The following is a 214,271-nucleotide window of genomic DNA, read 5'->3' as shown; positions in this document are numbered from 1 at the left end:
TTTTTTGTTCTCTTTTTTGAATCATGTTTTCTGCCCCTTCGGGCAGGCTTCCCAAAAGGAAAAACCCCGAACAGGCAAATTCCACCCCCGAAAAAAACGCGTACCGGGCCAGTGGTCATTAATTAAGCTTTGGGACGGAGGTATCAGCCCTTGTGGAAGCGAATCGAGCCCAAGTGGCCACTGCGGGCTCGGGAATATTCAGTACTGTACCTGTCTGTCTGGTAACTGGGGAGGTTCGCGGCGGACTCACCCGCCTCGCTGGAAGTTTGCTTGCTTTCTTGCTGCCTCTTCTTGGGAAGGGATCCACTACCGCCCGGAGTATACTGATTACTGCGTAGGGCAGCTATAATTAACATTTCGATTGATCCTCCCTGGTTTAATTAATTATTCGGATTTCTGACTGTCAACCTTTGCTCCCCACTCCGCTATCCACAATCCACGATCCACTTCCAACCCTCATCCTCTGCCATCCACGCGCCTCTTCTATAAACCCCGTTCTCTCTCCTCCTCCTTCTCCTCCCCCCCCCCCCTGTTCTCAAAACCCACCCCCACTCATCTCTGGTCCGTCGCCTCCATTGGATCCATCCATCGGGTCTCTGCTTTATATACTTCCCTTCTCGCTCCTCCCATCACCTCGCTCATCAAGATATACATCCTTCCCTCACTCTCACCCTCTCTCACCCACTCATTTCCGTCACCATGGATCTCGCCAGCCTCATCTCCCATCCGGGGCCCGAACCCCTCTCGACCTACAAGGCCCGAGCCTCGTACAGCCCTCCCATGAGCTCGTACAAGCGGTCGATCGAACAAGTCTCGGACTCATACTTCTCCTCCGTTCCGATCTCCTACACCCGCACCCCGCAACCTCCTCTCTCGCCTCCCGTGGAGGAACACTCGCCCAAGTGCTCTCTGCCGTCCATCTCGACGCTCCTCGAGGGTGCAGACGGTGCCTCCGTGCATGCAGCCAGTATGGCCCCCAACCCTCGGAAATGGCCCATCTTTACCAAGGAATCAGTGCTGACCATCGCATCTTAGAGCGGACCCGCATGACCCCTCCTCTGCAACGGGAGTCATCGCAAGCATATGACTTCAAAACCAACGGCCCCCAACTCGCCTTGCCACCCACGCCCCCATTGCGTCCTGGCTCGGGCTTCCACAGCGCCAGCCACTCCCCCGCCTCCTCCATCTCTGCGGCCAGCGAAGGCAATGCGCCCAAGCGCTCCGATTCCTTCTCCCAGGTGCCCGTGGCTCTGCCCAGTCCCTCGGATCGCTCGTCCATCTCCAGCCAGGGTTCCGTCCAGGGTGCTCCGTATGCCTCGCCGGCTCCCAGCGTCGCGTCCTACTCTTCCCCCATTGAGCCGTCGGCCTCCTCCGCCATGTTCTACCAGCGCACCGCATCCACCACCACCGCCGCACCTCTCCCGACGCCCGCGCCCCAGCAGATCATCTCCCCCGTGAACCCCGCCTGGCAACATCACCACTACTTCCCTCCCTCCAGCACCACGCCCTTCCAACAGAACCATGACCGCTACATTTGCCGCACCTGCCACAAGGCCTTCTCGAGACCATCCAGCCTGCGCATCCACTCGCACAGCCACACGGGCGAGAAGCCCTTCCGCTGCACCCACGCTGGCTGTGGGAAGGCCTTCAGCGTGCGTAGCAACATGAAGCGTCATGAGCGTGGCTGCCACAGTGGCCGTCCCGTCGCAACCGCCATGGTCTAAGACCCCACCCGGTTGGGATCTCCTTGATGCGCCTTGAAGGCAGTCAAGACGGCCACGCCACGAGCCAAGCCAAAAAAAAAGAATCAAATCAAACCAACCTCCCTGAACCCAGCGACCATCTGCTCTGCTTTTCTTCTTTGAATGATACCCTTTTGTGCATGTTTATATATATTCTTTTCTTCCGATCTTCACACACGCACCCGGAAAAACTCCAGGGCTAGGTGTATCGTGATGTTCTTCACTTCTTCCACCTGTGTATATTTGGATCCTTTTCTCTTTTTTTTCCCATTTTTTATATATATATTGTCCATGTGAAAAGGAGCAGGCGTCGCTGGTTTTCGATCTGGGAAAAATGCAAGCAATGCATTTAGAAGAGAGGGGTGGGATTGGGATGAATGGAGAATCAGGATCTCGGAGTCTCAACTCTGGTTCGGTTGGGTTGGGTTATTGTTTTTTTTTTTTTTTTTTTTTCTTCTCTGTTTCCTATATATTTTTTTCTTTTTTCTTTTATTTCCTTGTGTCATCATTTCCTTTGTGATGATGTGACATGACCCTCCCCCCGGGAACAAACAAGAACCATGTTCTTATATATGAGATATCAGAACGCATCATTCTAGTTGATGTGAATAAAAATTCCAAACTTGATGAACAGAACTTGATTTCTCTTCTTCTATACCTGACTCGTATGGGTATGTAGAGATAGGTAGATTACTAGACTAGAACTAGATCGTAGACTTGAAGGAAGTGATGATCATCCGTACCCCTCCCTTCCCTTCCCCTCTCCCCTCTTCATCACTCAACAGTAGCAAAATACCAAGCATAGCAAACGTACGGCATCTTATACCAGATGACATGCTTCCGTATGCCATCCCGTCCTATCTATCTCCTTTCATCCCATCCCATTCCTCCAATTCCATCTCATCATATCCCACCCTACCTACGCTACTCTTACTCTAAACTAGTACACAAGAATATCGTCAGTAACCAATTCATATACCAGAAATTTTAAGTCCAAGCTAGTGATCTATGTATGTATGTAAGTATGAGGTCCTGCTAAGAAACCACATCTGGTCCAGCACCCATCCACTCCCCAATACCCGATTCTTTTCTTTTGTCAAAGCCTAGTTCTCCGGAACCCCTGCAACCAACCCAATCAAGTAATAAAGATAGGTATCATAAGACTTATTCCAGCAGTCCAAAAGGGGAAAAAAATAAATAACAGGGGATGAATTATTCGGAAGGAAGGAAGGAAGAAAGGAAGGAAGGAAGGAGGGGGGGAGGAAAGATATAAGGAGATGAGATGGGAAGAGAAAAAGCGGGAGAAAAAGTCATCGACAGCTCATCATGGCCGTAATTATCATTATTATCGTTGATTTGGTCATCCATTAACGCTGACACTGCCATTACCATTAGCAGTAGCCCTGATGCCGCTTGCACTCCCTGCCGTCGTCACGGCTCTTCGCTTCGCAATAGAATCCTTGAAATCGATCAGGTTGTGGTCGTCGGGCATATGTTCGCCGCTGTAGATGCAGAGGACGCGCATGCCCGGTTTATAGGATAATCCGCTGAGTAGTTTGGGCGTGATCAGGAAGTATTGGCCGCCGCCGCCGGATTCGGACGGCGCGCAGGCGATGTCGACCAGACGGCCGTGGACCATGCGTTCGTTGCGGGGGTCCATACCCTGGTTGATTTCGTCGACAACGCGGAAAGGGGATGCGGAGAGGGATTGGAGGGCCATGAGGTAGAAGATGGTGCTGACGGCGCGTTCGCCGCCGGACTGGCGGTGCGAGTCCAGGAGGGAGAGGTTCTCGTGTTCGCGGAATTTGACGTGGATTTGGATCGACCATTGATCGAAGTCGCTGTCGCCGGGTTCGCCGTTTGGGCCGGGTTCTTCGGCCTTGTCGAGGGTGACTTGGCCGGCACAGCCGATGCGAGCGAACGAGTCGGAGAAGGCGTCACTGATTTTCTTGACGATGGAGTCGAGCTTGGGTTCCCATCGGCCGCGAATCTCGTTGATGGCGTGACTGTAGTCGTCGAGCTTTTGCTGGAAGTCAGAGAGCTTGTCGCGCAGCTTGTCAATCTGACGGCCGCGTTCTTCGAATTCCTTGATCACGTTGCTGTTGCCGCCGTGGGTGAGTTCGAGACGGGCTTTCTCCGAATCGATGTCGGCCTCCAGCTGGTCTATGGTCTGCTCCTTGATCTTGTGTAATAGCTCTGCCAAATCGGGCTGTTGTTGCGTAAGTTCGGCGACCTTCCTGGCCTGTGCTTCTATCTTCTTGAGTTCTTTGCCCATGTTCCTGATCTCTTCTTTCGCCGCCTTCAATTCCTTGTGTTTGGCTTCAAGCGTCTCCCGATGCTCGATGTTTCGAGCTTTCAGCACCTCCAAGTCGGAGAGACCTTCGAGATGCCGTACTTTCAGCTTGATGACTTCTTCGTGCAGCTTTTGGAAGGTTTCAACCGCGTTCTGTCTCGCGTTAGCAAAAGTCCCGATCATATGCCCGATCCCTGGCAAGACATACAGCATATTCAATGGCGGCCTCGGCCTTGCGAATCGACACCTGGTCCTGTTCGCTGCGGAGATTGCCAACCCTCGTTCTCATCTCCTCAAATATCCTCTGGTTGTCTTTCTGTTTGACTTCTTGCTGACCTATTGGAGTTTCAGAAAAAGGCCTTGATAAAGGGCAATGCGTTACTCACGGATTCTTTCCGGAATAGCTCGATAGTTTGTCAGAGCCGTCTGTTTCTCGGCCTTCTCCCGTTCGAGCTCGCTCTACACAAACACCTCATGTTAGCAGATTGAAAGACCATAGCAACACAGCTTCGGCATACCAGTTCTTGTTGGCATCGCGTATGTGACTCCCCTAGTTGTTGTAGTCTGGTCCTTTCGCTATCAATCTGGTCCTGCACCTCTTGGATTTCGTCTTTCAGTGCGCGGACTCTCTGCGTCAGTTGTTGCCTCTCAGACACATCCACCGGTTGTGAGGTGAACACTCTCGCCGGCTTCACAGGCAACTGCCGGGTGTTGCATGCATTGGGACCGTATTCCCTCCGCCGAGTGATGAGATAGATCCCCTTTCCAGCCACCCAGGATTCTATTCGGCTGGCTTTCAGCCGATCGAGCTCGGCACTCGAGATTCCGGCCCCACGAATAGGTGTCTTATCCAGCCGGGTCTCATTACAAAGCATAGAAATGACGACGTCAGGTCCACTGATACAATCTCGCGCCAAGCGCTCGAATCCATGCCTCCGCATCTCATCATCCGATATCAGACGTCGCTGAGTATCTAGCGGATCGGAACACGTTCGGATAGCGACATCAGATAACTTCTGGTCGATGCAGAGGGCTCTCTGCAACTTCCTGAAGTCGTTCCGAGTCTGTGTGGTAAAGGCCAGGAGATCCGTGCGTCCCAGTATAGCTTCCACGGCATCGGCGTATTTCGGGTCTTTCACGGAACAAGTGATCACCGGTGGGCCAAAGACTTCCTTTTCAAACTGATGTTGGTTGTCTTGGATCCAGTGGTAAGCCCGCAAAGAATCGGCGGAGATTCGTTTCAGCTTGTTCTCCTGTTGTCCGGCCGCCGAATCGAGGTTCTGTAATTGGCGCTCCACCTGCTTGACCTGGTCCGTCTTCTCTTTTAGTGATTCAAAGAATGGCAGTCGATCGGCTTTGATCTGGTCTGCCTTTTCCTTGACATCCCTGAGCTCGCGTCGTTTTTCGCGCTGTGTGACGTATTAGCCAGCATCGCCAACACCATCCGGATACACCTACTATCTTCTCGTTGTACCAATCCACATCTAATTCCACCGGCTCCTCCTTCAACTGGCGCGTGAGCTTGTTGATTGTTTGCTGGATCTTATTGGCCTCTTGTCTGTAGCCCTGCCCACTTTTCTTCTCGGCCTCAATTTGAGAGTCAAATTCCTTCATCGCCTGCTCGTGCCGCTCGATCAACTTGCCGGCTTTGCCGGCTGCACGCTCAGCTGCGTCAAGCTGCTGCTCTTTGTATTTGATCACCTCATCAGTCTGGAGACAGTACTGTTGCTTCGCATTGACAGATCTCAACGCAGGTTCAAGCTCCGCCTTGAGCTGCTCCAGTTCAGTTTCGATTCTTTGCACATCCCTCTTCATATCATTGTACTTGGCATGTCCCTCCTTGAACTGCAGGACTGGACGGACCGCATCCAACATCTCAATGTTCCTCTTGATCTGAGCCCTTTGGCGCATCCGTTCAACATCGGCTCTCTGCATCTCTTGCCGATCCTCGAGGTTTGTCAGCAAGTCTCGGTCACCTTGGTTGTCTGTCTGCAACTTCTTTTGTTCTGCTCGCAGGCGCTTCAAATTATTGTGCCATTCAATCATTTCCTCCCCAGCGGCGGCTCGTTGCGTCGAATTGAGAAGTTCAATCGGTGTAAGGGCAGCGAATTCGCTGACCTTGTCCTGGGGGAGAAATTGACACAGATTATCGATTTGAATAGAGAACGAGTGCGCTAGCTTCTGCACCTGAGAGCGAGAAGCTTGTTTCCCATTTATCATGAAAGTACTTTTGTTTCCGTCGCGCTTGATTGTTCTAGAAACCACGGGGTTTCGACGAGAGCCAGGACCTGCCGCAAGCTCAATCTCGATCGTAGCTTCTCTACAGCCGTGCTTGACGAACTCCCCCGTGTCCTTTGCACGACCCAGATGCTAGATGGGCATAGCTGTCAGATTATCGCATGTACCACTTATGACGATGAGCAGGGGCCATTCATACCTGTGGGCCCCAGCCTAAGCCCAGACATATCGCACAGACAAGCGTACTTTTTCCAGTACCATTCGGTCCAATTACCATGTTCAGCTTTGGACCGGGGAAGAATTCTGCGGACGTGTATGTTACGAAATCCGTCACTTTAATGCGCACAATAGCACCCGGCTTGTACCCGTCCTGCAAGCCATTTTGTGTTAACGATGGCTCTCTGACAGCTTGGATGTCACTTCTGTTCGAAACCCTGGACCCTGCTGACTTCGAGGGAACATATTCCCCGGTGCCATGTTCTGTGTTGTCAGACTCTTCGGCATCGTCGTCTTCACTGCTTGTGGGATCATGATCGGCCCCCGCTTGTGGCTCTGTAGCTGCAACTCGGGTGTTACTTTTGCGCGAGGCTTCATCATGTTCGTCATTTTGCGACTCTGCCGACCCGGAGGCCACAACTTGGGTATCATCATTATCCATAGACCCAGCCTCGCTTTCGCTGAGACTTCCGTCGTCGCCCTGATTGCTTTCGCTTTCCTCCTGCGCGTCCTCCAGGTCCTCCATATCTTGGTCTTCCTCCTCTTGCCCATCTTCCTGCCCCCTCACATTTTGGTAACCCGCCTCTTCATCTTCAACATCTTCACCCTCCTCTTCTTCTTCACTCTCCTCTTCGTCGTACTCCGCTTCGTCCTCCACCTCCTGCTCGTCCACCTGCTCCACCTTTACCCCTTGCTCCTCTACATCCAGCTCCTCAGTACCCAACCGGGGACGTTTGCTAGCGCTTGAACGATGTGACGCCGAGCGGGAATTTCTTATAGATCTGGAGGACGCAACATCACTGTGATCCTCATCCGCATCAGTTCGGGGTCGTCGGCGAGGGTTCGACCCTCTAGAAGACATCTTGAATAGGGCCGCACAGCTCGTGTAAGTCACCAGCGCATTGGAAAAAGAGGGACGACCTCTTTGACCTGGTGAAGGTGGGCTGGTTGATAAAGGAATTAAGATATCATCGAAACGCGGCTCACGCGACGCGATGGAACAAAGAAGCAACCAATCTAGCCTCTTGCGGATTAGGCGGACACCGGCGGCAGTTTCATGTCCATCTCCGGTCGGTGCCTCGGAGCTTCTGCCATTATCTACTTCTTTTCTTTATTCAGGGCGCAGAACTGAGACAAAGGAACGCAATTCAGCAAAACAAAATAGCCAGTCAACTGGGCGCATTTTAATACCATGCCTACTCCTCTGAATGCGAAACGGCTTGTCCTCACAGGCGCCGTCACGGTGATCACCATCGCCGGATCGCTTTATGGTGCTGGCATCAAGACCGGGCAACAAGTCACTCAGGTAAACATAACAATTCTCTGGGACTACCATTTTGAATTAGAGGTTTCGCCGTGCTAACTTCGATTGTGTTCGAATAGCAAGCCCAAAAAGCTAGAGACGTCACCATTGACGAACGGATCGACGGTCTTCGGAGCATGCGGCAAAATTTGATGGCAAAGAAGGAGCTCGTGGAGAGGCAACTCAACGATTTGGAGACTAGAATTGAGGAAAGGAAGCTCAAGAATATCGACGGGCCAAAGAAAGAGCCGCCACAATATAGGTAACGAGCGGGATGAACCTGTGTGTTTCAGGCGAGGAAGGAAGTGCTCAGCCATGACTCCGAGCACATCCTGGATGCTCATATCGGTGTGGTATAAGATGATGCAGCCTGCACTGGGTTCCTTGCCGTCAATGTCGAATGACTGAAGATACATATTTACGTCTTCCGCGCCGATTTTACCAGCCCATGGCGGCGTTGTATACGTCGGCTATCGGACTAGGCCCAAAGGCTGGCTGCCATCCTCACGCCGCGAGGGTTGATGTGTGCGGGCTCGCTTTCTCCAGGAAGGCGGGTATGCAAATACCCTTGCTTCCAGCAGCCTCTAAAGGGGATGTGCACGAGAAATTGTCTGACTGGTTGACTACAACTCAGAGGTGTCTTCGTCGGACACCTGGCTCCTGATACTACGTACGGAGTGAACTTTTGCCCAATTAGACTCCCATCGGGCTTACGGGTCTCGGACAAGCGTCACTTCTACTTTGCCAACGTTCCAAAATCTACGAACGTGTCTCCGGGATCAGATCCAACGGATCAATGCCACTAATCCACTAATACGCGGGAGCAACTGGTAGAAGGCAGGCACGATAAGGCCGACAGAATTCATCTCGATTTGCTAATAAAATGCGCTATGTCCAATGATTTATATCGCTTAATCTAATGAGCATAAATAATAACCCTAGATCAACTATCCAAGATACCTCGCGCCAGCGCAGCAAGACTAGCTTCATATCTTGCTGGGTTATGGTCGCTGAACATTCCTGAACCAAACCTGAGTTCTCCAAATAATGATTCGACGTCACGGATAAACTTCAGTTGCACTCGTGTTGCAGGCCGTCCAAGCAACGGATAGCCATCTTTATCCAAATCAGATGTAAAGGCGTTTCGCTGGAGGACACGCATCGTCTCAACCACGAATACCTCTCCCGGCGGCATCAGCTTCGGGGCGTGCATCTCGTCCCTGAGCATCTTCAAGGTGTTCCAGGCCCAAGCGTCCTCGCCAACACCATCCCCGGCGTGGGTAAGGATAGGCGGTTCGTTGACATAAAATTTGTTCACTATGCTTTGCCGCAAACCTTCCCAGACGCGGAATCGTACATGAGATTTGGCATTAGAGACGTCACTTTTGAACGCAAGGGACGCTGTATGCATATCGTGTAAGATGCCCAATGACAGGCTAGGCACCACATCTTGACCATTCACGACTGCCGTGATTAAGCCGCGTGTTGCACGACGCAGAAAGGGGGACATAGTCGAGGGAGGCCCATACGCATAGACATGGATTGGTCTTCCTGGCGGCAGGAAAAATGCACTGTCCCCCTCATTGCTTCCAGCCAGAGGCAGATTGCCCTTGGCAGACTGATAAGAAGCAGTGGTAAACGATGTCCCGGAACTTTCATTATTATTGGGCTCTGAGATCATTGTCGCTAGCAGTGCAGCAACTCCTCCGCCCAGAGAGTGACCGCAGAACACCACGCCATAATCCGGGAAATCTTCCAAGGCAGCTCGAATTGTGATCATGACTCTACTGCCCCCTCCCATCAAAAGCCGCTTCGCAGAGGCATGCATACCCTTGTGAACTTTCCAGCTTCTGCCTTGCCATTCAAGATCGTCGTAGTCGCATGTCATATCAGTCAGAATATCCTCAAAACCCCATGTCCCTCTTAGGGTTAGGACGACCGCCTTGGACTCATGGTCCAAGAAGAGATAATGGACTAAGGGGAAGCCGCTTTCCGTCTCCCCAGCAGCATTGGTACCACCTGCAGGATCTACATAAGAGGACAAAAGGATGGTAGAAGCTGGTAGACCTGCATGATCCGAGAATTCGCTATGCTGAGGACTGTGGGATTCTTGATAAGGAAGCCCCTGTATTGTCCGCGGAATGCCCATGACTTTGAGTGCATTCGAACCGTAGGAGGCAGAAGAGAAGCGACAAAAGCGTCTGATGTTATGCACAAAGTGTTTTTCAGGGAAAATACCAGGGACAGTACCGTCCCGATTAAGTGCTTGGATCGTTTCTATTTCGTCGTATGCACTGCTTCGGCCACGATGGGCCAGAATGAGGGATGTTTCAGAGCCCGCGGTTGCCAAGGAGTATAGGCTGGGAGAAAAGGAACCAGACTGTCGGTAAAAGACAGGGGAGCTTGGCCGAGATTCGTCGTTTATGGATATCGTCACGTCGCTTTCAGACCTTGTCAGTGACATGGAGCTGCTGCTACGCACATGAGCCCTCCGTGACGTTGGTGTTCCTGGTCGTACGTCCAGTGATGGTCGAGTATAAGCATCCGTCTGCGCCACGTATCTTTCGTTGTTCTTCTCATGTACCGTATAGCGTTCCGTCCTTGGAGTTTGTCCGTGATTGGTATCGCGTGATTCGAATTGGCGTGTTGTTGGAATAGGGGCAGATCGTATTCGAGGTCCTTGCAATGGTGTCCTCGGTAAACCTCTATTTGCCACAGATGTCAAGGATTTGCGGTTATGCGATATCGACAGATTGTCGGGCTTCTTCGTGGGATTAGAACCTTTCTTTGATTTGCCTTGATGAGGCTGGTTCTCTGACGAGGCCGGCGTCCTTGGATTTTCGCTTGACCCAGTAGATCTACCAGCATCTTTCTTATCCGAGCTTCCAGGCTTCCCCTTCTGCGTAGATTTAGCTTTGATATAAGAACTTCTTGGCGCTGTCCCCGCCTCATTCAAAGGCTGTTGACTGGAATCGCCCCGATCCTGCTTCCCCGGGGTAGCCATTCGTGTTGTTCTCATGTGAGGGTCGGCTTCGAGGTGTCCCTGTACCGCTAGCTTGCTCTGAGGTGCTTGTCTCCCATTTATGGCCTCATTTTCCGCTTCTCCGAGAGCATGGTGGCTGCTTGGGTCTCCTGTCCCGGTGCCAACCTGGTATACTGCCGTATCTTGCTTTTGTGAGGGTCTCACATCCAAGCTTTGGGACTTGTTGAAAGCTGTCCGGAACACCACTGTGTGTCTGGGAAGCTGAGAGCCGCTTGAGTGTCTATGGCCAAGCTCATCGTTGAAGTTTTCCTCGATCATCATTGTTCCTGGTGGAGGAGAGATCTCTGCAGTGTCGCCGTCGTATATATCTAATGTAATAGTACGTGTCGTAACCAAGTCGGTTCGAATAGAGGCATGGCAGCCCTGGGGAAGTTGCTTCATGATGTACAAGCGAATGTCTTCGTCTGATACCGGGTGCTGTTCATTCGGCGGAAGCGTTATGGATGGATACTCGCTGGGATCAACGGTACTTGCAGGTCGCTGTACAGCATCAAAAATCTCTTCATCGTTCCCAGGGGATATGAACGACGAGCAATTTGTCTTGTCGCGCGATGAATCATGGGAGATAGCCGCCATGTCAAGTTGATGTGAACCGACAACATCTGCTCTCAGCCCGCTATCCAAGATGACGACATCCCACACAGTTTCTTCCCCATTGTTTGCACGGAGGTGTATTTGCGTGTTTCTCCTTCCCCAACGTTGAAGTAGTGCAAATCCGACACAGCCAACCAGAAGATCTCCAACGCCTATCTTATCGGCGCCAGTATCGGCGTTTGGGCTCCTGAATTCTCTCCGGATGAGGGTAATGATGGCTGCAATCGCCCTCGATGACTCTGTGGAGCCAAGGATAGCGTCCAGGGTAGATAAAAGAGACTGGGACATGTTAGCAGCAGATGAAAGCGTGGTTGAAGAGAAATGAAACGACGCAGCCGCAAAGAACGACGCAGATGTGACTGTCTTGTGTAAAGTGGCCAGCTACATCGGAAGTTAGCTTTGGGAAGAGTCCACCATAGGGTGGAAACTTACGCTTCGTTCTAGTAGCGACTCTGCTTCCGCCTTCCCATGCTCTCCATGAGTCCGAATGGCAACATCCCGCCCAGCTCTTGTCAGTATTCCTTCGATCACTGCTCTGCTGAGCTCGAGGCCCGTCAACGTCGTGGCTTTCGCTCCATCAAGGGCAAGACCGCCGACAAAGGTTCCCAAGCGTAGAGACAGGGAGGTCGACTGGGTCATGAAAGACACCATAGACGCCAGTGGTCGTGGAAGAAGAGGCAAGCCCGATGTGGCAGGAACGTGACAGGCGTCATCATCATGGACAGTGTCGATTCGCGATTGTTTAGCGACATCCCGTTTCCTCGCTCTTCCGAGACCAAAGAGTCTAGACATCTCGAGGCCTCAGGTATTGGTTGAAATTGTCCTTCTTGCTTCTAGCCATGAGAACGAATCTCAAGTGAGAGGCGAAATAGACGCGCAGTTGCACGTGTGGAGCGATACTGATCGATGGGGGATGTCCGGCCAAATCAGCAGTCAAACGTTGCAACCGTAGACTGGTTCCTGGCTGACCACTGCGCAGAGATGTAGATCAGCAGCCGGTGGCGACGAATCGCAAATCACTCATTAGGGGCAGCGGTTGAGAAGGCCGGCATGTGATTTTGCGGGTTCTCCCCAACAAACTTCGGGCATGCAATCATCATCGGGCTTTCCACCACCTGCGCTACGCGCTACACAGTACACACTACAGCATAAGGAAGAATTCAGGTATCGAGCGAGTTCCGCCTCGGCAGGGGTCGCCACTTGAGTTCGATGCTGGGGAGGCACGCGAGCAGTTGCAGGGAAAAAAACGGTGTGTACCCCACAGGCTCCAGTTTTCCCCCTCATTCTCCCCAAATTCCATCGTCAGATCCTTCCTTGATTGGGCCGATTCCATCGACGGCCAATAACACGCTGCATATCACCACATAGCCTTTCCATCGCCCGGATACATCACTTTCCTGATCACTTCTCGGTTGCATTCGGCAACGGTCCGCATCCCTGAGAGCTTCATACTCTGCCAGAGATCTGCCAATATTCCCTTCAGCACGGCTTCTGCCCCGTGCTTTCCACCGATTGCTAACCCATAGATCACAGGCCTGCCAATCAAGACTGCTTTGGCTCCTAGGCAGAGCGCCTTAATAACATCTACCCCAGTGCGAACACCAGAATCAAATAGAACCGTTAGTTTGTCTCCGACAGCGTCGACTATCTCTGGAAGGACTTCGAGTGAGCCAATAGCACCGTCGACTTGGCGGCCTACATGCACACTATTAGAAACGTTCGTTTCTGCGAATGATAGTACATACCTCCATGATTTGAAACCACGATGCCATCGCATCCTGCTTCAAGGGCAAGCTTGGCGTCATCCACATGCTGGATGCCCTTCAGTACAAGTGGGCCTTCCCAACTCTTTCGTAGAAATGAAATTTGCTCCCATGTATGCGGCTGACCGAAAAATATCTGGGAAATCCACGATTTGGACGCCCCAAGAATATCCTCTTCTACCTTTGAGCCGGACGCTCTCTCATACTGTGCGCGGAACACAGGGTCTGTAAAGCCGATCTTGTTGCCAACTCCCCGAATGAATGGAACGTAACCATTGTCCAAGTCCGCTGGTCGCCAGGCCAGGGACCAAGTATCCAGCGTAACAACCAAGACAGAATATCCGTTTTCTTTGGCGCGTTTCAACAACGACAAAGTGATCTCATCGTCCCGCGGCCAGTAAAGCTGGAACCATCTTTTGCCGTCCCCATTCGCCTTTGCGACCTCTTCAATTGAGCAGGAACTCGCTGTGCTGAGGATATACGGAACCCCGGCATTTCCACAAGCTTCTGCGAGGCCAGTCTCCTTATCGTCATGAAATATAGACTGGACTCCGACAGGTGCCATGAGAAGTGGAGTCGGATAGTCTTGACCGAAGAGGTTTACTGAAAGGTTTTGATCATTCATCTATCTGAGTGAAATCATTGGTTAGCTCTGAGAGCGGAATAATTGTCTATCTACTGACCTGCTTCAGCATTCTCGGTATCCTTCATGTTAAGCAAAACATGTGTCAGTCTATATCTCTCCCACGTAGAGCTTTAGAGGAGAACAGACAGCTTCCATTGTCGAAATGCCAGCCGGTTGCTGTCCATGGTAGCTTTCTCTCCAGCTCCGCCAGCAACATAGTTGAAGCTACGGGCCCCCAAGGCCTTCTTTGCCTGTTCCTCGAGTAGGCGAGGGTCGGTAGTAACGCTGGGCAGGACGCCCGTCATTGCTCCTCGACCATAGATCTCTGACTGATAGTCGCCATAGTTTACCGACATATTGTGTGAGCCAAATCGTGCTAATTAGGTAGACACCCAGGCAATTGCAAACAAATGCAGAGGGGTCGATACATCGCGGACTTAGTTGGTCGCCATGCAGTCAGCACGTGAAGCAGCCTCGATGCCTCGGGAACCGGGAACTTATTCCCTGACGTCATGCCTACCGGTCATCCTCTACTCATCTTCAACTATCCCCTGACCTTTCTAGCGTGATTAAGCTAGAATCTTCAGATATTCGGTAAATGGAATGCAACATTGGTATCATCTGCTAACATTCAGCTTTGTTACTTAGTCTTTCCAGCATGCCGTCCAGCGAAGAGATCTTTCTAGCGACATTCTACTAATTCAGAATCTAAGATCGCTGTAGTAGTGTCCCTCGGAATCTCAGATGAGCACTATTTCGGTATATCATCTGGACTAGCATTTGCAGCTCATACAAGAGAGATATGATCTTCGCGCTCGAACCATTCCATATACTCTGTTACAAACACACTATCCCAGGTTATGCGAATCACTTCACAAGACTTCCAGGATATTGATCGCTATTACAAACTACACTGTAAGGGAAACGCCGTATTCTTTGGCTGGCTAGTGGTATTAGGTATAATACCTCAAGATGGGAGACTTGTGATATCTCCAGGAAGCACCAGTACTGATTTACGCTTCAAGCCCTTTCGCTTCCCGGCCAGCAAGGAGACTGAATACGATATGACCCAATTATACTGCACAATCCCAAAGCAACAGTAGACATTCAAAGAGGGACGTACCCTTCCTAGCGCTCGATAATGCAGTTGGCTCTGACGGCGTACATTGTGGATGACATAGAAGCTTACTCTTTCCATTTGGGCTTCCTTGTTAATGTGTCGCATGCACATACCTATCGAGTTGCATGTCGCTATGTGTTAATACGCAGAGAGGTATAACTTTATCTCATTGTAATCGCAGCTGTTGCTTATCAAACTCACATTGTGATGGTTCATAGCTAGGTGTCAAGTATAGTATGTTCACATTGGAACATAGTATCCGTCTTTCACGATCATCGGCCAGTTTAATCCCCTCCAGGATTGCTCTGGTTTTGTGTCATGGTTACGCAGTACTTCATAGACTGTCGAGTGATCTCTTTGCTTTGCCAAGAATATGATCCGCACTTGAGTAACTGCATCATCTGAGCCATATAAGTACATTTCAGTAACTACCAGCGGGAAATAGTACCAATCAGTATAATCTAGATGACCTTCTATTTAGAGTCCTGTCTGCAATGAGGTTCCATTGAGCGCGCCTCCACAGGGTTGGAAAAACAAATAGAGGCAACCGGTCAGTCTGGAACCTTGGCGAACCTTGGCCACACTCAAATTCCACAACTTCTGCTCACATTTTATCCCTCGCTTTAGATAAGGTCCGACGGTGTACGAGGCGTTCCTTAAATAATCACGCGCACTATGGATTTTGTCAGATCTTGAAAGATCGATCTGCTGCAGATTCCCCATAGGGAATTTCTTTGAATCTCGCCGGGAGTGGAGGGGCACCTTTTGAAGCTAAACGAATCTTGGTCGATGGCAAAAATGGAGTACCAAGAAGAACCAAAGCCCGAGCTCAGATCCCCTTCATCATTCAGCCACACGGTGGACCGCGACGTTAGCAACGCTCCCGATGTCACGGGGCTGGATGAAAGGAAGGAGAGGCGTCTTATCCAGAAGATCGATCTGCATATCATACCTTTTGTCATCCTTCTTTACCTGTTCAGCTTTCTCGACAGAGGTATGTGGTTGCGTTTGTCGCATTCTCATCTTTGATTCTGGCTATGCTTGGGTGACTACGGAACAACCGCTGACAAGCCCAGTGAACATTGGCAATGCGCGCTTATACGGAATGGAGGAAGACCTGGGCTTGGTGGGAGATCAATACCAAGTCGCAGTGTCTATTCTATTCGTGACTTATTGTGTATGTTCGAATTGCAACCAGCGTATAGATAAAGGGCGATCTAATATTGGATAGCTCTTCGAAGTGCCGTCAAATCTGGTGATCAAAAAGCTCACCCCATCGCGTTACATTGCGTCCATTTCGGTCATATGGGGTATCATAGCTACTCTAACGGGTATAACCCAGAACTACGGCGGCCTCATTGCTTGTCGCATTCTTCTTGGTTAGTAACTACTGACTTGTGCGAACGGGCCCGTCCTGACTGTCATAGGCGTCGTGGAAGCCGGACTATTTCCTGGAATGATTACGTATCTCACCCTTTTTTACAGCAAGCGTGAGATTGCCCTTCGCACAGGATACCTTTTCAGCAGTGCAGCCATCGCTGGCGCATTTGGCGGGCTTCTAGCCTACGGTATCGGCTACATGGACGGTGTCGCTGGGCTGCGAGGTTGGAGGTGGATTATGATCATTGAGGGAATTCCAACTGTCATATTAGGAGTTCTGGCTTGGTTCTTGCTTGCAGATGACCCTGATACAGCTTATTATCTCGACGATGAGGAGAAGGCTCTAGTCGTCCGTCTCCGTCGTCGCGACGTGGGCCAAACATCATCCGCCCAAAAGTTTCACTGGGCCGATGTCAAAGAAGGCTCGCTAGACTGGCGGATCTATGTCTTCTGCATTGGTCAGTTCGGCGTCGATACCATGCTATACGGATACAGCACCTTCCTTCCAACGATTATCAAGGGGATGGGGTCATGGTCGACCCCCGAAGTACAAGCTCTTACAATCCCTTGCTACGCATTGGGCGCAATTGCGTACCTAATCGTTGCTTGGGTCAGCGATAGAACTCAGCGTCGCGGAGTGTTCATTTGCATTTTTGCCGCAATCTCTGTGGTCGGATACGGGATTCTCATATCCGATTCTTCCTCTGGGGTTCATTACTTCGGCGCCTTGCTTATCGCTCTGGGTTTATACGTGACAGTTGGATTACCTCTTGCATGGCTGCCAACCAATCTTCCTCGCTACGGAAAGCGTACCTTCGCTACCGGTTTGCAGCTAACCTTTGGTAATGTCAGCGGGGTCATGTCTCCTTTCTTGTACAAAACCAATGAAGCACCGCGCTACGTTCGGGGCAACGCCGTGACCTTATCTCTAGTAGGGTTTGCGGGAGTCGTCTACGGTCTTATGTGGTGGTACTACCATGGAAAGAACAAACGCAGAAAACATGGCCTGGAGGATGATAAAGTCGCAGGAATGACAGACGAGGAGATTGAGGAAATGGGAGACAGAAGTCCTCGTTTTATATACAGTACATGATGCGGTGCTGAAGCATCGAGCTTAATACATCTCAGAGTAGCTATTGGCTTGCAGGGCGCAGAATAACATGGCTTGTTTCTTGGCATTGGGAAGCCGTCTGTCGATCATGCAAAGTAGTTTTCACTTTATCTCTTCCAAATCTCAATGCATTCCAAAGGCATTTCCCGCAACACCTCCCTATGATGTCTGAGGGGCTTTGCTGAATATCGGCAACATGTTTTCTTTCAACTCTCTGGTCGTCTCTCTTTTGACTGCAATCGCAGGCATAATCTACTTTAACTGCAATCTGTCGGGCAACCCACCTTCCCACGGCTCTGGAGCTCCTCCACCCCAAAATGCCAGCTGCAAGACCTGGTCAGGCTCCAGCCCGAGCCCATGCATAGAGAAAGACGACGACTGGAATCTTCACCATCATCTCGGTGGATACGGGCCTTGGGTCTCAAAGCTTACCGGAGAACCAGAACCACATGAGATCGATCCACTTTTGGACAGATGCATAATTGATCAAATACACATGGTACCTTGTTCCTTTTAGTGAACCTATCATTTTTGATCCTTCCTATCTCAATGCCCCCGAATACTAATTGAACACTAGATGTCGCGCCATGCAGAGAGATATCCAACCAAATCTGCTGGAAGCCGTAAGCCATCCACCAAAAGTACGATCCATGAATAATATTGACGAGATATTGGATCATGGCTACAGGTCATATTGCGCTCTTGAACAGAATCTTGAAAGCAGGAGTTCCGCTGAATGGCTCCTTATCATTCCTAAATGACTGGACTTATTTCACCAGCAACCCACAGCAAGACTTCGACCAACTGACCACAACCGGTCCCCACGCTGGCACCGTTGGAGCCTTCGGAGCCGGTATGCGAGTCTCAACAAGCTACGGACACCTTATCCCGGACGATACCAAAACTAGGTTCTGGGCAAGCGATTCCGAGCGCGTCATCGAAACAGCTCGCTACTTCGCTTTGAAGCTGTTTGGCCCCGAATGGGAGAAGGCTGGGAAAGCCACCCTGGAAATCATTCCGGAGTCGTTTGATCGACGCGCAGATACACTCACACCGGGAGACACGTGTCTAAAGTATATTAGAAGATAAGGATAATGGCCACGATAAAGGGATCAAAATGCTTACTTTGTTCCAACAAACATATATTCCTGCTATTGCGGAGAGACTGATCGTCGGGCAAGATAATTTAGCCCTCGAGACCTTCACCAACTGGGAGGTCTTCAGCATGCAAGAAATGTGCGGCTTTGAAACGATCCTGCGAGGTTCAATTCCCTGGTGCGATGTTTTTACACGTGAAGACTGGAAGAATTTCGAATATGGCCGCGATTTGGTTCACTACTATCGTGGGGGACCGGGAAATCCGTACGCTGGCGCAATGGGTTGGCTCTGGCTAAATGCTACGACAAGACTTTTGCAAGAACGCCCTGATGCAGGCACTATGTTTTTCAGTTTGTAAGTGGCCCAACATATGAAGAAAGAAAGGCAAGTCCGGGCCAAGGTGCAAATCTAATGTGTCTTAGTGTCCACGATGGGGATATAGCTCCTTTCCTGACCGCACTAGACATAATGAGGGATACAAAGTATGATACGTATCTACCTACCACACATAGGGTAGAAGACCGCGTTTGGTACACTTCAACTGTATGCCAATGGGCGGTCATATTACCCTCGAACGAATGACCTGTTCGCCAACAGATGGTGTGTCCGACATGAGTGCTACATTTCTTCGGGTCAACGTAAATGACAAGATTATGCCGCTACCGTACTGCAAATTCGGGCCTGGCTTATCTTGTCCGCTGGAGGAGTTTGTCAGCCACGTAACTAGGAGGAGGGTTGAAGTGGGAGATTTTGGAGACGTGTGTGGTCTAGATGATGTCGGAAGAATCACATTTCTTCGGCAAGGGCAAGACTGACAGCAACAAACATCTATACCTCCAGATATAGACAAGCAGAGAGACGCCATTCCACCTTTCATGTCTCTGGCGGCATTCTTTGTTCAAGGATGCTGGTGCATGAGCAATTCACACGAGACGAGTCAGACTGTACAATAGCGTCTCCAGGCTTCACAGATCTTATATATCCCAAAACAATTCAAGTCCACTATTGATCAATAATACGAGATAGATAGGATTGTTATTTATGTGATTGCACTCAACGACACTGACTAATGCATGCTGGTTGAATGGCCTTGGCATTCAATTGCCATATAGATGACATCCCAGGGCACAATAGCACTGTAACAAGACAACAGACCTTCACACCAGTAAATTCACATCTATCTAAAAGCTCAGTCGCGTAATATATTGAAAGAAAAACATATTATCACCAAAAGCTGAGGTTACGTAGCGGTCAAGATCCTCAAGCCTGACATACCACTGCGGCTCACGTGACGGTATCCGGGCTAACACTTCTGTTTATTGCACCCAAAAGTTTTGGACGGAGCCAGCTTCATCCAACCTGTACAACTGCCAACATCGCCATTTCTTCGTTTTGACATCTCCCATACTTTCCATCGCAGCATAAATCTCTTCTCAGCCTTTTATCAACCCCTTACTTGCTTGCATCTAATAAATCAGAGGCGATCCACACTACTTTCTCCAAGATGGAGTACCACTTTGTTCCTCCCGAGGAGCGCGCAAGAGACGAAAAAGGGAACCTCCTACCCTGGGGTTACGTTTACAAAGAGTACGTCCCATAGCCACACATAACTCTTCAACTCTCTCCGAAGAAGCACAAGCTAACACAACCTCCCCTACAGCGAATCTCGCAACCCGCGCCGACCCCCCGAAGAAAGCGGCCCATTTGGCAAGCGCAGAAACGCCCGATATGAACATACCAGGTCTCGCACACGCACAGGCACTCCTGCCGCAAAGAGGGAGAATCCCAACGTCGCCGAATTTGGGCGACTCTTCGCCCAACAACAAGAGGATGAGAAAGCGCGCAGTAACACGCTGCCCAAGTCATCATCAGCATCAAACCTCGACAATTCCCGGAAACAGACAGAAAAGGTCGCAACGGAGTGCATACTATACGGATACAAGAGCAAAGATTCCGAATGGAAGGTGATAGACAAGTACGAGCGGATTTCTCGCGGCGTGATCTGCGAGGACTATCCCCGGACGGATCCCAATGCCTTGAACGGGTACTCGCAGCTCCTGAGCGGTGGGGATGTTGTTATTCGTGCGAATTTGTCGGCAGATGCGAACCGGAAGTCGAAGCGTTATGCGGGCGGATTTCACTGGATCAAGGTGACATTTGACTCGACGATCGCTGCGGATCGTGCGGTTTTCTACTCTCCCCAGGAGATTGATGGTCATGCGGTCTTTTGTGAGCTGTATCATGGACAGGGGCCTGCGGAGGATGCCCCGATTCTACAGGGCTCCGCGGAGGCGGCTCGCTTGCAGGCGAAGGCGGCGCCTCGGACGATGACTTCGTCGCATTCGACGAGTTTCCTCCAACCCATGGAGGCCAACAAGGAGCGTCATACGCTGCCGAAATCCTTCGCTCCAAACAACCTGACGAGTGTGCTCGATGCCGATGAGGAGCAGTCACAGGAGTCGACACCCACCGCCAGCTCCGCGACGGCGACCGGCGTCGAGCAACCAGGCTCCGTGCAGCAGCGGACTGTCACCCAGGAACCCAAGCCCGAATCAGAGTTCATGACACATATTCCGACGATGCGTCGGACGAAGCTTCGGCCCATCACAGAAGCCCTTCCCCCTCAACCCACCGTGACGGAGCGAGTCTTGCGCTCCATCCCCATCCTTAGCTGGTTCACCGGCGACATCGTGGGCGATGGACCTCAACTTCGCGAGGACGGAGCATTTGATTACGACAAGTCCAACACATATTGGCGGTTCTGGTACATGGTCGATATGATCATAGGGACTGATATCTGCGGTCTGAAGGAAGAATCATGACACCTCCACTGACGAATCCTTTACTATCTCAGTCGACAACATCCCCTAGAGGGAAAGACGAAAAGGATGAACAACCAGATGCATTGAAGATGCCAGCACAGTCCCTGTGTGGCGAAAATGAGAACCTCTCATCTCTTCCAGCAGATACCCCGATGCATGTACGATAGTGCTTCCGTTATTGTTGTTGTCGTCCACGATTATTGTTGGCATTTTCTTACGAGTGTGATTATATAGCTGCATTGTCAGCTAGCTTCCTTTCTATTCTACCATTCTTTTTTGACTCTTGCATATTAAGTGGCCGGCGCTGGGTATATGGTTGTTGTTCTATGTTGGGTTGCATTAGGATGCGATGGGAAGATAATCAAGACATCTCTAGTCTGCGGAGTATCTTATGTTCTGAATTATATTTGTAAAAATGTAAGTAGATGTGTGTAATTCGCAAATATGTGTACTGTACGGAGCATACTCATATAAGGACAAAGACCCATGTCTCGGCCGCATACTCTGTACCACGGACGGAATTACGGAGTATATTCGTTCAATTGGTATTAATGGCTGGAAATATACAGTAGCCACCCGACCATACAATGACATTGACCAACCCAACCTAGATACACCTTCGAAATAAGGCTCAATGCATCACAACAGCAACATGATCATCCATATACTTCCTTATATTGCCCAAGAAGCAAGCCGCGATGATAGACACACCCCCGAATCCAATGCTAGCATAATACACCCACTTATAACTTTCGGCGTAGGCAAGCTGACCTGCCGTCACGACGGCATTATAAGCAGTTTCATTGCCCGCAATGCCGGGGATGAGGTGTAATTCATCTAGCAACGATGCGCCAGTGAGTTCAATCGCTTCGGCGATGTAGGTGGTGTTTGTGATGTTGAGCTGGGTGAGCATGACCCCGCCGATATAGTGCTTGGCATTGGGGACGAACTTGGAGATGAAAATATTGTAATAGATGGTGTAGCCGATGCCGCCACCGGCAACGCGGATGGAAAGGGTGAGGGCTGAGATGGTGGCGATTAAGTCCTAGAGTTGGTTAGTCAGCTAGAACAGGATAGTCTTGGTGTAATTTCTAAGGAGAGAACTTACATCGGGACATATGATCGTAGTGATGATCGAGGCCGGAACGATAATGCCCCCGATGCCTAGGCCCGCGACAACCATGATACCCCAGAGTTGGTATAGATTGTCAAGGCGGCCTATTGACATGGCACCACAGCCTGCGGAAGGTTAGTCGCCTACATGCCGTACTGCTCGAGGGATTAAACAGACCTGCCGTCATGAGAACACTGCTGATGATGAGCAGCTCCTTGTTGTGCCCACGCAAGATACTGAGCAGCCATAGAATGATGCATGCTCCTGCCATGATACCAAAACCAATGGGGAGGCTTCGAACGCCAACATCAACCGGATCGTGGCCATACACGTTGAATGACTGTGTCGGCCAAAACATGAGAACGGAAAAGAAGTTGGCTCCCGAAATGAACGTAATGACCAACGTTAAACCTAGGATGCGTGGCTCTTGCTTTAGCCGACTCGGAAAGATGGGATACTTTGCACCATATATCTCCCAGAAAGCAAAGGCAACCATGACCGCAAAGCCGAGAATGAGAGGAACCAAGACGTGAGCCGATGTCCAATCATACTGTTTCGCAGGTTAGCGACCAGAAAGACACTCGCAATGACGCGGAGATGGTAGCGCACCTGATATCCGCCCCATTGCAGGCCAGCTAGAAACACTATTAAGCCAGAAATACTCAGAAAGCCGCCCACAAAGTCGATGCGAGTGAAAATGTCGGATCTACTCAAGCCCTCCGAGTTGACTCGTGGTGGTGGGAAGTAGAAGAGCGCTGTGATCAGCAAACCAAAGCCATTCCATGCACCGCAGAACGCCCCGACATAGCGCCAGCCGCTGTGTGCTGCGATAAGCTGAGCCCATAGGACGGATGGGCAAAATGGCAGGATCGTGAATATCAACACTGCAACGTATTTGCCTCTTTTTCGGGTTGGGGCCATTTCCGAGGTTGCAGCCAACGCAGTCAACTCATTGATGCCTGCACCTGCACCTGAAATCGCCATCCCGGCTGTTTGTTTATTAGATTAACTCCAGGATGTGGGTGGAGGCATACCAATGAATATATTCATTGTGTGCGCTGTGCTGCTGACTATCATTCCGAGACAAACAAGAGAAGCTCCGATGAGTGCGACATATCGACGGCCGATGAGGTCAGAAAGGGACCCAACAAATGGACAAACACCAGCAAGAGCGAGTAAGTTGGCCAGGACCTGCGTTAGGTCAAACAAGTGTCAGCTTTTATGGCCAACCACAGGCCTTTCGAAACTCACAAACCACACCCATCTATCCGCACCGCCAATGTCTCCGTAGACATAAGGTGGTATACCTCCTACAAGGCATCAGAAAGGTATGTCGACATATCCGAAGAGCACTTGATGTTCGGCTCACCAAACAGGTAGACTGGAATCTGGCTTCCAGTCCAGAGGAAGGCCATCGCTGTAAAGCCCATGAACCGGTGGAAGGTTATCTAGCAATTGGAAATATGGCTGTTAGTCCTCCGGTGTGTATGTGTGGCAATTAGACGCCATCCCTTGATCTAGCACGTACCGAACTGTCCCCAGATGCACCCGTTTCATCGTAGGCAATGACTTCCTGGTGACTGAACTTCCTCTCCACATTGCCGGTCGGAGGTGGCTCTGCCAGAGTCTTTTCATCAGCCTGCGACTGACTGGACTGATCCACGAGCTCCATTGTTATTCAGGAAGAAGATTGAAGGGATGCCCTAGTGGTGTACAGCGGCAGGGATCGAGGGTACAAGTTGAAATCGAGGAAAAGACGCTGAGCACAAGCTATGCATGATCTATTTATCTCCCACGCCACCGATCATTGTGGTGGGTCCATGATGATGGTGGTGTATAGTCTCTGCGGAGGAGTTAACTGCGCGTGGATCGGGACCGCAAGGCGACCCATGGAACTGGCAGATTTCCAGGCCCGACAGAACGCAAGGGTGACCAGGGAGACCGGAGTTGCTGCCACTTTGAGTCACAACCGAGGCATTTGAGCAATTTTGGGGCGACCACTGGGGGTGTCGATAGCCGACTTGGGGAGGAAGCCCCGCGTGGTTGGGGGTGGTCGAGATGAAAATGCGGGGGAAATTCCTGGGGGTAAGGAAGGAAGGATGCAGCCAGGGTCTGGACGGCTTGTCACTCGCTGGACCCGCCATCATCGACGATGTCGTCTCGGAGTCTCCGGTTTAGAGAAAACTCTATTTCTTTGACGTACTGTCCGTGCAGAAAATGGAGAGAAGGAGAGGAAGGGGGCGGAGAAAAGCGAAAAAAGGGATATATGTATTTACACAACAAGCATATCGACACCGTTGTCCTGAATAAATCAGAAATTATGAAGCCCCTCCCCGTAAAACAGCGCTGAATGTAGATAGCGCCAAAGCCCAGGAGTACAGCAAGGGAGAGATTCACGTCGTCCACCAGCACGACCTGGATGTATGGTTCCAAAGGGCCCGTCTAGACCAGCCGCCTGGATTGTATTTCGGATTTCCCGTCGCAGCCTGGGTCAATAGCGCTCCCCAACCTCCTGAAGCTTATAGGTCTTCGGGACTACAAAGAGGCCGGTAGCCTCGATACACAATCGTCCCACAGGGTCGCGCACTTCCCCCTTCACCCATGCTTTGCGCTCGGTACTCCGTTCCTCGTCCAGCGTAGCATGGAAGGTATAGAAGTTGCCCGAGTATACCGGCGCACGATACTGGAGTTGAAGATTTGCAGTGACCCCAGTGCGTTGGGGGAGATGTCTGACAGCGACACGGGCTAGATGTTCATCAATCACGGTCCCCAGGGCTCCTCCGTGAACAACAGTCGGCCATCCTTCTAGACCATGTCCAACGTATGCGACATTAATAGCCTTCTTCTCTTTGTCGTTATAGAAGATTTTCTATAGACCCAGGACCCAGGAAGTCAGTAGAAGGTCCAAACTCGCACGGCAGGGATAGACGCATCGGGTTCAACTACGGGAAACGAACCTGAAGTGCCAGCCCTCGACTGCCCCGTAATGGACCAGAGCTCAGTCGTTGTAATTTATCTTCCTCCGTATAATTTCCGTAGACATCCGCTTCCATATAATCAGGGTGTTCTCGCAATTCCTTCACGATGGGCAGCCCGTTCTCGTAGATGAAGTGGATCTCCTCTAGCCTTTTGCCATCTTCCTCTGTACCCGGCAATGGCGGTGCTGCGACTTTCCCCTCCATCCACTTCCCAGCCGCAATTCCAAGACCACTGAAAATGGCGGCGTAGACCAGGCGTCGCGGCCACCGCGATGGTTGAGGTAACGGTTCATGGGTGGCAGTGCTGGTGTGCCTCGAGGCACGAAAGGTAAATCGACATGGTACCTGCGGCCGGGTTGCAAAGAGGCGCAATGATGATTGCAAGAATCTGCGAGAGGAAGACATGATGCTCGCATCGCAGTTCATCTACAAAGCGAGACGGAGCGATTGTGACTAGATAAGATAGGAGAATCCCTCGGGATGAGTCACATGACCGGATAGTCACTCTTTACAGCTACTCTAGACAGGCGTGCGGACTTAGAACCATGTTTGTAGTATTCCAGTCAGAGACACTGGTCCCTAACATTCAGCCATAAGCTCGTTATCTATGTATACCATTTCTACCCAGACACTCATGAGTTCTTGTAGTAAGATCGTAAGAACGCTTAATCAGTAGACACTTCAACCGCACGGTAGAGGAGAATAAGTGCAGAGTGGGATTCACCTGTGTAATCAAAGTTAGATGACCATCCGGAATCCAGCAGAGCAATGAAGAAACTTACCACCGCCAGCAAGCATCTCAATCTTTTCCCCATCCACTTCGGTCACCTTCTCATCATTGAACCACCACCACTTTCCTTCGGTGCCTGCGTCGTCGCCATTGGATTGCTTCTTCACATATGCGGTGTAATGTCCACTGTCGGCGCTAGCACCCTGATGTGTGATCACTCCGCGTAGCTCGTAGAGACCCGTCTTGTTAATACCGCCCTCCGAGGCAAGACTTGGGTCAAGTAGCTCCGACAACTCTTTCTTGGCCGCAAGGATCGATGCGGTCTTTTCGGCTTCATATTCGGCGTCGGACTTGAGGACATCGGTCATGGTCGCATCTCCATCTTTCTCCGCAGTCTTGGCTTCGTCCTTCTGCTCCTCGGCTGCTTTCTTTTTCTGCATTGGCTCCAGGCTTGATCCAGACTCAGCCCCTTTTTGCTCTTCCTCCTCCTTTCGATGAACGAGCTTCTGGCGCTTACGGGCACGCTCAACATCCACCTCTTCCTTTCGAATCTCTCGAACCTTGTCTCTAACAGGAACGAGCTGCTTCTTAAGTTCGTCGGTACAGAAATCCACCGCGTCGAGCTCGGCAGGGAAGGTAACCTTCCGCATGATCTTGGCCTTCTTCTGTGTTTCGCGCTTCCAGAAGAATCGAACGAAATGCACTGTCAGGTACTTTGGCAAGCGAGCTATGCGTGAACGCTTCGTGTATACAGCGTCGCGGTCAAGCGTCGAGGAGTGTTTCTCAATCTTCTCCTCAAGGCCAGCCATGATACCATCATGCAGGTGGTTCGTCTCCTTACCAATATGACAATCGAGTTTGTAGAACACGTCCGAGCTCCGAGTAGCTTCTTCGCCCGCCTCCCTAGCTCTCGCGTCATTGCATTCGGTAATGGACTCGAACCTTCCAGCGAGATACTTATCCACGAATGACACCTCAGTAGCCGACTCTCCTTCACCTTCCTTTACGACCAGCTTGTTCCGCAGCTGACTCACGATCTGCGACCAGGCCTCTTCTGCATCCTGCTGGGCATAACCGTGTCCGTTTCGATCCCGCTGGGCAAACTGGGGGAATGCATTCCTCAGTGCGTTGAGAAACATGAGCGGTGGAAACCCTTCCTGTGTCTCCGACATCTGCTTGAAGAGGTCCCGCAGAGACGATGTGAGATCCATGGAAGCTCCAAGGCCGCCGAGACCGAGACTACTGAGATTCGAGAGACTAGAGCCTCCAGAGGAGCCACCGGAAGGTCGGTACCTTTGTAGCGCATCCTGAAGTTCCGGAACGCTCCGCAGTGTCTGTAGTGTCGAGTTCAGATAGCACGTGTTTCCGAGGTTCTGCAGGCCAGCAGGAGTTGCTCCCTCCGCTTTAGCGGCTTCAGCCTCCGTCATATCCTCCAAAAACTTCACGACTTCCTTTGGTCTACCCAAGTCTCCAGCACCTTGACCTCCAGACGGCGTACCCATCATCATGAATGTTTGGCCCGCTTTGGCGTTGAGGGAGGACAACGGTGTATCATCCTTGAGTTGACCTCCCTTGACTAAGATCTTTTGTCGTTCGGGTTCGACGCCGGTGAGAGAGAATAGCTGGTACTTGAGTGTTTCGCCGTTCAGGGATGGATCAAGCTCGACCTCATAACGTTTGCCCTGGTGCTTCACAATGACTGCGTCATGGGTCAGCCGGAAAGATGGCATAGCATGAGGTAGATCTTGTATGGGTGTAGCCACATACCTGGTATAGAAGCCATTTTGAATTTGATTCAAAGACCGTTTCGGGAGTGATTGATGCCTCCTCGCAAGTTCTGGCGATGAGATGCAGTTGCGTAAACAACGACTGCGTCAGTCATCGTCCGGAGAGAGCGTGGGGCAAACAGCCGCTGTACTACGGCGGACTGTTGTGACCATCACGCAAATTTGAACCCCAGACTTTTTACCGCTTTAGAATGACCGTAAATGCATCCCCACCTCAAAGGTCCTTCTGCTTACAAGAACGCCAAGTACAAGACCATAGGAACCCCAATGACGCTGACTAATTTTCTAGAAAAGGACTGCCTGTAGGAGCCACAATCTACACGGAGCTGACTTAGTTCCTACTCCCAGCCGCGGATGGTAAGTAGTAGTAAACTGATTCTGCCGGCAGAATCATGGACTTCGGATGTGATTTGCCCGAGGGCTGCTATCGTCCGCCGTACTACAGGCTACATTGCCCGCCCGCGGCGGGACGTTGCTCCTGACGCAGCTATGGACTGAAGTGACGCCTGCCCTCATCTCGGTTCATATTCGGAATTAATTGGCGTATTTAGGCGCCATAATTGCGGGCCTCTCATCCAATATCTCAACCACACATCTTGGATGAGTTAGTATTGACAAGCTCATCAGCAACATCAGCAATCCGGGGCACCGCATCTACGTCACATCCCCGACAATGGTGAGTGTCAACCCCTCCAGGGGTTTGGAGTACAATCGGGCTAACGGGCGCAGTCTCAATCATTGCGTCCATACCTCCTGGCTGTCAGGTCTTCTCTAACAGCAGCTCTCGCGATATCGAACTTTGCTTCCCAAACCTCTGAAAGACAGTATGTAGGGCCCGCTGATTCCCATGATTTAAATGCTAACTCAGTGTTCCGACAGCAACGTGCCCGAGATCGAAGCCGCAACGTCCCCCGAATTACTTCTCAACCCCCTCACAATCTCCCGGAATGAGAACGAGAAGGTTCTCATCGAACCCAGCGTGAACAGCGTCCGTGTTAGCATCCGAATCAAGCAGGCAGACGAAATCGAGCATATCTTGGTCCACAAGTTCACCAGGTTCCTGACACAACGTGCGGAGTCTTTCTTCATCCTGCGGAGGAAACCAGTAAAGGGATATGACATCTCGTTCCTCATCACCAACTTCCACACGGAACAAATGTTGAAGCACAAACTAGTGGACTTCATCATTCAATTGTAATGGCCTCCTATCCTTTCACAAGCTCCTTCAAATGGAAAGATGCTAACGACTACTCTTCATAACAGTATGGAAGAAGTGGACAAGGAAATCTCGGAAATGAAGCTCTTTGTAGGTCCCAGTTTCGCCTGACTACTGGAAGCACAAGGTTCTAATCTACTGTTGTATAGTTGAATGCTCGTGCTCGTTTCGTCGCCGAGTCGTTCTTGACACCGGTAAGTTGTTGTTACCTTTTCAGTTAAATCCACTGACAACCTACTGCAGTTCGATTAAATTGTTCCCGTCCGTGGTTGGTACTTGACCCTAGCTTTTGTTCTTTCAGGAACAACTATTGTACAGAAGCTCGATGCTTGTTCCCTTCTGCAGTCACCCATATTCTATTTCTAAATCCAAGCTATAGCGATCAGTCTTGTCCTATGAGGAATCCGTGTCCTGACAGCCTCTCACTGCGTACTGGTCCTGCAACGTAAAGCCAAGCGGCATAGTATTCAATGCTCAAATTAGGTGCAATCGAGATCTGGCCCTGCACTACATATTTCTCAATGGACGATGTGTCACCTGATCTCATCGGTTGCCATAACAGCGCAACGGCCCATATTCTGATAGAGGAGATTCACTGGCAAATCTATCTAACCTGCGGTCAGCCCATTGTTCTTGTCTCACAAAGGTTGGGGTTGCATTTGCCGGATAAGTCTCAACAAAGCAGCCAGGATGAGGTTGGGAAACAGCGTGAGGATATAAAGAATTTCTTCTCTTGTTCTTGCTTTGCACTTGGTTAGTGTGGAGAGAGTCCGGACATCCTGCCTGCATGCAACTTCGCCGGGGAACCTTGTCCTGACATGTGTTAGTTGACCCGCTTGCACATGGCCCCCGGCCTATTGTTATAGGGAATCTTCAATGACTTGCGTGCTATCCTGCACGTAACGTGGGACCAGATCATGAAGTCTTTGCAAGCCCCGCTTGGAGGGTGCCTGGTTTCTTTTCTTATGTGATAGACATTCATGAATGCCATGCGAGACACCTCTTGGTCACTTGCTGGTTATAGTGCCCCATTGAAGCTTTTGTAACACGCCAGAACGGAAGGTTGAATTGCCCTTCACATCCAATTTGGTCAGTGAATTATAAAGCGGCTGCGCGTGTAGATTCCATCTGTCAACAATATGGCCTACCCCCCTCCAAACCTACAAAGTCCTTGGACTTCCCTTACATCTTATCTTCTACGCACTGAGGTCTACCTACTTTACCTACACTCCCTACTTTGACGACTTCTTTACCTTCCTTCCATCCTCTCTCATTCTAGTATTACTCCGCAAACTGCCGTCTTCATGATGGCGTTCACCAGACAAGATCCCTCTGGCCGCAAGCTCAACATGCCTCCATTCAACAAGCCCATGGTCCCTCCTCGCAGATCTCATGAACTTCTAAGCCACCAAATCCCCTCCCAGCACCTGCTCTACGACCCTTTCTTTGGGCCTCCTCCAAACTCACCTCACAATACTATACCTATTCCTTTCGCTTCAAATTGCCTCACTCCGGTGCCTGTTAACTCGTATCAAATCCAGCAGCCGGGAGCCACGTCAACTTTCTTCCCTCCATCCAGTCTTCCCCTGATGAAGGCTGGCCAGTATTTCCCTGGCTACGCTCCAGAGGCTGGGGATTTCCCCAAGCCCATTGACAGAGTTGCTTTGCCAAGCGAGATGCCAATTGGTAGTGTAGTTCACTCCATGAAACCCCCAACCTGGGGCGTCATCAAGATTGCAAATGTGAGTGACTGTCTTTCTCTTCGGGAATGATACTGATAAGCAGGCAGATACCTTACTCCATCACTAAGCAGGAGATTCTGCAGTTCGTGGGGAGACAGGCGCGGCTTGTTCCGGGCCATGCAGTCCACATCATCATGGAGCGTCCGACCGCTAAGACTATGGACTGCTTCGTGGAGCTTCAATCCCGCGCAGATGCAGAGGAGACCACAAAGCGTATCAACCGGATCTTTGAGACCGGACGTGCGCCTCGACTTGGCAATCGACATGTAGAGGTCGAGCTCAGTAGCCAGGATGACCTACTCAAAGACTTGTTCCCTCGTGCGAAGTGTGTAAGCTGGAAGAACGGCATGCCTAGCGTTCTGCAAAACACGGATCCTTATTCCACTGGTTTCGCGGGCTTTTTTACGACCGAGGAGATCATTGGTGCAATTCGTCATGCCGAAATGCCTCATCGTGTAAGTCCTCGTCCTTTCCCCATTTATAACAGCGATGCCTGACGGTTATTCAGTCTCCGTTCTGTGCCAAGTGCCCTCAACGCACTTATGAATCAACCATAAGCACGCTTTACAAAGTAAGTCCTGGGGTAAATGAAGTGGATTAACTCTAATCGCTGTAGTTCCCTTGGTACGCAACCGAGCTCTACACTGTGCATGACCGTAACCAGTTATTCGAGCTGGCGAACCGTCATATAATTTCTCTCGTTTCTCGGATGAAAAAGTCAAATACTGTTGGACTTGACCAACGCCTGCTACGCGAGCTTCTTCATGCGGGACTCAACTGCCCTGCGTTCAATGAGCGCCAGAAGTATACTCTTTGCGTTAACTCTGAAGAGGAAAGCGAGATCCTGAAAATACCGGACACTAGCAAATGGTTCCCTTTTGATGCTTTGGTCCAGATGCCGAACTTTGATCGTGGCACCCGCATGGTATGCCTTCTTCAAGATAACGTGCTTCGGTCTCCTTATCTCGTTCTCTCGTTGCTGCTTTCTTAATTTCTGCCTTTATCCCTTGTTGAGTATCGCTATTTGCTAACAGCTATTTAGTACTATGCCGGGTTGATTGCCAAGGGCACAGCCCAGGATGCCAGCCATGAGCTGCCGAATAGTTTTCCCGTAACCAACTTCAACCTTATCTCACCCTTCGGCCGAGTGTGGTATGAATGGCCAACCGATGTCGCTAAGCGCATCGCTTGGGAGGATGCCGCGCAGCATGAAACCGCTGTGCTTTCCAGCCTGGTGTTAAGCGGCTGGATGAATACGGTTCACAAACCACTCTCGGGTGGCAGCACTCATAGCAACATCACTCTCTCCTCTCCTACTACCGAACAAAGCGCGCCCCACACCGATAACTTGTCCCGAATTGATATCATGCAAGCCTCGTCGCGGCGTGCCAGCGAATGCTGGAATAGTGGCAGCGCTCCGTTTGGCGACATCGAAGGTTGTTGGGGCGAGAAGCTTCTTTTTAATCCATCGAGCAGATTCCGAACCCCCTTCCACCGTATCACCCACTCCTCTCCGAATTGTTTCTCTAAATGAGACCACTGACGTTGGCAAGCGCAGAAGCAAGGCCAACAGGATATGCCGTGTTGGGCCGCCTTTGAACATCTACTTTCTTTCTTCAATTGGCTTCAGGAGAACTTGCTTCTTGATCTTCCGATAGTACTCATATTTCGGTATTGCAGCATCGCACCTTACTTGGAGGGATTATTTTGTTGGTGAGGAATGAAGAGAGGACCATGACTGGCGGGATACTTTTGAATTACGCAAAGAGTTGGATTCAGTGGTGCACAGATCGAGTCCGGCTTACTTCGTGCGATGTGCTTTAACCAACTGATATTGTCATTGGAATCCCCTGCGTTTTCTCATCTGCCTTAGTCTGCATCTCTTTTGTTTCTGCCTTGATATCCTATTTCTGCTTCTGCCATTTTTCTCATTGTAACATAACCTCATTTGGCAACGACTAGTTGCATAGTTTTGTGCTACATTGGGTGTTATCTGGAGGGATCTTTTCCTTTTCATAATCATCTCGAAACTCTCACTGCTTTTCTGTACATCAAAATAAGAAACGAAAAAAAGGTACCCTTCTAGGGCTCTCATTGCTCCAGACTAGGAACAGATGAATCCAAATCGATATCCTTTTCTTTTCTCTGGTTCTCCATGAGTTGTTTCCTCAACAGCCCTTCCGCCCTCATCCTCTCCCTTCGTTTCTCTGGGTCCTCCCAGCCAGGGGGCTTGGCCTTTCCTTTCGTCTTCACGCCATGGGTCCGAACCGGAGAGCAAAGATCTAACAGGTTTGTGCGAAATCTCTCCTTGCGTTCGGAATTTACAGAGAATCGTTCATTCGAAATGGCAACCAGCATTTCAAGGAACTCTTCCGTGACCAGACTGTGGATAACAGGTTCTTGGTCGTCGTCTTCATTCTCCTCGCAATATCCGATGACAGACTCCAACGAGAGACCGGCAGATCGAACAGCAACAATGGGGCTCGGACCATCATTGTCATCTGCTTCCAAGCACCGTAAGCTCTGCAATCCGCTTTCACGAAAGCCAGAAGTTGAAGCAGCAGACAGTACAGGATGCGCGTGGTGTAAAGTGGCGGTCATTATGTGGAGGATCTGTCGAAACACTCAATCAGTTATTGATCCTTGTCATTTGTTGTATCTTATCGTTTCTGTCTGTAACACCAGCCTGACATGGCTTTACTAGGGCGAATCGCTTGGAACACGAAGGAAGCAATGATACGAAATGTAATAAACCAAACACATACGATGTAGAACACCACCCCCTCGAAAAAAAAAGCAAAGAAAGAAAAAGCCACCAAGAGTAAGAACCAACGAGCATGACTGAGGGGGAAAGACCTACCATAGGCTCGAATGAAAAGCGCACGAGACGTGGGGCTTGGCTGTTCTTGTTCAGCCCCGGGGGCCTGCCATCGCCAGGGATCATTCCAAACATTTCATGCAGACGCTGACGCTCTTGATCTTGCGTCTTTCCATCGTCTTCCAATGGCTCGTGGGACACATATAACCATTTTCCTGCTCCTTTACCTCCTGAAGGTACAAACTGTCTCTGTTGCTCGTCTGACAGCACCTGGTGCTGCTTCTTCCTCCCCTCCAAGAATACACTGATACGCCCGGCACAGCTGCTCGTGGTCACCAACCCAGGCAAAGCGTTGATGTCGTTGATAAGCACGCGGATTCCTTCATCAACTGACCCCTTTGGCGACAAATCGGTATATTCTGCGTCCGGGATGGACAGTTCCGCAAGAATCTTGCGCTTGCGAGATTCAAAAACCTCCGGAATCATGGTCTTCTCAGGGACGTTCATGGATGGATGTGTCTTTCGTTCTTTCTTTCACTAGTGATATTTTGCTTGTTCTTCTTGAAGAGATGGATGGAAAACAGCGCTGAAGAGGGGCTACTATTGGCGGGCCAAAGATCAAGGGCCGCTAGAGTGGTGATTCCCTTTGTCCTCTATCTTTAAAGAAGAAAGAGTAAAGCTGACACTTAAGCCGGTCGATAGAGCTTCTATTCCAACCCAATACCTCACTGCGTGATATAATATACCAGGGGCACCCTCGCTGGCCTTTCGATTGATACTGCCTCAGCACGCTGGTGGACCTGCAAATCCTGCTTGAAACTGACGTCGACTTCCCGAGGGAACGCACTAAGTTTAGCGGTGCGGGAAGCAAAGAACTCGCCCGCCTTTTCCCACGCGAAAAGAGCCCCAGAAGTTACCAGCCTCCTGGTCTCTTCCCGGTCCCTTTGTCCGCTTCGAACCGCCTGAAAGTCAATCTGTCGCTAGCTACGGAGCACCTCCGTTCCCGGTACCAGGGTCAAAGAATTCTAATAGCCACCCAACAGCTCCTAAGCGTCATCGGATCCCCCTACTCTTTCCCACCTTTCATCCCATCGTGAATCAAGGCGTAGTAGCTACTGTTATCTGCCGGTAATTCTCCCCGCGCGCTTTCTAAACTCGTACGAAAAGACGAACCACACAGTGCGCAAGTTCTACCCATGCCTCGTCGATCGTCTCGGGCCGTTCCCGCATCGGCCGCAGCTCCAGTGTCGGCGCCAAAAAGGCGCGCGTCTGCCAGAATATCCGAAGCCTCCAAAACGGGGCCCAAAAAACAAAAGTACGATGACACCACCGCTAAGAAAGCTACCGAATCCACCGCAAAGAAAAGCAAATATTTCCAGAAAGAAGCCTCCGAGGAACCTAAGCCCAAATCCCAGCATGTCTCTGCGCCGAAAACCGCTAGTCACGATAGCCCAGACACGTTCTTCCCCGCATCTCCCGGTGCGAGCGCAGAAGTATCTGACGCAACACCCTCAAAGGCAGAAGTGATAAGACCGCGGGAGTCGAAGCAAGCACCAAAGAGGGGCCAGAAAAAGGACCTGAAAGAAGACAAGCCCAACAAGCCAGGTGAACGGACAAAAGGTGGCACCCAAGCGAACACGGCTGCGTCGACCGAAGGTAAGGAGCTATGGAGAGAAGGCGTCAAGACTGGTCTAGGCCCTGGGAAAGAGATATTCATCGCGAAGCCTAAGGCGAGGGATCCAGGAGCAGTGGCCTACCAGGACAATACCTTGCATCCCAATACCATGCTCTTTTTGCAAGACCTCACCGAGAATAATGATAGGGAGTGGCTCAAAGGTATCGATCAATCACAGATGAATGTTCTTACACTTCAGATAAAGGCTAATTCTGGGTTGATTTCAGCGCATGATGCGGACTACCGCGCCTCCAAGAAGGACTGGGAGACCTTTGTGGAGACTCTCACCGAGGAGATTATAGAAAAAGACAGCACAGTCCCAGAGCTACCTGTTAAAGATCTTGTGAGTGAGGATGAGGCCTTTAAAAGCAAAAATAACCGGAAGGGAAAGCAATTAACAGCTGTCTTGCACTAGGTCTTTCGCATACATAGAGACATCAGATTCAGCAAAGATCCCACGCCGTACAAGGTATGATCGCGTGTTTACTTCTAACGATATCCTTTCCATTCCCTTGTATGGTTATAGCATTAAAGGAATTGTCTGGCTAATCATAGGATCGAACAGACGCACTTTTCAGCCGCTTGGTATGCACGTACTCAGCACTATGCGATATTCGGCGTCAGCTAATCCTCTTTTCAGGTCCCGCACAGGTAAAAAGGGGCCTTACGCTGCTTACTACGTCCACTGCCAACCTGGCTCCTGCTTCGTCGGTGAGTTATGCAAGATAAAATTACCCACTTGCCACGGTCGCAGTTCCCTCTGGGCCAACGAGTCCCCCTCGAGTCATTCAGCAACCAGGGGGATAGGTTTACTTTTTCAATGTAACGCTTCGCCACACTGAACCAGCTCCACCGCTATCTATTAAGTTCACGAAGATAGCCGGTGCTGTGTTCTCGAAGGAGGGAATGAACGGTTGTAGCTGCAGCTATGGCATTCTTTCATCAAGTGGGATCTCGAGAGAAAACAGCGGCTAATTGTATGTTGCTGATTTAGGTTCGGGGCTCTGGATGCCACAGGCCGATAAACTTGCACTTCTTCGAGAGGATATTGACAGGAACTCGCATCGCCTCAAGGCAGTTCTAAGAGAGAAGGAAATACGCCGCGAGATCTTCAATGGAATATCGGACGATGACGAGGTAGCTGTGACGGCTTTTGTCAACCATAATAAGGAAAGTGCGCTCAAGACCAAGCCCAAGGTATGTAAGACTCTTATTTGTTCTTCCCCAGCTCTCACCTTACCCTGCGGTAATGAGCCACCATGGCCGTGATCGCAATTTATCCTTCCTGCATTATCTATTCCAAACGATCGTGTTCGAGCAGAGTATTGTATCTCAGGCCGTATATGTCGATACCCAGATATGCTTGAGACCCCTGGGGAGGAGCGGTCTTCCCGGGCACGTTGCATTCTCGCGGGCAGCACGGCCGCGGAGGTCGTCAGACGGATACCATCTGTTCTTGGAACGAATAGGGGTGGCGGGTTCAGGGGACACCGGATTGAGGCCAGACGATCGAAGTCAGTCCACGGGGAGATGTCTGTCTGCTAGCTCTTACGGTCAGTTCTGAGCCGTGACTCTTTGCCACCTCGTGGAAGACCGCTTTGTTCAATGCGTGTCCGAGACTGGAGAAGAGAAAACGAAGGTCATCTGGCAGTGAGCATGGCAATCGACGATGCTGATTCTTCTCGATCATGAAGGGGGGGGGAAGCATTGACGATCTCCGAGCTGGCTGCCAGCAGGTCTGCCGGGTGCTCTGGGTTGGGGGTAAGCGCAGCCGCGGACGACGGGACCCTCCGACTGGGCCTTCCCGGACCGTCACTGTTGCACCCTCCAGATTCCCCAACGGCCTGGGTCTGACTCTGGGGCCCAGCTGAATTGCTGCCCGTCCGTCAGTGGACCGCTGGATTCACACCTGAGTCCTGACATCCCAACTCCCAAGGACTCGTTCAGTCGTTCTACCTGCGTTTCTCGGTTCTGGCGCGGAAATTGCCTGCGCCGTCCCACAGAGTGCTCTGGTTTCGAAGAGTTTTCTGCACCGTCTCACTTGTTTCCATGGTTCAGCATCTGCCGCCGTCCCGGCGGGTCTCCGCCTCGTCCAATTACGATACTGACACACGCCTTTCTTCTGCCTAGGGCTACGATCTCGATAATGAGAATATCCAGCTGCTCCGTCTTCGCAGTTTCACCATTGGCAGGCCTCTGTCGGATGAGGAGCTTCTGAGTCCCAATGCGCAAGAAAGGATCGCAGCTCTGATTGGGATTATGGAACCCTTCGTAAGCCATCCCACTCATTGTTCCCTCGCTGTTTAGCTTTCTCCTCCGCCTGCCCGCGCCTGCGTCTATTGGATCTTAGCTGCCGTATCAATCATTACACGGCCCTTTCCTTTTTGCCCCTGCCCCCTCTTTCCCTTGCCCTTTCCCTTCCTAGTTCCTCATCCCCCCCAGCGGTGTGGCTTCGGGCGCAATGTTACCCACCACTCAACCAGTTCTTTACGGAGGGTGGCCAAAGTGCCGCGACAAAAGCCTTCGTTGTTTGGTGGAAGCCTCGTAACTGACCAAAGGAAATATCGTCCGACAGGTCACGTACCTCAATAGCGTCGTCATGCCCGATCCAACGCAGGAGGAAAGCGGTTCAGCCTCAGAAGCCGAGGAGTGACTCGTCGCCAGAGGCCTATCCTGGTAGGTGTCTCAACGACAGCAGATAATTAGTGTCGTTTTCGTGTGTAGGGGGGGTTTCGTATCTGAATAGGGTCTTGTTTCTTTGTCACGGTCATCTCCGCCCATCTTGTCTCTCATTCCCTTTGTGCCCATCGTCTCACCGTCATCGGGGCCTGCCCTGTCTCTCGGCCATTGTGGCTCCCCTGTGAATTGTAAAAGTTCCCTATTAAATGATGACCGCTTGTTGTGCCTTTGGCCTGGGGGCCCTCCTGGCTCGAGACTCGGTCCGTGAGCGTGAGGATGCCCCGGCTTGCCCTTCCCTTTGGCCGGTTTTGCTGTAAAATCGGTACACGATTCTTTCCCTTGCTACGCTAAGGACCTTCCATACCTAGTTTCGGGATCCTCTTACCGCCAGTTCGCATCCCCCAATGAAGACGGCCATCGTGTCCTGGACTGCCAGGTCTGCCGGGACTTTTGAGTCCCCGGGCTTCAGGATTCTACTGACGTGCATGCTATATATGGCCTGCTGTCTCCGCGCCGCAACCGGGCCGTCGGACGTGCCGTTAGCTCCACGACGTCGGCCATCTATCAGCAGCAGCAGGTTATCCACTTCTGCACGAGTGCGAATTCGTCCATGGCTCGACGCTTCCAAGCCTCTGTTCCCCTCGTCCCATCGAAGCAAACATCCGCACTCTGCATCAGTGCCCAAATCGCTGACGCGCGATTTCTTGTTTCAGTGCATCCTGTAAAACCCGAGTGGGGGAGTCTATGTAAGTATGGCCCCTCTCCAGGTTGTCGATTTCCAGCCAAGCCCATTCTGCTTCGGAATTATGCCCTCTTCGGGTCCAGGCAGCTGCAAGCCCTGGAGGGGGAAACGGAAGGGGGGCCGCGCAGGAAATCCTCAAGAGACCGGCGAGATGGGGGAGCGCTCTAAAGTCAGCACTTGCGATGCCATTAGATACACTGCCGTCCCTCTCTCGGGCTTGACACAGTGCCTTGCCTGCAAGCCATGAACCTTGTGCTTGTCGACGATCCGCCATGATTCGACCCATCCACCGGCGGGGCAATCCCGCTCGATATCGCTTCGCCCAACTTCCCCTTCGGGTTTCGATAGTCGATCTTCGGCTTCCCCTCAATGGAGGGCAAATATCCCCTCCTTGATTCGTCCCCCTCCTCGTCCGCTTCCCCGCTGCCACAACCCAGTACCCCCTTGGGGCAGTGACCTGAGTGGATGAAGCGCCTAGACAATCGATACGGAATCAGGCATTCATTGTGCGCCGTGGGGCCAGATTATGCGCGATATCCGTGCTCGAAACTCTCTTTGTATGTATCTCATCGGCTACGCTCAGTAGTTAGCCCTGGATCCTCGATACCCTCGATATGCTTAAGTCGATTTTAGACAAATCCCTAACAGCCGATGGAGTCCGCTTTGCGCCCCCTCCAATGGCCAATAGATGTATTTTCCAGTCCCTCCGGACGTATCGTGGTGGTGGGTTGTAACTCCTCACGCCCTTTCGCCTCCGTGGTACTTCGTAACCCATCTGCCTGTCATGCGGTGATCGATGGCCGACATGAAAAGTCAAATTTCTGCGGGTGAAAACAAACGTCATACCCTTTCCGGTAACAGGAACCCGAACAAAGACTGAAGGCGTAACTCAGTACTACTAATACGGACACAATGCTCCCCAGGCACATGACTGGCTGGTTCATTCCACTGGATTACCCACATACGATATGTCTCATGGGAAGGGTAGCAGACCAGGAATTCCAATCTAGTTTGGGTAAGATTCGCTTAATAATGTGGAAGAGCTTTCTATACGGACCTTGTCCTTAATATCGACAGATATACTTCGTACTTTCTTGGATCTGTGCAGCGCGCTTGCTGGCCTAGATGCATGTTTGCTTTTTCGGACAGCTGCTTCTTAATATAGGGGGTGCTTTCGGGGGGTTCATTGCTGGTTTATGTTGCCTGGACTTCTTTGTATCGTGCGTTCAGAGAAAAGGACTACAGAATGCATGTGTGGACATGGCGGTATTGTAAATAAGGAGGACCGTCTGCCATTGTTCCACCCTTGCATACAGTCGCCATGGGATTGAGGACACGACCATGATGGTTGGTTGACTGCGGCTGAATGACCGCGCCCCGGAGATAAGCTCCACGGCACATCAGCAATGTGATGTATCGTGTATCGCCGGGACTTTGCGGTAGATCCTGGGGGCCGATTATTAGGTTAATAGAGTCGTCGACTCTTCCAAGACTGTTGCTCAGTAAATACTGCGATCGGGTAGAAGGTGAAGAGAGAATGACTCGTGCACCAGCTGACCATGGAATTCGGCAAATGAATGGAGTTGCGCCCATCCACGGGGACGACTTAAAGCATTCGTATTCCCAATCAGTCCTAGATCTTCAGGCTACTCCTCATCCGTTTCAAGTGTCCATTTCGTGATGCGTTGGGAGATTAGAGTTGAGCTGGGCTAGTTGAGGTGGAAATTGTCCGGATCGCCAGTGGCTATGAGCACTAGACACTGAACGGGTATGTAGGGAGACCTGATCATAGATTCTCTTAGCGGGCATCTCAATGTTGCGGCCTGTGTTCTGCTTCTTCTTAATTTTTTTTTTTAATTTTTATTTTTTTGCCACTCTGACGGCTTAGGGCCTGAGAGGGTTGAGAATGGCGCGTTAGCGAGTCGAGTGGTTACGAGCCATCCCTACCAGGTCAGGCATCGGTCACCAAAATCTTCTCCCGAGCCTAACCTTCTCTTTCCAGCGTCACGCGACGAGACGCCTTGACGGGGAGTGTATGGAGTAGATGTAGAACCGACCCTCCTCGTACAGCGTGTCACACCTGGACTCTGGATTCTGGATTCTTATCACACGATATTCCCATGTGCAGGGTCAGATGCATGACTCGAACCGAACCGGAACCGACAGAATCCAAAGAGAAGGGAAAACGAGGAAATTGCAGGGCAGTTTGTGACACTGAAATCCAGAGCTCCCCTTGAATGGGGGAATCCGGCCGGCGAACAGGGTAGGCTGGCAGGGCTATCTGGAGTTGTTTGTCCCCTCGTTCCGCCACGTCATTACGTGAGGAAGATCGCACGCACTTGCGCACACACACATGTACCCGAGTGAGCACAGACAGGCCGGGACGCGAACCTGGTTCTCTCTCCTTCTCCCTCGGGCCAAGCCACCGAACCACCCAATGCAGGCAGCTCTGCCATCCGCCCTCAATGCAGTAAGCTACCAACGACTGTTTCCGGCGTCCCGTCAGCCCCAGAGTGGTCGAGGATGTCGAGATGGACTGGCCAGGAAGGATGCTCATAGGCCGCCGGGTCCTCACGTGACCGACACCGTATGCGGGCTGATCGATGATCCCAGCTAGCATGGCGAGCTTCCCGTCTTGCTCTTCCCGTCGGCGGCGGTAAACTAGTACTGTTAAGGCCCAAACGATGGTTAGTCCAGCTTGGAGGATGCATTCCAGACCGCCTTGCCGACAAACGCGGCCTGGCCAATTGCCCGGCGGCTTGCTTGCTTGCTTTGCTCTCGGAGTACTTACCTACCTAATTCCCTATCCTCCTACAGTAGTACCGAGCAGGCACGACTATCCCGGCACTCAGCACGCTGCCTTCCCCGGTGGGCGACATCTAAGCATCACAGGTGATGATGATGCATGGTGGCTGGACGCCCCAAGTTGGGCCGCGGACTTGCCTCCCCGAACCCCTGTGCGCGAGATCACCAGCCACCATGGAACCATGGGCTCGATGGCGGCCAAGGCAACTCGAGTTTAAGTGCAGTGGAGCAGGATCCTGGAGACTTCGGAGACAACAACCTGAGGCGTGAGGAAGCCCACCACGCAGGTGATGGTGGGTTCTGGCGGCAACGGAAAGACGCGGACGCCAATGCACGGGGCCGCTGAGGGTCGAAAAAAAAAACGTGGCAAGGGAGCGACTAAGGACGAAGGAGAGCAAAGGGTAACCACCAAAAGGGAAGGCCCTCCAATGAGCTAGAGAAAATAATCAATCACTTGGCGCGGCCCCAATGTCACCGTCGTAACACCACGTCATTACTCGTTTTGGTATTACGGGCGTTTTCGCGCGCCGTTTCGGTTTTGGTTTTGGTTTCGGTTTTGAATCTGGTTTCTGTTTCCGTTTCCGCTTGTACGGTATCAAACAGAGATTCCACCCTCAGGCCCCCAGCCAAAGCCATGCCCATCTATTCTTCCTCTTAACAGGAAGTATTATGTGTCGTAGGTGAAGTGAGGCTGGCTGGCTGGCTGGCTGGCCAGGCTCCGACAATTTCAACTCGTGAAACGGTAACGAGGAAGGCGCAAATCCTTGCACAATGCCTGAGTGTCCCAGTTTGAGCTACAGTGACCGTGCCGGAGGATGGATGATCAGGGGGGGTTTCTCTGACCTTGAGGGAACTTGTTCTGCCGTTACTGTGTGCAGGACAAAGAAACATCACGAACATAGGTGGAAGAGCAGAATGAAGATTGGGAAGAATTGCATGTGTAGAGGAAACAAAGGATAAGATGCGTGGAATAGGGGTGAGGCGGGAAAGAGAAAACCAAGGGGGGACAGGGGAGGAAGGCGCGATAGGCAATTGACCCGTAGGTGGAAGGCTCGAGTTGTCCTCACCTGACGGAGCGGACGGACCAAGAAAGATAATCTGGAGCAGTTGCCAGCATCGCCCGCTCATCCCCAACAACCCTCTGGTTCAGATGGATGGATGGATATTATGACCTTGATGATGATGACTTGGATAGCATGGCCCTCGCACACACTACACTTCCTGCATAAGATCGGCGGGAGTCGGGGCGGCCCGTCGTGGACATGACCAGGAGATGACTAGCAGAGAGACGGTGATAGGAGGACTGGTTGCCCAACGCCCTGACACAAGCGCCTCTGCATCCAGGTCACAGCACCAATCCCCGGCTCCGTTTGCGACCGTGCAATTCCGGCATTCTTGTTCTGCTGACGCTCCGTCCTAGTCGGGATGGTGATTGTTGTGCGCTTGAGGGTCAATTTTCTTGTTGTCAGTTGGACTTCATGACAGCACATCAACATCTTCAGCTACCGGGGCGGTCGCGCTCGTATTGCGTATTTCGGTGTCACTTACCCCACGGCTCCCAGGCAAAACCGGTAAGTGGATAATAGATGATGATGCTGATGCTGAATTTCACTGATGACGACCACAAAGAAAAGCGCACACCTCCGCAACGAAGTCTTCCAAACGCTGTTATTATTCCATTCCCCCAAAGCGGAAGTTACTCGTGTCACACGATCCGTCGACTGATGTCATGTTGCTGCTTCCTTCGTCAACATCGATGACAACTACACCCAATCCCCGATCTCCATGCCCAAAGATAAACGGTCAACGATGAGCTCAGCCGATCATGGAGGGTGGGAACAGAAAGGGGTTCGCACTTGGCCGTGCTATCCCAGTGTGATTAGGTTGCAGATGCTTGGACTTGTCTCTGATGAGAGCGGTGATGACATTGCCTCCACAGCGAATCGCAATCGCCAGCCGCGCCTTCTAACTTCCACTAAGCACCTACCCATGGAGGCCTAGAGGCTAGCTCCCTTGCCGTTCCCATGTGCCAGTGGATGCAGCCGTGTCTGCCTGTCTGTCAGATTCGCCGGTTTATAACTCCTTCCCCTCAAGACCACCTCGGATATTGTGACATAAAACAAGGATCCTAACCGACCCGGTCCATAACTTCATTGACGGAGATGTCACCGGACCCCGCACATTGTCCCAGGCTCCGGGATACGGTCATCATCCCTCCGAAAGACGTTGGTGCTAGGTCTACGCCGTACCATTTCTAGGTTACCATTGCTCTCTCCCGCTCGACTGAAATTGGGCCGACTGGCGCTAATGCAAGTTATTTTCAAGTGCCACCGATCGGGCCATGGTAGGTAAATAATGTCCTTCTGGCGCGGTCCCAAGGCTGTAGCACCGGGAAACTTAGGGCTCCCCACTAAGACCCCCTCTCACGGCCCTCTGCTCATTGACCACTTGATGCTAGGATGTCATTTGAGGCACCGTCTTTGTTCCAGAAGAAATGGGCTTCTGCAACGAAGGAGCGACTTGTCAGCCTTGAGTGGTTGAAGCACAAGGCTGCACAAACGTTCTTCAATCCCCTCCCGGTTCCATGAAAGTCGACTTCGTACAGCAAGGATTACCTCATACGTTGCGCTGGGCACCGCCACAATATCCACCGATGAGGGTGCCTGAAGCGGCAGGTGGGAAAGCCCGGTCCGGGCCTATCATAACGGTGCATTCCGTGTCAGCATGTCAGTTTAGTGCTTTCACTTTTCAGCTCAACATATCAGTGATCTGGGTGTACATACCCACCGTGACCGCTGGAGCCGCACCATTGTTACCAACCCTCGGACCGGGGGGCCTGTAACCATGTATCGATGGAAGGAAGCGCCCTGCTGACGGTAATCCCGGTAACCAGGCTCACCGCCCAATGCATTCCGCCCGTGTATCGATAGTATCGATGGTATTACTCCACTCCCTTCCAGAGGGATGGAGGACATACGAGACGCAGATGAGGATGAACCCACTATCCCTCAGCGCGAGGACTCCTCCATCGCCACTTTAATTATATGCTCCATCCTTCCATGTGGCCGGGACCTCCGATGCCTTCCTGCCAGTTCCAGTAGAAGGTCTGACCCATGGAACCAGACGCTGGCGGCCCCGCCGACCCAATAGTAAGCAACGCTGCTACCGCAGCACAGGCTGACCCCCGGTACGCATACCGCTCACCGCACGGTAACTTAAGGTATCGCCGGAACCGAACATCCTCCGAGCGACCCAACCAGTGATGGTGCGTACCGCTTACCGTGAACCGGGAGGAAAATGGAACCTAATTCACCGGGCTGGGTGCTTTGGTCCCCGCGCCGTGTACCAATCAGCTGCCGTGAGACTACGGTTCGGAGCGCTCCTTTCCCTGCTGGACCCAACCAGAATCGAGGCGTCGGTAACTCAAGGGCTCCCTCTACAGTCTACGCAGTCTACGCCAATGGGATGGCGCCGCGGCTGTCGCTTAACCTTGGGAGACTTGGACTGACTTGCATCATCCGTACCCACCCCAAAATGAGCGGATTTTGCGGGGACATTCTTAGCCCAGCAATGGACTCTCCACTTGATCGTTTTCCACTTTCCAGTGTTCTTCGATCGGGGGGTGTATCTCTCTATCATTCGTCTACGGACATCGTTCTTATTTTTGGCCCCCAAACGCCGTTACCTAGTGACTTACGTATCTACATCCGGAGTACGCCCACCATTTGGGTAACGACTAACGAGGCCATGATGAGGGGGCCCGGGGTTTGCCTCTTTCACCGATTGTACGGAGTAGCGTGGCGCCTTTTTCTTTCATTCTTTTGGTGTTCTTGCAGCTTTTCATCCCGCCACCTTTCTTTTTCCCTCCTTTTCCACCCTCCCGCTTGCCCTGGTCTTTGTTTGGTATCATAGGAGTAAGGATGAAACATGGGTAGGCCCGCGCCTCGGACCGTACACCCAGCAAATCTATTCTTTGTGTCAACTTGCGCTTCGTCCGTGGGCTTTCAATCGACGTTTCAAGGAGTCCGGTATTCCCGCAGCTGATCCGCAGTAGATAGCTCGGCGATGGCTGGAGATAAACCTTGATGATCTCTCGAGTACCCGTGACTAGTAGGTCCGTAGATTGTAGGACTAGGCCAGGTAGCGTGGTCACACTAAATCCCTATGCCACCATGTCTCACGATGTGCGACCCAATCGCATCCTCCTTTGCAAGACATTTTTTTTGCGATTGGCTGACAATCGCAATTTCGTCAAGAAAGTGTGTCCTTTCGGGGCAAAATGCGGTACATCCGCGCGCGGGAGTATCTCGCATGTCCGGGTCCCTCCCCGTACATGCCTGAGGTAACCCGAACGATGGACCTTGGAACAATGCTGGCTCTGTAACCTCAGGTACAGAGTACCACCCTCAAGTATCGTTGGATCATGCACGCACGCACGCATGCATACAGACAGACAGGCATACAGACAAACCCGAGGTTAGGAAAAGAACGAGGAACACGGGGAACATTGGAGCAGTGGTCCATGCAATGCAACGACTAGCACAATTCCTCCCGAGTCACAAGCTGCATATCTGAGGAGCATCTATTGATGATCACCCTTGCGGGCGGGTTGGACCGTACCGTTTAATACATGGCTCCCCGGTGGTCGGAGGGATGCAAGGGATCCAAGGGAAAAGGACGGCCCCTCAATGACTCTCTGGCCCTTTCAGCAGAACCAGGTGTTGCTTGACCCAATGCACCGAGCCACTGAGCCACCGAGCGGGAGTCTGTCATGAATCATGAGGAATAGCTTGAGTAGGCAAATGCAGGCTCCCGCGGGGTGACGAGTCATATCAGCAACGAGATCGTGAAGAATTGCGACGGTGCAGATGTTTGCTTGTTCAGGAGCGCCGTGGGAGGGAATCCCCAACACCGCCGCCCCAATCAGTTTTGATAGAGCCCCGGCCACAACAAGGCAGCCGCTGCATGCACGCGGGCGCTACTGCGAAGCATACATCTCCTGCCCTTCCTGCCCGGCGCAGGCCCGGAGCGCACCATGTATGTATGTACGTATCTCTGTATGTACCCTCCTTCGGTATGTACCTGGTATGGTGGTACGAGGGCCATACAATGGCGTCTTCCCACAGGCCACCAGCAAACGAGCCAACGACACCCTGGAGAGGACGCAGCCAAGCTGGGAAGTAAGGGATCGGGGCTGTTTCTCGCATGCACGATCTTATGAAGCCAGGCAGGCATGCATCATGGCAACTTAATACCTTCTTCCTAGTAGCTGCGAAGTCCCTACCGACCGGGTCGCATGAGATGCTTGCAGGTGATGACGGTTTTTCTCCCCCTCCTCCTCTGTGTAAAGAAGCCGTACAGAATTACGTCCTTTCGCAAGTGTCGGCCTTATTCGCGCTGGTCATCAGGTCATGGCTTGTATGTAAGGAGCAGCTAGGTATCAGCAAACCAGGTGCGACAATCCCAATAACAAGCTGACGATACGTTGAGGAGAGTCCATTAGGTTAGTTCGTGGGAGCACCGATGCCCTGCTCCGAGCCTCCGAGATATGGTACACTAACTGGGCAAGCTACCATGGTTCAGCATTGCCCACCCACGTACCAGGGCTCTGGGACTTGGGAGCCAAACAGAATGCAGAACCAAATTCCTGCTGATTAGCCCCGTCAAAGAATGGGATACGGGGGAAAGGAAGCGAAATATGTCGAGGACTCGGGGGTGTCTCGAACGGAGAGAAACAGACCCAATCGAAGAAGGTAGGACAAAGAAACACGGGAACAGGAAAGTGGGACATTAAGGCTGGATTTCCGTGCTTCCTTCCCACCAACATTTCTTTCCTTCAAGTGCCTTGGATGCATCCCGACTTTTCTGTCAGCACGCAGTGTGACCATGACGAGGGATGTTCTTTGTGGGCCTATGCAACAACAGCTGATGATTTTTAATATTCTGCAACCATAAGAAAGGATTAGCGATGTGCAGTTTTTTTATTTAGGACATAGTAGTAGGGCTCCGACGAGCATTTGCCATCCACGGGCCGTCAGCCCCTCTTTCTTTAAAGATTCGGGCATTACCCGGGTGGAGCCAGTATGTCCCTTCCCCAAACTCAACCTCCATCTATCTACACCGGGCTGTATCACGGATACCTACCTTGGCTGTGGAGACATAGTAAGCACTTATCATTTTAGTTTCGTAGATAGTTCAGTGTTTGCTGGCAATAACGTGGCATATCTTCATGCCCTGAGTCAGGGAACAAGCGCCTGAAGATAATGCATTGGCTAAGCGAATGGTTCAAGAGGCCTCAAATATACTAGTCGTAGTGTTTCGGTGCGTTGTACCACTAGTCCCTTCCTATGCACAGTACATAGTTTTCGGCATTGGGTATTTTACGTATGCCGTAAATCAGAGGTTAGAACTGCCAACGGTGTAGATAGTACCTAGTAGTGACTACTGCAGCCAGTTCCTATCTTGGTACCAGACCAAAGCACAAAGGCCCGGCGCAAGTGCTGTAAGTGGGATAGCCCAATGCTTGTAGAGGTAGGCATGTGAATTCAACCAGCAGCAATGGGTGTAGTTTTCTTATATGGCTTCACACATATTGGAAGTGGGCGGTAGAATCAATACCAAATCCCCTACCCATACACCTAGTGCCGGGAGAAGAACAAAAGGGAGTCAAGCAGAAGGGGGGGGGGGGGGAAAACCAACGAGCAGAAAATCAAAACGGATACCATTAAAATAAGAAAACAGAAAAGAAAAGAAAATCGGGAAAAAGAAAATAGGATTCCGTACTTAGTAAGGTAAGCCCCCAACTGGAGACGGAAGGACTTGAAGCGGTCGGTGGAGTTCCGTCACGGCGCCTTTACCCGTCCCGGCGTACCCTCCCTCCGTCATCAGTCGTCACTTGCGCCTTCTGGCAAACTTACGCCCCTCTTCAGGCTCTAGACTCTACAGTAGTGGCTGTTCGTGCGGTCGCCGGGCCTGCCAAACGCCCAACCTGAGGGCCTTACAGCGATTCAGCTGATCCCCGTAGAACCGTGAATACTTTTAGCTGCGTCTTAGGTCGTCCCCGTCCATATCTATGGGTCGCTGGCGTGTTGGACAGGGTCCACCTGGCCTGCGGACCGTTCTTCTACGCTATTCCTTTCCATGACCGCTACTCCATCCATCCACACGTTTTTTTCACTTGGGGTTTTTTTTACCCTTTAATTTTTTCTCCCGTTGAAGCCCTTCCCATCTCATTCCATCCCACCCACCACGCCTCTCCCCGTCAGCCATGCACATTGCACAAGCCTGCTGGTGATATTCAATATCGACTACGTAAATCAATTTAAATACCGGCCAGCTGACTGAAGAAACTGGCACCCATCGCATGAATTTCCCTGGGAGGGATGGCCCTTGGCTACCCATATGGTACAGTGGTACTATCTATCATGGCTCGGCGACGGAGCCTGGGTTCCATGGTGATTCTAGCACCGACAAATTAATTGCCCGCGTGGTGATTTTCTCCAGCTGAACCAATGATGAGGACACCAAGATACTAGATCGCCTCCACCTCTAAATTAAATATTGGTCGTTAGTACTAGGTCGTAGTAATTATCTTGGATAGGCTGGGATCGCAGTCGCCAATCCATGAGTCCTCGCTCCTCATACCCGCATCGTATCCAGGGACCCAGTTGACCCAAACAACGAGCTGGTGCATTCTCTGGGAATCCCCATCGCGAATCTTCCCGCCTTTCCGCTTCCGCCAGCCGTGGGACTCGCACCCTGCGTCTCGTGTCGTTTTGACGCGCTTGACCCAACCGCTTTTCCTTTTTTCGCCTCCCGAACGGACCGCCGAGTCGGCGACCCAGCAACCCAGGAGGATTTCCTCGGAGAAAGTACTCGAGACTCTCGAGGATGGAGTCGGTCCATTAGTCAATCAATCAATTATAACCAATTAATCTAAGTATTGAAGGGAAAAGGTCATTACCTAGAGGGACCAGAGCAATGGCGAGGGGGAAAGAGTAAGGAGATGGAGTACACAGCACACAGCACACAGTCGAACCTTAGCAATTAGCATCGAAGCCATCTTCCGTCTTCGTCCTCCCACTAGTACCTGTTTCCGATCCATCCATGTGTGTGCATCGACCAATCTCTTCATTTTGTCTCTTTTTCTTCTATACGTTAGCTCCCTAGACTCTCTTCCTTTTTCTTCATCGTCCAGCTTCCATCGACACAATCCCCTCTTAGTATACCCTGCCCTGTCAACATTCAATTGGTGCCCAGGTACCGGTGTCCAATACTCCAGGTATGACTCCCTGTCACTCCCGTTGCTTTTTCCCCTGCAGAAACCATGTCTGCGTGTAAATCCTGGGCATCAAGATCTGCGCGGGTTCCGCTTCTCTTTGCTTTTGGCCTTGCGTTAGAGAAAGGTCGAGAAACCAAAGGGGTACGAAAGAGGGAAAGGAGGGACAAAGCTGTGCGCACACGCCCACACAGGGCCAGTTTGCAGCTTCAAGATCCCAGGATTTCCACTCCGGCCACGGGTCAACAGGCTCGACCCTGTTCTCCTCGCAGCTTTTGTTCACTTGATGTTTGATCCGTACTGATATTTGCTTCGCGCTACCACCAGGTCTTGGAGACGCTATTTCCCCCACCACCATTCTTATAACGGAGTAGTAGCACGCTTTCCGCCCGAGCAGAGGGTATCCTTTTTAAGCTCTCTGCTTTCCTTCCTCTGGACAGACATACCCTTATATTGCTTCCTGCTTTGTTGGGTTCCGGATCCCTGCCCGTGTATCAGGTCTTTTTGCGCGTTTGAAACTCCTGTGGTGGTTGGAATCCCATTCACCAGTGTCCTAACCCAGCTCTATTATTTTGGCTGATATTACGGACCACCTTCATTGGAGCCCCTCAGTGTTCAACGCTCACGTCATAACTGAAATCCCCGACGCTCCCTCTGTTTTTCCATTTTTCTTTTTTTCTTATTAAATTATTTTTTTATTATTTTATCAATTTTTTTCTGTTCTTGCCTTTTTTTTTTTCTCTTTGTCCCTTATTTTTTCTTTTTCGATTTATTTTTTTTCTCTTATTTTTTTTTTATTTTCCCTTACCTTTTCCCACCCCCCTTACCATCCTTCCCTGACCCTTGCTAAATTTGACCACCTCGACCTCTTAATCGCCTGCTTCCCTCCACCGCCTCCCTCTTGCCCCCTGGTCTTTTTCCTTCCTCGCCTATCCGCTCATCTCGTTTCCTCGGCTTCTTCCCTCTGCGGATTAGATCCTCTTTTGTTCTTTCCTTCCTTTTTGCCTCCTCCTCTCCCCCCCCTCCTTTCCCCCCCCATCGTCGGTTGAGCGTGACCACGAGGCTATGCTAGCTTCGAAAATCACCCGACGGGAGCTGGAACTGTTTTTGAATTGGTCGACTTTCTGACCGGCTTGACTCCGCATCGACATCCTAGTCGCCTTACACACACACCCTCGCCTTCGTACATACATTGATACGTACTTACATACTATTTACATACATACGGCCCTCCATTCCTTGAGCCATACATACGAGCCTCCGTACCGAACAAGACGGCATCATACATACGCTTTCTCCCCGTGCGGGCCGCGCTCTCGAACAAACCTTGAAGGACACACATCCCTGCCCGCCTACTTAGCTGAACGACCCGCGGGACGTGACTTTCGACTCACATCATCCTGCATTTGCCCTCGCGCTTCCTACCGTCGCCCCGGTCCCGTCTTTTTAAGCAGCTCCTCTCGCACGCTCGCTCTTCCAATGTCCGGCAATCCCAACGATCACAGCGACCCGAACCGGCCGGGCCCGTACCGCAATCCTAACGATTATACCGACCCTAGTCGGCAGGGCCAGTATCCACCGCCGCCTCAATGGAATACTAGTCAGCCTGAACAACCGGACGATAATCCAGCTGCTCAATATCCGCCGGCCTCTCAGTACCCCGTACGTTACTGCCATTGTTTCCGCCCCCTCCCCCTCTCCCCCATACTCTCGCATCTACCTCGGCCAGTGTTGTCGATTCTTGAGCATTGGCTAACTTACGCTGCTTGGTCACCTTTAGTACCCTCCGGCCTCGTACCCTCCGGCCTCATACCCCCCAGCTTCATATCCCCCAGCTGCAGATCACCAATATCCACCCCCAACACAGTATCCGCCGCCGTCAAACATGGCTGCTATGCATCCCCATGTCCAGCCCCCACAGGATCCATACCGTCTGCCACCACCTCCCGGTCCCTACCGTCCTGGAGATGTGTACGCCCAACAGCCACCGCCGCCGCCTCAAGTAGTCTATCAAGCTGCTGCCCCTCGTCAGCGGACTGCCATCGCGTGTCGCTACTGTCGGAGACGAAAGGTATGTATACATCATGGACTTGGCCTCCTTTGTGGGTGTCAGGCGATAACGGCCTCCGCTAACGTCGTTATGTCGCAACCATTAGATCCGCTGCTCAGGATTCGAAAGCTCCCAGGATGGTCGTTGTAGCAACTGCATTCGCTTTAACCAGGAGTGCATGTTTACACCTGTCTCGTCCCAGGCGCAAGCCTTTGTGCCTGCCCACGCCGCATACCCGCACCTACGGAATGCACAGAACCAAGGACGCGGTGCGGCTCCCGGGGTCATGCTCTACGGCGCTCATGGTCAACCTCTTCCACCCCAGCAGCAGCCCGAAGGCACACTTCCACCACCGCAAGGAATGTATCAGCATCCCTATGGAAATGCCCCTCCTCCCCTTGCAAATGGAGCCCCAGATCATGTAAGTCACAAGTGCTTCACCTTGCTTGCAAGCAGCCTTTCGTGGTGCTCATATCTCATGACAGAGGCCCATTGGTCGTCGGGGATCAGGCTCCGGATTCGAATATCCAGACCCCACCAATCTTGCCCCGGTAACGCCTGCATCGTCTGCATCTGGATATCAGACGTATAGTGCAACGAGCCCCTACTATCCTCCTCCTCAACACGATCGGCGCCCCTCTCCACAGTCTTACCCCTACGACGGTCGTCATTCCTCGTCTCCCCACAGCTCGCCCTATCCCCCCATGCACTCCAACCAAGGTGCGATGACCCCTCCCCCAACGTCCACTCCCGGTGGTTCGTCTCGCAGTGGACTCAATGTGCGTGACATGCTGAACCCTGGAGAAGCCCAGGGTCAAGGACAAGGGCAAGGTCAGGGCCAAGGCCAAAATCAAGGCCAGGGTCGCTCTAGCACCGATAGTGATATGCTCAATGCATTGAATCGTCGGGGCTTGGGCCAATAATGCACGGGGATAAAAACAGCGCTTCCGGTCGACCCGTTGCTTTTGATCGGTATCAGGGTGGATTGGTGAATTTGCGATTGAAGGAGGTTGAAATGCAGTAGAAGGTGGCAGGGTCGACTTCGTCGTTGGTTGATACGCAAGGTTTGTGTGCTGGTCACACTGCAACGAGATGCGTGATAACACTACATCTTCCCATCACCTGGGTTGTAGTGTCATTGTCACGTATTAGCAAGGTATGAGAAAACAAGATGAGACAAGGGAAACGACTTTTCTGTGCAATGTCTAAATGGGAGCCATGCCTCTTTCCAAGAACGCAGATGCTTGAAGCGCGACGCATATGACGACTTCCCAAAGGGATATTTTGTCATTGGGATGCCAAAATGTACCTCTGATGTCGTATGCCATGGGAAGCGGTGAAGAATGCAGTGCCTTGAACGATAGGAGGTCCCACGGGGGAATCAAGGGATCTGGAAGAAAAAGAAAAAGAAAAGAAACAAGGAAGAAACGAGGTTCATTCCATGTTTATTCGGCTACGAGGTCATGGAAACGAGACGCAAGAGAATTACGAGCTGCATGATTAAAGTACGAGGATGCCTGTCTGGGTTGATCATCATATACGATTGTCGATGTTGCGGCTCTCTTTGGAACAGCTGCGGTACCTTGGCAGTCAACAACTCGCACCGTGTTCATACTTCATACAACATTCCCCTTTCCGGAAGACATTTCCATGGTTTATAAATTATTTGGGGCGACCTACTAATTACGTTTTCCTTCTCGTCGGTGTTTTCACTCGATTTCTCGCCAAGATCCAGTCTGGTGCCCTATGCATTCATCATGGTCTTTCATGGACCACTTTCACTCGTCCCAAACAAGGGACAGTCCATCTTTGCCCTCTGTTACTCATCTGACGAATGCATTTGCGAGCCAAGCGGGCTCAACTGGGATCACCTGGGCACGGGGCTTTCTTTGGAAGCTCCGTCTGTTGGCAACGGCTGCCTCTGCGTCGGCTATCACGAATCGAATCATTGGTGCGGATATCTGCTGCATTTCCATTTCTTTCGAGGAATATGTGTGATGAAGGTTTTTCAATGCAATTGGCGGTGGTTTTATCTTTCTCAAGTGTTTCACTATCTTTCGGGTGGCTATCTGTGCTGCGTTCATGCTCTTATGTCTGGTTTTTGCCAACTGTCCAGGGACTGCTTGTCTTTGGAAGGTGTCATGCCATCGTTTGCGAAAAAGGAGGTCATTATGGTCTGTCGTGTCGATTTCATCTTGCAGTTCTGGTTGTCTTTTCTATCATACTTGGGAGGCTGTCTGATCAACTTTATGACTTGCAATCACAATGTTTTTCTTCCATGCGTGTTGTGCTTTTTGACCCTTTTTGTTGCATTGTGCATATTGTTTGTTCTGATGCGATGGTATCATGTTTTCTTTTCTTCTAGTCCTCGAGTATCAACGCCTATACCATCACCAGCTAATAGGTCCCCTTATCTTATCTAGCCGTCTTGGAATCTTACCGCGCACTTGGATGTCTAAGGTCTCGGATAGATCCGTCTTGGGCCCGTGTATCCTCCCTCTTCCCCTAGTAATTTTACACATGACCCGAAACGACTACTATTTTCTCCTTCTAACCCTTTCCAGCTCCCTTCATGTAACATCGCCGGACCAGTCTCGTGCTTCAATACGTATCATATATTACAATACTGTGGCTTGTATGACAGAAATATTCGCATTTAGTATCTCACCGAAACAATAGGTAAGACATATTCAATTTCGAGGGCTGTGTTAGATTAAGTAGACTATCTTACATACCACTGGTCAAGCGAAAAGAAAGTGGGAAGCGTAACATGGCATATGTAAATCAGATATAGAAAGAAACGAACTCGTATTGAGCGAACGAGCGAGTGAAAAGATGGGTGAGTGTACTTAGGAAATAACTAGAGTATCGAATGAATGACTGACTGGAGATGAAAGAGAGGGAAGAAAAAGAAGAAGGAGAAGGGAATAATGAACGCTGCTGTGGGAGTGATAACGGTCTGGGAAAGGGTGCAGAGTCCAAGTTAGATAGTTGAGTTGGTAGGTATTAGTGAAATGAACGTGAAAAGAAGAGGAAAATAAACGCCTGAGAAGCCAACGAGAGTGTGTGTTTGATTTCATAAAAGGAAAGGAAAGACCAAGCGAGTGTGGATCTGTGATAAGTCTGGATGCCTGAAGAGAAGGAAGGTTCATAAATTCCGAACAAAAAGATTGGCAAAAGAAAACCCAGATGTTGTGGTGATTGTTATGGACAATGTCATGGTATCCTGTATGTCGATCAATTTGATCGAAGGTATATGCAACGCTGGAAGAAGGGAGCCAAGTGGGTGGTGAAATGGTTTCATTAGTCCTGGTGGTTATGTTTCCATGATGGATGGGCCAGAAGGTGTGGGTGGAAGGAAGAGGCCGAGAGGGTTGTGTTGATCTTCAAGAATTGGGAAAGTCGTCTAAGATCCGAACCATCTCTTTGGCTCGGGCCGGATCCTCCATGAGCATTTGTTGACCCTTCATGAGAAGATACAGAGTGTCGACAACCTTGTTGAACGAAGAGGCTGCTCCACGCTCTTGCTTGAAGCGGACAAGACTAAGGTTCTCTTGTCGGCCTTGTTCCAGATATGTGCAGAACTCAGCAGAGAATTCGACCGGTCGAAGATTGAGTACTGCAATCGTGTGAGTCGGGAGTTCATAAGTAGTAGGGACTTAGACATCTTACAATTGACTTCACCCACGCTGCCGTAAATGACGCGTTTGTCCTTGTCGAGGTGAACCTCCTCCATGCCCCATTTCTTCCAGTCGCGCAGCGTCTTATGTATGAATTTTCGGGCTTTGGTGGTAGATGTGTTCAGTGCTACTACTCGACAAGCGGGCTTGATTTGGAAGACCCGAGCGAACCAGTTCTGGTTTCTTGCGCTGCGTGGTGGGCGTGGTAGAGGTTTGTCGGCAAAGTCTGTGTCTGATATACGACCAGTTTCAAGTGGGCGTTGGAGCAAGGGGTTTGTGTCTTGATCGTCAGGTCCTGTGGATGATGAGCCGGGTCCAACGCTATCTGGTACATCGAACTCACCTGCGTCTGGGCTTTGAGTGTTTTTACTTGCTCGTCGAGTGATAAGTCTCCTGAAGAATCCTCCCTTGGGCTTGTTGGAGGGCTGCTTTCGGCTCTTCGAGTCTGGCTGGGCCTCCGGGGTTGATCCTGAAGGCCCAACTTCGTGTCTGATAACGGTCGCCGAACTCGGTTGTATGGGCCGAACATCGATAGAAGTCCTCGTCGCCTTGTCACTCGATGTCTGGGACCTATTTTGGAACCACGACCATTTCTTGTTATCTGAAGCACGAGTCCCGCTCCGTCTTGGAGATCCTGGGTTTTCTTCAATGGGATCCAGTTCCCAGGGACCCCGACTTTGACGAAAATTGATAGAGGCGAATCTACGTGTAGGCAGTGCAGTCGGTTCGCTGTCGGGCTGTGGTGTGTCCACGTCGGAAATCTCTGGAATCTCACGAGGATGCACAGTGCGGTTGTCCCGGAGATTCAAATCCTTGGTGGGCTCAATAGACTGCAGGGAACTCTGGGGGACCATGCGGACTGTTCGCTTCCCATCGCGACTAGAACGGCTTGAGTTGTTTCCAACGGTCGACTGTGAGGCGGTCCGACGATCATCCTGGTGGTATTTGCCCTTGTTTTGACTGTCAGATGCAACACATTTGTTCTCGGATGCTCTGGATGTTCGTTGGTTTTCATCTGATGGTTGGACAAATGGGTTTCCGTTTGGATTAGGGTAGTGCCGACAATTCTTGAGTTTTTCTTGTCTCCTCATTTCATCTTGCTCAATCAGACGATCTATGTGTCCTATGATCGGCTTAAGGTACTGAGTGTTTTTTGGCTCATCCCGACGAGAATATTCAAACAACTTGCGGCGGGTTTCAATGAGTTCCGCAGCTGTGTAGGACTCTGGCGATAATCCAGCCGTGGGCTTTGGGCCCGTGCTAGAAGAGTTCAAGCTATGGGAAGCAAGCTTCTGGTGCGAGGCTTCGGGGCTGGCCATAGATACCGATGTTGCAGGAGTCACGGAACCAATACACGTACTAGCAGTACAATTAGTTGAGAGGGAGCTGCCATTAAAAGCCTCCTCGCATATCTGACTGAGCTCATGGGACACTTTCCGCGCATCATCTTTCCAGATGATATCGCTGTTTCGCACCTTCTTCATCTGGGGACAATTCTTGATTGTGACAGCGGCAGCACGTACAACGGTAGGCTGGGCTGGCAATGACGGACTCTCCTGTGCGTCGGAGAATGGATCATCCTCGAATGTAGATACTAAGCTGCTTTGACTGGAATCAAGTTTGAGATCACGAGCTCTGGCCCTCGCGACCCTGAGTTTGACTGACATAGATCCTTGTGATCGATTTCGAGTATGGTGGAAACATACGTTGCGTTTGTAACTGGCAGAACGAGGGGTTGAGGTACCATATAAAGCTCGGCGAGACCCTGATAGGGAGGCTTTCGACTGGAATGATTTGACAGAGTTGACCTTCATCTTCTTGTCACGCATAACCACCAAAGGTGAGCTCGGCGGACATTCCAGGTCTTCGTACTCTGTGTCAGTCTTCTCAACAGGCTTCGATGGCCGGACGGTCTCGGAAGGTCCTTCTTTAGTATTATCAACTACTCCGTTTCGGTAGACGGTGATTTTGGCGTATTTAGCTTTCTTGGTGTATTTATCTTGCGGTGATCTGAACGGGTCGTAGCTTCGCACTGTCGCACATGACTTCGGCTCTTCGTTATACTTGGCTCTTATACCTGTCTCTTTTACGGCCGGAAACTGAGACCACTTTGCTGAATTCGTCCTTACACGACTGGTTCTTTTATTCGAGATACGCTCGGGCGCCGAAATATGGTGGTAGTCGCTGGCCGAGTATTGGAGAGTCTGACCCTGATAATTCTCTAGCTGTTCATTTCGGAAGTTCACCAAGGCGTTGTAAAACATCCGCTCTTGAGTTGGACTAGTTGAACCAAGTGGTCAGTTATGGCAACAATGATAAATGGGCTGAAAAAGGCGCGATAACTTACGCAGGATCCAAGATCCTTTCGAGTATCGCAGTCGGCGTAGCGTCGGGCCATAGTGTCTGGAGGTTTCTCAGAAGGTCGATATCAATATCGTGCCTATTATTGATAACTGGACCGCAGTCTTGCGGCAACAGCTGTCGTGGAGGCCCAACATGCTGGTTGACTGTCCCTTGATGATGCTTTTCGTACTTGGTCAGCAGAGGGTGCATCCAAATCTCTTCCATGCTAATCCGACGCCCCGGATTTTTCTCCAGTATACGTCTGATGAGATCCGCAGCCTCGCGACTAACCCATTTGGGGATCTGAAAAGCACCACGCTTCACCAGGCTGAGGGTGCTGTCGACGTCCCCTCCATCGAATGGTAGGTATCCAGTCAATAAGGCGTGCAGGATGATGCCGCAGCTCCATATATCTGCTTTGTCCCCATGGTATATTTTGCCTCCAACGACCTCGGGGGCAGCGTAATGTGGACTTCCGCAGGACGTATCAAGCCCGCGGTTGGTCTGGAGGGCGGCCATTCCAAAGTCAGCGAGCTTCACATTGCACTGTCCATCTAGCAAGATGTTCTCGGGCTTCAGATCTCGGTGACAGATGTTGAAACGGTGGCAATGGTCCAGTCCAGCAATAATCTGTCGAAAAATTCGCACGGCCTCTTCCTCCGGTAGGGGTGCGTGCCGAGAGATGTAACGGAACAATTCTCCACCTTCAACATATTCCAGGACAAGATACCTAAGAATGGTCAGTTATAGCCTCATCTAGCCCTCTAACATCACCTACAGCTCTCCCCGGTTCTCCCACACATCGTACAAGTTGATCACGTTTGGGTGCTCGATCAGCTTCATGATCACAACCTCGCGCTCAAGCCCTGATGGAATCTGCCTCGGCCCCAGTCCTCCAAAACGACCTGCCTTCTTGTCCATTTTCGCCAAGCTCGCACTCTGCGCCATTACTGCTGCCTTCTTCGATACAATCTTGATCGCTGCCATCTGCCCTGTGACCGAGTGTTTCGCCAGCCTCACACGACCACTTGCCCCCTGGCCGAGAGTCTTCCCAAGTTGCCATGGTCCCACGTGTGTTTTTCTTTTCCCTTGATTCGAGATGATTGATGCAGCCGATATTGTAGAGTTCCGATTGGTTCCGGGCTGTGAATCGGGAACTGGCGAACTGCAAGTGATCTCCGTATTCCCTTTCGCGGTCAAAGGACTTGTCACTATAGACATCGGCACTGGCGACGTCATCTGATACCGTGCTTGTCTCATTTGCTCTTCTCGCTCTGTAATCGGTGTCAGGCACTTGTTTACCCTCGCTGTCGCATCTGTCAGGGGCGTCCGCATTGTTTCAGAGGCGAGGGGCGTGGTTCTCTCGTCCATTTGGCCCGTCTTTCAGGGAGAAAGCAGAGGAAAGTATTACCGCGTCTGCATAAGGCAAATGGCGGTATTTATCGTGATGGTCCCGGCTAAATCCTCATAGTGTTAGAGAACGAATCATTTGTGAAGTGTATACCAAAGCAGGAGAGTGACCGGTATGTACAGCAGGGGACTCCAAACAGTGCCTGAAGGATCACTTACACGAGTGTGAGTACTAAGTAGCATGCCCTGTTCGCACAAGGAACAGATGGCGGAGGGAGTCTGTGAATTGCCTATTGTTCGCTTCCTTTGCTCTTGCGACAATACTTTCCAGGCTGTCTGTCTGTCCGTCTAACGCCACACGTAGCGCGTGGAGGGAAGTCAGTTGGCGATAATGTCTACAAACCGCACCCAAGTCCAGACTGTCACAGTCGGAGGAGGGGGCATTGAAAGTGCAGATAGATTACCTGGGTGCCAGTAATTTCCTGGCGGCATGCTTGCCAGACCCATACGCGGTGGTCAAAGCAAGCAAACCACATACCGCGCCGAGAGGTCAAGCCTGTGGAATGGCTGTCGTATGTTTGTTTTGCTTGGGATTCCTCTTCACCCTCCCGGGCACCCGCCAGCATTAGGTGCAATAGGCTTGGAATGCGACCCTCTACCTGGATGGTCTGCTCTTCCGTCACACCTGATTCCTCCCAGGTTGAAGAAACGTTACCGGATGGAAATCATGATGGTCAAAGGTGAGCATGTCGCAACATTTTTTTTTTCGCAAGCATGGGCCCTTGACTTCTAGTTGACTGACATGGGATCAGCCAAGCCCGTCCTTCCCTTTGATTCTTCCGAGATGTTATCCAAAGCCCCTAGGCTCGTGGATCGACGACGACGTCATTACGGACAAAGACACGCCCCAGAGGTGGTTGGGGTCTCTCGCAAGTCAAGGCGGCACTACATTCCTCCCTTCGTTGCACGAATACAGGGGGCACAGGGTGGCACTTGCCAATTGCCACACGTCCGCCCGGCCTGTCAAATGCCTGGGGCAATCTTATCTTCTACTACTCCTTGTCTGCGTTAAGTTCAAGTTAAAGACGCAGGGGTGACTATGCCCCTTCCATACGAAGTGCTACAAATCGGATGAGGGGCATTCGACAAAGGGCGCGATTGGCATCAACTTTCGCGTAGCGTCAACCCCCTGGCCACGCGCCAACTGTCTACATCTAGTCCTGGGAATGATACGGAGTAGAGATCTGAGAACTACCGATTTTGTCAAAATATCCAGGGACAAGGGAATCGCAACCAGTAGGAAGAAACCCACCATAACCTCTTCCATGCAGCATAGCCTACGGAACATTGTCAACCGCTACTCCGTATTTGCAGACAATGTGTACCTGTTGGCAAAACGGGTGACAGCAGTTCCAAATGTGCAGGTGCTTGGAGTGACCTATCACCAATGCTCCTCTCCAATCTTCACTTCTTCAGGATCAACCCCTTCCACAAACCATCTTCCCTCTCCATTCCCATCCAATCCGACAAGTACGTCGTTCCCACTCATCATTCTCTTACACATCTTCCCTGTCTCTCGATCAAAAGTCCAGTCTTCGAGTCCATAGCACCGCTTCCAACGCAGACCATCTTCAACGTCTTGGTATTCGTACCAAAATTGCACTGCGATGCGGTTATCGGTGAAGGAAAAGAGTTCCTTGCGCAGCTTGTAGTTTTTTTCGCGCTTCCATTTGGCTGTTAAGAAGTCAATGATGCCTTCTGTTCCGGAGAAGAATGCAGTCCGATTGCGCCAAATACACGTGGGCGTATAAGCCTGCGCAACTCGCACGGGATCCCTGCATGTATAGTGCGTCAGTACGTCGATAGATGTGTCCAAGAAATTAGCAAGCTTCAGGCAGTGGAAGCGTTTCAGAAATCACGAAGAATGTTGGTAAGAATCAGAGAGCAACGGGCAGAAGATGAAGAATGGTCGGCTCGCGGTAAAGGCCCAAGTTGCAAGCAAGGGATGGAACATTGGGTTCGGGATAGCCTTCGACCCCCCATACCAGCATTGATAATGACGACAGATTGCAAGATCCAGCCAGATTCTAGACCCCATATCGAAGCTCCATCAAATTAGAAGGGAATCTCACATGGTGTTCCATAGGTTCTGCGCAGCCTTGACCTTCTTCCGCGCCGAATCCTCCGTGAAAGGGGGCTTAATGTCAGCCATGGTTTCTGGTATTTGTTGCTGCAAAAAGAGATGTCCAATCAGCTGCACAAGGTTGGAGATGAAGACAAGGTTGAAGAAAAGGTCATGGTTGACTCATTGTACATAAGCCGTTAAAAGTCACGTGGGGTCTAAGAGAGAAAGACGCCTTAGCGCTGCATTAGAGCCTGCAAGCTTCAGTCAGACGTAAACGCACCGAAAATACAAGCCAGTACGGTCGGAAATTGGCAATCAGAAGCCTATTGGAGTGTCACAAAATGTTATGTCTCCTAAAGGGTTCGCGCATATTGACTCGACTGAACCCGGGGGTTGGCGCAAAGGCGATGCTTAGGAAGATGATATATAGTTTGTTAGCCTGGTTGCCTCTCGAAGCCTTGGTGGTCAAAATGCGTCTAACCAAGAACACGGATATCGATAGCATCCTGAGAACCTCAAAGTCCTTTGAGGTGCTAGAGCCTCACTGCACATATAGTACCCATGTCTCCAGTAATCCGGCGGTGTTGAACGGTCGTCCGTTCGTGAGGCATCGGCTTATCGGCGGGGAGCATCGGGGCAGCACCAGTCACAGAACGCGCTTCGATGACTATGCCTGGTTCGGAAGGAACGATAGGGACTAGATACACTACTAGGACTACTATCCAAGGTAGTGCACTTGCACAACCTACCCAAGTGCTGACGTTTGCCGGGAGCTTGCAAGGATGAAAAATGACTGATATAAATATCGGGTCTCATGATACCTTCAGCCAAGGCCCGGCGGGAGCATCCATTGCAACCTGGACATTCTTCCTCCACAACGGCAACTCCTGCTAGTTCTCTGGAATAGACATATCCATAGACTGCCAACATGACGCCTCCGGACGAGAAAGTGTCTGGCCAGCAGCTCGATTTGCGAGCGTTGTCCACTAGGCCCCAGCATTTCAAAGGACGGGTCATTCGATTCTCCATCTTGCTCACCATCGCCGCGTTTGCCATCCTACAAGTGCATATGGGCTTTTACAGAAGCAAGTCCCTTGGGCAACAGTTGTCAGGACCCTCTCTCAGCGATGCTCCATTCAAATGGGCAGATGTGGGTGATTCCATCTTTCAGATCGTCGGGTACTAACACATCCCGTTAGATCACCCCCACTGAGCAACTTATATATCATCCATGCTTCGAGAGTTACGAATGCGCCCGTTTAGAGCTTCCAATGGACTGGAACCGTACCGATGGCAAAGGATCGAAAATCGCTTTGGCTGTCATCAAGCTGCCTGCAAAAGTACCAGTCACAGACGTGCGATACGGTGGAGCTATTCTCCTAAATCCAGGTAAGGAAGATCATATCATTATTGTATAGTGCCAATATTGAGTGCAAATCAGGTGGCCCTGGTGGATCTGGAGCCAGCTTTGTGTTCCGATATGGGAAAGCTATCCAGACAATCGTTGATTCCGCGGAGCCGCCAAGTGTAGACTCCGCTACGGGAAAATACTTTGATATAGTCAGCTTCGATCCAAGGGGCGTCAATAATACAACCCCTAGTTTTTCCTGCTTTCCTGACCCAATGACGAGGAAAGCGTGGTCATTGCAGTCGGAGGCAGAGGGCACTTTAGGAAGCTCTGAAACGGCATTTGATACTCGATGGGCAAGATTCGAAGCATATGGGATGAGCTGCAGTCAACCAAGTGCTGAGTCTTCAGAGGACGACGGATGGATAGGACCTTTCATGAATACAGCCCCAGTGGTGGCGGATATGGTTGAGCTAGTAGAGCGCCATGGAGAGTGGCGCGAGCGAGAAACCGAGAGGCTACTCTCAATTGCTATCGACGATTCTCCTCATGACCCAAACTTGGATATTGCAACTATCAGGTTGCAGAACCGCTGGAACAAGGGACAGGAAAAGCTGCTGTACTGGGGTTTCTCGTATGGGACAGTCCTGGGTGCCACATTTGCGGCTATGCAGCCTCATCGCATCGGCCGTGCTGTGATTGATGGAGTCTGCAATGCCAATGATTACTATGCTGGCATGTGGCTCGCTAACCTACAAGACGCGGACGCAGCCCTCGATAGTTTTTTTGAGTACTGCCACACAGCCGGGCCAACATATTGCCCGTTCGCGCATGGTCATAGTGGCCCCGAAGATCTCATGTTTCGTTATGAGCAACTCTTGACAAATCTTACATATAGTCCCATTGCGGTGGCTGCTTCCGAGAGCAGGGGTCCAGAAATCATAACCTACAGCGATGTAACGTTGCTGGTCAAGGACTCTCTTTACACTCCTCTGAAGTCCTTCGAGTTCGTGGCCCAAGTGCTGGCTGATCTGGAGCACGGCAACGGGTCTTCCTTCGCGGATTCCAAAAACAAGGCCAAGAAGTGGAACGGACCGCCTTCGTGTGATCCTTCTTCCAAGCATTGCAAAGTGCCTGGTGAGAGCGATTTCGAAGCTGCAATGAATATTGTCTGCACAGACGGGCCAGGTATCGATGGCATCCCTAAGGAGGTATTCCGAAATTATTGGCATACGCTCCGGGGGCAAAGTAAGGCTATAGGAGATTTCTGGGCTGAAATTCGCATGTCCTGCATTAGGTTGCAAACGCGGCCTGTATGGCGCTATGATGGTAAGCCTATCACGATACCTTACTGGATAATGTAGTCTGACAGACGTGCGCACTTGAAGGACCCTTTACAGGAAACACGTCACATCCATTGTTATTCATCGGAAATACCTATGATCCAGTAACCCCGCTACAAAAGTCTTGCTTACTTGACCCTAACAGCTCTTGAGATGGCGATACTGACGTACCTGCAGCGCCTATGCGATGGCTCGCGGATTCCCTGACTCAGTTGTGCTAAAGCAGAACTCTGTCGGAGTGAGTACTCTCTAAGTGCAGTTGACATAGAACACAACTAACACCAGCCTGATGTCGCAGCATTGCTCACTAAGTGGCCCATCATTGTGCACGGCAAAAGCAGTTCGGCAGTACTTCCACAGCGGCGAGCTACCCGATCCTGAACTTATTTGCGAGGTAGAGGAGCTTCCCTTCCATATTCCAGGGTATGAAAAACAGCAGGCTCTGTCGCCGGATGACAAGGCATTGATGCATGCTTTGCATTCGCTGGGAGAGACCAGCAATCTGTTGGGTGCTTGAAAGTTTAGGCTCAGGTTGAAGAAGGGTAGCCACTGCCAGAGAACGCCCTGTTTGTGCAAATTTGCAATACAGGATGCTGGGCAGTATCGTATCCTTGATGCACACTGCTCTCCTATGCGGCTCTACATAACATCAAAGTATCCAGTCCTTGTTGAGCATATCGGCTGTCTCTTATTGAACATGTCTCGTTGCTCAGATACCATAGATTTCTTAATCTAATTACCTTGGGCTTTCTAAGCACTCGAAGACCAACCCCTGTCCATCGTCAGGGGTTAGCCACCCACACCTTCTAGAACCCGGATGATGCATAATCGCGGTGGGGAAGTACTGTGTAAGCCTGGTACATTGCCCCAGACTGGCCTACCTTAGGTAATCCACGAAGATGGCGGGGAATCGGCGATACGTTACTCATCTCCGTGTGCACTCGGCTTCTGTTATACGTCCTATCTTAATAATGATAGCCCAAGGGTTCAACTACCGATACTCAAGTTCCGTGATCGGAGGCCGAATGTTCCCTATGGTTGGTTGGCCAATCTTATCAGATTCTCGGATACCATGATCCGTGTCTGCGGTCCGACGCAAGCCGGGCTGGTCACCCATCGTAGCCCAGTGGCAATGCCGATACTCCGTACACTGGACATGACCATGGTGCATTTCCTCCTCCTGAGTGTGAGATACATCCTTTCAATGGCCGAACCAAACCATCCTGCCTTACAAAAATCCGGGTAGGATAATCTCCGGGATCATGCATAGTGGCGGTCACCAAGCACCAAGGTCCCTTAACGGCCGGTGGACGGGTTACGTAGTGGCTGGCTTGGCAAAAGGAGAGAAGCAGCTTTGCAAAGTGGGAGGGTGGCTGTGATTGGTTTGATATTGGACTTGGTGGGGCTAGTTTCTCGTGATTTGGGCTGTTGAGCTAATAGGAATTGGTCCTCGGTGGTGGATGGAGGGGTGTCTATGATGCCTGGGGTGTCGAGGCATCAGATATTGAGGATCTTTGGGGGGTTGGTAAGGTTACGGAGGACCAATTGGTTGGGTGTTATGATTTTGTGTTATTTACTCAGGTGAATTGATGAAAACTTTGTCCATGGGGGTGGAAATGAAGGTTGATGTTCATATCGGTTGTACTTTGAGGCTGTCGACTAGTCTTACGTCTAGGTTTATTGAATCGTACACATTGATGGGTTTTTTGGTGTCAATGGCTGTTTGCTAAGCTTATCGATAGAGAAACTGGTCTAGATTACTAGTTATCTGTTGGGACTTGGGGGAGATTGGGGTCGAGATCAGGGGTTGATGATGGGAAATGACAGAGCATTGGACTATGTAGATAGACCCGGGTGAAAGCCGTGTTTGTCAGATATCTTGATACGGATTGATAGAATGAGAACATGCTGTACTTGGATGATTACTGCTGCCAAAGGACTAGATTCGCTGAGACCTAGACCTATCGAGTATCGAGCCTCTTGGGCCATGATCCATCAGCCATGGACGTCTGAGGCGGTCCTGAAAGGGCAATGCTCAAGATTGAACCCTGCCGCCTCCGATGCTGTAGATAGACAGTCGACGCATCCTGGCTCGGAGGGCGATTTGTCACCGACACGGTCTAGATATGGTGGCCAGAGCCGGGAGTGGTGCCGGTGGGGGGATGGCGGGGCGCCTCAGTCTCGGGCGGTCTTCTTGATAATACAGACCCCTCCGAGCCCTACCAATCGAAAGGTTTCGGTATCCTTCTGCTTCGGATCACCTCATGGCGCCCTGGGCGGGCCGTCGCCGCATTATTCGCTGGCTTTCACTACGCGTGCGATCGCCGACAGGAACCATCTTCTGAAGCTAAGGTATATATTACCCGCCACAGGCTCCTGCCCCGTCCGTTCTTTCTTCCCTCTTCCCTTCCTATATAACCATCTCCAATCCCTCTCAACTTCTTCCATCCACAACTCTCTCAAATCTTTTTACTCTTTCTTTAGTACTCGTTACTACCACTCAATCTCATCACAATGTCTGGAATCAACCCCGGTGACAGCTTCCCCGCTGACGTGGTCTTCTCGTGAGTTTCTCTGCCTCTCCCCCCTCCACCTACTGTCATTTGCCCCTGCTAGCAACACCACCATAACCCATCTTCATGTGCATCCACTGACCTTAACTCTCCACAGCTACATCCCCTGGTCTGAGGACAAGGGTGAGATCACCTCTTGCGGTATCCCCATCAACTACTACGCCTCCAAGGAGTGGGCCGACAAGAAGGTCGTCCTCTTCGCCCTCCCCGGTGCTTTCACCCCCGTCTGCTCCGCCCGCCACGTCCCCGAGTACGCTGAGAAGCTTCCCGAGCTCCGTGAGAAGGGTGTCGACGTTGTTGCCGTCCTTGCCTACAACGATGCCTACGTCATGAGCGCCTGGGGCAAGGCCAACCAGGTCACCGGTGACGACATCGTATGCAAATCGTTTCTCTTCTCAATTGACAACATGCTAACTGCTCTGTAGCTCTTCCTTTCCGACCCCGAGGCCCGCTTCTCCAAGAGCCTCGGCTGGGCTGATGAGGAGGGCCGCACTGGTCGCTATGCCATCATCATCGACCACGGCAAGGTCACCTACGCCAAGCGCGAGCCCGCTAAGAACCACCTCGAGGTAAGACTTACACTGTACTGCTACGGCTTGAATGGTTACTTACGATTGTACAGTTCTCCTCCGCTGAGACCATCCTCAAGAACCTGTAAACGCGTCATTTTAAGACGATAGACATGGCAGGGGTCCGATAGAAAGCGTTGACATTCTGTTAGTGGGGTAATGGCCTGAGAAGGCAAAGCATTAGAACTAGACTTGCCACTAGATAAAAGAATCAACGTACGAAGCTACGACAATACTTTTTCTCCCCTCGTATGATGTCAGTAAAAAAAAATAACCTTAAACTGCATTGGACAAGCTAGTCTACCCCGGCCTGAACGATCTACAACCAGGACATCCAAGCGTTGCTGGGATTGCCTGACGGGTGCTGTCATTGGTGCGTGCCTTTTGTGCGTCGGGGTGGCTGTCGGCCGGGAACTTGACGCGCTAAACCAACCCATCCAAATTCATGATTCCAGGCCCGAACCGCAGGGTTCAGAAGCTTTATTCCACTTCCAGCGTCCCTCTCATTTTATTTCCCTCCCCCCTTCGGAACCTCCACCTCTTTCGCGGCCACCATGGCCTTTAATCCTCCCTCGAAGCGCAAGCCCGGCTTCGCGGGCAACCAGAACGGCATCTCCGCCGCCGCCCGCAAGCGGGCCAAAACGTTCGATGCCCGCTCTCTCGCCGTGCAGGCGGCCGACGCTGCACTTTCTGCGTCCGGAGAACTCAATGTCGCGGCTTATGTGGAGGCGAGGGAATTCGAGATCCGGTCGCTGGAGTCGGGGATGCAGCGATCGAAGTCTGCGTTGACGAGTCGTGCGTTTCAGAAAGTGCCGAGGTCGTTGCGACGACGGACGGCGAGTCATAATGTGAAGAGGGTTCCGAAGAGGTTGAGGGCGAGGGCGAAGAGAGAGGTATGTTTGTCTTTCCTCTTATCTTGCTTTTTGGATGGGGGGAGGGGGGCTGGTTTCGTTTATCTTCGAGTATGGAAGAATAAAATCTAACGAGGTATGATTATTGCAGATGCTCGAAGACAACACCCCCACTGTATCATCCCGGACGAGAAAACCGACGGAACAGATGCGCATTCGACTTGAAACGGCCCGCCGATTACAGAATCTGAACGCGAAGAGTAAAGCCAAGCGGGCGGCTTTGAAAGCGGAGCGGGATAAGGAGACTCGAGTGGCGTTGGAAGAATCCGGCAGTCATGCGTTTGAGATTGCGCCGCGGGTGCCGAAGATCAAGAAGAATAAATTGTCGAGGCCGAATCCGCCGGAGGCGAAGTTTAAGAAGCGACAGCGGTGCAAGACTTGGCTGCCGACGCATATGTTTCATGCGAAGAGGGCGCATATGACGACGTCGAAGAATCCGTTGTGGCGGTTTGCCTTGCCCGTGTCGCCGACGGAGAAGAGTTATCGGCCTACGCATCGGGCGAGGGGGTCGAGGGGGGCTGTGGCGTGGGATATGAGTTATGTGGCTACGATTCAGTTGGAGGGGACGGAGGAGGCCCTGGAGGGGGTGTTGAGGGCTGTTGGGGTTGATGGGCAGGATGCTTGGGGGGTTAAGGGGAGGAAGTGGAGGGCTGGGACGAGGTGTTTGCGGGCGTGGATGTTTGAGTGGGAGGGGGAACGCAGGCCGATTGCGCCGGTCACGTTGATTCGGTGTGCTGAGGCCAAGGGGGAGGATGTGGAGATGGCTGATGCTGATGATGCTGGGAAGGGGAAGAAACAGAAGGATAGGAAGAAGGTATTTGTGAGAGTGCACCCGTCTGCGTTTTTGCAGCTGTGGAATGCACTCCTGGGCATTTCGAAGAAGCAGAATCCTCCTGTTATGGTGGAAGATTTGCGGTTCGAGATTGGCAGCATTGAAATCACCGGTCCAGGCGCAATGGAGGCATTGCTCGCGTCTTTCAAGCCAGTTGCTGTGGATGGGAAGGATATTGCAGCGAATAGCCCGGAGGCTACATGGAACTCTCTCCTGGGGGTATCGAATCCTTCGTCTCTGCCACAGAATGCTGTTCTTGGTTTCTCTGTCTCCGATCCCCGTCTCGAATTTCCGCCCAAGACCCTGAAGCCGCCATCATCCGACAGCCAGATGCAAGATCTGGCTATTTTGCTCTCAACATGGTCTCCGGACAACACACAGACAGCGCCTGCTCTCTTCGACCGTCGCACTCGGTTGGCTGCTGCGCGCCAGTTGCCTAGCCAGAAGGCTATCAACCGGCGTCGTTCTGAAGCTGGCCCGGGTACACGCCCGCCAGCGAAGGATACTGATCCAAAGATACCTGTGATTGCTCTCGCCTGCCGACCTAGTGTCTATTCTAAGAACAGCAACGCCCCGGGGAGCTGGACTGTTCTCCTCCCGTGGAAATGCGTACTTCCTTTCTGGTACTCGCTAATGTACTATCCACTCTCGAGCGGCGGGAACCCACGATTTGGAGGCTTGAAAGAACAACAGCAGCTCGCATTCGAGTCAGGGGAGGCTTGGTTTCCTGGTGATTTCCCTGGCATCCGGGCAGGCTGGGAATGGGGCCTGCGGGAGAGGGAAGAGGCCAAGCAGGAGTGGGAGCGGCGGCCGAAGGGGCGCAGAACCGAGTTTGAGAGCATTGACCTGAAAAATGGCCAGAAGGGTGAGGTCGGACGTGGCTGGGCCTGCGACTGGGAGAGGCTCGTTCAGGGTCCGACAGAGTGCAAGGATAAGGAACAGCTTTCAGAGACTGCACCTGATGCCAAACCCGAAGATGCCAAACCTGAGGATAGTGTCATCTACCCACCGATGGACATTCACCAACTGTCAACATCCGAGGCAGCTAAGACACTGAAGAACCCTCCCTCCACCATCAACGCCTCAGCTCTGGCAACCGTCAAACTCTCACTCCTCCACCGCGGAACACCCACCCCCCGAGCCCGCATCTACCGTCTCCCAACCACCGATCCCGAACTACGCCAGAAATGGCTTTCCCTCGCATCAACCAAGCCCGACGATACCCAAAAGCAACCTCAAAAGCAACAAGCCCCTGGCAATACCGAGGAAGCTCGGCAACGTCTCGCCGCATCTCTCATTGCCCCGTCCGCCGATGCAGACGCCCGCCAGGAACACCTACCGGTTCCAACAGAAGCAGATCTCATCGGGTTCATCACGACGGGTAACTACAACCTCGCAGAAGGCAAGGGCACGGGCATTGGGTCCATCCAATTGTCGAAGGTGGTGAATACGGATTCGAGTAAGGGTAAAGCCAGTGGGAAGAATATGTGTATCATCCGGAGTGCGGGTGAGACGGTGGCACGGGTGGGATTCTGGGAGCTCGTATAACGGTGTATGAATAATGTGGAATTTAGACATGATACCCTGTGTCTCAATGAATTGGACTGTTTGCTAGGGAGAATCAAAATGAAAGTATTCTCTGAAACCAGCAGTACGAACCCAAACCTACATATCTACAACCATAGCATATAAACCGCCCGAAAACAATAAGCTAGGAACCTTTTCTAGCTAGCTAGGTATACATATACATGACAACATGCACAGACAGACCCCGTCACCAATACCACCACTGCAGCAGTCAACTCTATTGATAAAGCCCATCAAATCCCATCAGTCGGAAAAGAAAGGGAAACGGATCTACCCAACAATACGATCCACAAACCCCTCCTCCAATCTCGCAACCTCCTTCTTAAACGTCTCGACCTCCTTCCAACAATCCAAAGGTCTCCGATCATGCAACCTCAAACAACTAACGACCTCCGACCTAGCCTTCTCAATCCCGGCATCCAACTCAATCAACTTCTTCCGTCCCTCCAACTTCGCCCGGAGCTCCTCAATCTCACTATTCACCGTCTCCCGCGACAGTTCCCGGTTAATGGGAGTGGACTGCTGCTGCTGCTGCACCGCCTCAACAGGCATAGGGAGCGATTCGCGGCCCGCGAACGGAATCCGGGGCGCATCCAGATCCAACGATCCCGGTGGGTAGTAGGAGGAAGAGGAGGCTCCGTTGGTGGATGTGGTGAGGGGGCCGGCGGGAGAGGGGCTCGAGTCGCGCACTTCGGCGAGCTTCTTCTCGATTTCGGCGAGGGTTTGCTGTTCGCGGGCGCGCAGGCGCTCGAGTTCTTCGGATACGCGCGCTTGGATTTGGAGTTCCAGGGATCGGGCACGGGCGGAATCGGTCTGTGGTTGGGGATTATGTTAGGTGGGTGGGTGGGTGTGAGTTTGGGGGAGGGGGAATGTACCTCGGTGTTGGACTGGAGGGCGTCGACGAAGTTGGCGGAGAATTGAACGGGGGAGGAACTGTATATGCATTAGCTGGGCCTGTCATATATTATTTGGTGATGTGATTGGGATTGGGTTGGATATATGGCAGGGTTGTGATGCAAGTCATTCTGAACACCAGTATCAATGACTTGATACGGGTCTAGATGACCCATCGAGCATGCCAATGTCCACATCCGTCTCACAATCTCACAAGCAGGACATATATAACTGCAGCAAGCAGACCTACCTCGAGAAAACGTGCGAGTCGGCCGAAGCCGCGGGCTTGGAGCTGCCGGCGCCCATGATGTGCGGAGGTTCGTGTGCTTGCTGCTGCCTGAGCTGGCTGGTTCTGTGGCCGGAGCGGAGAGGGGCAAAGTCAGTGGAACACCGCAATGGCCGCCGAGAGAACTGATCGAGGGCAATTCCTGGTCGTCGGACGGAATTGCATATCGTTGTTTCTGAAGCCGACTTCCGCCGGGTCACGTGGATTAGTCATGTGCTGCATGCCTGAATTACGTTGAACCTAGATGCCTTGATGCCTGATTGTTATGATGCCTCAGTGCCTTGAATGTCATGCCTCAGGCCTGATACTACTCTATTAGTCACGGAGTCAACTGGGTTCCGTTTTTGGCCGCGCTTTTTACTTTCTTGGACGCTGGGTTGGGTAGAGATGCAGCTGGTGACCGGGGTATTGGTTCGAGTAAAGTATACTAGATTGCGACTCTTACTGTGGCATTAAATCGTTGTCTTGATAGGTGATTGTTCTGACTTCTATACTTGGTGTTTTATCAAGTGGAGGAACTGGTCTAGTGAACATTCACTGGTGAAATGACGGACTGTTGGCCATACAGATGTTGAAGATGTACGGATTAGTCGTGAGATCACGAGCTGCATTCAGTTTATGCATCGAGGGTCTGCTGCGGCTCCCTTGTTCCATAATATAGCCGTGTTCACTTGCTCACGTGGAAGCTCATACGAAGACTGGTTCAGTCTTGTACTCTGTCAGACTTGAGTCTCTGGTGACGCAGTCACTTTATTCTCCGCAAAGCAAGACCGTACTCTGTAGACTGGGATTCAGTGTGGTGAAAATGTCGCAATGATACTGCAGCATGCATGAACAGCCGTGGCTGTCTGCTCAGCGGTTGCTTGCATGGCGGACTGTTACTTAAGGTTACGTTGAACCCCTGACCATAATTGACTGACACCTCGTTGTCCTATCTCCACGAAGCCAGCAACCATGGGAGCCTGAGCATTGTGAATCGTGAATCTCTTGTGTTTCCCACATGGCATTGCTCATGTCAGCATCTCCAGCTTCCCCAAACCCCCATGCCCCGGACGAACGCATCCGGAGACGGGCCAGCCTGGCCAACATCACCCCATGACGCGAGGGCCAAGCACGAGAATGGCATTGTGGCATTGGGCCCCTCCGAATTTCCTATCCTCCCCCTTCCATTTCCTTCGCTGCTAACCACTTCTCACTCACCGGTGTGAACGACGGCTGAAACCCCACCATCCGGTTTCATGCGTCATGGCATAGTGCGGGCGGATTCGCTACCGACTCGCCGCAACCCCGTCTTGCAGAGCGACTGGGCCACTTAGTGCGAGGAGTGGCATCTGGAGACTGGAGAGAGGGGCACTAGTCAGAAACCTGGGACAGGGAAAGTAGGAAAGACATCGGCACCACGCGAGAACTCGGAAGAGGAGAGGGGAAGAAACGAGCGCCTTTGACCATGACTGGCAAAGCCGGCGAACCCGGCGTTCCCGTTGGCTTTTTGCCCGTCGGACTGACCTCATCGACCCCTCCAGCGCAACGAAGATGTGGGCAGGGCTTCATTGCGAGTATTAATACGCCCGCAATCCCCTTCATCATCCCGTGCTCATTCCGGAGATTTGTCTTGACCTCGTATTCTGTTTTCTCCTGTCTTAGTCTTCTCCTCCATCTTCCCCAATCTCTCCAGGCTCCGCGGCCCTCCCCATATTTACTTCCTAGCATTCACTTGCTGGTAGTCAACCCCACCACCCCATCAATCCCTACCACTTTTCCACCCTGGATTTATTCTTTGTGTCTCAACATCCACCTCGAGGTTCTTTTCCTCTTCTCACATCTTTTCCATAAACATTCCTCCTCATATCACCATGTCTTCTGCTCTGCTCGACGAGGCGGCGCGCATTGCCCGCCAGTTCGACTACCCCGCTGCAGAGGTGCGGCGCGGCGTGACGGAATACATCCGCGAGATCGATGAGGGTCTGTCCAAGGAGCACACGACCCTCAGTCAGATCCCAACCTATGTCACTGCGGTACCCAATGGCACTGAAAAGGTAACCTCAAGCCAATCACCATCCGTGAAGCATGGCAGCTGACCTGTTGCAGGGATTGTACCTGGCAGTAGATCTCGGCGGCACCAACTTCCGCGTGTGTTCGATCGATCTGCATGGAGACACCACCTTTTCCCTCACCCAGTCCAAGATCATGATTCCTCGCGAGACCATGTCGTCAGGGACCGCCAAGGATCTTTTCTTGTTCTTGGCCCGCCAGATCGAAGCGTTCCTGCGCATCCACCACAACGAACACTTTGAAGCCCACCTCCGCCGCCGCAACGAGAAGAATGGTAACTGTGAGGAGGACCTGTTTGACTTGGGCTTCACCTTCAGTTTCCCCGTGCGTCAGCTGGGAATCAACAAGGGTACCCTGATTCGCTGGACGAAGGGCTTCGACATTCCCGACGCCGTGGGCCAAGATGTCTGCGCGTTGCTGCAGAGCGCCATCGATGAGCTGGGACTCCCGGTGCGCGTGGCAGCCCTCGTCAATGACACCGTGGGAACCTTGATGGCCCGCTCATACACCTCTCCTGGCGAGACGGGCACCTTCCTCGGGGCCATCTTTGGCACGGGCACCAACGGAGCCTATGTGGAGAAGCTTGACCGGATCACCAAGCTGCAGACCATTGAGCACTCGACATATGATAAGACCACGGGTGAGATGATCATCAACGCCGAATGGGGCAGCTTCGACAACCACCTGAGCGTCCTGCCCAACACCATCTATGACCAGCAGCTGGATGCCGATAGCAACAACCCGGGCATCCAGATGTTTGAGAAGCGCGTCTCGGGTATGTTCCTGGGTGAGATCTTGCGTCGTGTCATGCTGGACATGCACCGCAACCCATCCCCGGGCTTCCTCAAGTCAAGCGCGTCTACTGTTTCTGTGCCGAAGGAGTCATCCTTGTACCGGCAGTGGGGTATCGATACGAGCCTGTTGAGTCTGGTCGAGGCTGACAAGACCGAGGACCTGGAGCAGACCAAGACGGCTTTGAGGGATCATCTCCGGATCGAGCACCCCAGCGTTGAGGACTGCAAGGCGCTTCAGACCGTTGTGCATGCCATCGGTAAGCGCGCTGCTCGTCTGAGTGCCGTGCCGTTGGCTGCCGTCCTCATCTCTACCGGCAAGCTGCAGAGTGATGACCTCGTGGACATTGGTGTGGATGGCAGTCTGGTGGAATTTTACCCCAACTTTGAAGGATACATGCGGGACGCCCTCCGGGAAGTGCCCGAGGTGGGTGAAGCCGGTAACGAGAAGATCCGCATCGGTATCTCCAAGGACGGCAGCGGCGTGGGAGCTGCTCTGATCGCCCTCGTTGCCAGCAAGGAAGAAAGCCGCCGAAAGTCACAATAGTGTTGCTGGTCTATGTGCAACTTGCTAGCAGCGAGCAGGTTGGAGTTCCGCATTGGTTCGGTGTTAGCGGTTGGAAAGAAGGTTTGGGCTTTTTTACGGCGTTGTACAGCTATTGGAACTGGATATATCCTAGGTTGAATGATTTTTTGAGTCTATCTCGTGCAGACCTAGCCACAAGTAATTCAGTACCTAGTTCGATGGTTCGGAGTAATGCTGGTGTGTACACTACCAGTAGCCCGACCTCCAGCCTAGATCCCTGTTTATTTCAAACCCAACCGAAGGGACAAAGAAGGAAGCCAGGGCGATGCTATTGCCGCCACTGCAGCCAGATGCAGTTCCGAGTCGGAACATAATTCAATAGCGTCTGACCTGGCTTTATTTAGTCGACGTCGCTTTAAGTTTGCTGGGCGCATCCGGAGGAGAATTAAGCGATGTGATCAGCGCGCAGGCCTTAGTCTAGATGCAGCCGCCACCTTGCCTCAGGGGCACATACTTATTATCCGATCAAACTCAATTCCTTCCTCCAGACCTCCTGTCATGTTGATCCCCCGCGCCCGGTGATCAAGACTGTCCAGATGCATCGACATCGTGTCCGGATGGAAATGTTGCCGATGCCGACGAATATCAGAAGCAAACCCCGCGCAGTGTGACCTCGCTGGGCCGTCACGCTGACCATTGAGTACTGGCAGCCTGCACAACCTGACAATCGTGGTGAATCCGATCCCTGGAATCATGGCAAGTAAGGGGTGACAGCCCAGTCTGTCGGCCTGACTGGCATGGCTTCGAAATGGTGACACAAGTTGCCTTTCATTACGACAATCCCCGTCAGCCAGCGGCAACTTGCTCTTCCGTGACCCGGACTTCCTTCCTGGCCGGCATTTCCTGGCTCTTTTGTTTCTCTAATGACTGCTAAGAGTATACTGCTGTTAATCACACTGCGAGGTATAGTATAGTTGTTGGCGTTAGGCGGGCTTGATATCTATAGCGGATACTATTGTGGCCATGAACGCTGCTAATCCCCACGTGCAGCGAGATCCTGCTGAGCTGAGACCACTCAAATCGATGGGGACGGGGACTAGTTCCGCCAGGAAGTCCTCGATGGATAGAGAGAGCACTCTTGTTGACTCTGCGCGAGATGCTTCCACACATTCACGCACCGATGACGCGCAGGAGATCAAAGGCCCCAGCTCGGTACACAGCAATAACGCGGAGGCCCAGCCCGAGTATCCCACATCGTGGAGGCTCGCGCTGATTGTCATCGGTCTCTGCCTGTCGATCTTCTGCATAGCTTTGGTGAGTCACCTCACATTCATATTACAATGAACCCTTGCTGATGGCTGAAGGACAACACGGTTCTAGCGACGGCAATCCCCAAGATCACAGACCAGTTCAAGTCTCTCGACGACGTGGGCTGGTACGGCAGTGCCTACCTTCTTACCTCTTGCTGTCTGATACTAGCGTTTGGCAAACTATACACATTCTATTCGACCAAATGGATCTACCTGATTGGGCTCGCGCTCTTCGAAATCGGATCCTTGATCTGCGGAGCTGCTCCCAACTCGGTGGCACTGATCCTCGGACGGGCGATTGCTGGTCTGGGAGCTGCAGGGCTCTTCTCTGGGGCCATGCTCATTATCTCGCAGACTGCGCCACTAGAATGGAGGCCCATCTTTGCTGGGGCTATGACTTCGATGTATGGGATCGCCAGCGTAGCGGGTCCTTTGATGGGCGGTGCGTTTACCGACCACATCAGCTGGCGGTGGTGCTTCTACATTAATCTTCCCATTGGCGGTGCCACGATCTTCTTCATACTATTTTTCTTCAAGGCGCCTCGGTCCGTGAAGAGCAACTCGGGGATCAAGGACCAGTTATCCCAGTTCGATATACCCGGGACTTGTGTCTTTCTACCGGGAATCATCTGCGTCCTGTTGGCACTACAATGGGGCGGAACCACCTATGCGTGGAGCAACGGCCGTATAATCGCTCTATTGGTGCTGTTCGCAGTGCTCATTGGCATTTTCATCGTGCTGCAGATCTTCGAAAAGGAGAAAGCCACAGTGCCTCCGCGACTGATCAAGAACCGGAACGTGTGGGGTGCTGCGTTGTTCAGCTTTTGCGTTGGTGGCTCATTCTTCGTATTCATCTACTATGTGCGTTCTGTTCCCGGAATATTCTAACATGCACCTTCTATGGGGCCCTGCTAACGATTCAGCTCCCCATCTGGTTCCAAGCCATCAAAGGCGTCAGCGCCACCAAATCCGGCATCATGAACCTACCCATGCTACTCGGCGTCGTCATCTTCTCCATCGTGGCCGGTGCCTGTGTCTCCACGTTCGGATACTACACCCCATTCATGCTGATCTCCCCCGCCCTCCTCGCCATCGGCGGCGGCCTCCTCTCCACCATGACAGTCGACTCCTCGGCCGGCCACTGGATCGGCTACCAGGTCATTCTAGGCATGGGCGCCGGGTTCGGCATGCAACAGCCCATGATGGCCGTGCAAGCCTCGCAAGCCATCACGGACGTACCCAGCGCGACAGCAATCGTCACATTCGGACAGACGCTAGGCGGGGCACTGTTCGTGTCGGTGGCGCAAAACGTCTTCCAGAACGAGCTGCACAAGAACCTGGCCAAGGTTCCGGGCGTGGACGCGACCAGCGTGGTGCAGGCGGGGGCGACGATGTTGCGCAAGGTGGTGTCTGCGGATCAGTTGCCGGCGGTGTTGGAGGCGTATAATGGGGCCGTGACGACGACGTTCTATGTGGGGGTGGCGATGGGAGCGTTGTGTCTTTTCGGGGCGTTGCCGATTGAGTGGATTTCGGTCCGGGGGAGGAAGATGGAGGTGGCGGGTGCTTAGTTGCGTGCTAGTGCTTGCTATTGCTTTGCTATTGCTTTGCTATTGCTTTGCTATTGCTTTGCTATTTGTGTACGTGGGAGTACAGCAAGATAGATGAATCAAGAGATAATCAATACGAACGAGGTATCGGTATCGCTCAGAAGACAATCAACAGCAGTAGACAGGAAGAAACATAAGAAAAAATCAGAGAATGAACAGGCTGCCAACCAGCAAACCCAAACCCAACCAGAGAGACAGGCAGACACCAACCGACATATATCCCAAATCCAACATCCACCCAACATTACTACCAAAGATACAAAACCCACGAAAAGAAAATAAGGAAGGAAAAGGAGAAGAAAGAATCTAAACAACAGCATACAAACTCAAATACACCCCCCAAACGACCCCACACGCACTTCCAAACACGACGCGTCGATCGACCGGCACCACAGTATACATGAGCATGGATACCAGCGGCCGATACTTGAGTCGGGCAATCATGATAGGTTTGAAGTCCTACACAATACCCATTAGCCACTACCATTACCACCACCACCACCCATACTCCCAATATGCCCTTCTCTTCAAATGAAGAGAACCTAAACCAAGGGAAACTGGGAAAGAGAAAGGGTATATACTAACCAACTGAACTAATCCCACCACCCCCGCCACATCCACCCCCTTGAGTAAATTAATCAACACCACAAAGAGCACAATATTCATCACGCTGCCGATGGTTTGATCGAGGAGGAATTTCATGAGGAAGTTGGTCCATCCCCCCCTGCCTCTTCCCCATCCTCGTGCTTTGGGTTGGAAAGGTTTCTCTTTTAGTGTTGTGGATGTGCCAGTGATGGCAGGAATGGAAATGTATACATCACCTTCATTTCTTTTCTTCTTGGTATTAGTGGAGATAGTTGGTGGTGGTGGTGGTGGTGCAGGTGCAGGTGATCGTCGGAAAAGTAACGCCCCCGGAAACTTCTCCTCCAGATACCTCTGCCAGATGAAATTGATGGGGACGATGAGAATCCCGTAGATGAGGAATTGGAGGAGAGCGGGGGTGTTTATGGTGAATGTGGATTTCTTGGATATTATTATTATCACCATTCTCTTCTTCTTTTTATTTTTATTTTTCTTTATTATAGGTAGGTGGGTAGATATCTCCTTCTCATTTTGGGGGCTTACGGATTTCCGATGATGATCTATGATCTGGGCCAGGAGGTTGGCGATGGCGTTGAGGATGGTGGATTGGATGAAGGTGGTTGTTAGGGGGGAGGGCATTCTTCTTCTTCTTCCTCCTTTTTCTTTCTTTCTTTCTCTTCTCCTTTTATTGTGAGGTCTTTGTTGTTTGGGATGAGTGTATGGGTGTATGTTTAAATGGGAGTGTGGTGTCTATGAAGGATCAAGGAGTGGACATGATGATCAGTCAGTTCAAGGAAAAGATCGGATAGGTTGAATGATGAGATCGGTTCAGGAAATGAAGGTGGTGCTCTTGGTCTGCTGTTTAGCATAGCATTCACATAGTTGAGGTGAGTTGGGTGAAGCGCGTGTGGGCACGTGTCCTTTTGCATGTCTTACTTGTTCTACTTCTTCTATTACCTTGGTCTACAAAGCTTGGGTTTTTGAGTCGACACTGCATTGTAATAGTGATAGTAATCAAGCCCGCACCAGCACATCCGGCCCCTCCTTTGCACTGGTGAAATGGTCAACCAGGGCAAAATGCCCCTCTTCATCCTCTCCCCGGCGATCGGCCAACTCCAGATCAAACCGGAACAGCACCCGCCCCAGCGTCAGTCGCATCTCCATAAACGCCATGCTTTTGCCAATACAGCCCCGCGGCCCAATGCTAAACGGACAGAATGCCCTCCGCGCCACCTCCACGTCCTCGCGCGTGGTCTGCCACGTCTCCAGGTTCGTCTGACAGATCGCCCCCTCGATCCACCGTTCCGGCACATACGCCCCGGGCTGCCGATAGTACTTCGCCTGCCGGTGGATCGAGTACGTCGGCGTCCCACAATCCGTCCCCGCGGGCAGGAACACCCCGTCCACCATCGCTCCGCCCGTCATCACCTCGCGCGGAGGCGCCCCGGGCACTGCCGGCGCCAGGCGGAGCGCCTCATCCAGACACGCCTTCAGATACACCATCTCGTTCAGCTTACTGCCCGTCACGATGTCCTCTACTGACGCGAAATTCTCCCGGATCTCCTTCTTCAGCTTCGCCATCGCGTGTGGCGTCCGCACCAGATAGAAGATCGCCGCGGCCAGCGTCGTCGACGTCGTATCACTCCCCGCGATCATCAGCACGTTGGCCTCGCCCCAGAGCTCCGGCGTCGTCAGGCCCTGGCCCGTTTCGGGATCCCGCGCGTTCAGCAGGTAGTAGAAGAAGTCCTTTTTGGCGTCGTGGCCGGCCTGTGTACGCTCCTGGGCGCGTTTGTTCGCCTCGACGCGCGAGTTCATGATGAAGTTCCAGCGATCATTGGTGAGTCGGTGGATGAAGATCTGGTCCAGGTGCCATCGGTCCAGGGGCATCCAGAGCCCGCACTGGATGCTGTCAGCATGTCGATGGTACTGGTGTGCGAGGGAGAGAACATACCACGTAATGCCGGTTCGCAGCCCGGTCAACCAGCTCAATCAGTCGCCGACGACTACTCTCAATCAACATGTCGAAACTCTTCCCGAAGCACAGCTCCCCCATCACGTCATAGGTGAGGTAGCTGAACCACCGGCCCATGTCCTGCACCTGGCCAGTCTTTTGGGCATTAGCGAGGCCGGTGCACAGCTGGCGGACGTGCAGCAGCATCACGTCCTCCATGCTCTGGAGGGCATGGTCAGAGAAGGCCTGGCTCAGGACCCGGCGCTTCCGGCCGTGCATGACCTTGTCGATGGCGTTGTGGGTGTTGTACACACCCTTGATGGCGGGAAAGGCATTGTAGAAATCGGCTTTCTTGAACCGTTTGCCGTGGCCGTAGATGTCGTGCAGGCCTTCGGCAGTGTTCACCGAAACAAAATTAGGGGCGACACGAACGTGAGAGCCATATTGTTCATGAAGAGCATGAAGCCACAGGTGTCGGTCTCCTTGGAGGCCATGATAGAGTTGTACCCAGGGGGTAAGCGACGCGAGGAACGGCCCTGGAATCCGACGAAGAGGATGGAAGAAGCGGTTGTAAACGGCATAGACAAGAGACTAGACATGTTAGCTTATAGACCAGGGAGGAGTAGTACTCGGAACAGCATGAACAAAACATACCAACCCCAACACCAACACTCCAACCCCCCACCCTATACACCCAACCGACACCACATCCCAACCAATCTGAGCCAACATCTTTTTGCAACCCCGCACTATACAACTCAACTCCGTCTCCGACCCTAAAAATAACCCACAAATGATCTCCGAGCCGAAACTAAGACCCAGGATGGCGGAGTATACAGGTCGAGCTGAAGCCCGAAGTTAACCGCGCCCAACCGAGGATTCGGGAAATCGCCCGCAACCGGAAGGCACAGCACAAGAACAATGACGAAAGGCGTCCCCGATATCAGAAATTATGTCGATCCAGACAGATACTTTTGTTGGCCGGGTTGTCTTTTACGATAAACCCTTGGGGGTAGGTTCGTCCACTTTATAGCCTTTCTTTCGGCTCGGTTAGTTACGGTTGTCTGCCCCTCCTCGTTTCTCCTCTCCTCGTTCTCGTCTTGGGGACGGAGGGTGGCTTCCATGGGACTTTTGTTTGGGGGAGCTGGGGACTCGTCGTGGCGAGTCTTGTTGATTCCCGTTTTACGGGCTACGGTCTATGGTGATGGGTTGGTGGGTGAGGGTATTGGTTAGGTAGGGAGGATCTGGTATGTTCTCTACTGTTGCGATGGTCGTGGTCCGTAGTATTAGCTGTTGCCGGTTCATTTGTCATGAGCATGCTACACATCGTCTCACGTCATGCCAGTGACTATCGGAGAGTATAGATCACTTGTGCTATGCTCTGCCTGGCTTGCACTACCCAGGGCATTGCTTATCGATCCAAGTTCATTCATGGACCCTCCGGATGTGATATGACGGCATAATCTCAACAGCCCAATCACTGCCCCTATCAGTCCGCTTATCAGTCAGCTCATCAGCACATGTGCTTGCTCGGTACTGCTCGGCTAGCATGCCACAGTGGGCGGTGAATGGCTGTCTCAGGTGTGTCCGTGAAGACCGCCATCGAGGATCCACTGCTCGTTATCATCATTATCATCCTGGACTCGCCGCCAGGTTTGCTTGCGCTCCTTGCGTCCCGAGTCCGCTTGCTCTCCCTCTGCCGACTTCCAAACCGGTCGCAACAGTCCTCCGGCCGCCAGCAGAGGATTATGGCTGAATGCTTTGCCGCTGCTATCTCTGTGCCCATCCCTAAGCTCCTCCTCTGCCTTGGCTTCTGCTTCTTCCTCGGCAGAAGGACCTGTTTCCGCGGGCCCAGCTGATTGATAGACTCGCCTCACCTTTCCGCCCTTGATATCCAGACTCATGATAGTCTTCTTCTTCTCCCATTCTGGCCGTGCTTTTTCCTCCATCTCCCGCATAATCCGCTGCTGTTTCTTCAAGGCTAGTGCCCGCTGCGCAGGGGTCATCCACAGCGTTGACGCGACATTTGGAGTCTCGAAATCCGCCGCTTCATCGACAACACGCGTTCGCTTGGCGTTCTGCGCCTGGAACGCGAGCAGTTTATCTCGATGGGCCTTGGCAGCGTCCAGTTTGCTGGGCACTGCTAATCCCGGTCCGCCCTCCCGATGTACACCCTCGTTGTGTGCGCGCATCTTCTCCTGCCCGCGCTCCGCCCGCAGCTCCCGAATCATGCTCTGGATCTCGTCATTCGACAGTAGCGGCGTTCCGCAGAACGAACACGGCTGGAGCCCTTCCAGCGAGCAAATAATCTTGCCGCAGTTGAGACAGTTCGGCGCCGGGTCAAAGAGAGGATGGATACTAGCGTAGCAGGTACACTTGCGGGGGCCGCTGCTCAGCGTCGGATTCGTAGAGACCTCCAGAGCGGCGATAGCCGCCGTCAAATCATTAATATTATTCGTAGTCAGCGATCCTTTGGACGAGGAACCGGTCGCCGTACTGCCACCCGTTCGAGAGGCAGACTTGGCCGCTTTTGATTTCACGTTTGGCAGGAGATCCGAGATCACGGGGCCCGCTGCAGAGGGCGGGTTCTTGGCTGGAGTTGGCTTCGGAGCAGGCGATTGGTTCCGCGACGAGGAAGCGGATGCCTCGCGCGACGACATCAGCGGAGATGGACCGGTATCCTGTGCGCCTTTCCTCGTGCTCGCATCTTGTCTGCTCCGTGACGACACCGGCATGTAATCCTCATCCTGGTCCTCCTTGCGGTAGCCCCCCGTCACATTCCCGAAGTTGTCTGGCCGACGTACAGGCCCGGCGCTGTGGAGTGGTGGCTTCGACTTCTTGCCCCTCTTCGATCCCGTCCCTGCGTAATTGTTCTTGGGTGTGGCGGATGGTGCTGGCGATGGCGCCTCGGATCGTGGAGGGTCTCGTCGCGAACTGAAGGCAGCAATAAATTCGAAGGCGGCGGGAGAATCTCCGAGGAGGTTTTTGAGGTGATTGGCGCCCTCTTCCTTGGGGAGGCTGGCGGCGTAGGTGATGATCTGCGTGAGCGACTCCTCGTCCAGCGGGAGAAGTTGGGACAGTCGGGGGACGCCCCAAGAGATAAGTCCGGGGTTGCTCATTTCGGAGGGATGAAGGTTATGCGAGGTGTGGACGAGTGAGCAGAAGATTGCTCATGGTGGATGCTGTTTCAAGAGTTGAAGGATTATTGAGGGACGGGCATGATGACGGATGATGCCGATGGGTGCGGGTGCCATACTTTTCAGGCCGCTAATCTTCATAGCATCGCTGCATAACTACAACAAAGTGACATATACGAATACTGTAGTTCGTTATACTCTTATACATAATCTTAGGGTCACCGTTCACTTCACTTTTACAAAGCTATAAATCAATTATGCGCATAAGTACCCGAACAGCCCTAACCTGCATAGCAGTCACCATGCGATATAGTCCATTTTGTCACACCAAGCCAATGTATATACACTATGGTCTTTTAGAACCAATCCAGCTCTAGCGCCTGCAAATATATCTAAGGTGAAAGCAGCCTCCAGCATCTAAAATATCACACTCATTCTTCCGTGTTTCAACAAATGTATGACATTCTCACTAGTAGTAGTGTCATCTTCCAAACCCGGTTCTTAAGTCTCAAAAAAAATTGCAGATACTGAACGTTAGCGTTGAACTACTCTCCTTGATGCAATCCACGCGAGTACGATCCTCCTAGCCCTCCTTCACAGAGATTTCGAGCGATCTCTTTTCGCGGATATAAACAACCCTCACATTGAAGCCCTCGTTGTTGTTCCATATTCTAAAGGACTGGCGATATCTAATATCTGGGAGTTTCAACATGTATAATGTGTATCTGTGCTAGAGGAACAGCTCTATAACGAGACTAGTCCGCAGAGATACAGTAATATTCTTACATTGCTCATATCTCATTCGATGGTAGGACGAGAACCTTCCCGGATGTTTCATTGATAGGACCGATATAGTGTTTCTTGTTGCTATTGGGGTTGCGGCCCGGCACCCATATTAAAAGCTAGATTGGCATTATGGTATAGTAGCTAGGTCTCATAGTAGTAAGTCATAAAGCCTAGATAGCTCCTACGAGCGCAGTTCCCTGCTTGTATACATGTGTCTGAATGGGTGAATCATTATCTCAGTTGACTCGGGTTTCCTGATTCAATGAGCCTGTTGAGCCTTGGAGTCACTGGCATGTCAATTGGTCGCTCATGTAACCGGTTGGACTGCCATTGAGTCAAACTTAACTGCCTACTTCATGTCATTTCACCAACATTTGCTCATTCATCTGAGCCGTGTATATACGTAAGATTTTGGAATCATCAGTTGATTGCAGGTGCCCCAGCTGACACTGCCAGAATATTGTACATGCAACCGCATAAGCGTCTATTATTAAATATCAGAAAGCACTAAGCACGTGTCGAGAAGAGATAACGAATGACTTGAGACGATGCTGAGCATGTCCCAGACTTCCCGACTCGAAAGTACTAGTGTAAGTTCCCGTTGACGCCGTGATGCCGGGTATTTACGTCAATATCGTTAAGCAAACGGAGACTATGTCCAAAGTCTCGTCCCCAATGCAGACAGATGCAGACAGATCCGCAGTCCGCGAGAAACAATGTAAATAATGTTGAAAAGGAAGTAGAAAGGTATGAGAAGGAAAAGTAAGAGAGAAGACAAGATCAGCGGCCTATGCATTGTCCCCGTTCGCCTCCGTCTTTATCTCACCATCACCAGAACCAGCCGCATCGCTTGCCGCGGCCATATCGGGTGTCAGCCCGTTCTTGAGTTTGCTGGGCGGAGGTGGCTTCTTTCCAGACAGCTTCTTCGGAGCTCCTAATTTCTTCTTCTTCGGCGGGAGTGCCGTTGGAGCGTCATCGTCGACGAGGGGGCGTTTGGGCGGGGCTGAACTGGGTGTGCTGGCGCCATTCTCCATGGGAGTCTTGTTTCGGTTGGTCTGTCGTCCTGACAGACCCAAGCACCTATCCAAATGCTGCGCAACTCGAGTCACCACGAAGTACCTAGGGCAATTGGGGCATTTCACCGTCGGAAATGACACCTTCTCCGGAGCTGCCTGTTTGAAAGAACTGTCAGGTGTCGTAGGAGGGCTTGACGCGGGTGTATTGGAAGTATTCGTCTGCTTCTTCTTTTTTGGATTCAATTTATCCGTAGCGAATGGATTCCCATGCACATCATGCCCCGGTTTGCTGATCATTGGCTGTTTCTGACAGTACTCTCGGTACGGATCTGGGGGAGGCCGAGCCCCAACACCGGTCACCGGGTACAGCAGACGAGGCAATCGGCAGTCCGGGCAGATGACTTCTTTCGTCGTTTGAAGGGGGTTACCCTTAAGATAAACCTTGCCTTCATCGAAGACGGCTGCGTCAGTCTCAACGTGGATATCTTTCAATTCCTCGAAATCGAGGTCACCAGGCTTGAATGCGCCAGCCGGCTTCCCGCTCTCTTCACGACGTTTGGCAGCCTCTTCGTCGGCTTTCTGTCTTGCAGTGACCACCGCTGAGCGCATACGGGAGACCTTCTCATCGCGATGCACCTTAGCCACGATATCGTGGATGATGTTGTAAAACGTGTCATCGAGTAAATCACACGTCTATGGCTGTCAGCACCGATTGATGAAGGTCCTAGTGCGCTTTGGTCTGCAGCCAAAGCGCTAACCCGACATGAACATACCAACTTTGCAAGCGTTCCTGAAGGAAAGGAACTCCCATGTTCTCCGGATCCATTCGGCTCACCCATTTCGACGATATTCTTGGTAGACTGACAGTTGTTAGAGCTGGAGAACCTAGAGCTCCAAGGCCGTATGACAACGCGGAAGATTGTGGAATGGCCAGGTCTGAGGTGCCCATGCACGTTGGTTTGAAGCAGTATTGCAGGCCACAAACGCCGTCCCAGTGGATAACGCGACGCAAAGTATAGGCAACAGTTCACACACCTTCGTGCTAAATATGCAGCAATCACAATGTCAATTAACTGAGACTCGCAGTCAAGACAACGGTCGCTTCCGCACAGCTTCAAAGTATATCGCCGATATCAACACAATGACTCCATATAGGTCTGCGTAGGAAGTTCGAGGAAAATCTGAGTCGGAGTTCGCTGGTCGCCGCTCAACGGATGCGGATGGGGGACAATGGCGTAATAGATGACTTGCGGTGTCCGTGTTGGTCCGAACAAAGGGAGCAATAAAGGAGACGACCAATTCCCGGTATTGAATGAGTCTCAAAGAGATAACACAAAAGGGACAATAGCACCTGGGCCCATCTGCCTGGCGGAGTGAATGGCGTCTATTACCCGGGGGCGGGAAACACCCACGGTAGGGAGAATCAGCGGACTGCGCGCACGGCGATCACCGCCAGGGGGAGGAACCTACCTGGTTTCACATCCGATGGAGAGACATAAATAGAGGGCACGGTGAAATGTGTGATGCAGCCAAAAAAATAAGCCCAAGACGCCAAGTGAGGGTGCAGCACCAGGGGCAATCCTGGATCGGAGGACGTGGAGAGAGGCTCTTTTGCGCTGGCCTTTGCCTCTTTGAACTTCGTCCGACCGCCCGATCTTATCTTATCGCATCTCCGCGTTTCTCTCGCCGTTTTCGTCCACCGCTTTTGGATCGTGTCTCGGGTACCCCTCTTGTCGCCCTCTGCTCGTTCCCCTCCTCTCCCCTCACAGCGCTTCTGGATGCCCGTTTGCTTGCCATAGGTGCGCTAGAGGAAGCAGACCACTTCGACAGCGTGGTCGACACATCACATCTGCTTCTACATCCACCATGGCCTTCCAGTTCTTCGCAAAGGCGCATCAATCCAAAGCGCCCACTTCTCCACCTTTGTCTCCCCCTCAGGCGCCAGCGTCGATAACTTCCTCGTCTTCAAACAACCCCCACGCCAGGCCGCCCATATGTCCGCCCCCCTTTGTTATACCGTCTACTTCGGGCTCACCTTCTGTGAGCCTGGCAGCCAAACTTCAGCCTCCAGCAGGCCGGGACTCGACTTTCCAAGCGGTTGCATACCCAAATCCCATCGCATCAGGCCACCCCACTCCGCACCCGCATGTTAGCGTTGAGGTAGTGGGCACAGCTCACATTCCTTCTCTCACACGGATCACGGGCTTGTTGCTTCCCATTCGCTATCCGAATTCCTTCTACACAGCCACGATCACGGATCCCGTGATCGCGTCGCTGTCCCGCGTGGCCGTCTACCATGATCATCCGGTAGCTGCCGTGCCCGCCTCCGCACCGCCATCTTCATCGACGAGCTTGCAGACTTCAACGACAGGAACTGACAAGGTCATTGGGGGAATCAGGTGCCGACTGGAGCGGCTGCCGCCCACTACCGCGGGTATTTTGCAAGGCCGCTCGAATGCCGAGCCGACAAATCTCTACATTCAGACCCTCCACCTTCTCTCTCCTTATCGAGGATGTGGAATTGCGGCATCGCTCCTTAATTCACTACTCTTCGCGCCAGATACGTATTCTTCTAGTTCCTCGGGCTCCCGATCTAGTCAGCGAGTGTCAGAGCTGGTGAGACATTACAATATTCGCACCGTCACGGCCCATGTTCACGAGGCCAACGAAGAAGGTCTGAGGTGGTACGTTGCACGTGGGTTCAAGGTCGAAGATGGGATCGTGGAAAACTATTACCGTCGCTTGAAACCTTCCGGGGCAAGGATAGTCAAACTCATCCTCCAGTGGACTGATGTGGATAGCGAGGACACTTCTGCTCGCAACAAGGATCTAGATCGGCGCAAAGCACCTAGGGATGACGATGACGACTGGGAGAAAGTCGAGGCCGAAGACGGCGATGATGAGGAAGACCATGGAGTGCAACCCTTTGCAGATTCGGATTCTAAGCTTCTTGAGGTTGACGATGGTGTGAGCAGGAAGCGTAAAGCCGATGAAGAGCCTCAGCGGTCATGACTTTCCTTTACTTGTCTAGAAGCATAGAAGCACTGATACTATTGCTTATGTGTCTTGGTTTGCTCCTGTCTCTTGTTGTTTTGGCGTTTTGAATTTCTCACCATCATTTGATACCCCTACCTTTGTCCAGTCCATTAGGATAGATCCACATACTGCCCTCCTTTCCAGATTGTCTTCATTTGCTTATGTCCGGGTTGTGAATACACCTCTACATAGACTAGTCGAGCTCCTATCAATACTCTCAAGCAGTGGCGCGCACTACCCCTTATTCTAGCATAGCAGCCCGCAAACTATGGCTTCTAGCAGTGAATGCATGCCTCCAAGAACCCAAAGCCACCCCCACTGAAACTCTCCAACGCGTCCTAACACGCCGCCATTGGATGAATATTCGAAGTGGATTTTCGCGATTCCTTTGATATCTCGCCCAACAGGACACTCTTATTGGTCTGTGAGATCTATCAGATTGATAGCACGCGGCGTGCAGAAGGATATATATAGTATCTCCCAATCATTCACTGGTATCGCTGACAAAGAAGGAGAGGTTCAAGTGTTACTTGGTGTACGCGGAGTTTGGTATATTGGCAATTTCGTTCCAATTCTCCAGCCATGCAATGACTTATCAGTTTCTGGGTCGAGGAGTATGAAAAATCCTTCTTATAGTTCTAGATAACGAAGGTATAAATGGTTCAACCGTACAGGATTCCGGAGGATGTCATTCTTCCAAGTGCCTATCAACAAGTACATAACGAGAATCATAGGTACCTGTTGTCTTTGTGCTGCTGGTGTAGGAGGAATGAGATTGGCATTTTTTCCTTGACACTTCATTCTACCGCTTAGAGCCCTCTCTCGCGAGTCACAGATAACTTCAGGTTATACTGTCGATCTATCCAAAGCCCTCACCGCCCCGATAATGCCCGGATTCTGCCGCAGAAAAATGCGAACCCCCGACAACCAACTTCTCCTCATCGAGACTGGCAGTCCCAGAAAGCCACTTTTGTCTCAATTGGGATTCCCTATACTATATCAGTCGGGACACCACTACGTCGGCTTGAACCACGATCAAAATGGCCTCTGCAGCGCCATCCGTTCCCCCATCCCTCACCCTCCCTCCCTCGCAGTTCGCCCGACTCCAACCTCACGCCTATCTCCTCGCCCACCTCTCACCCCCCGCATCGAGCAACCAGCCCTCCATCCGAGCAAATGGCCGCGCCACCTCCCAATTTCGCGTCACCTCTGCCAACACCGGCTCCCTGACCCACACAAATGGCAGCGCAGTCGTAAGAGTGGGCGATACGACCGCCGTATGCGGCGTACGAGCGGAAATCCTCCCCACAGACGACATCGCCTCGTGGAGCGTGTCGCACTCATCCTCCTCTATGAACAAGCGCCGGAAACTCACCAACCCAGCGCAAAAGCCCACTCAGGAAGAGGAAGATCCCGAAGACGAAACGCACATCCAACAACTTAACCTTCTCGTCCCGAATCTTTCGCTGAGCACCGGCTGCGCACCGGGGTTTATTCCCGGCGCTCCCCCGTCGGCGTTAGCGCAGTCCTTGTCTCACCAGATTCTGAACTTGCTGCATAGTACGAGACTGGTTCGCGCGGAGGATCTACGGATTTGGTACCAGCCGCCTAGTCTGGGGCAGGAAGACCTGGAACGGCATAATGAGTCCGAGCAGATGGATGTGGATGCGGAGCGCGGAGAGGAAGTCGGCAAGGATAAGGAGATTAAGGCGTTTTGGGTGCTTTACATCGACATCATGATCATCTCCTTGGCAGGAAACCCATTCGATGCTGCTTGGGCTGCGGTGCTGGCTGCACTACGTGATACAAAGCTGCCTCGGGCGTGGTGGGATGTTGATAACGAGATGGTTGTGTGCTCTGATGCGGTCTCTGAATCTCGGAAACTGTCTTTGCGCGGCCTGCCTGTTGCGAGTTCGTTCTGTGTGTTCGAGGCTGATGCGGCTGCTGGCTGGAGGGCAGTTATCATTCCGGACGCTGAGGAGGAGAGGGAAATCGAGGAGAGTGCTAGAAAGGGCATTCAGCGGAGGTGGATTCTGGCCGACCCTGATGGCTACGAGGAAGGACTGACTCAGGAACGCGTTTGCATTGTGGTTGATAAGGAGGAAGGCACGGGCAAGACGGTTATTGTGAAGATGGAGAAGAATGGAGGATGGGCAGTGGATGGCAAGGAATTGAAGGCGCTGGTTGACATATCCGCGCAAAGATGGGGAGAAGTGAAGCATATTCTAGAGCAGTGTTGATAATATTCTATATGGAAAGTGGCTAATGCTACGTGCAATGATACCATGTCCGTCTTCATTTAATCCTTAGATAAAGACAAATAGACAGCTTACAGTTCTAATTGGTTAACTCTTATTTCAAAGGTATAAGGCCGGAGCTTTCTGTTTATGAGAGAGTTGCTGGCCCGGCATCTCATGGAACATCGAATGCCAAGACTGAATCTCGACCTTCCGCCGCGCCAGAGGAAAGCTCAACTTCACCCTTCACTACTTATCGGTTGGCAAGCACCCATAATCGACTTGAAACCCGTGTGTTATAACTCATAATGGCGACCGACGTGGCTTTCGATACGAGCATGGTATGGATGTCCAAAGCTACTGCGTCAGCATGATCCGCTAACCTGCCCAGGGCTCGTTCACGGTAGAGCTCTACAATGCGCATGCGCCAAAGGTCAGTTACAGAATTACTCGACTCACCCAATCCTCATGCCTTGCGCTGACCTTAAGTCATCTAGACGTGTAAGAACTTCGCGACACTAGCGCAACGAGGCTACTACAACAATGTCATCTTCCACCGCATCATTCCCAACTTCATGGTACAAACCGGCGACCCTACCGGCACTGGCAGAGGAGGAAGCTCGATCTACGGAGAGAAATTTGAGGATGAGATCAATCCGGGTCTCAAACATACCGGTGCTGGGATCTTGAGCATGGCGAACAGCGGGCCCAACACCAACGGCAGCCAGTTCTTCATTACACTTGCTCCGACTCCGTGGCTGGACGGAAAGCACACCATTTTCGGTCGTGTCAAGAGCGGCATGCGAGTGATACAGCGCATGGGACTGGTGAAGACCAACTCCGAAGACCGGCCAATGGACGAGGTCAAGATGCTCCGTGCCAGAATCGTGGAGGAGGGAGACGAGTGAGGGACTTCAGACCAGACGGTCATGGGCAAATCAACGCAAGAACTACATTTTGGCATCCCGGCAACACCAGTCCTCCCCAGACTGATCGAGGTAGAGGCATGGAGGCAGGCAAGCAGACGTTGGTGTTGGGAAGCCTGACGCACTGCACTCTTCGAAAGCATTGCAGAGCACGAGCAGACATGCGTTCCTTACATAGCAGCGACGCCAGATCCGGGAAAAGCTACGACAGCCATAGGCTGATGTCTGCAACGTAAGAGCACGACTCTATGTAGACGAGCAGACTACAAATTAGATATGCGGAATGTATCACTGCAAAACGAACCGCTTCCATCAGATGTAACCATCCAGAGCAGCAGATACAGAGTGAAATATCTATCTACCACTCCTATAACAACAAGACCAGTGAAGGCTTGTGCTAAAACGACGTAACTGCTATAGACAGCAGTATGCCTGTGCAGAGCACCAGGAGTGGTGTGAAGAAGAAAAGCTGTCGTTGTGGGCGAAATCCTCCTTAAGCGGCGCCCGTCATGTGCGTCTAGCTGTTCTAGGAATAGTCTGTTTGTTGTAGCCTCAGGCAATAACAACACTCAACAGTCGACATACGGTGGAACTGCAGGCATTACCGCACTACTATGTCTTTGCTTGAGACCAGTATTAAAGCGAAGAGGCCCTTGAATGTATCGAGCTACTAAGTTAGTTATCTCAGTATGCACGTTGAGGGAGAAAGACCGTGCATGTCCTTCGCAGTCACCTGCATCGATATGAGCAACCACCTGGCCTTCACCAACGCTCAAATCGTTCCACTAGTTCTAAGAACTCACCTGACCTCTCTACATGGAGTTTATAAGTCTAGGGGACCCTGGATAAAGTCTATGCTAATCTAGAATATCTACGTAATCACTCGAAGTCCAGTAAGCCTTGAAATAGTATATAGTCACGTGATGCCCCAGTGCGGGTCCGTATTTCTTCGCGTGTCCCTCGCCTTCTTTTCCCTCGCTGAAATTCTTTTCATCCTTGAGCGGATCGCACACCCATGGGCTTGGAAGTCCTGCTACAAACGCGTCTAGCAGCTTGTGACCCAATGTGATGATCGCTGGGCTTGCTCATCAAACTTTGAGAAAGCGCTAAGCCCCTCACTCTAGCTTTGCTTGCAGTTCAGTCGTCATCACCATGGAATCACTGGCGGATACCCCATGGGATGTGACAATCTCTGGCACTGGATTGGCCCAGTCACTGCTGGCTCTGTGAGCTGTTCTCCAGTCAATGCTGTATTTGCTTACAGCTAACGTCCCTTGCCAGGGCCCTTTCCAGGTCAGGTAAGAACGTGCTCCATGTTGACAGGAATCCATACTACGGTGGTCCTGAGGCTGCCTTCAGCCTTCAGGAGGCGGAAGAGTGGGCTGCTAAAGTGAACGAGGGTAGGAGCTCCCCAGTCTAGGCGACGCCAGGCCCCTGCTGACTCGTGGGTGAGCTAGACACCGGGGAGCTCCCCTTTGAAAATGCTAGTATATCTTCGGAAAGCTCGGCGGACCCCGCTGGTCAGCTCTCTGCTTCTCGAGCATATACCCTCTCATTGTCGCCGCAGCTGATCTACGCCCGATCCCAGTTACTGCCTACCTTGGTGTCATCGAAGGTCTACCGGCAATTGGAGTTTCAGGCTGTTGGAAGCTGGTGGTTATACAAACCAGGGGACGATGATAAGAGTCCACTCTATCGCGTCCCTGGCAGTCGTGAGGATGTTTTCACGGATGATGTGATCAGTATGAAGTCGAAGCGAACTCTGATGAGGTTCCTTCGTCATCTGGGTCAGGCTCAGCAGAGTGGAGATCTGTCTGAAGAACCAAGCTCGTCTCTGGAAGAGGAGGGCCTCGCGGCACCCTTTTCTGAGTACCTAGCTACGAAGTTCCAGGTTCCCGCCGAGCTCCATGGCCCACTGCTCTCACTTTGCCTGTCGCAGTCGTCTCCCGAACAAACATCCGCCCATTACGCCATCCCGCGTATCAAGAGACATTTGTCGTCGATTGGTGTGTTTGGCCCTGGCTTTGGGGCTCTCTCGGTGAAATGGGGCGGCGGCTCTGAGATTTCTCAGGTCGGATGCCGTGCCCTTGCCGTAGGAGGTGGTGTGTATGTCTTGAACACTGGGATCAAATCGCTCGAGTATCCCACCGAGCAAGAAACCAGTGACGAGGGACGTGTACAGGTTCAATTGACCAACGATGAACTCGTAAAATCGCGGTTCGTGGTTGGTTCCAATTGGGATCTTCCCGCAGAAGCTCGCCCTTCTCCTGAGTGTGACAAAGTGGCCCGGTCTATCTCTGTCGTTTCATCTTCGCTCGCAAGTCTCTTCCCCCACACAGCAGAGGGCGGACCAGTCCCTGTTGGAGCAGTGGTGGTATTCCCGGGAAGCTCTCTTGGTTGTGCAGATGATTCGCCTCCGGTGTACACTGTTGTTCACTCCAGCGAGACTGGCGAGTGTCCAAATGGACAATGTGAGTAATCTAACTTCTCTTTACCAAGTTCCCCCTTTGCTCATATGATGATTTTTTTTCCAAAACTTATCTACATTGCCTGATATATCGTTGATCGAGAACTTTTCCAAACTGATCATGAGCTTCATTTTTGTTTCTTGCAAGTTGCATTGTCTCATGACACATTGCTAACTATCTGTCAGCCGTCATCTATAGTAGCGTTTGCATCCCTGGACCCGAGGGGCAGTCGATGATTGAGACTGCTGTGCAAAAGCTTCTTCAGTCAGCGGCCGATGCGACTGTGAAGGTTCTCTGGTCCCTGCGTTATACGCAGTTGGGCCGAGATGGCTCACGTGCCGCCGACATAGCCTTTCCATCCAAGAATGTCATATGCCTCCCACCTGCTAGCCTTGACCTTGCATTTGACGACTCTTTGATTGACACGGTCAAGAATGCCTGGGAGCTGGTCATGGGGGACGAGGCCGCGGACCACGAGTTTATGAAATTCGAGGATCGAGAGGGCGCTTATGATGAGGAATGATGCGTGGTTGTAGAGCAATCCGCATGTAAATATTCTGTAGTCACGATTTAGATAGACATGCTCTATGATAATGTATGACGACGGCGCCTGCGTCATGTCACTCCTATCTCTGCTCTTGTCATTAGCAATATGTTTCAAATCTTCGTCTTGTGTACCAGCATATGATCATGCACCCATCTTGCTGCACCATCGACATGTGCAACATCCATGTTCGCATCCATACATGTCCTCTTTTTACACGAACACGCTGTGCTCAATCCGTGTACGACATTCATAACTCTCCGAGCCAGTGTAACATAAGGCTGGTTAGCTCATTAACAGAGCTGGAGCTAGCCTTCCATCTTCCCGCATCCCGTGTCTCGTGTCTCGTGTCTCCGTGACACCAGCTGTAGCTCATGCATGTGGCTTGAAACGATGTTACACTTCCTGGATGAGATATTCCTGACCAGGATAGTGTTGACTGTCCATCTAGAGATCCTCTCCTTCGTACATGCTGTGTGCTAGTTACTTGGCCAACTACTTGTCCAGGGGATCCGACACGGCACATCGAAAGGGCGCGCGAGAGATGATGAAAGTAGCTACATATCATTCCGGATCATTCCTTTGAACAGTCCTGTCTTCCATTATATCGGGTTTTCTATTGCTAGCTGCCGGCGACCTAATCCCACATGAGTTAGCCTGAAATAATCTTACGAGTGAGCCAGTAAGATTGCTCCGAACCGAGAGGCTATTCAGCCCCAGGTCCCATTTACTACTAACTATGATCTTACGAAGTACCCAATAAACATAACGTTGCCCGCTATGCGTATCCAATGGCGCTGTCAACAATCTACAAACAGACCCGATGTGGAGATATCGATAGCTTGTTGGTCTATAGGTAAGATGCGCTTCCACCTCACTCTTGTCCGAGGAAAGTTGAAGCCCCAGTGAGTATTTAAACCCCAGCATCTCCTTCTATCACCAGTATGAAATCCAGCTCTTCGACTTTCAAATCTCATCTACCCTTCCTTCCATCCTTCCCCTCGCAATGGCCTCCAACAAGCCCGTCTTTGTCCTCGTCCCCGGCGCATCTCAGAACCCAGCTCACTATGCTTATCTCCTCCATCTTCTCCAGTCCGAAGGCTACGGAGCTTTCAGTGCTCTGCTTCCCAGCATCGGCGTCCAAGAACCAGTAACTGCATTAGATGACGCCGAGTACGTCCGCTCCCGGATGCTGCTCCCCATGCTCGATGTCGGCCAGCGGGATATCATCCTGATCAGCCACTCCTACAGCGGCATGCCCGCCAGCGCAGCCGCTCGCGGTCTGGGAAAGGCAGACCGTGCTGCTCAAAGCAAGAATACCGCTGTATTGGGTCAGATCTTCATCGCAACTATACTTCCCCATGGAGGGGATGGCTTGAGCGTGATAGATAACTTTGGTGGACATCTGCCGCCACATATGTATGCTGATGTATGCATCCCCTTCTCTCTCACACACACACTCACTTCACCCACTAACATATGGTATCCATATAGGAAAAAGAGAACGTACTCCGTTGCGACGACCCCAAGCCCCCCTTGTTTTATGATGTCGCCCCTGCCCTTGCGGACGCCGCCTGTCAAGCCGCCCTCCCCCAAGGCTTGACTTCGTTTCAGAGTCCCTGTCCGGAGACGAGTTGGGATACGGAGGCTTTCCGGGATCGCATCGCTTATATTCATACTGTCTATGACCGGGCGGTTCCCTATGAGGCGCAGACTGCAATGGTGCAGGCCACTGGACAGAAATGGATCACGAGGGAGATTCAAACTGGTCATAGTGCGCAGTTGTCGGCTACGGAGGAGTTGAGTAAGGTTATTCTGGAGCTGGCTAAGCAGTGGGAGGAGATGTGATGGATATAACGCTATTCAAGAATATAGATTAGATTATACAATACAATGTACTATCGGGAATAGTCTTGCTCCATAGATATTAGAAAACCAAGTCCAGTTCTTAAAAAGAGCTAGCAATTAATGCTCTTCACCTCGATACCATCTGATGAAAGAATAGTATAAACCAGCGCAAAAAAACACACGACCGTTTGTTATCTATCATCAATTCTCCGAAGCACTAACATGAAATCAAACCGATATAGCAACCATCTTTATACTATCCACTACCACATACAGTTTCTCTTATCCATATAGCAATCTACACCTCGACACTATACCCCCTTAGGACAGATTAAGGCCACTCGTCCATGCAAAATTATCATCTCCAGTCAAGTTCCCGCTTACCTAACACCACATACTAGACCCATCGACCTGGACTGGATGAACTTTGAACATACATCAGCAAGCTCAGACCGTTGTGTCTGGGAAATCCCAACTAGATTACAACCTCCGAGCTCCCCACTGGTCTAACAAAGAGGGAATGACACGGGACTTGCGGATGCAGGGGACAGGAACAAAAGCGACTGAAAACTAATGTTCGATCTCCTGATATGAGAAACATCGTACCGGATGCACGGATCCTTGATTGGACGTTAACAAAGAACAGATAAATTGGATTTTTATTAATTTATATAGGGGTTAATTTGCCTCGCAGGATTGATGTTGATTAGTATATGCATGGGTGGTGATACTTGGTAAGTGTAGATGGTGAGATTGAATTTTTAAGATTACATTGAATCCTTCGAATCCAGCAGATAAGGAGTTCAGGACGGACATCATCTAATTTGATAGCAAATGTCGAATTCCAATTTCCAATACAGACAATGAATTACATTCTACAGAGTAATGGTAGATCTACAGTCACCGTCGCACAATATAAATCAACCTATCTATCTATCTATCTAGATCATGACATTCCATCACATCGTTTCAGATATTCCTCCCTCCTCATACCCAAAGCTTAAACAAGGAACACTTAATCACAAGTGAGACACAAATAATTAACCTCAATCAGACAGAACCTGCAAGTTGCAAAGATACCCACAATTCATTTCACCCGTTGATAGACCTGAAACGCTCTATCGGGCCACTAAGATCCTATAGTCCACGGGTATCTGTGCTCACTTAATATCGCTTAATTTCCGCGCTTTACTGGGTTGATGGGCCGATTGAGATGATCGGATTGGATGGTTCAGGGGATATTAATACTTACTACTAAGTTGTATGTATGGTATGGATTGGGTATTGCAAATTGTGGTGTTCGAGGTTGGGTGTTGGATGGAGTACGTACTCCATGCTGCGTACGTGGATGGGTTTAATATATTAGGACTGCTGTGATTCATGTCTATTATGGTGGCATATGGCATCATACATAGCTTATATTCTGGACTTGTTATTGCTTAGTATGGTTCAGTATGCATGGCCGAGTGGCTGGTGTTTTGAAAGTCTTTGGACTGTGAAAAGCTTTCCCAGCTTCGGAGATTGATTAGGTTGGCGATAGTGGCCGATTGCATGTTCCCGGCCATTGGCCTATCATCTCGAGGTGGTCTGTTGGTACACAGTAGCTAGGTGGTGAACTACACTACAACTTGGGAACTATTACCGACTAAATGAATACCATAGGGTCCATAGGGTAGTGTGTCAGGCTGGATTCCAAGCTGTTATATTGAGTGGTTTTTCGATCGAGAAAACCAACCCCCTTGGGTCAGCTGAAAAAGGCTGGGAAGGTATCGAACAAGGAACTGGTCGATGCCGCTCGGTATCTCACTCGGGAACCGGCCTCGGAAAAGGGCACTGGACCCTGAACAGGACCCTCCCTTGATGTCATTGTTCCTCTGGCATCGACTCCATATCTATGGAGTACCGTCCACTGAGTCCAGTTACGGTAAAAGCAAGTAGACGGTCAACCTGAGCGGGCGCACATTATTCCCTAAAAAGCACTGGCATCCATCTTGGTTCCTTGGCATCTCGGCTCTGGGCAAGGATAGATACTGGATGAAGATCAGGGGCTTTCATTGTAGTTTAGACCGCCCTCATGCATTGCGATCCAAACTGGTTCACGAGTCGCGGACGAATGGATTGCACGGAAGCGGCTTGAACTCCAGGAAAGACCTGGATGAAAGCTGAACTCTATGCAGCCAGGACAGACGGCCCATGCATCTCATGCAAAAAGGTTGACAGAGTGTCAGGGTCCATCGAATCGTGCGAGCGTGACAGCTGCCAAGGCTGGCGTTCAAGCTTAATTGCCCGGCAATGTCTTTTAGCGACATGACCATGTCACTACGAAACGACGACCATGTCGATCCCTTTTGCTCCCGTGTGGGTGGACTCGACTGACGGAGAGACCGTTTGGATGGTGCCAGTATAGATTCACCATGGACATCTTCATGATGGCGCAGGGCCAGTCCACGATTGCCAGAGGATTCCTGCCATTGGCCCGGACAATGTCGCAAACATGATTTATGCGCCCACTTGCAGTCTGACCCCTCCGCGGCCGCAGAAAGACAATCCATCAATGACAGGCTGCCCAGCTGCGGAGGAAAGTATCCAGGAGGGCGTACGCGCGTCCGGACGGGCTGCTGAGTCGGAGGTATATCCTTGGTTTGCAAAATTTCCAATGCGAGTTGGGTGGCTGGACCAGCTGACGGGGGACCACTCCAACCACAGGGCCACCCAGGTACAGGCCCCGAAGTCTGGAGGCAATCTGGTCAGCCCATTCTTTGCCCATGTCGGATGTCCACTCATGAGGCTCAACGGCACGGCCACCTTTTGCCACTCTCTGGCCTCGTGGGGACGTGGCGGCAGCACTATACATAGAAATGGGAATTTAGGGGCAAAGACTGGGAGGGTTTTCTTATTTCTTTTTTTTTTTTTTTTACTGCTAATTTCAAGCCGTGGCACCGAAGGGAGCTGAAAAACGGGGACCACAAGGTCGTATCTGAGAGTTTCTATCCGACCGATGAATTCTGAGGCAAAGCCTGCCGACCGCCCTAGTCGGAGTTGAGCCAGCCCAGGCCAGGCCTCAGATTGTCCTGGGTAGTGCTGGATGGCGTGCGATGTACTTCGTTAGGCGGTTGACCCTCCTGCCACAACCAGGCTGGATGGCCCGCACGTTGTGACCGTGACGACCCTAGTTTCACCTGAGGAGGACCACCATGGACACTACGGCGTAGTGTGTACTCCGTATAGGTACTCTGGAGGAGGGCACCGGCAGAATAGGAGAGGGTGAGGACCGAGAAGGACACGCGGCCCGTGGGGCGACCGGCCTCAGCGAGCCCCTAAAGGGTCTTCGCTGACTGGCTGGTCCGGCGGGCAACCGCGCAGATCGAAGTTTCCATCTTTTTAGTTGCACCGGCCACTCGGTTGGTTCCCCCAGAGTATTACACGGCGTTGAATGTCTCAGGTGCATGGCATGGATGTGGATGTGCTTGTGTGGATGCATTGCGGTCGGCGACAGCATCGAGGTTGTCCACCGGGCAGCACGGAATAATACCCATCTACTCCGTACATGCTGCTATACTCCATACTTTGATGGATCATGCAGTCGGGGATAAGAATAGCAGTGGGGAGACCGACCACCTACTGGAACATTCCGAGAATGTCTGGTGGATGGGGACAAGACACCAGCTGTCATCTCATCCTTACCGTCGACGTTGAAATGAAAGGCTAAGCATACAACGTCCTGTAACACTGCTGTTTGGTTTGAAATAGACAAGAAACGGTGATCAGCTGTTTGGGGTTCCAGCACCAAGTACGAAGTATACCTACTGTGTACTCGAGGGCCAACGCAAGCTTCGAAGTACATCTGCTAGGAATACGACTCCCAACCCCTCAATACCTGGGAAATGGCAGGCAGATGAGCCGGGGGGGAAAGCCTAAATTGAACTCCGAACGACGTTCTATTTCTGTAGACTCTCACGATTTCCCCGTAGAGTTGATCAGTTGACGCTGCTGTAGGGACTTCTGGAGGTACCTGTGGTATCGGAAAGATCGAGGCGGAGATACGCACCTACGCATGTACCTCCTACGGGAGGGCTTGCGGAAATGCATTGACGCTTGAGATCTGTAAACTATCCAGATTCGATGTATCGGACATTCTCAGGATCTACTGTCACAGAATGATTTCATGAGACGTGGGCGGTAGAAGGCTGGAAGCATCATGAGGGAAGGAAGACGACGACTGTCAACGCGTCGGGGAATGCAGAACCACCGTTTCCGTATCGCAAGTTTGCCAGGGTCCGAAAGGCGAAAGTGAAAAATACCCGCCACCGGCCGAGTGGAGCAGTGAAGATCCATCCATCCATCGACATTCTTCCTTCAGTCAGGGATCGGCATCGAAAGGTGGGTGGACGGCAGCGGACTTTGTACACTGTCGAGGAGGCAGGAAAGAAAGAATCATCATCAGCGAAGTAAAAGAAGAAGAGGCAGAAACAAGATACTACTCGGCAGGCCAAGGCAATACATACTAGGAAATCAGAGCCAAAAAAAAAGGTAACGCAAGAAGGGAACTTGGCACCCGGCGGGAGGCGTCAACACGCCGAGCATAAGAACACCAAGCATCACAGTGGTGTAAATTCCTCACTGATAATAATACCATCATCAATTCATAATCCCCCCCAATCCGGCCAACTTGCCTCTCTTCCCTCTTCTGCTTCTCTCTTTTCTTCCCTCCTCTCCTCTTCATCCATATCCATCCTGCACTGCACGAACCGAACCCCTTCCGTCGTCGCCCCATCGCCTTATAGCGGAAACCCAGGATTCCCACTCTGAACCACCCACCCACTCAGAGACGGGTTGAGCTTAATATTTGCAGATTAAAATTACCCAGTGGGAAGAGCTTTGGCCCCAGCCCAACCCGTGGTCCTGTATTCGGCATTCCCTCCTGTCTTGTGTCCCTCATCTTCTCTACTTCTCGAACGCTTCTCCCCCTCCTCCTTCTCTTCTTTCCTCTCCCCCTTTCCCTCCTCATCCTCACACCTCGACAATCAGCAAGCACCTCGTCCTCTCACCTCCCCTCTCCTCTTGACTTCTTCCTAGGCCCTGGACGCCCCGTCCGGTTGCGCTTTCGCTTTTCCCCTTCTCGTGGGCCTTTTTTTTCCTCGGGGGTCTCTGTTCCTGCGACTTATCTGGCCCAATAATTTCTCGCCGGGTCTCACCACCCCTTTCCGTGACCGTGTCGCAGGTCTCGACGCTGCCAGCCTCTCGTTGACAGTCTCCCTGGCAATAGAAACAATTTTCCTTATCAGGATCATTTTTTCTATCGGCCAATTCCACTCTTTATACCCTCTTTCCGTTCGGTTTCGCTTCGGCCTGTAAGAACGGATCCGGTGACGACAACTTTGCCGTTGACGTGCTTTTGAAACGATCACACAAAAATCTAATAATCTCGTCACCGACCTGACAACCATTTACATGTTCAAGAACAACCATAACCTTAATAATACCGTCAAGATGCCGATGTTTCGTGTCAAAACGGTCTTCCCTCTGATCGCCCTCTTCTCCATTGGGTTCTTCTTCTGGTGCGTCGAACGCTTCGACCAGGCTGCCCTCCTGCGCTTCAAGCACCCGGTCGACCGCGTCGCTGGATCAACTTCCCCTCAGATCCAGCTGCAACCCACGCCTCCCCCGGCCAAAGCATGCGACGTGGATCCTGGTCTTATGCCTCCTCTGCCTTTCAGCGAATGGCTTCCTCGCAAGAACTACACCCGCGCCTACTTCCGTCCTCACCATGTGAGCCCCAAGACCGAATTTAACTCGTTGGAGGATATCGAAATCCCGGTGCTCCCTCCCATGACGGTCATGGAGCGTGGTATGGTCGTGTCGCCGGAGAACGAGGAAGCTTCCCTACCCTGCCCCCCGATTATCGACGTCAATGTCGCTGCTGACCACGATGTGGACGAAACTGATAAGCTCTTGTTCGGTTTGGCTACCACTGCTGACCGTCTGGACCGCTTGCTGCCTTCTTTGCTGTACTCTTACGGAAACACCAAGGCCGGTATTATCGTGCTTGTTCCAGAGTCGGACGACGACATTCCCAAGCAGGAGGCCTACTTCCGCAACCGTGGCTTGGATTTGACCCTGATCCAGTCTCCTCTGGACTTTACTGCTCGTTATTTCGGCCTGGTGCAGGCGTTCTCTGAACACATCAAGACCAAGCGCCCTCAGACGCAGTGGGTCAGCTTCATTGATGATGACACTTTCTTCCTGTCTCTGTCGACCATCGCCGAGGAATTGAAGCTCTTCGATGTGAGCAAGAAGCACTATATTGGTGCTCTGTCTGAGGCCAGCTGGCAGGTTGATACTTTCGGTCACATCGCTTTCGGAGGTGCGGGTGTCTTTGTTTCCAAGCCTCTTCTCGATGTTCTGGACGAATACTACGACGAATGCCAGTCGTGGGGCGAGCAGCCTGGTGACCAGAAGCTCGGCCAGTGCATCCAGAGATACGGAGACACCCCTCTTACCCTCTGGCCCTCTCTGTACCAGATGGACATGAAGGGCGAGGTTGACGGTGTCTACGAGTCCGGCCGCAAGATCGAGTCTCTGCACCACTGGAACAGCTGGTACACCAAGGATGTCGTGAAGATGACCACCGTGGCCGCCGCGGCGGGTCGCCGCTCGGTTCTTCGTCGCTGGGTCTTTGACCAGGAGGAGATCGTCAACAACGCTACTGGTCGCTCCACCCGCACTTTCTGGGTCTTCACCAACGGGTATTCGCTCGTCAAGTATACCTACGATGAGAACACGCCCGACGATGCGATCAACTTCGACCACACGGAGAAGACCTGGGAGGAAGATCCCCGGGGTTACGAGGCCCGCCTGGGACCCCTCCGCAACCGGGATCAGGAGGGTGTCACCAAGGACCGTTGGTTGTTGCGGGACGCTTACGTGGTTGGTGACAATGTTCACCAGTGGTATGTGCGCGAAGAAGATGAAGGCCACAGTGTCATTGAGATCGTGTGGCTCGGCCCCAAGGGTGGCGGTGGTGCCGGCATCCACGACTATGGTGTCCGGAGACAGCATCACTAAGTCCTTGTTCACCACATGAGAGACCACACGACCGATACTGAGGCTGGCCCTTGGGATCTGTGAAGCTTTTCGATTCTTGCACATTCTTTAACATTCCTTTATCCTTTTCAATTTTCTACGTGATTTTGCTCCATATCTCCCTGTTACACTACAACACCAATGTCAATGGCGACAAGGAAATCCAGAAAATGAAGGTGGTGTGTAACAGTATCATTTTCGGTTACCCCGACTCCTTCGGCCTCCCTGCTTTTCTTTTTTGATTGATCATTTGCCCGGCGTTGTATTGGCGCAGACAAAGATCGGAACTGGTTGTTTTCAGCGAAGAGCATACCTTGTTTGAGTCCCTTGATTGACTTGGCTACGGCCTCGGGGGTTCTCCCGAGGTATCTCGCTCACGACAATTCCCCATCCTTCACTTCTCCCGGTTGCTGGCTTCGCAACGAGGCGGCTTCTTGCATCATTTTGTAAAAATAGAATTTGCCGGCCGCGCCGCGGTCGATTGCTTTGCTTTTGGAGATTAGCGCATTTGTCATTATGGCAGAATATTACGAGTTAAGTCTTAATCCGGGAGCCTTTACGGAGTACGTATAGTAGCATTAGACACATCCACACTGGCTGCAGGATGATATGACTAAATTGACAGAGGAGAAGCGTTCGTCATGGGCGGTGGCCTGATTGCGTGATTCGGTTTGATGCGTGTTTCACGTAGAATCGCCATCGAATTATCCCCCCGACTCATTCATTACACATCACGCATGAAACCACGCATGTCTGAGACTTCTTGGCTAGCTTGCAAGTACCTATCCTCATTCCTTCCAGCTATCCCTCTAATATATCCTAAATCCTTCGAAAAGACTTTCCCACTCGGCAGAATGTACATCTTAAACACTTATCGCATACTAATATTTATACTACCCCGAATCCAAGTACAACCTATGATATATTATGTATGGAGCATATGGGGCATACATATACACACGGCTTATAGTGTGAGCTACTAGGGAGGTATGTAGGTAGGTAGGTAGGTAGGTAGGTAGATAGATGGCGAGACGGAGGATAATCGACCGTGTCTCTCGTTCACTCCCTAGCTAGGTGGTGGGCTGCCTGGCCCGGCTTATTATTCATATCCCGTGATCGGGTCTTTTTCGACTGCTTACGGGGTACCTACCGAGAAGGTTCTTCGGTGGTGGTGGTGGTGGTGGTATGGCGGGTTGGTTGACTGAGGCGGATGATGGGAGTTGAAGATGTGGGAGGGAGTCTTGGATGATATTAGCAGGAAAGGGTGAGGAGGGAGGTGTTGGGAGTTTTTGAGATGATGAGGGTGGGGTTTGATGTAAGGGTAAGTGATAGGTAGGTAGGTAGGTACTGGGTAAGTAGTAGAATGATATTCGGATGCTTATAATGGTTAGGACTGGAGGGTGAGGATGGGATAATACTAGATCTGCGTACGTAGCCAGGAAAAGGGACTAGATTGGTTGAGAGTAGAAGGAATAAAGGTCAATAATGGTGAGATATTCGATGGTGAATCACGCCAACTGAGTTTGTTATTGGTGCGGTGGGTGGGTGGTGGTGGTGGTGTTGTTGTGTGTGTAACATATATCTCTCTAGATATAGGTAGCGTGTCTGGATGTCCGCTACAGAGTCAATAGTAGATCCTGCAGGGCTGAGTATTACATAGTCACATCTAGACCGCCTGAAAGCTTTGATTAGGTTTGGGGAACAGGCCTATCACCATTCACCACTACTGGGGAGAGATGTTCGTGTGTGATGAGACGAGTGATGATGGGGTGAAGAAAGTTAGGTTTCTGGGCGCGTGAGACTGCAGGTGGTAAGGAACCGGTTTTGATTTAATTTGTGCAGACATGATTGGTTTTGTTCGTTCCCAAGGTGTTGGAACGGTGGTCTGACTAATGACTGTCCATGCAGGCCGGCAGGCATTTGGCCAGCTATGTTAGGTGAGGGAAAAGATATCCTGCGGTTGAGTTTGGGAGGACGATGGATTAGGTAGTTTCTGGATTGGTTCATGGGCTGTAAGGTTATCTGGTAGTGGGCTGATCATGTGGTGAGGGTGTGGTCGAAGCTTTGCTGGGGAGCTCAGGGTCTCTGCTATCAAGGGGGCGAGAGAGAGGTCTGCTGGGCCGGCACGAGGGAAGAGCCTCGTGGGAGGGTAAGAGGATTGATTGATATACATTGATGCAGATGGTGCAGTTATTAACATTATCGGGCGGGTCTCTATTGGTTTTGAGGGAAATAATTGGGCTCGTCCTTGCTGATGGGTTGCTGCTGGCTCACCTGCTTACTATATATAGTTATCGTATCCGGGCTTGGGACCACCGTCATGGAGGGAGGGTTTGCACTGAGAGCGACGGAGAGTGTGGTAGTAAAGGCCGAAACCCTATCGAGTGGGCGTCAAACTGAGTGTAAACTGGTCACTTAGGTTAAAAAGTCCTTCTTCGGCCCCGAGTTTGCATGGATGCATCCATCCGTAGTATGTCTGTAGGTATAGTCCAGGATGACCGATCAATCAATCAATCAATCAATCAATCAATCAATAGTACGGGGGATGGATGAAGTACACAGTACGGAAAGGTACGAGAAGGACTGGGGGCTGCGTGTCTGGAAATACGTACCACCACCCTCCCTACTACGACTTGGTACTTGTTGCTTACTACCGGCTGTTTGGCTTGGGGGCCAAGTGCCCGGGGTTACCACTGTAGTACGGAGGAGTACTTAGTCTTCCTTAGCTGTAGTCCACGGCAGACACACGGGATGGAGATGGAATGCTCGCCGCCACACCCATGTTCCCGGTGCGATCGGGAGCGCGAGAGATAATCGATCGATGGGCCCTGGCGAATCGGTGCATTGGCTCTGGATGAAGAAACATTGAAGGGAGGTCCTGCGTGAATCATGGGCCATGGCTCGGGGGAAGAGGGTGGACTGTGGAGGGTCAACTAAGCTTTCCCCAATTGCTCGATCCAGCGTCGCCGTGGTTCACGCTCGAGGAAAGTGACCCTGAGGGGCGGGCGTTTCCGTAATATTACACGGTATGGATGGGGAATGTGAGTTGGCCGCCGTATCGAATCTCCAATGCCTCACTGCGGCTAGGCCAATAGTGGCTCGGGCCAAGACCGAGTCTTCCCCACCGTCGGGTCTGGACAAAGCCTGTATTGTGACTGAAAGATTGGGGACTGGTGGTTCGAGGGGGAGAAGAGGGGGAGGGTTTGGGGTGGTGAGGGCAACCGAGGTAGTTGAAACCGATAGGGTATGGTAGTGGCAGTGATTGTGAGGAAATGAACGAGCCCAAGAAAAGCTCCCAGTCATGAAGCTCCTGCCTCAGCCAAGGAGGAGGGGAGAAGAGTCGCGGCAACGGAGAACATACCGGGGCCAGGGAGGCGCGCGGGCGAATACCAGAGACGGGGTGTACGGTACGGTCAGGGCCACGTGACAGACCGCCTGCCTGTCTGCACCGGCACTTTGCCTTCTTCGAACTCCTCCTCGCCGTTTCTCTTTCCTTCTCGTCCTGAACCCAAACCCTGCGAAGCAAACGCGTTACTCGATTTGGTCATTCTCCCTCCCCCTCAAAAGCATCATTCCTCTTTGGGCATTCGTCTTCACGTCCCCCAGAATCTTTCCTTTCTTCACCTTGACCTTGTCTGTCCTCCACTTCTCTCCTTTCCCTTTTCCCCAGCTGCCCTTGTTTCATCATGGCCGACATCACTGCCGTCGGTGAGGAGAACCCTTCTCCCACTCAGGACGACCTGCAGCAGGCCGCCGGTAACGGCGCCGCTGACAACCGCGGCACCAAACGCTCTCGCATGAGCGCCGACGACGACGACGATGACGACGATAAGCCCGGTCGCGAGCGCAGAAAGATTGAGATCAAGTTCATCCAGGATAAGTCGCGTCGCCACATCACCTTCTCCAAGCGGAAGGCGGGTATCATGAAGAAGGTGCGTGCTGTCGCGTCTCAGCCTCATTCTCCCTTCGCCGTCGCCTCCAATCCGATCGCTGGCCATCCCTCCGTCGTCTTGCCTCTCTGTCCTCCCTTTTGATCCTCCTGCCCACCATCCCTGCGTGGATTTCCTACCGCCAGATCAATGCTGACGTCTCAATGCGGTCGCAAAACAGGCCTACGAGCTGTCCGTCCTCACGGGTACCCAAGTGCTCCTTCTGGTCGTGTCCGAGACCGGTCTCGTCTATACTTTCACTACCCCCAAGCTTCAACCGCTGGTGACCAAGGCGGAAGGCAAGAACCTCATCCAGGTGAGTGATGCTCTAGTCCCGTGTATGTCGAGTCGACGAGCCCGACTGACTCAATTCTTCTCTGTTCCAGGCCTGCCTTAACGCTCCGGATCCTACTACCAACGAGAACGGCGTCGATGCGCCCGAGGTGCCCGCGGAGACGCCCGAGGACGTGAGCCACAGCAACGTCAACCCCCAACAGTCGAATATTCCCCGTCCCGCGGGTATGCACCCCGGCTACATGACCAACGAGCAGCAACAGCAGATGGCATACTACCAGAACCTCCAGCAGCAACAGCAGGCTGGAGGGCAGTATCCCGGCATGCCCGTGGGCAACCGGATGCCGCCTCAGCACCAGCCCACTGCATAAAGCAGTGGTTATGTGTCTTCATGCCGCGTTCCCAAGAACCTGAGGGGCCCAGATAGTTGTTCGCATCCTTGTCAACTTCAGCGCGTGCAGCTTCCCTCCTCTACGGCCTTCCTTTGATACCCAACGATTTGTTACCACACATAATTGATACTATTAAAAAACGGTCTGCATCGTATAGCACCGCGCCACTCAGAACGAAGAACAGAAAGATGGTCTTATTGTAATCTGTGTATAGCCCGACCCGGTGGGGTTGCAGTTTACAGGCACCTGAGTCGCTCGTTTCGGTGTTCGCAAGAACCCTCGTGCTATTTGTCCTGTTTCACGGAAGAGGCTCACCAGAAAAGCCAAAAAAGAGCCAATCGAAAAAGGGAAAAAAAGAAGTATAAAAGGAAAAAATCAAGGCCGGGCTGGACGACTGAATCACGACGGATGCAAGACACTCTGATCTGGGTTCCCAGGCTATTAATTGCTTTTCGTTCCTCATCTCCTAATCCTTTTCCTAGACGACGGTGGAAGTGGCGGTGTTTCTGGTGCTTTTACCTTCATCTTTTTCTTCGTGCTCGATTCTTACTGGCGAAGTGGTTATCTGTTTGTCCTTTCATAAATTGTCTTTCCCGTCATGCGTTGACTAATTGATCTCCTTGATTTGCCCATGTGATTTCCCCCTTGCGCCAGGTTTGTTCCCCTCTCTTGCCCTCGGACCAGCTGTCCACCCCTTTTGGCAATGATTCTGGCTTGCGGGCAAGTTGACATGGCAGCTCCAGAAGAAGGAGGGCGGGGTTTAAACGGACGCTCATGGGGTCATTTGATTGAGTAACTGATATGATATTGGATGGATAGCCTTCATCGGGTAAGAAGTATGTCATGTATGGTATGGTGAAAATCGGAACTGTTACTTGTCCCTCTGCTACCCCATTCCAAAATACCGGTAATGTACAGTAGATCAGTGATTGCCCTTCACCCAGGGAGAAGTGGGCCTGAAATAGACCGAACCCATCATCTACACATATCTACCCAGGTAACGGACCCAAGAAAAGAAAGATGCACTCCCGTCTATGGCCAAGAATCCAATCTACGGGCCCAAAGATACCCAAAGGAAAGGCAGACAATGAAGACAAGGTGAAATGAAAGTACGTGCCAGCTCAAGTATCCAGAGCTCGTGACCTGACAGTCTATCTGTCCCGTGACATGACGATTCAATCCTATAGGTGCAGAAATATGCAGGCAGGACCATGAAGGAGGAAGAATGAAAGGGCAAGGGAGAAAGGAAATGCGGTAGGCTTGTATGTTCTGGTCTGTTTAGGAAGCCGAGTCCTAGGCTGTGGAGAGGATATCCAAGGAGACAAGGGAACAGTTGGCGTGGTGTATACTGTCGAGTAGATGAGTCGGTGTTTGTGTGTATAGATAAATAGGTAGTATGAATTTATTGTACATTGGTTGAAAGGAAGGGGTTATCATTGGTGTGATCCAGTGGATTGGGTAGGTGGGTCTAGTGGGTATGGCTGGGCCGGGGTAGGTATGGTGATATGGCGGTGCAGGAAGAATTTCTTTCATTCTGGGTGTCTGTCGGGGCTGGCTTCAAGATCAGAAACTGGGTTGGATGAGCTTGTGCGTCTTCCTCGGCTGCCGGTCCATTGAGTAAGGTATCGGACACTGCTTCGCCAGGCTCCGCGGAGGGTGCTCCTCGGGCCTGCGAGGAGACTTGAGTGCCCGTCGGATGCATCTGCGTCGGTGAAGGATTCGCGACGATGATTCCCTGAGACTAGACCGTCGGAGCGATCGTCCTGGGTGCCATATCCAGTGGCGTTCGCTCGTTTGGGAAGGAGCCCGCGGTTTTCAGGAGCAGGAGCCGATGTTCTCCGTTGTTTGCGACGCTCAGGGGGTACGGCGTTGGGTGTCTTTCGTGTATTCCAGGTGTTTCGACTGACTGTCATTGTGCTGGAACGACGCGGCCCACGCAGGAGACTGTCCCTCAAAGTGGTACCACCGCTCCTGTTTCTTGACTGGGCTGAGAGCTGGTCTCCAAACGTGCGAGTACGCCGCGGGGAATGCAGGGCGGTCGCAGCATAGTCATAGTCCGAGTCATCGAGCTCAGCCCAGATAGAAGCTGAATCAAGATCTGCTGTGGAATCGGGTTGCAGTAGAGGTAGACTGGGTGCTCTCTTGTGAGCGCTCCCCCGAGGGGGAGGTGCACTGCGCAATAGGGGTTCACGCTCCAGATCTTCCTGGCTATCCAGTCCCAGATCAATCGGTGAGGTCGGATGCTCCTCGACGACTGCCATTCCAGGACCCAGTCCGGTTTGGGAGGGTCCGCCGACAGTCACAGCCGCATGGCTGTCGACAACCTCTAGCCTCCAAGATAGGCAGAGAACGCCGCTCAGGAGGACAATCGTACCGAGTGATATCAACCCAGCATGGAAACCTGCCAGCTGGGACATCTGTTGGAAGTATATTAAGCCATCTATAATGGCGATAATATTGTAAATGCAGAAGACAAAGGGGTATAGAATACTGGTACTGCACAATTTCAGACCCCTATGCAGATAGAACAGCTGGGAGAGAGCAAGCCCGATCATTGCGAGAAGGATGACCCAGGACTGCCATCGGTTGAATTGATTGACGCGATCGACGACCGTCCGAACGAGGAGCTCCACGGCCGATTTAGCCAGAAGGAGAGAATGGGCTGACAATATCCCGCTAATCATGCCATAGCATAGACCCCGGGCAAGTCGAACACGACCATGGGACAATTGCAAGTGCGGCCGATATGAACCGCGTGAGCTGGCATACTTGGAGCGAGACGGTGAGACCAGGAACTTGAGCAGCCTGGATCCGATATAGATGACCAGCACCAATACGGCCGTCCCTGCCATCCATAGGACAAAATTTCGCCGCTGTAGCAGTTCGAGAAGTTGATCGAGGCTGTGCGCTGGCTCCCCCACGGCGCCGAAGACTGCTATCAATAGCGCGCCGATGCAGACTAAGACGGTACCGACGAGAGAGTACCTGGTGAAGGCTTCACCCAGGATCAAAGTGGCAAATATAGTATTAAAAACGAGACCGGACTAGTGGAGAGGATATTAGCGGTGCCGGGTATAGACTATGTAGCTCGGGGGAGGCACGGACAGCTTGCAAGGTTGAAAGCACCGGGAGCGGGAGGGTGGTTATCTGGATGGTACTGCCGACGATGTTCGCAACGACGAACATCAGCATACCCAGCTGTATAGAATTAGCATTGTCGGCTGGATCCGGATGCATTGAACCTGAAGAAGCACTAGCGCACCTGCCATCTCCGGCGTTTATAGGGTGGTCTGCGTAAATCGTAGGGGTGTTTCTCGTCCTCGAGGATATGCGACTTGCGTTGGAGGGTCAGTCCGATAGCTTGGAGACTGGTCGAGATCAACCCGACAATCACCCCAACCTGGAGCCACGCTCAAGTCAGTACCGTAACTCAGTGCGAATTAGCTGAGATTCCTGGGAGGGGAAGAACACACCGCGACACTCCCCTGGGGCGATAGGTCACCAAGATTACCCATCTCGGATATCCTCGTGCATTGGTCGCTGGGCCGGGGGACAAAGACCAGACACGCATTAGACGGGATACGGTAGGGCTGACAGGACCGACTCCATTGTCCGAGCGCGACGTAGAAACCAGGTGAAGGGGAGGAAGCGATCCAACGAAAGGGCCGTGGGGAGAAGGAAGCAGAGGGGAGCGGGCAGGAAAGCGATGAGTTCCTGGGCGGCCGCCAAGTGGAAGAGTCGCCGGACTAACACCAAGTAGATCGATCAGCAGATCCGCCAAGTGCAACGTTTCCCTCCGCCTGCTGCTGTTGTTGCTGCTGCCTCATTGCTGCTCTCCTGTATTCGCTCCCCCACTTCCTTTCCCCCCCCCTCTACCATTCCCTCCGGTCCAGGTGAGTACATGTCCTGACTACCCCCCTTTCAAGTATTCCCCCGGTCGCGATTCGTGACTACTGTTGAAGACCCCCCGGTCCGTTGTCGGGCGCAGCACAGACAGACCAGGCGACCGACTGACGTTGATTGACCGCCCCCCAAAGCAGGCACCTCCGCATCGGGAAGCTCGACTGACGTTGTCTCTTCGTCCCCCCCACATCTCCCTTCGCTCTCCCCTCTACAGGTTCGATCTATAGAATTACATCTCGTCACGATGTCGCAAAGTCACGCTCTTTCCGATGACCAGGTACGTCGTCCTTTCGAACAGGGATGATGCGTGTCCGCTCCGGAGCTGATCCCATCTACAACCAGGTGGCGGGCGAGCTCCGCAAGATGACGGCCTTCATCCGGCAGGAAGCGCTGGAGAAGGCCCGTGAAATCCAGCTCAAGGCCGACGAGGAATTCGCCATTGAGAAGTCCAAGCTCGTGCGCCAGGAGACTGCCGCCATTGACACTCAGTATGAGAAGAAGTTCAAGCAGGCCGCCATGTCCCAGCAGATCACTCGCTCCACCCTTGCCAACCGCACCCGTCTCCGTGTCCTCTCTGCGCGCCAGGAGCTCCTCGACGATCTGTTCCAGCAGGCTCGTGATCAGATCTCCGGTATCGCGGCTAAGGATGCTGAGAAGTACGAGACCGCGCTGAAGAACTTGGTCCTTGAGGGCCTGTATGCCCTTAACGAGGAGAAGGTGTCTATTAGAGCCAGGAAGCAGGATACCGATGCTGTGAAGAAGGCCATCGAGGAGGCCGAGAAGGAGTTCAAGGAGACCGTTGGCAAGGAGGTGTCCGTGGAGCTGGACGAGGAGGAACCGCTGCCCGAGGGATCGTGAGTTACACCCATTCCGATGTTCCTCTATCACCGTCATCTAACTCTCAAAACCAGTGCTGGTGGTGTGGTTATTGTCGGAGGCCAGGGTAAGATCGAGATTAACAACACCTTCGAGGAGCGGCTGCGCCTGCTCGAAATCGACGCCCTGCCCGCCGTCAGAGAGACGCTCTTCGGCAAGAACACCAACCGGAGATTCTATGATTAGGCCATATACGCACGTCTCTTGCTAAGCGAATCTACAATACCTGACCTTGTTTCGTCGTCGTTGCAGCCATTGTATCTATGTACCCCGGTTCTTTTCTCGGAGAGCACCATAGCCTTGTATAAAGTCCTTCACTTCGTTTATCGGGAGTCCATCAGAGTTCAAATGAAACCTCAATCTCTATCTTTTCTTTTGAATAGTAATGGGGACAAGATATATCTATGGAGACGCATCCTAAGATTCCTAATAGAGTTAACCGGCATTCAAAAATAATTATAACACAAGTCATTTCGTGATTCAATATGCCGTAGATGGTAGATGAAATCCAGCAAATCAAAGCCAATCAACTAGCTCGCTACAACAACGGTGTATAAGATGATAAGGATAGCATCCGCACTCACCAGCAAGGTATCACGAATACAACAATAACAAGGATAAACCAAGCAAAAACACACCATGTTTCAGTTCAAGTCAACGCCCAATACCACCCATCCATTGACTCCGACCTTGCAGCAGGAAAGACATATAAAACCAGTCCCGGCGAAATTAATGTAGATCTCATTACTTGATTATTTCTGACCATTTCCGGAGACTCACAACTCTCAGTAACGGTAAATTAAAACCCGTGAAATGGCCGACGTCTTAGAACTCATGCTCATGTGCCCGAATAGGCAACCCATCACCGTCCTTCTTCACGGCCGTGAATGATTTCCAGACCTTCTGATTCTCTCTCCGTGGTTCAGGGACCCCGAAGATCGACTTCTTGGGGCGCGGCTTTGACCTGACAGAATATATAACGCGATAGTGTAGAGCCTCGATAGCTTCCTTTGCCAGTGTCCGTTTCAAATGGGAGGCACCTGAATCCTCAATGGAAGTAAAAATGATTTTCAGCCGATCAGCGAGGGTATCAACTGCCGCGTTGAAGTCTCGCTCTGCGTCTTTGTCAGGGAATTCCGCCTCGGACCGTCCAGCATCAATGGCAATGTTGAGAAGGACGGTGATAGCTCCGAGTTCTCCGTAATCGTAGTCGTTCTGTCCTTTGCTTTTGTATCGCTTCACATCGAACCGTGGTTGATTGAGGATGCTGGTTATTCGCTCTAAGTTGAGAACTTTCTCCGGCGGCTCGCGGAGCGGCAAAGGACTGCTCATTAAGAATGATATGGCGAGGCGACACCGTAATGTTGCAAGCCAGTCCGAAGCTGGAAGTATGTGTCTAAGGAGGCGACTCTGCAACGTTGCGTCTTTGATGGTGTCGAATGCTGAAGTACCAACACGCAGCACCTAGAGAAGTTAGTGAGGAATGGAAGTGAAAAGGGGTTCGGATCATACCAAATCATCTGCCGTGTTCTCAGGGGCGCTCTCCAGCATGGTGACTATGGTTCTCTCAAGCTCCGAGCAGATCAGAGCATTTCTGGTTAAGGATACATCGAGTGTCAGTCGGAATAAAAGGTTCAATGCGCGTTCTCGAGTATCGTCTGCAAATCTATAACAGGTATCAGCACTTATACGTAGAGCAAGATATTCGAGAATTTACAGTTCTGCCGCCCCACAAAGCAAGTCAAAAACAGACAGTAATGCCCCTTCACGGGGAGAGTCAGTTTTCACATCATGTGCTGCATATGATCGTCAGTCATTGACCTGTGCTAAAGATCCACGGATTTACGTACTGGTAACGTGTGCATCCGGGAAGATAGTCTCGGAAACCGCTAATGCTTTGGGACTGGCCCCTAACTGTTCGAAAAGCCGACTAATGTCGTTCGGCCTGATGAGTGTCTTGATACGCTCCGCATTTGCATGCTACGTGGCAATTAGCCGGATGTGTTAAACATTTTATTTGCACATCATATAAAATACCTTGAAAGCTCTGCAATAAGCTTGCCTGATGCTGTCCTGCGGCTCCGAAGGCACTGTGAGAAGTGAGCAGCAAAACCACTGTCGTGAGGGTATTAACAAACCAGCTTGAAAGATCCATGAAATCAGGACATCCGGCAAGAATGACCGTGATAGAGCAAAATCGACAATGCCCGAATGAAACGCGCGCTCCCTCGAATGTCTCTCTATGGGCAAATCAGTATTCGAGTGATTTGGTATAGATCGAAGGTACTGACCTCGTAGTCCCGCCATGTAACTCTCTGGCTTAATGCAATCACCAGGAAACTCGAGCGCGGGGGGCAACTCGCTTTTATAGACGAAGAACTGCCAAGATTTCTCCAGGTCAAGGGCCTCCGTTCTCCGGACAGCATCGAGCAAACGTCGCAGGCCCAGTTCATCATCTTGGGCACCTAAAGCTGAAGCCAGAACGCCCTCATTGAGTCGGGTGCTCGGTAAGCTTGAACCATGTACCGTAGCATTCTGCTTCTCGTTCATTCGCAGATTCTCTTTCTCAAAGGCAGCTCTCAGCTTTGCGATGCCAGCTTCGGTTTCATTATCATCAACCGCCTGGACAACGAGCGAATCTAGCGTATACTTGTATTTGGGAGCCGATACTGGAAAGCCGGAGCGCTTATCAGATTTTGCGTCGCGGTCCCCTAAGGACATTCCTGGTTTAGCTAGTTCACTGCTACCGACAGAGGCGGTCGGTTTAGCAATGCTCATAAAGATATCGTCCGGAGATTCAAAAGAGCTTATCGAGTCGGTATCCTCGCCATCTGAGCTGATGATAACCTCCTTGCCCTTCTTTACAACACGCTGCGAGGAGTTAAAGCTTGTTCCTGGAGACGGATCTTTGTTTGTAGATCCAGTGCTTAGGAAGCTTTGGAGAAGATCAGCTTTGCCCTCATCATCTTTAACAGACTGTGATAGTGATAGATTTAGCTGAGAGGCCGGATCGTCCGACGAGGGGCCAGTTGAATGGAGGGATGACGGCACCTCAGCGAGCGGGGACGACTGAGCGGCTGGAGCGGTGTCATTGCCTCGATCATTAGACTGAGCGTCTCGGTGAGCTATTGAAAAATCCGGACGCTTAAAGAAACTGGTAATGCTTCTCATGCCGGGCGCGCTGTTGGAGGGCAATATGATATGCTGCAAAGTATGGCCCGCATGCTTTGTTCGGTAGATCTCCGCAATTAGCCTCTGCTAGACACGTAGGGCGCGTGGAAACAATGCGCGAGGTCACATGACCCTGAGTCAGCACTCAGAAGTTCTAGTTAACTAGTTATTGAGTTACCAGAATAGTCGCCGGGAAAGTGACGGGTATTGAACTATTGAATTTGAATACCTGGGCAGCCAGGACTAGTAGGCGCCTACATCCGGGCTGCTTGGCTACTATTTTGCTAGGCTCAGCTGCGCACTGCTTTCACTTCTGTGCGGGAGGACGATCTCCTTTCCAGATTGTGATGTACCGCACCGATTCGCGGATGGTGCGTCAGCTTTCCCCATGCACCATAACCGTTATGTAGGGGTAGATAGCCCAATATTCCGATAGAGATTCGATCCTTGGCTTCGCCTGGGTCCTCGTATCTTGGTTAAAGGTCGAATATACTTGGAACTTGCGATTTTTTTGGGGGTCTGCTCTGGTTCCAAGGATTACCCGCTTGAAATTTTGGACCCCCAATCGATGTTCTCTATCTGCCCATTTAGACCCCAAGCTAGATATCTTGACTGCATGACGACTGGGGCCAAAATAAATACACCAATGATATTTTCAAGCGAGGCCTTGTTGACTCCTTGACCTTGGATGTCTATCTGTTCAAGTTGCCAATAGTCCGTACATCACGTTTCGAGAGAAAAAGAATTTTGTTGCGCCCGATCGTATTTGGGAGCGGTCCAGGGGTGGGAGAGCGGTGCAGATCTATCTCTAAAGTACTTTGTAGTCCCCACACCGGTTCACGGTTGATCTGACCATCTGACGCCAATCTGTCATATCTCTTCTTTTCGACCCCCCCAAGGCCGGAATCCTTTGCCCACTGTACGGCGCACGTAGCAAGGCTTAGCTGGTATCCTCCCTCCCTTGTTTATCTTTCAGATTACCAGGTTTCTATTCTCTCGGCTGTGCCATGATTGATACAGCTGCTACGGGCTAATATCGGGTTCGATCAGGGGCCGTCAGCCACGAAGATGGCGAAGGAGCGAAATAGCCTGAGGGCACAAGGAACCAAGGGCAGCATTTTGCCATTTGGCCTTGTAGGCAGTGTTCACTGTTCAGAGCATGGGCGAGAAAACCACCAAGGTCAGTTAGAGACCGTAATGCGAATTCGCAAGTTTTGACGTATTATAAATGGGAGGGAATCTTGGTAAATTAGCCGAGCTCGAGGTACGTAACAAAACTGCCTACCCATCCCGTCCAGGGTGGAAGCCCAGTGATCGGAGATTTTGTACGTAGTAGGTAGTATGCAAATAATGTTATAATTCTTGAAATACAAATCGAGCAGCGACCTCAAGTATTACGCGCCCTTCATGATCAAACTATTGCACTAGAGGCTGATTGTGAAGGATAATGGGCGATGGGATCTGGCTCCGTGAATGAAACACATACAAAGGCAGTTTCAAGTGATCTTCTGCTAGCCTCCGTAAAGAGAAATGGTTGGCAAAGACTACGCGCAATAGGTATGGGACCACGCCAAACTGCATCAGGAAATCTGGTCTCCCCGGGCCACTAACATCAGCAGCCAAGACTGGAAAAAGGAGGACATGAAGAGAGAGCGACTGAATACAGGGGGAAGGCAAATGCCAAGTAACAATCAATCCATGCTTGTGAAAGAGAAGTTCATGAGAGTCTGGAGGCGGATGCTTTTATATCCGGGCCTCTGGTGCTAGAGTATGCACAGTCCATGTGCATTCTACAATGCAAAGACTAGAAGCACCGTTGGCTTAATATACATGCAGTCAGCACAGATTGCTGCGGTACCTCCGAATCTCCGCGCTCCGTCAGGTGGACCTATCCACGGATGGCATCAGCATGTGCCGTCCCGGACGGCTGTTAGTCTGTTTCAGGCTCCGTGTTCCGACCCTCCGTCCAAGACTCCCAAGCGCCCCCAAAGGTATGGAAGAAAGAGAAGCCTACCAGTGCGACAGCTTCCGTTCCATGGCGAGGCGTTGAATGGTCCGGCTTTGACATACATACGCGCCGACGTCTTGACCACTAATGCATGCTGCACCTTAGCGGTCCAATCCCTCCTTTCGCCGAGGGAGTATGAAATCCATCATTGCTGGCATCGCGGGAGATCAGCTTCGTGACATGCCAGAGTGTAACTGGGTATGCCATCATTTGCCATGGCATCCGATTGGTGCACAAGCGAAGAAATCTTCGAGATGAAAGAAGGGTAACCCGGAGCCAGAGAGTCTAGGTACCGTATAAATATAGGAATCGTTCGCGCGACCCGAAAGCCGCACAAGTTAACGGAGGACCGGTAACTCCGTTCCAGATGGGTCTGTCTGGGATAGTACCTCCAGAGTCAAACATCGAAAGGGCTCCATTCTGATCAGCGGGCTATTATGTACCATGCGCGGCCTAGGGCGAGGCTGGTAAATCCGGTCCGAGATTCCACCTCGCAGTGAACTCGGTTACTAGGAACCCCCGAATTCCATGCCAGACGGGGCCCCGAGGAAGGAAAATTACCTTGATTTTCTAAGCATCATAATTCATAACAGGACCAGAGCGGTGGAGGGGTTGCCCCATCGCGGTGCGCGATGTATTTCGTTGGCTATACTCCATCGCAGGGGGGAGAGGGGAACTTAAGGCAGGTACCTGACGGGGCCCGGGCAGTACTGCATCCATGTAGATGAAACATGAATGAGAACTCCATCTGATTGGAGCTGGCCCGGCCTGCCGGTTAATCTGGAAAATTTACAAAAGCTCGGTGATGCATGCTTAGTTACCATACGGAGCTGACAAACCCTGGAACTTTACCTTATGGCAGGTTCCGTAATGTGCCCGTAATACACGGCCGTCGCCTCCCCCGGGTCTCCAGGAGGGATTGTCGGCCGGCTCTCCAAGAAACTGACGCTGTCCTTAAGCCTCTTTCTTACTCTTGCCTCTGAAGGACCGGTTCCTTTTTTGCATGAGTTTCTGATTTCCCTTCTTCTCGGTCTTCTTTGCCTTCGACATTCTTTCGTTAATGGCATACGGATGCCCAATCCTCAGTAAACCTCGATCTTTTCCCCCTCCGCTCGTTTCGCCTTCCTGACTGCCGTTGCGTTTGGCGACCCTTGGTGCTATTGACACTCCATTCCTTCTCGTTCCATCTGGACCTGCTTAAGCGCCTTACTACCACAAATCGCACGCTCACCTAATCGCGAAGAAGGAGACTGTATATACGACCCTCGATTCCCACCGCATTCAATCCGAACCTCCGACGAGAATAGTCAAGTCAATTCGCGAGCTGGCTGCGCTGCCGGGGTCCAGCTCGTCGCTGCGGATGCTCTCCTTTCACTGGTTTAGACAGCACATTTGCCTATTTTATGCCCTCGCTAGGGCTCACAATAGCCTAAATGGCTTCGATCGACTTAGGCGCTGAGTTCATTGAAAGTGGAAACGACATTCGGGAGGTCAACAGCAATGTCTCGAAGCCGACAAAGCGTCAACGATGGGCAACTCAACGGAGGGCCGGCCCAGGCGGCACGCGGAAGCGTGTCTCTATCATGGATCGCGTACATAAAAACAAAATGGATGGGAAAGAGGAAATGCCGAAGCCAGCCGCAGCGACTTCTCCTACTTCGTTGAAATCACCCACTTCACAGCAATCAAGTACGGAAAGCCCCACGGGGTCTGGCACCAGACGTATCTACTTTAACATCCCGATCCCCGAAAGCGAACGAGACGAGGATGGCCGCCCCAAGGCAGCATACCCCAGAAACAAAATTCGAACTGCAAAATATACAGCACTCTCTTTCATCCCGAAAAACATTTGGTTTCAATTCCAGAACATCGCGAATATCTATTTCCTTTTCATCATCATCCTGAGTGTATGTTCCTTTCCTCAAGACATGGTTTAGAGTACCGGAATAACTCATCACTGCCTCTAGTTTTTCTCGATTTTCGGCGTCTCTGACCCCGCTCTCAATACTGTGCCTTTAGTCGTCATTGTCGTGCTCACCTCCATCAAAGATGCCATCGAAGATTTTCGGCGTACGGTCCTGGACAATGAATTGAACAATTCGCCCGTTTATCGCTTAATAGATTGGAGCAACGTGAATTCGACTGAGGATCATGTCTCGCTATGGCGTCGGTTCAAGAAAGCGTGCACTAGGGCGACTGTTACAACCTACAGAGCAATGAAGGGCCTTATCCAGAAGAACAAAAAGGCTCAGCGCCCAGTTCAAGATAATCGACGCCTAACCTTCATGACAACCGTGTCACCGCGGGCTTCAATCTCCTCTCAGCATGATGATGAGGATGCTATCCAGATGACTCCGGTTTCATCACCAGCCCCCGAAGCACGCCCAGACTGGCCACTTCCGACTGCCGACCACGATCAGTACTTGCATCCAGACAAATTGGCTCGGGAGAGTCTGGCCGCTCCTTCTGTCGCTCATCCCCCGAAGACCGGCAGTGTGGTGGATACGTCAAAGCAAACACTGGGAAACGCGAGGTTCAAACGCGACTTTTGGAAGAATATCCAAGTTGGAGATTTTGTTCGATTATATAATGGAGACCAGGTTCCAGCCGATATTATATTACTCTCGACATCCGACCCAGATGGCGCGTGCTACGTGGAAACAAAGAGTCTGGATGGCGAAACCAATCTGAAAGTTCGGCAAGCTCTCAACTGTGGCCGTCAAGTCAGGCATGCTAGGGATTGCGAAAAATCCGAATTCGTGATTGATAGTGAAGCCCCGCATCCCAATCTGTATGCCTACAATGGTGCTTTGCGATGGGAACAGCGTGACCCAAGCTATTCAGACGCCCCTCGAAGGGAGATGGTTGAACCGATAACAATCAACAATATGCTCCTCCGTGGGTGTTCTCTTCGCAACACGGAATGGGCCCTGGGTGTTGTTCTCTTTACCGGAGAGGAGACGAAGGTTATGTTGAACTCGGGAGTGACTCCCTCAAAAAAGCCTCGGCTTGCCAAGGATCTGAATTGGAACGTCATCTATAACTTCATCATCCTATTCATCATGTGTCTTATCTGCGGTATCGGCAACGGAGTTGCCTGGGGTAAACCTGACGCATCCCTTGACTTCTTTGACTTTGGATCTTACGGTAGTACACCGGCAGTGACCGGCCTCATCACCTTCTGGGTTGCAGTCATCTTGTTCCAAAACCTGGTCCCTATCTCGCTCTATATCTCCCTTGAGATTGTCCGCACGTTACAAGCCGTGTTTATCCACAGTGACGTGTTTATGTATTACGACAAGCTGGGGATGTCCTGTATCCCAAAGTCCTGGAATATTTCGGATGATGTCGGTCAGATCGAATACATCTTCTCCGACAAAACCGGCACGCTCACCCAGAACGTCATGGATTTCAAAAAGTGTACCGTCAACGGAGTTTCATATGGAGAAGCGTTTACGGAAGCTCAGATTGGCATTGTCCGAAGAGAAGGAGGCGACGCTGATGCCGAAGCTGCTCGAGCGCGCGAGAAGCTCGCCGCTGATACGGTCAAGATGGTTGGCCTGCTTCGCAAAATGTACGACAATCCATATTTGCGCGAGGAAAACTTGACCTTCATAGCACCGAGTTTCGTTGCGGATTTGGGCGGCCAGGCTGGCGAAAAGCAACGGAAGGCAACGGAGCATTTCATGGTGGCGCTTGCAGTATGCCATACCGTTATCACTGAGCATACCCCGGGCGATCCTCCGCAAATCGAGTTCCAAGCACAATCGCCAGACGAGGCTGCTCTAGTCAGTACAGCCAAAGATTGTGGCTTTACCCTCCTTGGCCGATCAAATGATGATCTCATCGTGAATGTTCTGGGTGAGGAGAGGACATACACTGTCCTCAATACCCTGGAGTTCAATTCAACAAGGAAGAGGATGAGTGCAATTCTCCGCATGCCTGATGGCAGTATCCGACTCTTCTGCAAGGGTGCAGACAGTATCATCTATTCGCGGCTGGCCCCAGGGAAGCAGCAGGAGCTTCGTAAGAAGACTGCCGAGCACCTGGAGATGTTCGCTAGCGAGGGTCTGCGGACTCTGTGTGTTGCAGACCGAGAGCTCAGCGAAGAGGAATATCAGGCATGGAGCAAGCAACATGATTTGGCTGCTGCTGCGCTTACAGATCGCGAAGAGAAGCTCGAGCAAGTAGCAAGTGATATCGAGCAGGATCTTATGCTTATTGGTGGTACAGCAATTGAGGACAGGCTGCAAGATGGCGTTCCGGATACTATCTCTTTGCTGGCAGATGCAGGCATCAAGCTATGGGTCCTCACTGGCGACAAAGTTGAGACGGCCATCAACATCGGTTACTCATGCAACCTTCTCAATAACGATATGGAACTGATAGTGTTCAACATTCCCGGCGATCAGCCACAGAGCGCATCACAGGAACTCGACAACCAGCTGCAGCGATTTGGACTGACTGGATCGGATGAAGAACTCGCTGCCGCCCGTCAAGACCATACACCGCCACCGGCAACACATGCTGTGGTTATTGATGGCGAAACGCTCAAGTTGATGCTTGGTGATGATTTGAAGCAGAGATTCCTTCTTCTTTGCAAACAGTGTAAATCTGTTCTATGCTGTCGTGTTAGTCCTGCACAGAAAGCGGCCGTCGTGCGCATGGTGAAAAATGGTCTCAATATCATGGCCCTTTCAATTGGTGATGGTGCCAATGATGTTGCTATGATTCAAGAGGCTGACGTTGGTGTCGGTATCCTTGGTGAAGAAGGCAGCCAAGCAGCCATGTCCTCTGACTATGCTATTGGCCAATTTCGATTTTTGCAGCGACTTGTTCTGGTCCATGGAAGATATTCATACCGACGTATGGCGGAAACAACTGCGAACTTCTTCTACAAGGTACCCCGTTCTTTCCTTGCTAACCTCTTGATAGTTAGCTGATCGATTCACAGAATCTGGTTTGGACGATTGCCCTTTTCTGGTACTCATTCTACAATGATTTCGACGGGTCCTATCTTTTCGACTATACCTACATTGTTTTGGTCAATGTCGCATTTACGTCATTGCCTGTAATTTTGATGGGTATCTTCGACCAGGATGTTGATGATAAAGTCTCGTTAGCCGTGCCCCAGTTATACATGAGAGGAATCGAGCAGAAGGAATGGTCACAACTCAAGTTCTGGTATGGCCTTATCCTTCTATTCCGTGAGTCGCGAATACTAACAGTAGCAGGCTCTATATGCTTGATGGCTTCTATCAGTCAGTCATTTGCTTTTTCATGCCGTACCTTTTATACAGCCCCGCCACTTTCGTGCATCACAACGGCCTGAACATCAATGACCGTACGCGGATGGGTGTCCTTGTGGGCTCTAGTGCGGTTATTGCCAGCAATACATATATCTTGATGAATTGCTACCGCTGGGACTGGTTAACAGTTCTGATCAATGTTGTCAGCTCCCTCCTTATCTTTCTTTGGACTGGCATTTATTCCTCAATGGAAGCGTCGACCACGTTTTATTATGCCGGGGCCGAAATGTACAGCTCTCTGTCATTCTGGGTTGTGCTTCTGATGACGGTCACGATATGCCTTCTTCCGCGCTTCACCGTCAAAGCGTTCCAGAAGGTTTTCTTTCCTCTCGACGTGGACATCATTCGCGAGCAGGTCTCCCAAGGCAAATTTAAATACCTGGACCAGTATGAAGGAACCGTTCCTCCGAGGGCAGCAGCGACGGCTGCTGCATCTACAGCCTTCAGTGATGAATCTTCGACGTCTTCAGATCTGGTGAAGCCCATCCAGCCTAGCTTCAAGCAGGATCCCTTCTCAGACGAACAGCAAATCTATTCGCCTCTCTTTGCTCCAACAATTCATACTCATCGACCACGAAGCAGTAATGGGACGAATTATGCTTCCAGCCTTGATACAACCCGGCTGCCCCATCCACAACCAGTGGATTATGTCCGTCCCGAACGAACGCGGCATTCGTTTGACCGAGTACAACATGGCTTCGAGGTGGCTCATGACTACCCCTCAGCCGGAGTGTTGACAAGAGAGCCATCACTCGCTGGTGCTCAAGAACCTCATAGCCCTCTTAAGGGCCCTCACGATCCTCCGTTCCATGCCATATAATCTTGTCTCATATTTCAGACCGTACATAGGCTGACATCATCCCGCCCTTCTTTTCCCGACCCTCTTTTCACAATGCTTTCCTTGACGACTCCTTGGCCTTTGTTTCCCCCCATCCACGCAATCAATCTGTTACTCATTTCTGTTTGACGAGCAAATTCCCCATATTCCCCAATAGAAGGCGTTCGGTTCAGACTTGGTTGGCGGCTCGGCGCACGTGTGTTTTCTCTTGATTTGCCTTTGCTTCTTTACATATTCTGGGGCTCATCTCAGTTCTATCGTTTCTTCTTTCTTTCTGGAAGGCTACTTGGTGACAGCGCGCCTGACAGGGTCTCGTCGTTTCCCTCTCTTCCTTCTAATTCTTGTACAAAGCTTTTCCTCCAAACACGCGTTTGCTCAACAAACTTTTCTTTTCTCCCCCTTTACAGTCAAATTCGAGCATTTCCTCCTATGTTTCTCTTGGATGGTCTAGCACTTCGAAGTTGGCACGTGGAAATGAATCATATGCGGGGTGGAGGTCATGGGTATAATGTATTCTACTGAAGAGCTCAATGTGTACTACCGATGTGGGCATCACTTCCACAGGGTTCATATGTAGTCTAACCCGACTAGCATGGCGGCATGTCCGCAAATATGGTCTCGGCTGTACCTAGTTCCGTAGGAAGTCCCGTCCTCAGTGCTACTTTCCTTCTCAAGTAAGGAAGCGGAAGCCTGGCCGCGGGCGCGTCTTTGCGCGTAAAGTGGGTGATCAGCATACCTCACCGCCTTCCAGATCCTCCAATCATGTCGGCAGCAGGGACTGCGCCGATTTACTCCGTCCTTATGTATTCACCAACCCGACTTGCAGTCTTTGCGACTTCCAGTCTCTTCCTTCCTAGTCTCTTGTGTTGCTTGCACTCTTAAGTGTGTGTCGCCGACATATTTCTTTAGAGGAAGGGACCTACCATCTCGACTCACCATTCCGCTTTCCTCCCTTTCCATAGGCGATTTGTTTGGGCTGCAACCTCCCAGCCCCCCCAGTCTTTCAGGCGCTCAGTTGCCCCAGTTTGCCACAGGAAGCCATGGTTATACAGTAGGCTACTTTGGGATGGTCCTCATATCGTGTTGTTGCTAGGGATACCTCTATCTTGGTCACCTTTTTGTTGCCCTCGTACCTTATTGCCTGACCAGAGGAATGCGCTGTAGCCTCACGGACACGAATTACTTTAGAGCTTTGAGATACAGCCATGGAATTCATGGATATTGTTGGGTGAGTCCAGTTCTCCCTCTTATATGGCACTGGGCTGACAGCTGATCAACTTGGTGCTTACAGAGAGCTACAATCGCTCCCCGATCATGTCCACATTCTATGCCCCCGACAACACGATGACGACCACGCACGATATGATGATGCTAGCCAGGTAGATGAATCGGGGAGATCTGTTGCGGAGTTGGTGTCGGAGGCCAAGAATCGCAAGGAGAAATTTTTGTCATGTATGCGGATACTGGCGTACAACCAAGAAGGGGTTGAGGAATTGCAGACTTGGATCTGGCGGAAGTTAGACGACTCGCTTGAAAAGTGCGACCTCTGCATCAAGCAGTACTATACAGGGAAGATCTGGCTCATGGAACAGCTCAAAGAAAACTATGATGATGAAGATATTGAGAAGTTTTCTAGGATGCTTGACGAGTGGGACATCAAACGGATTACAAGGAATCTAACAACTGCAACAGCAAAGTTAAAAGAAGTCCCGTCCCAGGATATTGGACTCCATGTGCTGGACCGGGCGTCTTTACTATCAATATTTGAAAGTCTGAGCTGTGACGCTATGCTCCGTAATGACAGCCTTCTGCAGGAGTATTTCGATGAACCATTCCGGTTAATCCAGACAAAACGCAGTCTAAAAGTGTCCGACTACATTCCCGCCGTCACCCGTTTTCTGTTCGATCCAAACCAGAACCGCAGCTTTTGGGCTATCCATTCTTGGATGCGTTATTCCCGGCCTCCGACTACCATGGAGTTTGACTGGGCAGTGAAAGAAGGACTTCTTGATGCGCTGAGAACAGCATCTCAGCAGCCAACTCAGATTGCCGTCATCCAGCGGTTGTGGCGTGGCATGCAGCTCGTAGTAAGAAGGTTGGACAAGGACCAGATTACCCATCACTTACGAGCTCTTGAAATCGATCCCTGCCGTCTCTCCGTGGACCACCTCGGTATACAGTCTCCTGGGCTACGCTTCCTCCTGAATACCATCCAGATCTTCCTGGAAAAGGCCCCAGGCGATTTCTGGGATGCGATGCAGACGATATCTCCTCAGGCCATCATCGAACTCGTGTTTTATAACCCTCAGTTGGATGCCTTCCTAATGCAAGCAACTGAGGGTGAGCCGTACGAGAAATCCGCTATGAAGGATATGTTATCATGGATTAGCCCGTTTATGTCGTCACTGAAGGGCGCCCACCAACCTTCAGCCTGCAGATCCCTTGTGCAACAGCTTCTTGTACGATTGCAAAATGTGCGGTTTCCGAATCTCGCTCGCTATCATTGCTTCAATACTGGGCTGGCGATTTTACTCCACACGCTTCGCAGTTTCACAGACCACGAGTCATCAAGAGGTTCTGTGGAGCGTGTTGTGCTGTCGGAAACTCTAGGTGTCGTAAGTGCGAACATCGAAACAATCCTTAAGCCACCCCAGTTTGCAGTGGAGCAGGGTCGTCAGCGCGAGATAGCTTCGCTGTGTATGGACGTTATTCGTAACACACTTGCACTTGAATGTCAGTCCCTCAAAAGTGATTATGAGGTCATACTCCGGCACAACACTCTTCAACATGGCGTGAGTACCTATTCAGCTACAATATGGGACGCAGTTGTCAAACACCTGCATGAAGATAACCTGGCCCTTTCGACGTCAGCCCTGCTCGGAATCTTACCGCTAGTCGGTCTGGAGAAATTCCCTACAAAAGGAGAATCTAGCCCAGAAAAGACGCACTTTAACGTTATCTATGGGCACTTAACCCATCTTTCCTGCCAAATTATCGAGCGTCTTGCAGATTTTAGACCTGAGCACCTTGACGAGCTTTTCAAGAGTCAAGACACTAGTAGTGCTCTGATCTCTGCGCTTTTTGCAGCCGACCTAAATACCTATCAAGCTGCCGTTGACCTTATCAAGAATGTTAGTGGCCAGTCCGCTCGAAGGGATGCAATATCACATCTGCTGCAGTCATTCTTTATTACGACTATGTATGGGCTAAGTTGGTCTTTTCGACGAATTTCTAACATGAAGACCTTCGCTTCTGCCCCGAGGATGATACACACCGGAACAGACATTGTGGATATCCTTTGTGACAGCCAGACTGGCATGCTGAGAACACGGAAGCTTGCTGACCGCAGGGAAATCCTTTCACTCCAGAAACTCTGGGAGTACCTGTGGCAAGCCCTGACAACGATATTTGATGAAACAGAATCCTGGCACCTGAGAGGGAATGACAAGGCCGTCATGTTAGAGTTCTGCCGAGACACCATCCAGTTCGCTGATCTTCTTTTCAGCCAGTATGGTGTTTTCTTAAGTGCTGTCGTTGATGCGGATCCAAACCAAGAGAGCTCTGCGCGTGAGAATTTCCTCAAATCTGCAACCACAACAATGAGCGCGATGGTCAAATGGCTCCGGTTGAAAGATGAATACTTGGCAACAACCCTGGTTGGGCTCGTGTCTAAGATCCTACGGCGTTTAGGAGAATTAAGTGTAACAACTGTTAAGCAGGATGCTTTAAGTTTCATCGAGGGCGTGGCAGTCAACTCTTCCATCAAAACTATATTGACGCTGCGGGAAAAGGCAGAGCTTGTGCGGGCTCTGGAAGCCTACTATAAGAAGCCTGTCGTTACCGCTTCGACCGCCAGACTCAAGAAACAGAGCATGATCACGGCTTTCACTAAACCAGCCGATCTCTCAGCCACTCCCAGTCCGCCCAAGACCGCCGATGAGTTCGACGATAACGTCCCAGATGACGTCTTATTACAGCTGTCTCGATCAGTTGAGCTCAACAAGGAGAGGGTTGCTGCGGAAGCCAAGAAGAAAGCAGATAAAGCCGCGAAGGCTCTTCCGGCGATTCCTAGACCTTCTCCAGCCCCATTAAGGCCGAATGTGACCATTCAGGCCTTCCGCGAGAAGCGTGAGAAGGAGAGAGAAGCCAAGAAAAAGCGTGATATGGCTGAGTTGGCACGCCTTAAGAAGAGCCTTCCCGCGCTGGGTGTTGCTGAGCAAACTGCCGAACAGGGTTCTGGGCTTAGTGGAATCGGTATCAAAGGCAAGGACCATACTCCTGCTGAGAGCATGATGGTTTCCTCTGGATCAGAGTCTGAATCCGAAAGCGAAGACGAGCTGGATAAAGAACTCTTTGGCCCGAAAGCAAGGAAGCCTGATGCCGTCAAGGCCTACGAAGAAAGCAAGCGGATGTCATTGAAACAACAAGGACCGGTCAAGAAGATCAAGCAGGTGCGCTCTGCAAAAGATATGCGAGCACGCCTTGCGCCTGACCTCTCTTCTCTTCACCGTACAATCCTTGCCTGGGACTTTTTTGCGAATGGCGACATTCCCCCCAATTCGGGACGTACAGATTATACTCTGGTTTCCAACGCTTTCAGAGAGCCCCTTGAGTATCAAAGAACCTTTGAGCCGCTACTGATCCTCGAAGCATGGCAAGGGTTCCAGTCCTCAAAAGAAGAAGGTACATTCAAGCCGTTTGAGGTCAAGGTTGCCACGCGACTATCTGTGGATTCATTCGTCGAAGTCAGTACGGCTATATCCGCTATGGAGGCCAAGGACTTTGGGCTTGGTGAAGCCGATATTGTTCTGCTCTCTAAAGCAAGCTCACCGACCACCGATTCATCCGCGCCTCATTGCTTGGCTAGAGTCTCTGCCATAAAAAGGAAGAAAGGAACCGTCGAAATCTCCTATAGAGTCAACCCCGGGAATCCCTTTATCAATTCTCTTGGACCTGGGGCCACAATTTGGGGAGCGAAGATCACATCTTTAACACCACTTGAACGTGAATATGGTGCACTGATGGCTTTGCAATATTATGATCTCTGTGAAGAGATTGTCAAGGCGAAGCCGTCGCCGATTCTGAGTTATTCGGATGCCAGCCTTAAACCCATTGCAGACAATTATAACGTCAATTCTGCCCAGGCCAAAGCAATCAAATCCGCGCTGGATAATGACGCTTTTACTTTGATCCAAGGACCACCAGGATCTGGAAAGACAAAGACGATCGTGGCCCTTGTGGGTGCCTTGTTAAGTAATGTCCTCGGCAATCAAGGCGTTGCTATTTCACGGCCTGTGGGAATGAACAACGCTAAGCCCATTGGTGGAAGAACCACCACATCTAAGAAGTTGCTTGTGTGTGCTCCCAGTAATGCTGCCGTTGATGAGTTAGTCATGAGATTCAAGGAAGGAGTCAAGACGATCCATGGTCGCCAGGAGAAGCTGTCTGTCATACGTCTAGGAAGAAGCGATGCTATTAACAGCAATGTACTTGACGTTACCTTGGATGAGCTGGTCAACCAAAGGTTGAGTCAGTCAGCACGCAAGGATCCTGGAGAGCGGGATCTGCAGAAAATCTACATGGAGCACAAAGCTGCCGACACCGCTTTTAAAGAGACTCGTGCCAGGATGGATCAGTGCAGGGCACAAGGATTGCCTGTGCCAGCAGAATTGGAACGAGAGTTCGATCTGTTGAAGAAGAAGAAGACGCAACTGAGCCAGGAGATTGATAGCGCCAGAGACAAAAACCACTCAGCAGCTCGGGATGCTGAATTGAACAGACGCCGCATCCAGCAGGAGATCATCGATAGCGCACATGTTATATGTGCGACCCTTAGCGGAAGTGGTCACGAAATGTTTCAGAACTTGAGCATTGAGTTTGAAACCGTTGTCATCGATGAAGCAGCACAATCGATTGAACTCAGCGCCCTGATTCCGTTAAAATACGGCTGTTCCAAATGTATCCTCGTCGGTGATCCAAAGCAATTACCACCAACCGTCCTGTCGAAAGTTGCTTCGAAGTTCCAATACGAGCAAAGTCTTTTCGTCAGAATGCAATCCAATCACCCCAGGGATGTGCACTTGCTGGATGTTCAGTACCGTATGCATCCAGAAATTAGTGCATTCCCAAGTGCTGCATTCTACGATGGCAAGCTACAAGATGGCCCTGATATGACCCGACTTCGCACACGCCCATGGCATCAGAGCGAGTTACTCAGCCCGTACCGTTTCTTCGACGTGCAAGGGCTTCACCAGAGTGCTGCGAAGGGCCACTCCTTGATCAATATAGCAGAGCTTAGGGTGGCCATGCAGCTGTATGAACGTCTGGTGACAGATTTTCGAGCAATTGACTTTAACAGAAAGATCGGTATTATTACGCCTTATAAGGGTCAACTGAGAGAACTGAAGACACAGTTTGCTGCCAGGTATGGCAACGAGATTTTCACCAAGATCGACTTTAACACTACAGATGCTTTCCAAGGAAGAGAAAGTGAAGTGATCATCTTCTCTTGTGTTCGAGCTTCCAATAAGGGCATAGGTTTCTTGGCCGACATTCGTCGTATGAACGTCGGCCTTACACGTGCTAAGTCATCTCTTTGGGTTCTTGGAAATTCGCAGTCTCTGGTGCAAGGCGAGTTCTGGAATGGTTTGATCAAAGACGCCCGCCGGAGGAATGTATATACGGATGGCGATGTGCTCAAGATCCTTCAGCGGCCTCAGTTCACTGGGTATCAGAACGTCGACATGCTGGATGCAAGTGCCCAGGAGTCAGCTGTGCCATCCAGGGCTACATCGTCGGCACCTATCTCTCGGCCGTCGTCGGCCTCTGCGGATAATTCCTCATCGTCCGTGTCTGCGTCCAGACAAAATACCCCTCCAGTGCCTCCAGACGGGCCATCAGGGGGTGCTAATGGCTTGGATGAAACCCGCACGTGCGGCTATTGTGGAAGTTTTGCGCACATGACACACCATTGCGACAACATAGACGCGAAGGAGGCAACGAGAGGCACCTGCTTCAGATGCGGGGAGTCAGGGCATACGCGGTATTATTGCACGGCTCAGCGATGTGTGGACTGTGGACAGTACGGACATGTCTCACGCGAATGCCGATCCACTAAGCTTCTACCAAAACATGAGAGGTCCAAAATTGCGCGGGAAGAGAACCACCACACGCATAATCAAAAGCAAAGAACGGAGCGCCAGCGCCTCAGGCAACTGGGAGGACACGACCCTAAGGTACCTGTTGTTCAAGCCACACCAAGCGATGATAACAATGGCCCGGGAAAGCGAAAGCGTAAAGACTCGCCGCCAACCGAGGCCTCGAAGGCCACACGGCCACGTAATGATAACTTAAACGCTCCACCAGCCGGAGCTCCCAAGGGTCCGCGGCGTAAAATCGATGCTAATATCCCTGCTAATACAGAGGTGAGAATTACTGCTACTCGATCTTGATGATGACGACTGACCACTGTGGCAGGGACTAGTAAAGCCCTCACGCGATGGCCCAGCCTATGCCTCTCTGGATAAGGACATACCCTTCAACGGCCCTCGGCCAGGGCGCGGACCTGAAAGCGTATGTTTGGCCTCCGTGTGAGCATTCGACTACAGTTTACTGACTTCTTCTCGCGTGTAGCCACACCCACGTTCTGGACCACCAAGACCCGGCAATGGCGCTCGACCTCCCCCGATGCGGAAGAAGAAAGAAGCCGACCCATTCATTAGGCCTAAGCGGAGATAGATAGTGCGCTGCCTCATGGCCGTTTGGCACATCTTGCGACCTCGCTGTTTTCTGGGAGACCTATCACACACGGCATGGGTCTAATGACCCACAGCATGACATGTTGATCCTTTACTTGCATGCATATGAGCGAGCATTGAAGGACTTCCAGCATCGTTCTCTCCTTCTGTTTCTTTTTTGTATCTGCATTTGGGACGTCTTGCTTGGATGTAGCACTCCCACCATGTACACTTTCTCTCTTAGGGTTACGGTCGCAAGGCTCGCGAGCATATGGCATTCTGGCCGGCCTCAAGGAAAGCCAGCATTCCGTGGCGTTTTTGTTAGTTGGGGGTTTTTTTTTTCTTATGCAGAAGACGTGTGGTGGTGGAAAAGGTGGAAGAGCCTGCTTGTCCGCAACTTCCTTAGACCTGAAAGCCCCCCCAGGCTCTGGCTTTTCCCTTTTGTCCATTTTCCCTTTCAGGATAGACGAGGTCCTTGGTTGAGATGGCCCTAGGCAGATGAGAGACCTATCGTCTGTGATAGGCATGAACTATTTGCTTGTTCATGGTAGCAGCACGTATCACTGTGAGCTAACAGTCAACTGCAGGTGCGCTGACGGGGGGCCAGGCTGGTCGGAGAATAGCGACCAGTATGCTTCGGTGTTCCTCCTGTCACTCTCATCGCTGATGCAATCTTGCATGTGGGCATCTAGGAGGTATGGATTGACATTTAGACCAATGCGCAGGTCTCAGGGGCTCTGCTGTCGCCAGTGGTGGTACATAGTAGTGCTAGGCGATGATGACAAGCTACGCGAAAGCCGACTGGATAGATCGAGCCTGCAGTTGTGATAGCGATTGCGATAGACTCTACCCGTAGAAATCCGCCCTGGGTTTGAAGAAATAGGCACCCGCTGGGTACTGGATACTGTCGCGAGTCCATCCGACTGTCCGTAGATCGATTCATCCACTTGCTTGGCCAAGATTGGACGGGAACCGAAGGCCAGAGGGAGCCATGTGAGTTGTCTCCCCGGTGGGCCACAACGATCGGCTCTTCTGCGTTCTGACGGATGACCGGACATCCAGCTTCCATAGGTAGTAGATATCTACCGTGAGGACTCCAGTGGATGCGGATGGATCATGGAGCGCACCATGCAGGTGTCCACCTTGCCGCAGTGCGATCGGAGAATTGTTCGGACACACGGACGGTTGTCGTTCAGCCGGTCATCGTGAAGGCTGCGAATGAAGGACGACTGGTTCCTGAGGACGGGCGTTGCATGAACTATCAGCTGCAAGGGAGACCCGCTAGTTGGATCTTCTCTCCAGCCCTTTTCCTGTTCGGTCGTGATGCAGTCCCCCGCTGTCGGCTGCTGCTGGTCGGGTTGCCCATCGGCCAGTCTATCTATCTATCTCTTTCTTACTTACGGAGTACGGCGTCCATGCTTTTCCTCTGCTTCTGCTAGTTCGGGCCGGAGGAGAAGCAAACATGTCGTCAGTCCCCGACAGCGCGGTGGCCCATTCTTGGATGCAGAATCAGGGGCGGGCTGATTGATGATCCTCGACAGGCCCAGGGGAGTGAGGATGGATGGATAGTCGAGAGGTAGATACTTTGGCCTGGCTCATTCTTTGTTTGGCTTTTCCCTCGCCGTCGATAGTCAAGGCTCCGGGGTGGATTGGCTACTAAGAATATACAACACCACCAAATCGGGTATTTTTGCTTGCTCCATCGATAGCGATCCCCGGCACAGCCATTGAGCTGTTGGGGGGATCCGTTGGCCGGATTTCTACCGTCTTGGATTTATTATTGAACGGGGGCGACTTCAGATTGTAGAATCTCCGGCTTCCATCGTAATGATCGACCCGAAATGCTGGGAAGGACCGGCAAGGGCGTCGACACTGTATGACTTCCATGAGCGAAGGAAGATGACCGATCGAGGGTCGAGAAGGTCGGCCATGCTCCGGATGTGATGTGTTCCAAAGCCAACCCGAGGCCCCGACGTTGTTGATTGCGGATTGCTGACTGGTGGTGGGGGGGGGGAGAGACTCCACCGGGCCTGTCTGTGCATCTGTCACATTCCCGTCTTCCCTTCTCTCTGTGTCTCTCTCCCTCTCGCCCTCTCTAGTCTCTCCCTTTTCTTCCCTAATTTTGGCCATCCATGCCTTACGGCTGCGATGATCCACAGGTGATACCTCACATCCCCCCTCTCTCTGGGTCATTTTGTTCTCGCCAGCCGTTGAATCCCCTCGATGTTCTTCCCCCCCCCCTCCTCCATCCCATCGGATATCCCTTGCTTGTAACGGTTCGCAGGACCGACACTGGCAGCCTCTGAAGAAGAGCCGTCTGCGACAAGTTTCAACGTCACACGAAACTGGAAGCTGATGCCGATCAGGCACCCACCGGGGTTGGGTTTGTATCTCGTCCAGATGAATCCAACACCGATGAGGCTACAGTCGGACGGCGTAGTCCGTATCTACTCGATAGATCGTTGGACGCGTCTGACAGGGGGTCCGGGCAGACGCAGCTGGCTAACAGCGAGCTAGCGACTTAGTCTGGCTCCCAGACCGGCGGACGATCCCAGGAACATGGATGACGAAAATCCGCGATGCGCTGTGGACTATGACAGGACCGGCCAGCCGAGCAAATAGTCTGGCCTCCTCTTGTCAAACTCCCCCGATCGAGCGGCTGGCACGGACTCGATCGCTGCTCGACGTTTCTTCTTTTTCCTGTTTTTGCGCGCTCCATCCCTCGTCTCCGCCGGCTCTTTTTCGATTTTCTCGTGATCTTCCTCCGCCGCCGGGTCCCCCCTCCCTTGGTGTTTCAACCAATAATGACTCCACTAGCCTTGCTTGCTCCTCTCCCCCCCCCTTCTTTCTTCGTTGTGGCGGGCCCTTGGTAGTTGGTGCCTGCCACCGCGGCCCTTGGTCGAGTAACCCTCTATCTAGATCCAACTCTATCGTCCAGGCTATCGAGAACGAGGCAGGCAGGCTTGTCATTCGACGGTGCACCGACTCCGCATACGGAGTCGACATCGTTAGGCCGTCAGATCCTACTAGGGTCCCCCCCCCTCCCCCCGGCGCACAGCAAGGGCCTGACAGCTCCTCGAGATTCCTTCAGGACCCTTCATAAACTCCAGAGTTCCTCCCCTGGAGCTGCTGTTTCTTTTCCTTTGGGATAGATTGCTTCGCCCTCGGACCCCGGCAATTCCAGTCCTTTATCTTCTGTACATACATGCATACCTCGTCAATTGCACTCAATTGCTCCGCTTTGCTTTTTCATCTCCTCAGACCCTCCTTTGGACCCATTGGACTCGTCCCATTGCCCTGATGTCCTCATTGCCCCTGTGATACACCCTATTTCTATCCTTGCAGCGGCCGAGGAACTGCGGGAATAAATCCTTTCATTCGTCCGGTACATGACCGTTCCCACTCATCGCTACCGTTAACCTTTCCTACGACTTCCGGGGGATTTTCAGTATAGCGAGCAGCCGACGTGCAGCTGCGAGTCCCATGCCGCAGGAGGACGATTTTCATGAAGGCTTAGTCGCACCAAGCCCCGTCGTCCCAACTAGTCGGCCCAGTTCCCATACCTCCAAGAGTGGATACACCGCCATGTCGACTCTGACGCCCGACCAGTGGCAATCCCGGGACAATGTACCGTCCTCAGAAGCCATTGACATGAAGGATGATAACGCCACCGACTTTGCGAAGTTTATCGAGGCGCAGAGCCCCATCACCGGATCTACCGGAGCGCGTGAAATGCTAAAAGCAGGCCAGAGACGTCTTCGACAGCTCGCTCAACGCCAAAGAAAGAACACAGACCCTAAGACCAAGGCCGAAGAGTCGGCACGCCAATTGCTCGCACTCCAGGAAGGCGGGTTCCTACCGTCTAATGTACCCGTGCCTGCCGGCGTACCCAAGAGATCGGGCCACAAGAAAAGCCTCGACTCCAGCAGATCTTCCTCCCGGTCCATCTCCAACCTCAGTTTCAGATCAAGTTCCAGAAGAGACGTAGAAAGCATCGGACAACCCTGGCTGACGGACCCACTCGAGAAGAAGGACAGACAAGAGCTCAGAGCAAACCATCTGTCGGCGCTGGATCTACGGGAATTGACCTCTTTGGTGGAGGCTGCCGTATCCCTTCCTCCCCAATTCGATGACGCAAACCCACCTCCTTATCAGCCACCGACACCCGCAAAGGATCCCAAAGTTGAGATGCAGGGTGTTGACCAGAACCCAACCACTGCCTCCGATGCCGCAGACAGCACATCTATGCGGATCCAGGTCGACCACTGTGGAGAGCAAGAATCAGATGTTCTGCCTGCAGAGACCGGGTCGAATGATGAGAAGGCTTTGATGCAAAAGAACCAGGTGAGTGGACCTTCTGGGACCAGGGGCTCCGCAAGGCTAACATCAAGCAGGCTGGTCTCATGCCGGATGAAGACACAGGTCTCAAAGTCGACTCCGAAGCAGCCACCAAACCTTCCTCTAGCTCATCCGGAAGCTTGCCGACCCCCACAAGTCAATCCACCTTGTCTTTGAAGCTTTTCCCTGATACTATCCCCCCGCGCAATCCGAGTCGAGGAGCTTGGCGCATTTCCAATGCCCGTCCGTTAGCTCTCAACCGACCTCTTCCTGCCGCCCCAACCCCTGAGCGAACTAGCACAGATTCGAACACCGACTGCCCCCAACCGGCCGATAGCATGTCCCTCAAGGAGGACCGTGTTACTCAGAAGGTGTCTGACACCACACGGTCTGCTTCTTTTGATGCCGGGAAACCAGGCAAAGAGCCTATGGCAAGCCCGGTGCATGAGAAATCTTCGCAGAAGAAAAGCTGTCGCCGTCCTTCATCCCTGCCTATGTGTACCATCGAAGCGTTTCCCCTCCCAGCACCTATGAGGCCACTGCCCTCACTACCCGAATCAACATTAGCAATTGACAACCGACGCGCCTCTGGCAAATCTGCGCCTGTTGCAAGACTGGTGTTGGATGGTAAAAGTCCGGCCGCCAGTGCACAGGATGAACCGGCTAAGTCGGGCACACCTGTCATGTCCGGCCCTGTGCCACCAGTGAGAACGGGGCAGAGTCGGGCGGAGAGAGTTCATGCGTTGAAAATGAGAGATATGTCGGCGAGCCGCCTCTACCTGAGAGATTCAGAGACGCCCCAAGAGGTGGAAGAAGACCAGCCCGTGGAATCTGCAAAGAGCCCACAGGAAGTGACTCCCCAGGAACGTCTGGAGACACGGGCTCCCAAGCCTGAGACGGCTGATAGCCACAAGCGATATCAGAGAAAGGTCGCTTCGGACCCTCCATCCCCGCCACCTGTCTCGCCTCCGCCGTCAAAGCCCTCGAGACAGCTCCTCAGCCAGTCTATTGGCAGGCGATACTGCACCACACCCATCCATTGTAGCGCAACATTCGCGAGAGAGACAGAGTCACAGGGGACTGTTTCCAGCCGAGGCCCTCCCATCCGTCGGGCTAGTAGCACTCGAAGCACAGCCTCCTCGCAGGGGCGAGCAAACAAGGAGCAAAACTCTATGAGCCGCGCCGAGATCCCTATCCCGTCATCAGACGACGAGTGTACGAGCGCGAGCGCGCACCAGGACCGAGCACGTCCAGTGTCGGGCAAACGCCGACGGATGAGACCCACCCCTCTCACATTGACTGAGCCCGCGTCGCACAAGGGGCGCGCGACAAAGAGGTCTTCCTCCGATCATGCGTATCCATTTACGCCAAAAGGCCACAGAAGTCGCGTTTCAGAACGGTCTTCGCCGCGATCGCATCTGTCGCACAGCACTTATTATTCCCAGGATTCTCGAAGCTCCCACCGCCAATCCTCAGAAGTCATCCGGTGCCTTGAAGAGCGAATCGCGCACCTTGAGCGACAGAACAAAGTCCTTCAGGCTGCGCTCCTTGCCGCTCTGGATGTGGGCGTGAAGGACAATTTGGAAAGCGTGCTTGGGGGATCAGCTACCTCGCTGTCTACTACTGCGACGACGCCGGCTACGGGAAGTTCCTTTTCGTCTACGACGCACAGCTCCAGTTTGGATGAGTCCATGGCGGACGAGTGCCGACGCAGCCGCAGAAAACAGCCTCCTTACCGGCCCACCAGCTGGATTGCTAGCCCAGAGTCTAGCCGACGGAGCAGCTACGACACGGGTGACAGTGACCACGTGAGGGAATTGGAGGACATGATCGAAGATATGGATTTTGATTGGATGTCCGACAAGTCGGATGCTGTGAGAGTGTAGCGAGTCGAAGGCTGGTTCTGACCATTGTTGATGATTTTGGATTACGCTCGTTATAATGTCCGATCATACGCTGATGATCCATTGCATGCATCCCTGGTGGATGCAGCCATTTTACTTCTGATGTCATTCTCTGTTGCTTCCCGGTTTCTTTTGTGTCTGATTGTTGCGACGATACCACTATGCTTTGGCTTCGACTGTATTGGAATACCATCTGCTTAACTGGCTGTCTGTTAAATTAAACCTAGCATTCAATGTAGTAAATGTCTGCTTCCATGCAGCCCGCAGTTTTCACGAGTTGATCCCCTGTAACATCCTTTCAGCAGAATAGCTTATTGCTTGATAGATCAATCACAATATAACTTTAAAGTGAAGAGAACGCGGGCAGTACTATAAACGCGAAGACATGACTATAGGTGAATGCACGTAGTTACGAAATTATTACCAGGAGCCCTCATACAAAAGCCATTCCTCATGTCACCTAATACCTATGCTACTACATCACAGAAAAAGAGTAACTTCTATACCTTTCACCCTATTCCGTCCTAATCCTTCAGCTAACCAAACCCTATTTCCAAGCCCAAGCCTGAAAGTAAACTTTCTCCACAAGCCCAGGCAATCGGGTATGTATACACATATCCCAAAAGCGAAGCAGACCCTGAAGTTATGCATGGATCGTTACAATTACTCCACACCGATCCTATCAACTACATGATCCTTCCAATAGAGACGAAGAAAAACACATACTTCATATCAAGTTTGATGAATCCTACACGTAATCAGAACGGGGCGCAGAAGCATACCCTTTATGATGATCTGCAGGGTTGGATTATCAATACGCACCCTGTATCCTAGGAACTTATCAAGTTGCGCTTTTAAATACTCCTTCCATGAGAGGGTTAAATATTTTGGCAGACATCAGTATTGATAACTGGATGAATGAAGGCACCATATGACTTCATGACTGGCGCTGAGGCCGTGGAAAGGAAGCTTGAAATTAACCTAGGGGGCGAGGAGAGGTTCAATGGGTTCAATATGCTCATGAAAGGATCTTGGATTGGAATCCCACAGCAAAGGTACTCATCCTAGCGTCTGAAAACACATGGATCATCAACCCTGATTCTAGACATGTGCAGTTGGAATACCCACTCTCTACCTCATGGAAATGGATTAAAAAATATCGGGCCAGAGGTAGAGTGGCAGAAGTTCGAAGAAGCAGGTTTCCTTTTCGACTAGATTGAGGATTGCATTCCATTACAACTCACGAGTTCATTGAAGCCGATGTATAAGGACAAGATTTATGAAAGAGATGAGGATGATTTGGATACTATTTCGACCTGTGATATTGGAGGTATATGGTGGTCGGGGAAAACTGGCTGGGATGTTTCCTTATGGGTCATGGTTCGGTCATTGAGTCGGCGCATATTATCCCCTTTTCATTGTCAAATTCGGAAGCGCAAAGCATTAAATGGCTTTCTATTTGATGGCTGAGAGTATTGCCAGGGAAAGGAACAGTATGGAAAACCAGGTCTTTCGTTGGAGGTAATCGGTGGATGAAACTGATGCCAGATGTAATTGTAATGGGGCTTTTCTGTTCCATCTTGAAATCTGGGGATTCCCATTGTTGGGAAAAGAGTGCGAAAGGGAGGGCGACAATCAGCATGCGGAGTCGCATACAGTCCATGACAACAATTTTCACTAGTATCCATAGAGTTGGTAGGGTTTTGAATTCTAATCCAATGCAGTTCTTATATTTTGTCTGTGTACTTTAATTGGCGGTGCGTAGATTTAAGGTGGACACCAGCAGCCAGCGGGAGGAGCCCCAGGCCACGCACCGGCGTGACCACCACCACTCACGCCGGAGAATTGTTGATCAACACAGCTCCAACAACAGCTCCATCTCCCCACCAAATTGCTACCAAAACGACCACCATATCAAACCCCTACCCAGAGATGCCATAGAATCATCCTCCACAGCAACAAACTCACAACCCCACGCTCTCCGACAACCCAACCTCCGCAACATCACCATGGCGCACCCAACAACAGTACGCTCCCCCTCCTTCCCCCTCTGGCATAATCTAACAAACCACCCCCTCCAGACCACCCAACTCCCCCAACACGTAACCTCCCTCCTCTCGCACCTCACCTCCCGCCCCGGCGTCCAATCCACCTTCATCCTCTCCCGCAAAGACGGCTCCATCATCCAAAGCACCGGTCTCTACGCCGCCAAACCGCCCCGTGCCAGCCCCCAACCCCCCGCCTCCACCGACGAGACCTCCTCCTTCCAATCACCCTCCTCCCCCGAACCGCCTAAGAAACAAGACGAACCATACCACCCCTCGCAAGCGGAAGCCCTCGCCGCGCATATCTTCGCGTTCGTGTCTAGCGCGTCAGAGCTGAGTCTGTCGCTGTCGAGCGCGGAGGACGGGGAGGTGCCGAGACAGGATGGGATTTCTGCAGAGGGGGATGGAGTGCCGGATAGGGAGGAGGGAGACGATGAGGTTAAGTTGTTGAGGTTGAGGACCAAGAGGCATGAGATTGTGGTCGTGCCGGATCGGAAGTATTTGCTTTGTGTGGTGCATGATGCGGCGCATGGGGTGGGGGGTGGTAGTGGTGGTGGTGGTGGTGGGAGGGGGCGATGAAAGGTTTTTCGATTGTTGAATGATGGATGGATGGATATACCCGGTTTTGTTTGATGTAGGGGTTGGCAGTTACCTTCTTTGTGTATGTTGAATGTATTTGTTTAATGTGTGGTGGGTTGACTGGATGAGGATGAATTGGTATGCTTTGGTCAGGGATGCTGAGTGCTATGATATGCTGTGAATCAGCGCAGCGATCTATCCATGGCAGCTCTGCACCAGATGATGAAGGAACATCCGGGATTCACCTAATTGATTAACCCCCGGAGATAGCAGAAAAGATTCACCAATTAAGCTTCACCCTCCGCCCCAGCCAGCTATAAAAGGGCCTTTGCACCCTCCCATCCACATCTCCAGACTACTCAACAATCTGCATATGCCAGCAATTATACCACTGCAATAAACCTCAACTGGATGAATGGCTAGTCCTTGTATACCAGCATGATTGATACGCTTTCAGCATTCTGCATATACTTCAAGATACCTAACTCGTCATATATACGTCGTCCCACCAGCCTCAAGCTTGGGCTGCCGTAGTCCACGAAGGACTCAGCATCAATGATGTAGATCTTGATCAATCCGCATCTCAACAGCCTTCCGTCATCTACCAGCTCAGACGACTGCGATATATTCCATTATATATCATCCCTTCTACAACCCTACAATGGTTACTCCTCACCCAGCTAGGCTACAACCAAGCCACTCAGCGTCTCATTACTCCTCCGTGCGACACCTGCCCTCTGCTAGGATACTATATACCATACTGCCTCGGCCCAGCATAAAGAATTGGACTTAGCCTTCATCCACATGATATCACACACTACAGCTACACACATCATGATGAAATATGGGTTCCTGATGTGCTAAAGCATGCTACCATGCAAACATCACCCATCAACAGCATTTCGAAACATATGCTGCCCGATTAAGGGCATGGATCGTGAGACTATACGAACCAGAACAGTCTCCAGGACTGGACAAAACTCCAGAGCACAATTTTGCGGCCGTGTCATTTCTCAGGGTCCCATTTATAAGGATGCCAGGATACACGCTGTGAAGGATATGTTCGATACCTGGGGCTTTGGGGGCTTGCAGACTGCATCGTGGCTGCGAGAATTTATCTCGCCTTGCGCGTTGTTGCTCCGAGCGTCGTTTGCTTGTCTCTCGTTCAGAAGTGGACAACATGGTTGGATATATACAATGGATGAGGGTACTATGCAGAAGGCAATATTGCGCTACCAGCTTCCTGGCTTTGACTTTTTATATGACGGCTACACCGTTTTTTAACAGCGCCGGGAAATTAGAAGTTAGCCGGCACTTCAACCTGGATAGCAGCCAAAGAAACACAACTCTGGAAATGGTGCCTGTTATACCGACGGAGAACAGCGGTATTCGGGAACTGGGTTGATTTGCGTCTACTCACTGATGAACCACTCACGACCCTGTCTGAGAGCGAGCCTAGACAGTGGGATGTCCAAATAGGGGAAGAGGATAGTGAGTTTGGCGCTACAGCACTGGCAACATCAGCAGATTGAATCCATTTCTTGGATATGAGAGGATCGAATGAGCAACCTACGGACAGAGACTGAACAAGAGCAGAAAGCCATCAGATATTGACAATCAATTTCAGCAGACTCTCTGAATATCTCTTACAAGATGCAAAGGCTTCGCGGAATCTTACTCTGGATCACACGGGCCACATCAACGAGAATATCAAACTGACCCTTGGCAATCGTATAACTTACGGAGGACATATGTCTATTCGATTCTGATAGGGTTCGTATGTACGAGTATCCGCAGCCTGCATGCGTTTTAGATTCGATCTTGACGGCGATACTATCACGCGGATATAGATCCACAACGTACTGCGTATGAGCGCGTGGATGCAACCGTGGATATCATGTGGTCGATGGCTCTACTGATGAGATCATCGACAAGGCTCCAGCCACGGCCCTTGTCCTTGTATATCGATAGCGCATCGTTTGCGGCAAGCTAAGAAGACCGACAGCAGTACAAAGAGCACCTTCGGATTCGCCAGCAAGGGTCTATAGGCGATTATTGTTCTGATCCGGTCTCATTGACACCCTAATCTCGGATTTGAAGAGGTATTTCATCCCAGATGCCAAGTTAACTCTTCTACTGGGCTGAAGCCAGCCTATGGATATGTGACTCACCAGCTAGCCTCGAAGCTTCCTAGGGCACAAGGCTGCACAGACGAGGCATCGATCGGCTGAGATGCAGAGCAGGCTAGTGCGCTTATCATGGAGCAGAAGGACATGTAGTGGGAGATTGTTCGGAGTCATTCCATGCCTTGGTCCAAATTACGGCCAATGGATCTTTCCATATCGCCCATGTCCGACATGTGGCAGGTTGTCGACCAAGTCGCAGTCAAGGAGACACACTGTCTGCCAGATCAACGAGGTAAAAGGGTACTTGTCTGTTTTCAAGCTCGGCATCGTCGTTCTGGAACGAATCGTGGGCGATGAGTGTCAGCCCTTCTCATGCAGTCTGAAATCTTCCAAAATCTCAAGGAATGATGACCCATCCATGTCTGGTTCCTACCGGCCATTCCTATAACCAATGACCCAGAAGATCTGGCCGCTTATATCGAGTCCTGGAGGGGTGTGGCTAGACCACACGTCCCTACGACACTGATCGAACACGATCAGTATCGGATAATCGCCAATCCATGATAAGGAGCATCTTTCCACCGAAAACACCCGTCGGAGCTCGATACATCACTGAGCGGTTGTTGAACTGGAAGCTCTCTCCTGTCAAACCAGGATGCAAAACACCAGTGGCAATCATGTTGCACGCCTGCAATATATGCCAAATGGGCAGTCCGTCTTCTCGGATTGCTGCTAGACACATGGTTTTCGGTCCGGTTCCACGGGCTTATACTATCTGCAATTGGAATATACCCCGCTTGCTTGCTCCTACCTCATAACCCAGAGTAAGGCTCCTCTCTCCCACCGCATGACATCCTTTACTAATGAACCGTCTTCCAGAGACAGCCTTACAACGATGTCCGACCCTCTTTCTTCTGAATCGGCTGGCGACGTCCTAGCTGGCTCAGCTGACTTTCCGGCTGACGAGAATAACACAAACGAGGTGGGTGACTCCGGCCAACAGTCTGAGGCTCTCGATGCATCCACTGTTGAGGAGGTCAGACCGCCCGTCGATGATAATGGCCTTGAGGAGGACGGCGCGATAGACGAGGATGAGAACCTTGACGAACTGATTTACTGGCGCGTGGATGATAAAGTCCCTCGGCCGGATGAGACCACCATCGGAGCCATCTTTAAGATCATCCTTGCCGCACCGCGAGCCTCTCAGCCTGAGCAGACAACAGAATCCAGTGCGTATTGCCATGCCCCTGCTCCTCGCCGAACCAGCCCAGCCCAGACTCGTCCGATCCTTCCTCTTGCAACGCTGGCCCTCTGACCTGATGACAGCCTCGAAGACTCCGCCCTACGAGTTCCTGGGTGAAACCCAAGATACAACGATTGGCACCCGTATGCGGCTGTATACCATACGCCAGTCCGGGTTTCCGTCGTATTTGGAGATGTCTTTTATATAGGCATTCGACCATGATGACACCACCAACGCAAGACTAACTAACTACCTGTTAGTTATGGGAACTGTTGAATGACTAATCAGTCATCTGACCCTCGGCCCCCTTAGCTAGGATCCGTAGCCATCTGAATCAACAAGCTTCAAGGCTTCACATCCAACAGGAACAGTATCAGACGGCAAAGATATCGGTGAATCGGGAATAACGTGAGTTAAGCAGTACCCGTCAAGCTTGAGAGAATGCCGTCCCACAACATGCTTCGGAACGACACAAATTGTCCCTGTGGGATTGACGGCTCCAAGGCAGTTATGGCGGAAGCTATGACTCGCATGGTCGAACTACAGCCCGATACGTTATACGAACTCGGGATCTCGAACATTCCCGGTTTGCCTTGGTGAACAGGTGCAGAGCCCTTATGATCTCGTGTGCTGCAATGGGTTTGGACACCGACCAAGAGATAACATCCCTTTCAACCCCAAACATGTCGATTTGTATCTTTTCCAAAACCGGAACGCGTCCTGCCAGAAAAAGAATCCTAGGCCTTTCGTCTCTACTCTGCTATTTCGCATCTAGAGAGAAAGCACATCATTGGTGTTTCTTAGGTGGATAAATATTTTGGATATAGTATTAATTGACTAGATGGACTATAGGAATTTCTGATTGTATACTCAATCAAAAAAATACACAAAGAAGTCAACAAGGCCTCAAGTATGGGAAAGATGCCCCAAAACTCGGAACGAGAAAGTGAAGGAGGGGGGGGTTGGAACTTGACATATCAGCTGCTTTGATGGGCATATATCTATAGGCGTCCTCGATGGTACATTGCCAATATGGAACCCAAGAGCTTTTCCACCGAAGGGGTTGGTTATTGGAAACCTTATGGCATGATTTTTGCTGGGAGTTTATTCGGAATGATCTGGCGATTTATCTTTCTTATATCAATGGTATCGAGTGTTGGGTATCATCGAAAAAAACATGGGATTTGTGCATGCGCATTCCACACTAGTCGCACGTGTCTCTGGCAGCGTGGATTATATGATTCTCTTGTGGGAGGGAAGACATGCACAAGGCATAGCTCCTATATGCCGTGCTGGTACCTGTTCTCTAGCGAAGATTTAGGTCCTTTCGTATACTCAGGACGTGTTGTTCATAATGCTTCGAGTATTAATATGATTATTGTCATTATTGCTGATTTTCCAACAGTAAGGCCTTCGTTCACTATTAGAATGGTTGTGTCTCTAGATGATGACGGTTAGTCTTATATTTGAGAATTGTTGATGATGAGTTGTGAAAAGCGTTGGGAAGGACTCGATCGTGGTGTTCTAAGCATTTTGCTATGTCGGTCCGGTTCGTACTGGTTCGTAGGGGGAATAGGGGAGGAGGAGGAGATGTTCAAGCTAGAGGTGTGGTTGGGGCATGGTCCTGGTGGGATTTCTTGGTGTAGAAGCTCTTTTTAAGGATCTAGAGGAGTGCGTTCTTGATGGTATGTAGCTCCAAGTTTGGTTCAAATTTAAGCATTCAAGACCTCCATATGTAGTTCCAGATCCATGGTAGCGTAATCCTATAAGGGATACAATACACAAGGGATCAATGTACCTCGAGGATTCAGTAAGACGTAACATGGCACAGCTCTTCCCAAATCAAGTAGTCATACTGTAAATCTCGTCTCTCATTTCTCACCTCCACCTGACCATAGACACACCACACGCATCACCCCATCATCACACTACATCCCGAGGAAAGATTACTCCCTCTCCCCCGGCAACCTCACATCCCCCCACCCCCTACCACTCCCATCCCCAATATCCACGGCACTCCCCGTCTCACTGACCCCCTTCCACTCCGTCACATTCAACCACCCAATCTGCTGCAACCCGCCAAACCCCCCAATCCAATAAACCTGGGTAACCACCAACCTCGCCCAAAAGCTCGCATGCGGAGCGCCCTCCCTCCCCGGCAACCACACCTCCGCATCAGGATGCTTCGCCAGATAACACTCCTTCAGGGCTGATTCCGTTTCCTCAGGTACAGGGGTCTCAAACGGTTCGATGTATCCGAAGAGGGTAGCGCGGGGAAGACCAGCCTGGGAGAGAGGGAAACCGGGGAAGACAGGGGCGGTGTCGTTGATGTGGGACCACCAGTCGAGGGAGAGGGAGATGTTGGAGCCGGAGGCGGTGTTGCGGAAGGTGGTGGCCACGCGGAGGGCTAGGAAGGTTGGGTTGCCTTCTTCGGTGGGGGGGTTGGGGAGGGTGGCGTCGCAGTCGGCGAGGTATTCGGTGAGACTGATGGAGTGGCCGGCTACGGAGGGGGGGGCGTGGGAGGTGGAGGGGAGAGGGGAGGGGAAGATGGTGGAGGCGATGCCGGTGGTGGAGAGGGCGAGGAGACGGCGGGCGAGGAGGGTCGAGGTGAACCAGGAGGGGGCGACGGTGTTGGGTTCGAGGTCAGGAGAGGTGTTGGGGTAGATAGTGTCGGTGGTGGTGGTGTCGTGGTTGATGTCGGTGTCGGTGTTGGTGTTGGTGACATCGGTGAGAGGCGCCTGTTCGGCGAGCGGGCTGGCTCCGACGTGGAGGAGATGTCCGAAGAGCAGGAGGGTGGAGAGGAGGGTGACGAGTGGTCGAGCCATCGTGAGGTGATTCTGCATGTAGTCAGATCCAGTAAGGTAGGAAGTAGAAGATCAGCTCAGTTCGATGGGAGACAAAGAGTCCTCCGGTCGGGGAAGAGAGGAGTAATGAGGGGAAGAAGGAGAACAGCCGACCAGGTCACGATCTGATCTTATCAGATGGCGCTAGGCCACACTGGGCAGTCCGCCCATAACGGTCGCCAGGTGATTTCCCGGGCGCATCCGGTGCTTCCGGCCCTGTCCGACCGACCTGGCTGCCTCAGGCCGGGAGAGGCACTGTGTGACTCACAACGAGCAAACAAACCACACCCGGATGTATCCAGAGCGGCTGACCCCAACATCATAGTTGCGGTGAGTCATAGTGGCGCGAGTCGATCGCCGAAAGGCGCCCGTCCGGAAGCGCAGGCTCCGTTCACGGACGAGGCTGCCTCTGCGTTACTCAGGGTGGGGTACGATCAGGCAATCTCAATCACGCGGCACGGCTCAGATCCTCATCAGATAACATCTTCATATTGGTGGCCCTCGAGCAGCCACACCAGGTCGACGCCTAGTGTCTACCTATCAGTATTTCGAAGAACAGGAAATCCATCGTTTTGCCAGTAAAACTCCGCAGGTAATAGTAATATGCGTTCCCTCAGCCCGTCGCGATCCCAGATGTCAGAAACAATGCATGGCAAGAAAACAAAGCGAAAGAATCAGACCCAACCGTTCCCCACCGCACTCCGGTGCCGCAATGACAGTAGTAATAAATAACGATAGATATGGCAAATGTGGACAGAGAAATGGTAAAAGATAGCAACGAAACCACCCCAACATACATCATACACCAGCAGTCCGCCGCGGCAGCAGCACCACTGTACAAGGCAAAGTCCACGCAGACTCCCGGCCCAGGTCCAACAACAGCTGCGGGGTATATACAAAGACGACGACTTTTGCTTTCCCCAAACGCGTGAATCACCTGAGATAAAGTTCGCACAAAACTTTTCCCTACCGGTCTGCGTCTCTTCCGCTGCTGTGTTGCGAGTAGATCACAGTCTCACTCGGTCGACGAGATCAAAGATTTGGTTAGAATAGAATTATTGGTATGGTTGGTGAATGGAATAACTTTTCCTCAAAGGAAAATCAAATGAATGGATATCCACAGGGATATGTAAGGCGACTTGGATAGGGGTGGTCAAAGCCCATCTAGCTCTAGTAGTCTGCCCGCATGCTAGGATTCAGTGCAATTTTCCTGGCCTCGCTCCCGCAGCAAGCACGCTTCATGCCAGCTGGGCCCGAGAGCGGCACGTTATAGTTCAACGCACTCAACTGAGCAGCCGTCAGAGATTGCGAACGGGACCCGGAGTTCAGGAACAGACCAGCCATGTTGCCATCAGGTAGCACAGTGCCTTCAGCAATCGTGTTGGACTTGATAAGATGACGGACATGGCCCTGCAGAAGGAGATCCTCAGATCCGGTGCGACCACGCTTGCGGCATGAGCGCTGGCTGACGCCTTGCTGCTCAGTAGTCTGCTGGAGGCGTGGGACGGCTCCGGACAGCTCACAAAGGCTTTGCGCCGCTTCATGGGCAGACGACAGATCCACCGGGGGCTCCAAGGAGTAACCCGACAGATCGGGAACCTGGCCAAGGGAACCGCCATAGGTCTCGGGAGAGCTGAAGATGTCTCCGAGCGCCCCTTCATCGACGGGCGATGCGATGGCCAAATTCTTACGACCTTCCTTGATTGAATTACCAGTGCATCGTAGCGTAGCCTGGACGGCTAGGCGAGGCAAAGTAGCCATACCGGTAGGACCCGACGCGTTCGAAGACATGGAGGACGAGCGCGAGGATCGCGACGACAGGGTCGACACATCCGAGACCATTGAATCGGGAGACGACGCCGACGAAGCGGACCGGGCCAAAGATGACCGGCGCGTCAGATTGGGGTAACCATCAAACGTACTAGCCTTAGAGCAAAGCGACAGCGACGGGCGCTGGTCGTAGATCGACCGCGCCGTGCACATGTTTTGCGTCTGAGACATAGCCGTCTGCAGATACCGTCTGTGCGCAGAGATACCACCAGCACTCACGGCAGGAGTGGAGGCGATGCTTGATTGAGGGGTCATCTGCGGCGTCGGCAACATAGCCGGTCGCGGCATAGATGGCAAGGAGGGAAGGGAAGGAAGCGACATCTCTCCACGAGACACTGGTTCCAACGTCAGTGGACGGCCACAGGTCGGAATTTGCTCGTGGATGGAGGGCAAGCTGACGGGTCCGTTCGTTGCGAGACCGGGGAGATCCCTGCGGAACGAGGTGCCACGAGGGGACGGGGAGTCCGACACCGGGCGGGTGCCAAAGGAATCCATGTCCGAAGGCGTTGCAGGACTGACGTCAAAATCCTCCAAGTCGGGAGTGAGCTTTGGGATAACGGTACGCCAACACTGCCCGTCCCCAAACACCATGCTACCAGCGCCAGGAGTATACTTCAATACAATATCCGTCCATCGCTGGAAGAGGGCCTCGGGGATATGAAGACGCCAATTTACCGCTTCAAGGAACATCAACTCGTTTTGATTGATCTCGAGCGTGTTCAAGCCCGAGATTTTACTCCAGGCGCGGGCAGAATAGTTCCTATCTTGAAGATACTTGGAGGCGAGGATAAGAGCCGCCAAAAACATGCGGCGACCACACTGCATGGCCCGGCAAACGGGCTTGCCTCGTGATTGGTCCTGAGTCAGATCATGGCTCGGCACGTGCGGCTTTATCTTGATCAGGTAGTACAGCGCCACCTGGAGTGTACTATAGCTTGTGCGGGAGCGACGGAGGGTCTCCTGGATGAACGTCCGCAGAGGCAAGACGCCTTTGCATCCGGTCGCCGAATCACTCCGCAAGGAGACAGCCGACAGAGGCCAGATGACCTCGACGATCTGCGACGCGGTGTCTTCACACGGTGTACTTAGTTCTGAACCTCGACCACAACATTTAAACAACGGACAGTTCCCCAGACTTACCGACAAGATTATCGACGAAGTTGACCTTGCGCTCCGACTGTCGCAACAGACAAGGCGGAGGCCGCGCGCAAGACACGCCGTTCGACTGAACCGAACTGTTGGTCCGCCGAGGATGCTTACGTAACTCCGGCGGAACCGCAGGATCAGTAACTTTGGGGACACCCCCCCTTACACAACCACGCGCACTGTGTGTCGCGGCAAATCCTCTTCCTCCAGCCTGGTATTCGCCGTCATTCTCCCAGATCACATCAACCGGGTTCGTCGAGGTTGAAGAGATCGAACTCTGGGTGGACACACCATCCAGTGAGAAGACCGAAGAGGACGAGGAGGAGGCGGAGGAAGAGACCGACGATGCATACGGGTGCGCATAGGCCGTTCTGAGTTGGGTGTTCGGGTTTGGATCCTTCAAACCCAAGATGTCAATCCCTGACATATCCGGGATGTTGTGCAGTCGAGCGACCTGAATACCTTCAAATAGGAAAGATTCAAAAGTACCTCAAATGGTCATCCAAAGGGCTAGCGACGGTGTGCTAGACCTTCCTTCACAAAAAAAAGCCGGATATGGCGCGAGACTGGAGTGTTATAAACCGTGTTTTTTTTTTCAATAAACCGTTGTGCGTGAACCGTGAACGAGTAGCCGATAAGACAAGGAACCGTCTTTTGAATCGCAGGCGACGGCAAACCCTTAGTAGCGATAGTTCGCCAGGTTGTCGGAGTTAAGTTGGAGGTGAAATTAGGTTAGGAGAGCGATAGATGAATCATCCAACACGAGGAATGTTGGGTGGCAAGTCGGGCGTGAGATGTAGGTATAGGGAAAAGGCGGGCGAGCAGTGGTACGTGTCAGGGAATCGGGAGAGGAAGGGTTATTCACCGTCTAATGTTCCGATCACCAGTTGTAGAATCCAGAATAGAATCAGACCGAATGTAACCAGAGAAACACGTGGGATGCCAACGTGACGCTCTAGGACTGTGGAAGCTGAAGCTATTTAAACAAACGCAGCGGACTTGCCGGAGGTTTGAAGATCTGAGGAGTCTGCAACAAGGGTGATCGGAACAATAGACTTGATAACAACAGGGTACATTTTGAGACGCGGTGGCGCTGGGAGTTATATCACGAGCTGGCTGTCAACAAGCAGGCGCGGCGCTTGTCCAGGCAGTCAGCAGTCGTATCGGAGGCAGCAGATACAGAGGTGAACGAGGCTCAAATAGGCTGAAGGCGAAGAAGGAACGAGTCAGCAACGATCTTATGAGAGTCTCCCCGCTTAGGCGCTCGCCTATGACTCTTACTCCGGATCTCACTTAGGTCAGGAACTGGAGGAGGGTCCAGCTGTCCGGTGACTATACGGAGGGCGGAGCAATAGAGAAATGACTAACTGGGGGCGGCGGCCAGACTAAAACGCAGGCAGAGATGGGCAACCTGATGCTAGCCGGAGGCGAGTGGCACGACGTAGGAGTCAACCGGCTTAAAAAAGGAAATCATAGTTACTCACCGGAGCCAGTGGCGAGAGTGGCGGAATCTGTCTTGAATCTGAGCGGACGCAGGGGCCACGCTTTTCTTCAGAATAATGGATTGAAAAAGGGTGAGAGCGGAGAGGCGACGGGACGGGCAGTGAAAACCAGCAGCACGGCAAGCAATGCAACACCAAGGGAATATACGGATGATTCTCACTCTCTAGTCACACTTCCTTTCTAGTGAAAGAAAAGAAAGAGACTACGTGGAAGTGTGAAGGGAGGGGGAGACGGTAGAAAGGGAGGGTGGAGGGGAGAATAGAGAGGCAGTGAAGAACAATCAGCCCTGCTGGCAGAAAGAGGGAGAGAGCCGGAGTAAGTAAGTCAAGACGAAGGGGAAGGCAGAGGATGGTCGGAAGCAGGACGGGAGCGGATCGAGTGGAGGGACGATGACTCTTCACGCCCGTCAGAGATAGGGACCGCCCCTACTGGACAACTCTGGGCCCCGAGTTGGGCATGGAGACTTTCATGGTTTTGGTTTGGTTTGGTTTTGGTTTTAGTTCTGGGTCTGGTTCTGGTTCCAGTGCCTTTCCACGCCCCCCATTTTTCGCCTCTCTGCATTTTCTCATTCTTCTTATTCATTATTCTTTCACTACCGAGCCCTACCTACAGGAGGCGAATCCCTTCCGCTAGCAACGTCCATGGTAGCCACGAGTCCGCTGACCTGCCCTTTACTTTATGTCTGATTCATAATCTTGTTCCGCCATGCTTACTAGAGGCAGTTCCTCCAGCACGGCCCAGCATTTTTTGTGCTTTTTCTCACGTCGGCATGACTAAGACTCAAGCACCACATAGTTAACTAGATACCCCCATTTCCAGATATAGCGATAGCATAAGCCCTCCCCAGAGTCTGTCCATCGATAGACAATACTACATAGTACAACGTCACCGGGATGATAACACGATACGATGTTGTAGGCTGATAAGTGAGTGGCCGTTCATTCCGCGACTATCGCACAGCCGACTCATACTATCAGTTGTTATCAACCAAAACGTATTTAGGTGCTTATGACAGTGGCTGTTGTCCTACCCTGTCGGCAACCCTAGCCGTGGAAAAGATACCTGATAGAGACATCCCGTTGCAACAGAACCGCCTCGGCCAACTGCTCGTACGCCCCTTGACTATCGGGTTGACGTCGGTATCATCAGGGAATAAGCATAATCCAATAGACGATGACATGAAACCGGCCTGTCATGGCTGGGATGGAGGGTGTATAGGCAGGCCCCAGTCAAATGTAACCTTCGTTTACGATGTGTAACATAAATCATGGTATATCTAGCATATTGATCATTATTGATTCCCCCGGTCATTGGGAGGGAGAGACCTGCCGCTTCCGTCCATGACCCAGCGAAAAATGGTGTTGGTCAGCCAACCACCGCGGGCGGATTTGCCAGCCACGCCACCATCGTCAGAAATGGAGAGAAAAAGACTTTTGCTGAGACAGTGACACGTACATACAGGGCCAGGAGATCTCTCTCTGCCTTACTTAATTTTCCTGTCGTCGTCATTTCGGGGGTTCACTACTTCATAGTATCTAGTACTATTCTTGTGGTCGCTAAACGTGGAAAGGGGGAAACGACGACGGATGGGGCAGAACAAACACAGCCTGCTGGCTATGCATGAATCTGGATCCCCCCCCCATCTTAATAATTCGACATGATCACCGACCTCCTCCTGCATTGGAACATGACCTGATGCAGACCGCGTACAGTGACCACCTCCTGGGAGTACTATCCCACTGGACTGTACCATGCTGGAGCAAAAAAGAACAACTGGCTGTGGAACCCCCTCCGGTCGCAGGAAGATTAGGTAACCACGGTGGTGAGGTCTAGGCAGCAGAAATGGAAAAGGAACCGACCAGTGACAGCGACCCGGGGCGTTGACAAGCGCCATATGGGACTCCGTCTTTACTCCGGAGATGATGCTATATCCAACCAATCCTCTGACCCGGTCGCCCGATTGTATGATCATGAATAAGCTCCCTACTCCGTACTGCGGTATGCCATTCCGGGGTAGCTCCTGAGGCTACTGACTCCCGACTGAACTAACCACATCACAGTATGGACTAACAAGTAAGCCCGTATCCACCTTCAAGACCCAGCAGGGCCCCAGGGTCAAGGCCAGATGTCCAAAATGAAGTAATACAGCATCAACTAAGCAGATGCTACGGGGTACAGCTTCCTTTGGGAGCAGGATCCAGTTCGTCTGTTTGCCAGCACTGAACGATGGGGTAGAGTGACAAGACTAAGCCCACCCATGCATACTTAGGAGTACATAACAAGTACATAACCGCATCACATGATTCCTTCATTTTTTCTCACCACAGCCTGGCTCTTAGGTGAGAATCACGTACTCTGTACTCCCAACATGAAGAGTCATAGTCCTATGTAATTCTCCGTGGCGAAACTTGCATCCATCTACGGAGTACTAGGCTCGATCACCGAGAACCTCATGTTGTACCTGATTATGGGTATCTAGTAGGCTGGGGGGAGGCTGTGGACCTCTAAGAATAGGTGCATGGCTATTGGCTCGACATAATACCTAATCCTAGCAATCAAAGAAGGGCTGGCTGGACGCGGACGGTGACAAATCCCATGACCTTCCCTACCCGCAGGTGCCGTAGACTGAGTCATGGCCTGGGTGGCTGTGGGAGACTCCGGCCATCACACCGTTCGGGTTAGTAACAACAGTGCAAAAGCCAGCCAAACCCGAGGGGGGTGGAGCCACACCGCCCAATGACGTGGGGTCAGAATTCCGTGCCGGGCTGCCCGGTGAATTAGACGCCCCTGTCCGCTGGTTGGTCCGCTGGTTGGCCCGGCAGTCAAAGGAGCCCCGCAGTCGGATGCATTTTGAATGTGATGCCATCCAGCCAGTTGGCGGTCTTTGGAATCTTCCAGCTGGGGATGGTTGTTGGACGATCCTTCTCGCTCCTCGGAGTACGCGCAGAGAACGTCCGGGAAGTTTTCAACTGGCGACAAGACCTGTCATCTGTTTAAACTCAGTAGACAGGAGGAGCCCGGAGTTTTACTCTTCAAAGTCTGTCTGATGATATTTCAGGCTTTGGCGACAAAACATATTTCCTGGTAGTTACTCACCCTGGTCAGAACTATATTATCGGGGGGTGGGTGATAATGCCAGCCTCGCCATGAAAGACGCCGGCAGGTAAGAAACCCTGCTAGAGGAAACACTATCTGCAACCTAAGTCAAAAGTTCAAACCAAAGACAAAGCCTGTCACAAAAAGTACTGTACACCCTTACGCGCCAAAAGGCAACCCGCGAGCCCGTCGTAGCAAATCATCGCGGAGCGGCGTACATCCAACTGGCCAGCAGCGAAATCCTCCGGCGGACTGCCTCAGGCGACGGACGAGGCAGCAAACACCATCCGCCGTCGTCTAGAACAGGATGGAAAGAACTTTAACGACCCCTCTTTGGGAACCACGCATAAAGGATGCAGGCTAATGCCGGCTCATGCGGACGACAGGAGTACCCCCCTCAAGACGAGGTACCACGGGCGGGATGGTGGATGGATGACTGGCTTTCGTATCAGCTCCTGGATGGTCGGTGTTGGCTGGCCAGGGGAATTTTAGCGAAGGATGAGGTCACACGATGAAGGCAAGGAGGGTCGGAGATAATGCCTGCCATCACGAGATTGTACAAACTTTGTATGAAAGTACGGCGGCACGAGGATCAACTCATCATGACTCCATGAGAAAAAGGGTCTAATCTGGTTGCAGTGAAAACTCAGCTCACTACGCCTCCGACGCGCTAGGTCAGCGTCCATTCAGATGAAGTCCTTTACTATGAGCGATATATAACTATACATCCGAGACAAACCCTAGCGTCTGATTTGTGATGATCGCTATTGGGCTGAATCTTCCCTACAGGATATGCTGTCAACCATCCACGGAAAGGATGGCACCGGCTTACTTTCCACCAGTCCATACTTGCTCACAGAACGCGGTCAAATCATCAAGAAACTCTCGTGGTCTTTCCAACGCCGCAAAATGCCCTCCCTGTGGAGTGTCAGCCGATGTTTTCAGCAGGTCTGAGACAAAGCATACCTTCTCGTGTGCCCTCCAAAACACCAGGTTTCCAGTGGTCTCAACCCAAGCACGCGGTGTAGGTATAAGCTCCATTGGATAGTAAGAAAATCCAAACGGCTTCTGGATGTACCATCGGGGATCTTCCGCATGCCTAACCTCGGGCGGCGGGAAGTTCTTTGGCCAAGATGAGTACGGGCGCAACAATGACTTTCAGAGACAGGGACTCAGACTGGACGTACCTCCCGATAGTGGTAGATAGATCGAGGAAGTGTCTCGGTAAACCAGTACAATGTCACCGATTCGATGATTGTCTCCAAGGGGACAGGCTCATCAGCCCAGTCGAGGAACTTTTCTCCAACCCTGGAACGTTCTGTCAGTTAACGCTGGATAATCGTACGCCAAATACCTACCAGGCGAGCAGAGAAATCGGGTTTGTTGATAGCACATTGCCAATCGTGCTGGGTCGGGTGCCTTGCTCTATGGCATACCCCAGGCCAAAGGTAGCGAACCACTGTGCGCGGGCCAGCCTTTGCGTGTCTGCTTCGGTGATGGCCGAGTCTGGTACATTGGATGGCTTGCCCATCAAGCAGGCGTTCACTGATAGGCAATCAGATGACCATGTTTACAATTCCAAGGTAACCATGCTCACGATGAACAGCTTTGCAAGCTTCATGATCGACTGCAAGGATGCGACTGATCTTTGACCCTATGTCACCACCTTGTGCCACATAGCCGTCCTCAAAACCAAGATTGAGCATCAACCGGTTGATGACCCGGGCCGTGTCTTGCGACGTGAAGTTCGTGTCCAAGGGAGGACCGGACGAGAAGGTGAACCCTGGAAGCGAGGGTATCACGAAATGGTATGGTAGGTCCTCTGGGCTATACCTTTCCTGAATGAGCGACAACACAGGGAGAAACTCGAGGAAGTTGCCTGTTGTTCAAGTTAATACTATTTAGCAGGTTTATAAAGGCTAGGTGAGCTTGCCTGGCCAGCCATGGACGAGAACAACAGGGTTTGCATCCTTCTTCTTGGAGAACAGGGCCACAAAGTGAATGGTCATGCCCTCAATATCATACGTGAATTGAGGGAAGCTGTTAATGTGGTTTTCCGCAGCTCGCCTACATTGGTTAGCTTCGTCTGCAACCGATTGGCGATGAGGAATCTCACCAGTCGAAGTGCTTCCAAGCCTCTTTGGCAGTAGCGAGCCACTCGTTGGTGATGCCATATTTACGATCCTGCTGCAGGCCTTCGTACGTGGGAGGCGCAAGCTTCGACAGCTTCAACAGTAATTGCAGCTCCTCGATCTGCTCGTCCGAGATGTGGACTTGGAAGGGAGATGGGGCGACTTTCGCACCAGATGGAACATTGCCGAAAGCGAGTGCCATTGTAACAGGTCACTAGTCAACAAAGCAAGAAGCTGTTGGGTGTTGTGAACTCAACGTGCGGGGTGATAGATGGGTTACATAACCTGCTTTTATAACCACTACAACTAACACAAATTAGTGGGCTTGTCAGCAACGGATCGGTGTACTTTTGGGGCTAGAACCCATCGTATCTGATACGATGAATCCACCTCGGGGCTATGAAATCCTTCATATATACCACCCAAATATAAAGGGCTAGTTGGTATGAGGAGACAGCGTGTACTATTCACGACGCTGGTATTGGCTGTCAGGACTGACTAGCATCTCATTAAACAGGGCAGCAGCTCCTGATGTTACGTGGCTGCTGCCTGTTGCTGCCTACTACTGCCTGCTTCATCAAAACAGACCATGGGAATGGTGAGAGCTGGACAGTGCCTCGTAGCTTTTGTCTCCATATCATCAAAATCTCTCAAATATCCTCGATTTGGTATTCAAATGGTTCTAAATCGCTGCAATAATCTCGCGCAGCAGCTCAACGAGCGACGTGATCTCGTCCTCTGTTTGATATTAGCATTTCATCGCCAGACCAGGTATAAACTGACCGGTATTGTAGTGCAGCATGCTAATCCGTACAACCCCATCTTCAACATCGTCCAGACCAATGATGTCCTTGAGCAAGCGATGACTGTACATATGCCCACTGCGGAAGCCGAAAGGACTTCTTTTCTCAACTTCCTCAACAAGCGCTTGGCTCTTGATACCCTCCACAGTGAAGCTGATCACTGGGACTCGGAGCTCCTTGCTCGCGGAAGGCTCGCCATAGATGGTTACACGATCATTGCTATTGAGGAAGTCAAGGAGAATCTTCTGCAGCTTTTCCTCGTACGTGGCCATTTGGCCCCATGTTGCGGAGAAATTGGGCCCGAAGTAATCCAGGACACGTGGAATGCTTTGCGTCAGTTCGTAATTGGCGGAAGCTAGGTTCAGCTTCAGATCGAGAGTTTCTGTGGTTTTGAAGTAGTGACCCAGAGAGTTGATCTGGTTATGAATACGTGATGCAGCGTACAGCTGGGCTATGTGAGGTCCATATACTTTATACCATGAGAATGCCTGTCGCCATCAGCCCACTGTCAATCTATCGGTCTAGCTGTACTCACGTAGAAATCAACGTCCAAATCTTTAACATCAACCTGGCGGTGTGGAGCAAGCGCAACCCCGTCAACGCAAAGAAGAGCCTATTGCAAATGAGATGATGTCTAGCTGTGGCGTATGAGTGTCATACCCTGGGGGCCTGATGCACAATCTTCGCTATCTCCTTGACATTTGTGATGGTTCCGGTGATGTTAGAAGCATGAGGACACGCGACCAGCCTCGTCTTCTCCGACATCAGCTGCTTCAAGTCTCTGGGGTTGCAAACTGGATTGCGGGGGTCTGCAGCTCCCCACCACTTGACGGTCAGGCCTAAACGGCGCCCGATTCTGTCCCAGGCGGCTGAGTTAGCCTCATGGTTCAGCATTGACACAATAAGCTCGTCGCCCGGCTGGAAGTCTAGGGCAGTGGAGAGGTTGTGCAGGAGCTGCGTTGTGGAGACACCCAGGCTGATCTGTAAGGATTAGAAGTATCCTCTGAAGTGTCGGTCAACCTACCTCCTCTGGCTTTGCATTGATGAACTTTGCTGCTGCTTCGTAGCCGTGAGCGTATGATGCAGTTGACACCTTGGAAATATTGTAGGTTGCGCCCAGTTGGACATTGGTCTTCGAAAGGTAAGAGGTCACTCTGCACTCGATTAGTGAGCCTGGGAATCCACACACGAGATATGCCGTGGAGGACCTACGACTCAATCACCGAGTCCAGTACCTGACTGCCTCCTATGCTCAATTAGTTGGCGAACTCGCAACTCCTATCGAGCGGAAATAATGCAACACGCACCTGCATTGTCCAGGAAAACCTGTTCCTGATCCAAAGCGGGGAAGCGAGATCGAGCCTTTGCAATATCGAAAGCCATCTTGAGTGGTATGAGATGAGTGTCAGAGTCCAACGTGGGTTGCTTAATGTTTGGAGGGGAGCAGCCTGAGGGGTCGAACCGCCAGGAGGGGTCAGAACCGTCGGGCTAAGCTGCCATCTCCACTCGCCCCTCTCCATCTTCCAGCTCCCAGCTGCCAGATCTTTATCACCCCTTCGGAATCGCCCCGATTGCTATCTAGCTAGCCATATCAGATCTCGGTAAGTTTACTATAGCTACATAGTACGAGCCATGGATAATCCCTATTCCGCATCAATGTTACCCTCCTTCTGACAAGCGGGGTTCTTAGGTTGCAACCTAGAACACGAGCAACATCACCAAGGACCAACCATGATCAAAGGATGGAAAAAGCGCGCTCCAAGGAGATTCAAACTGGGAAGAAACACCTTAGCCTATGTCAGACCTACGGATTGAGCGTGTTCGCTACCCTGTACGGAGTACTTTAATCTCATCCCACTGGACTAAGGTAAATGCTGACGTTCGACAACCGCAGGGAACCAAGGAACGAATGAAGGTTTAGCGGGTCGATCCAGTGCTTGTAAAGTCGAGGATTCGATGATTCGATGCAACATTGAAAATATGCTGACCGCTTATCACGCAAGCCATAAAGCTCACCCCGTCTGGATCGCTCCGCTGTCCGATCTTCTTATCGAAGTCGAGGTGTCTGTCCGTCCCTGCATCCAATGGAAGCACAGTAGCTATCGCCCACCGGCGGCCTTATCATGCTTATCTGACTGCAAAAGATGGGCTGCAGGTCATGATTGCCAGTCTGCAGCTGCCTTATTTTCGTACATCGGCCAGCGCAGCTTGTGCGACCGTATTCCTTACCTCCGATCTGCAATAATTGCTTTTTTCTTCGCCTGCATTTTGTGTTGGATGGGCCGCGACCCTCCCTCAGCTTCATCGATTCCACCTCGACGTGAGTAGAACCAACCATGAAGTTCGAGAGGCCTCATCTTCGTGTGGCGCACTCGCGCTCTGCGTTCGCAGATGGTAGTTCTCGCTGGACCAATCTCGATCTGGACCCGGTTCCTCTCCATCGTCGAAAATGGGGCGCACTTAGCTTCATCTGTACGATTCATACCCTTGCCTCGGTTTGCTTGTACTGATGTATCTATAGCGTACTGGGTCTCCGATGCATTTAATGCAGCCACATGGCAGTTTGCCAGCAGTATCTTGGCCGTAGGCCTCAGCTGGCGCGAGTCGCTCATCATCGTCGCCATATCGTTCTTCATCATATCTTTCGTCATCGCGGCTAACGGCGCCGTGGGCGCGCTATACCATATTCCTTTCCCTGTGATCGCCCGAGCTAGTTGGGGGTTTTGGGGGTCATACATTGCCATCATCTCTCGAGTGATCCTGGCGCTGTTCTGGTTCGCCATCCAGAATGTCAACGGCGGAAACGCCGTGCGGGCGATGATCGGGGCCATCTGGCCTAGTTTCTTGGAGGTGAAGAACGAGATTCCCCAGAACCAGGGTATTACGACGAATGGCATGGTCGGATACTTGATTTTCTGGTTAATCCAGCTCCCGTTTCTCTGCATCCACCCGAATAAAGTACGGTGGCTGTTTGTGGTCAAGTCCGTGCTGGTCCCGATCTCTTGGATTGCGATTTTGATTTGGGCCTTTGTTGCGGAGGGAGGAGGTACAATGTTTGAAGAGAAAGCGACTGTCTCGGGGTCACAGTACAGCTGGGTGTTTTTGGCCAGCATGACATCGGTTCTTGGGAACTATGCCACGCTCAGTGTGAACCAGGTATGTACCCGCGATTTGGAGATAGCAAAGGCTAACAGTCATAGTCCGACTTTTCTCGATACTCCCGTGTTACGGCAAAATGGCAGCTGCTGTACGTCCCCATGTTGCCGATTATCTTCACATTCATCTCATTCATCGGTATCGCCGCCTCCTCAGCTGGGTATGCCCGTTATGGCGGATCGATCCCATGGGATCCGATCACGTTAATCAGCCACTGGTCCAGCCGGGCCTGTCGCTTCTTCGCAGCATTTTCCTTTGCCCTGGCTTCTCTGGGAGTCAACATCTCCGCAAATTCGATTTCAGCGGCCAATGATCTGATGGCCCTGTTCCCAGAATATGTAAACCTGCGCCGAGGCCAGATCATCTGTGGGCTTCTGTCATGGGCCCTGGTGCCGTGGAAGATTCTTGAATCCGCAGACAGCTTCATGAACTTCATGTCTGCGTATGCAATTTTCTTGGGCCCGATAGCAGCGATCATGCTGTGGGACTTTTGGCTGCTCAAGCGCGGGAAGTACGACACCTTGGCTCTGTACCAGCCAAATAACCCAGTGTACCGATACTCCGACTGGGGTGTGAACTGGCGCGCCATCGTCGCATTCGTTGTCGGTGTGGTACCAAGTCTGCCTGGGCTTATCAACTCCGTCAACAGCAGTGTCTCGGTGGGGGTGGGAGTCCACCCGTACCAGTTTGGATGGCTGCTGGGATTTGTGGGGACCACCGTGGTGTACGTAGGGCTGTCGTGGTGGTTCCCTCCACGACACGCCCTCATCGAGAGGGCCGTGATGGCGGAGGAAATCTACGATGGACGAGAGGTTGGCGCTGGCTCCGAGGAGGCCTTCGACAACCTACCCGAGAAGACCAAAGTGTAGATAGAGTTATACTTTTGAATTATACCATGAACAAGCACATACCACACGAGCAAACAGATCTATACAATACACCCGTAGCACAAGAAGAAAACCCAAGCACGATCCACACAACGCCAGAATCAACACAACACAACACAATCAATCAACCCTCCCAATCGACCCCCCTAGCCTCCTTCAACACTTTACTCACAGCCGACGATGCCCGTCCCACCTCGCCGCCATCCTGCCTCGCACTCTCGACTCCGCGCTCCACCGCAACCAAAAACCGACTCTTAAAGACCCGGAACCTCTCCTCTCGAGTCTCATACATCTCGCCCTCCTCATCTCTCGGCGACCCAAACAAATTCAAATACACATAAGGCTGCGCCGTCTTCGGCACCATATGCACCTCGGTCTGCACAATCGGAAACCCACCATCCCCACTCCCATACCCACTCTCCACCTCCGCACCCCCCATAACCACATCCTCATCCTCATCTTCCTCGCCAATCCCGGCCTGCAAAAACTCCGCCAACACCCCTAACACCTTCACCATGGGCCGGCCCTTCGCGCCCGCCTTCCCAAACGCCGCCCGATTCGACGACCACTTCGACGACTCCTCCGTATGCCATCCCAACACGGAGAGAAAGCAATTGAGCGTCTTGATCCAGCCACCCGCACACGAGACGACCGCATCGCCCGCGATCTCGACCAACCACGAGAGTACCTCGATGGCCGTGACGCGGATATCGGCCGCGAGGTGAGTCATGCCGGCGCGGATGTACGGCATGAGTTGGACGACGTGGTCTTCCACGTCGGCGGGGGGCAGAGCGCGGAGGAGTTTGAGGAGTTGGGTGCGCACGTTGGTGCTTGCGTCTAGGATGAGGGGGGAGAGGGTGGGGAGGAGAGTGCTTACGGGTTGGGGGAGGGGTTGGGAGGTGGGTTTGGAGGAGATGTGTGTGGTTAGATGGGCCAAAGAGTCGCGGCGCTGAGTGTCCGACTTGGAGTTGAGGAGGGAGACATGGTGCGTGAACTGGGTTTGGGTGGATGGGGCGGTTAAGGTTAGGGATTGTTGGGTTAGGGTTATACCTGTGATTTTTTCCTTAGATGGGGGGCTGGGTTTGGTGGTGAGGGGAAAGGGGGATGTTACCCTTGGTTTTGAAGCTCGTGTCGGTGAAGTTTTCAGGCTTGCCTTTGGCTTTGCCGACTTTGAGTTTGGCTTTCTGGGATGCGGTTAGTATGGGCTGGTTTGGTATGGGGAGAGGGGGGGGGTACCTGGAAGTCCTTCTGCTTCTCCTTCTTCTTTTTGGCGCTGGAACCCATGGCGAGGGTGTGGAGGGAGCTTAGATGAAGGTTCTATGGGGGTTCCTGGGGAAAGGATGGAGATATGTGGTTTGGTGTGCTGGGAGTTGATGTCGTTGTATGCATGTTGCGGACGAATTTTTATATGGTCACGTGTGTCATGTGACCGGTGGGGTGTGATTGGTTGGGGTGTAGTATATGGCGACTCAGGCGCCATTGAAGCATTCATTTGGCGATCACGATGAAGATGAATAGGTGATAACCTACAATTATTGAACTAAGACTCCTCTATGTGTATACGAGAGGAAGTCTTCCTATGTTGTCTCCCACTTCTCCCAATTATAGAAGCCAACGCTCGCAACTGGTTTTTCAATGTCTGAGCCAACTTTATCTAAATCTTGCATACTCCGTATACTCCCTTAGACAAGCATCCCATGTGCTGGAATCCCCTATTCGAAATGGCCGTTACACAGCACCTGCCCAATCCAGCAATTACTTGCCCATCAAAAGTCCCCGATGTAAACATCAACACTATACGTCCTATCTTCACCTTCACCCCACTATAATCACAGTTATCACCTTCATCAACGCCAACGACACTCATTACTGCCATCATGTCTTCGACACTGCGTCCCCGTCTCCACATCCATACTTTCGCATCTACTCCATCCTCCTCCTCTCCTCCCATCCCCATTCCAGCCCACCTCCCCCCTCTCCCCTCAACCACCACCCTCCTCTCCCCCCAGCTCTGGACCACACTCCACCCCTCCACCCTCTCAATTTACACGCACCTCCTCCCCGCAATCTTCCTTCTCATCCTCACAATCTCCATCTCAATCTTCACACCCTACGCTCTCACCTCCCTCCCCACCCCCGCAAAAACCATGCTCATTCTCAACCTCCTCGCCGCAACAACCACCCTCCTCCTCTCAACAACCTACCACCTCCACGAACACACCCCACCCACCACCGCAGAAAGATTCCTCCGCTACGACTACACCGGAATCATCCTCCTGATCGTGGCCAACTACACCACGGGGTTATATTTCGGGTTCTACAATGACTGGGGACTAGGGCGGAGATATACTCTTTTTGTGAGTCTATACCAGACAAGCCATATTCTCATCTCTATTTCATCCCGCACTACCCCCTAAAGATCATCGACTAATACACCACGCAATATATAGATTTTAACAATGATGATATTCCCTCTCACAACCCACCTCACCCCCAAATACCAGTCGCAATATCACACCACCCTACGAATCACCTCGTTAATTCTCCCCGCGCTTGCCGCGCTAATCCCCATCTTCCATGGCTATCGTCTCCACGGGATGACCTACCTGTGGGATGTAGGTGTGGGGTGGTATTTGCTCGAGGGAGTGGTGTCTTTGATGGGCGTGGGGGTTTATTTGGTTCGTCTTCCCCATCCCCTACTTTCATTTCTAGTTTATTCTACGGGGTGAGGTTGGGGATATATGGCCTGGTGTTATGCTTTTGCGTTCTAGTTAAGTTCTTATTCCCTTGTTGGGTTTGGCTAACACGGTTCGTGAAGACGCGGGTTCCTGAACGGTGGTTCCCGGAGTCCTTCTGGGCAGAGGTGTGCAATTCGCATGTCATCTGGCATGTGTGTGTCGTCGGGGGCATTGGAGTACATTTCATAGGCGTGTTGACGGCACTACATTTTTGGTTTGGGGACATGGTGTGAAGGAGGAGCTGGTGGTGGTCTACAATGGAGATGGGAAGAGGTCGGAAAGTTCAAGTGAATTGATCATCCTTGTCAGACTGACAACTATTCATAATCACAATTGCTGCATAAAGCACTTCATAAACTCAAAGATCACTCTAAACAATGAGATGCGCACTTCTGCCCGGTCCCAAGCCTCGACAAACACAAATACAAAAGAAAGATAGAAGAAACACTCAATCGTCAAAGCAAAAGCAGAAACACAAGCAGAACACAAGACTGGGAGCCGGACAGACGCGATTGTATCAAGCAAAACACAATAAAATCCTCCCGCTCATCCATCCCCTTCATTAGACATGTACTAAGCAACCCCATAGAACCGAAATCGCATCACTCATTAGACCTGCCGCCAGCCAGCGCAGACCATTACCGTCATATTACCAACTCCTGCTCGTCTAGCGAGAACTCCTTGCTGCGCGGTCATGTCTATCGTGGAACATCAGAAACAAGAAAAGATTCCTCCTGGGAAGCACCCGACTACAGACTCATAGTCAGCCACTCCCACTCCTGGCTGGCCCCCTGCCCGCCTGCAATGCTGTGGTTGGCCGGATTGGCCGCCGCTGGTGGCATCGCCGGCGCCAGCGGCACCACCTTCGACCGCGCGCTCGACGTGCTCGACTTCACGTCATCCACCGCCTCCACGTCCGTGGCCTTTTCCAGCCGACGCTGACGCTTCGGCGCCATCTGCACCGATGATCCCCGACTCTGGCCTGGAGAGCTCGTGGTCGGGTTCGCCTTCGGAGGTGCCGCCGCGATGGGGACAACGCCGGCAGCTCTGCTCGACGCACTGCCCCCCGGTACCGCGGGCGGCGATTCTGACGATGTCGCGCCGCTCTGCGCCCGGCTGGATGTCGGCGTCGTGACCGTCGACTGCTGCACCGAGTTCTTGCGCGCTGACTTCTTCGACGTCCGGGACGTGCCCACCGCGAGGCTGTTGGCACTGCTGCGGTTACGCTTCTTGATGACGTCCGTCTTGAGCGACAGCGGCCGCACAACACCGTGTAGTTTCAGGAACAACCCGCAGGCGTTACACAGCGGCTGGCCCTCGGGATTACGCCGCCACAGCGGGGTCGTCTGCGTAAAGCAGTTGGTGCATGTGGTCGGGCCACTGCTCTGCTCGCCGTTCTTCGAGCCGCCGGGACTGGCCGGTCGGGACGGCACGGCACTGTTCAGGCCCGACTCTGGCGGCGTGTTGGGCGACGTGTGCGAGGTATTCGCGCTCATGCTCTGACGCAGTAGTTGCGCCGTGTTCGGTGTGGACGTCGTGCGGGCAATCTTCTGCCGCCGGGGATCCTGCTCGCGGTTGCGCACCTCGCTGACCGAGGCCGCCGATCCATGGGTGCGGCCCAGACTGCTGCCCTGATTCCATTCGCTCGGGGTGTCCATCATATCCGCGGACCCGATCGTCACATGCTTGCGGTGCTGCGCGGTGAATCCCGGTAGCGAGTGGAACGACCCCGGGAACTGAGCGTCCCACTGCATCCCGCCGTTCATGTCGGGACCCTCGTCCAAGTCACCCGGCATCGGCATTCCCGCCCGGTCGGAAAACTGATTCCCGTCGTCATCCTCATTGTCCGAGTCGGCCCCGAAGCTGAACATGGCCGCATGAGACGCCCCCGTCGAGAAATCGCTCGGACCGAGCACTTGAGACGGATCCACGTGCTGAGGCTGTGGGATGGGATACCCCGGCGAATGCATCGACGAGGAATGGTTGCCAACGTGATGCGACTGGTCCTGGCTCTGGTTGAACATGTATCGCGGTTGCAGCGAGGCCGACAGATTGGAGGTGCGGTGCGAGACGTAGTTGGGAACCCTCCGCTGGGTGCGCGCATCGACCGACGGCATATCGAAAAACATCGAATGCTCACCGTCGTAGGCCGGCTGCGGGGTCGACGCCGTCGACTGGTATCCCGAGGGCGGCGGGGAGAAGAAATCGGTGGAGTTGAGGGATGAGGCCACCGGCGTGTGGGCATACAAGTTGGCAAAGGGGTTGCCTGACGTCATGGGCGACTCAGTGGGCGAGAAAGTGAACTGGGTTTGGTAGGGACCGGCGGAGGTGAGAATGGGATCCTCGCTCAGGCCGTAGGTATCCAGACCAAACGGCACGTTTGGAGAAGTATGGTTGTGGTGGGCAGAGGCGTGGCTATTATGATGAAGCGCGAACGCCGACGACGCATCCAGTGTGTAGTCGGGCACACCGCCCGACAAATCCGGGTCGTGGGCCAGCATCGCGTTCGACACGGGCGGCACCTGGGGTGACGACTCGGCCGGGCGCTTGCGGGTGGGCACTTGCAGGTTGAAGAACTGCCGGTCGTCGATGCTCGTCTTGCGTACCCGACGAGGCACGTAGCCAAACTCGCTGTTCCTTCGCTGGTCCTGGGGTGGGTGGGGGAACGAAGCGGGCACCGGGGTGGACTCGGCCACCTGGTCCTTGCGGGACTTGATAGGGATAGCAGCCGACGTCGCCTCGCCTTTTGTGGCTTGAGGAGATGGGTGGTCGGAGGGAGACTCAAAGGGGACAATGAAATCGTCAAGGTTCATGGGATCGGAGATTAGGTCGGTCGTGGTAGAGGTGGTGGCTGCGGTCGCCTCGCGATCGGATAGACGCAGTTGTGCAATGCCACTGGGGCCGGAGAGACTGTTTCGAGCGGAGAGACTAGGACGGACACAACCTTCGATCAGCATTCCATCGAGAGACCGCAGGGGGGACACTCTCCACCTACCGAGATTGCTGAGCACGTTCCCGTTCCTTGCGTTTCAAACTCATGGCCATCATCCGCCACGTCAAATTCTCCATGCGCTCCTGGTTGGGTAACTGAGCCTTGGTCCTAGAATACAGCTTCCATATCTGGGTCGCTAATGGGTCCTTCCGTTGCATCTCATCGGGCCCATCAAAGGCGCCTCGAGGCGGGCCCGCCTTCCATTCGGGAAACAGAGAGTCCTGAAGCAGATTATCCTGGGCATTCGAGGAATCTGCCGGGCTGATTGGAGAGCCAAAGGAGAAATCGTCAGAAAGTTGGGAGGAACTCGGAGGGAAGTGGAGGGGGTTAGTGGTGGTGGTGGAGGAGCGGCGGTCGGCGTCGGCGGAATCCTGGAGCGAGGCAAAGGCTGCGGATTGCGTCGGTCGCACGCCCCCTCCCCCCAGGGTCAACCCGGACATGACTGCTCGTTGGGCTGAGGGAGGTGGTTCGACGTCGTCTTATTGGGGGAGCCCACGAGGGGGCTGAGACGGGGAAAGGAAAAAAAGAGGGTCACCGAATGCAAAAAGAAAATTAAAGAAAAAGGGAAAAAAAAAGAAAATTAGAAAAAATGGAAGAAAGATAAGAGGTGCAGAAACCAAACGATAGGGAAAGGATTGGGGAGGGAGGGAGAAGGAGGGGGGGGGGGAGGGAACTGGGACACAGAAGGGACGGGGAGAGATAAGCGGCGAGGGAGAGGAGGAAAGATTAAAGGGCGGACGAGCGAAGGAAAGCGAGGTGAGGAAGCCGAACAAGAAGAATGACCGATGCCCGCAGCACGAGGAATTCCAGGCTACCCGCCGTAAACGAGCAACCAGCCGGGACCCTGGGCAATAATAATCAATCGGATATGGAAAATTGGCCAAAGGGTGGGAGGGCTCCGATGCCAATGGGTCTGGGAAAATAAAAATAAGTCCCTCGAAAGTCAAAACGGAGGATGGTTGATGATGCTGGTGTTGCTGGGTTGGAAGGTGCAGCAGACAACGGGAGCTAGGATCGGGGACAGGTCAGTGGTGCGATTCAAGCCAGTGCCGCAGAACTAAATCCCAGATGCGGTGGCTGCATGGGCTGCATTCCCCCCGGCTTTTCCTCTGCCTTCCTTTCTTTTTCCCTTTCCTTTCCCCTTCCGTTGCGGCGGCGGGCTCCGTCCGAGGTGGAGGTGGTGGTATAGTGGTGTGCGTACCTTTTGCAATGCCTGGCCTTGCAGCCGATCTGACACGGGGGTCGTGGCGGGGATTTCTTTTGCGTTTCGCTTTTGGGTTTTTTTTTTTTTAGTTGAATTGATCTGGGGGCGGGGGAAGGGGGTTCTCTCGGTGTCGTGGTGGTGAAGAGAGACTCGACGGATGCTGCTGGAAAGGCGGCGGAAGAAGAAGCTGATGATGCTGATGATGATGTTGATGGCCGGCGAGGGGGGCTAGACCCTCCCGATGCACATGACGCGGTGAAAGGTTGACTCTGGGGAAGGAAAACAGGATGATGAAGGAGGGGGGAGATCCCGGAGCAGGCCAGGCAAATCAGATCAAATGAAAATCCAATGAAATCACCGAAGCCACCCAGATTAGAAAAGAGAGAGAGAAGATAAGACGGAGCAGGCCTGGAGAGGGCGACCCGACGAGAAATAATAAGGAAGTGAAGAATGCGATGGATGACGGAGCCAGAGTGGAAAGTGGACACCGTGAGTGGCAGAAGTGGAGGGTCGCGGTTAAGTCTAATCCAGTCAAGGTCCGGTCTTAATTACAGACACTCAGTCAAGAAAGACACTGGCTTTTGCCCCTCCCATAATCATCATCATTAGCCTAGATGTACTCCCTAGTCCGTACTGACAACTGCGAAAAAAAAAAAAGCAGATGGCTCGTTCAGGCTGGGTGGATGGGTTGTGGTTGGTGCACTCACTCGTTCTCTCGACCTTCATTCAATCAATCTCAATCCTACAGTCATTCATTCGACGACGGGGAGGGCCGTTGCTCCATCCATCCACGGGTGGGCGAGTTCCAGCAGAAACAGAACCAGTCACAATCCTCGTCCGGGACCAGACGAACGGACTTGCGCGCCCACTCTGATTTGCCCGTCGGTCTGATGCCGTATTTTTAGCTTCCCGCCGTAAGAGACTGGGAAATTCAATTCAATTCAATTCAACTCCAATCCAAAACAATTCAATGCAGTCGGCTCCAAGGCATCAACCAGGACCGGTGGCAGCAATAACAGGAGAATGGGTATACTGCAGCCCGCAGTGTTTCTGACCACGCCGACCATATTTATACAACTCCTCCTCCGGACACGCCTCCAACCTCCAACGGATTGCCCCTCCTCCATGCTGCTGGTGTTGGGTCTGCAGCAAGTGGTCGGGGACTGGCCCAGTCCGGTCAGTCGCAACATACGGGCGTATTACCATGACGGCAGCACGGGCAGTGGCGCCGCTCGTTATTTTGGCGTTTCTCGAAGCACTAATCCTGCAGTAGCGCCGCCCGTTTAGATTAATTGATGCCCTTTCTCAACTCTTGGTCTCATCCATCTCCCAAGACTCCAACCAACTGCGGATGACTGACGGACTGACACGCACGACTATTTCCTGAACAAAGACCCGAGACGCGCACTATCAGCACCTTCATCCAGTCGATCATAATCCCATTGTGCGCTCCGACGGATATCTCCCATCCGCCATCGTTTGGCACTCCCACCAGAGGTCGACCCCAGGGGACTACGATGGACCAAGGCCGAGGGACAAGGGACTAAGAGAGATGCCTAGACAACTAAAGGCGGACGCAGCAGAACTGTTCCGGATCCTGCTTCGGTGCCAGGATTTGGCGTGGATTCCCCCACCAATCACGGCGCGCCAATCCCCGGCAATGGCCGACCGTCGCTGGCGGTCGCAGACTGGCAGCCTATAGTAAAACAATCCGACTCGCGAAAACTCCGGGATGCCTGCTGCTGCTCCTGCTGCTTCATGGCTGTATACGAACACGTCCCAGGTACTCGGGCCAGCGCGCGCACCCCGATTCTCCTCGGGATTTGTCTTCCTGGTTCATCCCATCCCCGTTGACACACCCTCCCGGACAGATCCTCGGAGGGGAAACCGTCCCCCATCCCTGCATGGGGGACAACTGGGATGGGATGGGATGGGATGATGTTTCGCTGGACAGAGGTCTTCCTATCGTCGGCCGAATCCATATAGCACTGGTGTTATCACTTGGGATGATGGGATCTGAGCGCACGATAGTCGCCCCTAGTCACTACCTTAACCTACCTTGTTAGAATCAAATCTTAAGCTTGGACTGTGCGCTTGCATGCATGATCCATCTTGGTCTGTCCCATCGGCCCGATGGTTAATTGACCGTGTCCACTTGGACGCTCCTGCAGGAGAGGACACGGCGTCTCCCACTTTGTCGTGCAGCCTACTAAGGGTCTCCGACTGAGTAATTGACCGGCGACCGCATTGACAGGTCAGGACCAGCTCCGCTCATCGGACCTGTCCTCCCCCCTCCGGACGTGGGAGCCTAGGAGGGATGGAGATGACAGACCAGCCACCACGACCAAAGGGCGTCGTCCCGATGCCCTCGAGACTGGCGCTAGCGGCGGGGCGGGACTTGTCCAGCGTCGGGCTGTCCGTCTGGCCCGGACGACCCCCGAGCGACAACAGGAAACAATGCACAGTGGACAGTCGACGGTGGACACAGTCCCCCTCCAGCGCTCATCGGCTGGTCCGCTACCAGTGCGGATGGAGACGATGGGCCACCGTCAGGCACATGGCTGACAACCGTCCAGTCCAGATTGCCCGATTTAAGGTTACTGTCCTCTCCCGAGCAGGGTGGACTCGAGCAGCCCGGGGGGCAAAGGGAAGGGGGGTCTTCCGGGGCCAGCCAACTGCCAACCCAACGTGCTGCGAGCCTGAGAGGCTTGGTCGGGATACTAACTCCTCCCCTCCACGCGTGAGAGCTAACCGAAGAGCGCAGGAGTCAGGCCGATGAAGCAGGTACCGGGCCAAACCTGGCCGCTGGCAACCAGCCCAGTCAGTGCCCAGGCTTTCCCGTCAGCTCTCAGACTATGTACGGGATGCTCACCGGAGCTGGGCTTTCCCCCTCCATTCCCTATCTTACCCGATCCGCGTATGAGCCGGTAACTGGCTGCCGTATCGGCGGTCTCGTCACACGCGTTTCAAGTCCGTAACAAGCATGGACTAGTCGGTCTCGACGCCATACGCCAGCCCGGACTAACCAATTAGACAGTCGACACGGCCGCTACAAGCAATCCCTACAGCCTCATCGCCCTCCCTTTGTTCCACTCCGAATTTCAGGAATATTAATCAAGGAGAATTCCACGATTCATCTTGATGCAAGTGGATCCACCCGTGGTTGCGGGGTCCCTTTGTCACCCTGACTCGAACCCGGGAGGAGAGCTCTCCGTCGTCCTGGCTCCAACGACCCTGCTTCGTTCTGTGTAAGTACTTCCTATGACTTGGCCAGATCTCCCGTTGGCCAGAGCGACCCCGATCGTGCAGCTACTGTGCACGGTGATGCAGTAGCCGGTTCACAGCCTCGTCCTGGCGTGTCGCGATGACCGGCTTGAGCCTCGAGAGGGAACCTCGGTCAACGACTGCGATGACGATAGTGCCCATCAGACTCATCTTCGGGACCCATCTTTTATTTCCTGCAATGACTGTGCACGCGGCCGTGGACAAAAGCACGGTGCAAGAGGCGTTCCCCAGTATATCCCAAACCCCTGGCGGTGGCAAGTAATAGTAAGCAGGTAGTAACACGACGGCTGAGGGCCCAGACGTATAAGATATTGCCAAGCCTGGACAAGGTTGTCTAGGGAAACCGTTAGCCATCATCGTTGGTCGGTCCAAGTGGGTGTGCAGCTGGGGATGGATCATGGATGAGAAGGGCAAGCGAGCACAGGACACTAGGACAGTCGCTTGGCCACTGCATGGCTGCACAGGCAGTCCGTCTCCTACCCAACTCCCGTCCTCTGTACTCCAGCGGTAGTTGCTGATTGCTCCGTCCTGGTTCTCAAGCACGTTTCGGCCCCACGGGAGGAACAACCGCGAGGTCCACCGCACTAGTGCTCGATAATCACGGCCTCCCACGCTACCCACGTCCCACGATGCCCTGGAGATAACAGTCCGCAGATAAGTAGATAAGCATGTAATGGACCTTGGTCATCGGGGCCAATGACCGTCCGTCCATCGGGGTCAGCCTGAAGCGATATCATAGTACGATGGCCTTGGGGTGTCGAGATCGCCGCCGTGAGTCGACCGATGCCAAAAGTACGAGCGAGCGAGAGCAAACAGTGGCCACCCCAGGGCAAGCCAGAAGCAAGCAAAGGGTCAGCTAACATGTGAAGGGCCAGTCATGGGGCTTGCTGGGGGCGTGGCAAAAGCAATAGAGTTCGATGGGCAGAGCCAGGAAGGCTGGAAGCCTTGGGAGGAAGGCAAAGCGGGCGAGTGGCGCCGTGGACGGATCCGATCCGGCTGACTCACCCGCCCGGCCTTAGTTAACTCCGTTGGTCGGGGAAATGGCCCCCTCGATGACACTCCGTAGATAGTAGTAGTAGTCGATCGACAGAAGCTCCAGCAGGCCTAGCACTACCTCATCATCCACGGGTATACCCAATAAGGCCCGTGCCAAGTCGTGCCCATACTCGGTTATGGTCGTCAACAATCCGGATAATCCGCAAGTCGATGATGCCTCGCACGGCGCCACGCAAACCCCCATTCTGGCCGGGGAGGACTGCTCCCTTTTGGTCCGGATGCAGCGTGCACCTTCCGGCGGGACGCTCGAACAGGAAATCGGTCTTCTGAAGCACAGGCGTGTGCCTGGGCTAACCGGCCCAAGTAAGTGCGCCGTCGCTAAGAGTAGCCTGTGTTTGGGATATTCGTACTCCGTAGTCTCCTGTGCTGACTGCTGAGCGGCAAATCGAGCTCCGGGTCCGCCACGATCAAACCGGGTCGTGGACACTTCCAACAATGAGGTCAGTTTCAAGGGGTCGGCGACAGGCGCCCCTGTACACTGTACCTATAGTGCACAAGAAATGATTTTCTTTTCGCATCAGGCAACATCATAATCAGGCAACGTCAACATACCACATCATCGACTACAGGCGCCATCTGGGACGACATCATCAGGCGGGAAAGCCCGGAAGACGTCCGGCCCGTATTCCGTGTTGACTGGTAGCAGTCGAAGTATTGGGGTAGGAGGTACTCCGTACGGAGTACCTTCACCCCGTACTCCAGACTCGGCACTTGGCCACTCACCCACCATTCCTTAGCAAGTCTCCATCCAACCTACCGAAGGTTCAGTAAGCTCTCCCTCTTTCTTTCGCTTTCAGGTGGATCGTAGCGTCATGCGCCGCTGTCAGCCCGCGTCAATAGGAAGACCGGTAATAGTCATCAGGAATGCATCGGGAATCGTCGTCGCGAGCATAAAAAATTACATCTGAACAATGCCGGTGGGGAGGATAATCTTTCCCCACACTAGCAACGCTTCGATTTTCTCGCGGCTGCCGCGGATGTGCCGGAAATCCAGGCGAAGACAACCCAACACCAGGCCCCTGCAGTCCGCTCTGCCCGCATCAAGGGTGCAGGGTCTGTGGCATTAAGGCGTGCCAGCATGCCAGCGGATGATCGCTTTCCCAGAAGGATTGCCTGATGGAGCCTGCGGCTAGGAGGATCTCGCGAGTAGATCCTATGCGACCGAGGAGAAAGGAGGGAAGGGGGGGGGATGACTAGCAATGCAGGAGGGTCGAGCCTGCGATGCGAAAAGGCTGTCTTCATGTGTTAGTAGCGTGTCCCTGTCTGTGAGGAAGTGTGTGCATATACAAGAAGGTGCTAGCATGAACCGATGGGTCGGCACGGGGGAGAGCGTGGAGTTAGTTTGGGGCAGGAACGGGGCACTGGAGTCGAGGTTAATAGCATCCATCCATTATCCACAGTACACACACGACCACCCTTAAACCCCGACCGTGCAGGAAGAACAAGGAGAAAAGCGTAATGTTTCGTTGACGGCGAGATGAGGAGGGAAAGGGAACATTAGGGGAGAAAAGAAGGGGAAAGAAAAGAGGCCAACAGTCACTGACTGTCGCAACAACTTCCACTCCCTCCGTTTATATATGATTCACCGTGTCAAAAAGGCTCTCAGTGCCCGAAGGGGTTGGCTAGCTTCTACAACCACATCCAGCCCCCCACAGGGGCACGATAAGGCATCGCAAGTGAATGGCGGTCAACTCAGGCTCGCACCTTTCAGTCCCTGTTGCTGGGCGAAAAGATCAGGAGTCTCAGCCCAATGGGAGCAGGGCCGGGTTTTGTACTGGACGAGTGCCCTCGGTCAACCAGAGAACCTCGCCGACCATCGGCCAAGAATTGCGATAGTCATTCAGATAACTTTGCATATTTTCGCCGTCGAGACGCCCGGACAGCCTGGAGATAAGGCCCAAAGGGCACGGACACGTCACGTCGCGGAGGATGAACCTGGTAACTTGGGCTTGCAATCGCCATCGAGGGGCAATCAAATTGCAGCATGACGGCTGTTATCGACCTGGCTAATGCTGACTATCAGGGCCGTTGTCAAGATTAACAGAGTGAGGCTGTTGCTCTCCGCATTATCGGACCCCAGACTCACCACTGGTGGCGCCCACATACCCACACATCCACCCTTCAACACTTACCATGTTGGTGATGGTTCTGCAGACTGAGTGACTCACGACCAGTCCTCCCAAGTGAGTTTTCAACTGGAGCCCAGTGCGAATTCCAGGATATGGGCAGTGACACAGCATTCCTCCAGCGTGGCCCCCCGCCCAAATATCTAGGCAATTCGATCTCCGACCGGTCTTATCAGAGGCCCGTTATCATGTCGGAGCAAATATACTTTCTCCTGGTCTGGTCCGAGTCCAACCCGTCAGGCAAATCCTCCAGCGTGATAAGCAGCACGGCGGATTTGCTCCTATTATTGGCAGGCCCGTCCGGAGGGGTTATCGGTCTCAATCAAGCACGCAGCTCTGTTTGGTCCGGGGACTCATTAGGATAAGCAGCGGGTGGCATCTAGTTGCTTAGATTCTGTTTGAGATCGCCGTTGCAGCTGGCCAGGATCGCGGTATCTTCCAATCATCGCATCGGTGTGGCCGTGCTATCGGCGCAGTGGCAGGGGAGGGGGAAAAAGCAATCTGCTGTCACACCCATTGACAATCGATGGTAGATAAAGGAACACCGCAAATGATCCGGAGCTGCGTAGCTGTGATAAAAAAAGGCATCGAAGTCGACCGCGGAGAGCAAGACCAGATCAACTCGACGAGAGACTCCGCTATCTACTCGTGACGACCTAATCGGGGCCCGCCCAGATCGCGTCACTCCGATGATGTCATCTCCGCCCGGCCTGGCGTATCAGGCCTCCATGGCTACTACCTATCTTCACGGCCCTTCGGCGTAGAATGTAGTACTGGGCAGTAATACTGGGCGTCGGTCGTACAAGGGGGATGCAGTGATTGCCCCGCGGGCCTCGACCGTGAATTACAGGACCATCATGGATGCGACTTGTCTCCTATCACACCAATGTGACACAGGGCCATCCATATAATTTGACGGCGCACAGGGCGTAGTCCCTCAGAAGTACTACAGGGGGAAAGACCATCTTCTCCCAGGTTGTAGCAGCCCCAAAAGGATACATGCGAGACAGTCGATGGAGACACGGGGACCCTGTGGGCTGATTGGGGACAACCATCCTTCGTCTGCGGACAGACCCCGGTGCAAGGGAGGTTAGAATATACTTTCTAGAAGTACCAGGGTCCAAGGTACCGAAAGGAACAATCATTCCAACGACGTGGCATGACGCCATCGTGGGAGCTTAGCCTAGTCATCATCTGATACATGCCACCGCCGGAAATACTGCTGAGGCAGTCACCTGCAGATATCTATTGCATGGGGTAGTGTACTAGTAGAGGCAGGTTTATGGAGGTAGTCTATGTCAATGAGAAAGCGAAATAGAAAAGGGCACAAACATAATAGCTTCACTTCCATCCGCCTGTCCGGCGACCCGCCAATGACAGGGACGACGAGGGGGCGATGGCCGGGGAAAAGAAGCCAAGCAAACGAAATCATGAGAACCCGGTCGGTCCAGACTGGTCTTCGATGCGGGCTGAATGACAGCACCATCATCAGGAGACGAGACTGGACCACGCCGGTAACGCCACTTAAAACCAATAATCAGACACCTGTCCCGCTGGTGGCTGGATGCGTAGCTCGTGAACCCCGCCGTGGATATCCAAAGCTAATAGAAACCGAAGAAAGAAAAATGGGGAAGCAAAAGAACAAGTGGCGAAGAGACTCTAACCCCGCCCCTGAATTCGCGCACGTAAAAGGATGACACCTCAATCAAGAGGGATGGGGTCTCATGGAAGAAACAAAGGATGAAGATACCGCCCAAGATCCTCTGCGCCCGCTAATGACCAGCTGGTAAAGTAAAGGTGTATGCATGGATGGAATGATATGGGAAAGAAGCGAAAAAGAAAAGGATGAATCACGTCGCACAGGGTATTATTAACAGATCCGTTGAAGCTTTTTGCGAATTGCTCGTCATTTCCCCCTCTGCAGCTCATGACTGGGGGGAGTGTCCTTGGCCCGGGTGGCCCATTGGCGGCGGACTGCCGAAGCCTGCTTGATGGGCTGGATCGTTCGTGTACATCGGATACTGGACCATGCTCATAGGAGACATGCTGTTCATATCCTGCCAGTTGCCGAAGCCCATGGCTGCCGGCTGGCCTGGGTATGAGACGGACACCGCCTGTAGATCTGCCGCTGGGGGACTCTGAGGGTTGATGGGGGTTCCGGGAAACGACTGAGCCGGGCTGGTCATTCTCCTTTTGAGATCTGCGGGCGTTTGCTGCACAAATTGGCCTTGGGCCCCGTACGCCATCGCCATCTCTGCAGGTTGGGCGGAGAATGTCATCGACCGGGGCGGGGGAACCTGCCAGACAGTCCCATCTGGCTGCATAGCATACGTGGGTGCCTGTGTCAGACCCTGTGATTGCGAGGGAATGGTAGGTGTTGCTGGTAGAGGCGCGGTGGTGGGCATTGGCGCCATTGGGTTGGGTGTCGGACCCCAGACGTTCGCGGGCATGTTCATCATCGCTTTCCCCGCCGACATTGTCGCCAACAGTTGGGGATCTGAGATGGTCGTGTACTCGTCCCACGGTACCGAGGGATCGATTGAGGGAGGTGGCACGAACTCGGGGCCGACGTTGCGATCTATTGCATACAGTTGTCAATACACCGGTGGTCTCTCTCCACCTTTCTCACCGTCGGGGAAGCACCACTCACCTGGGGAAAATGGCGCCATTGGGTTTCCAGAGAAAGTGGCCGCATTGAAAGCTCCCACATCCGGAGTAGAACCCAACGGCATGGGTTGATAAGGATAGAAAGGCTCGGCTTGTTCCACCCCAGTCACATTTGGAGGCGAAGATGAGGCGGTCGATGGATCCGTCGATGCGGTTTCCAAGCGAGAGCTGGGGCGAGATTTCTTCTCAACCGGGGGCTGCTGGTCGACCGGAAAGAATTGGCATTCCTTTCGTAGTCGTATACAGTTCTCGCATCGTCCTTGAGCATCGTCCGTTGCAACAAGACATCGGATCTTTCGTCTGCGGCAGTGTACTGTCGCATTCAGAATAAGTAACCTAGAGAGGCAGCATGAAACACCGGGAGACTGCGAGCTTACCGCATGCGACAGAGGTGCGATGATATCCGAGCTTATTGCGCTTCTTGTCCGCAGTTGAAGGTTCCATGACTGCGCCTTCTGAATTGTTGATGAGTGTTATATCCTCGACGACCGCGGGCATAGCCCTGGAGAGTATGATGAGAAGACGAAGCCCTGGACCGAGGGCGCATTAATCGCGCAGGAGATTGGCGAGTAACAGATGGTTTGATCGGACAACGAGATTAACGGTTTGACCACGGGGGTGGGGTCGAGGTCATACAATGCGCCGGAGTCAACGGCGAGGAAAGCGGGCAAGCAGTTGCCCGGAATCAGAAGCGCTGATGATTAGCTATGATGGTTGTAGTATGTAGCTGAAGTTCTTTGGTTCAGCACTGAGGCCCCACACTCGATCCGTAGCACGCAGGATAACAATATGCGGGAAACACCAGACGACGAGCAGTTGAATCGGATTGTTTCGTCCCGGTGGTCCAGACCAAAGCGCATGCACTAAGTAAGAGTTGAATAATATTGATACCTTGCTCGTTGCGTCGTTGCTGTCGTCGAGGAAAGTTTCCAGAGGGAGTGTAGCAGAGGCCGAGGTGTGGCAGAGGGTAATTTCGGGACAGGATAGTGTGTTGATGGAGGGAGGGGAACCGTGGTCCGGCCTGTAGATTAGGAGGATTAGGTATTTAGTAGGGATCAAACAACCCAGATGATGTAGGTAAGAAAAAGAGCCAGGATGCGACAGAACGCATGGGAAGCTAGGCGGAGAGGAAGGAATGCAAAGATTGGGCAGGCGAAAGGATGATTAAAGGGAGGGAAAGGGAAGAAACGAGACGAGAAGAGGTGAGTGGATGGTCGAGTGGTTGTAGTGGTGGCCCGTCGTAAAGGACGTACTCCGGAGTAGTAAGAACAGTAGTGGCAGGAGGGAAATACGGAGGAGGACCTACTCCGTTCGTAGTGGGCGTGCCCACTGCAGTAGTGGTATCGTTTCTCGGGATCTAAGGATCTCGGGACTTTGCGCGCGCTGGGATTTAAATTTCACCCCGGGGGGGGGGGGGGGTGTGTAGCAATAAGAATTATTATTTTTGGGCTCAACTTAGTATTTTTCTGCTTTCCCCCAGTTGGATTTTTAGGGGACAGAGAAGGGGACTGCAAAGAAAGGGGCTGTGAAAGCCAAATCAGAGGAGTGAAAGAGAGAGGGAAAAAATAAGGCAGGAAAAAATAAGAGAGAGGGAAAATAGAAAAAAAAGAAACTATAGAAAAAAAAAATTAAATGGTAAAATATATAAGAGAGAGGGAGACAGGGTGAGAGACACACAGCGAGAGTCAGAGAGAGGGGAAAATTAAATAAAATTAAAAAAAAAGATGATTAGGAAGATTCAACAACCGTGGTGGTGAATTCACATGGGGGTGACCATATGGGGGGAAACTAGGAAAGAAAAAGGAAGGCAGCAAGCACGTCGACGGTGGATAATGGGGAATTAGTAGAAAGGAGTAAAGGGACAAGACAACAGGAACAGAACCAGGAACAGGGCAGTCCCAGTGGGAGAGTCAGTTGTATGGGGAGGTATGAGACAAAGTGCTGATGATGCCGGCGATGACGAAGAGCCAGATCAATCTAACATGCGTGGATTATTCGCAACCATTATTACCAAATAGCGCCCAAGGAGGATGTCCCCCATCCCCCGTATTAAGGTACTGTCAGTGCTGAAGAATCAGGTCGGAGCACTAGCTTCCCTCAGGTGGGCAAGCCTTTACTAACCCAGGCTGAAACGCCAGGCTGGGTATGTTTTACTATTAATATTCTAGAGGATGATACCATCTCCAACTCGGTGGTCCGTAGTCTAGTACTGTAGTAGTCAGTCAGTGTCGGACTGCCCGACTGGCTGGCCTCATCCCTAACCCCCAGCTGGTACCCCCGAGGTACCTGGATACTTATTGACCTGCCTAAGCTGGAACTAGCAGGGACACGAGAGTCGGGCAGGCTTCAAGTCTTCAGTCCATTCGTAGGAACGAGGCGACTCTCCAATTGAAACACCCCATCAAACCTACCGAGTGGGCAGAGACCGGCGAATGTCTGAAAAAGGCGATGGCGGTATTCGAGCATATTATTAGCAGGGATCATTGCCGTCACATGGAATGTGGCTGTGTGGGATCTTAAGGTTGTCGAATCGAAGGAGCCCGGAGAGACCATGGAAGGGACTGGGCTGGGCTGCCTTCGGTTCCTGGCATCAGAGGTGGCATTAGCGATCTTATGACTTGACACCGTAAGTACGAAGGACCAAGTGGTACCTTTGCCAGGACCGAAGGTACATCATCAAAAGTCGCCGACCCAAATGAAAAATCCCAGAAAAGAAAAGGAAATAAGAAAATTTCCTCCCATATCATACCATCCGGAGCATGCGTGTGCATCGTGCATTGGGACCTAGGGAAGGTACCAGACAGGACCTCGCGAGCGAGTCGAGACAATAGGTCGGTGCGGACAGGGAAAAAATACCCCTGATCCCTTCTACCCCCCCAGTTGGGTCCTCCCAAATCGCCCATGGTCCCAGAGGTCTGTGACAGACGCCTGTAACCAGACCACTCCCAGACTCTCGGCCTAGTGGGGGGTGGGGTTCCCATGGAGGCATGCGTTCTTCCCTCCCCCATTGGGCTTAGCAGGAGGGAGACACGCTGATAGCTGAGACCTGTCAATCATTTGAAGAACTGGGGAATCTGGATCCCGGCCTTCACAGGCTCTCACCCACTGAGATTTTTTGGAGAGCGTGGTTTTAAATTTAACTCCTCGTTGGGGCCAGGGTGACGGCCGCTATCGATTGGGCGGCCGCATGGGGTCAGGCCGGCGCCGGCAGCCAACCAACGGCCGTGGGGCGCGAGGGACTTTCCCCTTTGGGCGGGGAAAGGATTTCGCCGTGCCCAGATTGCCCCAATCGGTCTAGCGGCCAGGTGAAACAGAGACTCGAAGTTTGCTGAGCTTCGAGAAGCCCTGGAGTCGTCATCCTCCTTGGCGGAGACACCGTTGATTGGTGAGCCGCCGCAGGGCATGGGGCAGGGGCCTAATCATCGTCGTCCTGACTTGCACATTCCAGCCATCCCACTGGTGATTCCACAGGTGCGTTAATGAGGATGGGCATGGGGCCTCATTTATTTTTTAATTTTTTTAATCTTTGAGAGAAAAATCTGACGATTTTTTTTTTTCTCGTGCCTGATTCCACTGGGCTAGGTGATATTCAGCAAATGCTCGCTCGCCTGTGGGAGTGTGGAATCGTTCCTACGACCACCCAGCCGGACAACAGCCGCAGCAGCAAACGGTGCCGCCGGCACTTCCCATGCCATGCCTTTCCATCCACATCCAACCCATATCCACATCCACGCCCACGCCTGCACCTGCGCCCACGCTGCAATCGTACCTGCATATACCCTGGAAATATACTCCGCCAACAGTGAAAGGGGAGAAAAGACCAGATCTGTCAGAATGAGGTGGGCCTATTTAGGCCAAGGTTTGATTAAGGATCACATCTGCAATCCTAGTGTGGTCAGTGGGCTTGGCCTGGCCGACTGCGGCGCTCTGTAAGGGATTGCGTCTGCAGTCGATCTCAGCAGACAGACCCCATGGGAAGGGAGTGTTAACGTCGCATTCGGAGCTACTTCCAGAATGGTATGATGACAAGATCACTGCCACAGTACCACGACTCTAGGCCCAGAAAGCAAAGGGCAGAAACAGTACACCTGGCCTCTCCGTGGATGAGGGATATACCGACAGGGAGCGAGGGATGGACGATATAGATTGCATGGCGTATCGACCGACGGAGTACTTGCGATGGTGACATGCATGCAAACCACTAGCCAGCATCATAGCACCCGGTTTAAACCCAAGGCAGATTGCTTGGCCTTTCAGGGTCTTCTGAACCTCCATATTATTATTATATTTAGCAGCCTCGCTAGCCGTGGCTGGAAGATGGATAAACCCGGTTCCGACCTTAGTTCGATTTTCAGGAACAACAAAGCTCGGAATTGCGCGCAACCAGAACCGAACACCTTGATCCTGATCCATGAGCGACCGCCGAGCCATTACGTACCCGCGTACCGGCGGTCCCTCTCGGAACGGCCGTCGACAAGAATGACGCTGTTATTTTTTTCTTGTCTCGCAGACGAGTATTTATGGGTGCCAAGAGGTAGGATCGTCGGATAATAACTCCCATACAACGCGATATGACTGAGGATATTAACGACCGCTAATCTCTCGCATCCTTGGTCCATTAACTCCAAGGAGCCGAATAGTCCAGGGAGGTCCGGAACAATGTTGGGGACTAAACGCGTGGATATTGCTACTTTGGTCAGCCTTTGCGTCGCTAGCGGGATCGGGCAGCCGATATACGTAAGCGAAGAGGCGAAGATCGCTGGCCTAGCGCTGCGAGTGGGATTGTCTCGTATCGAACATGAAACAAGTTCGCCTCATTCATCAACGCTCTGCCCTATCATACAATTCATTATCTGATCATCGCGGTCCGCTCCACGGAGGCAGTCCTACATAGTACTATCCTACAACTATGATGTCGATGGAGGGTTGCCCAGACCGGGCTTATCTACACTTCAACAACTCTAGATACATCGGAACAATGGACTTGGCTACACCTCCTGACTAATGCCTCCTCTTTCCTCTCCTCCCCCGGCTTCTGCAGGGACTAAATCAGCTAAAAAGGTGTCTCGTCGCACCGCGGCCTTCCCCCCTCCCCACGAGAGCCATGCGTTAAAATTCTCCGAGGGGGGTAATCTGATCCACCCCAATGACGGCGCGGTCGTTGGTCCACTCTGGTCGCGATATGGATGAAATGCTTCCCTTGCATCGCAGCCTGTCAGGCTGGCCACAATGGTGCTTTCCCCCAGTGGTTGGAGTACATAGTAGGTAGGAATCGACGGTCTGACTGGACGAATCCACCGCTTGGCCACTCTGCAGCTCGGCTGGGCCAATCACACGCCGTCGGACTTTTACAGCCCAGTGCTGATCGAGCTGAACTGACGGAGTTCGCGCTTGATGCAGTAATTATGTCCTATTCATAGTATTAACGGACCACTGCTGTACGCAAGCCATCACGATCCCAGGCCATTGTTTTCCTTGATCTCCCGTGTGATCTATCCGCCCGAGAGAGACCCTGAGCGGATTCCCGAGTTCCGAACTTCACCCGTTTTGCTTGTTCGATCGCAAGGGTCTCTTCCGCCTCGGAGATCATTGTGTCCACCCATCGTATTGTGACTTGTGTTCTAGTAATTCCTCGGAGGAACGATGCTCGGTTGACTGTGACATATAAGAAAGGGTGTCCACGCACCCCTGTATGGCCGGGTGCCAAATAGCGCCGCGATAGGATTGCCTATTCATGAAACAGTCCCGGCGCCTTACGGTTGGCGGACCATGCAACGCACCCTTATCGAGCACCCATAACGGTCATAAAAAGCAAAAACGAAATAGAATAGGGGCGTAGGGGCGCCGGGGCAATATTGCTCCCAGCACGGACAACCCCTACAGCAGGAACGAGAGTCTCCTGCTCACAGCATCCGGTGCATTACGGAGTACCCATTCACCATTAACCGACTTCCACCAGCCCACTCTTTCCATCGGTAAGCTCGAAGCAGGACACGTAAGGACCCCAGTTCACAGCCAGCATTCGACTCACAGGGCCGACCCCCCCCCCCAGTAGAGCACACCCGCTTCGAGATAAGTGCCCGCTATGATGAAACAGGCCGGTCTCGCTCTAACCCTGGGAGCGCCGGGCTAAAGACTAGCCTGGTTGCTGGCTTACTTTCCACTCGTGGTAAGGTGTGTCGGGCATAGACGACACCGTCTCTGCATCATGCATACTGGAAGGTTGGGATTAGAGTGCTGTGTGCTGTACTCCGTAAAGAGCACGCCGATTGGAAGGAAGGCCGCCAGCTCTGATCTGGAAAGGTGTCTCTGATCCTTGGCATCTTGTATACTCCGTGCTCGTATATCATCCTCCATCACGTCCCAGTGAGTTCGGGGTAGAGAAAGCTGCGGTCGCGATTGGCCTTACCCATCGGTGTCATAGCGGCTTTGCAGACACGAGATCCTAGCAGAAACCATCTGCTGTCAGTATGGTAGGATGAGGAGAGGAGCATATAGAGGTTTGTATCACCTTCCCTGCGCCATTGCCCCCGACTCTCCATCTGTCAGCTGCCTCCCAGAACACTGTTGGTTGGTAATCGTACCACCTTTCAGAGCCCACCTGACCGACTGCGTCCGTGTACGGCCTCTGGAATGGCTTATGCCAGGCTCTGGCACCGTGGGTGATGACCCAGTACGAGCTTGGTGTAGCATGCCGGTTGGGGAAACCATCGCGGCGACCTGCCGGCTTGACTGCTGCCTGAGATGTCCCACTCCAGTACCAGTTCTCTCATGGGCCAACATCTCCTAGCTCTCCCTCTTTCCATGTACACCTCTTGCTCGTGGCAAGTCGGAGTGGCTTCTTTTCCTTTCTGTGTTCTGGCCCGGGATTTCCTCTCGTCGTGCCCCGCGAATACCTGTCGACTAGCACCAATGCGGGTAGTCATCGTTGACCGCAAGTTCACACAAACCTCCAATTGACCATCCACCCCTCTCAATCCCTTCAGCATTCAATCCCCAGTGTGCTCTTGGCGGATAGCAGTGAAGGTTCCATTACTCGACCATGGATGTGAATAGACCCCGGATATCCCTCCTCTCACCATGGAAGACAAGCCTTGCGGGCATACTGAAGTGAAGAGAAAATTCTGGCAATCATCCTCACACATCAGTCTTTCCAACCTTGCGTATAGGTGATACAGAATCTACTCATTCCAAAGTCGAGATCTCGTCTAGACAGTGACCAGGCCATGACCGCTTGGAAGTATCAGTCTGATGTGCATCCTGAACCGTCCAAAAAGTCTCGTTAGCTTTGACTCTCACCAACTAGCTATTACTGGCTCTTTCACTAAATTTTTCTGCTCTTCCAGCAATTCTAGGATTCTCTCCATGATTCCTCCTCGCCGCCACTTGCGGCTGCACGCTGCTATCGTGCATTCGCAACTGCAAGAAGAGACAAAGAACCTGAGGAAATACTATAGCACCTGGACAGAACAAAAGACACCTTGAAGCAGGGGACCAGTCTCTACAACAGGGCGTCGGACTGTCGGACCTCGACTTCCATTCCGCGAGGCTATCCTGTCCCTCGGCCATCACATACTTTATGTCCACTTTGGGTGGTGGCCAGCATTTCCTGAGAGGAAAATACTGGACCCGGTACAGGGTGAGGATCCTCAGCATAGATGCACTGGCAAGGCAGCTCGAGACCAACAAGGATGCTGGCCTGAGGATCTTGCTGTGGATACGGGAACCGTTTGTCTCAAATCCAAGACAAGTACGATTGGGAGGTCATGCAGTGAGAAACCGACGTCACTTGCAACCATCCCCGTGAAGAAACGGGCTAACGAACGGCTCTTTTAGGTAGCCAAAGCTGATAATGTGATGAGATTGTGACCGCTGCTTTCAAAAGCAGGCTGCCACCGAGTCACGCAGCAAACGTCAGCCTCGCCGGATGCTGAGGATGCTGATGAAGCCGTATGCGTCACAAAGGACGATGTCAGCACTGGAAGAAGAGGACACGCCGAATTCCTATCGATCTGTCGCCGATTTGACTATACTGGTTAGCTGGATCATGGGTGGTATGCATCACTATCGGAGCAAATCATCGGCGATGACAAAAAGCACAGGGCCCCAGGCATCGTGGCTTCGTGCCGTTCTTCCGGTCTGCAAATTCCACTTTCTCTCTACGTATCGGTCCAAGACTATCCATACACATCGACTCTCGGCTTTCCTTTTGTGCGCCGAGCACGAGTCTGAGCCCTACGGGTATCTTGAGGGCACAATTGAGGTTCATGCCACTAAGCTTCAGGATGTCAACGTTCTAAACTGCACGTATGGCGGAGTCTGTGCTTCGATGGGGGTCTCCCACATTATATGGAGACGCACCAATGGCATCATCATTGCTAACTATCTCTAAGCCAATCTTTGAGGATGATGAAGACCAAGATAATGGTAATGATTGATCAGAACCGTCCTAGAGCGGACCATGTCGGAAGCCCTCCATTCGCAGGTTAGCCACCGGCATTTCTGGCATTAAAACCTTGGCGCGTTGCACTGCTTATCTTCAGCGGATGTAGAAGGACTCACCTAGCTACAGCTCAATGTGTTCCACATGCAGGTCTGTTTGGAATTGCTCTGCAGTGACATAATCATCGAACGTTGTACATTGGCTACCAAAGGGTGAAATGAGAAGAAAAGAAAAGAAAAGAAACCAAAAGTACGCCGAAATTTCCCTACACAGAAAAATAATCTTTCTCTACAGATTCTTCTCCTTTGCCCTGAAAAATATCTCACGTCATCCACACATACACACACTCTGTCGAAAGAGACAGACAGAAATCCCCAATAGCGAGAAACCCACCCACCATCCACCATACCTCCTGTCCTCGTCATTTCCCCTCTCCCCTACACTAAGCCTTTTACGCAAGTCAAGAACTTAGCCCTCCAAGCAATTACCTCTTTTTTTTTTTTTTTTCCCATCTCAGCCCCATAAATCACCACATCAATCTTTATCTACATGATAATCCATCCACATGCAAAATCGCATACGTACGATCCCGTAAACCTCCTAAATCTCCTCTCCCATAGTATAAGGCCTCGGAAGAGTAAGTAATGTAATAAGGAAATTCCGAGAACTCTGAGTTGTGTAGGTATTACTTCTCGTTGGAGTGGACTTAGTCGGAAGGCTTTGGGGTTTGGAGTTATTTACCTGGAGATTGGATGAGAGGGAGGAGATAGAACCCAGTAGTAGTAGTAGTAGTAGTAGTAGTAGTAGTAGTAGTAGTAGTAGTAGTAGTAGTAGTAGTAGTAGTAGTAGTAGTAGTAGTAGTAGGAGTTCGTCTTCAATAAAAGCCGTAAGGGGACAAAAGAATTGTAGAAAGTACCAATAAACTCCACGACTGTCTAGTAATTCGAAAATAGATATTCAGGGTGCGTCGGCCGGCGGGGCCAGTATGAAACACTAGTTAATTGTCTAAGAATGGAGTTATTCTAGTGGACTCATTGCATTATCAACACGATATAGTAGTGGTAGATATGTAGACGGCTACATAGATCACGGAATGTGAAATGTGACCCACAATACGGAGTATTAAGGTGGTATATGGGAGAAAGGATAGAAAATTGCAGTCGGGTGGATATGAACCTCTCAATGAACTGATTGGATCGAGTGCATCAACGAGTATTTTGTGTAGACTCGAATTGCAACTTCAAGAAAAGATTCCAGGATAGCATTGATAATGTTGCAATATGATTGTTTCGCACATCAGGCTGGTATGCCTCGCAGTATGGTAAGTCGATATCTTCGAGTAAACATGTAGTCCCAGGGGGTCTCGTTTGGCGGTGGTAACGATGCGACATGATGTGGGTGATTGGATGAAGCAGATGATTTGGCACCGTAGTGCAGAACGTGTTCCACACTTGGTGAGATAGCCAAGATGATCCCGAAACCACGACTGACTGGATTGGTGACAGTATCGGTATATAAACCCGCTGCCATGAGTTCCTGGCGCCCTTGTATCTCAACTCCAGTTTCATGCAACTTCCAAGTAGTTGCCCTCGTAAGAGCTTAATAAGTATAGGTGTCGAAGCAAGAAATGACTGGCCAGGCGGCTTAAACCCAGTCCAGCGGGCGGTTCATCTTTGTTCAGCAGGTTTCAAACTGTGGAACTTGCAATGACACGAAGGAGTTCCCAAGTCAGTGTTCGCGGCTAGTGCCTCAAAAGTGTTAAACCTTGAATGTGGTCAATCGCCATCGTCACATACGCGTCATGGTTCCTTTCTATTTCAGCCATCGTGGTAAAGATAATCGAGTAAAGAGGGACGGGAGGATAGTGGACTTGTCCTTGTCGCTGATATCTGAGTCTGGATCGATTATCGAGCCATCTTGTCGACAGCATGGATGAGTTTACCATGTTCGCTTCGGTAGCCTCTGAATGAGGGGTTGATGCAATGTATGGTGCATGGGTGGGTAAGCGAAGCCTTCTATTTTGCTGAACCGGAACATCAATGACTCGGCCTTAAGTTTCGACGAATGTGTGATGCAGACGCATACTCCCGAGAGAATCCCTCCTCTGGCTGCAAAAGCTTCATGCCTCTTCTGGTGGCACAAATCACATACAGCCCAGTTGCCAGCATTTACGACAGCATGAGCATGAACAATGAGAGCATCTTCTCTGGCCGCTCACCAAAGACAAGACGCCTGGGATCCTTTTCACGGTCGCTCGGTTCGGCCATAATCTGCTGTGGTTTAGCTTGTCGATCATACAAACGTCCTCAATAGTATCCGTTTTGCCAAGATGATAGTGCCGCGGACTAGATGACTACCTGAGGAGTGAAGAGAAATACCATGCTGCTGCAAATACACCCGGAAGCATAGAATATCCGGAGATTGGGAAGGGCGGTGGTGGAGTGGCATTCTTGGGATATGTAGGGTCTCGCTCACTACTGACACAGTCTGAGAAGAACTCGTCATGTCGTCTCTCCTTCGTGCATAGCCGTTCTTTACTTCTGCAATGGTAATGCGCCTATCATGCCGCGGGGCGTTGAAAGAGTTATCGACCGAGGCTCGTTGCGACATCGCTGACACAAGCATATGAAGGGAAGAGACTAGAAATAGAGGGAATGTTTAAGGTGAATGTTAACACGTGTGGCTGCGAAGTTTAAGAGCCACGTATGATATCTTCTGTAACGAGGGATGAACAAATGTTGGCGGAATTTGGAAACGTCAATCACTGAGCGTATCTTCGCGATGATGTAGTGGAGCGGTGGTGCGGCCGGCGGAGAAGATGATGGATTGTGCTTTTGTGATTTTTGAGTTGGCTAAAGGCCAGGTGGTTCATATCGACATACTCATCCTGAAGTAGGCGAGACCTGTGTCCGTTCCTTCTCCCTGCTTCCCCTTTGTGATCACTGCCAGACCCTGAGCCTGCGACGGAATGCTCCAGCTGTCTGACCACCGATCTCCGGTATCGCACCCTTCTTCGGCTAGAGATGGGGATCGTCCAAGGATACCGGGGACAGATTATCCCCACGGAGTTTAGGAACTCTTTAGACCTCCGCGCGCTTGAAACTACCGACGAGAGCTCGCGAGCAGCATAGCTAATCAACCCGCGACTGGGGACCGGGAGTCACACCGTAGTGACTGTCTACAATAGTTTAACCCGACGATTATTCCTCGCCTCGTCACAAGCGTATCATCGCCCAGTATCTGGATTGCGTTTGTGCTCGGTTTGTACACGGGGAGGGCGTATCGGTCGAGTGCTAGTACAATATGAAACATTCGGGAAATAGTTGACCTCGAGGACATAACCAGAGTCGGCGCCAACAACGATCGCATCGGTGATAGGAAGAGGTTCAGATGTTGTAAATATGAAGGACCATTAAGCCAGACATGTGGCAAGCAGACCGTTGGAAGGGATCTTCTTCTTTCAAAAGCAATATCCGACAAGGTGGAGGGACTCGAGATGTGCGGGAACAGGACCTGTTTCCTTTCCCGAAAGTTGGTTGGCGATTAACAGATCTGTGATGTATCGTTGGACTGTTCCATAGCGCAAGTAAGGCGAATAAAGTAGACATATAACAACAAATAGATCTTGTGGAGCAGAGAAACAGCCCTCTTGCATTGACATAAGTTGAGGGTCTCCGTTTCTGGGAAGAGGCAAGTCGGTAGAAGGACAAAGTGATAAGGAGAATGAGACTAGTCCACATCAAGTGAATGGTTCATCATGTAGAAGAGTATCCATGGCGTGAGTTACTGCATTACCCCATGCAGCCGATAGCCTTGATAGTCACTGCAAACAAGAGAACCATGAGACAAGGCTGCATGCCTCTAGCTTGGATGGCTAGTAGTCAAGCATTACCTGCACTGAGTTATGCATAATCACTATGACTCATAAGTCGAAGTTCTCGAGCCAGGCACTCACGTAGTATGCAAGCACTGTTATCGCGCTTTCAACTTGAGTGTCGTTCCTCTCTTCAGACCCGAGGTATGCTGCTGTGTGGTGATCAGATTCAAATCATCCAAGGTGGCGCAGCTTTGGAAGATGTCGGTCGGCAGAGCCATCAGAAGGTGGAGTATGTTAATTCTGGCTTGGTACTTCATCGTTTTGATGGATATTCAGACCCGTATTCTTCAAAAATGCCCAGAGGCAACAGGGGTATCCCAGTAACTAGACACGGTCTGTGTCCCGGCACGAGTCCATTGTGTCAGACATTGCGGCGACAGAGAAGCTCGCATCTTGAGACGAATCGTTGTATCGATGAACTGATTGGACTTATGAAAACTGACTGAGGGAAGACGTAGCAGCAAGACATGGAAAAGATCAAACGCAATTGACCATGCGGAACCGTAGTGACGCAAACGCAGGTCAAATAATCATTTCATTGAAACGTGCGCTCGCCGAAGATGTAGTACTCATTGATGTCGATCATGAACATGATTCGCATATCTCACGTCGATGTCGCTGCTGGGAGGAAGGCAGGCGACACATGAGGAGGGGTCGTGACTCCATGTTCTGATGTTATCCGTACTTTGAGACCAGATAAGATATACACACGATGGTTCAGCCTGTGAATGGAAGCTGGCCTCTCATTTCGGGGTAGCCGCCAGCAGCAACTGAGTACCTAGCCAGTTGACGTTGGCCCGCGGTAACCGTTGAAGATTGCAACCGAGATGAGAGTGCCCACACCTGCTGTTACAGGGTTGATTATACAAGCAAGGGATGTAGAGTCTCATCCAGGAGGGCACTTCATGAGTTGCTGGGTCGTCAAGTGAAACCTGGAGACATATGAAGATAAGTCTGAGCTCCGTCGGGTCCTCGCTGTTGAAGTATATACGTGGAGCTATCAGGATTTACCGAACCGTGACAATGATGGAATTCTTCAAAGCATAGGCGGTGAGTGGTGTAATGGAGGGCTGTTGACAATGTGTGGTGCGTCTTCATCAACGACGCTGCCTCTCCTAGCTGGCGTTTGATTTACTCCATACTGCAGGGTGAAATATCCACGCAACCCAATGGTTTGGGCACCATGGCGGCATACTCAAGCTGGAGGACCTCCAGGATCACGTTTTCGGAGGCTGCTTTGAGAAAGGCGAAGTCATTCTCTAAAAGATGTCGTCCATTATCTGCTGTCGATGGATTGTAACGACGAGCTGCTAGTATGGCGTATCCGATGTCAGGGTCAAGGATATGCAGTTGTAGTGGTGCTTGTCTTTGGAACTTTAGTGTCAGACATGATTTCAACATCGAGTCAAAAGCTTGTTGCGTACCATTTGTGACCATGGTAGATCATTAAATAACTACACACGCTAGGTAGATTTCGCGCGTAGGGCGGCAGTTCATTTGGGTAGCAGCGTGTCTATGCTTACAGGGTGAGAAGCATGGTCGAGGGGGTATTCAGCTTGGATCAAAAGCTGTGAAGCGCTGGTGCTATCAGATGGTCAGCTGGAGATCTTGCATGTGCAGTTGGAAATAACCAGCATATTCAAACACGAACCTTAATCGAAGCCCAGACTATCAGTCAAGGATGGTGATTCTGAATCCCAGAAGATGTCAATTTTAAAAGGCACCAATCTCTTATTAGAGTCGTGCAAGGAAGAAGCCATGGGCAACGAATATCATGTTCCGGGCGAACAGCCATTTGGATACAAAGCGGGAAACGGACATCTTCGACGGTGCGAGCAGGCGCTCTATGATCTGGGGTAACATCTTGGGTCAGCTTTGTTCACGTATATTGTAGACAGGCTTGAGAAACACACCAAGAGATCGCTTCGTGGACATGAAGCAGGGGAATGGTAAGGAGTCTGGATGTGATGAATCTTGAATACTGATGGAAGCAATACCCACAGTCCTGGAAGCTGTAGCCTGTTACCTCAGACGCGCCACCATGTCAATTTGGGGGATGACGGTATAGAAAGCAGGGTATATAAACCGAAGAATATATATAAGGCCGCTCAAGCAGGCCTATGGCCTGACGAGGGCCAGATCTGAATGAAGAGGAAAGTAGAAAGGCCCGGCGGGTTGAAAAATATACTTATAAGTTGATAAGTGTGGGCGACAAAGTCAAGCGGGATGGAGGACTTCCTCGGACGAGGCATTTTGAGTCCCACGGGGTTACACCACGGGAAACGGACCTTACGACACGGGCCCGTCAAGGGCAAACAAACGACCCGAGAGGTATCAATACCGTACACAGGAACAGTCTGGATCGGGCCATCTACTACCTAAGCAAACGCTAAACACACAGCGGGGCGTGCAACGGAAACTACCCCTTCTATCCAGTAACCAGCAATCTAGACTATTCCCCATCATACAAAACCTGGATCGACGAGGCGGGCGTCAAAAGTCCGTCCCCGATCCGGATCACTACCTTCACCTGCAATGCCCGGGCTTCCCGAATGCAGCACGCCAGGCAGGTCCGGCCAGCCTTCCCAATGATGGCATGGTGCCCCACAGATGCGCACCAGGCTCGTGCAAAAGTTTCCTTGTCGTGGGAACCCCGTGCGTCGAGAATGAGGATCTCTTCCTTCGCAAGCCCGTTGCCACTATCATCGGAGGAGGACCTGTTCTCCGTCAACGTCTCAAGAGGAACCCACTTGAACGCGTATGATCGGTGTAGCGGGTGACCGGGGAGCCGATGGTGCCCATGGGAGGCATGGCTAGACGACGAAGATGATGGGCCGCTGTCGTGGGCGTTCGTACGATTATGATAGGTGACCGATCCACCCGGTGGGCGGCATTCATGGGATGAGATGAATCGTACGTTATACGTCAATGGAAAAGAGACCGGGATAGGCCCAATGGGAGTGGCGGAGAGGGTAAAATTGACCCAGGCTTCGTGAGCCACGAGGAGGCGGTTGCCTGCCGGCTGCGTCCGCTTCGTATCGACCGAGAATGTGAGATCCTGGAAGTCGATCTTCGCTTTTGACCAACTATCACATGGCCCATCCACAGGCAGCAAGAAGGTCCCGCTCGTTAGCTCCCCGAGTCCCAGCGGTGTCGAGTCGAAAGAGAGCTTGTTCCCATGCTTAATGCGTGGCTTGCCCGATTTCCGAGGTGGCTCTGAGACGTCCACCTCAAACCACGTGTTGTCCAACAGCTGCCCGGATTGCGAGTCTTTCGGCATGATGCCACTTGCTAGCCAGGCCAAGCAAACCTTTGTACCTTCCTGGCTAGCCAAGACCCGGCCGACAACGCATTTCTGACTCCACCAGGCCTTTCCCTTGTAGGCGAATCCGCCGTAGAGGTTAGCGACCGGTCCGAGGGCAGCCATCGCATCCTCGTCATTTTCCAACATCGTCGCCATGAGGAGGTGGCTGATGGACTCGCCGGGGATAACCAAGCCCGCGAGCCAGCTACGCGTGATCCAGCCACCAACGTTCAGGGGATGTGCACTGTCAGGGGGGTGAAGCAGGAGCAATCGGCGAGACGGACATCGGCTATACATCTCTTTCTTCAAGTCCGACCCCGCGAGTTCTGCCGGAAGCGCATTGCTCAGAGGAATCGTGTACGCGTCTTTGATCCGCTGGTCGGATCCCTCATCCTCCAGTTTGGAACGCAGGGAATCCCTGAGTTCGGTAAGCCGTGGCCAGCCAAGGTTCTCTGCGAAGACGAAAAGCCCCTTTAGCTGCTGGTCAACATGGCTAGGAACAAGGTGACATCTCCAGGCAGATTCGCTGTGGTTTGTCGAGGTGGATGACCGGTGGGTGAAGGTCTCGAGGAATGAACGATGGTGATGTTTGTTGGGTTGCTGATTTGAGGAGAATGCAGCGGGAGAGGAGACACCAGGCTCAACCGCATTGTAGGTGAACTTGAAGCTATCTAAGAAACGGCGTACTGCTACTAGGTCCCAGTTCAGCTTCCCGTTCCGTAGCCGGTCAAAGTCGTACACGTCATGCACTGAAATGTCTATCTCCCGGGAGTTTTGTAGGATTCCCACCCGAACTGTGGCATCTAGACGCAACAGCAGCTCTGCGGCGAGCAGCATCTGGACGAGGAACCACTTGCGCTCCAGAGCAGTATGAACCCACGGCTTATCAGACTTGGCGGGGTCGAGAGAATCTCCGTCTCCGTGGGGGGGATCCTCAAATAGGATTTGCCCGATATGCAAGCGCCAGTCGGTCTGGCTAAGGTCAAGCCACGCCCCGGGGGTGGTTAGCACCACTGTCAGAGCTCTGATCTGAGCCTTCAAACTGTGCGGATCGCCAGCGTCCGGGAGCAGAAACCGAACCGGTGGGTATAGAAAGCGATTGAACAGGCCACTGTACAACTCGCGTGTACATTCCATATCGAGGATTGTCTTGGGTGCATCCCCATGCAGTATCTCGTAGCGAAGAACCTTCAATGTCTGCAACCGCTCCACAAGGGCTCGGAGGTCGACGTCGCGGACACCGATTCTCTTCCAGGCTGCGGGTCCTTCGCAGAGCACCTTTTTCCGGTCGTGTACGGTACCATCTGAGCACTGAGAATACGCGTCGTTGTAATGTCCCATCAGTTCATACGCCTCGGTGGCCGGTAGAGATGATAGATGGAGGAGCTCGGCGCATGCCCGTGGCTTTTCTGGTCCAACGTACAGGACTGAGTCGGCGACGGGGAGTTCGAGGAAATGGCGGAATCCGATGGTGCCGGGGTCTTTCCCGTTTACCGAAAGCATGTTGGGTACTTCGTGCACGCCGACGTCGAAAGTGGCCCGCTTGGGAGCTTCGGTTCGTTTCCAGCCTCGAAGATGAACCGGCGTCTCTCCCTCAACCACCCAATCATCCGGCACTGGCAGATGTGCGTGGAGAGTGCACAGTGTGTACGAGGCGTGGGGAAGTGGCCGCCTGTCCCAGAGATTCTGAATGGTAGGATCGTGATCATCGAAAGGGAAGATGATCTGGGGGTACCAGAGCCCGTGTTTTCCCTTCTCCAGCAGGAAGTACGGGGCTCCCGAGAAGATCGTCTCGACATCCTTTTTGGTGAGCTGACTCTTGGGCGAGGGGCCCGGATCGTGATGTAACCTATGGGGTGCCTTAGTGACCTGCTCCGGATGGTGTTCGCCAGGCAAGTCATGCACGGCGCTATCGTGATGATGGTGGGAATCCGCATGCTCATCCTGGGACCGGGCGTTGTTAGTTGCCTCGAAAGATTCAGACAATTCAAGTAAGCCCTCCCGAGGGGCTTCAAGTGCGTACCGTCTTGCTGGTCTGAGCAGTGTCCGAGGAGTTTGTTCCTGAGTCCCCCCGATTTCTCCGGAAGATATCATGGATCATGCCTTTGGCGTGAGCACCCGGATTGTGATCGGTAAGGTTTGGCACCGAGGCTCTTCTTCCTCTCTCGTGCCGTGGAAGGCTATCGGCCTGGGCCGGGGCCGAAGACGAGATGGAATGACGACGTCCAAAGAAAAATGACATTGTGGGGTTACAGACGTTGAGGTAGTAGATGGATTGTGTATGTATATGGTGTAGACGAACGATGTCCGGGCCTAATCAATCTGTCCAGCAGATGCGCGGCAACGCTCGATTGGTGTTTTGGCTCATTGCGGTTTCAGATAACAATAGGTAATAAGAATAGGCGGAGGTCAGCGGAGAGAAAGAGAGAAAGAGAGAAAGGGGTCTAGGTATAACGGATGCAGCAGAGGTCAGTCCACTGATAAGGTGATAGGGGATGGCTCCATCCGGACCGCGAGGGGAGACTGAGAGCGGAGGACAAAAGGACGGGCGGGGGGTCCAGCCGATGACGTCGGCCACTCCGTCCCGATGTGGCGGTATGTCCCGGTCGCCCCATCTTGCCCGATCGGACTACAGTACTACATAGGAGGTGCGGATAGCTCGGAATATTACCATGTACAACGGGATGTCCGTTTTGAATTCACTAGGAAAAGTTCGTTTGCCGTCAATTTGTTCGGTATGGTATACACATTCACGCATGCTTCTGAAGGAAGTCCAAAGCCGTCCGGTATCCCCTCTCGTACTCCTTGCGCACCTCGTCGTCCTCGAGATTCGAGCGAGCAGCCATCCATCCGTGGATTTGTGTCGAGAATGTTTCAACGTAGTTGGCCTGCGTCAGATTGGCTCCAAACGCCTCCACATCCTTGGGGTTCTCGTCCTTGGAGGCCAGCACGGCCATGGGGACGTTGACACTCTTAGCATCGTTGGGGTCCAGCATCGCCGGGTGGCATTGCACTGCGGCCTTGAAAACCTTGTTATCCTGGTTCGAAGCCAGGGTCGCGATCTTGCCTCCCCAGCAGTATCCGAGGATGGACCAGGACTGGAAGCCACCGCCAGCGGCGAGCTTGTTGGCCTCCGACACAATCGAGGGGATCTTGGGTAGGTTCTCGGGAGGAGCGGCCTTGGTCTGGAAGAATTTGCCTAACTTCTGCTTGTGTTCCTCGGTCTGAGGCGGGAACCAGGTGATGTCGGCGGGCTCGCCCTGGAAGAAGTCGGGAATGAACACGCGGTATTTTTGTTCGCTCGCGGTGGCCAGGATGTCGGCACCCTGGATGGTCTGGTCGAAGAAACCGAAGATGTCTGGACGGTGGTGTGGTTCTTAGTGTGGGGCTTGAACCGGCCGGGTGGAGTCTACCTACCGTAGATGACGAGGATTGCCTTGGTGGCTGATTCGGGACCGGTCACATCTGGGGACAATTAGCTGGGGTGTTTGCTGCGGTGGTCTGAAACGTACAGGTCTTCAAGCCATTGATGGTCTTGTATTCACCCTTGGCCTGGTAGCCCTTGGCAACAATTGGGGGAATGCTAGTCCTGGTGAGCATGGACGCAATTGGTATACCTAGCCATTGGCATGGATTACTCACGAGCAACAGGCCTTGTTGACACCGGACATGGCTGCGGATGAGCAGTGCAGTGGGCGACTAATGCGACTGGTGAGGGGGGTGACGGGCGTGAGGAAGGACCTTCGCAATGGGAGAGTCAGAAGCTGTCTGGAGAGCATATTAGTAGAAACGGATAGGTGATGGACGCACAGGAGAAACGAGACGGATGAGTTGAGGGAATCCGAGATGGTGAAGAGCAGAGAGAAAGAGAGGAAAAGAGACGCGAGCCCGAGCGAAGCTGGAACAGAAAAGAGCCGATAGTTTGCAGTGCAACCCCACCGACCCACGACGTCATCCGAGCCACCCCCGCAATCCCGGTTTTGCCCGCAATTTTCTCCCCTTAGCAATACCCTCTCTGCACCCTGCCAGATCCGAGAACACTCTCTACTATATAGTCGGCCTGCATTCCGGATATCCTTACAGTCTACCAATGCGACACATAGCCCTCTGAGGAATCTTCTCGCCATGTCTTCCGGATATCCATCTATTCCATGTCACCATTGAACTCGATGAAGTCTGGCGGACCCACTTGAGTCGTCGCAATAGTATCCGACTGAGCTAAAATGGCCTACCTCGAGGTATGGATCGGAAGCACATCCCCGAGGCTCGGCTCTCTTCAGACGTGTGGTTTAGACCTCAGTCACTCCTGATAAAACTCCGTATGGTGCACTGGGCGGACTTGGATCGTTGGCGGTGAGGGATGGAAGGCCTTGTGTGACATGAGCGGGGCCTCCTTGCGTCACAGACAGGCTTGCGGGGGATATAATATCTTACATTCCCACTTCATCGCTGGCCTCGCAACGGAAAATGGCAAGGTGGAAATCTCTCTCCTGTGGTCCTTGATCGTTATGAGTACTCTCTCGCCCGAACAGCGACAGGCGCTCCTCGATGGGCCCGCTGGCACTCCTCCTCCCGGGCAAGCTTCCAATCTGATCGAACCTCCAAACCTGCTTGTAGCGGGACGCACTGTCCTATTCCTTTTCTGGACTCTGGCCTCTGTCTCGGTTGCCATTCGTATATACACCAAGGTCTTCCTGCTGGGTCTAATGAGGCTGTCTGACTGTACGTGGTAGTATGCACACGTTGGCTAGCTATCAATGACTCTTTCTAGATACGATCCTACTGGCCTGGGTGAGGTCTACATCTTTGCATATCTCAGTCAACTGGTCTAACGTCTCAGGCCTTGTTTATGGGGTATTTTGGTCCCGCTTGGGCGCTGAGTGCTGCGGCTCCCGGTGTCGACCAGTGGAATCTTCGCTTGAAGGACTTCATCGCGATGCTCTACGTGAGTGCCCAGTGTCAGAATGTGGATGCTTGTCGTAAGACTGAAATAATCTCAGTATTTCCATGTCAATTCCATCCTGTATGGAATATGTATTTTCTTCATCAAGCTCTCGATATTCCTTCAGCTTCTGGAGATTTTCGGACAGACGCGAGACTACGTCTACTGGAGCTGCCACATCTGCATATGGGCCAACTTTCTCTTCTATTTCATCAGCACCTTTGTCGAAATCTTTTCCTGTCATCCGATGTCAAAGGCCTGGGATGTACTGATTACCGAGGGATCGTGCCTGAACATGGACTTGTTGAATGTTATTGCGGGTGCTGTCAACTCCGTATCGGACTTGACCATTGTGATCCTACCACAGACCCGCATTTGGCAGTTACATGTGGCCCTCGACAGACGGATCGCCGTTGGAACCGTGTTTCTATTCGGTGTGACGTGCGTCCTCATAATTGCATACCCTGGACCATGCTGATTGCGTCTAGGGCTTGTGTTGCATCCGTCGTAAGAGTGGTGCATACCGTTCTCCTTCTCGATGCAACCAACAACACTTCCTATTTCAGCTACCTGGCCGGTATGTGGACTCTACCCGAGCTCGCATGTGGGATCATTGCCGGCTGTCTGCCGTCAATGCCAAAGTTCTTCCGGAGCGTGTGGCAGAGCTCCACCGTAGCGAAATGGAGGCATTGGCTGCGGCGATTGTTATCAATTAGGACACGAAGCCAACAAGCCAAGGATTTAGAGGCTCCTGCTCGTCTAGTACATCCCAAGGGTCACTGGGTGAGTCCGGAACCATATCCGCTGACATCAATTGGGAGTCGAGCCTCGACGGCGCAAGATTCAACATCCTCGACAGTGAATGGTCCCGATTGCGTTTAATACCAGTTACTTGGCACTACAGCCCAGATGGATAACCGGGCAGAGCACTACGATACAGGTTCATTTCAACCCTGCTGAAGATTCTCTGACCCACCACCGAGTAGCGATCGAAGACGTCGAGTCTGATCAATTTCTTTCAACTGGTTACATGCAGGAGGGTTACGCCAGTTGGCCAATTTCAGAAGGGAAAACAGGGCAGCAACAGCTAGACGCCTCTGGGCTTGCATCGAGCAATCTGATGCAAGGGACATGAATTGATTTATCATTGTTGACGGTCATTCCAGAATAGCAGATAGCCTGAGGCTGATTTCAGCAGCTGCCTAGAAAGTCGTGTCCAGAAGTGGTTACACGCTCGGACATGGTCAGTATCAGCTCACTGAGCCGTCAGTGTGACAAGCTTTGAGTCATCAGTACCCATGGTACAGATGGGACGCCACATTCCGGACTTATCCTAGTGGGGGGCCTAAAGGCGTCCAGCCAGGCCCACTTGATACAAGGCTGACACATGCTGCCGCCAGCCTTATCCTTTTGTCGTGCTGCTTAGGCCGTCACATGTCAAGGCTATCCGATGTTGTCACTGACTACTAACCCGCCTAGCCGTTTGTTGTAATTATGCTCATACTTTGAGGTTGCTAATTAGTCAGAACCAGAAAAACCCAGCGCCTAATCCTCGGCCGGTGATCAAACGGTTCAGCATCCTACCGGTGGAGATTAGGTAGTACATATGCGATCCTATCAGCAATCCCGGGAGATTTATTCGCCCGTAAAATACAGGACGGCATGTTAGTGCCAGTCAAGGCTGAGTTGGCTTGCCCTGCATGAGCACTAGTTGCTTGAGGTAACATGAACTGCAGATCCTGCAGAAGTATGGATCAAGGTGAGCAATCTCAAGATCCGGTGCTTGCATTCAGACGATACTCCCAGAACGGAGTAGAGAGAAGTATATCCCTTGCTTGCTTCTTTCTCCCCCTCATCTTCCATGAACCCTTCCAGAACTCTTCAGACGGCGCATCATCCTTCACCGCACCTGTCATACCCTGTACCACATCTCACATGAATACGGCCAGGGTATAGGTATACAACGAGCTTATGGTGCCACAGCCACCTAAGGTCAATGAAACCATCCGCACTGACCCACCAATGACGGACTCCTCCCGTCCCAACGAAGGAAATGAGCTTAGTTTGATATTACCATGTCTCGTCCACGTCAAACAGGATCCTCCCGACCAGTGAGGAAGCATTCATTGAGCTATTTAACACCGAGTCCGTAGACCAACAGACTTGGAATTGACTTTACCCCAGCAAGAATTTCACAGTACATAGAATGAGTCCGACGAGATAGGAAACATCACCAAACTTAAAATGCTTCTAGATCTGATTTTCCTGGTACACATGAAGAACCCACCACTAAGCTACAACATCGTAACTACTACATCTTGTCTCGAGAAGTAGTCGTATAATTCAATTTATTCGATGAGGATAGTCGTACATATATATAGATCACGTTCGATGCCGGCTGCGCGTACAACGTGATTTGTTCTCGTAGGATCATCTTGACTATTTAACATATAGGATTGTCTTTATATATATATATATATATATATTAAAGACATGACTTTTTCTCAATGAGGTGAGTATGTACGTATCATCTCTGCTAAGTAGACTCAATCGACCCCACGGACCGCAATAGAGCGGGTATAACGCAGCGAGCGGGTACACACCTCGACTCGAGGTCTGTAAAAAGAGATTAAGACCTAGCCTTGGAATTCTGAGAATTACGATCTACATTCCCTACCCTAAACAAGACGAAAGCAGCAACCAACCGATGAATATTCGGATGAGAGATAGTAAAATCCTAAGCTAATAACTCCAATCTTATCAGTCACGCCATCCACCCGTAGATGATGGAATAAACCCCCTCCCGAAAGCCCATCAAAAACGCATTCGCAATGCAGCAAGCTAGTGCATTCAGTGCGGGGAAATGGACGAATAGTCCCACCAACACAACCAGATAATGCACTTGCGCCATGGCGATGAGTGATGGCGGGATGGTGAGGGGTTCATAGATTTATTTATCTATATCATTGTCCTGAGCCGCTATTGCATTGGCAAGATACCAAGTACAACAGAATCAAAACAATGGGCGATATTTACACCGAGAATGGCCAATCCGGCAACAAGCAGATCCTGCTGAATGCGTTTGATATGTCTACGGTGGGACATTTGTCGCCGGGGCAGTGGAAGGTGAGTCGTGGTCTCTTCATCTAGCAGATGGGCATGATGCTGAGAAGGTAGAACCCCGCCGACAAATCCGCGACCAAGCGCAAGTTGGAATACTGGATTGAATTGGCCAAGCTGCTGGAACGGGGCGGTATCAATGCCTTGTTTCTGGCGGATACGTATGGCGGATATGATACGTATGAAGGGAAACTGGATGAATGTATTCGACGGGCGGCGCAGTGGCCGGTTACGGATCCGACGATTGTATGTTTGCTTTCTGGAGAGTAATCAGTGTTTGGTGGATGAGAGACTAACCGATCAGCCTATCTCGGCCATGGCCGCGGTGACTAAGAATCTTGCCTTTGGCATTACTTCGTCGACTTCTTTCGAGCCTCCTTTTCTCCTAGCGAAGCGCTTCTCGACGCTGGATCATCTGACGAACGGTCGTATCGGATGGAATATCGTGACCTCGTGGAAGAAGGCTGCTTTCAAGGCCATCGGACTGGATAGTCCAATCGAGCACGACGAGCGATACCGTCAGGCGGATGAGTACCTGCGTGTGTTGTACAAGTATGTCCCATCCAATCTTTCCACTGTTATTCTCTAGCTGCTAACTCAGTTAGACTCTGGGAAGCATCCTGGGCCCCCGACGCACTCTCCCCCAACCCCGAAACCGACAGCTACGTCGACCCGGACAAAGTGCGCCAAATCAACCACAAGGGGAAATACTTCTCGCTCAACACACGGCACATCGTGGATCCATCCCCCCAACGCACCCCCTTCCTCTTCCAAGCCGGTACCTCGGCCGCCGGATCGGCCTTTGCCGCGACGCACGCCGAAGCGATCTTCGTCTCGAGCCACTCGCCCGCCGTGCTGCGACCCAAAGTCGATAACATCCGACGGCTGGCAGCGGAGCAAGGTCGGGATCCCGCGTCGATCAAGTTCTTCGCGACCTTCACGCCGATTATCGGACGGACGGACGAAGAGGCCCGGGAGAAGTATGAAGAAGTGAAGAAGTATGCGTCGGTGGTGGGGGGCTTGGTGTTGTTCAGCGGATGGACGGGGGTGGATATTTCGCGGATTCCGCTGGATCAGGATATCACGGCGGCGGATTCGCTCGAGGCGCATAAGGTGACGAGTATGTTGGATGCGTTTACCACGACGAGTCCGGACGTGCCGCGGTGGACGCCGCGGGTGGTTGCGGAGAAGGCGGCCATTGGTGGATTGGGCCCCGTGGCGATTGGGAGTCCCGTGACGGTGGCGGATGAGATGCAGCGCTGGATCCGCGAGGCGGATCTGGATGGGTTTAATTTGGGCTATGTGACGACCCCGGGCACGTTCGAGGATGTGGTTGAACTGTTGATTCCAGAATTGCGGCGCCGCGGGGTCTACCCGGAGGGACAGGAGGAGGGGTTGACGGCGCGGGAGAAAGTGTATGGGAAGGGCCAGCGGGAGTTGCGGGCGGATCACCCGGGCAGTCGATACAAGTATGATGTCTATGAGGAGGATGCTCAGGAGGATGTCTGATGGGGGTGCATGTGATGGTGTACTTCGGACTCAGATTTACTATAGACCAGAATAAGCTATTCCAAGCCCTCAGCCATGTGAAGCCACGACGGCGCCGCATCCTTCATTCCCGCAGACCCCGGCCGGCATGTGGCCTGGCCAGCCCCGCCCCCAGCATTCCTCATCCCATTCATGGCATTTGAGTGTTTGTTTTCCCTATTCATGAGGAAAAGTGAAGGCCAGAGTCTAGACCGGCCTGGGCGGGTCTGTCACCTGCAGCCGCGGTCTCGTGATCCCCTCCCGTTCCATACCGTATGGTACCGTCACGGCCAGGCTGGGCCTGGCCTAAAAAAGTCCAAGTGGCAGCCTCGGGCATCCCTCGGTCGGCAGCAGCCAAATGTTCAATGCCAAGCTGCCAAGCGCGTACGGAGGATATCTCGCCTGGGCTAGCCTCATCCGGGGCTGCACAGCAGATGCCATCCCGAGGGGCAGTGGCGGTTGGGCTCAGGGGTTGGGTATGGCGGTGAGAGTCCCATCTGAAACATGCAGGGAGGGAGGGACAAAGGATGGAGGTCCGAGGATGGTATGAACCGGGGGCTAATCTAGTCCAGGACCATAGTTGAGATGGTATTAGGTATAGATGGATTAGAAATGCCATGGCGACGCTAGCAGATGGCGTGTAAATCTATATGCGGTGGATGGGCGTTCCCACATGGCTATCCGTGAGGAGCACCGGACTGACTGGACGGAAATAGACGGTTATATTTATCCCCGGCGGGGAGACTATTCGTCGCCAGGTGACTTGGGCGCACATCCGCTATATATATCACTGACGGGCTATGCTGGACACATCCGGGTGATGATCAATCGCTGGAGCTCATTGGGACCATGCTCTGATGCACGGATCACCCCTAGCAATGTGATTGACAGTGCTGCTGTCATGGCGGCCACGATTGCTTGCCATTTCCGGAATAGGGAATAGGTTCAGGAGAACCGCCGACCGCTCCTGAGCATGTGAAGACGACGACCGACCTAGGTCCAGCTGTCAGACCGCACTCATGGGACCGCATCGAATAAGGGGGAGGAGTCTGATGTGCTGAACGATGAATGTACCTCGGATAAGGGACATCAACAAACCAACAAACGTCTTAGCCTCCGCTGTACTCCGTTCCGACGAAGCTAAGCACAAACAGACCAACGGGCCTATCGTTCAAGCTTTGGACGGTCCTTGCATGGCGGTCCGGGTGAAATGGCCGCGAGTGGCGAACCGCTGGCGGGCCAGGAAGCGAAGCGGAGCACAAGCTGACATGCATGTCGGTAGTCCCCGGGGGGAGGGATTATTGGGTTGTCGTGACGGGCGCCTTGCATGCCACCACCGGACGTTAACCATGCGACGATGGGACAGGATAGCAGCATTCGCAGCAATAGCAGGGAGACATCAGACCCTACCTAGTCGGAGGGATGCGAAGCTAGCGGACGTTAGTTCGGGGGGTGGAGGTCGAGTCAGTCTCTTCACTCGGGGATGGGTTAGCCGGCTGTTGAATGACTAAGGGGTGTTGGCCTCGCCAGACCGCAACTTGTGAGGCCCCATGTCCACCGTCTTAGGGGGTATGCTTTTTTTTCGCCGAATGAGGCCGTCAACAGCTATGTTGAGCGAGGATACCGCTGGAGAGCTTAAGGTTCGTAAAGTGAAACCGCTTTCAAGCTTTGCGTAGGCTTTGGCCCAGCCGGTGCCGCGCGGCGCGGAGTCATCCAGGACAGGAAGGACCTGGCATATGCTTATTTCTGGAGAGTTTGCGCTTATTCCGGAGGCGCGTCCATCTATCAACTGGAGATACGAGGCCTGTTCAGTCGAGGTACACCGGGAACCTCCTGATGAATCTGAATGGAGTCGCCCCAATCCATCGCGTCCTCTAGCGCTGGCCGCCAAATATATCGGGGTTTGGGTAGCGCTGGAGGGCTCTGGTTTCGTTGCCGCCGCCTTAGCCATGCGATTAGCCTGATTGGGGATGGCCGCTATCAGACGCCTGGATATACGCAGATAGTGACAAATCTCGCCATGAGATTTGACTTCCGCCCTCCTCTGTCGTGCGACTGAGGGGTTAATGCGTCAGCCTCGACATCTGATACACTCGTGTACGACCTTCTGCAACGGACAGCCTCCGAGGGTCTTATCTGAAGCTGTCCTGGTCGAGTCGCCGGTGCCCGAGCGGCTAAGGGAACTAGCCCGAATGGGAATCTGTCTTGGCCCGGCGAAAAAAATATAATCAAGTTGACGCGAGAATATCATTTTCATTATGATGACTGGTCAGTGTTGGCAATTCGATCTTACTGCGAATAAACTAATGATATTCGCACTTAACCTCGGAAATAACCAAGGTCAGCCCACGCTTGGCCCCAATGGGACTGCCCGGCCGTAGCCTTACTCCTATGTACTCCGTACTGACCGTCTTACATGGTATCTAGTAGGCCCCGGAGATACAGTCACTTCCAGACGGATAACGTCCGAGCAGACCCTTCGGGGCCAATGCACCCTAGCCAGTAGCCACCTGAACGGCTAGGTAAACGACCAGACTTTAGTCTGTGATTAGTGCTGCTGACTATCTCGCAGTCTCCACGCTCTAACGAGCGACCAAATGGGAATGACTGGTCATAAAGATGTGCTCGATCGACACTGCATACATCACATTGGCTCCAGGTGGCCATCGACCCCTGTCCGTGTTGGTTGTACGGAGTACAGGAGTAGCTTTCATCCTTGGCTTGTTTGTCCACGGAGGATCCTTTTTCGTAATGAAAAAAGGACCCCTTGCGAGACCGCCGGGGATCAGGCATTGCATCGCATAGCAGGACTGGGCCGGTGTAGGGAGGATCTGGCGGACGATAAGAGAGTGAGATGAGCTGATAATGCGCCTGGCACCGTGGCCGCCACCGCCCTCGATCTCCCGGCCCCTAAACCCCCGCCAATACCGACAGCCTGGTGCTGGCCGCGCCTCCCGTCGGGAAAGGCCAGATGCGGTGGACCGTTGAGTTCCAGCGATGACGGGGTTACAGGTGCTACCCAAGGGGGCAGTAGTCTGCACCGCCCGGCGACCAGCAGGCAGTACTCCGTACCTTAGCGGTTCCTGAGTGATCGGTGATAGGCTTGGGGGCAGCCAATCCACGGGTCCTCCCAGGCTGGAACCGGGGGGCTACTGGTCAAGACCATACTTGCTTTTTGCCTTTCTGCAGCGGCTTGATTTCCAACCTCTCGGATGGCGGTGATTAAGGTTGATGAGGATGGCAGAATGGACGGTCGCTAGGCATCCGCATTCAGCCCACACGGAGTATACTCAGCACCAACGCTCAGCACTTCGCCTTGCGATCCAAATGATAAGGATAGGGGAGTTGTCGCTACGAGGTAGTTACTACCATGCTCCGTAGTCAACGGACAAAGACCCAACAGCAGCTTGCGCGTGTCTACAAGGCGCGACGCCTTAGTGGTCGGCTTCCGCGACCCAAGATGCAGGCGGACCAGCCAGGCAAGTCAGGTGGGCCGCACCGGAGCGAGGCAGGCAACGCTAGGGCCTAGAGGGGACTAGCGGGCTAAACCCGACGTCCGAGCCAGCCAGTGCCGACACACCACCAAGGCGCTAGTACCGTACGACCTAGGCGGTATCAGCCTGTAACGGGGATGGAGAGTATACAAGCAGACACGGGCAATCCGCCAATGGCCAGGCGACCTGATGGCGGTCCATGGGCCAGGATGGGCGAAACTCGGGCGAGTCCAGTGCCTGCCAGTCGCTTGGTTCTACCCCCCCGGGAATTTGCAGGCCTGCAGCGCTCGTATTGGCAGTTGGGGGCCTCGGAGGAATGGGAGCGTCTGATTGGAATTTCTTCCTCTAGTTGTCGGGGGTCCCCCAGCAGGTTCCCTTCCCCCCCTCCCCCCAGCAAAAACCCCCAGCAGAACCAGGGTCCCAGGCACGACAGCTGACCTCGGCCATGGAATGGTAGGCGTGGACCAGGGACCGTTTGCCTGGGGCGGAGAATGGATTGAGAGTTGGGGGAGGAGGGCCGGCACGCCCATGTCCGTGCGAGCAGCAGGGCCCCGGCCAGAGCAGTCGACGAGGCCGCGCGATGGATACGAGCCCGTTCGACTGGACTTTCCATGGATGGGGGAGACTGGAGATCGAATGTTCCATCGGTGGAGCCCGGTCGAGCGATTCTGTACCAACGAGTACTTCCGTCTCGACAAAGGAATTCTCCGCAGTTGAGGACCAGTAACTTCTCTGTCTTTCATGGATGGGATGGGGTGTCAGTCAGCTAATTATTGCCGATAATCCTAATAATTACGATGCTTACCAGCGCAGAGGAACGCTCCCCTCCTCGCCCCGACCCGATCAGCCTCAGCTGTGCCCTCCACCGCCCGGCATCTGTCATGCATTCCTCGACGCAAGGAGCAACGATCGCTTGCCTGCCCCTTTTCTGGTCCCGCGTTGCTTTTTTCTGATTTGTGACCCCGATGATCCACGCCATTGGTGGTTGGCCCCGGGTGGTCTGTTCGCTCTCTCGTCACGCTTGGCTCGGCCGGGCTCCCCTTGACCCTGGGTGGCCGCTGGTGTATCCGTGTCAGTTTTGGGACGCAGAGAATTCTCCCGGCCATCCACACCATCCACGTCGATCTGGAGACCCTCTGATCCCTCCCCGGCGCTGAGGGCTAAGCTTATTCTGAACTCCACCAAATAGGGAAACAGCGGCCAGCATTCCCTGCTGGGTCGGAGAGGCCGATCGTCTCGACGGCGCTCCACATGCCTATCTATACATACAGGAACTCCCAACGGGAGTAGCTACGGTGGTCGGTGATGGTTCATACATAGTAGAAGAAGAGTCTAGTGTAGGGGCGGAAGTACGGTGTAACGTACTCCGTCCAGAGCCCTGATGCTCGGTCGGGGGGCTGCCAAAGAATCCGCAAGTCCTTTTCCTACCTACTCAAAGGTGGATTAACACTAGGCCGAAAAAGTCGGGGGGAAGAGCTAACCGGTTTTCTGGCACCATTGATTCGGGCCCTTTTTGGGTCAAGGCCGCCTGCAGCGAGGGTCTGGCCGATTCCATTTTGCTGTGCCTGGTCGCATCCCATCGGGGAGGATTGGAATGAGGTGGTCATCTCATCATGACTGGATTTTTTTGCTCAACTATCGCTACATCTGTGTCTCGCTGTGAAGGGATGCGGCCGATGAACCGAGCCCCGACCGTGGGCAGCGGGCGACGGTGGAACGGGGGGGCAGCTTGGACGCCTGGACGAGCCCTGTCAACCACGTTGCCGGGGATCAGGACTGGCTCGTCTTAGCGAGCCATCGTTGGCCGGTTAGCAGGCCGCTAGTTCAACCATCCAGGGAGCCGGCCAAGGTTCAGTCAGGTAGGAAAGTTTGTTGCCAATGGTTCCTTCAATCTTACCGGGGGCCAGTCCGGGATAGGATTGGAGTGAAGGGGGAAGGAGGGGGGGGGAGAGGGGGGGAAGGGTTTGCTTTTCCCAATCAAAGTGAATCCGACTGCAGAATACTCCGTCAATCCATCAAAGAAACAAAGATCAGGAAAAGGATAAATCCAGAATAATAATAATCCTCATCCCGAAGGGGAAGGGAGAGAGAAAAAGAAAGGCCGTCATTCATTCTGCTGAAAATTCGGTTGGGGGTTAGCCCCGATTGGGGAGACCTCCACTCGATCCGGTCGGACCAGGCGACTGACTGGTTGGCTCCATTCGCTGGTGGTGGTGAGGGTCGGCTGATGGATGGCTGAAGGATATGACTATTATTCTGCTCTGGGATCGATGCGAATAAATAATAATGGGGAATCAATAATCCTCTAATACGAACGAGCACTGGGGATGATTAGAAGGGTTCCCTCTGTCTGCTCCCTCCCTCCCTCCTCTTCCCCAGCAGCAGCACCAGCAGCAGCACCAGCAGCAGCTTCCAATAATCCCAGACACGCCCAATCAATCCAATCAATAATAAATAAAAATAAAAATAATCGGGGTGGGTATGTTCTCCCTGGTATTTTTGTGAACTCAACCCCCGCGCTGGCCAGACCCGGCGCTGGACTGGTCTGGATACGTCTCCATTCCCGGCTGGTTTGGTCCATCAGCAATCCGCTTGTCTATTATTCACAGCATCGACAATAAAAGATTTCCCCCCTCTCCCTCTTCTGACGACCTTCTTTTCCCCCGTCATCTTTCTCTCCCACACCTCCACCGCCACCCACGCCTCCGATCTCCATCATCATTATCACCACACCACCACCACCACCACCTTCGTTACCATTCTTCATACCGCCTGTCAGCGTCTGTCCCGGCCGCCCTCGAAACCTGCCATCCCCGCTGCCACTCCTCGCCCGCCCATGGTTCTTTGACTGCCATCCCGCCTGATCTCACCGCGCATCTCCATCAACGTCGATCTTTATTTGTCTTGTCGTACTTCGCGTGACGGCGCGTGGTCTGCGTGATAGACCATGAGGTTGTCTTGATTCTATTCTCCCTGCGCATACCCTCTGGTCGCATCACCGCCATATCAGTCGCGCCGACAGGATATGACTTCCGGATAACGCGCTGGTGGTAATCCAACCTGACGTGAAACAACAACCCCCCCCCCCGGTGGTACCCGTTTGAGCCTATAGCCATCCCCACGGTCGATCTCCCAGGACCACCCCCGTTTCGTCTCAGATCGCGGATCGCGATCCGATCGCCCCTCCTGGATCCTCCAGACATCGCCGGTGGCCTGTCTGGCAGTCGATACTGGTCCCTCGCATCTGACCCCGTCGCCTTTCCCCAGGGACATCTGTCCTCCGGTCTTACCACGCCCTCGTCATTGGTCGTGGGTGATCTCTTCTCCTCGAACTTCTCGCGCGAGACATCCGCCAACCTGGCTGCCCTCGCGATTCCCCCACCAGGCATGGGGACGGCGCTCGAGGCGCTGACCACCCCCCAGCCGTTGAACTCGCGTCGTCCCGCGGCCCCGACCTTGCCCAGCTTCGAGCTGCCGGCTCCTACCTTTCCTACTAGTGGTCCCATCAAGTACGCCCATCACCCTAATTCTGCGTCCATTCACCCCAGCGTCAGCAAACTTCTTACTCCGCCTGCGAGCACCCAGTCCGGCGACAACGGTCACGCCAGCACGGCGGTCACCACGGGCGTCTCGACCAACTCGGAGCTGGCCCCCTACTGGCAAGGCCAGGGTTCCTATAGTGCGTCTGGGGCCGCCGCGGCGCGTCAGTCGTGGAGTTCGGGCATGCCTTATACGAGTCGAGATACCTTTCCCCTCCCTCGCAACCCGGCCACGTCGACCCCGGGCACCGAGCATATTCCCCAGCCATTTGAAGTGAATCAGTTGCCCCCGTTCCAACAACCGATCCCGGTCTCGGCGGCCCCGGGGGGTCCGCTACAGCATCATTCGATGCCGCACGCCATGCTGTCCGTCCACCCGCTCCCGAATCCCGCGCCGTCGCCCCATCCCCTGCCGTCGAACGATCCCTACATGGTCAAATCCTCGTCCGCTCCGGCGTACGGGACGGTGCAGCAGGTGTCCAATTCCCCTGGATATTCCTCGTACGGACCAACGGGACTCGGCATGCAGCAGCCCCCGGGCCGGGTGGCCTCGAATCCGCATCCGACGCATCATTTGAATTATCAACGTGGGCCCTGGCCGTCTTACTCGCTCCCGGCGATGAACGGTCCGGTCTGGACGAACGTGCATAATCCGAACGGGCCCATGTCCGTGACGGGGAATCAGCCGGGACTGCTGCCGGGTCTTCCCGGGTTCAATAGCGGACACGCGGCCAATTTGCAGCAGATGCAGCAGCTGTATGGGGGCCACCCACCGCATCCCGGCCACGGCGGGCCCGGACCAACCAACGACCGACCGTTCAAGTGCGACCAATGTCCGCAGAGCTTCAACCGGAACCACGACCTGAAGCGACATAAGCGGATCCACCTGTCGGTGAAACCGTTCCCGTGCACCCACTGTGACAAGAGCTTTTCGCGCAAGGACGCGTTGAAGGTGAGCTCCTCCCGTCCCCTGCCTGGGTGTAACCTTGCTAACCGACACAGCGACACATCCTTGTCAAGGGGTGTGGGAAGGACGGGTCGGATGGCCTCAAGGCGAGCGAGCACGGCTCGGTCAAGGAGGAAGATCGGAGTGATGGATTGAACGGCCACCATTAAGCGGGGGCTTACGCATGTTCTGGAGTTGATTGACGGTCCTTTGTATTGATTGCCCAGCTGGCTCGGACGAGTGTGTATTGGCTGTGATTTGTCTCACTTCACGCGGGTTGGGACCGGTCGGATTGTTTTCTTGTTACGGATGGCATCAGCGTCGGAAGCCTGTTTCATGTATACGTATGTAAGTAGAGGCGTTGACCAGCGTGTATGGTTTGGACATTATGGATTTGGCTATGATTGTTGCTGCTGTACGCTGTACTGCTGTAACTGCTTACTGCTGTACTGCTTAACTACTGTAGTGCTGTAGTGCTGTACGCTGAACTGCTGTAACTGCTTACTGCTGTAACTGGCGGAGATGTCGGGGCAAGATACTCCGGCTCATTCTCTGAGCCATTAAAGACTGCCGTCACTGCCGTCAGCAGATCTCTCCCACTCTACTTCCAGCGATGCATTCCTGGCTGCCTCTTCTCATCGCTGCCCTAACAACAGGGCAGTACATCACCACGATCGACCCCACCCCCGTCACCTACCCCGTGGACGTGAACTTCACCGGGGACTCCTCAGACCTATCCGACCTCACCGCCCCCAAGCTCGAAGCCATCAACCAAACCGTCTTCGAATGGTGGTACTTTGACGCCATCTCCTCCTCCAACCCTAACGTCTCCGTGGTATTGACCTTTTTCACCACCACCGCGACCGCCTTCCCCCTCGTACCCCCCAACTCATCCTCCGTACTACTAACCTACGTCTGGGCCACGCTTCCCGACGGCACCACCGTGGTCGACAAGGCCGTACCCAACGACGCCGCCGTCCTCGGCGAACAGAACCAAACCTCGGGCATCTGGGAAAGTACGGGTGGTTGGATCGGACGAACGACGGGGTATGATGCGTGGATGGGATGGGAGGGATCGCGCGTGAGTGGACGGATTCAGTTGGATACCGTGAGTTCCTCTATTTCTTAAGTGCAGTGCGTGCAGTGGCTGATAATCTAAGTCTTCTGCTCCGCTGTCCCCCTGCTCGACGCCCACGCAGTTCGATCTGTCGTTGGCATTAGGGCCGGATTTGGGCTGGGTGAGTCTCGTTCCGGGGTCTCGTGCGGTCGTGGATTTGTTGGTCGATGGCCATCCGCTGCAGTTTACGGGGGTTGGGTATCATGATAAGGTATATTCTCCCCCTTCGTTCCGGATTTCGCTGTGTGGTATCTAAGAAAAAGTAGAACTGGGGTAGTCGACCCTTTCAATCCCTGGTGGCCTCGTGGTCTTGGGGCCATGCGCACGTCGGACCGTACTCGCTTGTGTGGATGCAGTATACCCGGCCGGGGTCTAACTCGAGTGTCCCCATTGCGAGTGCCTACGTGGCCAAGGACGGACAGGTGATGCAGTCGGGGTGTGAGGCGGGGATCGTGGCGATTCAGCAGCGCCGTACAGCCACCAGTTACGGCGTGGAGGTCGTGATGCCGGGGGTCCGGCTGCGGGTGCAGGGCACCGCGCAGGTCGCCGGCGATGGCCAGCATTACTTTCGCTGGAACGGGGGGGTCTCGGGGGAGATCTTCGGGGAGAGAGTAGAGGGAGGTGTTGCCGTGTTTGAGGCATTCGAGTTTGAGTAGGATAGTGTAGACAACACAATGCGAGTACGTAACATCATCACCACCACAACCATACCAACAGAACCCTATCTAACGCATCCACTCCTCCACCAACCCCCGATAATCCTCCATCCCATACGGCCTCAACCACGTCCACCACCCCCTCTTCCGCCCCTTCTCAATCCCCAAATCCTGTAACAACAAATCCACATACGCCAACGCATCAAACACGAAATCCGGATTCCGTTTCCCAAATCCCCCGGGGTACCGATGCACCCCGAACTGACTATGCAGGGCGGTTTCCCAGACCAAATCCACATCCATACCCTCATCCCCATCTACCCCCTTCTTCTTCCTGAGACTAATATCCTGTTTGATCTCCTCCGGACACTTCTCCCTACTCTTCACCCCCATCCACCCCCCCAGAAACGCAGCCCCCCACAACGCCTGCACCTGGGCCACGAGCGGCGTGTTAATCGTCATCACTGCGCCCAGCACCACAATCGACCGCTCCTTCGCAAACGCAGGCGGGACCATGAATCTCGCTAACCGGAACGGATGGCGGGCTGTCGCGGGTGCATCCTCCCCGAGGGGGGTATACCCCGCGTGCAACTGGGGGGAGTCCCGTAACTTGGGAAACCTCTCCCGGATCACTTCATCTGCCTTCTCCACCATGGTCGACGGAATGGAATCCTCCGCCCAGGGAAAGCCGAGTTCTTTGTCGATTCCCAGGGGCGTGAAGAGCATGTTGGGGGTGACTTGCCAGCCTGTTGCGCAGATTAACCCGTCACTTTGGATGACTTCGTTGGTGGTTTTGAGGTGGATCCCTCCGGTGGCATCCAGGGAGGTAATGTCGTCGATGATTACCCGGACTTTGCCTTCCCGGACGAGGGCGAAGAAATCGGTGGGGTAGTTCAGGATGCTGAGCCCACTCGCCGCCCAAAATGGACTCATCCATGGTTTGAGCTTTTGGGTCTCCGGATGAGCGTCGTAGTTATTCAGTTGAGTGAGGTCCTGTTCGAGAATCGCCCAGAAGATATCCACGATTTTCCGACCCAGCCCGGTACCGTGCAGGAATGACCGGACGAAGCCGTACCCGTCTGCGTCGCCCCAGAGACACGGACTGAACCAGGTGAGGAGACGCGTGGTAACCAATTTCTCGAGCTGTTTCTTGAGAGGCGTCACGTAGGGAGGTGTCATCCAGCAGGGTCCGTGGCCGGAGGACCGGATGATCCAGGTGACGCGGGCGCCGGAGGTGGTGGCGCTGTGGACGGCGTCCCAGGCGGATTTGGTCCCGCCGTAGATGGTGAGTTGTTTGGTGGGGGTGAAGAGGGTGGGTTGGTGGGTGAGGAGGTCGCGGGGGTGGATGATCGGGTGGGGGTAGGTGGTGTCGCCGGGGATGGGGGGGAGGTAGGGCTGGGAGGTGAGGCCGGTGGCGAGGATTAATTTCTCCGTGTGGATTTGGGTGG

The 214,271-nt window shown here is 52.4% G+C and overlaps 75 protein-coding genes across 75 annotated transcripts; 43 read left to right on the top strand and 32 right to left on the bottom strand.

The window, feature by feature from the left end:
• Positions 1–533: 533 nt before the first annotated feature.
• Positions 534–2,195, top strand: BO80DRAFT_505277 (C2H2 finger domain protein). The gene is made up of 2 exons (XM_025724476.1): positions 534–967; positions 1,036–2,195. The coding sequence occupies exons 1-2, from the start codon at positions 700–702 to the stop codon at positions 1,722–1,724; spliced, it is 957 nt and encodes a 318-aa protein (XP_025571076.1). The 5' UTR covers positions 534–699; the 3' UTR covers positions 1,725–2,195.
• A 907-nt stretch (positions 2,196–3,102) lies between these two features.
• Positions 3,103–6,931, bottom strand: BO80DRAFT_365749 (DNA repair ATPase SMC5; the record flags this gene model as incomplete). Its single annotated transcript, XM_025716215.1, has 6 exons — positions 3,103–4,188; positions 4,244–4,371; positions 4,422–4,494; positions 4,554–5,444; positions 5,494–6,405; positions 6,473–6,931. 6 exons carry the CDS (start codon positions 6,929–6,931, stop codon positions 3,103–3,105), a joined length of 3,549 nt encoding a protein of 1,182 aa, XP_025571075.1.
• Positions 6,932–7,681: 750 nt separating this feature from the next.
• On the top strand, positions 7,682–8,058 carry BO80DRAFT_365692 (uncharacterized protein; the record flags this gene model as incomplete). Its single annotated transcript, XM_025716210.1, has 2 exons — positions 7,682–7,795; positions 7,873–8,058. The coding sequence occupies 2 exons, from the start codon at positions 7,682–7,684 to the stop codon at positions 8,056–8,058; spliced, it is 300 nt and encodes a 99-aa protein (XP_025571074.1).
• A 594-nt stretch (positions 8,059–8,652) lies between these two features.
• On the bottom strand, positions 8,653–12,538 carry BO80DRAFT_505274 (putative lipase). The gene is made up of 2 exons (XM_025724475.1): positions 11,862–12,538; positions 8,653–11,810 (listed from the first exon to the last, which is right to left on the bottom strand). Exons 1-2 carry the CDS (start codon positions 12,219–12,221, stop codon positions 8,736–8,738), a joined length of 3,435 nt encoding a protein of 1,144 aa, XP_025571073.1. The 5' UTR covers positions 12,222–12,538; the 3' UTR covers positions 8,653–8,735.
• A 47-nt stretch (positions 12,539–12,585) lies between these two features.
• BO80DRAFT_391295 (lactate 2-monooxygenase) lies at positions 12,586–14,213 on the bottom strand. The gene is made up of 4 exons (XM_025717178.1): positions 13,965–14,213; positions 13,876–13,897; positions 13,175–13,817; positions 12,586–13,124 (listed from the first exon to the last, which is right to left on the bottom strand). The coding sequence occupies exons 1-4, from the start codon at positions 14,171–14,173 to the stop codon at positions 12,787–12,789; spliced, it is 1,212 nt and encodes a 403-aa protein (XP_025571072.1). The 5' UTR covers positions 14,174–14,213; the 3' UTR covers positions 12,586–12,786.
• A 1,329-nt stretch (positions 14,214–15,542) lies between these two features.
• Positions 15,543–17,506, top strand: BO80DRAFT_428886 (putative MFS transporter). The gene is made up of 4 exons (XM_025720341.1): positions 15,543–15,931; positions 16,014–16,114; positions 16,169–16,316; positions 16,365–17,506. The coding sequence occupies exons 1-4, from the start codon at positions 15,736–15,738 to the stop codon at positions 17,408–17,410; spliced, it is 1,491 nt and encodes a 496-aa protein (XP_025571071.1). The 5' UTR covers positions 15,543–15,735; the 3' UTR covers positions 17,411–17,506.
• Positions 17,507–18,106: 600 nt separating this feature from the next.
• On the top strand, positions 18,107–18,517 carry BO80DRAFT_449054 (phosphoglycerate mutase-like protein; the record flags this gene model as incomplete). Its single annotated transcript, XM_025721719.1, has 1 exon — positions 18,107–18,517. One exon carries the CDS (start codon positions 18,107–18,109, stop codon positions 18,515–18,517), a length of 411 nt encoding a protein of 136 aa, XP_025571070.1.
• Positions 18,518–18,545: 28 nt separating this feature from the next.
• BO80DRAFT_449053 (histidine phosphatase family protein) lies at positions 18,546–18,884 on the top strand (the record flags this gene model as incomplete). The annotated part of the gene is made up of 1 exon (XM_025721718.1): positions 18,546–18,884. The coding sequence occupies one exon, from the start codon at positions 18,546–18,548 to the stop codon at positions 18,882–18,884; it is 339 nt and encodes a 112-aa protein (XP_025571069.1).
• Positions 18,885–19,130: 246 nt separating this feature from the next.
• On the top strand, positions 19,131–19,410 carry BO80DRAFT_428885 (uncharacterized protein). Its single transcript, XM_025720340.1, has one exon. The coding sequence runs from the start codon at positions 19,138–19,140 to the stop codon at positions 19,339–19,341; it is 204 nt and encodes a 67-aa protein (XP_025571068.1). The 5' UTR covers positions 19,131–19,137; the 3' UTR covers positions 19,342–19,410.
• A 476-nt stretch (positions 19,411–19,886) lies between these two features.
• Positions 19,887–21,809, top strand: BO80DRAFT_496837 (uncharacterized protein). The gene is made up of 2 exons (XM_025724046.1): positions 19,887–20,113; positions 20,187–21,809. Exons 1-2 carry the CDS (start codon positions 20,031–20,033, stop codon positions 21,346–21,348), a joined length of 1,245 nt encoding a protein of 414 aa, XP_025571067.1. The 5' UTR covers positions 19,887–20,030; the 3' UTR covers positions 21,349–21,809.
• A 170-nt stretch (positions 21,810–21,979) lies between these two features.
• On the bottom strand, positions 21,980–24,134 carry BO80DRAFT_438383 (putative MFS drug efflux pump; the record flags this gene model as incomplete). Its single annotated transcript, XM_025721035.1, has 8 exons — positions 21,980–22,393; positions 22,457–22,587; positions 22,640–23,012; positions 23,072–23,451; positions 23,497–23,653; positions 23,714–23,772; positions 23,832–23,910; positions 23,991–24,134. 8 exons carry the CDS (start codon positions 24,132–24,134, stop codon positions 21,980–21,982), a joined length of 1,737 nt encoding a protein of 578 aa, XP_025571066.1.
• A 388-nt stretch (positions 24,135–24,522) lies between these two features.
• BO80DRAFT_219523 (PaaI family thioesterase) lies at positions 24,523–25,868 on the bottom strand (the record flags this gene model as incomplete). The annotated part of the gene is made up of 2 exons (XM_025714384.1): positions 24,523–25,331; positions 25,420–25,868. Coding segments are annotated over 2 exons (827 nt in total), but the record flags the coding sequence as incomplete, so codon positions are not given.
• Positions 25,869–25,972: 104 nt separating this feature from the next.
• On the bottom strand, positions 25,973–28,154 carry BO80DRAFT_416278 (ubiquitin-specific protease UBP6). The gene is made up of 3 exons (XM_025718179.1): positions 27,938–28,154; positions 26,223–27,869; positions 25,973–26,164 (listed from the first exon to the last, which is right to left on the bottom strand). The coding sequence occupies exons 1-3, from the start codon at positions 27,951–27,953 to the stop codon at positions 26,106–26,108; spliced, it is 1,722 nt and encodes a 573-aa protein (XP_025571064.1). The 5' UTR covers positions 27,954–28,154; the 3' UTR covers positions 25,973–26,105.
• A 276-nt stretch (positions 28,155–28,430) lies between these two features.
• On the top strand, positions 28,431–29,674 carry BO80DRAFT_428881 (actin-related protein 2/3 complex subunit 4 family protein). Its single transcript, XM_025720339.1, has 6 exons — positions 28,431–28,633; positions 28,687–28,781; positions 28,837–29,151; positions 29,221–29,263; positions 29,323–29,367; positions 29,417–29,674. Exons 1-6 carry the CDS (start codon positions 28,631–28,633, stop codon positions 29,423–29,425), a joined length of 510 nt encoding a protein of 169 aa, XP_025571063.1. The 5' UTR covers positions 28,431–28,630; the 3' UTR covers positions 29,426–29,674.
• Positions 29,675–30,480: 806 nt separating this feature from the next.
• BO80DRAFT_483901 (uncharacterized protein) lies at positions 30,481–32,516 on the top strand (the record flags this gene model as incomplete). Its single annotated transcript, XM_025723449.1, has 5 exons — positions 30,481–30,915; positions 30,963–31,370; positions 31,424–31,486; positions 31,532–31,840; positions 31,958–32,516. The coding sequence occupies 5 exons, from the start codon at positions 30,481–30,483 to the stop codon at positions 32,447–32,449; spliced, it is 1,707 nt and encodes a 568-aa protein (XP_025571062.1). The 3' UTR covers positions 32,450–32,516.
• Positions 32,517–32,929: 413 nt separating this feature from the next.
• BO80DRAFT_391278 (tRNA wybutosine-synthesizing 3 family protein) lies at positions 32,930–34,583 on the bottom strand. The gene is made up of 2 exons (XM_025717177.1): positions 33,776–34,583; positions 32,930–33,528 (listed from the first exon to the last, which is right to left on the bottom strand). The coding sequence occupies exons 1-2, from the start codon at positions 34,238–34,240 to the stop codon at positions 33,007–33,009; spliced, it is 987 nt and encodes a 328-aa protein (XP_025571061.1). The 5' UTR covers positions 34,241–34,583; the 3' UTR covers positions 32,930–33,006.
• A 35-nt stretch (positions 34,584–34,618) lies between these two features.
• Positions 34,619–38,411, top strand: BO80DRAFT_219105 (DUF2461 domain-containing protein). The gene is made up of 8 exons (XM_025714382.1): positions 34,619–35,569; positions 35,636–35,751; positions 35,824–35,877; positions 35,974–35,993; positions 36,049–36,119; positions 36,403–36,605; positions 37,539–37,679; positions 37,984–38,411. Exons 1-8 carry the CDS (start codon positions 34,930–34,932, stop codon positions 38,059–38,061), a joined length of 1,323 nt encoding a protein of 440 aa, XP_025571060.1. The 5' UTR covers positions 34,619–34,929; the 3' UTR covers positions 38,062–38,411.
• Positions 38,412–40,707: 2,296 nt separating this feature from the next.
• On the bottom strand, positions 40,708–41,614 carry BO80DRAFT_219097 (uncharacterized protein). The gene has a single exon (XM_025714381.1). It carries the CDS (start codon positions 41,447–41,449, stop codon positions 40,904–40,906), a length of 546 nt encoding a protein of 181 aa, XP_025571059.1. The 5' UTR covers positions 41,450–41,614; the 3' UTR covers positions 40,708–40,903.
• A 3,050-nt stretch (positions 41,615–44,664) lies between these two features.
• On the top strand, positions 44,665–45,679 carry BO80DRAFT_219087 (uncharacterized protein). The gene has a single exon (XM_025714380.1). The coding sequence runs from the start codon at positions 44,932–44,934 to the stop codon at positions 45,544–45,546; it is 615 nt and encodes a 204-aa protein (XP_025571058.1). The 5' UTR covers positions 44,665–44,931; the 3' UTR covers positions 45,547–45,679.
• A 5,569-nt stretch (positions 45,680–51,248) lies between these two features.
• On the top strand, positions 51,249–53,054 carry BO80DRAFT_219004 (Zn(II)2Cys6 transcription factor domain-containing protein). Its single transcript, XM_025714379.1, has 4 exons — positions 51,249–51,574; positions 51,693–51,983; positions 52,069–52,383; positions 52,448–53,054. The coding sequence occupies exons 1-4, from the start codon at positions 51,392–51,394 to the stop codon at positions 52,883–52,885; spliced, it is 1,227 nt and encodes a 408-aa protein (XP_025571057.1). The 5' UTR covers positions 51,249–51,391; the 3' UTR covers positions 52,886–53,054.
• Positions 53,055–53,591: 537 nt separating this feature from the next.
• Positions 53,592–54,662, top strand: BO80DRAFT_218999 (uncharacterized protein). The gene has a single exon (XM_025714378.1). It carries the CDS (start codon positions 53,720–53,722, stop codon positions 54,383–54,385), a length of 666 nt encoding a protein of 221 aa, XP_025571056.1. The 5' UTR covers positions 53,592–53,719; the 3' UTR covers positions 54,386–54,662.
• Positions 54,663–55,231: 569 nt separating this feature from the next.
• BO80DRAFT_218955 (serine/threonine-protein kinase) lies at positions 55,232–59,646 on the bottom strand. The gene is made up of 6 exons (XM_025714377.1): positions 59,555–59,646; positions 58,764–59,442; positions 57,990–58,715; positions 55,986–57,922; positions 55,635–55,937; positions 55,232–55,581 (listed from the first exon to the last, which is right to left on the bottom strand). Exons 2-6 carry the CDS (start codon positions 59,354–59,356, stop codon positions 55,349–55,351), a joined length of 3,792 nt encoding a protein of 1,263 aa, XP_025571055.1. The 5' UTR covers positions 59,357–59,442; positions 59,555–59,646; the 3' UTR covers positions 55,232–55,348.
• Positions 59,555–60,595, top strand: BO80DRAFT_218921 (uncharacterized protein). Its single transcript, XM_025714376.1, has 2 exons — positions 59,555–60,075; positions 60,148–60,595. The coding sequence occupies exons 1-2, from the start codon at positions 59,826–59,828 to the stop codon at positions 60,405–60,407; spliced, it is 510 nt and encodes a 169-aa protein (XP_025571054.1). The 5' UTR covers positions 59,555–59,825; the 3' UTR covers positions 60,408–60,595.
• A 181-nt stretch (positions 60,596–60,776) lies between these two features.
• BO80DRAFT_365695 (nuclear transport factor 2 family protein) lies at positions 60,777–61,547 on the bottom strand (the record flags this gene model as incomplete). Its single annotated transcript, XM_025716213.1, has 2 exons — positions 60,777–61,170; positions 61,468–61,547. 2 exons carry the CDS (start codon positions 61,545–61,547, stop codon positions 60,777–60,779), a joined length of 474 nt encoding a protein of 157 aa, XP_025571053.1.
• Positions 61,548–61,732: 185 nt separating this feature from the next.
• On the top strand, positions 61,733–62,275 carry BO80DRAFT_218900 (uncharacterized protein). The gene has a single exon (XM_025714375.1). The coding sequence runs from the start codon at positions 61,802–61,804 to the stop codon at positions 62,159–62,161; it is 360 nt and encodes a 119-aa protein (XP_025571052.1). The 5' UTR covers positions 61,733–61,801; the 3' UTR covers positions 62,162–62,275.
• On the top strand, positions 62,196–64,897 carry BO80DRAFT_496829 (alpha/beta hydrolase). The gene is made up of 6 exons (XM_025724045.1): positions 62,196–62,610; positions 62,660–62,849; positions 62,902–64,137; positions 64,197–64,272; positions 64,329–64,389; positions 64,450–64,897. Exons 1-6 carry the CDS (start codon positions 62,389–62,391, stop codon positions 64,666–64,668), a joined length of 2,004 nt encoding a protein of 667 aa, XP_025571051.1. The 5' UTR covers positions 62,196–62,388; the 3' UTR covers positions 64,669–64,897.
• Positions 64,898–66,665: 1,768 nt separating this feature from the next.
• BO80DRAFT_438372 (peroxiredoxin family protein) lies at positions 66,666–67,382 on the top strand (the record flags this gene model as incomplete). The annotated part of the gene is made up of 4 exons (XM_025721034.1): positions 66,666–66,715; positions 66,822–67,098; positions 67,150–67,293; positions 67,347–67,382. The coding sequence occupies 4 exons, from the start codon at positions 66,666–66,668 to the stop codon at positions 67,380–67,382; spliced, it is 507 nt and encodes a 168-aa protein (XP_025571050.1).
• Positions 67,383–67,737: 355 nt separating this feature from the next.
• Positions 67,738–70,653, top strand: BO80DRAFT_391263 (ribonuclease P/MRP protein subunit POP1). Its single transcript, XM_025717176.1, has 2 exons — positions 67,738–68,186; positions 68,296–70,653. Exons 1-2 carry the CDS (start codon positions 67,848–67,850, stop codon positions 70,582–70,584), a joined length of 2,628 nt encoding a protein of 875 aa, XP_025571049.1. The 5' UTR covers positions 67,738–67,847; the 3' UTR covers positions 70,585–70,653.
• A 28-nt stretch (positions 70,654–70,681) lies between these two features.
• BO80DRAFT_468383 (Mic19 family protein) lies at positions 70,682–71,950 on the bottom strand. Its single transcript, XM_025722928.1, has 3 exons — positions 71,768–71,950; positions 71,499–71,556; positions 70,682–71,436 (listed from the first exon to the last, which is right to left on the bottom strand). The coding sequence occupies exons 1-3, from the start codon at positions 71,821–71,823 to the stop codon at positions 70,894–70,896; spliced, it is 657 nt and encodes a 218-aa protein (XP_025571048.1). The 5' UTR covers positions 71,824–71,950; the 3' UTR covers positions 70,682–70,893.
• A 1,347-nt stretch (positions 71,951–73,297) lies between these two features.
• On the top strand, positions 73,298–75,292 carry glkA (glucokinase glkA). The gene is made up of 2 exons (XM_025714374.1): positions 73,298–73,839; positions 73,892–75,292. Exons 1-2 carry the CDS (start codon positions 73,657–73,659, stop codon positions 75,191–75,193), a joined length of 1,485 nt encoding a protein of 494 aa, XP_025571047.1. The 5' UTR covers positions 73,298–73,656; the 3' UTR covers positions 75,194–75,292.
• Positions 75,293–76,195: 903 nt separating this feature from the next.
• BO80DRAFT_483865 (MDR family MFS transporter) lies at positions 76,196–78,099 on the top strand (the record flags this gene model as incomplete). Its single annotated transcript, XM_025723448.1, has 3 exons — positions 76,196–76,486; positions 76,537–77,343; positions 77,406–78,099. The coding sequence occupies 3 exons, from the start codon at positions 76,196–76,198 to the stop codon at positions 78,048–78,050; spliced, it is 1,743 nt and encodes a 580-aa protein (XP_025571046.1). The 3' UTR covers positions 78,051–78,099.
• BO80DRAFT_416251 (uncharacterized protein) lies at positions 78,061–79,548 on the bottom strand. The gene is made up of 3 exons (XM_025718178.1): positions 79,215–79,548; positions 78,675–79,112; positions 78,061–78,548 (listed from the first exon to the last, which is right to left on the bottom strand). Exons 1-3 carry the CDS (start codon positions 79,308–79,310, stop codon positions 78,396–78,398), a joined length of 687 nt encoding a protein of 228 aa, XP_025571045.1. The 5' UTR covers positions 79,311–79,548; the 3' UTR covers positions 78,061–78,395.
• Positions 79,549–79,653: 105 nt separating this feature from the next.
• On the bottom strand, positions 79,654–81,594 carry BO80DRAFT_416248 (cytochrome P450). The gene is made up of 3 exons (XM_025718177.1): positions 81,277–81,594; positions 80,623–81,213; positions 79,654–80,570 (listed from the first exon to the last, which is right to left on the bottom strand). The coding sequence occupies exons 1-3, from the start codon at positions 81,352–81,354 to the stop codon at positions 79,686–79,688; spliced, it is 1,554 nt and encodes a 517-aa protein (XP_025571044.1). The 5' UTR covers positions 81,355–81,594; the 3' UTR covers positions 79,654–79,685.
• A 255-nt stretch (positions 81,595–81,849) lies between these two features.
• Positions 81,850–83,809, bottom strand: BO80DRAFT_428865 (zf-C2HC5-domain-containing protein). Its single transcript, XM_025720338.1, has one exon. It carries the CDS (start codon positions 83,739–83,741, stop codon positions 82,200–82,202), a length of 1,542 nt encoding a protein of 513 aa, XP_025571043.1. The 5' UTR covers positions 83,742–83,809; the 3' UTR covers positions 81,850–82,199.
• A 1,524-nt stretch (positions 83,810–85,333) lies between these two features.
• On the bottom strand, positions 85,334–86,400 carry BO80DRAFT_438365 (SGF11 family protein; the record flags this gene model as incomplete). The annotated part of the gene is made up of 2 exons (XM_025721033.1): positions 85,334–86,254; positions 86,335–86,400. The coding sequence occupies 2 exons, from the start codon at positions 86,398–86,400 to the stop codon at positions 85,334–85,336; spliced, it is 987 nt and encodes a 328-aa protein (XP_025571042.1).
• Positions 86,401–87,296: 896 nt separating this feature from the next.
• On the top strand, positions 87,297–88,901 carry BO80DRAFT_428863 (GNAT family N-acetyltransferase). Its single transcript, XM_025720337.1, has one exon. It carries the CDS (start codon positions 87,428–87,430, stop codon positions 88,571–88,573), a length of 1,146 nt encoding a protein of 381 aa, XP_025571041.1. The 5' UTR covers positions 87,297–87,427; the 3' UTR covers positions 88,574–88,901.
• Positions 88,902–89,533: 632 nt separating this feature from the next.
• On the top strand, positions 89,534–90,881 carry BO80DRAFT_428862 (3' exoribonuclease family protein). Its single transcript, XM_025720336.1, has one exon. The coding sequence runs from the start codon at positions 89,638–89,640 to the stop codon at positions 90,835–90,837; it is 1,200 nt and encodes a 399-aa protein (XP_025571040.1). The 5' UTR covers positions 89,534–89,637; the 3' UTR covers positions 90,838–90,881.
• Positions 90,882–91,066: 185 nt separating this feature from the next.
• Positions 91,067–92,084, top strand: cyp1 (putative peptidyl prolyl cis-trans isomerase (CypC)). Its single transcript, XM_025717175.1, has 3 exons — positions 91,067–91,175; positions 91,226–91,267; positions 91,332–92,084. The coding sequence occupies exons 1-3, from the start codon at positions 91,143–91,145 to the stop codon at positions 91,740–91,742; spliced, it is 486 nt and encodes a 161-aa protein (XP_025571039.1). The 5' UTR covers positions 91,067–91,142; the 3' UTR covers positions 91,743–92,084.
• Positions 92,085–92,912: 828 nt separating this feature from the next.
• Positions 92,913–94,939, top strand: BO80DRAFT_416230 (putative Rab geranylgeranyl transferase escort protein; the record flags this gene model as incomplete). The annotated part of the gene is made up of 4 exons (XM_025718176.1): positions 92,913–92,986; positions 93,042–93,160; positions 93,218–94,231; positions 94,414–94,939. The coding sequence occupies 4 exons, from the start codon at positions 92,913–92,915 to the stop codon at positions 94,749–94,751; spliced, it is 1,545 nt and encodes a 514-aa protein (XP_025571038.1). The 3' UTR covers positions 94,752–94,939.
• Positions 94,940–95,778: 839 nt separating this feature from the next.
• BO80DRAFT_365769 (alpha/beta hydrolase) lies at positions 95,779–96,620 on the top strand (the record flags this gene model as incomplete). The annotated part of the gene is made up of 2 exons (XM_025716216.1): positions 95,779–96,201; positions 96,267–96,620. 2 exons carry the CDS (start codon positions 95,779–95,781, stop codon positions 96,618–96,620), a joined length of 777 nt encoding a protein of 258 aa, XP_025571037.1.
• A 5,112-nt stretch (positions 96,621–101,732) lies between these two features.
• Positions 101,733–104,031, top strand: gfsA (glycosyltransferase family 31 protein). The gene has a single exon (XM_025714373.1). It carries the CDS (start codon positions 102,072–102,074, stop codon positions 103,683–103,685), a length of 1,614 nt encoding a protein of 537 aa, XP_025571036.1. The 5' UTR covers positions 101,733–102,071; the 3' UTR covers positions 103,686–104,031.
• A 3,160-nt stretch (positions 104,032–107,191) lies between these two features.
• On the top strand, positions 107,192–108,650 carry BO80DRAFT_428858 (SRF-TF-domain-containing protein). The gene is made up of 3 exons (XM_025720335.1): positions 107,192–107,635; positions 107,814–107,948; positions 108,019–108,650. Exons 1-3 carry the CDS (start codon positions 107,390–107,392, stop codon positions 108,295–108,297), a joined length of 660 nt encoding a protein of 219 aa, XP_025571035.1. The 5' UTR covers positions 107,192–107,389; the 3' UTR covers positions 108,298–108,650.
• Positions 108,651–109,689: 1,039 nt separating this feature from the next.
• On the bottom strand, positions 109,690–112,154 carry BO80DRAFT_218413 (DUF803 domain protein). Its single transcript, XM_025714372.1, has 4 exons — positions 111,792–112,154; positions 111,581–111,718; positions 111,424–111,516; positions 109,690–111,362 (listed from the first exon to the last, which is right to left on the bottom strand). Exons 1-4 carry the CDS (start codon positions 111,831–111,833, stop codon positions 109,848–109,850), a joined length of 1,788 nt encoding a protein of 595 aa, XP_025571034.1. The 5' UTR covers positions 111,834–112,154; the 3' UTR covers positions 109,690–109,847.
• On the top strand, positions 112,021–113,557 carry BO80DRAFT_416214 (H(+)-transporting V1 sector ATPase subunit E). The gene is made up of 4 exons (XM_025718175.1): positions 112,021–112,211; positions 112,359–112,498; positions 112,564–113,075; positions 113,133–113,557. The coding sequence occupies exons 2-4, from the start codon at positions 112,466–112,468 to the stop codon at positions 113,281–113,283; spliced, it is 696 nt and encodes a 231-aa protein (XP_025571033.1). The 5' UTR covers positions 112,021–112,211; positions 112,359–112,465; the 3' UTR covers positions 113,284–113,557.
• Positions 113,538–116,331, bottom strand: BO80DRAFT_416212 (uncharacterized protein). Its single transcript, XM_025718174.1, has 7 exons — positions 115,389–116,331; positions 115,236–115,337; positions 115,135–115,187; positions 114,948–115,077; positions 114,815–114,893; positions 114,610–114,763; positions 113,538–114,561 (listed from the first exon to the last, which is right to left on the bottom strand). The coding sequence occupies exons 1-7, from the start codon at positions 116,266–116,268 to the stop codon at positions 113,923–113,925; spliced, it is 2,037 nt and encodes a 678-aa protein (XP_025571032.1). The 5' UTR covers positions 116,269–116,331; the 3' UTR covers positions 113,538–113,922.
• A 1,005-nt stretch (positions 116,332–117,336) lies between these two features.
• On the top strand, positions 117,337–118,043 carry BO80DRAFT_505245 (uncharacterized protein; the record flags this gene model as incomplete). Its single annotated transcript, XM_025724474.1, has 4 exons — positions 117,337–117,448; positions 117,522–117,532; positions 117,567–117,593; positions 117,826–118,043. 4 exons carry the CDS (start codon positions 117,337–117,339, stop codon positions 118,033–118,035), a joined length of 360 nt encoding a protein of 119 aa, XP_025571031.1. The 3' UTR covers positions 118,036–118,043.
• A 1,666-nt stretch (positions 118,044–119,709) lies between these two features.
• BO80DRAFT_483841 (phospholipid-translocating P-type ATPase) lies at positions 119,710–124,628 on the top strand (the record flags this gene model as incomplete). The annotated part of the gene is made up of 4 exons (XM_025723447.1): positions 119,710–120,183; positions 120,244–123,177; positions 123,231–123,460; positions 123,511–124,628. 4 exons carry the CDS (start codon positions 119,710–119,712, stop codon positions 124,403–124,405), a joined length of 4,533 nt encoding a protein of 1,510 aa, XP_025571030.1. The 3' UTR covers positions 124,406–124,628.
• An 878-nt stretch (positions 124,629–125,506) lies between these two features.
• BO80DRAFT_218315 (putative tRNA-splicing endonuclease) lies at positions 125,507–132,167 on the top strand. The gene is made up of 4 exons (XM_025714369.1): positions 125,507–125,651; positions 125,715–131,847; positions 131,900–131,995; positions 132,056–132,167. The coding sequence occupies exons 1-4, from the start codon at positions 125,629–125,631 to the stop codon at positions 132,158–132,160; spliced, it is 6,357 nt and encodes a 2,118-aa protein (XP_025571029.1). The 5' UTR covers positions 125,507–125,628; the 3' UTR covers positions 132,161–132,167.
• Positions 132,168–133,522: 1,355 nt separating this feature from the next.
• On the bottom strand, positions 133,523–134,537 carry BO80DRAFT_218326 (uncharacterized protein). Its single transcript, XM_025714370.1, has one exon. The coding sequence runs from the start codon at positions 134,350–134,352 to the stop codon at positions 133,816–133,818; it is 537 nt and encodes a 178-aa protein (XP_025571028.1). The 5' UTR covers positions 134,353–134,537; the 3' UTR covers positions 133,523–133,815.
• Positions 134,538–135,596, top strand: BO80DRAFT_218362 (uncharacterized protein). The gene has a single exon (XM_025714371.1). The coding sequence runs from the start codon at positions 134,723–134,725 to the stop codon at positions 135,260–135,262; it is 540 nt and encodes a 179-aa protein (XP_025571027.1). The 5' UTR covers positions 134,538–134,722; the 3' UTR covers positions 135,263–135,596.
• A 148-nt stretch (positions 135,597–135,744) lies between these two features.
• BO80DRAFT_438351 (uncharacterized protein) lies at positions 135,745–138,383 on the top strand (the record flags this gene model as incomplete). Its single annotated transcript, XM_025721032.1, has 2 exons — positions 135,745–136,503; positions 136,554–138,383. 2 exons carry the CDS (start codon positions 135,745–135,747, stop codon positions 138,381–138,383), a joined length of 2,589 nt encoding a protein of 862 aa, XP_025571026.1.
• A 1,886-nt stretch (positions 138,384–140,269) lies between these two features.
• Positions 140,270–141,025, top strand: BO80DRAFT_416202 (uncharacterized protein; the record flags this gene model as incomplete). The annotated part of the gene is made up of 2 exons (XM_025718173.1): positions 140,270–140,428; positions 140,483–141,025. Exons 1-2 carry the CDS (start codon positions 140,411–140,413, stop codon positions 141,023–141,025), a joined length of 561 nt encoding a protein of 186 aa, XP_025571025.1. The 5' UTR covers positions 140,270–140,410.
• Positions 141,026–144,046: 3,021 nt separating this feature from the next.
• BO80DRAFT_505240 (uncharacterized protein) lies at positions 144,047–144,999 on the top strand (the record flags this gene model as incomplete). Its single annotated transcript, XM_025724473.1, has 3 exons — positions 144,047–144,380; positions 144,478–144,537; positions 144,816–144,999. The coding sequence occupies 3 exons, from the start codon at positions 144,047–144,049 to the stop codon at positions 144,992–144,994; spliced, it is 573 nt and encodes a 190-aa protein (XP_025571024.1). The 3' UTR covers positions 144,995–144,999.
• Positions 145,000–145,923: 924 nt separating this feature from the next.
• Positions 145,924–146,333, bottom strand: BO80DRAFT_217975 (uncharacterized protein). Its single transcript, XM_025714366.1, has one exon. It carries the CDS (start codon positions 146,216–146,218, stop codon positions 145,994–145,996), a length of 225 nt encoding a protein of 74 aa, XP_025571023.1. The 5' UTR covers positions 146,219–146,333; the 3' UTR covers positions 145,924–145,993.
• Positions 146,334–146,340: 7 nt separating this feature from the next.
• BO80DRAFT_314992 (uncharacterized protein) lies at positions 146,341–147,015 on the bottom strand (the record flags this gene model as incomplete). The annotated part of the gene is made up of 1 exon (XM_025715066.1): positions 146,341–147,015. A coding segment is annotated over one exon (675 nt), but the record flags the coding sequence as incomplete, so codon positions are not given.
• A 1,392-nt stretch (positions 147,016–148,407) lies between these two features.
• BO80DRAFT_449016 (putative G1/S-specific cyclin Pcl5) lies at positions 148,408–150,640 on the bottom strand (the record flags this gene model as incomplete). The annotated part of the gene is made up of 2 exons (XM_025721717.1): positions 148,408–150,137; positions 150,208–150,640. The coding sequence occupies 2 exons, from the start codon at positions 150,638–150,640 to the stop codon at positions 148,408–148,410; spliced, it is 2,163 nt and encodes a 720-aa protein (XP_025571021.1).
• A 4,843-nt stretch (positions 150,641–155,483) lies between these two features.
• BO80DRAFT_483829 (epoxide hydrolase) lies at positions 155,484–157,146 on the bottom strand (the record flags this gene model as incomplete). Its single annotated transcript, XM_025723446.1, has 7 exons — positions 155,484–155,730; positions 155,779–155,934; positions 156,000–156,120; positions 156,171–156,357; positions 156,410–156,691; positions 156,746–156,879; positions 156,929–157,146. The coding sequence occupies 7 exons, from the start codon at positions 157,144–157,146 to the stop codon at positions 155,641–155,643; spliced, it is 1,188 nt and encodes a 395-aa protein (XP_025571020.1). The 3' UTR covers positions 155,484–155,640.
• A 480-nt stretch (positions 157,147–157,626) lies between these two features.
• BO80DRAFT_365694 (putative aminotransferase) lies at positions 157,627–159,130 on the bottom strand (the record flags this gene model as incomplete). The annotated part of the gene is made up of 7 exons (XM_025716212.1): positions 157,627–157,682; positions 157,728–158,235; positions 158,283–158,360; positions 158,408–158,728; positions 158,772–158,901; positions 158,960–158,993; positions 159,055–159,130. The coding sequence occupies 7 exons, from the start codon at positions 159,128–159,130 to the stop codon at positions 157,627–157,629; spliced, it is 1,203 nt and encodes a 400-aa protein (XP_025571019.1).
• A 653-nt stretch (positions 159,131–159,783) lies between these two features.
• Positions 159,784–161,843, top strand: BO80DRAFT_218023 (nucleobase cation symporter-1 family protein). Its single transcript, XM_025714367.1, has 3 exons — positions 159,784–160,219; positions 160,269–160,903; positions 160,948–161,843. Exons 1-3 carry the CDS (start codon positions 160,084–160,086, stop codon positions 161,770–161,772), a joined length of 1,596 nt encoding a protein of 531 aa, XP_025571018.1. The 5' UTR covers positions 159,784–160,083; the 3' UTR covers positions 161,773–161,843.
• On the bottom strand, positions 161,797–163,154 carry BO80DRAFT_416189 (IPI1/TEX10 family protein). The gene is made up of 3 exons (XM_025718172.1): positions 163,027–163,154; positions 162,902–162,974; positions 161,797–162,840 (listed from the first exon to the last, which is right to left on the bottom strand). Exons 1-3 carry the CDS (start codon positions 163,072–163,074, stop codon positions 161,915–161,917), a joined length of 1,047 nt encoding a protein of 348 aa, XP_025571017.1. The 5' UTR covers positions 163,075–163,154; the 3' UTR covers positions 161,797–161,914.
• A 513-nt stretch (positions 163,155–163,667) lies between these two features.
• BO80DRAFT_449011 (hemolysin-III family protein) lies at positions 163,668–164,207 on the top strand (the record flags this gene model as incomplete). The annotated part of the gene is made up of 1 exon (XM_025721716.1): positions 163,668–164,207. The coding sequence occupies one exon, from the start codon at positions 163,668–163,670 to the stop codon at positions 164,205–164,207; it is 540 nt and encodes a 179-aa protein (XP_025571016.1).
• Positions 164,208–164,798: 591 nt separating this feature from the next.
• Positions 164,799–168,187, bottom strand: BO80DRAFT_505232 (nitrogen regulatory protein area). The gene is made up of 2 exons (XM_025724472.1): positions 167,524–168,187; positions 164,799–167,456 (listed from the first exon to the last, which is right to left on the bottom strand). Exons 1-2 carry the CDS (start codon positions 167,958–167,960, stop codon positions 165,278–165,280), a joined length of 2,616 nt encoding a protein of 871 aa, XP_025571015.1. The 5' UTR covers positions 167,961–168,187; the 3' UTR covers positions 164,799–165,277.
• Positions 168,188–172,500: 4,313 nt separating this feature from the next.
• Positions 172,501–173,026, bottom strand: BO80DRAFT_217318 (uncharacterized protein). Its single transcript, XM_025714363.1, has one exon. It carries the CDS (start codon positions 172,870–172,872, stop codon positions 172,594–172,596), a length of 279 nt encoding a protein of 92 aa, XP_025571014.1. The 5' UTR covers positions 172,873–173,026; the 3' UTR covers positions 172,501–172,593.
• Positions 173,027–177,002: 3,976 nt separating this feature from the next.
• BO80DRAFT_217240 (putative C6 finger domain protein) lies at positions 177,003–178,457 on the bottom strand. The gene is made up of 3 exons (XM_025714362.1): positions 178,236–178,457; positions 177,842–178,171; positions 177,003–177,769 (listed from the first exon to the last, which is right to left on the bottom strand). Exons 1-3 carry the CDS (start codon positions 178,354–178,356, stop codon positions 177,117–177,119), a joined length of 1,104 nt encoding a protein of 367 aa, XP_025571013.1. The 5' UTR covers positions 178,357–178,457; the 3' UTR covers positions 177,003–177,116.
• Positions 178,458–185,004: 6,547 nt separating this feature from the next.
• Positions 185,005–185,650, bottom strand: BO80DRAFT_217185 (uncharacterized protein). The gene has a single exon (XM_025714360.1). The coding sequence runs from the start codon at positions 185,512–185,514 to the stop codon at positions 185,161–185,163; it is 354 nt and encodes a 117-aa protein (XP_025571012.1). The 5' UTR covers positions 185,515–185,650; the 3' UTR covers positions 185,005–185,160.
• On the top strand, positions 185,307–186,335 carry BO80DRAFT_217213 (uncharacterized protein). Its single transcript, XM_025714361.1, has 2 exons — positions 185,307–185,497; positions 185,695–186,335. The coding sequence occupies exon 2, from the start codon at positions 185,786–185,788 to the stop codon at positions 186,248–186,250; it is 465 nt and encodes a 154-aa protein (XP_025571011.1). The 5' UTR covers positions 185,307–185,497; positions 185,695–185,785; the 3' UTR covers positions 186,251–186,335.
• A 6,295-nt stretch (positions 186,336–192,630) lies between these two features.
• On the bottom strand, positions 192,631–195,986 carry BO80DRAFT_416180 (uncharacterized protein; the record flags this gene model as incomplete). Its single annotated transcript, XM_025718171.1, has 2 exons — positions 195,506–195,986; positions 192,631–195,450 (listed from the first exon to the last, which is right to left on the bottom strand). Exons 1-2 carry the CDS (start codon positions 195,722–195,724, stop codon positions 192,631–192,633), a joined length of 3,039 nt encoding a protein of 1,012 aa, XP_025571010.1. The 5' UTR covers positions 195,725–195,986.
• A 246-nt stretch (positions 195,987–196,232) lies between these two features.
• Positions 196,233–197,252, bottom strand: BO80DRAFT_416176 (dienelactone hydrolase family protein; the record flags this gene model as incomplete). Its single annotated transcript, XM_025718170.1, has 4 exons — positions 197,125–197,252; positions 196,995–197,065; positions 196,900–196,947; positions 196,233–196,858 (listed from the first exon to the last, which is right to left on the bottom strand). The coding sequence occupies exons 1-4, from the start codon at positions 197,151–197,153 to the stop codon at positions 196,233–196,235; spliced, it is 774 nt and encodes a 257-aa protein (XP_025571009.1). The 5' UTR covers positions 197,154–197,252.
• Positions 197,253–197,649: 397 nt separating this feature from the next.
• On the top strand, positions 197,650–199,339 carry BO80DRAFT_217112 (uncharacterized protein). The gene is made up of 5 exons (XM_025714359.1): positions 197,650–198,204; positions 198,254–198,273; positions 198,323–198,427; positions 198,483–198,865; positions 198,913–199,339. The coding sequence occupies exons 1-5, from the start codon at positions 197,862–197,864 to the stop codon at positions 199,304–199,306; spliced, it is 1,245 nt and encodes a 414-aa protein (XP_025571008.1). The 5' UTR covers positions 197,650–197,861; the 3' UTR covers positions 199,307–199,339.
• A 2,106-nt stretch (positions 199,340–201,445) lies between these two features.
• BO80DRAFT_468351 (xenobiotic compound monooxygenase, DszA family) lies at positions 201,446–203,053 on the top strand (the record flags this gene model as incomplete). The annotated part of the gene is made up of 4 exons (XM_025722927.1): positions 201,446–201,550; positions 201,602–201,790; positions 201,849–202,096; positions 202,150–203,053. 4 exons carry the CDS (start codon positions 201,446–201,448, stop codon positions 203,051–203,053), a joined length of 1,446 nt encoding a protein of 481 aa, XP_025571007.1.
• Positions 203,054–203,153: 100 nt separating this feature from the next.
• BO80DRAFT_217032 (uncharacterized protein) lies at positions 203,154–203,825 on the bottom strand. Its single transcript, XM_025714358.1, has one exon. The coding sequence runs from the start codon at positions 203,688–203,690 to the stop codon at positions 203,253–203,255; it is 438 nt and encodes a 145-aa protein (XP_025571006.1). The 5' UTR covers positions 203,691–203,825; the 3' UTR covers positions 203,154–203,252.
• A 3,170-nt stretch (positions 203,826–206,995) lies between these two features.
• BO80DRAFT_428828 (uncharacterized protein) lies at positions 206,996–207,338 on the top strand. The gene has a single exon (XM_025720334.1). The coding sequence runs from the start codon at positions 207,016–207,018 to the stop codon at positions 207,280–207,282; it is 267 nt and encodes an 88-aa protein (XP_025571005.1). The 5' UTR covers positions 206,996–207,015; the 3' UTR covers positions 207,283–207,338.
• A 2,383-nt stretch (positions 207,339–209,721) lies between these two features.
• Positions 209,722–211,220, top strand: BO80DRAFT_365693 (putative C2H2 finger domain protein; the record flags this gene model as incomplete). The annotated part of the gene is made up of 2 exons (XM_025716211.1): positions 209,722–211,056; positions 211,107–211,220. Coding segments are annotated over 2 exons (1,449 nt in total), but the record flags the coding sequence as incomplete, so codon positions are not given.
• Positions 211,221–211,579: 359 nt separating this feature from the next.
• BO80DRAFT_416167 (uncharacterized protein) lies at positions 211,580–212,823 on the top strand (the record flags this gene model as incomplete). The annotated part of the gene is made up of 3 exons (XM_025718169.1): positions 211,580–212,158; positions 212,211–212,378; positions 212,434–212,823. The coding sequence occupies exons 1-3, from the start codon at positions 211,664–211,666 to the stop codon at positions 212,821–212,823; spliced, it is 1,053 nt and encodes a 350-aa protein (XP_025571003.1). The 5' UTR covers positions 211,580–211,663.
• A 69-nt stretch (positions 212,824–212,892) lies between these two features.
• BO80DRAFT_365638 (flavin-binding monooxygenase-like protein) lies at positions 212,893–214,263 on the bottom strand (the record flags this gene model as incomplete). The annotated part of the gene is made up of 2 exons (XM_025716209.1): positions 212,893–213,157; positions 213,221–214,263. Coding segments are annotated over 2 exons (1,308 nt in total), but the record flags the coding sequence as incomplete, so codon positions are not given.
• Positions 214,264–214,271: the final 8 nt, after the last annotated feature.

Source organism: Aspergillus ibericus, assembly GCF_003184845.1.
Source record: "Aspergillus ibericus CBS 121593 unplaced genomic scaffold BO80scaffold_53, whole genome shotgun sequence".
Taxonomy (NCBI): domain Eukaryota; kingdom Fungi; phylum Ascomycota; class Eurotiomycetes; order Eurotiales; family Aspergillaceae; genus Aspergillus; species Aspergillus ibericus.
Note: the sequence above shows the minus strand (reverse complement) of the source record. Positions and strands in the feature narration are given on the sequence as shown.

Excerpts from the sequence above, each read along its gene's own strand:
- BO80DRAFT_428863 (XM_025720337.1), top strand. The coding sequence starts at position 87,428 with ATGGCCTTCCAGTTCTTCGCAAAGGCGCATCAATCCAAAGCGCCCACT.
- BO80DRAFT_217240 (XM_025714362.1), bottom strand. The coding sequence starts at position 178,356 with ATGCCCGCGGTCGTCGAGGATATAACACTCATCAACAATTCAGAAGGC. Across the intron at positions 178,172-178,235 it reads TCGCACCTCTGTCGCATGCG|TACACTGCCGCAGACGAAAG; the intron begins GTAAGCTCGCAG and ends TGAATGCGACAG. Across the intron at positions 177,770-177,841 it reads AATGGCGCCATTTTCCCCAG|ATCGCAACGTCGGCCCCGAG; the intron begins GTGAGTGGTGCT and ends TGTATGCAATAG.
- BO80DRAFT_219105 (XM_025714382.1), top strand. The coding sequence starts at position 34,930 with ATGCCTCGTCGATCGTCTCGGGCCGTTCCCGCATCGGCCGCAGCTCCA. Across the intron at positions 36,606-37,538 it reads CGCTCAAGACCAAGCCCAAG|GGCTACGATCTCGATAATGA; the intron begins GTATGTAAGACT and ends TCTTCTGCCTAG. Across the intron at positions 37,680-37,983 it reads TTGGGATTATGGAACCCTTC|GTCACGTACCTCAATAGCGT; the intron begins GTAAGCCATCCC and ends ATCGTCCGACAG.
- BO80DRAFT_428886 (XM_025720341.1), top strand. The coding sequence starts at position 15,736 with ATGGAGTACCAAGAAGAACCAAAGCCCGAGCTCAGATCCCCTTCATCA. Across the intron at positions 16,115-16,168 it reads TTCTATTCGTGACTTATTGT|CTCTTCGAAGTGCCGTCAAA; the intron begins GTATGTTCGAAT and ends AATATTGGATAG. Across the intron at positions 16,317-16,364 it reads TGCTTGTCGCATTCTTCTTG|GCGTCGTGGAAGCCGGACTA; the intron begins GTTAGTAACTAC and ends TGACTGTCATAG.
- BO80DRAFT_416214 (XM_025718175.1), top strand. The coding sequence starts at position 112,466 with ATGTCGCAAAGTCACGCTCTTTCCGATGACCAG. Across the intron at positions 112,499-112,563 it reads ACGCTCTTTCCGATGACCAG|GTGGCGGGCGAGCTCCGCAA; the intron begins GTACGTCGTCCT and ends ATCTACAACCAG. Across the intron at positions 113,076-113,132 it reads GAACCGCTGCCCGAGGGATC|TGCTGGTGGTGTGGTTATTG; the intron begins GTGAGTTACACC and ends TCTCAAAACCAG.
- BO80DRAFT_218413 (XM_025714372.1), bottom strand. The coding sequence starts at position 111,833 with ATGGGTAATCTTGGTGACCTATCGCCCCAGGGGAGTGTCGCG. Across the intron at positions 111,719-111,791 it reads CGCCCCAGGGGAGTGTCGCG|GTTGGGGTGATTGTCGGGTT; the intron begins GTGTGTTCTTCC and ends GCGTGGCTCCAG. Across the intron at positions 111,517-111,580 it reads ATAAACGCCGGAGATGGCAG|CTGGGTATGCTGATGTTCGT; the intron begins GTGCGCTAGTGC and ends AATTCTATACAG.
- BO80DRAFT_428885 (XM_025720340.1), top strand. The coding sequence starts at position 19,138 with ATGAGTGCTACATTTCTTCGGGTCAACGTAAATGACAAGATTATGCCG.
- BO80DRAFT_219004 (XM_025714379.1), top strand. The coding sequence starts at position 51,392 with ATGTCCGGCAATCCCAACGATCACAGCGACCCGAACCGGCCGGGCCCG. Across the intron at positions 51,575-51,692 it reads CGCCGGCCTCTCAGTACCCC|TACCCTCCGGCCTCGTACCC; the intron begins GTACGTTACTGC and ends GGTCACCTTTAG. Across the intron at positions 52,384-52,447 it reads CAAATGGAGCCCCAGATCAT|AGGCCCATTGGTCGTCGGGG; the intron begins GTAAGTCACAAG and ends ATCTCATGACAG.
- BO80DRAFT_416212 (XM_025718174.1), bottom strand. The coding sequence starts at position 116,268 with ATGAGAAGCATTACCAGTTTCTTTAAGCGTCCGGATTTTTCAATAGCT. Across the intron at positions 115,338-115,388 it reads TTACATGGCGGGACTACGAG|AGAGACATTCGAGGGAGCGC; the intron begins GTCAGTACCTTC and ends ATTTGCCCATAG. Across the intron at positions 115,078-115,134 it reads CTTATTGCAGAGCTTTCAAG|CATGCAAATGCGGAGCGTAT; the intron begins GTATTTTATATG and ends ATTGCCACGTAG.
- BO80DRAFT_416251 (XM_025718178.1), bottom strand. The coding sequence starts at position 79,310 with ATGCCCTCCCCCCTAACAACCACCTTCATCCAATCCACCATCCTCAAC. Across the intron at positions 79,113-79,214 it reads TAGATCATCATCGGAAATCC|AAATCCACATTCACCATAAA; the intron begins GTAAGCCCCCAA and ends ATAATATCCAAG. Across the intron at positions 78,549-78,674 it reads TGGTGGGATTAGTTCAGTTG|GACTTCAAACCTATCATGAT; the intron begins GTTAGTATATAC and ends GGTATTGTGTAG.
- BO80DRAFT_428881 (XM_025720339.1), top strand. Across the intron at positions 28,782-28,836 it reads TCCCAAACCTCTGAAAGACA|CAACGTGCCCGAGATCGAAG; the intron begins GTATGTAGGGCC and ends GTGTTCCGACAG. Across the intron at positions 29,152-29,220 it reads GTGGACTTCATCATTCAATT|TATGGAAGAAGTGGACAAGG; the intron begins GTAATGGCCTCC and ends TCTTCATAACAG.
- BO80DRAFT_416248 (XM_025718177.1), bottom strand. The coding sequence starts at position 81,354 with ATGTTGGCTCAGATTGGTTGGGATGTGGTGTCGGTTGGGTGTATAGGG. Across the intron at positions 81,214-81,276 it reads GAGTGTTGGTGTTGGGGTTG|TCTCTTGTCTATGCCGTTTA; the intron begins GTATGTTTTGTT and ends TAACATGTCTAG. Across the intron at positions 80,571-80,622 it reads CTGCGAACCGGCATTACGTG|TGCGGGCTCTGGATGCCCCT; the intron begins GTATGTTCTCTC and ends GACAGCATCCAG.
- BO80DRAFT_505277 (XM_025724476.1), top strand. The coding sequence starts at position 700 with ATGGATCTCGCCAGCCTCATCTCCCATCCGGGGCCCGAACCCCTCTCG. Across the intron at positions 968-1,035 it reads TGCCTCCGTGCATGCAGCCA|AGCGGACCCGCATGACCCCT; the intron begins GTATGGCCCCCA and ends ATCGCATCTTAG.
- BO80DRAFT_217318 (XM_025714363.1), bottom strand. The coding sequence starts at position 172,872 with ATGTTAGCTGACCCTTTGCTTGCTTCTGGCTTGCCCTGGGGTGGCCAC.
- BO80DRAFT_391295 (XM_025717178.1), bottom strand. The coding sequence starts at position 14,173 with ATGTCGGTAAACTATGGCGACTATCAGTCAGAGATCTATGGTCGAGGA. Across the intron at positions 13,818-13,875 it reads TACCGAGAATGCTGAAGCAG|ATGAATGATCAAAACCTTTC; the intron begins GTCAGTAGATAG and ends TCACTCAGATAG. Across the intron at positions 13,125-13,174 it reads CGTGGTTTCAAATCATGGAG|GCCGCCAAGTCGACGGTGCT; the intron begins GTATGTACTATC and ends GTGTGCATGTAG.
- BO80DRAFT_218315 (XM_025714369.1), top strand. The coding sequence starts at position 125,629 with ATGGAATTCATGGATATTGTTGG. Across the intron at positions 131,848-131,899 it reads ATATCCCTGCTAATACAGAG|GGACTAGTAAAGCCCTCACG; the intron begins GTGAGAATTACT and ends CCACTGTGGCAG. Across the intron at positions 131,996-132,055 it reads CAGGGCGCGGACCTGAAAGC|CCACACCCACGTTCTGGACC; the intron begins GTATGTTTGGCC and ends TCTCGCGTGTAG.
- BO80DRAFT_218921 (XM_025714376.1), top strand. The coding sequence starts at position 59,826 with ATGCTTGCCAGACCCATACGCGGTGGTCAAAGCAAGCAAACCACATAC. Across the intron at positions 60,076-60,147 it reads GGAAATCATGATGGTCAAAG|CCAAGCCCGTCCTTCCCTTT; the intron begins GTGAGCATGTCG and ends ACATGGGATCAG.
- BO80DRAFT_218362 (XM_025714371.1), top strand. The coding sequence starts at position 134,723 with ATGACGAAAATCCGCGATGCGCTGTGGACTATGACAGGACCGGCCAGC.
- BO80DRAFT_217213 (XM_025714361.1), top strand. The coding sequence starts at position 185,786 with ATGCTGAGGATGCTGATGAAGCCGTATGCGTCACAAAGGACGATGTCA.
- BO80DRAFT_391278 (XM_025717177.1), bottom strand. The coding sequence starts at position 34,240 with ATGAACGTCCCTGAGAAGACCATGATTCCGGAGGTTTTTGAATCTCGC. Across the intron at positions 33,529-33,775 it reads GCTTTTCATTCGAGCCTATG|ATCCTCCACATAATGACCGC; the intron begins GTAGGTCTTTCC and ends GTGTTTCGACAG.
- BO80DRAFT_468383 (XM_025722928.1), bottom strand. The coding sequence starts at position 71,823 with ATGGGCGCCGGCAGCTCCAAGCCCGCGGCTTCGGCCGACTCGCACGTT. Across the intron at positions 71,557-71,767 it reads GACTCGCACGTTTTCTCGAG|TTCCTCCCCCGTTCAATTCT; the intron begins GTAGGTCTGCTT and ends ATGCATATACAG. Across the intron at positions 71,437-71,498 it reads CCCTCCAGTCCAACACCGAG|ACCGATTCCGCCCGTGCCCG; the intron begins GTACATTCCCCC and ends CCCCAACCACAG.
- BO80DRAFT_218900 (XM_025714375.1), top strand. The coding sequence starts at position 61,802 with ATGTTATGTCTCCTAAAGGGTTCGCGCATATTGACTCGACTGAACCCG.
- BO80DRAFT_428858 (XM_025720335.1), top strand. The coding sequence starts at position 107,390 with ATGGCCGACATCACTGCCGTCGGTGAGGAGAACCCTTCTCCCACTCAG. Across the intron at positions 107,636-107,813 it reads AGGCGGGTATCATGAAGAAG|GCCTACGAGCTGTCCGTCCT; the intron begins GTGCGTGCTGTC and ends GTCGCAAAACAG. Across the intron at positions 107,949-108,018 it reads AAGGCAAGAACCTCATCCAG|GCCTGCCTTAACGCTCCGGA; the intron begins GTGAGTGATGCT and ends TCTCTGTTCCAG.
- cyp1 (XM_025717175.1), top strand. The coding sequence starts at position 91,143 with ATGGCGACCGACGTGGCTTTCGATACGAGCATG. Across the intron at positions 91,176-91,225 it reads TGGCTTTCGATACGAGCATG|GGCTCGTTCACGGTAGAGCT; the intron begins GTATGGATGTCC and ends TAACCTGCCCAG. Across the intron at positions 91,268-91,331 it reads ACAATGCGCATGCGCCAAAG|ACGTGTAAGAACTTCGCGAC; the intron begins GTCAGTTACAGA and ends TAAGTCATCTAG.
- BO80DRAFT_428865 (XM_025720338.1), bottom strand. The coding sequence starts at position 83,741 with ATGAGCAACCCCGGACTTATCTCTTGGGGCGTCCCCCGACTGTCCCAA.
- BO80DRAFT_496837 (XM_025724046.1), top strand. The coding sequence starts at position 20,031 with ATGGAGTACCACTTTGTTCCTCCCGAGGAGCGCGCAAGAGACGAAAAA. Across the intron at positions 20,114-20,186 it reads TGGGGTTACGTTTACAAAGA|CGAATCTCGCAACCCGCGCC; the intron begins GTACGTCCCATA and ends CCTCCCCTACAG.
- BO80DRAFT_391263 (XM_025717176.1), top strand. The coding sequence starts at position 67,848 with ATGGCCTTTAATCCTCCCTCGAAGCGCAAGCCCGGCTTCGCGGGCAAC. Across the intron at positions 68,187-68,295 it reads GGGCGAGGGCGAAGAGAGAG|ATGCTCGAAGACAACACCCC; the intron begins GTATGTTTGTCT and ends TGATTATTGCAG.
- BO80DRAFT_218955 (XM_025714377.1), bottom strand. The coding sequence starts at position 59,356 with ATGGACGAGAGAACCACGCCCCTCGCCTCTGAAACAATGCGGACGCCC. Across the intron at positions 57,923-57,989 it reads GAAAGGATCTTGGATCCTGC|TCCAACTCAAGAGCGGATGT; the intron begins GTAAGTTATCGC and ends TGGTTCAACTAG. Across the intron at positions 55,938-55,985 it reads CACTCAAAGCCCAGACGCAG|GACCTGACGATCAAGACACA; the intron begins GTGAGTTCGATG and ends CATCATCCACAG.
- BO80DRAFT_219097 (XM_025714381.1), bottom strand. The coding sequence starts at position 41,449 with ATGCTAGCTGGGATCATCGATCAGCCCGCATACGGTGTCGGTCACGTG.
- BO80DRAFT_217185 (XM_025714360.1), bottom strand. The coding sequence starts at position 185,514 with ATGCTGAGGATCCTCACCCTGTACCGGGTCCAGTATTTTCCTCTCAGG.
- BO80DRAFT_218023 (XM_025714367.1), top strand. The coding sequence starts at position 160,084 with ATGAAGTTCGAGAGGCCTCATCTTCGTGTGGCGCACTCGCGCTCTGCG. Across the intron at positions 160,220-160,268 it reads GGGCGCACTTAGCTTCATCT|CGTACTGGGTCTCCGATGCA; the intron begins GTACGATTCATA and ends ATGTATCTATAG. Across the intron at positions 160,904-160,947 it reads CCACGCTCAGTGTGAACCAG|TCCGACTTTTCTCGATACTC; the intron begins GTATGTACCCGC and ends TAACAGTCATAG.
- BO80DRAFT_217112 (XM_025714359.1), top strand. The coding sequence starts at position 197,862 with ATGAGCGGGGCCTCCTTGCGTCACAGACAGGCTTGCGGGGGATATAAT. Across the intron at positions 198,205-198,253 it reads TCTAATGAGGCTGTCTGACT|ATACGATCCTACTGGCCTGG; the intron begins GTACGTGGTAGT and ends GACTCTTTCTAG. Across the intron at positions 198,274-198,322 it reads ATACGATCCTACTGGCCTGG|GCCTTGTTTATGGGGTATTT; the intron begins GTGAGGTCTACA and ends CTAACGTCTCAG.
- gfsA (XM_025714373.1), top strand. The coding sequence starts at position 102,072 with ATGTTCAAGAACAACCATAACCTTAATAATACCGTCAAGATGCCGATG.
- BO80DRAFT_496829 (XM_025724045.1), top strand. The coding sequence starts at position 62,389 with ATGACGCCTCCGGACGAGAAAGTGTCTGGCCAGCAGCTCGATTTGCGA. Across the intron at positions 62,611-62,659 it reads CTCCATTCAAATGGGCAGAT|ATCACCCCCACTGAGCAACT; the intron begins GTGGGTGATTCC and ends ACATCCCGTTAG. Across the intron at positions 64,273-64,328 it reads CCAGTAACCCCGCTACAAAA|CGCCTATGCGATGGCTCGCG; the intron begins GTCTTGCTTACT and ends ACGTACCTGCAG.
- BO80DRAFT_428862 (XM_025720336.1), top strand. The coding sequence starts at position 89,638 with ATGGCCTCTGCAGCGCCATCCGTTCCCCCATCCCTCACCCTCCCTCCC.
- BO80DRAFT_505232 (XM_025724472.1), bottom strand. The coding sequence starts at position 167,960 with ATGTCCGGGTTGACCCTGGGGGGAGGGGGCGTGCGACCGACGCAATCC. Across the intron at positions 167,457-167,523 it reads GAACGTGCTCAGCAATCTCG|TCTCTCCGCTCGAAACAGTC; the intron begins GTAGGTGGAGAG and ends TGTCCGTCCTAG.
- BO80DRAFT_428828 (XM_025720334.1), top strand. The coding sequence starts at position 207,016 with ATGGTAGGCGTGGACCAGGGACCGTTTGCCTGGGGCGGAGAATGGATT.
- BO80DRAFT_219087 (XM_025714380.1), top strand. The coding sequence starts at position 44,932 with ATGGAACCTAATTCACCGGGCTGGGTGCTTTGGTCCCCGCGCCGTGTA.
- BO80DRAFT_218326 (XM_025714370.1), bottom strand. The coding sequence starts at position 134,352 with ATGACCCAGAGAGAGGGGGGATGTGAGGTATCACCTGTGGATCATCGC.
- BO80DRAFT_217032 (XM_025714358.1), bottom strand. The coding sequence starts at position 203,690 with ATGGCATTTCTAATCCATCTATACCTAATACCATCTCAACTATGGTCC.
- BO80DRAFT_218999 (XM_025714378.1), top strand. The coding sequence starts at position 53,720 with ATGGTCTTTCATGGACCACTTTCACTCGTCCCAAACAAGGGACAGTCC.
- BO80DRAFT_416278 (XM_025718179.1), bottom strand. Across the intron at positions 26,165-26,222 it reads TGAGATGCTTGCTGGCGGTG|GTGAATCCCACTCTGCACTT; the intron begins GTAAGTTTCTTC and ends TTGATTACACAG.
- BO80DRAFT_505274 (XM_025724475.1), bottom strand. The coding sequence starts at position 12,221 with ATGTCTAGACTCTTTGGTCTCGGAAGAGCGAGGAAACGGGATGTCGCT. Across the intron at positions 11,811-11,861 it reads AGTCGCTACTAGAACGAAGC|CTGGCCACTTTACACAAGAC; the intron begins GTAAGTTTCCAC and ends CTTCCGATGTAG.
- glkA (XM_025714374.1), top strand. The coding sequence starts at position 73,657 with ATGTCTTCTGCTCTGCTCGACGAGGCGGCGCGCATTGCCCGCCAGTTC. Across the intron at positions 73,840-73,891 it reads TACCCAATGGCACTGAAAAG|GGATTGTACCTGGCAGTAGA; the intron begins GTAACCTCAAGC and ends GACCTGTTGCAG.
- BO80DRAFT_416189 (XM_025718172.1), bottom strand. The coding sequence starts at position 163,074 with ATGGGTTCCAGCGCCAAAAAGAAGAAGGAGAAGCAGAAGGACTTCCAG. Across the intron at positions 162,975-163,026 it reads AGAAGCAGAAGGACTTCCAG|AAAGCCAAACTCAAAGTCGG; the intron begins GTACCCCCCCCC and ends ACCGCATCCCAG. Across the intron at positions 162,841-162,901 it reads CACGAGCTTCAAAACCAAGG|GTATAACCCTAACCCAACAA; the intron begins GTAACATCCCCC and ends AAAAAATCACAG.
- BO80DRAFT_217975 (XM_025714366.1), bottom strand. The coding sequence starts at position 146,218 with ATGTTACGTCTTACTGAATCCTCGAGGTACATTGATCCCTTGTGTATT.